The 248,479-nt window shown below is 49.3% G+C and overlaps 1 protein-coding gene and 1 long non-coding RNA gene across 4 annotated transcripts; one reads left to right on the forward strand and one right to left on the reverse strand.

The window, feature by feature from the left end:
- Positions 1 to 42,118: 42,118 nt before the first annotated feature.
- On the reverse strand, positions 42,119 to 202,232 carry ATXN10 (ataxin 10). 3 transcript variants are annotated; one of them, XM_032345929.1, is made up of 12 exons: positions 201,898 to 202,232; positions 181,205 to 181,396; positions 175,947 to 176,029; positions 164,540 to 164,636; positions 162,158 to 162,316; positions 149,046 to 149,126; positions 142,223 to 142,388; positions 132,692 to 132,800; positions 130,587 to 130,756; positions 70,794 to 70,857; positions 44,126 to 44,313; positions 42,119 to 43,459 (listed from the first exon to the last, which is right to left on the reverse strand). In XM_032345929.1, exons 1-12 carry the CDS (start codon positions 202,011 to 202,013, stop codon positions 43,457 to 43,459), a joined length of 1,428 nt encoding a protein of 475 aa, XP_032201820.1. In that variant the 5' UTR covers positions 202,014 to 202,232; the 3' UTR covers positions 42,119 to 43,456. The 3 variants fall into 3 exon arrangements, with proteins under 3 accessions (XP_032201820.1, XP_032201817.1, XP_032201818.1); XM_032345926.1 differs by lacking the exons at positions 42,119 to 43,459; positions 44,126 to 44,313 and adding an exon at positions 69,000 to 69,181 and having other exon boundaries at positions 201,898 to 202,230; XM_032345927.1 differs by lacking the exons at positions 42,119 to 43,459; positions 44,126 to 44,313 and adding an exon at positions 70,275 to 70,303 and having other exon boundaries at positions 70,737 to 70,857; positions 201,898 to 202,230.
- Positions 202,233 to 214,498: 12,266 nt separating this feature from the next.
- On the forward strand, positions 214,499 to 219,680 carry LOC116592637. Its single transcript, XR_004286554.1, has 2 exons — positions 214,499 to 214,886; positions 217,193 to 219,680. It is a non-coding gene; the product is annotated as an uncharacterized LOC116592637 (long non-coding RNA).
- The last annotated feature ends 28,799 nt before the right edge of the window (positions 219,681 to 248,479 follow it).

Consider the following 248,479-nt stretch of genomic DNA (forward strand, 5'->3'; position numbering starts at 1 on the left):
CACTTGGGCCGAGAACCAGTGGTCAAGGCTGATCCGCGCAGCCCCTGACGGGGAGCTTTGCAGCTACGGAACCGGCGTGTATCACGACTGGGCACATCCCTACCCGGTGGGTCGGTGAGCGCGGTCGTCCCTGCAGGAGGAAGAATCCTGTCTTCAGGCCGCACTTGCAGCCGAGCTCACGAGAGGGGGCATTCCCCATCACGCCCCCCAGTCCCCCCCGGCAGGAGGGAAGCTTTCTTGGACTGGCGTGGGAGGAGCGGGAACATCTCTGCTCTACGACTTGTCTGTTGGTGATGCGCTGGCTGTGTCCTGGGGGTGGGGACGGACAGCCCCCTGGCGTCCTGAGTCAGCAGGGCTGCAGCCCCAACCCCAGGGGTCTCCCCGACTGGCCCAGCTTCTGCTGCTGAGGGTCTAGGTGGGCTGTCCGCGCCCTGGGGACCGGAGACTGAGGGGGGTCCCTGCAGGTCCCTGGGCTTCAGCCACTGAGAGCCGCCCGCTGTCCTTAGCTCCGAAGAGGTGGGGTGAGCCAAGGACATGACCGAAGAGCTTGAGTGGGGAAGGGCCCAGCAGGGTCGTGACAGGCCGTGGTGCGGCACCAAAGCCACTTCTCCCACAGCCCGACAAGGCCCTGAGATGGCTCCAAACCCAGGGGTCTGTGACGCCTGAGCCCTCGTGTGCCCAGCTTTCATGCCTTGTGAGGTTCCAGGGAACACAGTTTGGGAACCATTAGAAAATACCCACATTAAACATTTCTGCAGTGCGTGCTCTTTGCGGAGCTGGCGGGGCTGGGACGAGTGGGCACAGCCCGGCCCACCGGGCAGCTGTTGGGTTTCATAGTCACGAGATGCTGCCAGTCTCCTGTCCAACCTCTGGCGGGAGCCTGCCCTCTGCCTCAGTTTCTCCGCATGTACATCGAGGCGACTGGCTGGCAGGCTGCCCTCTCCACTGCTGTGGCAGCTGATTCCGTGGAGCCTGGGACGCACCAGGAAGAAAGGGACAGACGAGGCCCCTGACAGAGTCCCGCTCAGGTCTGCGGGCCGGATGCTGCCCATGTGACCTCCAGCTCCCTGCTAGGCCTGCCCCTCCCCCAGCAGAGCCCAAGCCCAGCTCACTGCAGCCCTCAAACCACAGCTGCCAGGCCCGGCCCCGATGGGGGGCCCACAAGCAGGCAGAAGCAGGTCATGTGCTATCGGAGAGGCTCCCCCCACACTGATCAGCCCCAGGCAGCTGCGGCCCAGGGCCGGGGGGCCAGCCGGGGCTCTCTTGGACGTTCTGTGTGGCTGAGGGGATCTCTAGGCAGTCTCTAGAGATCTCCCGGATTTTCTCCGTCCAGAAACAGGAATCGCCAAGGGCTATCTGGACAGCCCCAAGGAAGGGACAGTCACAACTGGGGGGGGGGGCAATGATACAGCCCTGGGCTGTGAGGAGGCGGGGGGTCCGTGCCCACCTTACAGATGGGGAAACTGCAGTCAAGGGAGCAAGGGAGGGGCCCGGAGGCTCTCGTGTCGCAGGGTCCCCCACTGAAAGAGGCGGTTCGTCCCCGACTTCTCTCAGCTGCGTGCTGGGCGCCGGTGTCCCAGGTGCCGTGGGCCAAGCACGAGCAGACAGACCAGGGAGCAGGTGCCTCCCAGGATGGCAGCTCCAGCGCGAGACAGGAACGGAGTCCGGGAAGGGCAGGGGAGGTGGGAGAGAGGTCTGTCCCTCCCAGTTCAAGGGACCCGTTCGAGGGTTGTGAGCTTTGCCTCCTGGGGAGGCTGAGGGTGGAAAGGAGCCCCCAGGAGAGGGAGGGCCGTGGCTGCGGCCGGGGGATGGAGCGGGACGGTGCGTGCTGGATTCTAGACATCTCTTGAAGGCAGAGCCAACGGGATTTGCTGATGGATGGAGTGTGGGGTCAAAGAGGAAAAAGAGGCACGAGAGGTCGAGGGTTTCGTTCTGAGCCTTTGGAAGGAAGGAGGGCTTCCTTCTTGAGATAGGGAGGACCGAGGTCAGAGCAAGGAAGGATGGGGTGTTCAGGGACAAGGTGCTCGAAGGAGAAAGGGGAGTGGTCTGGGGCTGGCAGTCGGTCTCAGATCTGATGGGATCGTGATGGAGGGAGTGTAGGATCTAACCCTCTGGGGCCTAGTGGGCGTCTCCCTTTCTACAGCAGCCTGATTACTGCACACGTCCCAACATGTCTGCCGCGCTCCCACGCACACACGCCCGGCACTCTCATGCTGTCTCCTGGGTGCAGAGAGCCCTGTGGGCGGGGGAGGATGAGGAAGCAAGGTTCAGAGCGGTGGTAATGTGCCCCAGGCCTCAGAGCCAGCGCTGGGATTTGGACAAGGGGTGTCAGAGGCCAAAGCCGCTGTTTTTCCAGGGCTCACGGCTGCCTTAGGGCCTGTGGGAATTTTCTCTCCCGGGGCGGGGGCGCTGAGTCCAGCTGATGGAGGCGAAAGGGCCACATGCTTTTTGTGGTTGAATTATCCAAACAGTGAATCGCTCCATCCGCCCGGGTGGCTGCGAACGGGCGGGCTTTGTCCAGTCCTGAGAACAGCAGCGGCGGGCAGGGCCAGACAAAGGCGGGCGCTGACACGGACTTTTCCATGGTCCGGCAGAGAAAGAAAGGCCTGATGGACAAAGCCTGGCAGAGTCAGTGGGGCGGGGCGGGGGCTCAGGCGTTAGTCACGGTGCGGCTGGCGGGAGGGGCGGGGGTCACCGGGCCCCCCACCCCAGCTCCCCGCCAGCCGGCCAGAGCGGTCAGGGTCAGAACAGGAGAGCGGGAGCTGACTTGCTGATGGCCCTCTCTGTCCTGGGGCAGCTCTCAGGGCTGAACCCCCTCCCGCCCCCTCACCTTCCTCGTAGGTCCCAGAGGAGGCCTCCAGGGACGCCAAGAGACCACCCAGGTTCCCACCGCCGCCAGCACCCACTCTGCATGGGACCTAGGCCCGGTCCCACGTCCCGGACAGCGCCAAGTCTGGGTGTGCAAGACCTCCCCAGCCCAGCGGCCAGTGACTCTTCAGGGGAGCCCCACGACTGGCTCAAAGCAACCTCTTAAAAACTGTGTGTGTGGTGGGGCCGAGCGATGGGCAGCCTGGGGCTGGGGCTGGGAGCCCCCTTGTCCTCACCTCTCTGTTCACGGGAACCAAGAATCAACCACGGGCCAGAGGCCAAGCCTGCGGGCTCAGCACAGGGATGGAGATTTAGGGAAGGGGAGGTGGAGGGAGTGCCCAGTGCACGAGGGGACCCGCGGGGGGCCGGGCAGAGCCGTTCCCTCGGCCACCGGAGCTGGGCACAGCGGGCTTCCTCCGTGTAGCTCCTGGAAGGGAGCTCTGAAGGTCCGGAAGGTGGGCTCTGCCTCTGGCCATGGACCCTGAGTGGGGAGGAGCAGGCGTGGACAGAAGGGGGGATGAGACTGTTGGGGGTGGAGTTACACGGGCATCAGCATGGGTGGGGGTGCCCCAAAACACCGGGGTCACGGATGAGGGATGGTGGCCTTTGACAGGAAAGGAGCCCACAGGGGTGATGAGCTCCTTCCTGCCCTTTAGAGAATTGTCTTGAGGCTGCCTTGACGATGAGCCGGAGGGGACGGCCGGGCCCTCAGCAGGGTGGGCTGGAGGGGGCGGCTACGGACGGTTCAAGCCTGTGTTTAGTCCAGGTGAGGAAGGGTGGTGGCCGCGGGGGCAGCCAGCTTTCCCCGGGGGGAGCTGGAAGGAGACTGGGGTCTGAGGCCACAAGGGGGCTGTCCTGGGGGTCCGGGCGCCAGAGGGCAAGCCCGGGGAATAAGGACCGGAACCGGGGCCTGGCCCGCCTCTACACGCACAATAATTTCATCTTTTAATTCTCCAGACTGCCGGGTGCGTGTTATTCCAATTATGTCCCGGGGAAAGCAAAGCTCAAGGGACCCGGAGTGTCCCAGCCCAGCCTCGGGCAGAGTGGGCTCTACCCGCCATGTCCAGCGGCTGCCTTGACTACCCCTGGCCCATGGCTGTCCCCGGATCCCTGGGCCACCCCAAGGGAGCACGTTGCTGTCCGCACAGGTGAGGCAGCCTTCCCCAACCCAGAGCACATCTGGGGCCCTGCGGGGCACACCCGGACACCCGTGCCAGGCCTGCTGAGAAGGCACCTGGGCCTTGGCCAGAGTCGGCGTCATCCTCCCGCAGGCAGAGCTGGGCCCCCAAACCAGGAGGTGGAGCCCCCCAGGCTCACCGCGGCCCGCACCGCCCTCTGAGGCCTGCCCCAGCTCCCATCTGGGTCCCATCAGCTTCGCCCTCGGCCAAGAGCGTGTGGCGTCCGTGGGAGTACGAGAAACAGCCGCAGGGCCCGGCCTGCTGCCGACAGGCCTGGCTTTGCCCCAGCGGGGAGGGCGCATTTCTGATGAGGAAGCAACTTGGCTGATCCATGCCCCGTCAGGTGGTGCCCGGGGAGGCTGCCCAGGCCCCCGCCCGGCCCCAGCCACCAGGCTCCGGCCACGATCTTCCGCCAGGATGTGACTAAGGGCCTGGCCCAGGGCTGTGGGCCGCCTGGAGGACAGCAACAGGGGCCCGGCGGGCACTCGGAGGATGGGGAATGGAAGTGTGCGTGCACGCGCGTGTGTACGTGCTGGGTGCTTGCCTGTGCGTGTGCGTGTGCATGTGTGTGTGTCGGTGGCTCTGGGATCAGGTCCCCGTGCCCGGAGGAGAAGGGCCAACCAGCTGCATCCACAAGAGGATGGGCCCCGACGGAGCTCCAGCCCACCGGGACCCTGGCAAGCCGACCTCTGCCCTTGGGGTTCTCCCAGCCAAACCCCACCCCACACCCAAGCCTGTTTCCCCACCTGCTGTGAACAGCAGGAAATTAGGTCATTTACACACATCCACTAGCACAGCCCTGGGCCTGTAGCAGGTGCTCTGTGAATGAACTTGCCCTCGGAACAGTCCAGAACCTTCAGGGGCCTGGCCCAGCGTATCAGAGAGACCATCTGTGCAGGGGCAGGGGGAACCTCAGTGTTCATCACAGCCTCCTTCCAGGCTGTAGATATCCCGTGGGATTCGGCAAACATTAACCACGTTCCTACAACCCCCGAGGTCCTGGGTCTAGGTTTAACCCCCTGAGATGACCTGAGCATGCCCTTGGGGAGCTCAGACCAGTGTGGGGGGTGGTGGTAGATAGACATTGTCCCGGTGAGATAGCTGTGAGACCCCAGCCTCAAAGCCTGACCGGCCCTCAGCCCTGGCTTTGCTGGACTGGGATGCAGTCAGGGAGGGCTTCTTGGAAGAGGTACACATTTGAGCTAAATGTGTAGAGGGAACATGTCAGCCTGGCTGACGGAGAGGGGAAAAAGCATGGCAGGGGCAGGACTGACACAAGCAAGGGCCAGAGGAGAGACGGCACATGGTGTCCACATGGCGGACTCAGTGCGGTGTGCGAAGGTAGCAGGCACGACCGTGGAGAGGTAGGTCGGTTGGAGGGTGCCGCTGAGCGGGGCCACAGACGACCCGAGGCCCACAGAGGAGGTGGGCTCTGGAGACCTCTGTGCCTGCTTCCTCCCTCCCAATCCCGGGCGCTCCATGTGGAGGGTCCGGCCGCAAACCCCGGGCCAGATGTGGGGCTGCCCTTGACCCCTCCCTGGGTGGCATGGCCAGGTGTGTCAGTCCACACACGCTGGGGGCAGCAGGAATGGAGCCGCCCTGGACGAGGAAGTGACCGGACCTGGGTGCCTCTCAGTGACCTGGGCCCTCTCCGTCCCCTTCGAAGTAGGGGGGCAGCTACTGTCCCCCGTCTGCCGCCAGGGGGCTGGGACCCACTGCAGCAGGCACTCGCCCAAGCCTGGGAAGACACCTGGGCATGGGCATTCGCTGGTGGATAGTGAGGATGGAGGGAGCGTAAGTCCCCAGAAAGCCCTCGGAGGTGTTTGGAGAGAGCAAGCAAGCATCAGTCCCTGCTCAGTCTGGCCTCTGTTCCCTGGCCTCTGGGCGCTGGAGTCTGGGAGCATCAGGTCAGACCCGGGGCGAGGTTCACCGCGGGGCGCCCTCCAGCCCCCGGGGACGGCCTCCCTGAGCATGGCCCCCGTGTTCAAGCTGGGCATGAGCAGACAGGCAGGGAGAGCACCATGGTGGCTACAAGGCTGGTGGCGGTCCTGGGGACAGAGGGGACATTCTGGAGGACGAGCATGATAAGAAGGGATCAGGGGGCTGAGGAGTTTGGGGAGCGGGGCTGTGGACACAGGTGCCTCTCCCTCTGCCTGAGACTGTGTCCCCAGGTCCCGAAGTCCCCCTCACAGAAGGGGGCTGCAGAGGTCTTGTCCAGGGATGTGTACACTGAGCAGGATTTCCTCGCCTGCTCAGGGGAGGGGGTTGGAGGTGGTCAGGTTTCAGGAGGCTGCCTGAAGGGCTGCTGGTCTCCGAGGGGCTCACTTGTCCCCCCGAATGGGCACCCAAGGGACGCACTGAGTAGATGTTTCAGGATAAGATCCCGGGTCCAGGAAGGCAGGGGACGGGGCTTGGACCCAACCTGAATGAAGCCTAGGATCGGGACAGAAGGGAGCAACCAAGGCAGAGGGCACCAGCGACAAGCGAGTGATGGCGGGAGGGGCGGTTTCCATGTGACCACGGCCGGAGCTGGGCCAGGCCCGAAGGTCACGTCCTGACACCCAAGCAAGGCTCTTGGCACGAAAATGCCTTTCCAGAGGTTGCTGACCACCCTCTGCCCTGCTCACAGCCAGGCCACTCTCTCCAGGGTGTCGGTGACAGGGGCAGGGAGAGCCACCCCCAGGGACGGCCTCATGCCTGGGAATCAGCCCGGGCCTCCCCTCCTGGCTGGGGTGGGGGACACCTTGCCCTCGTCGTTCCCGCGGACGAGCGCCACCTCACTGCCCGTCACGATGGCTCGGCGCGGGCACCACCATCACCCCGTCGGAGAGTAAACAAAGCGGTGACACCGAGGTCCCGTGGCTTGCCCAGGATCTTCTGGGTTAAGGGTAATCTGGCCAGGAGCCGTGGCCTTGACCTCCACAGCGTGTAAGAACATGCTTGTAAGCTGCTAGGATCGATAGATGTTTTTACTTTTCCTAAAATACATTCTGCTCCCGCCAACTCCTCCCACAGCTCCCCATTGCCCACGAGAACGCAGCCGGCATGAGTGTCTATGCCCCACACTGTGCTTGTAGCGTGAGGGCCTTCCACTGTGCCCCCCACCAGGACCCCGAGCTCTCTCTGAGGCCTCTTCTAGCCCTTTGGTCTCCCCAGGGGCCCCTGGCCGGTGGCCCCAACCGCACTCGTCTGAGCCTTGAACGGTGTGGGCCGCTGGGCATCTTACTCTCCTGGGCCCTTCACCTGCGTCCAACCTCTGGCTCCGGGGACCCAGCTGTGGCCAGTGGCCCGGCAAAGCTCTCACAGCTTTGGGAGCCTCTCTGGGCCTTGCTCTAAAGAGGTGTGAGCTGGACCTGGGGCCGGACAGCCACTCTCGTCACAACTCCCTCTGACAGCTGGAGGTGCTGTCAAACCCAAGGACACAGAGGGCTCGGTTAGCGGTCGCGATGCCACGCTCCCAGTCCGCCTCGGGTGATGCCTCCAAGCTTGGAATTATGGTTCCCAAATATGCACTTACTTGGGTTTCCTTTTGAAAAGGTTAGGATTTAAGTATCACCCGATAACACACACATGCCCAGCTACATGTGAAATTACAGAGCAGCTGGCCCCGGGCTCTGGCGCGTGCCCACGGCTTGCCTGCGGCTGTCGGCCACGGTGCCCGGCGAGGGGTGGTCTGACGTGGCCCCATACCTGGGGCATCCCGGGGAGGGCAAGCAGGGTCTTCGGGGACAGCCCAAAGACAGGAGGAGGCCCTGCCGGGCTGGACTCACCGGATTGTTTGTGCCCGGGGCCCGATGCCCCACCCCGGGGGCCTGGCCTTGCAGGTGCCCCCAACTCTCCCTGGAGTCTGGCATCGGACGCTTGCAGGCACGGGGGTCCTGGGCCAGTTCCTTCCCTTCTCTGTGTCTGGGTTGATCATCTGAAAAACAGGGAAGGACCGTTCCAAGCAGATAAAACCTGTGGCGGGACTGAGCCCAGGGCGCACGCCTAGAGAGGACGCCGCGGAGCTTGGGGAGTGGCGGTGAGAAGGGCCTGGAGCAGGACCTCGGGCAGCGAGCCCAGGTGCACACGACCAAGCTCAGGGACCCACGTGGCCCCCCACCCCACCATGATCATGGCAACGGTGATTATCATCGACATTATTATTCTCCCCATGGGAAGCCCACCGGTGGGGGGCGAGGGAGGCAGGGCAGCGCGCGTGACATCAGGGGAGCTCCCTGCAGGTCCTAAAAGCAGATCCCGGCAGGAGTGAGGAGCGGGCACTGGGGAGGGGCCCAGCACAAGAGGCCCATGCTCGGGCCGCATGGAGCCCACGCGGGTGCCCGGTCAGGCCTCCTGAGGACAGGCGTGGTGAGCCCGGCTCCGGCCGGCTCTCCTGATGCTCCCCAGCTCTCCCTGACCGTCCCACCCCGGGCAGGCCCCTCTGCCCGGCTCTCCCTGGCTCCGTGAGTGTGCGAGGCACACCCGCTCTGCCTGCGCACCGGCCCCTCTGCCTCACCCTGAGGCCTCCGGGGCGTGTCTCACCCCGCGGACAGCAGCCTTCTCGCTGTGACCTGCTGGTCAGCTCTGCACCTGTGGGCCTGTGGGTTAGGAACAGAGGCGCAGCCACCTGAAGCCATGGCCCAGCCCCCCATCAGCCCTGTCAAGCTTCACCTCCCTTCCCTCCCTCTGCAGAACGGGGCCTGAATTCGGGAGCTGGAAAGCGCAAGGGCGAGGGGCCCCAGGATTGGCGCCGGCACCCCGCGGAGCAGCTGCCGCCCTCTGAACTCTGAGCCCCAGGTCCCGGGCCTCGCTGCCAGCCTCGCCCCTGGGCATCCTCTGTCCTTGATCCGTCTGCGGCCGGGAGCCTGGCGGGTGAGCGGTGGAGGCGGCTCTTCCCCGGAGAGCCCTGTGACTTCGGGCAAGTCCGTCAACGTCTCTGTCTCCAGGTTCCCCTTGATCCGTGCTGTCGCCCGCCCCCCCACCCCGACCCCAGGCAGGGGCACAATTCACAGGTGCTCAGCCTAGTGCCACCAAACACAGGTCAGTTGGGCATTGGGGACAATATCCGACCTCCAGGCCAGAGCTGGGGTCCCTGACCTCTTGTAGGTGCTCCTGGGCTGCCTTGGGCTCCCTGGGGCTCCCTGCTTAACATACACAAGGTACGTGGTGAGCGGCCTGTGGGCCACTATGTGGCGAGCTGCCCCAGCACAGAGACAGACGTGGGGGAGGCTGTCACCCCTGGACTGGACTGGTGCTTGGGTGCTCCCCTATATTCTCAGCAACCGGAGCAGGGTGGGGCCCTCCCTGGGGAGGGGCACCTGCCGCCCCCCGGTGCGCAAGTCTCCTAACATTCCTATGCCCCCACCCCGGCAGCAGCAGGACCAGGAGGCCGTGAGACAGAGCGCGGGGGAGAGCAGATCCCAGGTGCTTAGGGACTGCTGGGCCGACCCTCATTTGGCCGTGGCCACGAATCAGTGTGTGGGTACCGTCCACTCGGGATCACTCTCCCATTGAGCAATGTGGCCACAGAAAGGCTTCAGTGGGCAGATCCACCCCGCCAAAGGCGTAACAAACTCCAGGGAGGTCTGGCGGTGGGCCCCAGGGGGCAGGGGGTACGGGCCTGCTGAGCCCCAGCAGCTGGGGGGGTCCCCCACCCCAGGGGATCTGCCTGCACAGGGCTAGGCACAGGGACACAGAAGAGACAGAGTGAGGTGAGGGGCGGCCCACAGTCAGGACTGCGGGGGCGGGAATCTGTGTTCAAATCCCGGCCCAGACCCCGTGGGGCTGTGGAACTGGGAGGCCAGTGGCTCAGCCCCCCAAGCCTCTATTTCCTCGGGTGCAGGAAGAGCGAGCCGACGCCCCCACGAAGCTGAGCTGCTGGGCGGGGACGTCACTGTCACTGTTGGACCAGCACCCGCCCACCGCTGTTGTCCGGGGAAGCACACAGAAGCTCGTGGGCTAACTACGAGCCCTCGGGGGCCGGCCACGGAGAGGTGGAGAGGTCGCTCAGAGTGCCGGGAGGTCAAGTTTAAGCAGAGGCCTCCCTTGCTTCGCTGGTCCAACCCCAAACAAAAACGCAGCCCCTGCCCCCACAGGGCCTTTGTGTCTGTGGAACCACCACCCCCAGGACATCTGTGGCCGCCCCTGCAGGGGACGTGGAGAGAACAATCTGACCAGGTTTGGTGGCCTCTGCATTCAGCAGGGTCCCAGGGACAGCACCGCTTCCTTCAGGCCCCACCCCCGGGACCCGGGGCTGCCTCCGGAGCTCTGTCCCCCGGGTGGTCCCCGGCCCTCCCCATCCCCAGCACCTGCCACTGCCCCCGAAGGATGCCCAGGGCCTGTGAGTATTGTCCCAGAGCCACCTGCCCTGTTCCCGGCAGGCCCATGGGGTCAGGACAGCTCCGCTCATTCACACGAGCCTGAAAAGCAGCCCCTCCCGGCAACTGCCCGCCTCCTCCTCCTCCTCCTCTGTGTGGGGGAGGGGCCAGGCAGAGTCAAACAGTATTTTTTCTGTTCTCTCCTGCACAGATGGAATTCAATTAGGAAAGAAGAAACCCAAGCCCAGCCAAATACTGCTTAAAAAAAAAAAAAATCTTGCGGGAAAGAAACATCTTCCCACATCCTTAGCAAATCAATGAAATCGGCGGCTCCTGTCCAGTTTTGTCCCCAAACGCATCAGACACAGCCAGAACGTTCTCCCCCGCACCCAAAGCGGGCAAGGCAGGCCGGGGCGTCTGACGAACACAAGCGGAGCTCGCTCCGACCCCTGACCCCGTTCCCGCCCCACAAACTGCAATACGCAGGCAAGGCTGTCCCCGGGAGCAGGGCTGGCCAGCAGACCAGGCCAACTCCGCCGCCCCCTGTGCCAGACCCTGCGTGGGGTCAAGGCTCGTCCCTGGGCTCTGAGGGAAGAAAGCTTCTCCCCATGGTCCAGTCACCCCCTTGGCTCTCCCTCTGGGACCTGGCCGCTGCCCAGGGCTTCCAGAAGCAGCCTGGGGCCTGGACGCAGGAGGTCGCTGCAGAAGGCTGGGGCCATGCGCTGCCACCCACCGCTGTGGCCTCTGGCACTGGGTCTCCTCCAGGCTGTTCCCAGCTCCAGAAGCTCACCACAGGGTCAGGTCGTGGCTGCACCTGTCCCCTGCTTCATGGGGAGTGGCCCCCTCCCGAGGAAATGGTCCAGAGCCTTCCCGGAGCTGTGCTGCCAGCCCAGCCCCACCCCCGCCCATGTGCCGCCTTCTCTGGAGGAGGACCCGAGGCTCGTTGAAGTGTCCTGTCTGAGCTCCAGAAGCTTCACTGCCTTTGGAGACAGTCTCTGCCCACAGAGCCAAGTCTTTCCAGAGCACCGGTATGAAACCAGGGGAGAAACCCATCAGGCCTTCAACAGAAGCTCTGTGCCCTTGGGTCCCGGTGGAGGAGTGGGCCCTCCGCGGCCTGTGTCCTGGGAAGGGCACCGAGCCAGTCCCGGCGCCCTCGCTGTGCGCACGCCCACTCCCCAACCCCAGCCCCGGGCTCACTGGGGTCCAGGCGTTACCCCATCTGGGAAACATGGGCTGTGCCCAGGTCCCCGAGCATTTGAGGGGCGAGAAGGTGGTTGGGGAGACAGCTCCTTCCTGCCCCGCTGATGGCAGAGGGATGGTCCGCGCGCCCTCCGCTCGGCTCTGTGCCTCTCCGCCTGCCCGACCCCCAGCTCTGACCCCTGCTCCTCGCTGTCTGTCTTCCAGAAGTCCTGGGGTGCGTTTTGCCCCAAACCCCTGGCACCCCGACCTTCCCCAGACTGAGTTCCCGAGGCAGCCATCCTCCCTCGGGGGCTCGTGGGCCCCCAGCCCCAGCACAGAACCAGCACGGGGGAGGGGCTTCTGGTCTGCGGCAGCCTTGGCTTCTCGGCTGGGTGGCGGACCCGCGGGAAGGACCACGGACCTCGCCTGCGTGTGCCTCCGCCGTGCCACCCGTGCATGCTCGTGCCGCACACCCAGGTTGACGGGGGGCCCCTGGGGGCAACAGCGGGCAGGACAGCTGGCTGGGGGCCTGGGCCCGGGAGCAGTGCCACCGTCTGCAACATCCCAACAGCCCGCTCTGCAGGTGAGAACGGGCCAAGGTCCCGCCGAGGGAGGGGTGGCAAATGCGGGCGGATTACAGGGCAGCGCCGGCCGGGGCTCGAGTCCCTCCGCGCTCTGAACCAACAGGAGCCATTTCAATTCTGTCGAGGGCGACTTGTCTCACAGATTGCTGAGGCACTAATTAGTGCTAATTAGAATCTGATCGACTCGCCAAGGCAATCTGTCCTGCTGGGGCAGGCGGGATCCCAGAAGCACGTCTGATCTCGAAGGGAGTGGAGGCTTTTATGCGAAAAGGCCCCATGGGTAGCTCGGGGGGCTGGGTGTCTTTGTACCTCGCTGGGCTTTGAGGACGCCCCTATTAGAAGCGACTCTGTTCAAACGTGTTTGACACATTCCAAGGGGAGGGAAGACAAACGCGTGCCTTTGAGCGATGGGTGAGCGATGGGTGAGCGATGGGTGAGCGGTGGGTGAGCGGCAAGGCCGGCCAAGTGTCATCTCCAGCGTTTCGTGCAAAGGCACCAATGAGGCCTCACGGGCCAGGACGAGGCCCCGGGACCGTTGCATGGGAACGTTCTCCCGCTGGAAGGGGAACACGGGCACCCTGGGTCTTCCCCTTCTCTTTCCGCCTGGGACCCGCTCTGGAGTGGGGTGGCCACTGACACCCGCCTGGGCCCCCGCGAGGCCAGGGGTGGGAACTAGAGCTGCAGAGAGAGGCGACCGGACCCTGGTCTCTGGCAGAGGGCAAGCAGCTGGGGGAGGGCTTCGGTTTAAAATTCCTTCCGGCCCCTGTAACGGGTGCTGGACGGGCCTGATCTCAGGCGGCCTTCACGGATGGGGCCTGGAGATCCCCACGTGCGTCTCCCTTTGACGGACACGAAAACTGAGCTCCCAAGAGGTTGGTAACATGTGCTGAGAGTCATGGGCAGGCCAGGAAGAGGCAGGGCTGCAGACAAAAGAGGGACAGGGGCTCCCACACATGTCGAAGCCCTGAGCTGCATCCGACCCCGGGGGGGGGGGGGGGGGGAGCAGAGGGGAGGCCCCAAGTCACACTGAGGACGGGGTGGGAACGGCTCCTGCTCTCAGCCTCCATCGCGGAGGCTGGTTTTCCTTAGGGTCTCGGAGTCCAGGGCTGCCTCCCTTTGACAGGTGGGGGCCTGGGGTGGGGGGGACTCATCCGTGGCTAAAACCCAGATCCAGCAATGCTCGAGCCCTCAGGCTGCCCGCTTCTTCGCGGGGGTCAAGCCCAAGCGTTTAGATTCCAAAATTTTTATAGAAAACCCCCACGTGCACCCGTGTCCCGCTCTTCTCCACTGTGCGAGCACCTTGGCCACGGGCATGGAGCCCTAAGGCTGCAGGTCCGGTGTGAGGGGAACCGCTCATTTCACGGAGTGGAAGCTCCAGGGCGCCCGGGGCGCGTCTGTTCGTGGGGTCTGTTGCCACGTGGATTTGCAGACGCTTACTCCTGAGATGCTTCCGGAACATATTTTACCCCTCTGCCTGGCCACACGTGCTCTGTGTGTGTGGGATGGGGACTAGGGTCCTTTTGTGCTGCCCTCGCCAGTCACGGGCGGGCCCTCCTGAGGTCGGGAAGGATTCCACCGAGGCCCGTTCGCAGGAGGAGGAGAGTAAGAGGTCGGAGCCTCTGGGTTTCCGATGAGCCCCAGGACGGCTGTTCCGCTTCTGGGTCAGCTCTGTTGCCCAGTACGTCTGTGGTGAGGCTGTGGGCCGGAAGGGGCCTCCGTTCTGGAACATTCCTCTTGCCCTTTTCCCAAAGCAGCTTTATTGAGGTTTAATTCTCAATTAATGGCATGTGTTTAAAGGGTACCCATCTGATAAGTTCTGACCTGTATTCGCATCTGTCAAAACCAAGAACGAATCCCATGTCCCCCAAAGTGTCCCTTTGCAGTCAGTCCCTACCCGCCCCCCGCCCGCCTTTCCTTGCCCTACCTTTCCCCTTCTGCTTTCTGCAACAATTAGTTAGTTTGTATTTCCTAGAATTTTAGATAAATGGACTCGTCTAGTATGTTCTCCGCCCGGGTGCTCCCCTGCAGTAGAATGACTCTGAAATTCATCTGTGTCGTAGGGCGAATCAGTAGTGCGTGCTTTCTTCTGCTGGATGTACAGATCTCACAGCTCGGGTGGTTTTTTTTTTTGTTTTGTTTTGTTTTTTTTAAATTCTCTTGCGAATAGACATTGAGGTCGTGTCCCATTTGGAGCTACAAATAAAGCTGCTATGAATATTCATGTATAAAACTCTGTGTGGACATGTTTTCAGGGTATGTTTAACTTTTGAAGAAATTGCCAAAGTGCTTTCCCAAAGTGCTTGTGACATTTTATAGACAGTCCGTCAGCAGTGGGGGTTTTTCTACATCCTTGACAATACTTGGTGTTGTCAGCTTTTCTCATGTTAGTCATTCAGATGGATGTGGAGGTTATCTTGCTGGGGTTTTACTCTGCATTTCCCTAACATATTGAGTATCTTTCCGTCTCACCTGTTCTTCTTATATCCTCCCTGGAGAATGCTATTCAAATCTTTTGTATATTAAAAAAAAAAGTGGGTTGTTTTCTTACATTGCATTTCGAGAATTCTTTGTATATTCTGGATACAAGGCCCTTATCGGTTAAGGGCTTCACATGATTTTCTCCCAGTCTGTGGCTTTTCTTTTTATTCTCTTGACAATATCTTTCAAAGAGCAAAAAAAATTCAAAGATTTTATTTATTTATATGTCAGAGTGAGAGAGAGGGAGCACAAGCAGGGGGAGTGGCGGGCAGAGGGAGAATCCGGCTCCCCACTGAGCAAGAAGCCAGGACCCTGGGACCCCTAACGACTGAGACACCCAGGCATCCCAGCTTTCACTCTCATCAAGTCCAATTATGACTTTAAGAAAGTCCCTTTACGAATCGTGCTTTGGGTGTCGTATCTAAGAAATTGGTGTCTAACCCAAGATCGTGAAGTTCTTCTAAAGTTTTTATAGTTTTAGGCTTTCCATTTCCACAGTCTAGTTTTAAGTTAATTCTTGTATGTGGATCCAGATAGCGGTTGAAGTTTGCTCTTCAGTTGTTTTTTCATTTTTTTTGTTGTTTTTTTTTTATACAAATATTTGAATGTTCTAACATCGTCTGTTAAAAGAACGATCATACGATCATTTTTCCATTTAATCGATTTGGCTCCTTGTCAAAAATAAGTTGCCTGTCTATGCGTGGGTCTCTATCATGTTTAATTGCTTCATTTATCTTGACACCAATACTACACTCTCTTGATTATAGTAGTTTTATAATAAGTCTTAAAATAATATCATGTGCATTGTCCACTTTTGTTGTTTTTAAAGTTGTTCTGGTTTTTTCTAGGTTCTATACACTTCCACAAGAGTGCAAGGGTCATCTGTCAGCCACTACAAGAAGGATGCTGCAGCCTGAGCCGCCAGGCATTAAATGCGCATGTCCATTTTGGAGGAAAGCGCCGTTTTCACAATCTTGAGTCCCTCTAACCCGTGAACACAGTCCACCTCTCCATTTATGAAGATCTGTAATTTCTTTTGGCAATATTTTGTAATTTTCAGGGTAATAGATCTCTCATGTCTATTATCAGATTTACTCTTAAGTATTCCATACTCTTTTGACACTATTATAAAATGCATCTTTTTATAAAGATTTTATTTATTTGACAGAGAGAGCACAAGCAGGGGGAGCAGCAGAGGTAGAAGGAGATGTGGGGTTCGATCCCAGGGTCCTGGGACCTGACCTGAGCCAAAGGCAGATACTTAACTGACAAAGACATTCAGGAACCCGCATAAGATGAATTTTAAAGTCTTAATTTCTGATTACACCTTGCTGGTATATAGAAATACAGATAATTTATGGATACTGATCTCATTCCTGCAAACTTATTGAAATCTCTATTGTAGATTCATTGGATTTTCCATATAGAAGATCCTGTCCCCTCTGAGTACAGACACCTTTACTTCCTCCTTTCCAATCTAGGGATCTTTTATTTATTTTTCCTGCCCGATTTCCCTGGCAACAACTTCCAGTTCCGTGCTGAATAGAGGTGACAAGAATAGCCATCCTGTCTTGTTCCTAATCTTAGGGGAAGAAAATTCATGCTTCCATCATGATGTTAGTTGTAGGTGTTTTGTAGATGCCTTTTCTCAGATGGAGGAAGGTCCCTTCAATTTCCAGTTTACTGAGTTTTTAATCAGGAATGGATGTAGATTTTTGTCCAATGTTCAATGTGTTTTCTGTACCTATTGAGGTGACCATATTTTTTTTTTCAAGTTTGTTAATATGGTGAATTACATTGATTAATTCTCTAATATTAAACTGATCTTGCAATTCTTAGATAAAAGCTCTCCTTAGGGGCGCCTAGGTGGCTCAGTCGGTTAAGTGCCTACCTTCAGCTCAGGTCATGATTCCAAAGTCCTGGGATTGAGTCCTGCATCTGGCTCTCTGCTTAGCAGGGAGCCTGCTTCTCCCTCTCTCTCTCTGCCTGCCACTCTGCCCACTTGTGCTCTCTCTGTCAAATAAATAAATAACTAAAATCTAAAAAAAAAAAAAGGCTCCTTTTGTTATGCTGTGTTGTCCTTTTTATATATCGTTAATTGGGAAATACATCCCTTCTTTAATATTCTGGGAGTTTCTGTAGAATTCCTTAAATGTTTCATAGAATGGACTAGTGAAGACATCTAGACCTGCAGCTTTCTCTGTGCAATGTCAATTTCTTTAGCAGATACAGGGGTATTCAGGCTATCTATTTCTTTTTGAGTGAGCTTTGGAAATTCATGCCTTTCTAAGAATTTGACTGTTTGAACTAAGTGGTCAAGTTTATAGGCACAATATTATTCATAATAGTCTCCTATTATCCTCTTACTGTCTGTAGAGTCTGTAGTGATGCCACCTTTCTCATTTCTAATTTTAGTAATTAGTATCTTCTCTCTCTCTCTCTTTTATTTTTTTCCCTGATTAGTCTGCTTGGAGTTTTATCAGATTTATTGATCTTTCCAAAGAGATAGCCTTTCTTTGGTTTCATTCTTCTCTTTATTATTTTTCTCTTTTCTATTTCACTGGTTTTCACTTTGCTCTTCATTGTTTCCTTTCTTTTGCTTGATTTGGGTTAAATTTGCTCTTTTTCTATTTTCTCAAGGTGGAATTGGGGTCACTGATTTGAGATCTTACTTCTTTTCTAATATAGGCATCTCATCTTCTAATATAGGCATAGTTAATCTCTGCTTTAGCATCATCTCTCAAATTCTGATATGTTGTGTTTTCATTTTCATTCATTTTAAAATACTTTCTGATTTTACTTTTGATTTCTTCTTTGGCTCATGGGAGTATAATATAAATTTATTTAGTTTCCAAATATTTGAGGCTTGCCCAGACATCTTTATATTACAGATTTCAATTATGGTAAGAGAATATAATTTATATAACTTGAATCCTTTTAAATTTCATGAGGTGGAATGTGATGTATCTTGGTAAATGTTCCATGCACGCATCAGAAAAATGCTTATTCTGTTATTGTTGAGTGAATCATTCTATAAATTATAATTAAGTCAAGTTGGCTAATAATGTGGCTCAAATCCTCTCTATCCTTGCTGATTTTCTGTCTCTTGTTCTATCAGTAATTGAGAGAGGAATATTGAAATCTCTCTCCATAATTGTGATTTAGTTCCCCCTTCAGTTTATCAGCTTTTGCTTCATGTTTTCTGAAGCTCTCAATATTTAGGATGGTTATGTCCTCTTGGGACCTGAGAGGCTCCATCTGTTAAGCATCTAACTTTGGCTCAGGTCATGATCTCAGGGTCCTGGGATTGAGCCCAGTGTCAGGCTCCCTGCTCAGTGGGGAGTCTGCTTGTCTCTCTCCCTCTGCCCCTTCCCCCACTCATGCTTAGTCTCTCTCTCAAATAAATAAATGAAATATTTTTTAAAAATTTTATTTATTATTTATTTGAGAGAGAATGAGAGAGCATGATCGGGGGAGGGAGAGGGAGAAGCAGACTCCCCATGAGCAGGAAACCCCAACATAGGACTCCATCCGAGGCAGACGCTTAACTGACTGAGCCACCCAGGTGCCCCTAAATAAATAAGATCTTTAAAAAAATTGTTATGTCCTCTTGATTAATTGACACCTTTATAATTACGTGCTGGGTTTTTATTTTTTTTTTTAATCTCTGATAATAGTCTTTTCTCTGAAATTTACTTGGATGGTAAAGTTATTACAGCATTTTTGGATTACCATCATACTGGCAAGTCTTTTTCTATGCTTTTACTTCTAACTTATTTGTGTCTTTATATTTAAGGTGCATTTCCTGTATGCAATATTATAATTGGAACTTGATTTTTTAAAAATTTATTTATTGATTTAAGTAATCTCTGTACCTAAGGTGGGGCTTGAACTCATGACCCTGAGATCAAGAATTGCATGCTCTTCTGACTGAGCCAGGCCATGTGCCCCAGACCTTGATTATTTTATTCAATCTTAAAATCTCTGACCTTTAGTTGGGGTGTTCAGACAACTTACATGTCATGTGATTATTGACATATTAGGTCTCTTTGTTTTGTGGGTTTTTGATGTTTCTTTTTTTGTTGTTGGTCCCTTCTGTTTTTTGTTCTTTTTTTCTCTTTTACTGACTTATTTTGGGTGGAGTATTTTTTTATTATTCCATTTTCATCTCCTTAGTTATATCTCTTTGTTGTATTATTTTAGTGATTGCTTTATGGCTTATACTATAACCTTGAACTTATCGGAGTCTACCTTCAAGTGATATTATGCTATTTCACCTAGTAGAGTGTAAGAACCTTATAATAGTATTTCCATTCCTCCCCGACCTTTATACTACTGCCATACATTTCACTTATTTTATAAATGGATGTGAACAGTCACCTCTTTAAAAATTGAGGTGAAATTCACATAGCAAAATTAGTAATTTTAAAGTGAATAATCGAGCAGCAGTTAGTCTGTTCACAATATTGTAGAACAATCACCACCTACAGATGTTCCAAAACATTTCCACCCCTCCAAAATAAAACCCCACACTCATTAGGACATTATACCCCATTCCCCCTGGACCCTTGACAACCACTCATCTACATTCTGTTTCTATGGATTTACCTATTCTGAATATATTGTGTAAATGGAATCATTTACACAAAATGACCTTTGTGTCTGGTTTCTTTTACTTAGCCTAATGTTGTCGAGGTTCATCCACATGTAGCATATATCAGTGCTTTACTCCATGTTATGACTGAAGAATATTCTATTGTGTGGACAGACCACAATTTGTTTATCGACTCATCCATTGATGGACATTTGGGTTCTTTCCACCCTTTGGCTTCTGTGAATATAGTTGCTATGGGCACTGGTGTGCAAGGATTCAAGTCCTTGTTTTCAGTTCTTTGGGAGAACTGCTGGTTTCTATGGTCATTCTATGTTTAACGTTTTGAGGAGCAACCAAACTGTTTTCCACAGCAGCCAAACCATTTTGTATCTTTACTGACAATGTATGAGGATTCCAGTTTCTCCACACCCTTCCCTATGCTTATTTCTTTTGTTCCAAACAATGTTGGAAACTATGTGTCATGTGATCATGTGAAAACATGTGAAGTGGTATTTCACTGTGATGTTAGTTTGTCCTCTCTCTAGTGACTAGTGATGCTGAACATTTCCTCCTGTCCTTGGCCATTTGTATCTTCTTCGAAGAAATGGCTACGCAATTCCTTTGGTCACTTTAAAGTTGGGTTGTTCATTTTTGCTGTTGAGTTGTAAGAGAGTCTTTTATATCTTCTGGATACTATACCCTTATTAGATATTTGATTTATAAATATTTTCTCTCACTCTGTAGGTTGCCTCTTCACTGTCTTGGTAATGTCTTTTGGTGCATAGATGTTTTTAATTTTAATGAAGTTCAATTTATTTATTTGTTCATCATGGTTTTGGTGTCATATCTAAGACTCCATTGCCAAATCTAAGGCCAGGAAGATGCACTCATATATAATCTTTTAAGAGTTTTATAGTAGCTTTGATAGTTAGGTTGTTGTTGATACACTTCAATTCAAAATTTTAATTCAAATTTTAATTTGAATTAAATTCAAACATTTAATTTTTGTGTATGGTGTGAGGTAGGGGGTCCAGCTTCATTTTTTTGCTTGTGGATATGCAGTTGTCTCAGCACCTGTTAAAGAGTGTATTCTTTCCCCCATTGAATGATTTTGGCAACCTTGTTGACAATCAACTGGCCATCGACATGCAGGTTTATTTCTGGATTCTCAGATTTATTCCACTGGTTTATAGGTCTGTCCTCACACTAGTACCAGACTGTTTTGATTACCGTAGCTTTGTAATATGTTAGAAAGTTGAGAAATATGAGTCCTCTAATTTTGTTCTTCCTTTTCAAGATAGCTATTTGGGATGTCTTAGGATTTCATGTGAAAGGGAGGGTTGAGTTTTCTGTGAAAAGGGCTGTTGGAATTTGGATAGGGATTGTACTGAACCTGTAGATTAGTTTGGATAGTATTTCCATTTTAAGCACATTAAGACTTCCAATCCATTAACATGGAATATTGTTCCATTTGTTTAGTTCTTCTTTTCAATTGTCTTTTGAAGAGATTTGAATTTTGGAAAATGTTACATATTTACCCATGTAGGTACCATTTACTGTGTTCTTAATATCTTTGTGTAGATCTGTATTTCCAACTAGTATTATTATTCCTCTGCATGAAGGACTGTAACATTTCTTTTTTCTTTTTTTTTTTTTTAAAGATTTTATTTACTTATTTGTCAGAGAAAGAGCAGCAGGCAGAGGGAGAAGCAAGCTCCCCAATGAGCAAGGAGCTTGATGCAGGGAGCCCGATGTGGGACTCGCTCCCAGAACCCTGGGATCATGATCTGAGCCAAAGGCAGACGCTTAGCAGACTGAGCCACCCAAGCATCCCTAGACTGTAACATTTTTTGTAGTGTAGGTGTGCTGCTGATGAATTTTCTTCCTGCTTTCATGTTTTTGAAAATGTCATTACTCACTTTTCCTTTTCAAAGGTATTTTACTCTGCATATATTTGCTGGAATTATATTTTAAAAGATATTCCTCTTTTAAAGATAAGTAGAGGTGACAGATTATCTTCCAGGACTTTAAAAAATGCGGTTGCTTTACTTGCATTGTTTCTGACAAGAAATCTGCCATCATTCTTATTTTTTTCCTTTATGTAATGTCTTTTTCTATGGTGACTTTTCAGATGTCCTCATTTTCACTGGTTTTGAGCCATTTGACTACAATGTCCCTTCATGTAGTTTTCTTCACGCTTCTTGTGCTTGGAGTTTGTTGATCTTTTAGAGCTGTGGGTTTATAGCTTTCATCATTTTGGAAAAATCTGATCATTATTTCTTCAAATATTTTTTCTGTTCCCTCTCTTCCTCATCTTCAGGGACTCCGATTATACATATATTAGGCCAATGGAAGTTGGCCCACAGCTCACGGATGTTTTTTCTTTGCAGGGGGTGGGGGTGATTCTTTCTCCTCTGTGTGCTTCATTGTGGATACTCTCTATCACCATGTCTTCAAGTTCGCTAATCTTTTCTCTTGTAATGCTAATTTCATGTTATTGTGCCCACTATGTGTTTTATCCTGTGCAGTGTGGTTTTCAATGCGGTTTGGTTTGGTCTTTTTTATCCTCCATGTCTTTACTTTATCACTGAACTTGTGGAATACAGTCAGGGTGTCTGGTTCTGCTAATTCTTTTGGTTGTTTCCAGCAGGAGTCACATGGGCCTGTTATTCATCTTGGTCAGAAGCAGAAGGACTCCCTCTTCTTAATCCAAGTATTGGTAATGTCTTCCTTGCTGGCTGTGGGAGCCTGTGTGAAGTTGGATAAAATAAAATGCCAGCCCTCTTCTCATGGCAAGTCCTCACCAGGGCCTCCCAAGGGATAACACAGCTGCTGGTGGGAAGTGGGTGTGGTGTAGCTTCAGCAGAAACAGAGACTGAAATGTGACTTGGCCCAGGTTGTAGGGTACCTGGGCTGGTCAGGGCAGTAAGCATTACCTGGACTGAGGCAAGGCGGCCAGAACCAGCCTCCTGGTAAGCATGTTTGGGGCTTTGTTCATGCAGATAGAAGAGCCTGATGTTTACTCAGTGATGCCAACACTGGGAGGACCTAGGGCCCCTTGGTTATAGCTCAGGTTGGGGTTCAGAGGGCACTTCCTCCTCAATTGGACGAACAGATTGATGACCCAGCAAGAAATGTCTGAGGTACGACAGGCCAGGATGAAGGGCAAAAAACCAATCAACCCAGCTGGGGGAAAACAAGATAACAGCCGGCTGGGGTGCTCGTTGCTGTTCAGGCCATCTCAATGTGAGTTTCAAATCACGGTAACAAGGACCACAGTCGTCACCAACCTGGTTCTCGAGAGCCATGATGATCGGGGCGTTGCCTGTTGAGTATCTTCTCTGGCTCCCTCGGTGACTGGTGGGGCCTACATTACTCATGCCCATTTGGGGTTGGTGATTGCTGAGGCTACTGTGTGTCTGGTGGGGTGGGGGGATGGTGCTCTCCCTTACCACGTCCAAGCATGGCATGGTGGGGCGACTCTGCCCTCGGAATAGGGAGCAAAAGGTGACATAGATCACGTCTTGTCCTTGGGCAGGGTCCTGACCTGTGAAATAAGCTGTTAAACAAGACAGTATTGCCAGGAAGGCCTGGGAACTAAATTTCTGGGGTCCAGGCCAGTGCCAGGGCTCTAATCAACCATTAGCATCTAGGTGGTAGTGCTAACAAGTGTGTGCATGTGTTCAGTGTGCCTGTGTGCACACACGTGTGTGTATGTGTGTGTGTGCTAGTGAGGACTCCCAGAGGTCTGAGTCCAAGTCTGAGACAGGGGCTATGGCGTCTCCTCAGCCCACCACTGTCACAAGAATGTGGCAGCCAGGGTTAAGCTGGGACTTAATCTGGCTTTGATGCTGACCCACTGAGCACCCAGGGCACAAGGGTCACGACCACCCACTCCAGCCCCGGGGAACCACCAAATATGAATCCATCCTGCTTAACCTGGCTCAAAGCCCCTTGGGGGCTGAAAGGAGGGGGCCAGGGCTGCCCTGGAACTGGGGTAAGCTTGTCCTTGCACCTTCCTGTTGGGACTCGTGCTTCTGAGCAAGGAGCCAAGGGCTGTCCTTGTGCTGTTCACTTGGTGGAGGCTTAATAGGCACCCACCATGGCCAGTGCTGTTTGGGGTGTGGGGGACGCAACGTTGAGCAGAAAGGTCAAAATCCCTGCCCTTGAGAACCGGACAAAACATGAAACAGACACTGGCCTGGCTGGAGACAGTTAGGAAGCAGGGAAGAGAGGACGGGGCAGGGCTGCTGAGAGGGAAGGCAGGAGGCTACAGGCATGATGTCACTGAGGAAGTGATGTTTCGGCAAAGACCGAAAGGAGATGAGGGAATGAGCTGGGAGAGATCTGACAGGAAAGTGTTTAGGCAAAGGGAATGTCACGTGCAAAGGCCCTGAGGCAGGACACACTCTCACTTGCTTAAGGAGCATCTGGGAGTCTGTGGGGTGAGAGCTGCAGGGAGGGAAGCCCAAGCAGGCGACCCCATCAACTCCAGTGACACTGGGCAGCGTTGTGAGCGTGATGAGCCTGTGGAGGTTTTTGGCAGAGAAAAATAACATGAGGAGGCAATTGTAACAACCTCAAAGAACACGGTTCACAGTGGCTTAGACGAGGAGGTTGTAGGAGGTGGCCAGATTTGGGACATACGTGGAAGGTAAAACCACAGGATATGCTGATGAATGTGGGGTTCAGGAAAGAGGGGGTCCAGGAAGACTGTAAGGGTTTCGGTGTGAGCTACTGGAAGGCTGGACTTTTTCTTTTGTGGGTTTGGGAGGACGGGCAGGGGCAGAGCTGGGGTGGGTGGGTGAGGCACTGCGGTGCACGTGTTCACCTGTGAGACACCTACCGCTGTCCCTGTGGTAACACAGAGCATGAAGTGGGATTCGCTCAGGGGCATCCACGCCAGGTCTAAATGGGGGCATCTGAGTATCAGTGGAGATCTACACTGGGTAAATCTCCAAGGAGTGGGTGTAGACATAGAGAAATGCCACCGACTACAACCAGGAGCATGCTGGGACACGAGAACCAGCAAGGACATGAGGTCCTCGGTAGCCTTTGGAGCAGGGGAGGGGTGGGCTGCATCGGAGAGGCTCACGGGAGAAGAGGGACAATTGGAGATGGCGAGACAACTCTTCCGAGGGGTTTTGCTTTTGAAAAGAGCAGAGAAATGACTTTCCACTGGAGACTGGGTGGGCTCAACAGCGGGGTCCTGCTGATGGGAGAAACCCCGGTGCACAGGCTGCTAGGGGACGGGGGCGCGGGTCAGGCCAGGAAGGGATGGACAGGCGCTTCGTGGTTCCTGTTGCTTCCAGAACTGGGAGGAAGGCCCCACGCCAAGGGGCGGGCATGCAGCCCCACGGGCCACGGGGCGAAGGGCATCAGGTGCCTGGGTCACGCCTGCAGCGCCCAGCTCCGTGGCGAGTGCTCCCTCCAGGCCGACGGCAGCCACGGAAGGGGCACAAGGCCTCGCCAGACGGGAATCCCATGTGGCCGGGGGCCGGGGGTGGGGAGCACGTGAATGAAGACTGCTGAGTCAGGTACGGACAGAGGGGAGGGAGGCTGCGGAAGGTTCTAGTGCGGGCTGGAGAGCTGCGGGGAGGAGACGGGAGGTGGCGGGCGGCAGGGCATTGCCGCGCTGTGCCTGTGGGAGGGCAAGCCTGAGCGAGCGTCCGTGAGGCCGCCTCTGCCTCAGCGTCCCCGTCTGGAGGGTGGGCGCAAGGGCAGCCGTGTCGCGGTACTGCTGGGGGTTAAAGGTCTCGGTCCATGGCCAGTCAGCACGAGCATCGGGGGCTCCTTAGCTCTCGCTGGCCTCCCTGCCGAGGCTGGCCCCGGGGCTGTGGACCTGTGAGTCCCACGGGAAGAGCGCGAGTGCCCTGGGAGCCGCGGAGGCCGGAGGGCGCGGGGCAGGCTGGGGGGGCCTGGGCGCTGCCGGCCGCATCCTCTCCCTCCTGCGAGGCCGTCCCCCAGAGGGCAGTGCAGCATCACCTCTCGGCCACACGCGGCCTCCCCACAGCTGGGAAGCCGGCTCTCTCTGGAATCCCTGCAAACGGGCCAACCTGCCAGCATTGGATTTTCCTCTGAATGCTCCTCTGTTTTCCGGCTCTGAATCAAATGCAGTCAGAGGCGCCTAGGGCGCTGCTCTCAGCGTGCTAGCTCACCCGGCCTTCCAGGCGGCTCCAGGCGGTAGTTACTGGGACCTCCACTCTATACAGAAGGAAGCCAAAGACCCGAGAGGTCAAGGCACTTGGCCAAGGCCACACAGCTAGGAAGAGAGGGGCTGATCCCTCTGCTCGACTGCAGGGGCACACGGGCTGTCTGCTGCTGTGGGAAGGGTCCCCACCCTCCCTCCCCCGGCTGGTCTCCTACCTGACCCCCATCCCCAGTCTGGGACTTTGTCACTTCTTCTTTTTTTTTTTTTTTTTAAGATTTTATTTATCTATTTGACTGAGACAGAGATCACAAGTAGGCAGGCAGAGAGAGGGAGGAAGCAGGCTCCCTGATGAGCAGAGAGCCCGATGTGGGGCTGGATCCCGGGACCCTGAGATCATGACCTGAAAGGAAGGCAGAGGCTTTAACCCACTGAGCCACCCAGGCGCTCCCCTTGTCACTTCTTCGTACTGGTGTCTGGAGTGGCCTCCTGTACCTGTCCTTCCGCTCCAGCAGAGCAGGGACCTGGTCTGTCTGCCGGGGGCTGAGCACCTGCCACGCACCCGGGATTCAGACTCAGCACTGGCGGATGTCCCTGTTTCCAGCGGGATAGGTAGGAAGAGGGGCGAGAAACCCCATTCTGGGCCAGTGCAGACCTGCTGCCTCCTCTCCGTACATCCCGGCCTCTGGGCTCGCCCCTCCTGCCATGCGCCCGGGCAGCCACGGGGGCCGGCTGCCGACGGAGCTGCGTTCTCCCACCTTCTGCCGCCGGACCCTGCGTCTGCTTGATGAACGGTGTGATGGCCGTGGTAGCTGGGGACAGCATGCGTCCCGGCCGTGTCTCCGGGATCCCCCCCAGGACCGGCCCTGCCCTGAGCCGGGGGTGGGGGGCCGGGGGCCGGCAGAGGTGGGGACTTCTCTGAAGATGCAGGAGGAAAGAGAGGGAGAGACGGGGAGGAGCGGGAAGGTGGGTGGAGTGGAGGCAGCCAGAAGGACGGAGAGGGGCAGCGGAGGCCGGCCGGGAGGATGGGGGCCTCGGGAGCTCGGCTCCCCCGCGCGTGCGTGATTTACAGTGGAGAGTAAGTGCTAGAACAGACTGGGCTGGAAAGCCTCCCCGTGTCAGGTCGGTGCCGCAAAGAAAACCGTATCTATTAGGACTCTGGGAACAAAGACTCCACGTAAACATCTCCCGAGGTGTGGAATCTCCGGGTGACTCAAGGACCTCACATCCAGACAGCAGAGTTGTGAAACCGAATGCCTGAGCGGGCTAGTCGGCCGGCTCCTGCGCCGACGACAGCGGGAGGCGGCCTCGGAGCGTGAGTCACCGGCAGCAGCGCCCAGGAAAATACCCAGGTCACCCCAATTACAGCATTATCGATCGCTGCCATCGCTCGGGAACCCAACCCAATGAAACTGGAGAAAACGCCAGCTGGGCCGGGCTGGGCCGGGAGGAATCCAGGCTTTGGCGCAGTCGGCCTTCCTGGCGGCAGCCTCTGCGGTCATGCCAAGCCACAGCCCTGTGTGGTCGAAGTGTGCGGAGGCACCGACCCCTTTCCGCGGACGTGGGCACCAAGGCCCGCCGGGCCAGCGCCTCTCCCGCAGCGCGAGCCCAAGGTAGAGAACCCAGACCGAGCAAGGCTGCTGGGGCGAGGCAATGGGCCCGGGGGACCAAGGGCATGCAGGGGTGGGGGCGAGGGGCAGGAGAGCATCGAGCTGCCCCTGGAGGGGTTTCCGCTCACGGAGCATCTGTCGTGCGCGGGCACGGACGTGTCAACCACCACACTTGCTTTATCTCGACCTCGACCAAGTAGATGCCCAGAAACAAAGGCTCAAAGAATGTGTCGCTTGCCCAGGGCCCCTCAGCTAACAAGCAGCTGCACGGGGCTAAACCCAGCCCTACCTACCCCCAAGTCCACGCTCTTTCCACGGGGACCCCCTGCCTCTCCGTTCCCCTCGTGTGCAGGTGGACAGAGGCGGGGAAGAGTCCCTGCCCCGTCTCCACGGAACATGTGTGCACGCAAGTGCGGCCGTGCCCACCAGCGAGGACGTGCGTGGTCGCGTGTCCCTGTGGGGCCTCCCCACCGCCCCCCGCCTGGCCCGGCCTCGGCAGAGCGGGGAGGCCAGCTCCCGGCGGCCCACCCACGAGCCGGTAGCTCCCCATGCTCTTAATCAGTAAGATATGTTTCTGGAATAAAAACCACATCAGCATTTTTATTTTCAAGTTCAGACAAGGTTTTTTTTTTTTTTTTTTTCTTCCCAATTTTCCCTTCACATGGGTGAGGCTAATCCTCTCGCCTTGACTGACAGGTCTTTAGACTCAGCCGTGCACGGAGAGAAGCAGAGAAGCAAGGCCAACAGCACCGAGACTTTTCTTCTCCGCATTTTGCAGATTTCAGAAAGCCCACAACCCGTAATTACCGGTGCGAGATGTTGAAAAAGTGACACCAGACCGGTGGCTGGGCTGTCCTGGCAAACGCGGGGAGTGCCACGGGGAGTGCCACGGGGAGGGCCACAGGAGGGCTCTTGTCCTCGCCTTGTTTATCCCACAGATTCTGTCCTTTCCTCCTGAGGATCTGCCCTGGGGGGTGGGATGGCCCACAGGTAGACACTCTGGCCTGGGGGGTGGGGAGAGGCAAAGCCCGGAGGGAAGGGGACCAGGAAGAGAAGAGGGGGGAGGGCCCAGGTAGGAGCCAGAGCTCTTGGAAAAACCACTTAAATCCAGGAAAATGCAGACTAGGCAGGAGCCTCTCTGTTAGGAGTGGGGAGGCTTCTCCATAGCTACGGAGCAAACAGCAGAACTTTCCATGCCCCTTCTTAGTGTTTTCCAGAGTATACTCAGACCCAGCCTCTGTCCTGGAATTGAACTGACCTTGAGTTAATAAAAGGGGTGTGGCAGTGGGGGGCCAAATCCTGGGTGTGTGTTTGGGAAGTTCTCCAACACTGAAGCCAAGCCCCAAAGGCCCAGTCATCTTTGGCCCCGTGAGGAAGGGGTGGGAGATGGTAGCAGGGAGAGCTTGGAGCAAGGCTCGTTCCCAGGTGTGACTCTGTGGGGTCCTTCTGGCATTCTCAGCGGGGTCATTCTTCACTGTGGAGCCTGGTCCAGGCACTGCTGGACATCTGATACCCCAGCCCCTGCCCCCTAAATGTCCGTGATGGGGACAGAGTCTGGGAGTGTGACAACTCACACTTCCACACATTCCTAAATGCCCCCTGGTGGGGGCAAGGGGTACTGCCTCCAGAGAGGGACAGGTAGAAATCAGGTGTGCTGCCACTCCAGGATGGGGGGTTGGGGCGGAGGGGAGAAGGACCTGGTTGGAGATGAGGGGCCCCTGGGGTCCAGCTGCCTTGAATGTCATCCTGGGGAGTGTCATCCAGGAGTCAGACCTGAAGAAGTTCGGGGAGGGGAAGGGCATGGCAGACTTGTGTTGTAGAAAGGTCACAGGTTGCCAGGTGAGGCGTGCTTTCGAGGGCATTAAGACTGGAGGTAGAGGCCTGGGATTTTCTTTGTGGAAAGAGTAATCGCAAATTCAATTTCTTTAATAGATAATAGGGTTATCTGAATCTTCTAGTTCCTTTTGTGTCCATTTTGAAAGTCTGCATCTTTCACAGAAATAGTTTTGGTATAACGTCATATTCTCATTTTCCTTTAGTGTCTGTAGGATTTGTAGTGATGTCCCATCCTTCATTCCTCAAAATTCGTGGGTTTTTTCCTCCTGAGCAATCTCACTGGGGATTCAGAAATATTGTCGATCTTTGCAAAGAACCAGCTTTTGATTTTATTGATTTTCACTACTATTCGCCAGTTTTCTACGTGATTGGCTCATGCTTTTATTGGTACTGTTTGCGTCCTTCTAGTTAGTGGTTCACGGGCTCTTCTTTTTCTAGTTTGTGGTGGAAACTTAGATGGTTGATTTTTTTAAAGATTTTATTTATTTATTTGACACAGAGAGAGAGAGAGAGATCACAAGTAGGCAGAGAGAGAGGCAGAGAGAGAGGAAGGGAAGCAGGATCCCTGCCTAGCAGAGAGCCCGATGTGGGGCTCGATCCCAGGATCCTGGGATCATGCCCTAAGCTGAAGGCAGAGGCTTTAACCCACTGAGCCACCCAGGTGCCCCTAGATGATTGATTTTAAACTGCTCTTCTAATAAAGCATTTTAAAGCCCTACATATCCCTTACTTTACATGCATTTCAAGAATGTTCATACATTTGCCTTTTCCTTATCCTTCAGATGAATCTTTTAAATTTAATAATTTCCTTTTTGACCCACTGGTTACTTAGAAGTGTACTTCTTAACTTCCAAGTGTTCAGATATTTTCCAGATTTTTGTTATAGATTTTAATTTAATTCTGTCATGGTCAGTACTTAATTCAGTATACGAAAGCATGCACGTTCTGTATAATTTCAAGCATTAAAATGGGGGCACTTGGATAGAATTCTGTGTGAAAATCAAAGAGAAGGCAGAAGGAAAAGTTAGAGTAAACTTTCCAGGCATTTTTAAAACACGCATGTTGATTTTTAAGATGGATTATGATGGGGGTCACATTTTTTGATATTTCAATTCTACTCGAATTACTGAAAGGAGTGATATAATATTTTAAAGTAGCTCTACTACTTATGGCAGATTATATTATGTCTAGCTATAAAGACCAAAGATCAGAAACTTAAGTATCAGCTTGAAATGTTGGTATCATTTTTTTCCGAAGTTCTTTTAGGGAGATGTGAACAAAAAGTTTGAAGACAACTAGGCTAGATAATGAATAAAAGGAACTTGGAATGGGAAGTTTCCTTTTTCTTTAAAATGGGCGCTACTTGAGCCCACTGGAAAGGGTACAGGAGCGAGGAGGCCCCTGCGCGTGGGGACGGGGCCGTCGGGAAAGGCAGGTCAGTGTCGGCAGAGCACAGGTCTGTGAAAGGCACAGGGCTCTGCTGGCCATTTCGGGACTCCTGTGCCCTGCTGTTTCCTAACGGTGTCAGGTTCACCTCCCTCCCCCGGTGCCTATTCTGAGTCCCACTCAGGAAACACTCTAGGGCAGAGCGGCCTACCCCGGGGAGTACTGGAAGGGGCGGATTAAGGTGGACCCGAGTCCTTGAAGACTTCCCGGAGAAGGAGAGCGTTATGGTGGAGCCTGAAGGAATGGCAAGTATTTAGGAGAACAGGGAGAGGTAGGACTGGCTCCGGCCCTGTGGAAGGAAGCAGGGCGGGGCTGGAGCCAAGGCCGAGTCCAGCCCGGGCTCTGCCTTCCGCTGCCAGGGCACCATTCTCTTTGGGGTCTACTCCCCCACCCCATGGGGGCCCCAGCAGAACAGATGCCATTGCCGAGCATCAACGATGAGCCCCTTACCGAAGCCAGAGGGCTGGTCCTCACCTTAATTCTTGCTTGATGGAGAAGGGGTGGACACCGGTGCTCAGAGACGCCCAGCAGCACGCCGAGCTCACACAGCACTGGGACTGGGGCCGGAGTCGGCAGCTCTCCCCTCTGCCAGGCGGGCTCTAGCCTGGCCTGTTTTTGCCTCGTCTAACACGCCTGCAGCCTCCAGAGGGAGACTCTACTGCTGGGGGCTCCCCATCATCTCAGGCCACAGCCCGAAGTCCTTAGGCAGGCAGGTGACCCTTCAGCACAAGGTGGCCGTTGTCTCTTGCCCCAGGCTGATGTCCACACCGGCCCCCTGCCTGGAAGGCCCTCCCGGCCGTCCTGACCTGTGTGAGCTGTGGCTGGGAAGACTGAGACCCTCCAGCCCCCAGGGCTGTGGCTTCTTCGCTTACAGGTCTTCTTCCCCACAGGACACGCTGAGGGCCACGGTGAGAGCATCTGCTTGATTCAGCCTTCAGTGCTGTGAGCGCTGCGGTGCGGCATTCATTCGCTAGGGCCGCCGCACTCTGGCTCCGACAACAGCAATCCATCCTCTCGCGGTTCCCGGGGCCGGAAGCCAGAGATCAAGGTGCGGGCAGCTGGTCTCCTCTGAGGCCTCTCGCCTTGGCTTGAAGGTGAGCCCCCTCTTGCTGATTTTCGTGTGAGTCCGTCTGTGCACACACACTCCTGCTATCTCTCTGTAGCCAAATTTCTTCTTCTTAGACATCAGATTGGATTCAAGTTCACCCTAACAGCCTCGTTCTAATCACCTCTTTAAAGAGCCCTATCTCCAAATATAGTCACATTCTAAGGTCCTGGGGTTAGTGCTTCAATACGTGAGTATGGGCAGGGGAATGTGATTTGCCTCTAAAAGCACTGGATACACAGGGGACATCAGACAGACACAGCCCCTGCTCTCACTGGCCCCCTAGCACAGAAGGCCAGAGAAGCCACGGGCTGACAGTCCCCTCCCCCAACAACCCCGCTGCAGCTGCTCCTCTGGCCACCCTCCTCCCGAGTCAGTGCTCCATCCCCACATGGCCCTTGCACCGCCTCGGACTCCCAGGACCCCAAAAGGTGTGATGGTTCATTTTCTGCATCAACTTGGCCCAGACATTTGTTCAAACAGGATTCCAGGTGTGGCGGTGGGGGGTGGTGGCGACTGTGGACGAGATCTGGGTTTGCGTCAGTGGTCGGGGTGAAGCCGATGGCTCTCCCCAACTGATTGGCCCAATCCATTCAGCGGAAGGCCCGAAGACAGCAAAAAGGCTGACCTCCCCTGAGAAAGGGCGGGGGGTGGGGTTTCTCCTCCTGCCTGACTGCCTGGAGTTGGGACTTCCGCTTCCTTCCTGCTTTTGGACTCTCTCGGAAACACTGGCTCCTCCTGGGGCTTGGAGGCTTTTGGACTCAGACTGGAACGACACCGTCGGCTCCCCCGGTCTCCCCCTGCTGACGGTGGACCCCGGGACTCATCCGCTTCCAAAAATCACACGTGCCAATGCCTGAGAATAGCCCTATCTACACCTACACGTGCTGTGGCCTCTGTTCCTCGGGGAACCCAAATAAAGAGGTCCTGTGCGGACCTCACCCTTTTACAAATAGGGACACTGAGGCTCCCAGGGACCTACAAACAGGGCTTCCTCTAAGCGGAGGAGGGTCCATCACTCCTTTTCTGAGCCGCAGGGCCCTTCACCTGCTGCTTCCCTCTGGTCCCCAGGAGGGTGAGCTGCTCCATGGACCCACCAGCTCCTGCCAGCCCGACTGGTCCAGCTCACACACACACTTGAGACAAGGCCTTGCAAAGTCCCCTTTCCTGCCTGCGGGACCGCACCAGGGAGACTCTGCGATCCCAGCTGCCTAGGGTCCTGGTCTGATTGAAATACAGAGAGGCCGTCGAGGCCTCCCCTAGGAATGATGTGCTCCTGTGACCTTGCCCAGGCAGGGAGTGGGACATCCCAGGGCCTTCGAGAAGCTGCTCTGGCCTTCACACCCCCACCCCTCTCGGGCTCTGCTCCCTGGCGTCTCTTTCATTCTCTACTGGATGGGGCTCCGGACCATTGACTTCCCCTCCTGCTCCCGGCACGCTCAGCTCCGGAATCCGGTGACAGGTTGGCTGCGTCCAGTTTGACCCCTGGCACTCTCGCTGGGCAAACTTCTGCACGTGGCGTCAGGCTTTCTCAGCCCGTGGACACTCGAGCCACAAAACACCTGCCCCAACAGCCCGGGGCCGGCACGAGGCGTGGTGCTGGCGACGCGAGAGGATGAGACCGCGTCCCTGCCTTCCTGGCAGCCACACAAGGCTCCACGACCACACCTCCGTGGTGGCAGATGCTGCTGATGGTCCCCACGACCCGCTGTCCCTCCTTCCTGCGGTCAGGGACCACTTGCACTCTGAGTGGGCCAATCACCACCCAACCAGAGACTACGCAGTCCGGTTTCCCTTAGGAATCCGTGTGGCCCTGGGGCGAAATTCTCGCCCAGAGAACGCGAGCGAAAGAGACGCAGGCCAAGTTCAGACCGCCTCCTTCAAAGGACACTGCCTGCCCTTCCCCTCCGTGCTCCCTCCCAAAGGCAGGAAAATTGGCACAACAGGCCACCCAACTTCGCTGCGCACAAGGGGGACACCACAGGAGACGGCAGAACGACAGGACGGGGAGGAGCCACGTCCCTGCTGACCCTGAGAGCTCGGGGTACCCCGCCCCGCCCGCCCGTCTGCCGCTCCGACACTATTACGCCGGGAGAAGTAAGCTTCCTTCCTGCCGGGCCTCAGTATTTAAGGTCTTTGGGGAGAGCAGCTCAACCTGCTCTGGGTGGCAATCTTGGTTAGGTGTGACACAGGAAACCCAGACAGACTGAGACACAACACTGAAGCGCACAACGCCAGGCATTCTCACAAACTGAACACACCCGCGTGACCACCACTGCTGTCCTCCGCAAAGGGAACCACTACCCTTCCTCCCACAGTTTAACCTGCTGACGAACATCATGGGAACAGTCATACAGTTGTCATTTGGGCGTAGCTGCTCCCTGGCGAGTGTGGCCACCAGACCCTATGCTCTGAACGTACCGCGACCTTAGTCCTTGTGCCGCTGATGGCTCGGGACCTTCCCCGGTCCTGGCTCTCAAAGTCCAACGCCGGTCTGGACATTGACATGTCCTCTGTCTTTGGGCTCACCCACAGATACTTCTGTTAGGTATGAACCTTGCAGTGGAAATGCTGGTCACACGATATGCTAATCTTCCAAGGTTAGCAGAAAACACCAAATTGTTTCCCGAAGTGGTTATAGGGTTGTGCCAATTTCCACTTCCACCAGCCGTGTTGGAGAGTTCTGTCTGCTCCACATCCTCACCGACAAACACATGGTATTGTTAGTCTTTTTATTTTTAGCTATCCTGGTGGGTAGTGGCGGCATTTCACTGTGGCTTCAATTTGCATTTCTTTGATTACTAATGAGGTTGCGTACCTTGGTATCTTTGGCGAAAAGCTATCTCCCGTGTGCAGTGCCTGCTGTAGTTTTGGGCCCGTTTCGAACAACGTTTTGAGATGCAATTCCTAATCTATCTGGGATATGAGCCCTTTGTCAGTTATACGCTTCAGTCTCCTCTCCCATCGCCTTTCCACCAATTGTGACTTCATGCTTCAGGCAGTCCATTTTAACAGCTCGCACAACATAATTAGGAAATCGGACCCTATCTGTTGCGAGACTCGTTTCCTAGAAGTTCCAGCATTTTGCTTTTCCTGTTCACACTAGCAATCCATCTGGGAATTGATATTTACTTATGGTACAAGGGAAGGGTCAGGTTTCCTTGGCTCTCTACAGATACTCGGTGGCCCGTGCCCGATGGGTTGAGATCACCCTCTCCCCATGCTCGGCCACGCCTTGAGAAGAAAAAATACATCAAGTGTCCATAGATGATAATCTGGTTTTGGACTCTGTTCTGCTGTTAAACTTGCTTTTCACAGTTCCAAGAACCATTCTTCTTTCAAAGCATATTGGCTATTCTTGGCTTTTTCCATTTCCGCGTACACTTTAGAATTTATTGAAACGTTTTATTTTCTAAATCTTCATTCCTGGTGTGTAGAAACTCAGCGAATCTTCATATATTACCCTCGTGTTCAGTAACCTGGCTAGACTCATGAATCACGCTAATGTTTCGGGGTGCAGACCTTTTCTGCATGAGATGCACGAACCACCCCAGCACCTGCTTGAGGTCTTTCCTGATCACAACACTTCAGTCTGGTTTTTTGATCTACCTCTGGCTCTTTCACCGTTCCAGCAGAAGAGTACACATAGGTGGTGAATTTTGACTCCTCTTGCCTTATTCTTAATATCGAAGGGAAAAATTCCAGCATTTCTTCACAAAGTGCAGGACTTGCTGTAGGGGTTTTTGTAGATAGTCTTAATTGTAGTATCTCCATTTGCTATTTTTTTTATTAGTAACATGATTGATTGTTGTATTTTTACTGACTTACTTTTTCTGCAGGGATGGATCGTGATTTTAATGTTTACATTGTGATGTTTATTGACATTAAAAAAATGTTACACCAATCCTGCATTCCTAAAATACAGTTTGTTAATAACGTGATTAGGCTGTCTGGGTCCACGTTCATGGCTAAGATTGGTCTTCACTTTTCCTTTCTTCTGATAAACCTTTCAGGTGTTAGTCTCAAGGTTATGCTACCCTCAGAAAGTGCATTGTGACGTGTTCCTGCTCTTTTCTGTTAGAGTCTGTGTGTGATTGGCAGTATTTCTTCCTAAAATGCTTTAAATGTTTTAAAGATTAAATATTTAAAATATTTAAATATTTAAAATATTTTAAGACATCTCATTGTTTTGTTTTGTTTTTTTTTTTTTTTTAAAAAAAAAGGAGTTTGTTCACGTCAGCCATAAGTTCAAATTTATTAGATAAAATAGTCACAATATTATTCTATGGACTTTCAGCATTCACACGATCCATGGTGACAGTTTTATCATTAATGCATTTTTAAATTCTTTTAACGGTTTTTACTTATTTGACGGAGAGAGACACAGCGAGAGAGGGAACATAATTGGGGGGAGTAGGAGAGAGGGAGAAGCAAGTTTCCCACCGAGCAGGGAGCCCGACCCCGAGATCGTGACCTGAGCCAAAGGCAGACGCTTAACCAACTGAGCCACCCAGGTGCCCCAAATGCATTTTTTTTTTAAGAAGAAATTTTTGGCTTTATCTTTGCTGTATGTTTTTTTAACTTTTAAAATTATTGTGGTTGTTTCCTGCTTAATTATGTTCTGCTCTTATGTTTATTACTTATTTTTTCCCCCTAGTTGTGCATTTAAGTCATGTTCATTCTACTGAAGGATGTTTAGGGGATCAAGTCTCCGCCTTCTTCTCACATGTGCATTTAAGGTAGCAAATCTCCAACTAAGTAGCTTTAATTGCAGCTCACAAACCTCATATACAGTATTTTAAAAAAAATATTTGAGAGAGAGGGAGAGCAAGGGCGCACACGAGCAGCGGCGGGGCAGGGGCAGGAGAGGGAGAGAATCTCAAGCAGACTCCAGGTTGACCACTGAGTCAGATGCGGGGTTCGATCCTACAACCCTGAGATCATGACCTGAGCTGAAACCAAGAGTTGGGATACTTAACAGACTGAGACACCCAGGCACCCCCTATATGTTAGTATATTCATTAACGTTCACTTAAAAATACTTTCTGATTTTCATAGTTCTGACCCTTAGGTGTTTGAGAAATGTATTACTTAGTTTCTAGAATTGTGGAAATTTTCTAGTTATTTGATATGCAGCTTAACTGTTCCAGGATCAGAACATATTCTGTATGATTTTAATCCTTTGAAATTTGTTGGTATATGTCCTATGGTACAGCAAAATGGCAGATCTGGTAAGTGGTTTCACATGTATTTTGAAAGTGTGCGTACTCTACAGGTGTTGGGTGCCATGTTTTATGGAAACCAAATAGGGTCGACCCTACTAATTGAATTGCTCGAAACTTAATATTTTTATGGGATCTTTTTGTCTGCTTATTTTGCCATTTGCTAAGAGAGGACAGACCATGGCAAGCTGACCGTGACTCCAACCCCTTCTGCCGACTGGGGCAGGAACACTGGCAGGCGGCTGTCACTCGACACTGGCTGGGAACAGGTGACGGCCCCTGCAAAGGGAGAAGGGGGGGGGGAGGGAGGGAGGGAGACAGACGCAATCGCCACTTAGCGGACTGAAGGGAAGAACCGCCCATCTAGGCAAAGCGGTGTTCACGTTAACTTTCTTTTGCTACTGCCTCCTTGAGACTTCAAGCTTAAGGTTTAGTTTTGACTTCCAAGTGTTATTCCCAAGAAGTAAAACATCCATTCCCTTTCTTTAGACTATACATGTGGACATTAGACCTTGTCACTGTACCCTGTGTCTCGTACCCCATCTCTCTACTTTCCACCATTTTGTCCCTCAGTGGTTCATTTTGGGTATTTTCAACTGGTTGGTCTTCCATGTATAATTTCTCTCTTTTGGCTAAAACCACCTACGGACTCCTCAATTTTAGTTATATTTTCTCTGGTTCATGAATTTTTGGAAGTCCCTTTCATCCTGTGTCTGTCCCGCCTTTCGCTGACACGCTGGATGTCAATCTTCAGTCTCCTCTTGCATCTCTGTAAACACTGAACAAGACTGTTTTAATGTTTGCTTCTGTGTTCACTATTACTTATGCCTTCTCTTAGTTTTCATTATCAGTTGTCTTGTCACCTCGTATTATTTCTGATTTGAATGCCAGAGAACATATATGGAAAATTATACCAATAATTTGAGATCAAAGGTGGTATCTCTTTCCAGAGAGGACTTTTGCTGCCAGGTTCCTGGGACAGCAGAAATCCAGGCTGGCTGAAGCCACAGCACACCAGGTTACTGAAATTCAATTTCCAGGGCTGAAAGTATTTTAAACTGAGAGTCGTCCCCTGAGTTATTTCTGGCTCATGATCACTCTTCTGATACAGCCCTTCGGGGTCCTGACCTAAACAAACAGAGGTTTACCAGGTAATAGTCCCCATCACCTTGGCTCCTAAAGGCCACGAGAAACTCCAGTCTCTTTCTCTCTCTGAAACGACAAAACCTCTAGAGGAAAAAGCAGCCCAAACACCAGGCTCATCTCCTAGCCTCTGGCTATTCCTGGGTCCTGGCCCTGTAATTTCTCACTGTCCCGTTAGCTCCCAGGTACCTTCAAATAGTAAATTAAAAATATGCTCGGGACGCCTGGGTGGCTCAGTGGGTTAAGCCGCTGCCTTCGGCTCAGGTCATGATTCCAGGGTCCTGGGATCGAGTCCCGCATCGGGCTCTCTGCTCAGCAAGGGGCCTGCTTCCCTTCCTCTCTCTCTGCCTGCCTCTCTGCCTACTTGTGATTTCTCTGTCAAATAAATAAATAAAATCTTTAAAAAAAAATATGCTGGCTGGCTTTTTAGTCATCTTCAGGGAGGCTGGTCAGAACCATCATGGATTTTGGAGCGCCCTCTCTTTTCTAACATAATTCTCTAAGAAAATGCCCTCTAGCTCCCCAACCTATCTTCCTTCCTTGACCTCCCATAGTGTACACCCTACAATGCAAACGAAGCCCTAGCACCAAGATGTTCACAACAGCATTTATAATGATGAGAAACAGGCTACAAAATGCCTCATGATAAGAGGATGGTTCAGTCCACGATGCAGTATTCTGATGATGCAGTCAGTGAAACTCTTTAAGGGTTGTGAGCATACAGACATATCTGAAGCTATAATGTTAAGTGTAGGCTTATATGTAGGCTTAAAATATGGGCTACACGTTGGAGGCGGCCCTCTTCTCTACACACTCCCGCACGAGACAACCCCCTTTATCTCCATGCATTCAAGCATCATCTATGTGACTCCAAACATGGATTCCCAGCACTATCTTCTGGGCTCCCGTCTTATATACCCAATTACTTTCCAAAGTCATCTCCACTGGGAGGTCTTAAAAGCATCTCAAACTTCATTTGCCCTAAGGAGACTCTCGATTCTCTCTGTCCTTCCACATCAAACTTTTCCACTTTGGGGAACATACAATCGTCTACCCAGCTGCTCAACAAAAATTTAAGAGTTATTCTTGTTCATTTCATCGAGCCCATCCCCCAAAATCCATCAGCAAGTCCTATGAACTCCAAGATACACACCACATGTAAACCTGTCTCCCCACAGCCACCAACCCTCGTGTGTCTAAGTCACCAGCACCAGGAGCTCCATAAATGATGTCTCGGTTTCTGTTCTCTTTCCACAATTCATCTGCCACACAGCCACAGGAGTGGTCACCAAAAAACGTAAATGTAGATCTTCTCTTTCCTATGCCGAGTGCCACTTAGTGCCCTCCCAACACATTTAAGAGTCAAATGCCCCCAGGACCTCCAAGACCCTGCGTGATCAGACTCGGGCTTACCCCGTCTGACCAAGTCTCCCCGCTCACCAGGCACTGGCCCCACTGGCCCGGCCACCCTCCTGGCCACGTGAAGCTTGCCACTCAGGGCTTTTGTACTCGGTGCTGTCTCACAGTGAACGCTCTGCCCCAGCTCTCCGCACAGGTCAGACGTGACCGTCTCAGAGAGGACACCCCACTTACCATCCATATCATTGCCTTGTTTTCTTCACGGCCTTCACTGCAGTATGGGATGCCCTGGTTCTTACCTACCTGTTCGCGTGTTAATATCTTGTCCTTCTCATCAGAACCGAAGCTTCTCGAGCGCACAGGCTGTGTCTGCCTTCTCTACCGCTGGGCCCCCAGTGCCTGCCTGGGACACTGCCTGGGGAGATGGAGACCCTGGGCAGTTAAGCAACTTGCTCAGGACCACCCAGCTGGCAGTCTGTGGAGGTGAGGCTTAAACTTGGGATTTCCTAACTGCGAGCCCACGTGCTTCCCAGGGAGCTCCCCTTGCTCTACATCCTGAGCCACAGTCCAGGCACTTCTGCTAGATTTACTTTCCATGCCTCTGGGAAAGAAGCCATACTTTCCTCCTCACTCATACCCTCCTAATTAACCACAGCAGCAAATCACCACGCATTTACTGCTGTGTGGCCCTGGGCCTTAACCCCTGCAGGTCAACTTCCTCATCCATGAAATGGGGTTAATCCTAAAACACGCCGTGTCATTGCTCTGAAGGTTCAACGATTATTATTTTCCAAGTGCTGAGAAACCTGCCCAGTACACAGAAGGCATCACACAAGTATTTGTTCAAGAAATAAAGGGCATTTGTGTGTCCGGCACCGTGGGGACGGGGGCAGCGGGAGACAAGGTGAGGATTCCACATGTTTCTATCAGACACACTCATAGTGGAGGTGGGAGGGGCCCGAAGACACAGGTCCAGCAGGGAGGGTAGTGGGCAGTAAGGAATGCTTGTGCCGTAACAGGTACTGTCAGCACGTTCATCAATTTTTACTCTCAGACACACCTAGATGTTGGTGCTACTGTGAGTGCCATTTTATTGGTTGAGCAAACGGAGGCGCAGAGCTTATGGAGCCTGCCCGGAGCTGCCCGGGCGAGAAACGGGGGCCGCAACCCACATGCTCACTTCCATATATGCCTTTCGACCACCGTAGCACTCTACACTGTGCTAGAAAACCTCATGTAAGCGCCCACGGAACGGATGGACGTAACACGAGGGCACACTGGGCATAAAGAAAGAACGTATGTTATACTGTTGAAACAAAAAGAAACATTTAATGTCATGTTTCTACTTAAAGGTTTCAATTGGAGCAGCAATGAATGATGACCAAAACTTTCAAAAAGTCATTTCTGCTGACATAACCGGTTGTGATGAGGAAAGTCCAAGGAGTGGGCTAACACCATCACCGCTACAGGTACAGAAAAGACTTACCTTTAACATTTATGTAGGTTATAGATGGTAAATTAAATTTGATTTGATGTAAAAAAAAAATTCCAAGTAAGTATATATAAAAATTTGTAGGAAGGAAAAAAATAGATATTCTAGCATACAAATGCAAGGGGGGGGGAGGGAATTTTGAAAACAAGGTTTCTAACTGAGTTCTCACACACAGGCCACTGTGGCTGGAATGATCAGGACCGCGGACAGCACCCAAAGTGCCCTTCAGTGGGGGGCAGGAGGGAGCCAACCTCCAAAGGACTGGGTTTGTATGAGACTCTGAGTATTAGGGTTCCTCGTCAACTTCGCCGCATTTTACAGTTCTGTCTCAATTTTACTGACTCGCATGTAAAGACCGGCTCCTACGTGCAGAACCTGCTGACGAGGGAAGATGTATTTTCACGCCTCCCTCCTGCAGCGACTGCCATTGCTACGAAGAAGGTCTTGTTTATTGATTCGGGGAGGACGGAAATGAAAGGAGCGTGATGACATTTCAGTAACATTTAAATCCCCGATGCTGGTACAAGAACAGGATATTGATGCCTTCAGTAGATAATGGCTGTAAGACACACACACACACACACACACACACACAACATGTTTATTTTTTATTTAAAATGTACTAATTGTAGCTCAAATGACCGCAACCACTTCTCTATGTTCAATTTTCCAAAATGGGCATATCTTAGTCGTTTCCAAGCTCTGTGGCTAGATTCAAAAGTTACTGAACAAAAATGTATCTCTAGATCAGCTCCTCAAAAAACCTCAGTAACAACCCTATGAGGTGTATTCACAGGGACATACACACATATATAAAATACGGACAAATTATAATAGCATATTATTAGAATGGTGATAGTAACTATTTTTGAAATATTAACGTCCCTTGTTAATGCATTAAAAACCATTCTGCAAATACTTAGGACTCAGTATCAAGCAGAACAGGCTTCCCCCACTTTCTCTGATAACGAAACAGGCTACAAAATTGAACAGCTTTGTTAGTTTGCTCTTGGAAGCAATAATACGGCCACGGAACTTGCTGCGACCGTTCTGTCCCTTTACAAATGCTGTTAGGCTGGCCTGCCTTCCTTTCTTCTTCTTCTAAATGACTGATTGAGCTGGTGATTTAATCCTCTGCAGCAAGCATGTAAGACGAGGCTCTCAGAATGGCCAAGCCCCTGGCAGAGGACAGGGAAGCTGCTGGTCTTGCTGGAGGCTCAGCCAGCCAGGGCATCCAAGCAGCCACAGTGCAGCCGTCAGCATGTTTTCACTGTGCGAGTCCCACATTTCCCAGTTAGAAAACACACAGCCATTACCCCTTTCTGTGTTCCCACACAAGGCTCCCTTTTGTTTATTTGTGTTTGTTATCATATGGCTTATACCGACATGTTTGCTTGATTCCACTGGTGTGCACACATCACTGAGAGGGGAAGAAAAAGAAATGTCTATTGCAAACTTGTTAAAAGGAAAAAGGGACTCCCACTGTTTTTTTTTTCCCTGTGGAGGGGGGGGCCCTCTGTTTAGAGAACAGGACGTTAACTCTTTGTGTCCCGGGAAAGAATGACTTCTTCGCGCACTTTAAATTTTGCAAAAGGCTTCTTTACTGATGGAATGTCATAAATGAGAGGGAAAAAAAATGTTATTCACAGATGACCACAATTCTAGAAGCTGACGTTTTTTCGGACATAGAGAGTACATTAGCACAGGGGACCACTTATTTCATTCTGAACATACTTGAGCTGTTTTTACAAAAGCCATTTAAAGGACGACTACAAAACACGTCGGAAGCACTTTACTCTGGAACGATCAGTATTTCGGTTAACACTTCTGGCAGAATCTTTCTATTTTGGAAAATTCAACAGGAACTGTGCAAAATCTCTAGAGAGCTTACAGTAACGGGCTGTCCAGGAATGTTCATACATGACCTCCCTCCTAGAGCTTTTGTTGCTTACATCAATGACCTAAAAATTCCAGTGCTCGTTTAATCCAGCTCCAGCTCTGAGTACGTATTTGGTGGGGTGGGTAGAAAGAGATGGAAATAGAAAGATACAGGGTCAAATCTGCTCCCGCTCCCCAAAGCTACTTTAGCAATTCCACAAAGCGGAGCCGTGGCCAGACCTGGAGAGGCGTGCTTCAGGAGACCATGTCCTTGAAAGTGAATAGGACCAGGAATCTCTTTAATCCTGTGGTCCTGTCACAAAGTCCTCTTCACAGACGCAGGCATCCCCCGGGAGCACAATGGCCCAGGAGGTCTCTTCCCGGGTGATTTGGAAAGAGAAGGGTTAATGGCCCGCACACTCTCCCCACGCTCTCCCCAGGGCCAGGCTCAGTGACAAGCACAGCCCAGTCCCTAAAATGAAGAGCGAGCTCCTCTATTCTTCAGCAGCTCTCGAATTAATTAGCTGGAAATGAGTCTTGTCAATGTTTTGGAAAGGCAGAAAGGGCGAAAAGAGATTGCTAGAATTAATCACAGTGAGAAACTACTTCAACTGCCTGCCGGAGTGCGGAAAACCCAACAGGCAGAGAAGAAAAGGAACCGGGCTGATTTGCCATCTGAAGGAACAAATGGAATCCGATCAAATGCTCCAAGCTTTGCCAAATAAGGGATGCACCCTCCCTCGAGAAGAAGAATTTATTATCTGTTGCCACAGTAAGTACAATGTATTACTGAAACGCACACTGTATCCATGGGGACAAAGGCAAACCAGACAGTTTCTAAAGCAAAGAAACAACAGGATACTCAGGTACTTTCACTTTCGAGCTTACCCACATCGAACTCTATTATCTAAAGGAGTCACGTGTTCCTGAATTTACACTTAATAAATCTTCAAACACTTGCGATTTCACATACTGCAGAAGACGGAAAGTCCAGGAAACAGATTCCAAAAATTCAGGTATTTTGATGGAGAGCTCATTCACTAAGAAGGAAAAAAAAAGAACAATGACAGATATAACAGATCTATTTTTAAGAGTCATCCAAGGCGGGTGGGGAAACAGCAGATTTTGGTCAAGAGCTGAGAGAGAAACCTGGAACAACTCGCCCAGCATTCGACAGGGAGATGCCTGTTCTCTTCACAGTAGCCCTCTCTCCACCAGAAAATCCAGACACTTGGACCATGTAAAAATTCTGATTTGATTTTTCTATTTCCCCCCCTAAAATGAGTTTGAACTTTTCAGACAACGGCAGCATAAAGCCAGGACAACAACCACCAAAAAACCCCCAAATTATTGGCAACTAAATTTCAGGCTTTCTTGGCCATTTTAGAAAGTAAAGTGCTCCCAGCCATATTCTCCGGAAGAACCTGTCACGGGGGGGCGCCTGGGTGGCTCAGTGGGTTAAAGCCTCTGCCTTCAGCTCAGGTCATCATCCCAGGGTCCTGGGATCGAGCCCCGCATTGGGCTGTCTGCTCAGCGGGGAGCCTGCTTCCTCCTCTCTCTCTGCCTGCCTCTCTGCCTACTTGGGATCTCTGTCTGTGAAATGAACAAATAAAATCTTTGGGAAAAACAAACAAACAAACAAACAAACCTGTCACAGGCCAAGGGGACAGGGCATTGGGACCCAGAGGGGGCCCCGGCACACTCACCAGCGGTGGCGGGTCACTAGTAGGCTTCAGAATCAGCTTGTCGCCCCTCTTCTCCACCTCAAAGCCCATCTTTTTCAGCAGGGACGCGTCCGCCAGCCCCTGCTCCTCCATCTTGGCGATGAGGTCTTGGTTCTGACTGTTGTCCTCGGTGAGGTTGCGGATGGCGTACACCACCCACTGGGTCAGAACTGGGGGCCGAGTCAAGGAATCTGCCGACACGGTTCCCCGTGTCTGAGGTTCACGTGAGCGTGATGGGAAAGGGAGGGCAGGGACACAGCGTCAGTGAACACGTTCTCACGGAGCGTGTGCTACAGACACGCTGCCCAAGAGGGAGTAATGAAAAAGCGGGAACACGGGCACTTACATGTATGTCCCACATGTGTGCGCCCGTGTGACGGCCAACACGGGGAGGTACTTGATCGAGATTTGATGAATGAACGAGCAGGGAAGCAACATCTGAACTCTGATCGCGTGCGCGCGCACAGAGAACCGTGGTGTTGAGCCGCCGGGGAAGAAGACACGACGGTGTCAGTCATGAAGATGCCAAGTGGGAAGCAGACAGGAGACTCGTCTTGCCCAAAGCCAGCTCCATTATAAAGAACTGCTCCCTAGCAGTCAGCACAGAATTCCCCTCATTCGGCTGCATTTGAAGGAGGGAGCCAGAAAGCCTTTGAAGGATTTGCTGCGTCCTCTGGCCTGACTGCACCCAGCCCCCATTCCACACGTCTGGGCAGCATCGGCCATAGCAGACAGAAGACAGGACGGCTGTGTTAGTTACCAAGGTCTTTTCTTGAGTGACCAAGAACTGTGTAAATCTCAGGAAAGCATTAAACCTACGTTGTTCTAGAAAAGACTGCAGAGAAACCAGGTACCAACTCATGGATCCAGGGACACAAAAGCGATGCCCAGAACAGCGGGCCTGGCACTCTCTGTTGGTCCAGAGGGGAACAGCAAACACCCAGGAGAGTAAACACTTTCTCTGAGAAAGCAAGACCTCCCTGCCCACGATCGGATGGACGTTGGCAAGAAAAACACTCCCTTTCCCCGGACTGCCATATGCTTCCTGTGCCGGCATTTCTGATGTCAGAATGGGGCATCTGTGTCCCCCCCACGATGTATCAGGCTCTTTAGCCTGAAGGTCCTGGCTCCCAGCACAGCGGTGAGGCCAGGCCCCTCGCTGGACACGAGGCCACAGAGAAAGGCTTCAATAAAGCCTGTGGCTCTTTCTTGTAGACTCTGAAACAGAATGTCAATCAAACTGCTTCCCCAGCCTCGTAACCTCCGAGTAAGACAGTAAGGAACGAGCCTGTCCACTCAGGTCAGATGGCGGAGGTGCAGGAAACACGACCTTCATGTTCAGGACAGATCTCCAGGGGTTTTACGAAGTTACTCCCTCCCAGTCCGTCTGACACGCCCACGCTGGTTCACCATCCCGACAAGGCCTTCGAGCTCTCCCCTGATCACAGACGCTCCACGCCGTCCCTGCCCCTCCCGCCTGGGGGCGCGGGCAGCCCCGAGAAGAGGGTGAGCAGATGTGTGCTGGGGCAGTGACCCTCTGCTCTCTGGAGGTCTATCATTAGGGGCACTCGTGAGGATAAATGACTAACCTGTTCCAGACGGCACAGAGTCGGCATGGGTGGTGCCCAGCTGATGCCGATTCTGTAATTAGTCGCCACCCTTCGGTAGGAGAACATCCTTCTGCCATTTACCTGTCATTCTTCGCTGAGAAGGTCCAGCACCTTTATCAGGGCTGTCATTTCCTTTCTGGAGACAGAAATACTCGAATGCACAAAGCCTAAACTATAACATTCTCACCCTTTTCCACGATCACGGGACCCCCATTCTATGCCAGTTTAGAAAGAATAAAAGGGAGGATTGTGGACAAAAACTTCTACCACGTTAGTGAATTTCTGAACCATGAATCATGTGCTGCAAGCAATTTCTCATCAAGAATAACATCACTCTACGGGTTCACTTCCTCACTTTTTGTATGGAAAGGGAGAGGCAGGGTCAGGAGACCTGACTGAAGGAGCCAACCACCGACGGGTAAACTTAGGCAAGAACAGATAAAAGACTGAACAATTTTAGCTCACGTGTCAAATTCCTGAATGCCAATGATAGGAAGCAAAGCACTTCTTTCTAAAGCTTCCTGGTAATTCACTGAAATGTGACTGAAAGCAGGAAACCCGAAACCCCCCTACATGCCCCAGAGCTCCTGGAAACGGGGTGGGGGGGTGCGGCTCGGTCATGGAGGAACTGCGCCGGCCTTTCATGCTGCCAGGCGAAAGGCAGGATGTCTCTGGAGAATGAACTACCGCCCAGAGCGGCAGTGGGCAAACCGTTACTGGGCAAACGAGACCCCTGCCCAAGGGCCACCGCGTCCCTCTCCGGCCAGGCACCCTTGACACCAAGTGGGCTACGAACACTACCAGTGACCTCGGTCTGCGTCTGTGCGTCCACCCAAACACCCCGTGAAGTCTTCCTGCGCAGGTGCGAGGCCTGCACGACGTGTGACCCCGGGAGTGCCATCTCCCCACTCAGCACGTGGGCGGGGCCGTGGGGACACGGCGGGACCCGCACAAACGTGTTTTTCTCTTGCTCTCTGGGTGGTTTCCTGACTCAGGGCTCTGCAGGCTGGAGGAAGGGGAAGACGGGAAACCCATCCACACGCAGCCCGGGCGAGCAAGCTTCGTGCTCCGGGTCAGCAAGGGTCGGGGACAACAGCCCCCAGGAGAATTCCCGCCACGTGAGCAGACAGAGCAGATCTGTCATGCTCCTGGTGCCGAGGCACCCGAGGCGTTTCGTGAAAATCCTGCCCCCGTGGCTTCGTGGCTTCGTAGCACCTCACCCTCACAGCGCCAGGAAACTCCACACTGACACGCCCGCCCCGCCTACCTCCCGGGAGAGAGCAGCACAGACCTGGCAAGGGCGCTGCTGCCAGCGGGGCCAGCACTGCGCCAGGAACAAGACGCAGAAGCCGTGAACTTCTCGGGGGACAGACCCCCGGCACAGCCCCCGGATGGACAGCCTAGCAGACCAGGCAGAAAAGCCTGAAGCATAAGAGGCATTTTTGTAGTTTTCCAAAGTCGGTGCTCGGAGGGCCAGAGGACGGAGCCGAGGGAGAGGAGGGCGGGGCGGAGCAGGGCCACAGGCGGGAGCCGGCTCCTAGGCACACCTTGAACGTGAGAAATAACCAGAGGGCAAAACCGCCCCCCTCTGCACTTAAATGCGCGCTTCACATTCTTATGTAAGGAAGATGGTACTTGTTTAAAAGAGGAGGATTTCATGGAGTCGGAGCAGGGCGTCCCGCCGCACACTTTTCCTGGGCAAAGAGGAAAGGCGCGCTCTGCCCCTCCGCCCCCAGCGAGCGCCCGCACTCCGGGCCGGTGTTGTCTGGCTACAGATTAAGTGCCACACAGACGTGCTCGACTGGGCCCCGATTTCTCGGGAGAACATTCTAGGCCTGCTGTCTGGGCTCTCTGACTTAATGATAATTAAAAAACCAAATTGAGTGGTTGTGTCTTTCATAAAATTCGGTCTGAAAAGAGAAACACTGAAACACAGCCCTTACGGGCGGGCTCTCACGCACGAGCCCAGCTCATGAATATGCATGGCAGTCCTTGTTAGCGCCCTGAAAGCCCGGAGCCCTGGGCAGCCCTGAGTGTCACTAGGGAGATTAAAGCGAGTCCCAGTTAATATTCACATGGCCCTCTTGTTCCCGCTCTGAAGAGACAGACAGAAAGAAAGAGTGGGGGAGAAAATTAAACATCTTCCAAAGTCTAATCCTACCAACACGTGAAGTGCTTTATTGTGTGCTCAGCTTTAGAGAGACTGCTTCTAAAGTTTCCATAGCTACTGCAAATACAAGGCGTGAGCCTGGGAGCTACAGAGCTACCTTGAAAGGGCCCTGCCAGCAGCGACCTCGAGCAAGGACGCCACAGGGCCAGCCGGCTCCTCCGCGGAGGGCTCCCGTGTCTGGAAACAGGCACAAGCACAAAGACCGAGCGGCTCAGGACTGCTGAGCTTGGGAAGGTGAAGGCCGCTCCCGGGACCCGAGCCACGGCCCCGGGTTTAGAAAGACACAGGCCCAGCACCGAACCTTGTGGCTTGGCACAAGCAAGGTGATGAGGTGTTCACGGGCCACAAAAATGGGGGCCGGCAGATGACACGATCTAGGAAAAAGTACCGCACAGCAAGGCTATTACTAGCTAGCACATGTATGTGTCAAATTCACTTTACAGATTATTTATTTGAGAGAGAGAGAGAGCGCGAGAGAGCGCATGTACACGCAAGCCAGGGAGGGGGAAAGGGCAGAGGCAGAGGGAGAAGCAGGCTTCCCGCGGAGCAGGGAGCCCGAAGTGGGGCTTGCTCTCAGGACCCTGAGATCCCAACCTGAGCCCAAGGCAGACGCTTAATGACTAAGCCACCCAGGCGCGCCCCAAATTCACTTTAAAGTCAGGTGAGTGTAAACACTAAAGCTGGAACTGTCCGACGAGGAAGACTCCCTCTAAGAAAGGCAGGGTCTTTCAGTTACTGGACCAGAGGCACTTCCAAAGCCCTGTGCTGTATGGGAACGCAGGGCTGGGGTGGAAGACAGGGACTCCCTTCTGGTCAAGCTCTGGCTCTCTAGCTGAAGACTGCTGAGAACGGAGGTCGGCAAATTAGGGCCTGTGTTTCTGTGCAGAAGTTTTAAATGCTTGGGAAAATAATCAAGACTACTCTTAGTGTGTGACACGTGAAATTATTTGAAACTCAGACTGCAGTGTCCAGAATAAGTAAAGTTTTATTGGTACGCAGCCATGCCCATTCATTTATGTACAGACTCCAGCTGCTTTTTTGCTCCAACAGCTGAGCTGTGGGGCTGCAGCAGAGACAGGACAGTGGGCACAGCCAAAAATACCTATGAAAAGGTTGGCCAACCTCTGGCATAGAACATGGAAGGCATCAGTAGGTATCTGTTGAATTTTATAAACGAGCTTTTAAAAGTACTGGCATTAGGGGTGCCTGGGTGGCTCAGTGGGTTAAAGCCTCTGCCTTTGGCTCAGGTCATGATCCCAGGGTCCTGGGATCGAGCCCCACATAGGGAATCTCTGCTCCGCAGGGAGTCTGCTTCCCTCTCTCTCTCTGCCTGCCTCTGCCTACTTGTGATCTCTCTCTGTCAAATAAATAAATAAAATCTTTAAAAAAAAAAGTACTGGCATCGAAAAACTTACATTAAATTAAAACAATTTAATATATTAAAAGATTTTGCTGATGTGTATACATATTATATGTCCTATCTAAATACAATGCTTTATATACTGTGTGTATATAGATGTATAATGGATACATCTAGATTTAATAGAATCTCTATTAGGCATATATCCAATAGACATACTGTATTTTAGAATCTACACTTAATTTTTGCTTCCAGGATATATTCTTCAACATTACTTGTAGACAACAAGCCCACTTATGGCAAGGGATTTATGTAGTGCCTAATAAAGTATACTATTTCATAGAGCAGAGAGTATGAAAAATCTTTTCTGAGGCTGGTCTGAGAAGACGACGTTCAGTGAGGCAAGTGCACTGTAAGCAGGCTTCCCCCCAAATCAGTAAGAATCTTTGCTAAAGATGAGGATGGTGTCACACAAGCTCCATATCTAAACTAGTATCTTCACAGAATTGGTAAAATTGCAGAATTTTTCAGAGTGCAAGAAGGGAGTTTAGTTTAAAACGGTTCGGGAAATGCTTTACGTTGCTAAAAACCAAAATACTTCTCAGTATGTCCTGTCTGCCAGCCCAAGACCCAGCACGGGCCGTGGCATCGGAAGAGCGCCTTCTCTTCCTGCTGCGGTGACCTGCTTCCGCCCTCCTCCCAGCCGCTCAAGCCCGAGGAGCCGTCCCTGTGTCGGGGATGGCGTGTTTGGGGTTGGAGGGGGCGTTCCCTGAGTCCTAACCAACCTCAGCCCCGCTCTCCAAGTCTTCGCTTTCTGAGGGAAAACGTGGCACTTCCCAAACTGCTGCCCCGGGGACCCCTGGGCTCCCCTGAGCCTTCAGCGGGAGGAGGAGCTCACGCAAACCAAGGAGGACTTCCGGGTGCAGGCGGTGAAGGAGGAAGAGCCCACGTGGCTCAGGGGCGTTGGGAGGGTAAGCAGGGGCCGAGCTGCGGAGGCAGGAGAGGTGGCAGTTTAGCCGGACGCCGAGCAGGGGAGGCGGTGGGGCAGGAGAGGTCCTTGAGGAGGGACAGACCCAGAAACCACCACCAGCCTTCCTCCCCAAAGCCACCCACGCTTCTCCTGCACAGGCTGCCTCTACCTCCAAAGGCCGACATAGGTCACCTCACTGCCCCCTCCGTCTACGGTCATTACCTTCCGCTCTTCACGCTCATGTGTCACTCAGCTAACGACACACTCTTCTCCATCAGAAAATTAAAGTAGGAGTCTCTCTAGCGTGGACTGTATCCGGGGGTCTCCCTGCTGGAAACCCGTATGCCCAATAACCATCGCAAAACCAGCCATTTGGCTCCCTCTTCCCTCTCCAAATCGTTGGTCGATCTGGTTTCTAACTTCCCTCCACAGTTTTGTATTTTAATATGAGGGAACATCTGTGGTTCCCGTGTCTCAGCGTCGTGCCAATTCCTGCTGCCCGGGCCCTGCGGTGTGTCGTGTCTTAACAGCATTTACACACGGATGGACGCGTCCTCTCTTATTTGCCAATTACCGGCTAATTGTGAATCCCGGGAGTGGTAAAAACAAGAACGCTAACAGAAGAGCCGGGCGGCGGGGGGCGGCTAACTGCCAGGTCTGCAGATCAGAGGTCCCATCTGAAGAACATAAAGTAATACTTGGGGGTGGTATGTGCTCCGAGAAGGAGCAGCTCATCTTCTCGGAGGGAAGAGTCATCCCTGAAAAACCATCTCTGAAAGCAGAGGCTGTCTGCCGGCCCCTAGATCCCTCGGGAACCGGGACTTCAAAGGAAGTACGGACGACAAGGCCCAGGAAAACAAACCAACTCGGACGGTTCGGTGTCCATGCAAATGTCAACCAAAGACATCCTCTCTCTGAGCCTAACCCAAATCGGCACTCTCTTACTCCCTCAGTGACTCTGAAACAAAGGGCACGTTCTTGGTCCTCAGTGCGCACAATTTACTTTCCGTAAGTGGAGCTTTTCCAGGGCTGATCCGACAGTGACCACCTCACGGGCCTCCTCCCCTCTCCCCAGCCTGGACCATGCCTCCAACCCCACATGGCCGGCCCCATGTCCTCGGCGGCAGCTCGCTCTGGGCCCTTTACAAATCCCAGATGTAGAAAGGCCCAACATCCAAGACGAGCAAAGAAGACGTCACTGTCGCCGCGACCAGCCAGCCTGTGCATCTGGCATGGGGGTGACGGGAAGACGACACCCGCCCTCCGTCACCACACGCACTCCCTCCCCACTCCAAAAGCTTCTGTGGCCGAGTGAGGGCCGCGCAGCAGGTACCCCACATCCACGGGGTTTGGTGGTAAAGGATCCTACGGCCCTGAGACTAATTTCGTCCATTACGTATTCTGGAATCATCTTAGCAGCCACTTGAAAGCATAGTGTGGTACGAAGAGTCAGAGTCTGGCGTCCGTGTCACACAACAGGTTTTGGGATCAGAAACAACCAATACCACTTCTAACTTAAACCACATGAAGGGCTTCTGGGGCCACGAAGCCATTCCATTTGTATCCGGGGCAGCCCTCCAATGTCGCTTCTGAGATGCCAGCCCAGCCCCCACATGCCGTGTGCTCGGCCGGGCCCGAGCATGGTGGGCAGGGCCCAGAGACTCAATGGCGCCGGGAGGATTCCTCTAGAGCCCCTCATGCTGGGTGTCCCTCCCCTCCGTGACCCCCCCTCTCGGTGCCCCTTCTCAGGCTGCTGTCACCGGGAAAATATTTAGTCCTTCTAGGGAACGTGCGCACCTGTGTGCAGGGACTGCTGTCCTCGTGCCCGGAGTCCCCGGCACACAGAGAGAGACGCGGATTGGCTGGACGAAGGGCCGTGGGTGCCTGCCTTCTCTCTCCCTGGAATCTTCCACACCATGGGGACCATGTGTGAGACGTTACTGAGTAAACACATGCGGACACCCAGCGCTGCTCGGAGTTGGGCTTGGTGTTGCAGGGGGAGGTGGCCACGGCTGACATGGAGACCAAGGCAGGAGAGGTTGTGCTGGCCCCCAAGATCGTGGGGCCCTGAGGACTGACCGCGTGTGAGCAGAGGGAGCGCAGCAGAGACAGCCCAGAAGCCCCAGGCCCCGTGTGCTGGGCAAGAGGACGCTTGCCAGGTGCGCTGTGCCCTTCGGGATAAGGGACTCGCTGGGCCACTAGCTGCCTCAAATGAACTTCTCTTCAAAGACGACATTACTGCTGCCTTTGATGTGAGCATGGCTGGGCTGGAGGACCGAACCCCAGCAGAGGCTCAGACCACTTGATCCTCTACAAACGCACCACGCCACAGGGGCGCACAACCACCCCATTTTACTGATGAGAACACAAGACACAGAGGCTCGAGCTTGTCCGCGGTCACACAACCAGAAGGGGCAAGCCAGGGTCGGAGCAACGTGGCGACGTGGCTTCCAAGCACTTGCATGCGGGCGCACAGGCAGGGGGAGAGGTCTGCAGGAAGGGCGGGTCTGCCTTCCTCACTCTGACCATGAGCTTCTAGACTTTGCCGATACCACCCGTTAAAAGAAGGCTAGGTTTCCTGACACTTGAAATCAGGTCCCTGTCTCTTCGAAGAAATCCCAAACAGGACAGGCTGGGAGATACTAGAGCGACCACCTCTGTGAAATTACCTGGGAAGCAGCCAACGAAGAGTTCAAATTAAATTAGTATTTGGGGCAGGAAGAGTAAGTAGTGTCATCTACATGACGGAGACCAGTGCTGGCCTAGCGCTGACGGCGTCCCACGTCACGGAGGCACAGCTAAGGGTCAGAGATGCTGCCGAGCTACTGAGGCTTAGGAGAAGAGCGAACAGTGTGGGGTTCTGGCAGACGTGAGACGAGACACAGCGGGCACGGAGAGGCAAGGAGGCTTCTACTGTGTACACTAGGCACCGAGCATCTGTTGTCACTGTCCTTGGCCCAGATGTCACTAGTCACCTGGGGGCAGTCTGCTCCACGGGTACCCCATGGCCATCCTGCGCGCCTCTCCCCTGCTCCTTGCCACACCCCAGGAAGTCAGCAGGGGGGCCCTCCCTGCAGATGCTGGGTGGCCTGCTGCAAACCAAGCAGGGGAGGGGCCAGCGGCTCTCATTCCTGCCGTTGGCTTCTGTTTCCACCACTGACAGGCGAGCTAAGAGCGGAGCGCAGAGCCGGAAGCTCGCTCCTCCTTGTTATGGGAGGAGCTCTGCTGGATCCATTTCAAGGTGACGGTGACCTCCAGCAGACATTGATCATGTGCAAATACCTTCCACAGTTACTGGAAATAACTACCATGGACCCTCCAGATGATATAAAGGCCATAGTTGGTTGTGACGGCGACATTAAGTTCTAAAGCTCCTCCTGGACACTTGTCTGTCTTAAAGCTTCTAGAACACCGGCTACTTCACTTCGGAGGTAAAATCTCCTTCAGTTTCGGACACCTAATACCCCAACACGTTTTTCCACTTCTACACCAACATGCTTCTTGAGCACGACCCCGGAACGAGCACAGGGTGTAGACACAGACAAGCGGCTGGCCCCACACCCGGCTTCCGGAGAACTGAACCACCATCTAGTCACCCACGCAGCAGACGGGAAGACGCTGCACTCCATGCGGGGGACACCACAGCTCCCAGCATGGTCACGTGCCTGCCCCTGCAGCACCCACATTCCAGAGACCAACTCATCGGACAGGAGTGGTGGGAGGACGCGTGACGAGGCACTGCCAGGCTGAGGCCCACGGGAGACAAAGAAACCGGTCACCTAGTCACCTAGTGAGCTTGGGCAGACGGCTGGGGGCTGCGCACAAGCCCGTGGCGCCAAGAAACGTCGAGGGGGCCCCTCGTTGGCTAGAGCAAGATGTACGGGGCAGAGGTAGGCGGACACCACACCTCCTGGGCATTCAGGAGACGGTAAGCCAGCTCTGTTTTATTCCAGTACAATTAGAAGCCACAGCAGGAGCGAAGCAGAAAATTCAAGACACACTCCTGGGCAGCTGTGCGGACAGTGGTTTGGAGAGAGGCAAGTGTGGGAAGCTGGGGGGGGGGGTCCATGAGGAGTCCCCAGGGGCCAGAGGGAGGTTGTGGAACAGGACAGACCTGGGCTCAAATCCCAACGCTGCCATCTCCAAAGATGTGGGCCTTTGGGCAGTTTACACAAGCTTGTCGGTTACAAAACCTTTTTGCCTCCACTTCCTCTTCTGTAGAATGGGGTCCTGACAGGCTCTGTCTCACAGAGTGCTCATGGGGTTTAAATAAAATCCTGAGGCCCGGGATGCAAGAAGCTAGCTCTGCTAGACACACGGGCCGGCCGGGCCGGCCGCCACTGCCTCTGCTGCAGGGAGCCCCCCTGCGGTCAACAAAGCTGGGCCACAGCGAGAGCTAGACTCGCCGGTGTCAGGAAAAGCCCCGTCATTCAACGGTCAGAACCAATTAGTTCTCTGACTGCTACCCACGTGACTGCTACCCACGTGACTGCTCAGTGCATCCCCGAAATCAGTGTCCCCGCCAGCATCTGATGGCACATGCGGGTCTTGTTAAATGCAGCAGCATTCCTGGGTTTCTTCATTCTCCCTCTGTCACTTTTCAACGAGGGGACAGGGCAATGGCGATCACCATGGAGGGACGAAGGAGTGGAAACGGTGCATCTGTGCACACGCACCTGTGTGCTCCAGAAGCATCGAGTCAGGGATGGGGATGGGCTGATGCCACAGTGCTGCTGACCTTCGTGAACACTTGTGGAAAGCGGCACGGAATTCCAGCTGAGTATCACAGTCCCAATGCTACATGACAGCAGAAGCTGAAACAATGAAAGAGGGTCTTGCTCGAACTGGGATCATGGAAGACTTCTCTCCAATATACAGAATTTATTTCAAACTGGACGAACCAGTAGGGGTTGGCCAGTGCACACAGGGGAGCAGCCCAGGTCGAGCAGCAGCAGGTGCAGGCCTGGGAGAGGGAAGAGCCGGAGGTACCAGTGGAAGAGGGAGGCCAGTGCGCCAGGAGGGAAATCAGGAAGGGCTGATGGGCGGGGTGAGGCGGGAGGAGGGAGGTCAGGAAGAGGCACCCCCTTCCCACCCCTGCTCAAGCCAGCCCTCACTACAGAGCCCTCTCTTTGCCAGGAACATCTGAGCACCTGTCCTCAAGGTACCCCCCACCAGACCGCAGGCCTCACGAGAGCAGAGAGGGCGTCTCCTCCTTGGCCAGCACTGTGTCCCCAGCAGCGAGAACAGTGTCCACTGCGTACCCGAGCAGACAGCAGGAAACACAGACAGAATCCACAGACGGAAGTGATGACAGACACCAGGGACCTGAATCCAGCAACACAGGAAAAGGATCGCGTAGGAAAGGCTGTTTAACATTCGAAATTGGCTCTCCCGGCTGTCAAGACGGTCGTGTACTACAATGAAGACAGTATCAGGTAGGAACCATGGAAAGCCAATCTTCTGAACGCAGAACAGAAACAAAATCATACCTATGGGACAGTGACACGTGTCCCGCAGAGCCAGGGGTGAAAGGAAGGTTTTCTCGTGGTAGGGCGACTACAGAAGCACGGGAGGACAATGAAAACCTGCACCCCGGCTGCATGCCTGGTCAGAATGAGCTGGTAGACCTCAGATCTGTCAGCAAGGCAGGACTACAGAGCTGCCAGCAAAAATATAGAAAGAAGCTCTTCCAGCCTCAGGGTCTCAGTGAGACACAAACCCACTAACCACAGAGGGAAGAAAAAACTCGCCCAAGCACCCCAGAAGTCAGATCAGAGTCCGTTCTGGAAAGTGGTGCTGGGTAAGAAGGGGCCCAAAGCAGCCCTCCAGGGGACAGGACCGGTCTTCTGGGTGATGGCTGTGGCGTGCGTGCGTATGTGGGGACACCCACACGTTGTGCATAGTACACTGACTCTCAGTAAGAAAGACACCTAAGAAAAATAAAAAACAAGAAAATAAGACAAGCCACGGATCGGAGAGACGCTTTCAATTCACATAAACGAACAAACGATTCACACCCTGAATACAGGAACTGCTTCCATGACTCAACTGAAGAAAAGGAAAGAAAATGTAAATAGAGACAAAAAAGTATCTGGTGGCACCTTTGTGACACGGGAAGTCCCAATGGTCAGCAAGTGTCAAAACGTGCTTGTGACTGAGGACAGTGTCTCCCGCAGCATCCCGGAAGCGCGCTGTACGCATCGGAACAGCAAACATCTTAAAGTCCCTATCAAGCGCCAGGGAGCACGCAGGACGGGAGAATACACTGGTACAGCCGGCTCTGAAGAGTGTGGTGTCACGGAGGAGCACGCTGAAGGTAAACAAGCTGCAAGACGGAGATTCCAGAAATGTTCGTGGCGCCGTTCACGATCGACAGTAGCAGCCCCCAAGTTAAAATACCTAAATGCCCAGCAACAGCTCAGAGAAAAAGCTGCTGCCGGGAGAGAACGCCGTGAGCCGTCGGCGGTGATCTGGAGGGGGAGTCTGCTGGCAGGTGACAAAACGACGCAGGCCAGGACTCCTCGTAAGCTGATCCGGAGACCGCCAACCGCAGCCCCTTGCGCGGGGAGGCGAGCCCACCGGGGAAGGGCGTACGCGGCGGCGGGCTCGGCACAGCCGGGCCACGACTCTGTCCGCACCTGGGAGCTGGTTCCGCACACGCCTGCTTCACAATCTTTTACAAGCGGTGCCTATATACTCTTCCCACTTTTCGGTAAGCACCTTCTGTGTCAAGGCAGAACAGTCTCGAACACTCAGCATGACAACTGAACTGGGCCTAGAGGTGTGGGGTCCGCCAACTAGCCTGTACGAAGAAACACTGCCCCTGACACCCCAACCTTCCGAATCCCGTGGGTTCTACTGTCTCAGCGATGGAACAGCAGTGCGCGGGCATCAGTGCTCCGGCAGCCCGGTGGGAGGCGGCTGGGCACCTTCGCCTCTGTTTCCTTCTCGAAAACCTGTTAGGATTTCCTAGTGCTTCCTAATTACACACAGAAGAAATACCTGAATAAGAGGGGGCTGGCTTCTAGAAGTGCTTTAGAAGAGAAAGACAGAAGTCGTTTTGATTCTGACAAAATCTGATTTCTTTAAAAAAAAAAAAAAAACCCCAAAACCGAAGAAAATGTGTTGATTTTTTCTAGGCTTTTCCTATCCTCACCCAGAAAGTGCGGATCTTTATCCACATCTGACAAAGTCACCATTCTGTGAGCTTCTGTAAGAACGAGAAATTCGGCCGTGAACCAAACACGAAGACAAGCATCTCTTGTAAAAGTGAGGCTCGGCGCGGTCATGTGAAAAGTCTCCAGTGCAGGGCTAGGTCCCTGCTGCCCAACTGCGGGCCGTCTCCTATTTTTGCTCTGGGCTGGCTTCCGTCCAGCCATGAGGCTTTTTCACAGCACGGGGCCCGTTTTCAGTTGTACTCAGTTAACCCTGAAGAAAAGGTCTGTCCACTCCTCAAACAGCCTCTCCTGGCAGCGCACAGAAACCAATGGCCATTGTTGGGCTGGGAGCTGGCAGGTTTCTCGGGGTGGCCGGGACTCACAACCCACAACACAACGCCTGCTGCCCCGGGGCCAAGAGCACTTCGCCTCTGCCTCGGAGAGGATGTGCAGCAGACCAGAGGCCGGTTAAGATGGGGAAAGGGGATATCTGCAAGCGAGCTTCCTGTTTCCGTCTTCAGATCTGCGCCAGTGTCCAAGCGAAGGGGTGAATGCAGGTCCAGCAAACCACGGGGCTAAGAAAGCCCGAGCGAACGGAGACCTCCCTCTCCCTGTCGCCAGCACTGCCCCTGTGAGGCAGCCGACTCCGTGCAGGAAGCAGGCCCTGTATGTCCTCCAAGTGGTCTGCAGAAGACACAAAAAGCTTGGGACGCGGGGTCCCTGGTGCGGCTCCTCCGTCCCACCTGCTACTCCCGCCTGGGAAGTGCATTTCCCATGGGCCTCCGAGCGGGGCCTCCGCACACAGCTTCCTCCACGGAGTCGACAAGGACTTCCCGGCCGGCTGTTCCCTGAGCTTGTTCCTTCAGAGACTCAAAACACTCACTCAATCAGGTTTGTTTGTTTTTTGTTTTTTTTTGTTTTTTTGTTTTTTTAAAATCAGATGATTCTAGAAAAATAAGTGGCACCGAGAACACAACACTTCCCGCTAAGACTGAGGATGTCAAAAGAAAAGAGCCAGAGTTACTATTTAACGGTGCTGGGCTGGCTGCGGCACACCGATGTTTGGCCCAGACCCTCGTCTGTCACTGCTAAATCTGACCGAGGTCATTTTAGGCAAAAATACTGACATTAGTCAGGGTTACCTGGAACACATTTCTCTCTGCCAAACTCCAGCAACCCAATCTCTCAGGTGTTTTACCGAATACACAGTCCGTGTGGCAATGGTATTTAAATCCAACAACTTAAAAAAAAATCATTTGTTAACATCCTAAACACACCCAAGTGTCACTGCTCTTTTTAATAAAGAAAGGGAATACAGAAAGAAAAACTGGCAAACAATTAACTTTGTAAGAAAATACATTAAGCTAAATACTACCACTACTACTTCTACTACTACTACTACTACTTCTTAGGCACCGATCATGCATCTCAGGAACTGCCCAAGACCCTTCATGTGCTGGTATCAGCAGATTCTCAAGTCATTAGCTCTTCTGAAGGCAGACCTTCATCCTTGGGGACCACTGTGCCTAACAACTGCCCCAGGGCTCTGTCACATGCGATCTGTCGGCGATACCATCTGCGGACAGAGAGGCGGTTTATTACAGAGCACAAAGAAGAAAAGATTTCTTCGTGGGGTGCCTCACTGACTCAGGAAAGCATGAGAATCTTACTCTTGGGTCACAAGTTTGAGTGCTACATTGGGCGTGCTACATTGGGCACAGAGATGACATTCAATCAATCAATGGCTCTGCTGGTGACTGGTAAACTTCGCAGCATACGCTTTTGAAAGCAGTGCACACTGCTCCGTGCAGACGGGTTCTCTGGACTAGGAGCACAGCCCCACAAGAGGATGTGTTTGAAGGAAACTGTCGCATGTGTGAGGTTTAGGCTGATGTTTCAGACATTTCTTTATGGTCTAATCTATACGGCAGATATAAATATCCTGAAATGCAAAGCATTACTAAAGCTCTACGACATCCTGTGGAGAGAGACATCAGGGACATGTGCAGGACGACCAAGGTGCAGACAGTCAGAGAGAGCAATTCTGAGAAACAAGTCTCTGGTCCATGCAGACGATGGGATACTATTCAGCACTAAAAAAGCAACGAGCCGTCACACCTGAGAAGTCTTGAGGACGCTTGAGCAGCAAGTGAAGAAGCCGATCTGAGTGGCCATGTACTGTGTCATTCCGACGTTCCCAGGCCATTCTGGAAGAGCTCCAGATAAAAAAAAGATGGGTGCTGGTGGGGAGGGACGAACGGGCGGAGCAGACGATTGTGCGCGCAGTGAGGACACTCCGCGTATTACAACGGCGGACACATGTCACTACACATTTGTCCGGGCTCAGAACGCAGGACCCCAGGAGTGAGTCCTCACATAAACGATGGCCTGTGGGGGACAGTGATGTGTCCGCAGACAGTCTCCAACCGCAGCAAGTGTCCTACCCGGCCGGGGAGCGCTGATCGCAAAGGAGGCTGTGCACGTGTGGGGACGCGAACAGAGGCAATCTCTGTACTGTCCTCTCAGTGCTGTTGCAAACCTAAAACTGCTCTAAGAAAATGTTATCTTCAAAACAAACAAACAAACAAAACAAAAAACCCAGGAAAAAAATGACATGAAAAATTATTTCATGTTGTTTCAAAATTAAAAATACCTTTGTGGGCTAACAAACTCACAACCACCATGGGAGACTAGCACGGAGGAACTATTTACGTGAGAATGTCTAATACGCGTTTCCAGGGACATCCTTTCCCTGAAGGATGCTCACCGGACGGCACTGTTAGATCAATCAGCCACAAGGTGCAGGACCCCTCAGATTAAGAATTAAGGGCAGTAAATAGCTATATAAAGTTTGGTTCTGTTTTCAAAAGAATTTTATGTGGTGTTATTTAAAACATTAATAGTAACTACTGAGAAATAAAATTAAGAAAACACTGGGTCATCGCAAGGCCAGGTGGCCGATGTGACAGTCTGGGGAAGGGGCTTCCAAGGCACCAGCTTTCAGTGCGCTGGTGGCGGCGCTGCCCGGGTCCCTGCCCAGGGTGAGCGTGCAGGGGGCAGGAGGCTGCTGGTAGGGAACACAGTCTACACTGGGCACCTCACCACGGGGAATGACGGATTCCCACTTCCTAACTTCAGGGAGGATAAACCTCAAGCCACCTCGCTCTTAGTTCAAGTCGAGGACATACAGCAGAGCCTACACATCCTGGCCTTCGCGACGGGGAAGAACGCGCCAACCAGGCTTAGCAAGACAAAGCCCAAGGACAGGCAGGTAGAACTGCCACACCGCTCCTCAGCCCGCTGGACGCAGAATCCGCGCACTGATGACACTTGTCATCTCCAGCCTCTGATTTTCGAGATGGAAGGAAACCAGAAGCACATCACTCGAGGCTAAGTAACACGATCTGAAGGAGGGCAGCTTCAAGCGCTGGAGTCTCCTTCTAGAACCATCCATTTGCCAAAACACCTGAATGAGGAAACTGGCCCACTTTTGTGAAAGCCTCATTCATAACTGTGCCAGGACTCCTCCAGCCATCAGCTCCAGGCCCTGGGGAATCGGTTGCTAGGATACCACAGAAGCCACACAAACAGGACTTCTTCCCTCTTTCACTCTGAATGGTTCCATTTAGATGCGTGTGTGTGTGTGTGTGTGTGTGTGGTGGGGGCACTGGAGGCAGCGTGTTACCCTCTCAGACGCGCCTGGGAGTGGCACCAGCGTCTTGTCCAGTCCTCAGCCCCGGGCTTGGCTCACGCCCAGGGCCTCGGGGAGGCCTCTGCTAACCTGCGGGCCCGTGTATGTGCACTTGTTTGCTTTGCTTGGGAAGAAACACTCGGTTCGACATCTTCAAACGCACGAGGTGAGCAGGATGGACACTAATGAGAGGCTTTAAAAAACCGAATTAGATCACTGGAAACCAAACCAGAAGTCTACCTTTTGAAACTAAAGCAGCATGGGGAGTTTTTCTAGCGTTCAACTGTCAGCTCGACCACGGAACAGAGTGTCACCCACTGCCTGTCAGCTGTTTAATGCTGGGGACTCAGGAATAAAGAGAACTCGGGGCAGAAGCAAGATGACACTGAACCCACCAGGAGCAGCTTTTCTAGAGGGAAAGAGTTAACATGGTTCTTTAACCCTTTCCATGACTGATGAGTATTTGGGATGTTTCCACCTTGGGGTCCTTACGAGTCACGCCACGTGGGCCTTCTTGCCTTCTGAGACACACGCTGGGAGTGGGAAGCTGGCTCACAGGGCAGGTGTGGGGGTCTGGGGTCAGCAGACTCCGCTAGAAAGTTTTCCCGAGAGATTATTCCAGTCTCCGCCCTCATCGGCCTGCTGCACAGATCCTCACCGTCGCTCGCTACTGGCGGCCCTTCTTACCAGCCACTCTGCTGGGTTTCTCATCGTGCGTCCCATTTCCGTTTCCCTGGCAACTGGCGACGCCGGCCTCTTTCCACGTTTACTGCTCACTTGGATTTTGTCTTTCCCAAAATGCCATGAGCCTTCTGTCCACTTTTAAATCCTGAATTACCTTTTGAAGAAGCCCTTTTACATACTAAAACAGAAGTCCTCTGGGAGATATCTGCAAAGTAAATCTCTTTGCAAAGTCTTTCTCTTACAGCACGCAGTTCTGGGTTACGATTTTTGCGTCTTAAGAAATCTTTGCCTACCCCAGTCTAATAACCATGCTCTCCTACGATGCCCCGTGGGGACTCCTATTCTACCTTCACACGGGGTTCTGTGGTTCTTTTTGAGTTAACGTGTGTGAGGAGTGTGAGGTGCGTAGCTGGTTATTTTTTCCTCATTATGGAAACTGAATTAATCCAGTCCCATTTATGGAAAAGACCCTCCTTTTCTTGATGAGCTATAGGGGGGCCTCTGTTGTGTATGTGGGAATCGGTTTCTGGATTCCCTATCCTATTCAGTGATTGGAATTTTATTATCATGATGATTTGAGTCCTACCACTGATTCACAGCACAATCATAGATGAAAACTCACCTTTCTCATAGGAATTAACAGCTTTAATAGGGTGTTTGTATGACAACATCTACTTGTTGAAAAACCATGTGATGGGCACTTTACAAACATTATGACCCTAGAGGGGTCAGGCCCATTTTAGAAGAACAGAACCTGGGTGTGTCTCCCCGCCCCTGGGGCCTCTACGACTGTCATCATGCCACACTTCCTTAACACAGGGTCACTGGGGAAAACACCATCGCTTACCATTCCTGTAAACTGCTACATCTCTGTACGCAAGTAAAACTTAAAAATGAGATGTCTCCATGATGAAAATTTTAAAAAAGAATTAAAAATTAAAAAAAAAAAAAAGGAAGAGAGAAAGAGGGATAAGAGAGAGAGAAAAGAACAGGAAAAGCAAAACCCTGTTTGGAATCTCACTCGGTGCCTGCCCCCTCCCCCTCCAATCAAAACAAAACAAAACAAGAAACCCACATCAAGGACAACTGATGAAAACACAGATCAAAAAAGAATGAAAGAAAAACATTTCAAATAAAGCTCGGTGGTTTCTATTTGGAAACAACAACACAAAATCCCACTTGCCACAGTGAACTGACAAATACGAAACGGGCTCTGTGGCAGTGGAGCGGGGATTTTCCGACGGCATCTCCTACCGTGTCATTACTGTGGGTGACCCACAAGTGAGCGGGCGAGGGGACAGCTGGGCCGGGGCTGGGCCTGTGCCCCTGGAGCAGCGGCAGTGAGCGGAGGGCAGTCCTTCCCTGCTAAACACCCCTATGACGTGCTGTCTCCCTAAACCTGGAAATCCCCACTGGCCTCCAGAACCTACCTCCAAGAAATGGAGTCGCATTCTGAGGTTCCTAGCCAGCGGGGGGCGGGGGGTTTGCTCTGACAGGACAGCCAGCTTGGGCTTCCCAAACCGCAAGGGTGGCCAAGAAAGGGTAGGCCTCACAGGGTACCAACTGCAGATTTCCTCTGGGGAAGGAGCCTGGACCCCATAGGTGTCACACGCCCTCATCCCCAGCCCACGGAGGACGGTTGCGTACGTGGGCATGACCAGCGGACCCAGAGTGATCGGAGTGCGGGGGTTTTGGTTAACTGACAGCTCGCGTCAGCATGATTCCTCGTCTAAGCATACTCCAAAAGATCTATCGTTTTCTGACACAAAATACTGAAATTAAAGCTCAAGAAAAACTTGGCTGGTGTTAACCAGAAGACTGCGCGCAACCAAACACATCTGAAATAACATCACTGCCGAACGGAGCTCATTAATTCACCAAAGAATTGCAGAATCCATGGGAGAGATTTCTCTTGTGCTTCCAACCACCCTTGCTCCCGCCAACGAACCACACATACACCCTTGCCGGCTGCTGTCTGTTCGCTGTTTCACTCATTCAACTAAGTATTTATTAGAAGTTTACTATGTGCCAGACAGCAGCATGTTATACTGAGGCAAGAAACAGAAAAATGGTCCCTGCCCTCACAGAACCCGGCCCAGGGTAACGGAGATGTAATGCATGACGAGTATTTACTGATGGACTGTGATAAGCTGACAGAGCAGGTTCTAGGAGGGGTGACCTGACCTCACTGAGCTCCAGGAACACTTTGCTGAGGAAGTGACTGAAGGCAGCACAAGGAGCACGGGACCAGGGGACGGAGTTCAGGGAAGAGGTCAGTGCGGGTGACTGCCCGAGGTGACCACCAGGCACATCTGAGAAACAAAAAGGGCAGTGTGGGTCAGGGTGCTGCAAAAGGGGGGAAGAGCTCAGGATAAAAATGCGAGGCAGGCAGGGGCGGCTCCTACGGGACCTTCCAGGATGTGCTAGAGACTCTGGCTTACTCTAAGTACAATGGGCAGTGCTGGAGATTCTGTAAATCGGGCACGTTTGCGAGAATGGTGTCAGGGCAGGGAAAGTCAAGAGACAGGGAGGAAGGATCTTGTTTTGATTTAAAAAGATGACATTGAATGAATGGGGAACCTTCATCTCCTGAACATCCCAAGGAGGGGAATGGAGGTGAGAAGCCATCACTGACCCAGACCAGGGTGACGAGAGTGTGCACACCTTAGAGGCAGAGGAATAAAAAGAAATAGCATCACAAGTGGCTCCCAGATTTCTGACCTGAGCAACTGGATGGATGGAGGTATTTCCCCAATCACCGAGAAAGAGAGGGGATGGTTTTATGGGGATATTAATAGTTCAGCTTTGGACTTGCTAGTTTTGGAGTATCGGTAAGACATACAAACAAATGTTACACAGGGCGTTAGAAATTATTCAGACGCTCAGAAGACAGCTTTGTCTAGAGACTGAGTTTGGGAACCACAGGAGAAGAGATCTTTAAAGCCGTGAGATACCCAGAATACAACTCTATGTCACCACCTCCATGGTAACCAGACTGGTCCAAGTCACTGTCACCTCTTGCCTGGACGATTGCAGTAGCCTCCCCACAGGATTCCCTGTCATTCTGGGGGCCCAGAGAGTGTGTGGCACATAAAACGTATTCAGTAAACATGGAGTGAATTTAAGGAATAAATAGGTAGGGTTCCTTAGGGAGAAGACGCAGGGTGAGGCAAGCACTCCCGAGCTCTGCCAATGTCTAGGACTGCTCCAACATTTACGAGTTGTGCAAAAGATGAGGCAACAAAGGACTCAGAGAAGAAGGATCCAGAAAGACACAAAGAAAACCTATAGAAGGTACTATCATGAAAGCCAAGAAAGAAGCAGTATGTCAAGGAGGAAGTGATTAATTCTTCTGAACTGAGTGTTAACATGACAAGAACAAAGTACCATTGATTCTGGCAACAGGTGAAGACTGGTAACAGTAAGCAAATGATGAAGCCCAACACGCCCTTCTGAAGATCCACTGGAGTTTTTTTTGTTTTTTTTTTTTTAAAGATTTTATTTATTTTTCAGAGACAGAGGGAGAGAGCGCGAGCGAGCACAAGCAGACAGAGAGGCAGGCAGAGGCAGAGGGAGAAGCAGGCTCCCTGCCGAGCAAGGAGCCCGATGTGGGACTCGATCCCAGGACCCTGGGATCATGACCTGAGCCGAAGGCAGCTGCTTAACCAACTGAGCCACCCAGGCGTCCCTCCACTGGAGTTTTTAAAGACACAAACCCTAAAGCACCAAAAAAATTTCAGATGCTGAAAGGCAGACAGAAAAGAAGTAACAGACAAGGCCATGGGTTATGGCTGTGTAACTCAGCAAAACCCGAGAAAGTTGATTCTAAGCTGGTAATGAGAGAAACAAACATTCTGCGCTGCAGAATCCCCCAAAGCTCAGATGGTGGTGCTCCCACGTACCTCTTTAATGGAAGGTAAAGGTGAAAATGAAAACAGAAGGCCTGTTTACAAAGTTAAAACATAGGTGTACCTCTAGGTCTCCTTTCTCTATCTCAATAGAAGATTGGAAGATTCATTAATCAATAACAAGGATAAAACAGAGATACTCTGGCATGGAGGATACCAGATACTGCACTGGAAATAACAGAATGAAGTCAAAGTATACATGTTAAAATGGAGAGATCCTGCAGCTTTCCCAACAAAATGGCGGTATCAGGCATACATTTTCAAACAAACTCAACTACTTCCTCACCAGCGGCCCCACTTTAAAGGAAATTCTAAAGATTTCAGGCAGAAGGCGAATGATCCCACTTCGACAAACAGAGATAAAAGGAGTTAAGGGCAGGGAAAGCAGTAAATGTGTGGACAGATTTAAATGAACACAGATATTGTGGGGTTTGAAAATAGAATTAAAGTGTGTAACAACAGCAGCATGTAAGTTGGGGACGACTAAATGGTCCTGAGAAGGCGGTAAAGGTTTGAGAAACAGCAGACAAACATTTCCTTAGTTAATGATGCATATTGTAATTTTCCCGGGTATTAACAGAACAGAAAAAATAAAGAACATTTAAACTAAAAAAAGATAAAAACTAAATTATACAAAATAATCTAAAAGAAAGCAAGAAAGAAGAAGAAAAAATAGGAAAGGCTTTAATATAAACAGATTGGTGATTATATTAAATATAAATGGGCTAAATGCAACAGCTAAAAGGCAGAGATTGTCAAAATACATTAAAGAAAAAACCCAACTACATGCTGTTTACAAGAAACAACTCTGATGCAGAGAAGTTGAAAATAAAAGGGTAGAAAATGTTATACCCCATATATTCCAACCAAAAGCTAGTTAGAGGAGCTATATTAATATCAGGTAACAAGTGTTTTTAAAGATAAAGAGGTTCAATTCATAATGACAAGAACATATCTCAAAGCCTGCCATACACCTTTATCTAATAACATTGCCACAAAATATACAAAGGGAAAATTTATGCAACTAAGAGAGAAACAAATCTATAACCACAGACTGATATTTTAAAACTCTCTGTAACTGATAAACCAAAATGGACAAAAATATCAGTAAAAATACAAAAATTTCACAAACTTGACCTAATGTATGTGGATAAAATGCTGATCCCCTCTACTGGAGAAATGTGCTTTTCAAGGACACACAGAATGGTTGCCAAAAAAAGGATTGAATACTGGGTCATAAGGCAAGTCTCAATAAATTTCATAGGACAGAAAAGCATGTATTCTTTGATCATAACACATTTATGCTAGAAATCAATCTCCAAAAGAGAATTAGAAAAGTTCTATTTGTACAGATTTTAAGAAATCTATTTCTACACAATCCAGGAGTCTAAGAAGAAACCATAATGGAAATTAGAAAACACTTTAAATATATGGTAACAAAAATAACACACATCTAAATCTATGCGATGGAGCTATAAAATACACAGAAAAGGATAAAAGCTTAAAATTAAGAATCCTAATAAATGGACAGATACACCATATTCATGGACTGGAAGACAGTATTGTTTAGATGTCAATTTTCACCAAATTGATTTTAGTCAATGCAGTTTCAAAGAGTAATTCAATATGTGTGGATTTAAATCATTTTTGTTGGTTAAACTGGTTTTTGTTGGTTGATTTCATGTGTGTACGTACATGTATGTGCATGTAAACACATAAGCATGAATGTGTGGAATTTGACAAGCTGATTCTAAAACTTTTATGTGAAAAAACAAGTGATCAAACATAGCCATAACACTCCTCAAAAAGAAGAGACATGTTGGAAAGACGGACCTGACTAATACTGAGCCAGGTTAGAGAGTGACAGCACTGAAAGAATATAATATTTGTGTAAGGACAGACAAAGAGATCAACGGAAAAGAAAACAGACTCCAAATACAGACCCACACATATTTGGACACTTAGGATAAAGACGGCACTACAGCTAACAAGGCATGTTCATTTCAAAAACTGAGCTGAGACGATGGTGTGTCCATATAGAAAAATATAAAAATAGACCCCCTAATAAACACCATACTCAAAAATCAACTCAAAGTGAATTACAGACATAAATATAGAAAGTAAAACTGTCAAGTGTTCAGAGGATAATAGAGATTATCATCACGACCTCATGGCTAGAAAATATTTAACAAGATACATACCGAAAGAACTAAACCTAAAGGAAAAGTGATAAATTTGACTAAACGTTAAGAACTTCTGTTAATTAAAATAAACTATAAAGAGAATGGCAAGGTAAGTCACAGAACGGGAGAAACAAAACATTAGCAAACATGTAGTTGACTAAGAACTTCTATTTAGAACATACAAAGATCTATTACAAATAAATTACAGAGAGAAAACCCAATGAAAAAACACAGGCAAGAGGTCTGATCAAGCACAGTTTATGTACGCGCACGTGCGTGCACACACACACATGCACATGCACGCACACACATGCACACACAAAGTCCCAATGGCAGATAAACACGCTAGAAGATGCTCACCCTTGTTAGTCATGCAGCAGTAGAACACAAGATCTTTAGCCTTCCCTGTGGTGACATGAGGGAGGAGAGCACAGGTGCACATTAGAGTAAATCCTCATGTCATGTTATGATAGATTTATTGGACTCTGATACCCACGTCAAGAAACAGCAAGCAGTAAAGCATATTACTGAGACGTACAAAAGCAACTGCTAGAAAAGCGAGCTAAGAGTGAACTCAAAGTGTGGTGAGTGGAGGCAAAGACCTCATTCCCTCATTCAGTACATTTTGGCATTTAAAACACAGGTATTATTTTGATGAAAAGAAAATATAAGAACTGAAAAAAACTAAGAATGGGTGGGGGAGAGTGAATGGGAGGGAAGGAGGCCAAGTCAGGGTAGTTAGAGACTTTTCTGGCAAATCTGCTTGTGAGCGAGAGCAGAGGAACAGCACGGAGGGCGGCCTGGTGCGGTTTCATTCTGGAATCTGTTTCATGTCCCTTTCACAACGGCTACCTGGAAGGCCAGGTTCTAATTTACGGCTCACATCTAAAGACTGACTCGTGCTTCCTTATCTCTTACCGTTCCAACCATCATTTCCCTTTGCTCTGCTATTTCAGTACGCCATCTCTTATCTTATTATGCATACTTGATAGGCCTTTCTAATGTGGTAGGCTTTAATAAAACTCCAAAGAATTAACGAATATGCATGATACTAAACTATGTCCTATTTTAACTTTTCTTGACAATTTAAAGAATATTCTGGGGTCTTGAAATTCTTCATTAATTATCACTGTAAAAGCTAGCTATATACAGCTTGACCATATACATGCTGAGCGACTTCTCTACTACACGAACAGTTACTGTGGCTTCCATGGACGTGTTCTGTCCCCTCCCTGGGACTCATGAGGCAGGACAGGGGAGCAGCTAAGAACCAGGCACACACCAAGCTTACATTCTGGGTCAGATCTGTAGGACGAGCCACAGAGACTCTCTCGGTGGACATCCTCATCTACAAGATGGGGGCGACGGTGACGACAGGACCTGCTTCTCGAAGCTGGAGGATTAAATGAGGTGACGTGCAGGAACCCAGTAAGGGTTTAGGGAGTGTTTCTGGAAAGGAGGGAATTACTGGCAAGGAGGCCAAAGAGACTCTGCCAGCATGAGCCACGGGCGGCTGGTCTGTATGGCCATAACGTGCTGTGTGCAACGGCCTGTCAGAGCCAAAGACCAGTGATCAAAACCTTCATTCCCTGGAGGTCAATTCGGGGAACATGGGACTGCGGGTGAATTCCTTTTTTCACATAATTCATCCTTTCCATCAGGAAGCGCACCCACTACGAATGCGCTCGAGCTTTCTCGTACTGCTTCCTTGGGAGCCAAAGCCTTTTTTCTTTTCCCTTCCTTGTTTAGGGAGCTATGACAAATTTCAAAGCCCTGTGAGGCACAGAGCTTGTCGCGCCTGACTAACGCGATGCAGCGAGCCAACTCTGCTCCACTCGAAGAACAGTCTTCTGGGGCTGTTCGTCTTTTCCTGACTGGGCTTATAAACTGTTGTGCTCTTTAGATCCAGAGATTTTCTTCTATCGCTCATCAGACAAATGACGGTATCTTTAGCACAATAATGAGCATGTCTCCATCTACGCACTTTAAATACGTGATTTTCATCAGCTCCTTTTCTCTTCTTGACAGAAACCACAGTGGGGGGTGTTCGTTAAGTGCCCCCCTCCCCCGGCTTCCCAGTTCTAGGCTGGGCTGCTCACAGCCTCTCCGGGGCTTACGCTCTCCACGGTCTTATCACCTTCCTCCCCAAACACGTGCAACTGACGCAGGGGCACGCAGAGGCCAGGGCGAGGGACTGGACTGAGTCCCGCGGTCACCAGGGAGGTCTGGGACTTAACAGAATACCTCTCAAACCTGAACAGGCAGAGGTCCTCGTCACTGTTCTGTGATCAGTTTCCTACAGTGCCACTGAGTGACGGGGCTTGGAATAAGCAGGTTCCCTGTACGCCCTCCCAACAAGGGGGTCACCCAGGTAGCGGCAAGAACCGGAGCGCCCAGCTTCAGTACCAGAGGGTCACAGGGCAGAACCTGTCCAAAATGGGTACTTTGTGTCACTGAAATATTTCTCTCCATTCCTGGGGCCTCCAAGTACCCCTCATGTCTGTCACAAGACCATCATGAAGATGGTTTGTCCCAAAAGACTGGATACTCAGACTGCCTAGAGCACAACAAAAATAAAAACATAAAAACAAAACCCAAATTCTTCACATCTACAAATACGCACGGTTTGGAAAGGTGACACTGACACGCTGCCGCACACAGGGGTACCGTGGACGAGCGCTCCCCACCCCCCCAATTTTAAAGCACTTGTGAGGAGAAGACTGGTTTAGAATGTTCTCCTGACCTTGACCACTCCCACTCATTACCCCGCATAGACCACAGGACTTCTATTCCAGCACGCGAACTTTGAGAAAGTGGCTTAGCTCTGAGGCACAAGCAGAGAAGGCCAGCGGCCACACACCCAGCGAGCCCAGCACCCTGACTGGGGCCGATGCTCCCGCCTCCCGTGCAAGGATACAGGGGTTACTGTCGTCCATGCGGCAGCTGTCCAGGATCAAGGGGATGCCGTCCAGCTCACTGACCTGCAGAGAAAGGAAAAGGCAAATTTATACACGAACAAAACCTTGGGTCATGGTGGAGAGGACAGAGCACTGGGTCCTCCTTCGTGTTTCCTTACTCGCTGCCACGATGTCACAGCATCCTGTTACAGTTCAAGCCTGCCCCATCGGACACAGCAGGGTTCTAAACGTGACCTTGATGGTGAGGCAGGCAGACACGGGAGGTGTAGACCTTAGTGACCAGCCTGCCCTGAAGGTTTCAGATGATGATGAGAGGTCAGTTAACGGGGGGGACCCTCCTCCCCTCCCCTGCTACCCGGTCTCCTGTAACTCCCACCACCCCAACCTCTAATGACTCAGCCCAACACCCCTCGTCGCTGCCTCTTGGCCTGGCCGTGTGCTCACCGTCTTCCTGCAACCGCTAAGTTACACGCTGGTGTACAGGCACGATTTCCACTTTACAAGGGCTGCGTACTCATTGTATCATTCCTGCTTTTATGACATGTTAGTGTTATTTTAGGTTTTAGGTGTTATTTGGTAGGATTTGGTAGGTTATTTTTTGGGAATGAAAATGCTCAAAAATTTTTCCATGTAAATTAAGGGTAATTGCTTCTTTGCTTTCTGCCCCCTTGGTTTATGAGGCTTCAGAGGAACGCTCTACTTTGGCTTATCGGGGGAAACCTGTATCTGAAACACCTCCACCAACTCAGAAATATTTAAAAACAGATATACAAAAAGGGATACACTATTTTTCTTCTTACCTTCCCTCAAAAATGATGGGCCAACTGGACAGCCATATAAGGACGAAAAAGTGTATCTCTCTTCCCAATACTGTTCACCAAGATAGACTGCAAATGGATTGGAGTTTATCATAGTTCAGTAGTACTAGTAAGTGGACTATTTTTCTAAGTTAAGAATAGGAAAAGCAGAGGTGCCTGCGTGGCTCACTCATTAAGCATCTGCCTTCAGCTCAGGTCACGATCCCAGCATCCTGGGATCGAGCCCCACATCTGGCTCCCTGCTCGGCGGGAAGCCTGCTTCTCCCTCTCCCACTCCCCCTGCTTGTGTTCCCTCTCTTGCTGTGTCTCATTCTGTCAAATAAATAAATAAAATATTTTTAAAAAATTAGGAAAAGCTTTTTAAACTATGATTTACGATCCCGTAGCAACAGGGACAAGGTTTAAAAGTTGGAATACATTTTTTAAAAAGGCAAATAAAAACTGGGAAAATTACTTATTAGCTACCACAGGCAAAAGGTTAGTATGTTAATATATAAAGAACTTGTGTGGGTGCCTGGGTGGCTCAGTGGGTTAAAGTCTCTGCCTTCAGCTCAGGTCATGATCTCAGGGTCCTGGGATCGAGTCCCGCATCGGGCTCTCTGCTCAGCAGGGAGCCTGCTTCCCTCTCTCTGCCTGCCTCTCTGCCTACTTGTGATCTCTGTCTGTCAAATAAATAAATAAAATCTTTAAAAAAAAAAAAAAAAGTAAAAATCAAGAAAAGACCAGTGGTCCAGCAGAAAACAATGGATCGAATACATGAACAGAAATGGTACAGAACAAAGAAATGCAGCTGGACCACAGGCATTGGAGTAAGTTCCACTTTGCAAACTGTGAGCAGCTAAGACACTGCCTCTCACCCAAGAGTGTGCAAAGGAGCAGGAGACAGGGAGAGACGGGTGTCCTCGTACACTGCCAGAGCGCATGCTAAAATGGCACAGTGCCCATGGAGGGGCACAGAGGGGCAAGGAGGGGCTGTGCGGGGTCAAGCAGATTCACAGGGGCTACTGCTCTCTGACTCAGTCATCCCCGCCCCGGGACGACACCTCAAACAGCACAGTCCTACGAAGTTAGGTTTACACATGTGATTCACTGTGGCACACTTTCTACTTTTATAAGTTTGAGATTCGATTCACACACGGTAATGCTTACCTTTTTAAAGTGCACAAGTCAGTGGATTTTTGTTTATTCCCACGGTTGTGCGACCATCACTGCTCCCTAGTTTTAGGACACTTTTGTAATCCCCAGAAAGAAACTCCACACCTATCAGTCATTCCTCCCTTCTTCCTCCATCCGCAACCTTGGCAACCACTGATCTTTCTGTCTCTGGATTTGCCTCTTCTGGACGTTTTGTGTAAACGGGGCCATTCAGTATGGGGCCTCGTCTTTCAGTTAGTGTAATGCTTTCGGGGCCTTCCACGCCAAAGCAAGTACCAGCGCCTCATTCCTTTTTATGGCTGAAGAGTATTCCACCATCTGGAGAGGCCATGTTTTCATCCACTGACATTTGAGTTGTTTCAACTTTCTGGCTAGTGCGGCCATGCTGCCGTGATCACCGTGTACCTGTTTCTGAGTGGATGATTTATAATTAATTCTCCCCACTGTGTGTCTGGAGGGAAAACGGCTTGGTCTCGAACATTCTGAGGAACCGCCGGAGTGCTTCTCAAAGTGCTGTACCGTTCTCTGGTCCAGCCGCAACGCATGAGGGTTCCCACCGCTGCACACCCTTCTCGGTGCCTGTCAACCGTCCTGGTGGGTGTGACGGGCTGTGTCACCGTGGTTGGCTCTGTATTGCTCTGACAACTAATCGGGTTGTATACGACGCAATGTATAACAACAAAGATCCCAGAAACGGCTCAAATGTCAAATGCGCTATGACACAGATGCGAAAGGCTTGTACGCAGCTGGGAGCGCAAGTGGAGAAGACCTAACACACTACTGGGCACGGATCGCTGGGACACAAGGTAAGTGAAGAAAACAAAGTGCAGCGTGGCCTTGTCTGTGGACCTTTTGTGTCATGATCGGGAGAAATATACAAAGTTTGTTATATTTCCCAAAGCTCTAGTGGTTATCCACAGGGGATGAGGAGAGAATGAGGCACAAGAAACAGGAACGGAGACAAGGCCTCTGTTAATGTACCTGCCTATGGGATTCCGACTTTGGAAGCCTGAATATATTTTACATAATTTTATATAATTAAAATTATATTTCATATAATTAAATTTAGAATGGATATTAACTAGACTTCTTGTGATTATGTCAAAATATACACAAATACTGAGTCAATATGTTATATACCTGAATGTCGTGTTATGTGTCAATTATGCCTTAATAAAAAAGTTAAATTTACAAAATTATTTTAATCTGATGACTCGTAAAACAAAGAAAACTATTTCACAGGACTGAAACAGTCCCTGGTGAGATGTGTATCCTAAACTCAGAAAGAACCGCACAGAAACCTTCAGACGGCATTCAGCTTCACTTATTCTGAACCGTTATTTATATAGTTAGCATAAAGCAAAGGATAATTAATGTTTTTAGGAAAAAAGATTTTCAGCATAAAAAAGAACTATCAAATCCAGAAGCTAATTTGATACTTATAAATTAGAAACATTAATAAGATTTCCTGATCTATTTTTTAATTTCTAAGAAATATTTATTCCCTAGCTGCCTACTGTGATGGCCCAGAAGACAAGATAAGCATCACTGAGCATTCCCAGGGCTGGATGAACTGTGGACCTTCCTCGACTTACCATGGGGTTATGTCCCGAAGAACCCATTGTTACTACACCCAACCTACTGAGCGTCGCAGCGGAGCCCCGCCGACCTTAAGCGTGCTCGGAACGCTCACTTTATCAGCCTACGGTGGGACAAAATCATCTGCCACAAAGCCAATCTGATACTAGAGTGTGAAACAGCTCACGTGCAGAGTGAGAAACCGGAAGGCTGAAGAGCATGGCCCGGCTGTCAGCGTATCAGCTGCTGCTGACCTGTGTGATGGTGTGGCCGACAGGAAGCTGCTGGCCCACGTCACCAGAGAGAGCACCGTGCGGGATCGCTAGCCCGAGAAAAGATCCACTCTCAACATTCCAAGGGCGGTCTCTATCTCTCGCACGCCATCATCGGGGTGGAAATTCTGAAGTCGAGCCACCGTGAGCTGGGAACCATCTATAAATACGTGTCCCGGTGGAAGAAGGCAGCCCTCTCGCCGCAGGGTCACTGACACTGACCATCCTCAGTTTCATAAAGGCAGAGAGGAAGAGAAGAAATCTAATTTCTACCCTTTTTTCTAGGAACTGGAGATAGGGTGAGAAATGAACTTAACAGACATCAAGCAGGCGCGAAGGAGCGACACTTTCATCATGTTTCCCATTATTCTGATGGAGCCCGGGTATGCATTATTGGCTCTACTTTACTGAATAAGGAAGTGGGGCTCCTGAGTTAAGCACCCTCCTCCTCAGGATCACTTCACTAACGAGTGCTACTCAAAGTGGCCCAGAGACCACCGCAAGTCTGTGAAAATAGACCAGAAGAGGAAAAAGCCAGGAACCGAGCTAATGATTTAACAGGGTTGTCCTGCTATGCTGTTACATACCCTGAATCTTAAAGTAATAACATCTAGGTTTGAAGGTCTTTTTAAAATTTTTTATTTTTCTAGTAATTCATTTGTATTATATTTTATAAGAATCTTGGTCCAGGATGGTCTGGGAGAAAAGAGAGGACATTCTTCAGCACAGGTAGTATGAGAAGCACTGGCTCGGAAGGTCAGAGCCCTACAGAGGGCTGCATCTGGAAGGGGTCACATGCTTGAAAAGCACAAAAGGAAATGTTTTGGCCAAACTGGTAATGCCCCAGTGAGATTATAGTCAAAGCTTCCCAATGCAACCCTCATACCGCACGTCTCCTCCAATAACCTGCCACGCGCCTACCAGCAGGACTGGGCTACTAACAATGACATTGCCAATGCCTCTGTCCGGGGCTGAAGAGGAAGGATCCAGAAGGAGCAAGGGCCTGGTGACTGCCATAGTGATGAAGGGATACCATTGGACCCTCCAGTCCTTTGCAAATATGTGATCTTAAATCCTCCTGGAACATACTGGAATAGCTCGGTGTTTGACCATACAGCACCGGCCTCACAGAGAAGGCCTCCCCGAAGAAGTGGCATTTAGCTCGAGATAAGCGTAAACACGCATTAAGTGAACAAATCAAGGGGGCCGTGGAGTATGTCTTGCAGGGAGAAAAGCATGCACAAAATCTGGGAGATCCAGAGGACCAGGGAATGTTCCAGGAGCTGGCCAGGCAGCACAGCATGGGGATGAAAAGCAAGAGCCCGGGAGCCAGCATGCTAGAGTCCAAGCCTGGTTCTGCAGCTCCGCTGAGCTGTGTGACTTTGGGCAAGTCACTTAACCCAGGAGACTGTGTTCTCTCGCCCATAAAATGGGAGGATGGGGCTCACTTCCAAGAGCGGTTGCGAGAAGGGGACTGACTGCCACAGAGGCTCGCGCACTGCCGGTGCCCCACGATGGCATCTGCTGGTCACGCTGTTAACAGGGGTTCGGTGCTTGCGGTGAGAGCGGAGCTCCCTCAAGGATGAAGAAGCAGGAAGAGCACGTCCACAGAGCTGAGTTTACAATCCTACTTTGTACCTAACTCAAAAAACGTTCTGTCTACAAAATAGTAAATTTATTTTCAAAAATCTTTTTTTTTTTTGTGAGAAATAAAACTATTCAGGAGCTAATATTTGATACAAAAAGAATCTCATTTTTGGGGGGGCGGTGGATAAGGAGAATCCTCAGGGGTGCTAAACGGGGGAGATTTCCTTTGAAGGAAGCGAAATCGCATGTTAAATGTGAAATTTAGGCAGGCAGTAAGAGCGAATGAAAGAGCTGTTGAAGACCATGTTACACTAGGGTTGTAGCTGTATTGGGGGCATGCTTTCCCAGGTAAATATTTCTTATTCACACTGCTCCATTATGAAATGATATAAGATACATTTTTTTAAAAGATTCTATTCATTTACTTGACAGAGAGAGGGAGAGAGCACGAGCAGGAGAGGGAGAAGCAGTCTCCCCACTGAGCAGGGAGCCCGAAGCCGGGCTCAATCCCAGGGCCCTAGGCTCATGACCTGAGCCAAAAGCCGAGCTTCATCGACTGAGCCACCCAGGCGTCCTATCCAAGAGAACTTCTTAAAGAGATTCATAAACGTTTGTAACATAAATGATCTCCAGACAAGGATGACGGTGGCATTATGACAAATACACAATTATATACTCAAGAATGGACTCAGGTTCCATCACCGGGATAAGGACACGCCGATGCCAGCCCTTCAGGGGGAGTGACCGGTAACATAAAGGTGTTACGACCAAGCTCAAGTTGACTGCCGCAGCTACACGTGTGGCACTCCCGTCTGGGGCAGGGGAGAACAATTAGGAAATTAACAAGTTTTCTTCTGTTCACACTTCATAAAACAAGGAAGCTGTTTGTTTTCTTACCTAACATGTTGGGAATTGATTCTAGACCTGCAATAAATGAGTCACAAGCTGTAGTGCACATCAAGGAGCCAAGCTCAGTCAACACTTTCACGAGGTAACACATCTCAACAAGACAGCAAGTCTGGCTTAAACAAACGAACATTTAGCCCCTGGAAATAAAGTGTAAACAGAAGGACCATTAATTGATTTGCTAACCGTTCCCTCCTTCCTTGGCCAATCATCTCAGGGAAGGTACTCTGCCAAGTGTGCAGGCCAACCTCTACTGTCTAAGCTCCTTTGGGAAAGTAATTAGATGGACAGAAAACAGAACCTCAACTGTTCTGACTGCTCTCACAGCAAACATTAAATGCAAAAATCCAAGAACTCAAAGAAGGGCCAGAGCACGATACCAACGCAGGAACTGATCTCCATGAAATACATAGTGCATTGAGCATAACTGACATTTGGTAAAAATGTGTTCACAATACAGCTCCTCAAAGCAAATACATCCACAACAGAAATCAGGGTCCTCGTTCCGAAGTGAAATCGATGACCAGCAGGGGTGTGGCGATGCTCCAACAAGGTCTCCGTGGGATGGAAGCCATCCTCAGACACGCTCAAGCCACTCAGAGGGCCTGGAGCCCAAAGGCAATGCTGGATGACAAGGACCACCCGGTCAGAAATGTGGATGCACCTGCCCATGGGCCGAGACTCAAGGATCCCCCCAATCACCTGGAGGGAGGGCAGACACTCTGGATGCAGACAGCCCTATGTGAGAATTCCAGCCCATCCTTTCAGCCACGGAACCTGGAGGAGGTTTCTGAACTTCCCAAAGTCCAGACTTTGTGTGACAAGGGGTCATGCCCACTTCAGGAGGTTACAGTGAAGATCCAAGAGGAAGCGTTCAGCACGGTACCCCGCACGTCCCCGCACGTCGGGACATAAGACACAGCAGTGTCTGTGATACTGCTCTCACCTGGTTCAGAGATTCTGAAGGTTTCCTTCATGACCCACACTTGCAAAGGGCTGGACACAGGACTTCTTCACCGAATACAAGCAAAGTTCCAAAACATAAAGACTGGCACTTGCAAAAAGGAAGAAATCGGTAGCCATGGTGACTCTGAGTGAGTCAAGCTTCTCCTGAGTGTCTCATGAGCTGCGTGTGATGCTGGGCGGCTAAGCCCTACCCACAGCCCCTTGCCAGCTGTTGCCTCACACGGTCAAGTCTGACCGCAAACACGGTCTTGTTCATCTCCATGTTGCACTCACTTCTGCGCTGTTTCGTGCAGCATCAGCCCGGGAACTTCATGACTGAGCTGCTGCTGCCGCCAGAGAAACAGGTTATGGGGCTACAACTCAAGAAGTCACAGGCCGTCTGGTAGATTCTGCAGGCGATCTTGATCTAGCATGCAGAGCCCAAGGCTAGACTCCATGTCGGCACCCTTGGGAGGTTTCAAACAGGACCGATCCTGCGGTTCCAACCCCAGGACAAAGAAATCAGTCTTGGAGAGTGAAGTCAGGGGATCAGAGTCTTGGCTGGAGTCTTCCAAGGATTCTAATGTGCAGCTGAGCTGAGAATTCCTGACCTGGGCCAAGGCCAAGAGCACCCACCAAGCCAGCGCCGGGGACCCATCATAAACCCTGAAAGAAGACCCTAGGACGGAGCTCACTGCCCTCATGTTTTCCCCTCTGGCACTTTTCTTTTTGCTTCCCCCAAATTCCTAAACCCAGCTTTGTTGAGCAATGACTGACATATCGCAGACTGTAGTTGCCCCCGTGCAACTGCAGACAAACCAAGGTCAGAATGTCCGCCTCCCTGGGAAGCACCCCGCCACCCCCAAGGCTTGCCCTCAGCACCTTATGCCACGACTAAGCCTCCTTCTTTCATTCGTTTTTTTTAAGTGACTGCTCTAGGGATTAGAGGATGCATCTCTGACTTGCTGTGGTCTCCCTACAAGAAGCATTACACTGTTTCCCACACAGCATCAGTGTGGCTGCTGCCGCATCAGTCTCACAACCGGACCCCCCACTTGACCCTGGGGCAAATTCTCACGCACTTTACTTCCACACACTATAACCCCCCGGAATACACTGATTTCCTTTGCTTGATATAACTTCCCTCAACACCCCCCTGGGCACAACTCAGCTGATGGCAATCTCTCCTGTCTGTCTGGAAATGGCTTTACGTTCATTGGTGAAGGATATTTTAGCTGGATATAGAATTCCAGACCGAGTTTTTGCGTTTTAGAGCTGTCACTCCACTGACTCCTGTTTTGCGCCGCCACCCAGGAGAAGCCTGCCAGCTGGAGAGTCTTTGTTCTTCTTGACCATCCGGCAAGAGACAGAGCAGCAGTGGCAAGTAGCAGCACTGCAGAAAGGTGAGCCGAAGCCAAAGTGGGTTCTCTGCAAACACTAACGAAATGAAAAAAATTCCAGGAAGACTGACGAAGGAGGAAAAGAGAGACACTAATTAAAACAGAGCAGAACGAAAAGAGTTAAACAGCTGTAGAAAATGTAGATTCAAATGAAATATTATGAATTTCATGAAAAAAGCTAGGAATCTAGGTATAATGGAGATCTCTGAGGAAAGTAGAAGACATCAGCATTGACACAATAAATATAAATCTTGAGCAAAATAATTTAAATACTTAGATTATTTAAAGATACAAAAATAAGCAAGACTGACAAAAACATTCAAAGACCCAATGGTTCTCCAAGTGAGGGCCTCCAAATTTCTCAGGACCACATAATCTACGGTGTATTTAAGTTGTTCCCAAACAACAGGACAAGAAAGAAGTCTTCCCAGCTCATTTTAGAAGGCTACTCTGAGTTGGTCCAAAGCCAGCATCAGACAGACCAGAATAGGAAGTTACAGGCCTATTTAAGTATGAACATATACCCCATCCCGTCCCCACACGCAAAAATCCTGCAAGAAGTATTTGATGAACTAAATTAAACATACTACAAAAATGCACCAGGATCCTCTAAAGCCGACCAGAAAATCTGCAGTGTAATCATCTTCGCTAATGTACTAAGAATACCTCACTACCACAGAAGAAGCATGGTCATGGTTAGCCCCTATTTGTGATTTTTCTTAATTCTCAGAGAACGGGAAGACATTTCTAACTTGAGAAAGGCGATGTGCCAGAAACCTGTAGTATCATACGTGCTAAGAGAAAATTTAGGTAGATCCCAAGACCAGAAAAAACACACAAGGGGACGGTCTTCTTATTCTATGTAGGAAAATAAACTCAGTGAACTACTGCGACTTAAGAAGGTCTTTGTTTGGGTCTTTCTGACTCTGGAAACCAGAGATTAGTCAGAGTGCTGTGAACAGTGCTCAGTCCTACTGTCAAAACAGAAGCAGCGGAAGAAAACAAACGGAAGAAAGCAATCTGGCTGATTTGAGTGAAGGAAGAGTGATTTTTTTTTTTTTTAGGAGTAAAAGTTGATCTTAGAGGATCGATTACCCAGATATAAAGTGGAAAATAATCATCCAGAAGGCTGGGATAAAAAGATCTAAAGAGACATGAAAATGCACCCAGTCCTAACTGCTCTCCGAGATGGGGTAGAAGTTTTAGTTATTACTGACACAGAGACTGGACTGGGGCCCCACAAAACCCAGGACAGGAAGAGAACCATGGGCTTGGCTCACTGGACTTGCTCACAGGGGCAGGATCCAAGACAGGAGTGAGGAGAGAACCTGTAAGTGTCACAGGCCACCGACCATCACAGACTCACCGAAGTCCCAGAGAAGCAGAAATGGCACCTTTCTGCATCACTGCTCTCCCTTGGACACCGCAGGCTTTCTGCTGAGACTGCTAAGCACTGGTTTCTGGGGACATGGTTTTGGTTGCGGAGAACCCCAAGCAGACTGGGCACTGGCTCGTCTAACTTTGGTGTGTGGGGCCGCTGCTCTGATAAACCTGGGCCCTGTTACCTTTCCTCAATTTTAAGAAGTGAGGCATGTCTGGGACTCGGTATTGGGGTTTGTGAACCTGCAGGACACCAACCTGGCCCACAGCAGGTAAAGGAGCCCTGACCCCAGGAAGGCACGGGGAACCCCTCCAGGCAGGATTACACGGAATAAGAAATCGGACAGGACACATTTTAAATTTCAATCTCTTTGAATTGTAACTCATACGGGCAGAGAATCTGACTTCCCTGTCTCGGACCTTAATTTAAAATGGAATGTAATCTTTGGATTTCAATGTCTCCCCGGGAATCTGATAATGAGATAGAATTAATATTCAAATTTAGAGTATCTCTTGTGGGCATCTTATTATTACACTGAATTTAGTCTCTTAATATGCAACGAATTCTCTGCCTTGAGGTCAAAGTGACTTTGGAGTTAATTTAATTCATGGGTTGGTGTGACCCACTTAAGAGTCTTCTGGGGGCAAAATCATGGCTCTCCACCAGTGGTCCAGGAGAAAGAAAGGAGCACGGCTGGTGGAAAAAGCAAGTGTCCTCATGACAAAGGTCAGAGCAGAATGGTCCTGAAAACAGACCTTCCCTCTGAAGAAGGAGGGACCCACCTGTGGTCCAATACCTCAGCAGAACAACAAAACCCAGAAAACAATGCTGAGGCGGCAGACATCCGCCCTCCTTACACTGCAGAGACAGCTGCATGAATGTAACGTCTGATGGCCTCTCCAGGTCCTTCCCTCCGGGTCTCCTCGAGCTCCTTCCCAGGGCAGTGGCCATTGACAAGCGAGGCTGGTCTACGAAGTCCGTGGTCCATTCGTGTTTGTCTGTCTGACCCTTTCATTGGACTCTGGGGTCTTCACCCACATGACGCGTGCTTCCTTCATTCCTGCATCTCGTGCTTTGCCCTTAGTAACGAGTTGCTGAAAACATACATGGACGTGAAGCAGGTGAAGCAGCTCTGCTGACTGACCCCATGCACACACCCACAAGCGGACAGGCAACAGAGTCCAGGTGCTCGTGTGGCTTAGCTCGGGGGAGTGCGGGACGCATTCAAAAGGACGCACGAGCAAGCAATCGGGAAACAAATAAAAACACATTACAGACCATGACAATTCCTACACAGGGAATAAACAGGATGACCAACTAGACGGTGACAGGGAGGCTCTCTTTCAAACACAGTGGCCACATAATACTCTTCTACAAAATGGTGATCTTTGAACAAAGACCCAAGCATGAAAATGGGGCAAGCACTCCACGATAGCGGGAACCCAAGTCGCCTGAGGAAGAGCAGGCCAGAAGTACAGACCTGGCGGTGGAAAGAACTGAGCACACCTGGGGTACAGAAAGGAAATCAGCTCTGTGCAGGGAGCAGGGGTGACACGGTAGGGGTCTGAGGCAGTGAAGGAAGGAGCCGGAGCCCATGGACTAGAGGTTCTCAAAGCAGAGTCCCTGGAGTGGCAGCCAAAGCACCACCTGGGCTCGTTCTAAGGAACGCAAATCAAGCCAACCCCCAGCCCCCAGAATGGAAACGCTGGGGCTGGGCCCCGCAGGGAGCTGTGGAGGGAGCCTTCAGATGACTATGATGCTTGCTGAATCCTAAAAATCGCTGGTACCCAGCAGTGGTTCCCGATCCTTCCTGTGAATCCAAATCATTTGGGGAGCTTTTAAAAGTGATGCCTTGATCCCACCACACATCAGCTTCACCTGAATCTTGGGGGTGATGGTCCGGGAATATATACTTACGTGCATGCGTGTATTTTAAAAGCCCCCTGGGTGATTCAGCTTCCTAGAATATAGTCCTGAAGGTCAGGGAAATCACTGGGATCTTTTTTTTTCCTAAGTGTAAAAGCAGCGATCGAAGACTTTATGCAGGTGAATGAAATAATCCAATGTGGATTTTCGAAAAGAGGATCGCAGGCTGCCGTATACAGATGTGGGTGAGGAAGAGCGCTCTGGCAGGGCTGTCAGGAGGCGTTCCCCGCAGCAGGTGAGTGGAAAGCAGACAGGGGCACTGGGGGTAAAAGCAGCAGCTGATGGGAGACAGATCCGACGGATTTGCCTTCTCGAGTTGTGGGTGGTGAAGAGAAAGGACTGGTTTCATGTACTGAGAGACGGAGGAGCTCAGAGACCTCCAAGCAAACACCAGCAGTTACGTCCTCTGTATTTGCTTTATGGAGGGTGTGAGACCAGGGGACAGGTCTGGGCTCGAGAGGGACACAGGGTCATCTGTACACAGACCGATGGTCTTTAAAGCCCCAGGACTAGGGGTCTCCCAGGGGAGGTGGCTGCAGACAGTGAAGGGCTCAGGACCGAGTCCTAAAGCATTCACACACTTAGGGGTTCTCAGACCGGGGTTTCCATGCTCCTTCTACAGCTTCGGCATCATCGTCAAATACGGTTTCATCAAAAGGTTTGAACAATCCAACACCGGATACTGCAGGGAAATGTAAGCACTTTCTCATGGACTAATTTGTAAGAAATACCAACTTTTTTCCTGGAAGGTGATAATCAATAATCAAAAATCCACAGGGATAAGATTTTCTTTAAAAGCCACAGTGACCATCAGATTATCTGCCCAGCGGTCATTTTTCAGGGTGACTTTTTAGAAGGTGATTTCTAAACCGAATCATGTGGGCTGTAAATTTCTTCCTTTGTTGACATTATAGGAATATTATATATGCACATATATTTAATAAAATATATTTTATTAAATTGAATAAAAAATATTTTAATTCCAACCAACTGCAGCTGTGCCAGTCTTGTCCTTGAGAGGAACAGAGGCAAACTCGATGGGAAATTCAATGTCAAGAAAATTGGTTCGTGTTCAGTAAGTCTACCGTGTGCCCAAGGTTAAAAAAAAAAAAAAAAAAAAAAAAAAGCCAGTCCCGGAAGTGGAGGCCGGACGGTGGGGGTGAAGTAACCAGTGGGCTCCCCAGGCCCTGAGCCCCTCTGTCCCTCTCTGCTTGAGGGCAGACAAAGCACGGAGGAAACAAGCAAGAGGACAGAACGAAAAAGGTCAGTTTCAGTGCCAGTGAGAAGTCGAGTTCATCCCCGCTCGCAATCACCACCCTGAAGTCTCACCCTAACGCAGGCTGACATTTGAGGATCTGATCCCTTCCGTTAGGGGTCAGGCCTCCCCCCTGAGGTGGGGACAGAGCCCACCCATGAACGTGTTCATGTAGTTCCAGACCTTTTTGTTCAATCCGTAGGTATTACAGGCATGTATGTTTAAAAACGAAGATCATCTTTCTGTAGATGCTATTCTGTGTCTTTCCACATAATAAAAATTGTTTGAAAATGTGGTTTTTAGAATGCTGCATGCCATTCCGTTAGGACAATCTGCCATAATTTATTTCACCTTCCCTGCTGAGGACACTTGAGTAATTTCTAAGCTTTTACCAACAATATAACAAACATCCATGTATCAATATTTTTAATGACATCACTGATGATCTCCTTTGGAGAAGTTTCCCAAGGAAAAACTACCCAAGGAAAAACACCATCATCTCCAGATCTCTCTGACACACCTCGCCAAACTGCGCCCCCAGAGGAACTTGCCACTTCAGATCCCCCTCATCCTTGACGTCACTTTATCCTCACTGACACGGAGCAATTTTTTCCAAAGTTGTTTTTCCTCAACAGAAAACATTTTTACTTTCTAGCGTCACTCTTTTTATTATTGTTGTTATTGTTGTTAGAAAGGCTGAGCATTTTTCCACCTAAGTTTTGTACAGCAAAGTTTTGAGAAGCAAAGGCTGTAGGAGGTCAAGGCCTGTGCTAGTGAAGTTTTGCAGACCAGCTGAAACACGCAGAGTGGGTTCTGGAACCTGACTTGGGAAGAACCCACAGGACTTGCAACGGGTGAGCAAACGTACACCTAAGAAGGACCATGTCCACGGGACAAGGCTTAGCCCAGCGTTCCATAGGGGACTGGGCCACCGCAGAGTGTCGCGTGACACTGACAATGGGTGGACAGCACCAACGGCAGAGCCATGGCGCGGGCCCCGAGCTACCAAGAGTCCTTCAGAGACTGTACCCCACGGGCAAGCTTGACCAAGACAGTGCAGAGCAGAGCACGCTGGGAAAGAAGAGCACGAGGAAAGGAAGCCGGGCTGGGCTACGGGCCGGGCCCATTCAGAAAGCAGAGAAGTCAGAGAGAAGACGCGTCTTCCAACTCCACAGGGCGACACAGCAATGTTCAGACAGGGCTCATGGAAAAACAAAGAAGCGTTTCAGGAAGAGCAACACTGAGACTCTTAAAGTACTCCCAAGTACAAAGGACAATGTGATTAATAAAAATATTTTTTACGTTCAACTACCGAATTCCAAGAAGGTTAACAACTGACTTCTTGCTAGCCAACCTCTGCATCCGAAGCGAGTAGGAGTTTCTCAGAATTCTTCACCCAGCAGACACGATCTGTTTACAAGAGTGAAGGAAATGAGCCAGGTTTACAGCAGCTTACTGCATTCTACTAACAAGGCTGCAAAGAACAGTAGTCATTTTTAAAAAAAATTTTATTTATTTATTTGACAGACAGAGATCACAAGTAGGCAGAGAGGTGGGCAGAGAGGCAGGCAGAGAGCGAGAAGAAGGGAAGCAGGCTCCTTGCCGAGCAGAGAGCCCGAGGCGAGGCTCGATCCCAGGACCCTGGGATCAGAACAGTAGTCATTTTTAAGTACGAAGGGAACAGACTGCACATGGTAAAGTCGTCCCCTGGCCACAGGATGTATGTGCTTCCAGAAACTTCAGGGCAGGATGTCTGGGAGGTATTTTCAACTGCTTTGGAATGCAAAGCATATTCAAGTGTCTGGTGGGGGGAGAAATGGACGACGTTGGGGTCCAGAGGCTGCCAAGCAGACCCCATCTGGACACTGTTCCTGACACCAGGTTCTCCACTTCTACACAGGAAGGGGTGAGCCACAGAAACTCAGCTGAGTCACCCTGGGCTCCTCTGAAAACCAGGCAGAAAGCTCGATTCCCACAGCACGGGGTGTCACTTACCTGGGAGGGTGAGACAAGGGAACGTCTTGCACAATACCTGCCTTCCAGAAAGTGTTCAATAAAATGGCAGATAGTAATATAATCTTCTTTATTTGCCCTTCTACTTAGGGCATTTTTTGTTGCATTCTTTGCAAAGAATGTTAAACTAGCAGAATTACAAGGAAAGAAGCTTAGGCACAGGGTTCTTTTGCCACTACAGGCATTTCTTGAAGACTGTTTCAGCAATGAAACGTCAAAAGCTGACCAGCATAGCAGCTGGGCAACTAAATGAAAGACCTCTGCTTTCAAGCAGAAATAGGGGAAAGTATGAATCAAGACGTGAACTGATCTCGGACATTCTCGAGTGCACGTGACTTAGAGCTCTACTCCACTCAACGGCCTCCCTAAAGCACCACAAGGTATGACTTGAGAAAGCAGTAAGACCAGAAAGGGATTGTAAACCATGTCAGTGGCAGAGAAAACAAAGCAGCTCGGGAACAGTCATGCTGGGACGTCTACACTATCACACACAGCTATGTTTAGAACAGAAATAACCCATAGAACAAGTTTTTAAAAATATGCATTCCACCTCTGCTTCCTGGGCTGTGATTCCCACCCCACCACACCATCCATGGGGTCACCCTTCAGCGCCTGAACAAACAGAAATCGGTCCGGAACACATTCAGTCTTTAATTTTTAACCCGTGGACAGAATCTCAGCGGCTCGCTGGAACACGACGAGCTCCCTGCCACTAATAAATGCAGCCCTGGAAGCGAATTATCCACTTGCCCATGGTGTTAAAAAAATAAATAAATACAGGAAAGAAAGAAGGACCTGCTGAGAAACTTGCCACCAGCGTGGTAGGAACATCAGAGCACCAACTTTGGGTCCTTTCCCTGGACCGATTGTTTGCGGATACCTTACAACTATCCACTCATCGGACAAAACTTGAAAATAAAGCTATTCCGCGACAGACGCTATGGTGGGGGCCGATGGGTGAAAAGAGGCACGTTTACTGCTCTTACCCCAGTTGGGGCGGGGGTGGGGATGAGGGAGCGAGGAAGGCCCCAGAGACAAGAGCAACATGTCATTCACATCGGAAGGAGCACATCGCACCAAAGGGACACAGAAAAGGAGCCCGTGTGGGGCCAGAGAGGCCTTGAAGGCCTAGCTTGTACGTTTCACTTTTTATCCTGAAGGCAACGGAAGACACTTTGTGTAGAGATCTCTTTCAGAACACACACACAACACATATTTTTTTTTTAGATTTTATTTATTTGACAGAGATCACAAGTCGGCAGAGAGGCAGGCAGAGAGAGAGGAGGAAGCAGGCTCCCTGCTGAGCAGAGAGCCCGATGTGGGGCTCGATCCCAGGACCCTGAGATCATGACCTGAGACGAAGGCAGAGGCTTAACCCACGAGCCACCCAGGCACCCTGAACGCACACATAGTTTAATTTAAAAATGTAATTTCCTACAGTAATGTGTATAAAACTGAAGTGTACAGCTTGTAGATGTTTTATATATGCACATGCATGTGCAACTATTACTCAGATCAAGACAAAGAACATTCCAGCACCCAGAAGCTCCCTGAGTCCCCGAGCAGTTGATAACCCCATATAGCAACTAGGACTCTACCCTCTACCATCTTACATTACTTCTGGCTGTTCTGGAATTTGGGTCAATGGAGCCACGCAGTCTGCACTCTCGTGTGGGTTTTCTTCGCTAAACATATTGCTATGGGTCACAGGAGTTCGTCCTTTCCCAAGACTGTGTACTACTCTACAGTACGCACATACCACGCTGTGCCCCTACCCATTCTACTGGCGGTGGACACTTGCTTTCTCCAGCGTGGGACTCTTATGAGTCAGACTGCCAAGAACATTCAAGCACATGACTCCTGGTGGACATAAGACATCATTTCTAGGGTATCTACCCGGGTAATTGCTGGTTTAGGAAAACAAATTATTTAACATAAAACTGTCTTATCATGCTGTTGTTGAAAATGCTGGTTGATGTAACAACCTAGACTAAGATAAGGCAAGGAGGTCTTACTCATGAGTAATAGAAGACTGAAAGCAAGATCCTTTCTTGTTTTAATAGGACAGATGGGATGATGAGATCATGAACATTTCCAGAGAGGTGGGTCGCTTACTATCCACAAGCTAACAGAAGGTAACATGACCCAGTCTCGACCCTCCTGAATCTGTAGGCTTTTTGTCAAAACCGGGTAATGGTTCCTTTGATCCTGTTTTCAGTCCTACCCTTTCTTCTCTCCTTCTGGGACTCTGATGACAGGATCTTAGACCATATATTAGAACCCTACATGTCCCTGAGGCTCCAAGAGGTTTTTTTTTCCCCCCTCATCTATTTCTTTCTGTTGTTCAGACTGGATCATTTTCATTTTATCCTCAAGTTCCTGGATTTTCTCCTCTGTCGTCTCCATGGTGCTCCAAGCCCACCCGTTGGGTTTTTACATTTTATTTTGGGTTACTATATTTCTCATTCCGAAAATTTTCATTTGGCTTTTCTTTACATCTCCTGTTTCTTGGCGGAGAGATCCTATTTCTTCCTTTGCTTCAAGTTGCTAGCTGCTCACTGAAGCACTTTCCTGAATGCTGCTTTAAAACCCTTGCCGGATAATTCAGCATCTGTGTCCTCGAGGTGTGGCATCTCATCGCCTCTTCTCATTCAGGCGGAGATCTGCCTGGCTCTTGGCATTAACGTGTGATTTTTACTTGTACTGCAAACATTCCAGGTGTGATGTTATGAGACCATGAATCTTGAGCAGATGTGCCCGTGTTAGCGGCCTCCTCTTAACGCCATGACGGCGAGGGGGTGATGGCGAGGGGCAGCATCTGTTACTACCACGCGGGGGTCCAAGTCCGGACTCAGTGGAGGTGTGGCGGGGCGCTGGGGGCCTGCCTCCTTACTGCTCTATGCCTCTGGTTCCTGAACAGGGTGGCGTTCCGGGGGGTCCCCCGTGGCCTCTACCAACAGCACAGCTGGGCAGGGGAGGAAGGACAACTGTCACTGCTAAGCAGGGATTAAGTCTCAGCTCCCCATCCAGTCTTCTCAGACTCCGCCAGCGGGGGCACAGGCACCTCCTTCCATCCAGGCGAAGGGAGAAGTGTAGGCTCCCCACCTAGCCTTTGCTGATGAGGGCAGGGCTGCACGTTTTTCTACAGTGTCTGCCTGAACAGGGCAATTATCACTGAAAGTTTGCCTTGCAGAAGTGCCCCTCTCTTGGTCCTTTGGCAAGAAAGAGCAATTTCTCTTGGTGTTTCTGGACTGACCCCTTCTCTAACACCCAATCTGAGACACCAGAGGCAAAAGGAAAACCCAGGGAATGTACCCTTGGCCTCTCCTGGAGCCCCGAGGAGTGGAGGCAGCCTGTCTTCTTCTCCCCACCTTTCAGAAGGCTCCTGTGTTTGTTCACATCTAAGGTCCAGGGATTCTAGCTGTGCTCAGTGAGAGGAACAGAGAGAAAGGCATCTAGGCCACCGGGATCCGGAACCGGAGGTTCGATTCCCAGTACAGGTGTCTTCAAGGTGCAAGAACTTCCACTAGGAGGTAAAAGAGGAAGTCTCCTCCAGGTTTGGATTTTGAGAAGACTGGGCTGCACATGTGCACACAAAAATAAGCATGGCTGCGACTCACCAAGGCTCAGTGTTCATGTCACATGGTCCAGCCCGAGCCTCCCAAGAAGCCTCTGAGGCTTCCGTCCCATTTCCTGCAGAGGAAGGAAGCTCACACAGGTTCACTCTGAGTCCACAGCAGGGCCAGGGTTTGGACCTCCAGCTGCCCGACTCTAGAACCAGAGCTCCTAACCACCACACTACGTAAAGCCTTTGGCCATGAGCCGCCCTCCAGAATGGGCAGTAAGGGTGCATGGATTCACACTCTGCTATCTTCAGACCATACACTGCAAACACAGGCAACAATCGGCCGCTGAAGATTATACACTCTTCCCTTTTATCTTTAGAATTCCTCATTTTAAAAATGATAACAGCCCGAATTTTGATAGTGCCATACATTTAGAGCTCACAGCTATGATCCCATGAATCCTCTTAACAATCCTATGAGATGGATAACCTCTTTTTTGTTTCATTAAGTTTCTTGTTTTGATCCCAATATACTTAACATGCAGCATAAGATTAGGTTCAGGTGAATGATGTAGTGATTCGAAAATTCTATACGTTATTCGGCACTCGTTGTGGAAAGCGTATCCTTAATTCCCATCACTTATTTCCTCCATCCCCCCTTCCCACCTGCCCTCTGGTAACCATCAGTTTGTTCTCTACATTTCACGGTCTGTTTCTTAAGTTGTCTCTCTCTTTTCTCCTTCGTTCATTTGGGGTTTTTTCCTTAAATTCCACATATGAATGAAATCCTATGGCATCTGTCTTCCTCTGACTTATTTTGCTAAGCATAGTACTCTCTAGCCCCATCCTTGCTGTTGAAAATGGCAAGATTTCTTTCTTTTTTAGAGCTGAATAGTATTCTGTCGTAGATCTACACCACATCTTCTTTATCCGTTCATCTATCAGTAGTCACTTGGGCTGCTTCCATAATTTGACTAGTGTAGATAAGGCTGCAAGAAACATCAGGGTGCCTGTAGACCTCTGAATTAGTATCTTTATATTTTTATTGCTGGATCATAGGGCAGCTCTATTTTTCACTTTCTGAGGACCCTCCCCACTGTTCTCCACAATGGCTGCACCAGCGTGCATTCCCAACAACAGTGCACGAGCATTCCTTTTTCTCCATGTCCTCACCGACACCTGTCGTTTCTTGTGCTTTTGACTTGAGCCATTCTGACAAGTATGAGGTCATATCTCACTGTGATTTTTATTTCCCTGACGATGAGTGATGCGGAACATCTTTTCCACGTGCCTTTTGGCCACCTAAATGCTTTGTTTGGAGAAACGTCTGTTCGTGCCTTCTGCCCATTTTTTAATTAGGTTATTTGTTTTTTGGGTGTTGAGCTGTATCAGTTCTTTACATATTTTAGACCCTACCCCTTTACTGGATATGTCATTTGCAAATATCCTCCCCTCCCCCAACACCTCTGTTCCCTTTGCCATGCGGGAGCTTTTTATTTTTGAAGCAGTCCCAGTAGTTTGTTTCTGCCTTTGTTTCTCTTGCCTCAGGAGACACGTCTAGAAAAATGTTGCTACGGCTGACGTCAGAGACATGACTGCCTTTTCTCTATTCCAGGATTTTTATGGTTTCAGGCCCCACATTTACGTCTTTACTCCATTTTCAGTTTATTTTCATGTGTGGCGCAAGGAAGCGGTCCAGTTTCATTCTTTTCCGTGTTGTCGTCCAGTTTTCCCAACACTAATTGTTGAAGAGACTGTCTTTATCCTGTTGCATGTTCTTGCCTCCTTTGTCGAAGATTAACTGACCATATAATTGTGGGTTTATTTCTGGGTTTTCTATTCTGTCCCATTGATCAATGCGTCCATTTTTGTGCCGGTTCCATACTGTTTCCATTACTACAGCGTTGTGATAGAGCTCGAAGTCTGGAATTATGATGCTTCCTCTTTGCTTTCTTTTTCACGACTCTTGGCTATTAGGGGGTTTTGAGGTTCCGTTCAAATTTTAGGATTGCTTGTTCTCCTTCCGTGAAAAATCCTGTTGGTATTTTGATAGGGATTGCACTAAGTGTGTAGACTGCTTTGGATAGTATGGGCATTTTAACAATATTTGTTCTTCTAATCCATGAGCAGGGAATGTCTTCCCATTTTTTCCTGTCCTTTTCCATTTCTTTCATCAGGGTTTTACAGGTCTTTCACCTCTTTGGTTAGGTTTATTCCTAGGTATTTTATCAATTTTGGTGCAACTGTAAATGGGATTGTTTTCTTAATGTTTTTCTGCTGCTTCATTATCAGCATGTAGAAATGCAATGGATTTCCGTATATTGATTTTGTATCCTGTGACCTTACTGAACTCATTCAACAGTTCTAGCAGTTTTTCAGTGGTCTTCAGGGTTTCCTACATATAGTATCATGTCATCTGCAAATAGTGAAAGTTTATCTCTTCCTTACCAATCTGAATCCCTTTCATCTCTTTTTCTTATCTGATTCCTATGGTTAGGATTTCCAGGACTATGTTGAATAAAAATGGTGAGAGTGGACATCCTTCCCTTGTTCCTGACCTTAGAGGGAAAACTCTCAGTTTTTCCTCACTGAGTATGATGTTAGCTATGGGTTTTTCATATATGGCCTTTATTATGTCAAGGTATATTCCCTCCACACCTATTTTGTTGATGGTTTTTATCATGAATGGATGGATGTTGTACTTCTGTGTCTCTTGAAATGATCACATGGTTCTTATCCTTTCTCCTACTGATGTGATATATCTCACTAACTTTATAATTCTTTGGAATTCCATGAATTCGGAATATGGCAGATATTAAGTCATAGATAATATTAACCTTGTATTTTTAAGGGCAATGACTCCCGGTAAAATCACTTGAGTATATTTTTCCACCTTACTTCTTCATCGACCAGTGATTTTTTTTTTCACGATATATTACTAATTACTAAATATCCTAAAAATTAAAGTTCCAGAAGAATGACACATTTTAAAATAAGGTATAAATGGTTTTTCCTTTGTATTTTCTAAAAGCATATATGAACTTTATTTAATCTCTGCCAGATCACAGCCCATGAATTGTAGATTTAATTTTCACATCTATAATTATACAAAGCAATCCTGAATTGGTTATTTCACATCATATAAACTTGTAGGTATCCACATTTCCTCCAGTCATTTGGCAAAGGGAGAGGGGTATAGGAGAAGGATACAGCAGAACACAGAGAAATGACAGATGCCCAGTGGGGACCTAAAATCACAGCCACTCACCGCAACGGCAAGTCTAATGCATGAAGCCTCCCAGCCACCCAGCTTTTCCTCCTGTCCACCTTAAACAGACAAAACAACACAACCCAGTCCTCTTCCTTCCCATCCATCTCCAGTCTTGTGAATCGTGTTCTGGAATCTCGGAATGTCAGAACTGCAAAGTGCCTCAGGTAATTACGTGGTCCCTCACAACGACACCCCACTTACAGGTGAGGGCCAGGAGAGGAATTATCCTGGTTAAGAAGATGAGGAAAACTGATAGCATCTCAGGGAGACAAGGGCCCTGTCACTCTAATACCATGCATCCTTTACTCACAGCCACGAAGAACCAAATTCATACCATTATGTGAAGAAAAAGTGGCAGATCTAGCGGAAGAGAAAAACAATACAAATCTCTCTACTTTGGGAAATCTGGGCAAAGAGAAAAATCCACAAATTATATAATTAGAGCTTCTAAAAAGGACCCGGAAAAACATGGGCCAATCTCCTTATTAATTTTAGAAATGAAAAAATGAGCAAAATGAGGTTATTTTCTCTAAGTCAGGGGCTTCTAGGTCCTTTGACACTATGTGTTTGTTCCACTCACTAATGAACTCGACCCTACTCCCTCTGCTGTCCGAGTACCAACATGTAAAATACTCAGGTCCTGGGACCTTCTGCACAAACACCAACTTAATTAGATTATCAATATTTAATGTATATAAAGAAACTAGTATCGAGCTTGTATTTTCAAATCTTAGTCTTCTATCTTGGAGCATGATCATCACCTCAACGAGTAGTAGCCTGTCAGCTGACCCTTCCTTTCTCGGCATTCCTTCTCCCTGCTCTTAACTAGATTTGGAGAACCTCAGAAGTCCAAGGCCTCTGACGTCTAATGAGAATTTTAAAACATGGAATGAGGAGGGCGCCTGGGGGGCTCAGGTCATGATCCCGGGGTCCTGGGATGGAGCCCCACATCAGGCTCCCTGCTCAGCAGGAAGCCTGCTTCTCCCTCTCCAACGTCCCCTGCGCGTGTTCCCTCTCTCGCTGTCTTTCTCTTTGTCAAATAAATAAGATCTTTAAAAAAAAAAATAAAATATGGAGCGAGCATAAAATGCTAGACAGAGTCAGCTCCAAGTTCCGCAGACGAATACGGAAGGGGCTGGTGGCACCAGGTCCTCTACTCTTCCTGCTCTCGTGGTCTGCAACTGAACGGCCCGCTGTACCAAGAGCAATCTGACTGAGCCAGAAGGACACAGAGACAATACTTTACTTACACACGGTTTCCTATGAGCCATTCCCTCTCCTGATGAGGCTAATTGCCCCTTATTACTTCTAGTTATTCATTCTTTCAGTAACAACCTTATGGACAGTAAACATGGAATTATAAGGGTTGTAACCTTGAATTGAGTTTCCACTGTTTTCACACATTAACAACCCTATACTTAGCATAATAATGATAGCTAACATCACAGGGTACGTATTCTACTTATGATCGCCTATGCCCAGGAATGTTCTAAATGCGTTTTTACAAGTATTAATTCATTAAACCCTCCCTGTGCAGTAGGCACTATTATTATCCTCACTGAGCACATTTCACTGGAACGTCAGCCCCACAGGAGCAGCCACACTGTGTTTCCTTCCCTGCTGCACTTGCTCAGCCTACAAGAGCGCTCGACACACAGCAAGCCCCTAACACTCACTGAACGGACAGATCAACGACATTCAGAGAGGAAGAGTTAAGGTGCGACGAAGTCACAGACATGATCGAGGTCGCACATTACTGAGTGGCACAGCCGAGAACCAAACCCGTCTTTTGATCTCATTATATCAGGAAGCAGCAAACTTTTTCTGTAAAGAGCCAGCAAAAAAATAGTTCAGGCTTTGCAAACCATTCGGGAGTCTGTCACACCTACCCAACCACGTTGGAAAAGTAACATGTTAACAGCCGCAGACAGACAATACTACAGGAACAGACATGGCTGTGTCACAATAAAACTTTATTTATAAGAAGGGGCCAGGAGGCCATACTTTGCCAACCTCTGCATTAAATCCTCACAAGGATCAAGCAAAGTAGATGAATGGGAACCAGAGAGTCAGCTTTGAAAGGACTTTCTCCCAGGCCATACTGTGGACCCGAAAGTTCCCACCCTTTCCATGAAAGCTCCCGGTCTCTACCAAAGGGAGACCTGCAGACCTACCATGCACTCAACATTGCTTTTGTACTTTTATGCCACAAACCAGAGCCTCAACTCTGTTTTCCATCTTGAAACGAGAACCCTGACTTCAGCAGGTTGCTGGAGCTTAAGTGAACCGGCAGGTGCGGAGGGGCGTGGGCAAGGGCACAGATATAGTTAATCCAAAATCTGTTTTCACAAGAAAATCTGACCTTACATTAAGCACCGTGATCTGGAAACAATGCAAAGACTCCATCTGGAAGACAGGCAGGGCACAGGGTTGGCCATTTCTGTTCTCCAAAGGAAAACAGCTAACCAAAACTAAACACTAACCTGGTTAAACGTGAGGCTGAACATAGCTGAATGCATTAATCATCAGACAGGATAATAAAGGAAAATATGCAAGCCCTCTCCCAACTGTTTACCACTTGTATTTTTCTTGGAACAGAAATGCATTTTATATATTATATGAACCTGTAAAAAAACACATACCTGGTAAAGTATTTGAATACATACACTGTATGAAGAGTACTAAAACATGAAATATTCCATCATCATAAAAGAATTTTGAGTTCACAAAGGTTTAAACACTCACCCGACTCCAGCTATGGTAACAACTAGATAACGAAACTTCATGTGAACAGAACTGCATTTTATGCTAACTGGATAATCTTGATAATTATAGACTGTTCGGTATGTAGCAAAGTATGACATACTCCTTCATGCGGGCCAGTCTCAGGAACTAAGGGATCACTTAGGAGAAACAACACAGAATTTAAGTAGAGAAATCCTAATAAATTCATTTTCAAAATTAAAAATAGCTTTTTGGTTAAGGTTATTGCTCATATATTTATAAAATACTTCAAGGCCAGTGCTAACCTCTTTCCAACCAACATAAGTATTACTTGGCTCAGGAAGTTCAATTCAATACCTTCATTTACTGAGAAATTATGTGCAAACTGATACATGAAATTAAAAAGTGGAGAAAGGCACAGTACCCCCATCAAGAAATTGTATAAACTCCTGTTTACCTCAGGCTCACCGGCACAAAGATGAATTTAAGTAGAATATAAATGCTGAAAAAGTCACGGTAGCGGTTTCTACTTTGGGGTGACATCATACACCAAGAATCACTGGATGGACTTTACGTAAATGCCACCCACCCTGCGACAGAACGCCGGCATTATTTTTCTCTATGGAAAGAGCCGGGTTCAGTTGTTCTTGGCCCACATCACACGGCTAGCGAGCACCTGCCGCCTTCAAGTCCAAATGCTCCTTGCCCCCGACACTTGAACTCCCTCAAATTTGCAGGCTTCTAGCTCTGAGCTCCAAGAATGGGTCTCAGGGCGTGTCTGGCCCCTGTTAAGTATACAAAAAGTTTACGGCTCTGGTGTGCAAACTTTCCAAAAAGGGATAATTCTTAAAAGAAAAAAATGAAGGATGGTCAGATGGAGAATCTTGCGATCACACCCGGCAAGTACAAAGTCTCGCAGAGCCCTCCCTTTCACAAACCTACTGCTCCCAGCTGCCGATAAACTTTCAAACAGAGAGCGATGGACTTCTCCGCTCTGCCCGTGAGATGGAAGGGCTCCCACAGAGCCCAGCCCCACGGACGCAGCTCTTCCACCAGACGGCATGACCTGTCCGCTCGCCCTCACCGTGAGGAACACACACCGCGCCCATGCGCGTTATAAGACACCATCACAAGATATTCGGCTCGCTGGAGCCCAGTTTTGGCCTTCTAGAAAGAGGAAGATCCATTCTACAATTCTCTGGGAGTGTATCTGGAGAGGCCGTTGCCATGCACTAAAGCTCTGATGGACGGACGGACAGATGGACGGACGGCTGGGATGGCGATAGTGGGCTGACGAGGGGGACACACGGTGGCTCCCCTGCCTCTTTTGAGCTCCGTGTTTCCGTTCAACAACAAAGGGGGGTCCGTCTCCCTTCAGGCTGCTGGGAGGGACTGAATGAGGGGACAGAAGCTTCCACGGTTAGTGTCACTATGGGAGACGGCATGAAGCCCCACTTCACAACCCAAGGCCAGAGGCGAAAGGCAGCGGTGCGCACACTACACCAGCCCAAAGCCTCGCTCTAACCACATTTTCCAATATTCATGGTGTTTTAATAAAATGGAAACGCTACCGAGTCATTACTTCTGAATCTCATTCCGCAGGCAAATGAGCCAATGTCTGAACAGAACAAGATCCGCTGCATGCGGACCACACGTGAACCTGCAGCCAGAGGCGCGCCCCTTGAGGCTTGTGCTCTCCAACCTCAGTCTTCACTTCCTGGGAAGTCCTGCCGAAGCTGCCGCACAGACGAAGTGCTCAGGCTACTAGCAGTCCTCAGGCTGAGGTCCCGGATGCGAGCACAGGGACAGGCCACCGTGCCCTGTCCCCGAACCAGGGAGCTACCAGTCTTGCTGCCAACTCAAAGAGCCATCTTGATGTCTCGTGTGGGCACACATCGATCTTTCCCCTGCTCGCTCCGCGCCCTCCTTTTCTGAGGATGGCTAAGGACGGAGGGGCAGGGTTTCTCAGAGACGGCACCAGGCCGGAATCCCACCTCTGGAAACGGTGGGGTCCCGACTGGCATGGTCAGTAAGTGCCTCTGGAGATCGGACACTAGAGTTTTAGGATTACGGGGTTCAGGAGGGGTGTACGGGAGGAGAAAAAGCAGGACACTACGTTAGTATAATGTGTCCCACCCGCCTTCCCTCATTTCCACTTTGTAAAATCCATTTAAGATTTAAGCACTCTTTCCCTCTTTAAGAACCTGAGGCTGATGACTTTCTGGAACCGGACCCTCTGCTGGCCAGCCCTGGTCAGGGCCAGGGAGAGAGCAGCTGTCAGGACGGCCCCTGCAATCTCACAGGATGGGTCTGTTTCAACAAAGCCGCTGTTCTTTCCCTCCAAGGCAGCTCTGGTTTTCACAGGGAAGGGGTTGGAGACCCTAAGAGTTCTCCCACTGAGTTGCCTGCTCTCACGCTCTCCCTAGACTGTCTTAACTCTGAGACTGTGATGCGCTGGAAGAGAGACGGGGGCCGCTGTGGACAGACACAGTGACTGCTCGCTCTCTGCACTAGGCAAACAGCAGGCAGCCAAAGACTCCCCTGGGGAAATGGTTAAGAGAAGGTGGTGGTGTACGGTGTTGCAGGTGGCCAACTAACGCATGGGTCTCCCAGGGTGTCTGTGAGCACGCACATAGACATGCGCGGGCGGGCACGCGCACACACACACACGCGCGCGGGCGGACACACACACACACACACACGCGCGCACACACACACACACACTGGATCTTGGCGGGGCTGGGGAGAGCTGGAGCACATGGTATAGAACGTCCTTTTCTGTCCGAAAGCCCAGAAGCTGCTCAGTTGCCATGGTTTCGCATTTCTTTCCAGTTCAGTTCTACCGGCCATTCTGTGTGCCCAGAAAGGAGAGTAATGGGAGCTCTGCGCAGTCGATTCCGGAACAGGAAATCCTGACACACAAACAGGCCTGCGTATAAACAGAACTACTTTTCTCTTGTTCTTCCAACAGCTGGGTGTTTGTTTGTTTTTTTTTAAAAAAACATCACGCCATTTTCCTTCTTTCTTTTCACTTTGTTTTTCCTATAATTATTTTTTAGTTTTAGCTTCAGTTTTAATAATACTTCATTCAGTGAAGAGTGATTTCTGTTCTCGTTTAGCACCGCTGGAGACGGGGAAGAGGCAGACACTGTGGCGTAGTCAGAAAAGGCCCAGCAGTGAAAGACCGAGAAACGGCACTCAAAGGCACACAGACCGAAAAGGGGGAAACGGAGGATACGCTTGTCTGCACACAAAATGCCAGGGCATCTATCTTCTGAAACCCCTCGGGTAAGTGATTAGCAAGGCCAACACACTAAAGTCAACCGTATTTCATGTATAAGCAATGATCAGCCAGAAACTGTGTATTTTTTTTAAAAAATGCCATTTATAACAGCTCTCAAAAAGGGAAACATTTAGATATAAATCTAACAAAGCATATGCGGGATCTGAATGCTGGCAACGACAAACCATTGATGAGAGAAATCAGAGGAGAGCTCCACAATCAGGAAAACACTCCTTGCTCATGGGTTGGAAGACTCGGGGCAATTATACCAATTCTCCCCCAAAGCAAGCTATAGATTTAACTCAATTCCAGTCACAGTACAGCAGGGTTCTCTGTACGGTTACACACAAGGTATACTCTAGAACTTATGTGGATAAGCAAACAAGGCAGAAAAGCTAAAGGAAGTTGAGAGAACCCCACTACCCAATTTCCAGCCTTGATACAAACCTACCGTACTCAAGCCAGTGTGGCGCTGGTGAGCAGACACGAGGCCGGTGGTGGAGAATAAAGCGTCTGGAGACAGGCCCACACAAGGAAGAGCCATCTCACTTCTGACAAAGGTGCAAAAACCATTCAGCGGATAAAACAGTCTTTCTGACAAATGGTGCTGAAATAATTGGTTGTCTGTTTGCAAAAAAAAAAAAAAGGGGGCAACTTGACCTAAACTTCACATCTGACACAAAGACTAACTCAAATGGAACATAGATCTAAACATAAACCAGAAAGCCAGAAAGCTTTTAGGGAGAAAACATGTGAGAAAGTCTTTGTCATCCTGGCCGAGGCGGAGTTCTTAGAAAGGGACTAGAGGCATGACCCCAATAGAAAAAAAAAAAAAAAAACACACATGAAACTTCATCAAAATTGTAAAGCTGTTGCTCTGTCAAAAACACAGCCACAGGGGGCGCCTGGGTGGCTCAGTGGGTTAAGCCTCTGCCTTTGGCTCAGGTCACGGTCTCAGGGTCGTGGGATCGAGTCCCGTGTCCAACTCTCTGCTCAGCAGGGAGCCTGCTTCCCCCGCCCCCTCGCCTGCCTCTCTGCCTACTTGTGATCTCTGTCAAATAAATAAATAAAATCTTAAAAAAAAACCAAAACAATACCACAATCATAGAACTGAGAAGACAAACCACAGACTGAGAGAAAATACTGTGGGTCATATATCCAACACAGAAACTGTGCCCAAAATGTATGAAGAACTCTCAAAACTCAACAGTAAGGTAACTCGGTTAAAAAAATGGGCAAAGGACTGCACAGACACTTCACCAGAGAATATACACGGATGACAAGGCCCATGGAAAAATGGTCACCATCACCAGCCGTTAGGGAAACGCAAACAAACAAACCAAGATCCCACTACACACCTATCAGAATGGTTAAAACAGGGGCGCCTGGGTGGCTCAGTTGGTTAACTGTCTGCCTTTGGTTCAGGCCATGGTCTTGGGGTCCTGGGATGGAGCCCTGTGTGCCCAGTGGGGAGCCAGCTTCTCCCTCTCCTTCTATCCCTCCCTTTGCTTGTGCTCTCTCTCAAAAAAACCAAACCAAACCAAAACAAAAGAAACCCAAAACCAAACCCAAACAAAACAAACAAACAAACAAAATGGTTAAAATAAAAAAGTGACGATGCCACATGTTAACAGGGACGTGGAGCCACCGGAATTCCTCTCTTGCTGGTGGGAAGGCAAAATGGTACAGCTGCTACTCTGGAAAATGGCTTGGGAGCTTCTTACAAAACTAAACAGAGACAATCCTACGATCCAGCAGGCCCACTCCTGAGTATCTGCCCTAGAGAAATGAAAACTTAAGCCTAAATTTAAATGCTCATAGCAGCTTTACTGCCAAAAGCTGGGAAGACCCAAACATTCAACAGGTGAGCGGATGAGGGAAAAGACCAGCACGCACACAAAGCCGTATGCCGTACTACTCAGCAGTAACAAGGACTTCACTTTTGGTCACTTGGAAGACACTCCAAGACACTATGATGAGTGAGAGAAGCCAGTCCCAAGATGTCATATATATTGTACAATCCCTTTTATATGAAACCTTCAAAGAGAGAAAACTAGTGGCAGAAAAGAGATCCCTGGTTGCAAGGGTTACAGTCGGGAAAAGGATGTGACACGAGGGGGATTTCTGGGGTCATGGACCTGTTCTGTATCCTGATTGTGGCTGCGGTGTTTACAAACATCTATACACATACACAAAAAATTCAAAGAGCTGTCTATTCCCCAAAAAGCCAATTTTACTGTATGATGATAAAAACAGAAGAAAGAAGCTCAAAGATACAGAGCTCTAAGAGATGAAGGGAGGCAGCTTCTGCACTTTCCCCAGTCTGCTGGCTCCAAGCAGGTGTGCCATATACTCTGGGGCAGTCAGACTGGAGAAGTCCATCTGCAGGAGGAATCACCACCAGGTCTTCTGGAATCTTCCCTGAGTGAGTGCTCTCCCTCCAGCAGAGCCCTCTGTGCTCTCCCGCTAAGGGCCCTCATGTCAATCACACAGAGAAGGCTGACCATCCAGCATGCCTATGTGCTCTAAAAACTTAACTCTGGTGTGAAGGAAGAGAGAGAAAAAGAAAGACGCCCCAGGGAAGACTCTGAAAAGACAGAGATGTCTGTGGTCTACTTGCCTCGGATGCCCTTCTTCGGAGAGCAGCCCGAGTGGCTGGAATGGGGGTCGAGAATCCCAGCAGGAACTGGTGACATTCCTGATGGGATGCAGCCATGAGTGCCCTGAGGAGAAGCGGGTCTGAGAGACTGTGGTCCCCCCAAGGCGGTCAGACCCCACGCCAACAACTGAATAGGAAAGACACAGCCCCGGAGAGCCCAGACAGCTGACCCAGCGCTTTCCCAGGCTGGCTAGCTCTTCTCCAGGGGCAGGTCGCTGTCTTCTTTTTCCAAGTGAACAGTTTCTGAAAGGCCACACAGGGAGCCGTGAGGGAAGCCGGGGTCATTCCCAGGCCAAGTGATCAAAGCAGACGGCTCACTGGCTAATGAGTCAAGGCAAGGGCTGGCAGGTGTGAGGTTGCTGGATCCTGGCCCTAGCCCTCCCCATGTCAAGAAGCCCTCTCTGATCCCGGGCTGTGCCTGGCTGCAGTGGGCCTGAAGATGGGCCATGCTTCATCAGGTGCCTCTCTCCCACGCTCAGACACCTGCTCTGTGGGGAACCCTCTACCCCGGCCATTCAAGGGCACTTCAGAGCCCTGTCTGGCTACCCCCAGCTCATTCACACAGCCCTTGGCAATGGTATCGATGTATTTTTTGAGCTCGCCTCACACTCAGAAATACATTTTATATTCAACTTAATATACACATACGAGCTCAAACTCCTACAGAAACATACAGGCGTGGGGACATCCGGCCACTCATTTATCACCTCATACTGTCCCCTATCTTTCTCACGTCACCTGTCCCAGCCCACCTGGCCCCGGTACTTATTACAACATGTGTCATTCTTGGTAAATAAGCATGTGAAAATGAAGCATTTTCTACTCCATCTTATCCTATCTCATTAAAAAAAAAAATTCTGGCTGTGTGCAATGAAATTGGTTTAAATCCCATTAATGGGTTCCAATCTACATTTTTTTCTTTTTTAAATTCTGCTTAAAGTGGAATTCAAACAGATCCACGTTTCAATCCTACTGGGTTGGGACAAATTCCCCCTGTGACTTTGGTTCCTCACCTGAAGGACAGGGTAACCTGTCCTGCAGGTACACAGCAGCACAGGGCCCCGCACACAGCAAGCTCTCGGGAGGCTGCAGCATCATTAGACCGGAAACGCTAAAATCCGCCCGGGGGTGCTTAGCCTTACCATCTGGGACCCAGCCTGCTCGGAGAAACTGCACCCGGCACCCTTACTTAGAAATCTACAGAGCGGTAAAACACTCTGTAGATTTCTAAGTAGAAATCTACTGGTGGCAAAGTTTACTCCATATTCAACCAAGATTATCTATACCCTGTGTTCCATCGGAAAACCGCATTTTTAAAATTTCCTGATACTCCTCCAAGTTCTCACTCAGATCAGGCTCCCTCAGTGTGTCCAGGGTCATCATTCAGCAAATATTTTCCGAGTATCTAGCAGGCACTGTACCAGGTCGATCGTGGAGAAGAAATATGGGAGACGTGGCTCCTTGGCCAGCAGGGACTCCTAACCAGCTCCCTGGGCCTGTGGACTCGGGCTTTGGTCCACTTTCCGTGACCAAGTCTATTCAAGATTCTCGCTCGCTTTGGCCAAACTGGGACTCACTCCCTTCTTCCTCTGTACCTGTGCTGGTGTATTTCATTCCTGCTCAATATTCTCTTTGCTGCCACACACCTGGCTGTCCCCACCCACCCCTGAGGCCCAGTCCACGCGATCTCTGCTTTCCCCACTGGGGTGTCTGTGGACTTCTGTCCTAATCGTGCGGCAGGACTGTGACCATTTCATCCTTAATTTCCCTACCAACCTGCTAGCACAGTGCCCCGCGCTCACCAGAGAACATGGAAATATTTATCGTCTAGGACTCTAACAATTCAAACATGTATAACATGCTACTCTTTTGATGAAGTTTTTGGATTCCATGGTGCATCCCCCTACCCACCAAGAGCTTTCAATCTAAGGTCAACAAGAAGTAACTTTAACATTTCTTAACCTTTTTTTGAAAAAGAAATTTCCAAACACACCACAAATTAGAGAGAGAAGTATCATAAACACCCCTATACCCAACACCCAGCTTCCAAAATTACCACCACATTAGCAATCCTGTTTCATCTACCCTCTTCCCACGCATTCTATTTAAAGTAAGTCTCAGACATCAAACCATTTCACTGGCTAATGCTTTGGCATATCTAACAGATGCCACCTTAACAGACGCCATTACTTTGCTTTGTAAGATTAACTATGATGCCAGGGCACCTGGGATAGAGTCCTTCATTGGGCTCCTTGCTCAGCAGGAAGGCTGCTTCTCCCTCTCCCTCTGCCTCTGCCTGCTGCTCCCCCTGCTCGTGCTCTCTCTCTCACAAATAGATAAAACCTTAAAAAAAAAAAAAAAAAGATTAACTATGATTCCTCAATATTATCCAACAGCTCGTCCATGTTCAAATATCCACGGACACCTCAAGCATGTCCTTCTGCAACTGTTCAAACTGCCCTCAAGCCCAGTCTACACACCACCTTTGGTAGACGGGCTTCCTCCGGTCTTTTCAAATTCTCCTGTTTTCAGGGGGTCCCTTACCGAAGCCACCAGCTGCTTATCTCGTACATCTCCTCATCAGCATTAGATTCCATGTTTACCTTACCTCTCTACCACCTACATTTTCTCTCAGCTGGCAGTTAGATCTAGAGGTTTGATTTGATCCGAAATATTTCAGCAAGGAAAGTTCACAGGGTCCCCTGGACTTCCTATTGCATAACGTCAGGAGGTATGACCCCTGGTCCCCTCCGCCCCACCCCCATCCGTGATTTCTGTCAGTGGGTCCTGGTGCTGGGGCCCCACACAGCCATCACACAGTTCGACCCCAGTGGTTTTACCCTAATGGGCTCTCAGCAGGTGCAGAGGATGGCTACCTAAATCCGATCATTCTTTGAGGACTGCCAAAGGAAAACTAATTTTCTTCTAACAGGATTCCTTTTCCCTTGTTAGCTGGAATTCTTCTATGGAGTGTGTCTCATCGATTCTTTGCTTGGCCTGAATTACAGTTCAAACTTCCAGAATAATGAACCGGCACCTGAGTCGTCTTCAAAGGTGACAGACGAAACTCCCGCATCTCTAGCACCGCACCTTACATCCTGCATTATGAACACGCGGCTTTTGATGTATCTGCTCCGTTTCCATCCGCTACTCGATTTTCCCTTCATCCTCTGGCCAGCGTACAACCCTTCAAGTGGGTGTCTGCGTCCCTGTGACACCACCCTGGGAAGTCCGACACCCTCTAAGGGACATCTCCCCGGCTGTCTGCCCCACCCAGAGCCAGCCATTCCTCTAAGAAGCCCGGCTTCCTTTGAGAGGGGATTAAGAAAACACTAAGTGGATGCTACAGGGGCTCGATGTTTTTAGTATTTTTCAGTGAAGAAAGCCAAGAAATACACACTTTCTTGAAGGAAAATTAGCAATCATGAATGGATACTGCTTGTCCCGACTCAAACTTCAAGGGTTTTTAAACGTCTTCGCTTCTATATTTGTATGTTTCATGTTACAAATCTTGCTTCCAAACAGCACAAACACGACTGCTTATTTTCTTTATCCGAAATGCAAAGTAGGTGACATCCACATAAACCTAAGTGCGTCAACGGGTCTAAGTACGCAATTCAGAATAATGGAACCAACACTGCTCCTAACAACAGAATGTGCTCTTCAATTTCTCTGTGGCGCTTCCGTCCCCAAGATGTATCCCTCTAGGGTGACACGGTTAAAATGCTTTTTTAGAAGTCACTTCACATGACTCCTTCGGCCTGAGAGAGTCCTTCTGTCCCCACATCCCCCCGCTCCCGGTTTCTTGCTTTCCTTTGAGGAGATGCCTTTGTATTTGTTAAAATTTGTTAAACTAAGTACAATACACAGGATTTGCGGCCCTGGGTGGCTCTGTCTGTGAAGAGTCTGCCTTCGGCTCAGGTCACGATCCCAGAGTCCTGGGATCGAGCCCTGCCATCGCAGCAGGCTCCTTGCTGAGCAGAGAGCCTGCTCCTCCCTCCCCCATCCCCCGCCCCACTTATAGTCCCTCTCTCGCCGAGTCCCTGTCAAATAAAGAAAGAAAATCTTAAAAAAAAAAAAAAGAAAACACAGGATTTTGAAAGAAATACTATAAAACAGGGACATGCAGAAGATTCTAGTTTCCATCTCTCTCTATCCTACTCTGCCCTCTTAAAGTTTTAAAAATCAGTCTTTATTTTCTCATGGTTTCTCTTTGAACATACATGGGAAGAAAACTACGTGTGTGCACACCTGTGCATACAGAGACACTCTCATTTCTCCCCGTGTTACACGGAAGACAGCAGAGTCTGACAGTCTTTGCTGGCTGCTGTTTTCATACAACAACCGATCACTGCACAGAATACACTGTGGGGGATTTCATTCAGGTCACTGGTTTATAGTACGCTGCAGTTCACTGTATGGATATAAGACTCCTTCCTGGGGCGCCTGGGTGGCTTTGGGTTAAAGCCTCTGCCTTCGGCTCAGGTTATGGTCTCAGGGTCCTGGGATCAAGCCCCGCATCGGGCTCTCTGCTCAGCAGGGAGCCTGCTTCCTCCTCTCTCTCTCTGCCTGCCTCTCTGCCTACTTGTGATCTCTCTCTGTCAAATAAATACATAAAATCTTTAAAAAAAAATAAGACTCCTTCATGAGGGACAACTGTGTTCTTTCTGATTTCTTAGAATTATAAATAACATACAGTTAATGGTCTTGAGCTCGTCTCGGGACAGACTGAGGAGTCTAAGAAGAAACATGTACGAGCCTGGTCCCAGGGACCGTGGCGTGAAACCCAGCATCTCAGCCTGTGGTTTCACATGTACGGTCTCATCACGGGCAGGGTGGAGCACTGTGTCAAGGGTCCGAGGACCCTCTGCATTTATTTTCATGTCAATCGTCCATTTAGGTCTTCTATCCATTTCTCCACAGGGCCCCTGGTCTTCCCCTTCCTTGATTTCAGAAACAATGTCTTACGGATGTCAGCTCTCTGTCGGTGATTAAGTCGCAAATATTTTCCATCTTGTCATTTATCGTTTTACTCTGCCGATTTCCTTTGTGCTGTCTAGAGGGTTTTGGTTTTTTTCTGTTTTAAGTCCACTTAAATTTACCATGATTTTCTCTTACTGCTTTCAGAGTGAGCAGTGTGAGAGAGTCTCCCTAGCTCTCAGGGCACGAAGGAATCCGGTCGTGCTTTCTTCCAACACTTGCAGGTTCCGATGTTTTAACATGTAGATCTCTGTCATCTGGCACTCCGCCAAACCAGTGTGCATGGTCCATGGGATGGATCCAATTTTATCAAGAGATACTGGATGTGCAGTTTTCCTTAACGCCATTTATAAGACCATCCTTCCTGTCCTCCAGTGACCTGAAACATCATCTTTATCATACGTGCAATTCCCAAAAAAACTTGTTTCTATTTCCAGATTTTTCCATTTTGCCCCATTAGCCTGTCTCTTCGTGAGCTAAGGCTGTATCGTTTTGGTTGTGGAAGCTTTACGTTTTAAAAGCTGGTAGACTTATCCATGGTTTTTCTTTTTCAGGGATCTTCCTGGCTATTACTATTCACTTATTAATCTATATAAACCTTATAATCAACTTACTTAGCTCTAAGAAAAAAACCCAAGGTCTATTACTGAGATTATATTAAATTTAGAAGTTAACAGCGGGAGAAATGCCACCTCCATGAACGTAAGCCTTCCCGCCCCAAGCACCCGGAGTCAACAGGGCTGTTTTCAGGCAGGACACCTCCCTTCTCGTCCTGCCGTGATGACAAGAATCAATATTTTGAACAGCAGGATTAAGCAATTTGCTCAGAAATAATTTCTGTTGGGGTGATTTATGACACAAGGTTTTAAAACATCTGCGCCGAAGATATGAGTAACCCAGGAGGGGTGAACGCGGCAGTGTGGGGAGCACGTGGAGGCAGGGCACGGAACAGCAGCCTCAAACCGTGAATCCCAGAGCAGCCTCCAGGGCAACTTCTAGCAATCAGAAACTGGGTTCAGAGGAGTTAAAATGCACACCAAATCCTCACAAATCAACTCTTGCATGGCTGGATGACCTTCCCTCTCTAACTCCTGACAAAGGTGGCTTTCCTGGGGTTCCTGGGGGGCTCAGTCGGTTAAACGTCTGCCTTTGGCTCAGGTCATGATCCTGGGGTCCTGGGATCGAGTCCTGCATCAGGCTCCCTGCTCCCTCAGTCTATTGTTCCCCCTGCTTGTGCTCCTGCTCTCTCTGACAAATAAAATAAAATAAAATAAAATAAAATAAAATAGTGTGGCTTTTCGAAAGCCTGCTGCGCCCCCCCAGCTCTCTACTTCCCCCTCTGTCGGCTCTCAGACCCCGTCCCATTCCTCTCCTCTCGACGTTTCTAGATATTCCTCTGAGGCCAGCGGCAACCCGCTGCTTTTTATCATTCCTGCACTAAGGCAAATATTTCTTCTGCTGCTGCCCTGAGAAGCGGAGTTCCAGGACCGACCGGGGGCTGGGAGGTAATCTCCTCTGAGCCATACCCCCCGCCACATCTTTCTACTGCACATTGCTTCCCTACCAACATGACTCTTCAAAATTCCTGAGAGGGTTTTTATCACTTACAAAACAGAAAATTTATCATATGATCATCTACGTTGTAAAACACAGGATTACTGGAAACAATGGCTGTTGAGAATTAACCGACTGATAAACCAACAGCAGAAACTAAGGCTATCAGGCTCTTCGCAATCAAAGCCTGATAAAGTTTAGTACAGACGAGCGTTGCTACAGCTGCGGATACTCTAGTTGCTTGACTCTGAGCAGAATGTGTGAGGTGCAGAAATGTCTGAATTTCACTAACTACCCGGCTTACTACATACACGTGTGGTTCTGGAATTTTCTGGTTTGCACCATCCAGGGAGTCGCATTTTCACACAGTTTTGGATAAACTCCTCGGATGCTTAAGAGCCCATTTTGCATCTCTTCAAGAAAGCATACAAAGATTTGATACCAAAAAAGAGAAAACTCTATTTAGCCTGAATCTGGCCACAAAGGCGGAGGGGGGAAAGTCAACAGAAGCCCCCCCCCCCCCCACGGAAGACAAAGGATCGCAAACAGCCAGTCAGACAGTGAAGTCTGGACAGACAGGCACAACCAACCGGGGTAGCCAGACGCAGAGCTGAGGCCTCCTGGGGGTTCAGACCCGAAGGTGACGGACGCGCGGAGGCGGAGAGAGCAGCTGTGAGCACTGCCGGTGCGGAAACCCTTCTGCCAACTCTCAGCGCACGTCCTGACCTTGGGCTGCCGGCAGCAGAGGGGATGACGGGAAATCTAGCAGCATCGGCCCAAGGTGCTGGCGGGGCCGGTGGGGGTGCCGTGGGGGAGCCGTGGGGGAGCCGACACGGCCCAGCCCACACAGAAGGGGAAAGGGAAAGCAGCTCACTGCAGAAAACTCGCATCTAGAAACCAGCAAGCTTCTGAAGTTAGGTTCCCATACTTCAGTCCTGCACAAGGGGAGAGGGCTCTGGGTCAGCGGAGGTCTTGGAGGACAAGGTTCCAAGTGACGGGAATGAAAGATACGCGGATAGGCCGCTGGAAAGGCCCAGGGAAGCCTGGTCAGCCCCATTCTGGAGCGTTCGGAAACTCATTATGGAGGTAGTACAGAGGAAGTACAGAGCTGTCTGCACTGACACAAAGCAGCCTGAGGAAAGGGGCAAGGGGAGCCTGGGAAGCACCCTGGGTGGACAAAGCAGTGGCCTTCGCACACCCTATGGGCCTCCTTGCAAATACTTGCCATTTAATCAGTCTGCCCAGAGAGCTGCTTACAACTGGGGCTGTTCTAGACGGAGAGACACCTGGTCCCTGCCCGCCTCTCCTGCGCCCCCATCCTGGGAGCCAGGGTCCCTGCCTACCCTTCCCCACGCCCCCATCCTGGGAGCCAGGGTCCCTGCTCACCCTCCCTGCACTTAAAATCTAGGAATGGGAGTGTGGGTAGGAAGCAGACAGATACAAAACATATCCTGTAAACGCGCAGAATGACAGATGGCAGGAAACGTGCCAGAGGAAAGGCGAATGAGTGCCAAAGCAATGGGGGGAGTGTGTGGGGGGGTTACAATTTTAAGGGAGGAGGGGTAGGAAGGCCTCTGGTAAGATGAGCAAAACCCTGAAGGAAATGAGGGAGTGAGAATCCGGCAGAACAAAGTACACAGGGCTGCTGCCGGTGGGAGCCAAGGGCAGCAGGACTGCCGGTGTGTCAGAGCCAAGTGGGCAAGAGGGATAAAGTCCAAATTCCTCAGCTCCACACTCAAAGGCCTGCCATAATCTTGACCAAACCTTTATTCCTTTATTCACTGCCTTATCTCTTAGGAGCTTCCAAAAGAAAATCTCCTCTCCAGCCAGCCAGCTGCCTCTGGTTCTCCGGGGAACACATCAGGCCCATCCCCCCACCCCACTCCTCTGCTGGGACGGGTCTCCCTGCCATCTCCCTGCCCTCCTCGCCCCACCCTGCCCCTCTCCTACTCCGTTAGGGGCAAGCTTCCCCCACTGAGCCTTGTAGGCAGGGAGGGCTGGCCACAGGCAGGGCCATTTTCTATGCTTCCTTCTAGACTAGATCCTTCTAGACCAGATCGCTATGGTCACAACCTCTGCTCCAGGAAACAGTCCCTCACTGTCCTCTGTGCAGGACTGGCCACGAACTCCATAAGCACGTCTGAAATTTACTGGACATTCCAACCAGCTGGGCGTCCCGTTCAAGCACAGGTTCTGATTCAGCAGGTGTGAAGTGGAGATTCTGGATTTCAGACAAGGCCCCAGGGGATGCCTCCGTGTTTGGTCCAGGGTCCACACTCGGAGGAGTCAGGGACCAAGAGCCAGGATGGAAACTGACCCTAGAGAAGCCATGCTATGACTCTCCCTTAGGATCTGGAACCAAGACACAGAGGGACTAGAGGTGTGGGCCGCAGGCCCCAGAGCAATGAGGGAAGGGCGCACAAAGGGTCAGGCTGAATATACGGAGCTGGGTGGCCTCGATGGGACAAGGAGGGCAGCTCTGGCTTATAACGGGTCCAGAGTTCCCCGAGGTCCCGGAGGCCTTTCAGTCTCTGCTCTAGGATTCCACGTCCTCACGGTACCCTTAATATACACGCTCTGGCTCAGCCTCTCCTACGGCAGCTTGAGAACTAGAAGGAAGTCTTAACCAAACCAAGCCACGGTCGACAGCGGGTTAGGTTATCCAGGAATCCTGACAAGTTCAAGGGCACACATCTGATTACAGTTGAGCCAACCAGGGTGAGAATACTACTTTATTAAAGAACACAAAGACGTCACCGTGTGTGTATGTATGTGTATTATGTGTGTGTCTGTGTGTGTGTGTGTGAGAGAGAGAGAGAGAGAGAGAGAGCAGAAGTATTAAGCAAAGACCATATAATAGTGAAAAAGACCTTGCATCTGACTGAAATGATCTACGTTACCTGCCACCTGTCATCACAAAGAGAAATAACAGACAGCTGCCCCTTCCGGCTGGGGGGGCAGGCATCCACAAACGTGTGAGTACCGATCTATGCCAAGTCCTCGGTCGGGCAAAACCCAGAGAAGAGCCAGCCAAAGTGAGCCTTCAGAAATACAGCCAGTGAAGGGAGACACACACGGGGGAAAAGTTACAAGAGTGGTTCCAGAAATGCCATGATCGAAGCTGGCACGGACGGAAGGAATTCATTTATTTTTCACCCATTAACTCCAAGCCTCTCACTATTTCTGTAACTGTTATGAGTATATTATCACTTTGCGTGATTAATTTTTCTTGTTCAGCTCAAGTAAACCATAAAATGAAGTAAAAACATTGATTTAAATAGGAAATGCTTTAAAAATCAGAAAAACCTGGGAGTCAGAAGATCCATTCACCTGCTGAACATCAGGACCACACCTACAACATCCCACACAGATGAGGTTTTTAAAAAAAAAAACAAATTATACTTCAATCCCTTAAGTACAAACATTGCAAGCCCATCGCTCTTAACCCAGCCTCTTCTGTCTTGGCCAACATTTGAAAAACATCTCCACAACGACCTGCTTTTTTTTCAACTTTAATTAGAGACCATTTAGACAAGCAACCAACTTCTGCCATTCCCTGGGGTGTAGCTTAAAACAGATTTTTGTGTAATTACCAGTAATGACTAGGCAAAAGCAGGGAAGAAGTAGATGATACAAGAATGAAGGGCCAAGGCTTGTATCAAGTGTCCTATTCACTGGCGCTGGAAGTTTCAAAAAAGGAAAGATGGGTATTTTGTAGCACAAGCTGTGCTTTAATGCTACCAGCATTTAATTTTCTCCTTTAAGAGGAGTTTATATCTACTATGCTACACTCTATCAACTACTGTCTGGCTCCCATGTTCCCGGAAAGGAAAGAGGAAGCGCGGCATTAAACAGGAGCTTGGAGAAGCTGAGCGGGAAAAGAGCAACCGTCTCTGAGACCATTCACCTGTCCGTCCCTGGGAGGGTGCAGAACCTTCCCTCTGGGCCAGGTGCCTGCCCCGCTCAGGAGTGAAGAGCAGCAGGGGTGCGCCGCCATGTTCTGGAAGGCACCCTCACCTCGGCTCAGACCCCGAGGTGCTCCTTGAAACAGGAAGGCCGCTCCAAGCTCACCCCTCCCCGCGGCTGGCCCGCTGAGAACCACGTCCCTGCAGCCCTGCCTTTCCTGGCTGCCTCCATTCCAGTCTTCCCTTTATTTCCTGTCTTATTTCCAGGCCCCACGGTGGTCTCCCTCCACTCCAGATGCCCATGGCCGACTTCCAACTGCTTCCTCTCGCTGGGCTGGGACGGGCGGGCAGCAGAGGGGCTCCGCTGCAACCCCTTCCCTACGGACGCGCTTAGCAGCTGGGACCGGCTAGCTCATGCTGCAGTGACAAACAGGCCCGCCCCCCGCCCCCACAACCCAAGCAGCCTGAAACAACAAAGTTCATTTCTTGCTCATCTAGCTTAACAGCTGTGTGGTCTTGGGCACGTCACTTAACTTCTTTGGCCCTCTGTGTCTTCATCTGTGAAATGGGACAATAACATCAAGAAGAGAGACGGAGGGAAGTACTCAGAACTGTGCCTCGCACTTAGTAGCAGCACTCCGTACCAAGTCGTAACTGCTGTTACTCCCGGGAAGCTTCTGCTGATACCCCAAGTCTTAATGAGGCGGCTGAGCGCTGACTACCCACTTCTTCAGGGTAACTCTCGTTTAACCATCTGTGTCCCAAACTGGACCATCAGCTCCTCGAGGTTAAGAACTGCACCGGACTCTGCTTCCGGACCCCAGAGCTTAACAGGGTCTGGCACAAGGCAGACACTCCGTCGAAGCTTGCTGAGCTAAAGGGCATCACGTGGAGTCAAATCCCTGGTTCCTGAAGCAGCCCCACCCACACACACAGAACGATGTTACAGAAGACACGTTCCCAGAGGCCCCCGGCCTGCACATTTGCCTAAGGCGCGTGCTGAGGGTCAGGAACATCCTACACAGATGGGAAAAACATACGGCTTTGGGGGCCCTGAACTGGGCCCTGGGGCTGGCCAAGACCACCAGGCCGTGGGCCACCGCTCCCAGCAGAGTCTAAGCAAAGGAATGTGGCTGGATTAGCACAAGTCTGTCTCCACCAGAGGAACAGAACGCGATCCAAGATTCCGCCCAGTTCCTCATTCCTTACTTAGGGCCGTTATTCCCCTGCACAGAGAAGCCGGCCTCCACACGGCAGATCCTTCGGAGGTGACGAGAATGTTCTGCAGGGCTCGACTGCGCTGCGAGCTACAGAGGCGTACACATTTGTCGACACCCATCAGACCGCTCATGACATAGCTGTGTGTTCTGCTGCCCGGAAACCAGAGCAAGAAGCTGGCCACTACGATCTGGCTTCCTTAGCTCCCGTGAAGGAGAGGGGAGAGGGAGGGGGAACAAGTGATGAGCGGCGAGGAGAACCTGGGGCCTGCTGACAACGTCACGAAACACGACTTACCCTGGAAGTCTGGGCCGCGTCAACGCCTTTGGGAAGCCTTTTCCCTTCCTTCCAGCTTCAGAGCCCCGTGAAGAATGGGGGGTTCTCCACCTGCCCCGCTCTGTGCGCCACTACCCGGCACGGCCTTCTCACCTCTATCGTAAAAACACAACTTCTCCTTTCTAGCATCTTCCCCTCGGTGCTGAGTTACTCACGGACTAAGACCGCCTCCTGCGCGTCCTTCCCCCAGCACTCAGCAGCAGGCTTGGCACACAGAATGTTCTTCCTAAGTACTGCTTTCTCTGGGGAAGTGTTTTTAAAGTTCTCCTCACACATATGAAATATACCACCTTTAGATAAGAATGTTACTTGTAGGCAAGAATAATGTCTAAATTACATTAAATCTCGGCAACTCTGTAGGGATTTAATCCCCTCGTTTCTGGATTGCGCGCATCCTACTGTCATGATTTATAAGTCCAGAAAAGCCATATATTTACCGGGCAGAATAGACAGTAAGCCTGGAATGCATAACACGGCACTAGAATTCTTGCTCTAAAGATTACTGATGCCTCGGGCTTTTAAAAAATGAGATGTCACATGACGCTGTCCATCAGGAGCCTGCCTAAGTATAAAACATTACACACGGCTCTACCAATTCCACTTCACACGACCGCTCCTGGCACTCCGCCGTGAGCGTGTGCACATGTGCGTGCGCAGGCACACAGACCAGTTTGTGTGTCAAATTAACTTGGCAACCTAAAACCGCATCTCCAGGTCACTGTCCACACATGAAACACGGCGCTAACGAAGAATTCCCAGAGCCGTAGCCTTGCGCACAGCAGCGGCGATCCGGAGTCACTGTGATCCTCCCCCAGGAAGGTTCGTTGGTCAACACCAATCATTTGAATCTACAGTTCTGAGCCAGAAATAATGACGCCCACGACTCCAGTGGGGAGATCTCAAGCCACAAGTAGGCCATGTCAAGTGCTAGGCTTTTACATTGATCCAAGATGGCCAGGAGGTCTGCAGTGCCTCCGGGAGACACGGACAGTCCACGGCCACCACACCTGCACGTGGGGCTTCAGGGAATTCTCAAGATCACACTTCTGGGGCAGGGGGAGGGTGTGTGTCACAGACCTAACTTCGCAGGGGTGAGTGGGGGTGGACAATTCGGAGCCAAAGGTCAGGCAGGAGTGACTATGGGGGCAGCATCGGGCACCCCCAACCGCTGCATCAGGCCTTCCTGAGGCCACTGTGCCAGTGACAAAGGGCCACATCATTCCCTGCCACACAAACGTTGAAGTAGTAACTGTAGTTTGAATGTATACGTCTTCCCACAAAAACCGAACTTTGTGTTTTCTCTTTTATAAATTTAAAATCAATAAACAGTATACACAGAAGTCTAAGAGATGCCAATTTAATCATTATAGCCAAAATGACTAAAGTTGCTTGGAAAAGAGTACATCGGGCTCAATTTTCTAATAAAGGCGAGCCACACTGTTTAATATAAACAACTAGTTACTTACAAGGCCCCTTGGAAGTAACACTTACAAGAGAATAAAATACTAATTAATTTGAGAATTTTAATCACAATTTTGATTAACACCTAAAATTCCAAAACAATGGGACTTATGAGGTTAGTACACGCAAAGCTCCTTGAATTCTACATGCCTGTGGGGGAAAAAAGCCATTTTTACCGTTTCTGTATTTACCAACGCTGTACTAAGGTATCTTCTAAAACTGTTAGAAAGGATTTCTCAAGATAAGAAACAAATCTGTCTTACAGAGAAAACAGAAAGGACCAATTTCTTTCTCCCTTCGAAGTGTTGAATGAGACATCCACCCACACTCCTCGGGGAACCCCTCCACCGGGGCTGATGGCACTTCGGGTAGGGCCCCAGTCTGCACAGGGACCTTCAGGGCCACGATCCCGGGCCCCTCCAAGGGCTCCTGCGGGAGCACGGGGCCCGAACCAAGGAACCAGAGTTAGCACCTGGGCCAGGCGGGTGGAGGCCATGTTTACTAGAGCAGCCCTCTCTGCCCTGAAACACGGAGGTATTTTTTTGTTGTGTTGTGTTGTGTTTTGGGCTGGGGGAGGAGGAGGTAAGCGAAAGTTGCCAGGGCTGAAATTCCAGCAGGCAGGAGACACGCCCTCCCCTCGCGCTCCCAGAGGCCTGCCAGTCGGATTCTTCCTGTCAACACCCCCCTGCCACCCACCTCCCTGCTCAGACTTCCCCAGCCCTCCTCCTCCACAGCCCCAGCCCCCGGGCTGTCCGTTCTGGAGCTGCAGGTGCAGACCCAAAGTCGCTCCTTGCCACAGAGAGGAGGAGGGCGTGATCCCCTTCAGAAAACATCTGAAACTGCATCTGTCGTGTTAGTTCCGTCCCTCACACTGGCTCCCTCTGCCACGTTTGCACGTCCAGCCCATGCGGTTCGACAGAGAAGGTCCACTTCGCCGGCCTTCATGCCCCCAACTCTGCCATGAAAAGGGCTTCCTCTGAACACTTCCCGTTGGATTTTTCCAGTAGGGTAAACCCAACACTGTCACTAAGTCATACCCAGAAATCAGTCTCACGCTAAAGCAGTTATTCAAATGTCCAAGAGTAACATGAGCTAAGTGCAGCTTGGGGAAGGATTTGTAACACAAGATGTACAATAATACAAATAACACAAACAGTTCCACCTGGAAAGGACAATCACCTCCCACCACACACAAGGAAGCTTCAGACTGGCCCCTGGGCTTGCGAAGGGAGCAAGGTCTCTCGCACTCGGCAGGTGAGCCGCCGCGCCCAAGGGCCTCTTCACAGAAGGTCACACAAAAACTGGAAAGGTCCTTTAAAAAGTTCACCATGGAGATTTATCAATTTTCTTTTAATGCTAATACTTGATTTTTCTTTACATGATTAAGCAACATATATTGTTTGCTTATGTGTGCGTGTGTGTGTGTTATATTAGCAGATAAAATTTTCTTTAATATAGACATCTTTTTGGAAGTCTTTCAAAGCTTAAAAATCTTCTGGATAAGCAAAGAAAACCCTATTTTAAACTTAATTTACGAAAAAACTTACTCTTACACCTGAAAGATTTATACTGGGTACTCTGCAGGCCTTCGCTGAAATCAAGTCTGTGACCATACACAGAGAACTAGAAGCATCACGTCTTTGGTTCACAATGTCCCCAGCGGACAGCTATCGCAGAGCCCAGCCGACACGGCGTCTAGGCCAAACGTGGAGAGGACAGCAGGTGGCCAGGAGGCGGCGTGGCCTGGTCAGGAGTGTGGACCTGGAGCCGAGTTACACAGACTCTTATCCGGCTCCCCCCGCTGACTGGCTGTGCCTGACTTTGAACAAGGTACTCAAGCCTGATGGGCCTCCATTTACAAATCCGTAAGGTGGGACGACAATACGGCCTAGTCTAGGCAATGGCACGAGCATAAAGGCACTGCTAAGTGGAAGGGGCTGATAAGACGGCTGCCACACCATGCACCATGCTTGCTTCTAATACTCTGACTGTTACTATTAGTCACTGCAGAAGTAATTTACTTTTCCAGGGTCTTGATTGAGGCTTAAAATTCTCTTTTTCCAACTGAAGTTGAAGTGCTGAGCTAACTGATGCCATTTCTCCAAAAGAAAATGTAGGTGTCCAAGTTCTTACTAGGAGTGTCGTGGAGAGTATAAGCAAAGAACAGACCACAGTGACCGGCACAGAAGAGAAGCGTGGGCTCTCCGAACCATCTCAGTGAGTCTGCGCTCCGGAAAAGAGGGTAACACGTCCCACAAAGATGCACAAGACCAATAAACATTTCAGGTGTTTCCCCTCCAAGCTGGCACCTGGGCGACCCAGTCGGTTAAGGGTCGGATTCCTGATCGCAGCTCAGGTCTTGATCTCGGGATCTTAAGTTCAAACCCCATGGTGGGCATGGAGCCTACTTTAAAAAAAAAAAAAAAAAAGGTATTTCCCCTCCAAGTGCATTTACACTTTACCCTAAATTTGAACTAAAAGACACAAAAGGTTTAGCATGATGGAACCACACAGGAAAGACAGAGGATCACAGAGAACCGGGGGAGAACCTTCCTCACTCAGGGTAAAGGCAGCTCTGTGTGGACTTTTCCAGCACAAGGCAGGCTCGAGACTGCCGGAAGCCAACCTAGGAGGCTATCCGCTCTGAGTGTGAACCCGACAGCATGGGGCCACGTAGGGTTCTCCTTCCTAGGGCCCCGCGCCCAGCATTGCTGAGTTCGAGGATGCTGCCCAGCAAGAGACAGCCAGTCCGTGTTCGGAAGGCGGCAGACAGCTGTGCAACAATGGCAAACAATGTACGAACAGCTCACAGGCAGAAAAGGACCCCAGCCTTCTCCCTCTCTTGGTTCCCATTCGTGGGTGCTGTGTGCTCAAGAGCCTGTCTCCAAGAGGCTGAGCCCCTTCTCCGAGAACTTCGGGAAGAGCATCAACCCGGAGAGGGAGCACCGGGCTGTGAGCCAGGCCTTCCCTTCACGCTGACCCTAGAGAGGCAGAATGACCCAGGACAACGTGGGCTATGGAGTTGGGCCGGATGAAACGAACCAGAGCTGTGAAAGCCCCCTCCAGGACACACGGGAGGCTGCACAAGAGGCAGTTATCCGTGTCATCACCACTGACAATAACTCAAACCTCACGAGAGACGCAGGTAGTATCTCACTTTATCGATGAAGAAACAAACTCTGAAAAGTTAAAATGACATGTATGAGGCTGCCTTGCTAGTACGTCAAAAAACAAATTTCAATTTTCTTTTCCCCCAAATCAAAATGTTCTCGTGCTGAAGGGCAGAGTAAGCAGACAGTCAGGGGAAGGCACACACAGTAAACCCTGGAGCCGGCCTGCTCCCTGGGACCCAGAAGCCCGCTCCTTGGCCGACAGGACTCACCTTTGTGCCTAACCCCATCATGGCTCAGGGGTCCTGGGCATCACCCTGTCACTGGACAGACTTTGCATCACCCAAGATGCCAGAAACAAAAAGCCAGAGAGGCAGACAGAAGCAAAGGTGCCCAGCAGCCACCCAGGACGAAATTCCTAGAGGCTGGGTTTTCCCAACCATGGTGGGGCAGCCGGCAAGTGGCCTCCAGCCTACACAGCCGCTGACAAGGAATGAAATCCCACAGCGCAGACTAAGGCCCCACCAGAGGCTGCCACTTTGTGAAAACTCTACCCACTAGTTTAATGAGGCTTATGCTTTGTCCAGCATGGGAAGGCGACTAGGGGGGCTGGGCCACGACAACATGTAGGTGCTGCATCCGCACTCACGCTGCAGGTATGCTACTAGAACCTTTAGCGAAGAAATGACATTAATATGGAAACTGCTGAAAGGTGGGATGTGTGCGCCCTAACCGGTCCTAGGACATGGAAGCAAAGGAAGATCGCTCTGGGAGAACAAGCCCACAACCCAGGGACCAGGAAAACTGCTGGGAGCAAACCACAGGGAAGGAGGGAAGGAAGGAGGAGGGAGAGGGGAAAAGAGAGACAGAGACAGAGACAGAGCAAGGCAGGAAGGAGAGAGGGAGACAGAGATGGAGGGAAGGAGAGAAGGGAGAGAAACTGGGGTGGGGAGGTGACAAATGAGAAAATCATACCCCAAGAGCTAGAAATAATACAGCAGTCTGAAAGAGAACAGGAGGGAAAAGACAAAATGCACCGAGAGAGTGCAAGGAAGGAAACGTGGCTACAAAAGAGAACCAAGATCATCCTCAGAGAGGAGAGATATCTTAATGCAACTCCTCCAGCGGAGTTCAGAGCCCGGGGGCCGGGCACACAAAGCCCCCCACCCGCCCTTCCCCCTCCGCACGCCCTCAGGTCCAGCCAAGGCCAGCACGTAGCCAGGGGATACGCACAACCCCTCGTAAGGCCAACCGTTCCCTCCACCCGCCACCCTGCTCCTTGTCCCTCCCCGAAGGCCTCGACCCCAGAGGCTCTTCTGGAAGCGCCAAGGTGAACCACTTCCACCAAGCACGTACAACACTTCCGCCCCCACTCTGAACACACACAGCACGCCGTCGCACAACCCGTTTTCACACCTGTCTCCCCCTCTACACCGCGCATTCCCTGGGAGGAAGCCTGGGGCCAAATCCGCTTCTGCACCCCCGTGTCTACAGTCCTGGCTGATACACGGCATATGGCAGCTACACATTTGTTGGGCTGAACCAGAAGCTCTTGCTGCGACGCCAAACAGTGCGCGCCTTCGCACTTGGACTCAAAATCATTCCTGACTTGACTCTTCAGTGCGGCACAGCAGCAGATCGAAATTCAAACTAAAACCCACAGCTTGAGACTAAACACCATTCCTGGTCCATTAGAATGTGATGGGTATGAAATTAAATTCTATCAGAACAAGGTAAGCAATAGGCTTTTAAGAGGCTGGGGGAGGCAGTCCGACTGTGCCTTCAAGTCCTGATGAAAACAAGCCCATTATAGGGACATGGCTTTGATCCTTTTAATTTTCAGTTGCTGCCAGGGGGGAAAAAAAAAAAAAGGAAAGAAAGAAAGAAAGAAAAAAACCCGAAATATGCTAAAGATCAAAACTGTTTCAGATGTGTGACAGTGTGACAGACACCGCTACTTTATTCTTCAAAAAAACGTGAGAACTCTCCATTATTTGAAATCAGAACACTTTTCTCATTTAACCAAAGAAATAAAGCCTGGGGAGATAGAAAGAAATTTCACAATGTCAAGAGAGCGCTCAGACTTTCTCGGGGGGGTGGGATACGGAACAGAAAGCATAGACACTCGCCCGCTCGGCAGAGGCTCGCAGACCCGAATCGCGACACCTGACGACTTGGGGTAAATTCAGATTCTGTTCCTTTGATGACGGAAAAAATGTTCAGCACACTGGAAGAATATTTTCTTCTTTCTATTTTCTTCTCTCCCTCCCCCTCTCTCACACACCACCCACCACCTCCACCCCGGCTACTAATGATCTGTTAGCAATATTATCCAGATCTTGTGCCAACGTTTTACTTATTAAAATCTTTCAATTAAAAAATGTAACTGAAATTTTAACTGTTAAAGCCCCGGAACCTTGGCCAAGGAGGGGCCGGGATGCCGTGTCCCACCAGGCACAGGACAAAGAATGGCGTCAGGCGGTAACGAGCTAAGTAGGTTCTCTTCTTACCAGGACCTCCAGCCATGTGCCCCTTTCCTTTTTTAACAGCACTTTCTTGGCTATTATAAAGTAATTCACATTCGCTGCCAAGACTACAAAAAGTATACAGAGACAGAAACCTGTCCTTACTTTTACCACCCAGACACAGCGGCTACCGACGGAGTCTATTCACCATCGCGTGCGGATGTATGCAACGTAGACAAACGTGAAAGTAGGGCTCGTTCCGTACAGTCCCGTGTCCTGTTCCGAACTCCCGCTGACCGCATTATCCTGAGTGCCCACGGAATCGAGAGAATGGATGCGCTCTGAAAACACGGTTTTTACTGGATGCGTATCATCTTACCATAATTTATTTAAACATTTCCAACTGACGGAAAAGTAGGTTGTTCCTAATACAACGTAATAATGTTAAAGTAAGTCTCAGTATAAAAGCTTCGCTTGTGTCCCACAAGTGGATCATCTAATTCACTCCTCACACCCACCCTCTGCCAGGAGTCCTACGATGGCTCCATTTTTGGCTGCGTAAACTAAGTCATGGAGAGGATAACTAATCAGCTTGAGGCCAGCCTCCTACTACCTAGCAGAACCCAGGTACATGCTGGTTCAAGGCTGAGTTCCTCATTGAGGCACAGTCAAATCTATGATAATCTTCATTATTTCTACTCCACAAAATATCCCTGGTTATTCTGAAAAACCTATAAACTACTACTATTCCCGAGTGCCATGATTCTAGCTGTAACATTTTATTCCTTCATCAACGCAACTTTATTCAGCTTCTTTCACAATTTAACCAATTACCCCCAGCTCACGGATAAAACGAGTTTTGCCTCCTCTCTGGTTGGGGGGCTCCCCTGTCACAGGCCAACTTCTCACTTCTCGGGGGTCTGCTTCCCAAGAACATGCTCTCTTCCACTAACACATACACTCTGTACACTGCTGAGTATTTCAGCTGTAGATTTTAATACTGCTAAGAAAATTCCCCAATTAGTTTCATGATTTTTTGTCAAAATTCTGGGTTTTTTTCCCCCCTTCAGTAGGATTTTACTGGCCTAGCAATAAACAGACATATGGGTTTAAAGGCAATAGTTTTACAATATCCCACTTTTCCATCAAGCAACAAGACACTTCTCTCAGCTTATGTGGCTGGTTTTCCTTCACCTGAAGTCTCAGATATTTTCTGTTATGGATACTGTGAAATAATTGTTTTTACTGTTAAACACAAATCCGTTTGAAATCCCTGTTGTCTAGAAACTGATCAGAGGGCTCAGTAAAGAAAACGGAGTGGCGGTTGAGAAAACTGGACTCCGGGCTTTTATAAACTGCTGAGTCACCATGGACAAATCCTTGCCCAGTATCTTCCCTCTAGGTATGGAGGTTGTGGGTAAACGCTGCTTCTCAGAATGCACAGCTCGCCCCAGAGATGTAGTTCTCTACATGAACCCCCGGGGGAGTCACAGACTCCCCGGAGCACTTGAGACGACAAAGCAGCCCACAGGAACTGAGCGTGAGCACTGTTCTGAAGGGCTCTGCCGTCAGCGCCCCCTGCGCGGCCAGACTAAAGGTGCCGGCTCTAAGGATTCACACAAAGGTGGTCAAAGATCTCCAATGACAGGCCTCAAAGGATCAAGAGATGCTCCCTCTGGTGAGTGCAGAAACAGTGGAGTCCCAGTCTTAAGAGTTTGGCCCTGGACCTGGAATTCAGGCTCCGATCACTCCAAGCAAGGAACTTAACTCCTCCGGGCTTTGATCAGCCAGTTAAATGGGGCACTCATCCAGAATGCGACACACCAGGGGCTACCCCAGACTGGGTGTGAGCTCACGGCCACAGCCCAGTGAGGAAGACAGTGGAGGTGGCGGCATCGCCCGCATGGGCCTGGGGCCCAGTCTGTGTGCAACGATCAAGTAACAGACAACAGCAGACTCTTCCATTTCATTTACATATTCAGTACGTTCTTCCTTTTAAATAATTTGCCTCTTTTCTGCAAAAGAACATGCTGATCACTCTAGACAAGACACAAAAAGGGGTTTTGGGCCTTTAAAAAGGAAAAATTTACAGCTGCACCAAGCTAAGCCATGATATGTGTCCTCCAGATAGGAATGTTAATTTTACCTACTGTAACAGGAACTGTAGGTTCAGGAAACTAATGGTGACAGCTTGATTTATGAATTTTGACATATTTCTTGAACTGGGATTACATTACAAAGAAGAGGAATTCTAAGCAAGCCGGATCTTGCCTATACATTCAATCTTCGAATCAATAAACTGGGGTTCTGTGCAACTTGTTTCTGACAGAGGAAAAACACACGGGTTCACCGAGACAGGCCACAGGCCCGTCATTTGAAAGTTCTTAACATACTCCCAGAAGTGAGCTAGAACGGATTCGTGGATCCACACAGAAAACACTTGGGCTCTTTACAGGACAGTAACCAAAGACAAATTCAACACAGAGAGCGTGCGTGGTCAAACAGGGGGAAGTAAGGATTCTCAGCCCAAAGAAAGTTCTCACATTTGCTTCACTTTACTAATCCTCCAAAATGTGCTGTCTATTAAAAACAGTGATGGGGCGCCTGGGTGGCTCAGTGGGTTAAAGTCTCTGCCTTCAGCTCAGGTCATGATCTTGGGGGTCCTGGGATCGAGTCCCACATCGGGCTCTCTGCTCAGCAGACAGGGAGCCTGCTTCCCCCCTCTCTCTGCCTGCCTCTCTGCCTACTTGTGATCTTTCTCTGTCAAATGAATAAATAAAATATTTTTTTTTTTAAAAGTGATGAACACAGAATACAGAACGTGAGGATTACCTTCAACTTCATAAATACCTGTGAAATGCTGTCTATGAGCTTCTATTTCAATACACAGCCTGGGAGACACTGGCGTGAGCCAGACCCGCTCACAACAGCAGCTGAGCAGCCGCACACGCGCCGTCGGACGCTTCACATATGCGATCACGGTTCCTCCTTCCAGCCCCGTGGGCAGGCGTCGGGGTCTCTGTTCTTCACACACAGGAGCTGAGACTCGGAGAGGTGAAATCATTTGTCCAAGCTACATGGCTGAGATCGTGAAAGCATGAGGCCGATCTGGGTATCTAATGACGAGGTCCTGCCTGAGTTCTCCGAATTACTCGAAGTTTTCCATACGCACATCACCCGTATCTGTGTATCCGAACGTGACACACCACGTAAAGATAGAGGAGCCACAGATGGGTGAGCCCGCTGCCAGGATGTTTTCAGCAGCCTACCTGGAATTCCCCAAGCAGTCAGACGCTGAGGAATGCCATGGAAGATTCCGGTAAAAGGGGAAAAATATGTCCCTGGCAGAGAGTACAGATGACGCCATTATCAACCAGGAAGAGCAGGTTCATGACAAACGAATCATCAAGGAAGAAGCGAAGAACCCCTGGCTAGGGGCTGGGGGGCTGGGGGGCTGGGGGAGATGGGCCTCGATGGGGAGAGGGAGGACTAGGAGCTGGGCTGGCCAAGGTAGAGTGAGTGACGCCCAAATCCAACCTCGCATGACCTGCTGGGGTCACTTACGTGTGTGTATTACACCGGAGCCCTAAGTAACAACACACATACCGGAAACAAGCTGGAACCCACAACCAGTACTGTATTTACATTCAGAAAACAGAGGGGACACGTGCAGGATAAAGCAGGGCAGTGAGAGTGGTGGGTGCAGGCTGGAGAGGAGAGTGTGGGTGGAAAAAGCCGTTCTGCAGTCATCTGAGAAGGTTCTGCAGAGAAGGCAGCTTTTGACCTTGAGACCTAAAGGGCAAGCTAAGGTCACCACCTGGGGAAAGAACACTGGCTGGGAACACAGTGCCCCCTAGCACGGGCCGAGAGTGTAGGCGCCGGGCGTGTGTGAGGACAGAGCGCCTAGGGTCCACGGTACCCCCCAACCTGACCTGGCATTCCTTTCTCTGCACAACCATCAGTCACCTGGGGGAGCTGACGAGTCAGCCACCAGTCGGCCCGTTCGGGCGCAGTACCAGCCAGCAGGAACCCTAAGAGCAGCAACCTAAATGAAATGATGAGGAAACAGCAACTGATCACTTAAGCTTCATGGTCTTAGAGGCAGATGCGCTGCTTGAGAACACACCAAACAGAAATGGTAAAATAAGGGTTTAACAGTTTGCCCACTCTTGACCCCTGGCATCTAGGTGTGAAGACCTGAGGGTGCCCATCACCCTCCCAAAAAAAGGAGCTAAAAATTCATCAGGTCATGAATACTTAACAATTGTAAATTTAATCGAAGACTTTAAGATTAATGAAAAAAGTATAGTCAGATCTACAAAGCCTAAAATTTGGATTAAAAACATACCGTCTAACTCCTTAGAAATACTACGCTAGGTAGATGTTCTTAGAGTCTAAAATATAGATGTGGTCAAATAAGTCAAATAAAAATAAGGCAAATTACAGTAAGCTAGAGTATACTCAAATATATCGTAAACATAAAGGATCTTCAAAAATAATTATAGAACCCCAAATTTAGAGGAACATTGCCTTTCATTTGGAAAGGTATTTTCTTTTTACTACGTCTCTGTTCGCAAACATAGTAAAGAAATTTTATAGTAAAATATACACTCCTTGAAGAGAAACTATGTTCAGTACAGAGTGGACACTCAACAATCCTTTTATTTTTCATTTTTTCAAAGATTTTATTTCTTTATTTGAGAGAGAGAGAGGGAGAACACATGCAAAGAGGAACAAGAGAGGGAGAAGCAGGCTCCCTGCTGAGAAGGAAGTCCTGTGTGGGGACTCGAACCCAGGACCCTGTGATCATGACCTGAGCTAAAGGCAGAAGCTTAACAGACGAAGCCACCCAGGCACCCCTCCACAAATATTTTTAAAATAAATTCGCATGCAAGAAAAATGTACTGAATGCCAACGATGTGGGAGGCACAATTTAGATGTTAGGAATAATGGGCCAAACATTTTAATGAAAAATATATTAGAGATTTTTTCATGTATATCAATGAAACCTACCTTCATAATAGTTAATTCTGAGCTGGGACTCAGAATTGGCCAAACACAGTTTCCGGCCTTCACATCTGAACTTTTCCGTACACTACAGACTTATTTTTAAAATGCAGTCACGGATGTAATGAAAGCTCACTGTGTGCATATGTCTGAACACATGGGATCGAACGTACGTGTGAATGCTGGGTATCTTCTCTGCCGGGGAGGGGGAGAAGGAAAAGAAGAAACTGAGCAGCATTTCCACAAAACTTTTGGCAGAATGGACGGAATAATTCAAACTGTGGCCCAGCTTATAAATCAATACAGTTTCTTTGCGGGAGAAATGAAGGTAGACAAACTAGCTCATTTGTCTATCTGCTTTGGAAAAAAAAAATGCAATCAGCTTTAATGGAAAAAAACAGCAACCATGTTTGGGTTTTCTTCTCATCAAGAATTCACTCAAAGCATTTCTGACAATAGCAAAGGAAAGAAGAAGGGGAAAAAAAAGCACACCATGCATTCCTTACGCTAACAAAGAGGAAGCCAAAGAATGCTTTCTTGGTGTTTACAGCATTAATACCCATGTGCTTCTTACAATAGAAACCAAAACAGAATCTCCATTTCAGGTCCACAAAGGTTTAAAAGTAAACTAATCAGTACAGATGTAGCAAGGAAATACTGTGTTTTGCCGAGCACAAAAAGCAAGGTAAGAATAGAAGTCACCAAGGGTTTGGGAACGGCTCCCTACTATGACCTGGGAAAGGGAAGTCCGGCTACTCCTTTACAATCCAGGAAACACTACGATTCATCACGTGCGCAGAATTAAGAGTGGACGATCCATGGGAGGACGGGGAAGTAACTTCCTGAGGCAGACTTCTCAGCTGAGGCCAGGAACACCTGACTCCCTTAAATACAGCCCCAAGACACAAACGCACAAGGGGGCTTATCACCCGTCCTATCATGATGGTGCAGGCCAGCCCCCGTCCTTGCTTCGAGGGGGCTGCTGCTGGCCCAGCCTGCCCCGAGGACACCACTCACCCGCTCTTCTCTGACGGGCTGACTACAGTGACTCTGGTCTCCCCCAGGGAAGGCAGAGCAGTGGTTCCCATTCAATAAACACTAACGGAACACTAAATCATGGGTTCTCTGAGCCCCGGTTTCCTCATTTAGAAAATGATGGCAGCTTTCCAGACTTTTCCATGGAGACACCCTAAGGCTCCAAGAAACCAATGCGGATGTAACAGGGAAGCTAATCCTCTGTACCAGGGAAAGGGCCACCCAGCCGTACGGGGCGCCATCCAGTAGGTGGGTACCACTTCCGATGAAATGAATGAAGGGACAAAGACAAGCCCAGAGACCCAGCTGGGCTCAAACGGCTTCTGATAAAACCTCAGAGCAACTGGGAGTGCACGAAGATCTAGGACAATCAGTCAGTCATCTTGGGATCCTAGTTCAGAGAGGCAAGGACAGTCCCCAGGTGCTCCTCCAGTGAAAGCTTCAGAGGAAGAGATACTGGTCTGTCTTCTCCATCAAAAGACCCCCAGAGCTGGGAACACGCACATCTAACGAACGGATGAGTCAGAGACAGAGATGTGATTACCCAGCAGTGCCAGACTCGAACCCAGAGCGGGCAGAAGGGGCCTGGCTCGTCTCATAGACACAGATACACTGGCCTCTAGCATCTTTGGTGGGAAGTTGATCAGGAAGTCCGCTGACCTCCTCTTCCTCGAAACCCCCCGAGAAACTCCTGAATGCGGCACCGTGGTCCAGTGGGGAGAGCACAGGCCCAGGAGCTCAGTCGGACAAATCTTAATTCTCCTTGGAACAATTCAACTCACCTGACACTTGACAGCCTCTCCTGAACGTGGTTGGCAGAACCTGCTTCCCACAGCTGATACAAAGACCCAAGTTGATAACACATGTAAGTCGCTATCCACAACCCTGGGATGTAGTAATAAACACGAAACAGGTCTTCAGACCCTCCTCCCGGGTGAAGGATGAACCGAATCTGGTTAGAGGATACGAAATCCCCCGAACTCAAATCTTTAGTCTTAGAGCAGAGACAGAGCCAAATTCCCCTTTGGGCACAAATCTGGGTAGAAGTGGGACAGTCATCTGGACAATACAATGAGAATTAACAGCCTGGTGAGAAAGACTGCACTACACTATCATCCATTTCTCTAAAATCGTAACTAAAGTCATCTTTAGGGCACGTGACCTCTATCCTTTGAGGCAACAATGGGCAAGGTCAAGGTCTGTCACAGCCAGCCAGAATGAGGATTTTGTTGGCATAGGTAAGAGAGGAGGAGAAACAGAGGCATTCTTAAACTCAAAGAATGAACGTCTTCATACCTTCGAGAATGTTTGCTCAGAAATCAGCAGCGCTATTAGCAATGGCACACGTGAAGGAACACAGCCCGACTTCCTGTGAGCCCCGATGACCTCTCCAGAGCAGCCCTTGGCCACACTCCGTATTTACTCACGGCGCAACCCGATCCTGACTTTGGTGAGTTATTTCATAAGCCTTTTAAGGGTTACTACATATTGTTCCTATAAGAGGCCAATCCAAATTAGCAACAAAAGAATAGTTAAACACAAGAAAAACCACCTCTTTTGTGATCCTCAAGAAAGGCAGTCTTGGCCATTAAAAAGGCAAAGTGTTTTATTCTCTATCAACTTTCTCTTAGAAAAATCGGTCCAGTAATTTTCCAGGCTGGGGAGGGGATTAGTAGTCTTCCACTCATGCCTGCTTGAAAATGCGGAGGCGTCGAACCGGTACACACCTCAGAGCATGTTCTCTGGCATTTGGTTCTGGGCCGTGTCCTGCCCTCAAAGGCTGCACAACACACCCATCTCCAAATGTCAGCACCTGAAGATGACCGCTGGATTTCCAGTCTTCTCTCTGCTCTCCAACTGGGTGATTCCTACTGTCCCGTCTCCAAGCACGCCGACTCTTCACTCTGCCATCTCTACTAAGTTGTCAAACAGATCAGTAAAATTTCTAAATTTTGTTTTGGATACGGTATTCTTCAGTTCTAGGACATTCCATCTGGTTCTCATTTTGGTGTCTATCTCTCTGCTGACTTACGCTATCTTTTCGTTCATTAGACGCATACCTTCCTTTATATCCTCGAGCTTAGTTACAATTGCTTTGAAATCTTTGTCCCCTAAACCAGCCTCTGCGTCGCTGTAGTCTCTGTTGATTGTCTTTTTTCTCTTAGAGAATGGCTCATTTTCCTGCGCCTAGAGTAAGCCTGAATGGTACCTTGGACATTGTGAACGCTATGCTGGGGGAACTCTGGATTCTCTTATAGTCCTTAAAATAGGTTGATATTTTTATTTTAGCATTTTTGGGTGCAATTACATGGTCAACTCTGGTGTGGCAGCTCAAAACTCAGGAGAATTATTTCATCCTTAGCTTAGCTGCTTGGATCCTGCCCTATGTGCATGGTTCAGGCATCAGGCATGGATTCAGACAACTGATACACAGAATTTGGAGCTTGCTTTCTCCTTCCCACGGGTCCCTCCTTCACTTTCCAATGGTGGTGCTTAACTCCAAACTGCCATTACTTCTTTAGGATGAAGGGAGTGCGGATTTTCTCTATTAAGAGTTTTAAGTGCCCTGCACGGTAAACACACTATGCCCCTGCCTTCTTCTGAGGGGCGATTCAATTCCAAAATCTGCCTGTTCATGTCAAATTTGATTATCTTCATACTGCTGTCTTTTGTTCAGAGTTTAGAATTATCATTTGCAGGGAAGCTGCAGTCCAACAGCAGCTTACAGGACCATCACATGGTCCTTACAGAACCCACACAACATTTTTCCCCCGATCTGGGACTACCCCTCACAACCTTGTGGGTCACAAATTCAGAAAGGGTGCTCCCAGGCAGGCCGTCGCCGATTCATGTGGCATCAGCTGTGCAACTAGGAAAACTAAGGAACTGCACAACTATCCAAAAAACTTCCAAGTCGGTCTCCTGCTCACAGGCCCACGGCCTTGGTGTTCCCTGTCACGGCTCTCTCTCTCCTCATTCCGCCTCCCCCCCCTCCAGGGCTTCTCTCCATGCAGACTGAGCAAATCACAGCACAGAGATCTCTGGGGATCTACACATCTGACACGGTTAGCCGGCTTTGACGAGGCTAGAAATGGAATATGCCAGACCAGTCCAGGCTCTATCAGAAACGATACAAGATCACTCTCAGCACATGTGACTAGTCAAAACAGAGGTTTAGCCCTCCAGACTGAAGAAAATGGAGAAACAAATGCTAACCCTCGATGGGAGGCAGAGTCACGCTGCAGGCGCGTTCTTGCTGCCGTCTTGGAAAAACAGGATCTGCCACAGACGCATTTGATACCTGATGAAACAAAACAAATGCTGCCCGAGGAAAAACACGAGGAAAATACAGGTAGGCTAGTTAGTTTAGTGGGAAGCAGGTGGTCCAATTCTCCTGCCATCTTGTTCATCACCTTCTCACGTCTTCAGTCTAGCGAGCTCTAAGCTATTCAGCACAACAGAGGCTTCCAACGGCAGTCCACTAAGTTTCCAAAGATTCAATACTTAGTGTATCAATTTCAAAAGAGAAAGAAATGCTTATTTGCTATGATCCATTAAGGGTAGGTCATGATTAAAGTTTTGTTTGTTTTTTGATTAAGATAATGGTCCATAATAACTACTATTTATGAAACGTCTACCATGTGTTTGAAAATTTCTAGGCACTTCAACTACCTGTTTTTATTCACTGTTCTCTACATGATTTAAGAGTGTGTTTAAATGCACCAGCTTACGACACACATTGACAATTTAGGAGAAAGGAGATGGGAAAATATAATGCAAAATTACAAAAATACAAACCCTGATATAAACAAATGTGACCTAGGATGCGTATCTGTGGGAATGTGTGCACATACATATTATTTTAAGCTACCTTCTGAACACTCAAAAACGTTCATTCCAAAAAATGGATATAGTCTAAATTCTAAATACCATATTCTCAACAAAGCCATATGTCTATGTCACATGCCGAGAAATCATCTTACCTTGTCTTGGTTGTCTTTATTCTTGTAACATAGATTTCCGATCAGTCGAATGAGATGAGACTTAAACCCCTCCCCGACACTGGAGATGTCACCCTCCGCCCTTATGCAGCCACTGCTACTGAAGATGCTTGCGGAGTCATTGCCAGCTACGTGAATCAGTCGCAAGAGATCTGTAACGAAAACAGGAAGCTTTATTTTCCGTAAGAAAATTTTTAGTATTTTGTACCGATTTTCCAGATACAAATCTAACTTATATCAATGAACGGAGATAAAATAAAGGTGGAATACCTTTAATGATTAGAAAACTCTTCTTTTGCTTGAAATTTTTTCATGACTCTGGTTTTGGGGCGATAAGCCGTTAACGATGATCCCAACTTGGACTTTATTTATCCACAAAGAAAAAAGTTAGGTGAAAGTTTCCTGCCATCTTTCGTTCTTTTTTTAAAGACTTGTTTATTTATTTATTTATCTGAGAGAGGCGAGAGAGGGAGAAAGAGAGAGAGCGTGTACGCGCTTGCATGTGCATGCGCGGGGGGAGGCAGGGGGAAGCAGACCTCCCACTGAGCTACACAGCCCAACACAGGGGCTCGATCCCCCAACCAGGAGATCAGGACCTGAGCCAAAACCAAAAGCCAGATACCTAAGTGACTGAGGCACCCAGGTGCCTTCTGCAATCTTTCTTATAAACAGGTTTCCAATCCCAAATTCTTTATGAAGGAACTCAGGTGAGAACTACAGTCAACTACATCTAAAATACAATCAGTACCTATTCTGTAATGAGCTGTAGGACAGAAACCAAGAAGTAGGTTGCTTCTTTTTTCTCATTGTCCAGATAACTGAAAGGCAACATGTACTCTCCCTAAATCTATTCTAGCTATATTTGAAAGAAGTAACAATATTATGCTCTATGAAATGTCTCCAGACAGCATATGAAAATAGATCATCTTCCAGAAGCTGTGTTTAAGTGTTTCCACGTTTTCTCATTTAGCACCCTCACAAACCTATTAAATGCAAGTATTGTGATGCCGGGGGGCTCAAGTTGGTTATGTGTCTGCCTTTGGCTCAGGTCATGATCCCAAGGTCCTGGGATCAAGTCTCTCATCGGGCTCCTTGCTCAGCAGAGAGCCTGCTTCTCCTCCCTCTGCCTGCTACTCTCCCTGCTTGTGCACTCTCTCTCTCTGACAAATAAATAAATAAAATCTTAAAAAAAACCAAAAAATGCAAGTATCATTTTCCCAATTTTATAATGAAGAAATCAAGCTCAGAGAAGTCAGTAATCTGGCGGAGTTGGGAAGACAACTGTCTGCCCTGGCTCCAAGCACACATTTTTCTAAAAAGATTCTGTTTCCCAGGTTTGTGGTGTTTCATTTTAATTACCACTAAAAGCACCGCCCTCAGAATACAACACTGACACGAGAATCTCAACATCTGCTATAGCTCACTGCTGAGTCATCTACCCACCTCAATACAAATTCACCATTCTTAGCATACGCATCTCCACAACAAGTATAATCCCTTTTTAAAGGAAAAAATAGCAAACAGTGAATAACAACACCATAAGCATGGCTAACCACAAGAACAGGTTCTACTTGAATTATTTTGCAAATAGCTTTTTAGCAAAGATGGTATGCCAACCAATGGTTAAGAACCAAATACATAATCGCTATGTGTAAGGCACTCTCTTTTGTGCCCTATAAAAGTAACTGGGAAAAATAAACTTAACGAATTTGGAAAACGAATATAAAAATCACCATCATCACTGTGGAAACCATCGCCATCCCCAACCGTCCTCCACCATCATTACCCTCCTACCACGTCGCCACAACACGACTAAGGAAACGTCCACAACATACACCGTGTGTAACAGGCATCAGTATTCCCATCTACTGGTCAGGCATCCTGATGGCAGGTAAGTGGCAGAAGCCACAGCTGGGATCAAAACAGTGATTCTTCCTCCCTCCCACCAAAAAAAATTAAAAAAAAAAAAATCTCAAAAATATACCAATACACCGAAAATTAAGGATCTGTGTTTGGGCTTACATTTCAGCATGACAAGCCAAAGATTCCTTAATTACAAATAATAGCAGGTGGGATACTTCACTCACCAATCACTCTTTCCAGCAAGCCAGGAAAAACCTGCAGATAACTGAGCAGATCAGTATTCGCGGTCATTTCACACAAGACATCAAGAAGCCGGATTGTGGCCAACGCCTCCTAAAAATAGAAAGCATGACTTTTAAGTCAAGTGAAATGATCTGCAACTGTTATCGGTAACAGTGAAAGAAAGGAATATTATGAAAACTATTGAAGAGTTGGTGCCGGGAAAGAAGCATCCAACGAGAGAAAGCAAAACGACTAAGAACGAAACACAAGTATTAAATCTGTATGTGAATGATCACTTTTCCTAACAGCAACATCTGCCATCAAGAATGCGAGATTATGTGTCATTATGTGTCTTCTTGGAGTGAGGAGTCAGAAAAGTTCTTATTCAAGCAAAAATACCTTCCAACAGTGGAATAAATGTTCAAAATTACTAGTTACGTACATAACATTTATGCAAATACTTTCTTTTTAAAGCATTCCCAGCAAGCAAATTCTACTTTAAAGATTCAACTAGCCCATGAAATACATTAATTTCTTGTCCACAGGAATCCTGTAAAATGCTGTGGTTGAAAGAACTCTGGTGGCAAGAACACGCATTATTTCTGGGTAAATATAAACCTTTATGCAGTATCTTACAAGGCTGGAGAAGATAACGTTATTTGAAAATGTTGGTTCATGTGACTACTCAATAATTGATCATCAATGGACCAAATGAACCAGAAATGACCAACTACACGGCGTTAGGTAATCTGAAGAAAGTGGTAAAATCCAATTTTGTACAGATTTCGACCCTCATTTTTAAAGTGCACACTATTTGGCAAAATGTGGTAGATGCTATAAATTCAGGTCATAAAGATAACATTCTTCAAAAGAAAAATAAACTACTTCCTTTAGTTAATTCTAAACCTCTACTTACTATTCTCCAGTTATGAGATTTGAAGGTAATATTCTAAACTACCTTTCCGAAATCTCAAAAGAAAACACAAGAAACAACATATCTTAAAAATTATTTGTTTGTGGGGCACCTGGGTGGCTCAGTGGGTTAAGGCCTCTGCCTTCGGCTCAGGTCATGATTCCAGGGTCCCGGGATCGAGCCCCACGTTGGGCTCTATGCTCAGCGGGGAGCCTGCTTCCTCCTCTCTCTCTCTGCCTGCTTCTCTGCCTACTTGTGATTTCTGTCTGTCAAGTAAATGGATAAAATCTTTAAAAACAAAAACAAAAGCAAAAACAAAATTATTTGTTTGTTTGTTTATTTAGAGGGAGAGAGCGAGTCCGAGGGAGAGGGAGAGTCCCAAGCAGACTCTGCACTGAGTGTGGAACCTGACATGGGGTTCGATCCCATGACCAGGCAGTCATGACGTGAGCCAAAATCAAGAGTCAGACGCTCAGCTAACTGTGCCACCAGGGTGCCCCACAACACACATTTTTAATGCCCTGTATCTTTAATTTTACTGTAGCTTTCACTCGCTCGTGAATGAGTTAAGGGAAATGTCCAGATGAGAAGGTGGAGATCGGAGCCCCATTCAGAGGACTCCTGAGCAAACCCACAGACGTCGTGCAGCGTCAGCACCCCCTCTGTGAATGGGCTGCCCAGTCAGCTGCCCAGACTGGCACCTGTGGATGCCATGCCCCCTCCAAGAATGGCTGGTGGCTGTAGAGCTAGGTCAGAATACGTGTCATGGGATCCTGGACACCCTGTCATGCCAGAGAGCAAAGGGGCGATAGAGACGATCGGGATCACACTGGAAGGAACCAGAGGCAGACTGAGGAGGCACTGGCTGGCAATGGCGCATGAGAACACGAGGGAGAACTACAGCTGAAACGGACTGAAAATAATCAAGTGGTTTCAAGGGTGCCTGGGTGGCTAGGTCGGTAAAGCGTCCAACTCTTGGTTTTGGCTCAGGTCACCATCTCAGGGTCCTGGGATGGAGCCCCACATCTGGCTCCATGCTCAGCGGGGAGTCATTTCCGCTCTCATGCTCTTGCTCGTTCTCTAAAATAAATAAATAAATCTTAAAAAAATAAAAAAGGAAATCAGGCAGTTTTAAAACTATGACATCACAACAGCGATGAAATCCAAACAAAACCAGGGCACCTGGGTGGCTCAGTGGGTTAAAGCCTCCGCCTTCAGCTCAGGTCATGATCCCAGGGTCCTGGGATAGAGCCCCGCGTCGGGCTCTCTGCTCAGCAGGAAGTCTACTTCCTCCTCTCTCTCCCTGCCTGCCTCTCTGCCTACGTGTGATCTCTATCAAATAAATAAAATGAAATATTAAAAAAAAAAAAAAGAAATCCAAACAATAGCACCTCACAGCTGATGTCATAAAACCAACTCACTACTTATAAGACTGGGAATCAGATTATACCTTTTACAACCTAAAAGTTGATTAGGAGAAGTTTGTAAATGCTAAGAGTCAAAATACCATCATTCCACAACCCCCCAAAGAATGAACTAATCCAGGTAACATCACAAAAGATAAACCAGACGTTACCTGCCTCTTGATGAAAGCACGTATCACCAACAATACAACATTACTGGAAAAAAAGACACGAAAACCTAACCCAGATGTGAACAGGCTCTCTGGAATTATTATCATCAGTCAGAGGAATGTGTTAAACACCACCATGGAGATAAAATCAGAATTCACACTGCAGAAAACTCTCCAGGAAAAACGACCCAGGTTCTTCAATAAATGCACTAGCAGAAGAAAAAAGGAGAGAAAACCGGAAGGAGCGGGCAAGAGTGGAACATATACACATGAACGGGCATTTGGCACACGACCACCGACTGTAACGCACGGCCTCTGTTGGTATCCTGCTTCAAAGAAATGAACTTGAGCAAAACTACTAGATGATGGGGGAAAATCTGAGTGTTGTTTACTTGATGTTATAATTATACTGCTAATTTCTTAGGTGTGCTTATAGTTGACTTGGGTGTGACTCCTCATCTTCTTTAAAGATACATATAAAATAATGCACTGATGAGACATGCCCAAATTTTGCTTCAATCCAGGGCAGTTACCACAAGATCAGGCTAGGATCACGGACAGAACAAGAGTGGTAATGAACTGACATGGCGGACGGTGTTCAGGATGCTTTTCTCGCTTAGTCTGCTTGAAATCTTCCATAAGAAGGTAAGAATAAAATCAGAGAGTTGGAAGGATCACGTAGATGTTTCCTTCCAGCTCCTAAATTCTATAAATTAATCTAGCTCCACCTAACACATTCCCAATCTTAATTATTAGAATCCCTTTATTAATAATGTATTCCTAAGGAGCATCTGGAAACCAACAATGAAAAAAGAAGCCAGGAAAATGATTCTCTTGAAACCTAAGGGGAATATTTGAGATGCCCTTCTAGTATTTGTTAAGTATCACACAACTGTAGTCATTAAATTGGGCACTGGGGAAACAGACACAGGCACATCAAAGGAACAAGGCTCCACAGCGGGCAGAAAGGGGGGGAAAAGATTAGTCTCCTGTCTAGATCATCCGTCTGGGTTAACTTTCCCCTTTGGAGTCTTTAAACAATTTTACAATATTCGAAGTTGTAAAAAAGTGATAACGGTGCAAATGACTCTTGTTCACAGAAACACGGATTCCTTGGGTCTGGCTGGAATGCAATTAATTCCTGCCTTGTGCACAGACCAGCATTCGCACCTGTCAGTCACGTCACTCCGGCATTCTTTCATTGCGTATAAACACGCGGCTCTCAGAATTCTCTGATAGCTATTAGTATCTCACTGGTTCTCTTTGTAAAACATCAGAACACAGAAATGGATCCCCAAACATACAAGAATGTAATATATGACAAGGGCGGCATTAAAAAACAGTGGAAAGGATGAGATTACTCACTAAATGGTATTGACATAACAATTAACAGCTACCATTTGGGGAGCGCTAACCAGGTACCGATCAGTGTAGTAAATGCTTACGTCAAAATACTACTCATCACTATTACTGCTATTAACGTACTCATTATTCATTAGAATGTACTAATACATTCTCTGTGCAGAGAAGCTGGGCACAGAGGACAAGCAACTCTTCCAAGGTCACATACCAGTAATAGAGGAAATCGGGATTCAAACCCAAGTGGTCCTTGACCAAAGAGTATAGAATCTTGAATCATCCAAAGACAGAACCTGGATCTATACTTCCCTCCTTGCTCAAAAAGAAATTCAGTTAAAAATGTGGATCAAGTACTAAAAGGATGAGCACATACAGGGGCATATTTCCACAATCTAAGTGAAGATGGTTTTACAGAATATGTAAAAAACTTCAGAAACCATAAGGATAAAGTTGGTAAGCCTAACAAACTGAAGACCAAAATATAAACTTCTAAAAGGCTGAGGATACCATAAGTAAATTCAAACAAAAAATTAACTATGGGGGGGAAGTTTCCTGTATATATAACAAAAACATTACTAAATGTATTTTAGAAGGTAACCTAACATGAAAAACCAATTAACATGCTGGATACTGAAAACAGTTACAGAGAAATGGGAATTAAATCAGATTAGGGAGAGGCTGTAAACCCATATACTCCCATGCTCTTTTGTCTGGCATTTACAAGTATTTCTAAACATTTTAAATAAACAGACTCTTTGACTCAGTGATTCAACATCCAGGAATTTACAATTCCAGATTTACCTGCCCAAACTGCAAAGATTTCCATGCTCCAGCATTACTTGTAAAGGTCTGAGGAAAAACCCTGGCAGCAATTAAAGTGTACGGCGACAGAGAACAAACAAGAAAATTCTATCTCCTCGGCCCAGTGGAATTCTGCTCAACTGTGAGGGAGAAGGAGATGAAGGCACCATCATGTGTTCAAGTGGAAAGATGTACGGGACACTTCAGGCTAGGTAAAACAAGAAGTTGAAGAATAAAAAAAGTATTGTTAAAAAAATAAAAAGCGGGGCGCCTGGGTGGCTCAGTGGGTTAAGCCTCCGTCTTCGGCTCGGGTCATGATCTCGGGGTCCTGAGATCGAGCCCCGCATCGGGCTCTCTGCTCAGCAGGGAGCCTGCTTCCTCTCTCTCTCTCTGCCTGCCTCTCTGCCTCCTTGTGATCTTTGTCTGTCAAACAAATAAATAAAATCTTTAAAAAAAAAAAAGAAGAAGAAGAAATGAACCAAAAAAACAGGTGTGTGCTTACAAAAATCTCTGAGATAAAAAAGTATATATTGATATGTCCACAGAAAACACACAGGGGTTGGACGGGAATGAGGACTTTCGTTTCACTGACTTCAGTGTGAATTTTTTGTATTTAATAAGCAAATATTATTTGCACAATACAAATATTTAATCTCTTATCGGTCTGTGGGATGAAAGATTACCCTTTCTTATTCCACAAGTATTTATTAAATACTATGTTAACAGATACTACAGATACTACAACGTAAGTTAGGCACTGCATGGAATAAAAGAGTGAACCACCCCCCCACCTGAGGATAATTCTCGTTAACAGATGAATACGAGAAACTACAGAACGAAAAAGAATTTATTTAACTTCCAGAGGAAAGGCCATGCCCCCTGCGAGTGACAGGACTAAGACTCAAGGTAAAGCTGGACGGAGCCCTAAGTCCTACAGGAGAAGAAGCGCCTTCGCATCGACGACAACGTTCTCAGACACTGGAAACAAGTACCCCAAAATACCAAAGCCAGAAACACACACGTTCATGTGAGGACCCGAAATCTGTTTCTATTAAGGAAGACTGAGGACAAGTCTCGGGATTTTAAAGCCAAATGATTACGCAAATACGCAACAGACGACCCCGAGACATTTTCACTCCAGTTTTTTGGTCACGGCCTCATGGGACCCTGACTGGGTATACTGTCCTAGGGACATCACAACTGGGTAAGCGAGAGGTTTCCGGTCTGCCGGCTGTGGGGAGAGGGAAGAGGAGGCAGGAGCACGGAGCGAGGATCGGCGGCCGCTGCGGACCCCGCCGCAGACACGCTCCCACCACGGCGGGTCTCAGGCCACCAGGAGTTCAACAGTCAGCTCACGGATTTCTGAATATTAACTGACTCTCGGTCAGCCCGTCCGGGCCGGCTCCAGGAGACCGCTGGGTATACGGTACATTTAAATACCGAGGTGGGAAGTCACCTTAAAAGTGACTGTGGCTTTTTTTTTTTAAAAAAAGATTTTATTTATTTATTTATTTGACAGACAGAGATCACAAGTAGGCAGAGAGGCAGGCAGAGAGAGAGGAGGAAGCAGGCTCCATGCTGAGCAGAGAGCCCGACGCGGGACTCGATCCCAGGACCCTGAGATCATGACCTGAGCCGAAGGCAGCGGCTCAACCCACTGAGCCACCCAGGCGCCCCGACTGTGGCTTTTTTAAAAACATCTGACTGAAAGGAGAACACATACACACTAACATGTCCAGGTCATGACTATATAGACCAATCAATTTTTAAAATTTTTTCTATTCATTTGAGAGAAGTGAGAGTGAGAGCGTGACCAGGGGGAAGGGTCAGCAGGAGAGAGAGAAGCAGACTCTAAACCAAGCAGGGAGCCCGACGCAGGGCTCAATCCCAGGACCCCGGGACCACAACCTGAGCCTAAGGCAGACACTTAACCAACTGAGCCATCCAGGCACCCGATCAATGATTTTTTAAAAAGTGAACTCTCGGGGCGCCTGGGTGGCTCAGTGGGTTAAAGCCTCTGCCTTCGGCTCAGGTCATGATCTCAGGGTCCTGGGACTGAGCCCCGCATCGGGCTCTCTGCTCAGCAGGGAGCCTGCTTCCTCCTCTCTCTCTGCCTGCCTCTCTGCCTACTTGTGACCTCTGTCAAATAAATAAATAAAATCTTAAAAAAAAAAAAAAAAGTGAACTGTCTGGGCTTTTCAAAAGAAAACTGCCTAAAATTTTCTATTTATTAATATACAGTAATTCTTCCCATTTTAGAGAAAAAAAAACTGCTTGAAAGAAAATACAAATTTTCCTCCATATACAAAGTTCCATTAGGTAATTTCTTATTATAATACTGTAGTCATCTATACAGCAAATACCAGGGCCCTGAAAAAGTTTAAAGCTATAGTTTAACAAGTAGCAAGTTTTACTTCCTTTTCTGTCTCCTAGAGAATTAATTTTTACAACTTTTTGAAGCACAGCTCACTGCTCCTCCTGCTGGAAACGGAGGCAAATCTACCTCCAGAAAGGAAAGGCTCCCATGAGCCAAGGCGTGCGCGCTCCTATCACAGAAATGAGAAGGCAAACACCAGCTCTGTCCGCGAGACCCAACGTGGTCTGCAGGACGAGGTACAGAACAGCCAGGGCAAAGTCGCTGGGAAAAAGGCACAGTCACAGAGAAGATCTACCGCCAGAGTCGCAAGCATGGGCTGCACGCAGAGGGAGCAAACCGTTCGCGGCATCACACACACGGATCTAGAAAGCGTGAACCGATCCGGAGACGGTGGATGGCCCCACGGAAGGGCAGCCCCTCCCGTCTGCCCACCCCACTGCCCGCGTAAGCCGCTCTCCACCTGCCACTCCCATCAGCACAGAAATGTTTTTTATCGGTGTTAGCGCGACCCAGTCCACATGCAGTAACACATGGCCACCTGGCGCGCGCCGTACGGTTTGTTGAGGTACGCGGCTACGTACACTTTTCTCTTACTCAAGACACACCTCTTATCTTCACCATCAAATCCACCCCTCCCCCTCCAGCCCCAGGGGACGTCAGATCTGCTCTGTTCACATCAGTGAGCTTCGCCTGCCACAGAATTTCAGAGATGGAATCGTAAGATACGTCCTCGGGTCTGGCTAATCTCGGGCCGGAAACTCGTGATTCCTCTCTGCTGTCGCATCACAAACCCCTTCCTTTCTACTGCTGCGCCACTTTCCAGACACAGAACCGTTCTAACTTGAAGACAGAAGGGAAGGGGGATGGGACAGACAAAAATCATGAGAATTTCTCAAGTGTGAAGGATTATCAATGCTTCCATCGCCTTGGTAAAGACTGGACTAATCCAAGGTGGCCTCGAGGAAAATAAAATAGAATAATTACAGGATGGTGTATGATCAGGAACGTCCTATATTGACAGAAGAAACAAACATTCTGGAAGGCAATTTAGAAATGTATACCTTAAGCTTTAATACTGGATATACCCTGGGCCACCTGGGTGGCTCAATCAGTTAAGCATCCGACTCTTGATTTCGGCTCAGGTCATGATCTCAGGGTCCGGGGATGGAGCCCTGCATCGGGCTCTGTGCTCAGCGCGGAGTCTGCTTGAGATTCTGTTCCCTCCTCACCAGATGCTCCTCCCCCATCCCAAGTGTGTGTACTCTCTCTGTCTCGCAAAATAAATACATCTTTACCAAAAAAAAAAAAAAAAAAAAAAGACAACACAAAGCTGGATGTATCCTTAACACCCAGCACTTCCACTCCTGGGTTAAGGGTGGAAAGGTACAAAGATGGAACTGCCAAGACATACACGGTAGCACTAACTTCAGGAAACAGAAATAAGAACAACCCGATGGTCCAACTAACAGCTGGACAAATGAACTATGGCAAATTCTTCACTTTTAATGTTACACTGACTTCATTCCGCAAAGACTAAGTGCCTGCTGTATGCACAGTACTATGAAAGGAATAGTCAAAATTCCTACCCTCATAAAACTTACATGCAGGAGAAGAAAAAACAGAAACTTACAAATAGCACAGCCTGATTTTATTTTTAATACATATATATTTGTGTGTGCATGGATGAACATATATATATTTGATGTTATCTGCCTGGAAAAACATGTTCGCTGGAATTTGCTTTCAGGTTCGGTGCTGGGTGGCTCAGTGGGTTAAGCCTCTGTCTTCAGCTTGGGTCATGGTCTCAGGGTACTGGGATCGAGCCCTGCATCGGGGCTCTCTGCTCAGCAGGGAGCCTGCTTCCCCCCCTCTCTGCTTGCCTCTCTGCCCACTTGTGCTCTCTCTCTCTGTGCCAAATAAATAAATAAAATCTTAAAAAAAAAAAAAAGAAGAAGAATTTGTTTTCAGGTCATTAACTCTAGACAGCAGGAATAAGGGCGCTGTTTCCCTGCCGTATTCTCATAACTGTTCTAAAACAAGGACACTGTCCTCACCCATCCGGGCCGTGTAACAGGCTACCACAGACTGCGCGGCTTAGAAACGACACTCAAGGCGGTGGAGACCCAAGTCCCTGATCGTGACGGCTGGGTTCTGATGAATGCTCTCTTCCAGGCTGCAGACGGCTGACCTCTCAGTGTCCTCACGCAGTGATGGGGCAGAGGATGACGGCAGGGTCTCTATCAGGGCACTAATCCCATTCCTGGGGGCTCCCCCCTTAAGACCTCCTCACCTCCCACAGGCCCAGCCTCTAGCTAGGACCACCACCTTGGCCATCAAGTCTGCAATGGATTTGGAGGGGAGGGGACACAAACATTCAATCCACAGCAGTCCACACATTAGTCAAGCGATATTTTTAAAAGCTTTTATAAAAGAATTCTCAGAGAGGGCCTAGCTGGGTCAGAAAATCCCCTGCTCTCTCCCGTCCAAGACTCAGGAACCCGTTCTCTCACCTCACCGTCCGCGTGCTGCTCCGACGTCAGTTTGGGCAGCATCTCGCACCGGTCCACAAACGTGCTCGCGATCAGCTCCGCATGGCTCAGGAACACAGGGATGTCATCCTTGGTCAGCGGCTCATCCCCCACTAATTTCGCAATTATGAGGTCCAGCAATGTAACTCTGGACAACGTACAAGAGTTTCAGGTGAGTATGTCATACAACGCTAGAAATACTGAGCGCGCATTCTAAGAGAATATGCTTACTTTTAAATTTCTCACTTTGTTTCTAATGTCTAGCTAAGGGAAATATTTTGTGTGAATAAAATCAATCTTCATCAATTACGTACTTTTTAAAATTGTGGCTTCTTTGATGGGACAGGACGACAGAAACCAGCACCTTTTCAAGATGCATTCCTGTGGGCCCTTCACTCAACATTTCAGAAACGCTGTCGGATTAGGTTTTGTAACACACACACACGATGACAACAGCAGCAAGGTTCAGTGGGCTAATAACGTCGATTCCCGGCTCACTGCTGGGCTAACAAACGTTCGACACACACGGTCTCCGAGAGGCAGCTACCATCCCTGGCCTGCATTCCGCACGGTGAACAGGGCGCACTGAGGCTGACTGACCCGCCCAGATCACACGTGCCAAGCTTCCGTGTCGGGATTCAGGCACAGGCTCCCCCTCTGCCTCCTCGGCCACAGGCCTCAGCTCCTCCCTGTACTGGCCTTCTTGTAAAGGCTGGCTTTGTTTGTTTCGTTATTTTAGCTCATAAAAACGTAAATCTGGAGACTAAACCCATGACATTTTACATCAACACTTAAATGATCCCATAAGTATTTTTATTCAACAAACTCTTTCCTTTTCTGAGGAAAAAAAAAAATGTACCCTACACAGGGCAGTCTATCCAGCATACACCAAGCAGGATGTTTCCCAAAATCACACTGTGACTTGGGACTAAAGGCATAACTCTTATTTACTTCCAAACCAGAAAAGACGCAGATACTCCGTAAATGAGGAAAATACACTTAGAGCAGGCTCGGAGCGTTTCTTACGGAACAAACAAACAGAACTTGTTTACTGCTGTAAGCTTCGAAGTGGAATAAAACTGTACCAAACTCTTCCCATATTTTTGCTAAATGACAGGAAAGATACCAGTCTGGAAAAATCACACACAGACCGTACCGGTTTTCAAGACTCCTAATGGCCTCCGATTTCTTATAGCAACGACTAATTCAAAAGAAAACAAATAATGCCCTCGACTGAGCACAGAAGAACAACAAGTAGTTCAGTATTAGGATATTTTCATTTTCCCTTATTCACACAGAAACTTTACAAATGAATGGGGTCCTCTCGGGCCATAAAACCAGGCTTCCCACTTTTCCCAGGCAGGTAACTTTCCGGAAATGCCAGGGAGGAGGGCAGCTAAGGAACCCAAATATCTGCTCTAAAAACATTCCTTTTAACCTGGGACACTGGGGCAATGCTTGTAGGTATGAGACGTCATGAGCTCTGGTTTCCGGGAATTGAGCACCTTGTGGGCTGATACTCAGAACAGAAAAGAAGGAGGAAGTGACCGTGATGGAGCTGCAGGAGGTCGGAGACAGAGGGGCAGCCCCAGCGTGGTACCCGAGCGCGTCCAGCAGGACGGGGAACACCGCGGAGCCCCAGGGGACATTCTGAGAGAGCCGTGGAAGCTGGAGCGGACGGGTCAGCACAGACGCGGCCGTCCGCCCCCAGACCTCCCCTCTCCTCTGCGCTCTACTGCGCCACTGTAACACAGGACACAGGACAGCTAAGCAGAAGAGCTGAAAGTGATTTTAAGGTCAAAATAAAAAATAAATGTTCAAAATATAAAAACACAAATCAAGCTTAAATATCACCTGAGAATAAATGAGAGTTCATTAAATGATCCTACTTCTACTGTGCTCTCTGTCAACAAAAACTTTTAGTGGCTCTAATTATTAGGGAGCAGGTCCAAAACTTTAGGGGCATCCCAACTCGAGTCCCCATCAAACTCTCCAACTCCGAGTCCCCATTAAACTCTCCAACTCCCTCTACTCTGAGCCACCACCAAAAACCAACCTTGCCGTCAAATACAGGAATCACGTGTGGGGCACTCACACCTCAAGGAGGAAACTGTTTTCAAAATCACTTATTATAGTGGTGCATTATATCTGCCACCTCCTTTCCAAGCCAGAAACCACAGGGAACCGTAGGTGTCCAGAAATGTCCTGCAGAATCCAGGAAAACGGGACACAATGGGGAATGTCTTGGTTCTTCCAGCTGTGGCGGAACCACACTAAACCCTTCCTTGAAAAGGTGACGGAAAACAAGCGCTGTGCACTCGCTGATTTATTTATTCCCTCCAAAGTGAAGGATGAAAAAGCAAGAGATCTAGTTAAAAAGGTCAGGGACTAGCTGTCCACAGCCACACATCGGTGTGAGCGTCCTGTGTCCTACACCCCGGAATCCTGGTAGCCTCAGGCTACCAGACGCACCCCTCAATTCAGGCTGGAGCTTCTAGGATTTTCTCCCTCAACAGCTGGCTGTCATTCGCAATCCTTCTGATCCACTTCTGGTTAAACACTTCCACAGTCTGTCCTCAAAATGAGGCTCTGTTTCATTAAAAAAAAAAAAAAAAAAAGGCAACATATATACACATGAAGAGTTCTAGGGGAAAATTCTATAGCAAAATTTCTATTTGAAAGTTATGCTTAAACTAGTGGAGGCTACAATTTAACAGCCACACCTGCGCTGTCCTGCGGCGAGTGCGGTTCTATGAGAGGACTAGAATGCGGGGCAAAGAAGGAGGCGAGACGCGTGAGGGGAGTTTTATGAGCAGGGCGTGAACAGTACTCCCTAATCCCAGAAATACAAGGTAATTCAAGTTTCAGGACTGATGGCTCCAACAAACCATGGATTTACCTCTGGGCTCCTCCACATGTGCCATTTGTTGAATGCTGTGCCCACAAAGGCCAAACCTTTCATTAACCTGAATTAACCAAGATACAGGTACAAAAGTGTGGCTGAAATCTCTCTGGTCCTTTAATAAGTTACAGAGATAAGAAATTCTTGGGCCGTGGGGAAGAAGATCACTGATTTTGGCACCCAGCAGACTGCGTTCCAACGCTCCCCCAGCTACCTCTGTAACCTGGGACAAACGCCCGACCCTACAAGACTGCGGAGCCCGGTGTGGCAGAGGGCAGGAAGGGCACTGATTCCCCAGGGTCACAGAGGCAGAACTAGCAACTCATCTCCCGAGGGACAACCGCGCCCCAAGCGCTAAGCGCTTCCTTGCAGATCTCAATCAGTTACAGCAATTTCACGGGCAGCTACTGTTCTTATCCTCAGTCCGCAGACAGATCCGAGTTCCCCAAGAGCAGGCAACTGACCCCAAGCCACGAGCCGCGGAACTACCTCTGCAGTTCACTACTCTGCTATACAGACTACAAGCCTGAGAACCACCCAAGCATTTCCGGATATCAGCGAGTTTCACCTAGTAATACTGGCATTCATTGCGAAGGACCAGAAAATCGTATACAGGCAGACTGGTTTCCGCTGAGTCAACCACGTAAACGGGTTTTGACTCCCTATCAACTTGTCACCGAGTGGTCTGGAGTTGATGAATGGTGACATTCCAAGCACTTTCCCTCCGGAGCCACCCACACTGTCACCGTGATGCCCCAGGGAGACCCATTAGGCACTTAGTGAACTCACTACCTGTTCTACTCACTGATCAACAGGCGTGTTTCAATCTGGCAGCCCCCAGCCCAAGTGGACGTTCTGACTGAGCAGGTGGGCGCTGCAGCCTGGGCATTCCTCAGGGGATTCTGATGTGTGTTCCCAAAAGTACCACTGTGTCTCCCCAGGGGTCTCTAGGGAAGTTCCTCATCTAAACAACAGAACACAGAGAACGTGCTCAGTTCTCACAAACAAGGCACGCAGCACCATTCTGGATGCACAGGAAAGAAATTCATTACATACCCCTGCTGAGAAAAACGCTAATTTGTTCAGTGCTATTAATCTGTGAATGCACAACTGTGAACATAGAATTGCCCATTACTGCCTCAAAAGGAGTCAACAGGGAACCCATGAGCTCTACTTGACCGCAGACTGAGTGCTCCTGCCAGGCCCCCTTTTACCTCCTTGTGCCCCCCCCCCACCCCAGTGCACACACCCCAGCACACACGCCATCAGCACGGAATGTGTCAGGCCCTCCGGCCAACTGCTCGAGTCAGTCACCACAAACAGCTCACACAAGCCCGGACAAGGGCCTAAAAGCATGAGTGCACAGCTGACCCCTAGACACCACAGGGGTTGGGGCCCCGACTCCCCCACACACAGTCAAAATTCCAGGTTATCACTTTTGACTCCCGCAAAACTCAACTACTAACAGCTGGCTGTTGACCAGAAGCCTCACTGATAACACAAGTCAATTAACGTGTATTTTGTATGTTGTTATGTATTACGTTGTGTTCTTACAATAAAGTAAGTTAGAAGAAAATGTTATCAAGAAAATCAGAAGGATGGAGAGTGCCTGGGTGGCTCAGCGGGTTAAACACCCGACTCTGGGTTTCAGCTCAGGTCATGATCTCAGGCATGTGAGATGGAGCCCTGCGCTGGGCTCTGTGCTCAGTGTGGAGTCAACCTGAGGATTCTCTTGCCTTCTCCTTCTGCCTTTCCCCCTGCTCACATCCACTCTTTCTAAAATAAAACTAAATAAATAAACTATTGAAAAACAGAAAACCAGAAGGAAGAGAAAATACACTGACAGGACTGTACTTATTTTAAAAACCTGCCTTGGGGCACCTGGGTGGCTCAGTGGGTTAAAGCCTCTGCCTTCGGCTCAGGTCATGATCCCAGGGTCCTGGGATCGAGCCCCGCATCGGGCTCCCTGCTCAGTGGGGAGCCTACTTCCTCCTCTCTCTCTGCCTACCTCTCTGCCTACCTGTGATCTCTGTCTGTCAAATAAATAAAGAAAATCTTAAAAAAAAAATAAAACAAACCCTGCATATACGTGGACCCGCACGTATTCACACCCATGTTGCTCAAAACTCAGCTATACCTTCACCAGAAGGAGACGCAGTGGCCAGGACGCTCCAGGCAGAGGAAAGCCCATCTGCAAAAGCACAACATCACAGGGAAGGCCTCGAGAACGACAGAAGTTCTGTGTCGCCGTAATGTGGTAACCGGAGCAGGGTCGGGGAGGGAGTGGGGAAGGGACCAGAGACGAAGCTGCTCGTGGAGGGCCTCACGCCACTCAGGAGGCACGAGGCAGAGCCACAGCAAGGCCGCTGCCCAAGCAGCAGCCACCAGAGGGGGCCTGCAGGGCTCCGAAGGTCGCACCTCGGCCAGACGGTGGGACGCTAACTGGGATGCACCTGTTCGCGAGTGAGAAAATGCATTTGCTTCCTCACGGTTTCACCTAAACAACTTTTTCCGGCAGCCTGACATGCCAAGGACCGTCTGGGGAACACGGCCACCCTGGAAGAAGAAGGTGGAGCCCGTGCCCTCGCAGGGCAGGCAGCCCAACGCCAGGGTCACACAGCAGCACGCGGGTGCACACATGATACGATGCAGGACAAAGGGCGCGAGGAACGAAAGCACGTCCCACGAGGAAAAGCCATGAGGGCCGTGGCGCGCGGGCAGATGCGGCCTGAAGGGGAGCAGCGGCTACGACGTCTTTACAAGAAAAACAGAAAATGTTCAATCTGGCATCTCCATTTGGCTACATAATGGAGCAGCTTAAAAACTGATCCCTCGACAGGATTATGGAAAATATAAAACTGAGGATTAAAGTACCACTGACCCCTGTACCACGCTCCTGGCGTCCAGGCATCCCTTGTGGCAAAGCAACTTTCCAACTGATAGCACTGCTCTTCACGTCACTTATTTTAGGTCAAAAAAGCTACAAATGATTCTTTTTCTGCAACAGAAATATGCAGCTTATGGGGGGGGGCACTGGATTTAGAAACACGGCCTTTAAACTGACTTAAAAGCACGAACTTCCCTTTTCATTAAAGCTATTAAAGAAGAAATCTCCCTTAAAGAGACTACAAAGGAGTGTAAAAGCTGAAGTGTTGAAAGCCACGTAGATAGTAAGAATTGCAAAACCACAGCATTTATAAAAATTCTGACCACAATCAAAAGATTAACATTTTTTTCAAGTGTTTGATCATCAGGTCTGTGACTTCGAACTAAGGTTTATTTTTCCTAAGGCAACCTTTCCATAAGGCTAGGGAACCTATGAGCTACAGCGGTTACCCAGGGCACCGGGGATCACGTCAGGCCATCCTCTCATCTTCCAGGCCGAGAGACTGAATCCGGACCTGAAGAGCCTGGCTCTGGTCACAGAAGGAACAACCATCACAAGGAGGCAGGGAGCCACGGTCTCCGTGCTCCCAGGGCAGTGCTCTTGCCGCTACAACACTGGAAGATCACGCATGGGTACCCAGGCTCTGTCCGAAAGAACCACGGGAAAACTACACGTGCGTGGGGTACGTCCCAAATCATTACACAGTGGCGTGAACACGGGAGCGCATTTCCAGTCAAATGCAATGAAAGGGCACGCACAACATTCTGTTCCGGATGTTTCTGAGTTTGCCTTTACTGAATGATGGCGCCAACCTGGACCTTGCAGCCCCACGTAAATTACCGCCTGTTGTGGCTAAGCTGTAATGTCAACCAACCAATTTAAAACCATTACTGACACAGAAACATGTATTTAGAGACTTGGTGCCAACTACGAAACCACATCGTTTCTCCGTCACGTGCACAGGATCCTGTGTATGGAATGCTAAGTACTTAAAACCACACTGGTTTGGGGGTTACCTTTCTTGACTGCTCATTTTGGCATACATCGCTTTCACCAATTCCGGGCTTTTCAGAAAATGGTCTGTAATAATCAAGAACCTAAGAAGAGAAGGAGGGAAAGTGTGGTTACTAGAGACACAGAACAATGGACATGGCCTTCCCGACTTGATGGGCATTTTACACATAAAAGTTCTTTTTATTGAACTTTTCATGGCTGTAATCTTAAAATGTTTTAAGAGGGTCACGAACCATTTTTCCATTAGCGGCTAGAAGAAAATAAAAACCCTCCAAATAGGTTTCTCCAATTTTACTTTGGAAAAATTTATTGAACTGATTCAAATTCATTCAACTCTAGGTCCTATCTAAGTTTCATTTCAACTGGAAAATGAAATTTAGCTACAAGTTCAGGTATAAACAGGAACCATAATCAATTGCTTAACTCAGAAGGTGAAGTGCTAAAATTAACTGGGGAAACGGACATGTCACACATCTTATTTAAACACATGCCAACGGGGCACTGGGTGGCTCAGTTGGTTAAGCCTCTGCCTACGGCTCAGGTCGTGATCCCAGAATCCTGGGATCGAGTCCCACATCGGGCTCCCTGCTCAGCGGGTAGTCTGCTTCTCCCTCTGACCTTGCCCCTCTCATGCTCTCTCTCTCTCTCTCAAATAAATAAGTAAAAATAAAATCTTTAAACACATGCCAACAACCCAGTAATGCACACTGGCTTGGTCACCTCGTCTGTAAGAGCTCTCGAGTTACCAAGAAAACATCCTCACTGTCAAGCAACGTACTCATCTAAACTCAGAGATCAACTTATGGAAACCCCGAGGCAGAGATTATAAGCGTATTTCTTTAAAGTACCACTGTGACAACTAAAAAGACTGAATAGTATTATTAATTAATTCTGAATCATATTGGCCAGAGGGCATATTTGCAGGCTTAAGAACTAAAGAATATACTGTTTATAACCAAGGCTACAGCAGTAAGAGTGACTGTAAAGCATTAACTCTATTTAGGAACACAGTTTACTTAACCACTTAAAAAAATATAATTGAAATTATGTGTTTTAGCATGATAACCAAATGAACCACACCAACTACCACAACACAGTGTCGCTCATAGAAAAGCAAAATCCAAACGTGTTCTATTTCTTCCACAGTCCTCAAAATAACTGTCGGCACTTAGATATACGGTTTTTCTAGTAATGATGAATATATTCAAAATTCTCCATTTTTTTACCAGTTCAGGTAGGTCATCAGACTGCAGTAATAAAAATTCACACATTTTAAGCCAGGTACACAAAAGCGAACCTAAAACTCATTCATGATTCACCTTTTTGGAGCTCAAAACATTTTCCCGGAAGACCATTTCCTCAAAAATGCAATGTTCTGGGGTACCTGGGGGGGCTCAGTCCGTTGAGCACTCTACTCTTGATTTCTGCTCAGGCCACGACCTCAGGGTCCTGGGATCGAGCCCCGTGTCAGGCCCTGCACTGGGTGTGGAGCCTACTTAAGATTCTCCCTCTCTGCCTGCCCCCGTGCTCCCTTGCTCCCTCCCTCTCAAAAAAACAAATACATAAATAATAATAAAAAATAAAACGTATTTTAAAAAACACCACAAATGTTCCAGAACTGTGCTAGGAGCTAGATCACAATCCATATTCCAAAATGCTAACAGTGGAGAAAAGCCCACACGTAAACAGGGAATTAGACAAAAATGTCGTAGGGGCAACAACACACATGCTTTGTGAAACAGAGAAATAACAAAGCTGACCTAGCCAGAGGGTCAGGGCAAGACATTCAAGAGGCTGGAGGAGGTGTTCCAAGAGTCCCTCACTGCAGGGGGACACGGAAGAACAGGATGGCAGTGGGCTCAGGGAACTACAGCCAGGGAAAGACAAAGAGGGTCTAAAGAGGGACGCGGGACCGAGAGCCTCCACCTCGGAGTGCGACGGGCCCCCAGCTGCGGGTCCTCCCATCCTTCCGCCCCGGTGCTAGGACAACACCCTCCTGCTCCATGTCAGCCAGTGTCCTCTCTCTTTCTGATCAATTTGTGTTGTTCTTCCTAAGGAACCAGACTAGCCTTAGTTCATCTTTTCTATTGACTTCTGTTCCGTGTCCCTATTTTCGGCCCTGATCTCCTATCAGTTGCTTCTTTCCGCTTACTCCGGCTTTTCTGTGCTCTTGACTTCTTCACAAAGCAGGTCACTGCTTTCAGACCCTTCCTCTTTCCCGGGAGAAACATTCAAAGCTACACATTTCCCTCCAAGCCCTGCTTTAGCTTTATCCCCCAAATCTCTGTATTTTCATTATCCTTCAGTTTGAAAGACTGTCTAATTTGCCCTATGATTTCTTCTTTGACAAACTGATTCTTTAGATGAGCTAATTTCCAAAAGCCTGGAATTTTTCTTAGTACCATCTGATTATGGTTTTCTAATGTAAGGTCACCGAAGTCAGAGACTATATGTTTGTATCTATATGTTTGTAATCCTTTCTGCATATTTACTGAGCCTTTTTACAGCCCATATTACGGTCGATCTTGGCGAACATTACACAGGCAGCTGACAACAGGTGGATCTGGCAAGTGCTGAGGTAATGCTCTATAGCGCTGCTCCGTGAAGGCGGCTCTGAGATCACGCACGCCTACACTGAAGTTGGTCTGCTCCAGTCGATGGCTGAAAAGTGTTAAAATCTCCAACTACGACTTCCAATTCTAGGCATAACGGACAACAATTTACCCTCCTACCTCAAACAACTATAAAAGCAGCCAAAATATATGAAATCATAGTTTTTCAGACAACGAACAACAGACCCAAGTCTGACTACGGAAAATAAAAGTTACTTCGGCGAACTTCCTTTTAAACCAACAAAACACTCTCGTACGTGTGTGAGAACGTGACTTGAGCAGGATGTTTATAAAATCCTTAAGGCCCAACAGCAGACGGAGACACACTCGGAAGGAGGTGGAACCTAATTTAAAAAGGCTTCCAGGTGCGCGGGGCTGTGAGGGAGAAGGTGATGGGAACGGGCAGGGGAGAGATGGGTCACAGCCACTCTGCGGCTCGACCGCTGTGACCATCAGCAGCGTCTAGAGCAGAAAGGGAAGGGGACCCACACTTTGGCCCTTCTACAGAGAAAAAACATGAGCAGATCAAACACCTAAACCTCAAAGCTGAAATGATACAATAGTGGACGAAAACTTCAGTAGAACTAAGATCTTCATAGCCACTACCAAAAATCTACAGGACACAGAAACGACTGACAATTTCATCTACGAAAACATCAAAGATTTTTAGACAGAAAAAAATCCACAAAGTCAAAAGATAAAGAAGTGAAAAAAATCTGCATTTTATTTCACACAAAGGACTACTGGCCCTAACTTAGAATATATTCCTTCATACAGGTAAGGACACAACTGACATCCAAATGGAAAAACAGGTAAAGAAAACGAGAACGCACATAAGAGAAAAATGGGCTCTTCAACATATAAATAAAAACGGTGCTCAAACTCTTAAGGGAAATATAAATAAAACTCTGTAATGATACCATTTTAACCCTCGGAGGCTGGCACATCCTCTCCGACAGCACACTCTGTCAGCAACGACAAGAAACCAGGTCCTCTCCAGTGGCCAGCAGGACTGCAGACGGGTACCAAAGCTAAGAAGGGCTACTTGGCATGTTTGTTAAAATATAAAAAAGCATATTCCCTTCGACCTAATGATCGCACTTAACGGATTAAGGGACAATCATACCAGCCCACGTGCAATCTGGCGTATGTATAAACAAGGCTACTCCCTGCCGAATTCTGTATTTACAGGACACTGGGAACCTAAATGTTCACCAGTAAGGAACCGATTAAATAAACTACGGTATATTCACACAGCGGAAGATAGAGAAAGCTCTTTATATACTTACATGGAAAGATCTTGAACATGCACTACTGGATTAAAAAAGTAAGAGGCTCAGGAAGCCTGGACGGCTCAGACAGTTAAGCCTCCAGCTCTCAGATTCAGCTCAGATCATGACCTCAGGATCCTGGGATCGGGCCCCACACAGAGCTCCGTGCTTGGCATGGAGACTGCTTGAGATTCTCTCTCTCTCTCCCTCTTCCCCTCCCCCTGCTCGCACACTCCCTCTAAATAAATAAATAAAATCTTTTAAAAGAGAATATAAATATAGAAATTTTTAAGAAAAGCAAGAGGCGCAACGGTGTGCTGAGAAGCAAGCAAGCAGCTCACCTGCTCCGGGGATGGGGCTGGACGGAAGAACTAGGCGGATGGCCGGGAGGGAAACTAAGCTTTCCGAGACTTGAACCACAGGAATATATTATCTATCAAAGAACTAGATACGTGGCTGAAGCGTATCCTGGAAAATTCATCTCAAATTTATTTCTGCTTTGTAGACACCCCACTAGGCAGGAGTGAAAGCCTGGCTGTCTCTGGGCAGGACAGCTCAGTGGAGAACTCAGACACGTTTCGTTGGACCAGAAGCTATTTCTGGGCAGACATATTTAAATTCCTACTAATAAAACAGCAAATACTATCCACTGTCTCCTGTGAGCCAAGCACCATCTAAGGAGCAGCTCAGTACATGAAACATGGTGCGTATTTTTCTTCAAAGCATTCATCCGGCGCAGTATACATTTATGGAGGGGGGGTCATTATCTGTCTCTCACTAAAATGTACCGTCTGAATTTTGAATCTCCAGTGCCACGAACAGCACCTGGGCACACTTCACTCAATCAGTGTCTCCATGACTTAGTTTATGTTTAAAGTGAGCATTTCTAAGTTTTCCGAGTTTCCTACAAGCCTGAGCGAAGAAGGAGTGCCATCTACCTCACGAATTCGACATAGAAGAGCATCAGATCCTCAGGAAAAGGGCAATTTTTCCTAGGCCCTGGGTTCAGGTCAAGTGCAAAACCATATGCTTTAGAAGTCACCAGAACTGAATACTAGCTCATTCACTTTCACCAAAGATCATTAAAAACCCAAAGCCATCAAAGCCAAGGGCAAGAATGACATCTTCCCGTGATGCTAGGTAGAAGAGGGCGGGAGAAGTACGGCCATGCAAGGCTCAGAGCGACAGCAAGAGGAGACAGCGTTGCTGGCCAACACTCCTGGAGCCAAACCAACACTCTAGTGAGTTTCTGCACGCCTTTCACCACGTGGGGCGTGAAGCTCAAAAGCCTGGAAACGTCTCATCTAAATCAGTCCCTTCGTTTGAGAAATAAGGACGTATGGAAAGAGAGGCCCACAGAGGTTGAGTGTCCCGGGGAAACCCCCCCATTACCCAAAAGTCAAGACAAGCCCATCTCAGTCCGACTCTGCCTCCTGTGGCTCCTCTGAAAATGCTCCCCTTTACAGGGCTCGCCCTTTGCTCACGCAGCCCTTCTGGAGAGACGTTTCAGGAGAACTTAGGGTCCGGTTCTTTGTGCCACCTTCAGCTCAAAATGATCAAGGATAAAATTCCTCCGTTCTTTTTTTTCTTTTTAAAGATTTTACCTTTAAGTAAACCTCCACACCAGTGTGGGGCTCAAACATACGACCCCGAGGATCAAGAGCAGCACACACCACCGACAGAGCCCACCAGCCACCCCCTCCAGTCTTTCTTCCACTCCACAAAGAAGAAACGTCCACTGGTGAGGGAAGATGGGGCATTTTTCCTTTACTATCCGGAGGACAAGAATGGCTGCCCCCACATTCAATTTATACAGAAGGCAGAAGAAAACGGTCTGCATGAACGTCCATACAAACCACTAGAGCTCTTGGCTACACCCAACAGGCTGACGTTCAGCAGACAGTACCGACGGCCAACACACACACAGGGCAATGCGCACAAGATGCCGATGGGAGGGAGATTTTCTCTTACAACTGGGAAGTGGTAACTGCACGGCTGTCAGTTACGGGTAAGTCTGTGCTCGCTGCTGAGACTGTTTTTCTAAATATAATATATTCTCCATCCCAGCACGCTGCCTAAAGTTACAAGCAAAATTCTCAGCTTTCATTCAGAATTCACTGCAGTTACTTTCTCACCAAACATCTGCTCAAGGGAAAGACAAAGATGCGAGACCCAATCATGGTCAATGTTTTCTAAGTAACAGACTTTAAATTTGTGATTGAATTCTCATGCAGAACAGCTATGTCTGCAAATTCAGAAATTCTGTGGTAGTCCTGTGTGAGGGAGGCAGGGTTCCACTAATGGGAAACCTAAAATGCCACAAGGACATCTAGAGACCGTAAGACTCAAGTAACACTCCAAACATTATGAAAAATATGACAGATGGCCTTGGGGGAGCGTCACAAATATTCTCTAGCAAAGGCAGAAGCTAGAGTAGAAAAGGCATCAGAGAAACGAATTTCTTTTATGAGAAGAAAAAACTAGAAAAGTTATCTGTTTGCTAAGCCCTGAATTTCACACACACAGAGACACACAGACACACACACACACAGAAGCTGAATTCTCTCCCTCTGTGTACATGAGGGTCACAGGCTTGCTTTATCTACCACTTTCTGTTTCTGATGCCAAAACTGACTCACACAGGCAGTCAGAGGCAAAACTCTGGAGTCTAATCTTGAAATTCATCATTTAAATGTGACTGCAGAAAAGCTAACATCCACAAAGCACTGACCACAGTTTTACATCATTTTCCATACTGGCTACAACCCAAAATGCAGGAAGGTCCGTCTTTCCATCTCCTTCTTTCTCGCAGTCTTCCTCATTTATCAGGGGTGTTAAAGCGCATGAACAGTTACAGACAAGCTAATTACCATCTACAGTGCACTGTCTCTATGTCATGTAGAAGGTGCTAAAAGCCATCTCTCTAAGCCTCAAGGAGCATATGTTAAAAAAAAAAAATACAAAGATTATGATGTCAGTAAACAGAGGTATTCCTGAAGTCAAAGTTTTAGGGAAGTCTTTTTCAAATGAGCCATTTATTATTTTCATTTCCATATAAGCATACAATATCAAAGCTATACTTATGAATAAAATAGACTTCAGTGACTCTGAAAACCCAGAAAACTCTTTTACAGTTCCCTAATTAAATGAAAAATCTGATTTAAACACTGCTCCAGAAAACAGATGCCACTCTCCTATTCTGATTTCTGGGAAATCAAGCCCACAGCTGCTTCCGTCAGCAATCGAGACAAAACACCCAAAGCCGCCATAGAAACAAATGGTCTCCTGTCTGACGGGTAAATAACCTCTTCGGGGGGTCGAATGTGAGGAACGTAAGGCAGACAATTCTACTAGAAAACAAATGAGTTATAATCTCTGAAAAAGACAGCGCAGGAGCCAGGACCTCCCGGGTACCCTTCCTGGGCTGTGGGATCCAGATGAATTCAAACACCCAAACCCAACCCGTGGATTCATCCCAGGTTATCTAAGAGCACAAAAACATCCCTCACACGTACAAACAAAAAGAGCAAACATTTTTAGAAGGACATTATCCCAATAACTCCAGTGCGCCCACACTTTCCTGTGTCTCTGGTATACCTAAACAAAAAAGACCCGGTGACTGAAACCTTACATTTGTCCCTTTCCAAGAAAAGACACTAAACCCATGAATTCGAACACCATCCAGTTTTGTACTTTGTCAGCCATCCCCTAATGTTAGCAGGTAGGAGGGCAAAGAGTGGGTGCTCTCTAATTTTCAGAGATGGGTTCCTATTTTACGGTAAAAAGTAAACAGTTTTGTTGGAAGCCTCTGGATGCTGGTGTAACTCATGTGACCCGAGCCTCGCTGCACTCCACTTCGCCAAGAACGCGTTTCTTAAAAACTGAAGGTCTGTGGCAACCCTGTGTCTGCAAGTCTGCTGGCACCCGTTTTCCAGCATTTGCTCACTTCGTGTCTCTGGTCACATTCTGGTAGTTCTCACGATATTTCAAACTTTTTTATTATTATATTTGTCACGAAGATCTGTGATCAGTGATTATCATTCACTGAAAGCTAAGCTGATGATTAGCATTTTGTAGCAAGAAAGAATTTTTTAAGGTAAGGTATGTACACTGTTTTTGCAAGAGAAAATGTTCTTGCACACTTACTAAATTACGCTATACTGTGAACATAGCTTTCACGTGCACTAGGAAACCGAAAACTTAATTTGACTCTCCTTACCCCAGCTTTTCTTGCACTGCAGAGGTCTGGAACTGAACATGCAGTACCTCTGAAGCATGCCCATTCTTCAGGATCCTGTTTCTGTTAAGCAAATGCACATCTCCTCCCCCAGGCATCAAAGCGTCACTGCTGTGCGGTTAAAGACATGAGCTACTACCACTCCTTCCCGTCCTTTGTCCTGCTACCTCCACCTGCTGACCTCTGAGAACTCGAACTTGAGCTCTCCTGAAGTGGATTCCATCTTTTGCCCTTTACCCCAGTGCTGCCAGAAAACCTCCTGTGAGCTAAGATACTTAAATGAAACAGAATTCAGCTAGAAAATTTTTCTAAGTAAGCAGACGCTAAGGATTCATCCATCGTGTTTATGAAGCATCAGAATCTGGAGGGAGGTAATCTAAGTCAAGCACGATATCATACTATTTTCATGCACCAACTTGTGTTTGCGTGCACTTGGTAATTCAAATACAAATAAATATTCGGAAAAATAAATAATTTAAAAATTAGGTACAATTTCTTTTTTCTTTTTTTTTTTTTTTAAAGATTTTATTTATTTATTTGACAGACAGAGATCACAAGTAGGCAGAGAGGCAGGCAGAGAGTGAGAGAGAGGAGGAAGCAGGCTCCCCGCGGAGCAGAGAGCCCGATGCGGGACTCGATCCCAGGACCCTGGGATCATGACCTGAGCCGAAGGCAGAGGCTTTAACCCACTGAGCCACCCAGGCGCCCCTAGGTACAATTTCAATAGAACAATAAAGCTTATGCTGAAATAGACCCAAACTCAGAAAACCAGTCCCTCGCCCTTGAAATCCAAGTGGCACTAATGTCAGCTCAAGGCACACGGACACAACCTGTGCCCTTGAACATGTTGACCTGTCCGTGAAAACATGCACGAAGTAAATCCTCAGGAAAACTGGAGACCAAAACAAAGCACAACAACATCTTTGATGATTTTTATCATGATGAAAGGGTCAATGCCACAAGACGTAACAATTACAAACATAAATGTATACACCTAACCACAGAGCCTGGGAAGAAGAGATGCAAAACCCAACAGATCTGACTAAAGAAACAGAAAATGGTCCACTTCCAGTCATGAGCAGAACAGGTGGATGGAAGACCACCAAGAAACAGAAGGCCCAACAGGCGTCTACACGGCACCAAAATCTGAACCCGCAATGCTCTCCATGCAGGTGGGACAGGCTCTACGACAGGCCAGGTGCTTGGCCATAAAACATGCCTCAATATATTTAAAAATTAAAAACAAAATTTTATAAAGTGTGTTCTCTGACCACAGAGGAACGAAACTAAAACTCAAGAGCAAAAGGAAATTTGGGAAGTACAGAAATATTGGAAACTGAACAAGCTTGTAAATAACCAACAGGTCGAAGAAAAAAGTTGTAAAAGAAATTGGATATAACCTGAGATGGATTAAGATAAAAATACATGAGACATAGCTCTTACAAAAAAATTTACAGTTCTAGGGGTGCCTGGGTTGCTCAGTGGGTTAAAGCCTCTGCCTTCGGCTCAGAGCATGATCCCAGGGTCCTGGGATGGAGCCCCGCATTGGCTCTCTGCTCAGCAGGGAGCCTGCTTCCTCCTCTCTCTCTGCCTGCCTCTCTGCCTACTTGTGATCTCTGTCTGTCCAATAATTTTTTTAAAAAATCTTTAAAAAAAGAAATTTATAGATGTAAATACCTACATTAAAAAATAACTCTTTCAGCAATAACCAGAACTTTCAGTTTCTTAAGAACTAGAAAAAAGAGCAAACTAAACACAAATGGATAAGAAGGATAAATAAGGATCACAGCAGAAATAAATAGAGAATAGAAAATGAAAAGGGAAAGAAAAAAATATCAATGAATCCAAAAGCTGGTTCTCTGAGATCAAAACCCTGACAAATCTTAAGCTGAAACAACCAAAATACAAACCGAAATTACTAAAATCAGGAACAAAGAGGAAACATTCTTACCAACCTCACATAAATAAAAAGGGATCATAAGGGAGTACTATGAATAACTGTGCCAACACATCAGTCTGCCTGGGCCAAGTGGCCAAGTGTCTTTCCGGGAAAGACACAAACTACTGAAACTGACCCGAGAAGAAATAAACCATCTAAACAGTCCTATAACAACAAGCAGAAATGGGATGAGTCATCAAAAAACTTCCCACAATGAAAAAAAAGCCCAGGACCAGAGGGCTTCACTGGTGAATTCTACCAAATATTTAAAGAAAAATTAACACCAGTCCTTTGTAAACTTTTCCCCAAAATAACAAAACAAACATAAGAGAAGGGAACACCTCTCAACTCACTCTGTGAGGCAAGTGTTAACCTGATACCAAAACCAGGCAAAGGCATCACAAGAAAAAGAAAACTACAGCCCAATATGACTTATCAACATAGACACAGAAGTCCCTAACACAACATGAGCAAGCCAAGTTCACAACACACAGAGATGATATGCCATAAGCAGGTGGGATCTATCCCAGAAATGACAAGTTGGTTTAAAATAAAACAAAATTAGGGGCACCTGGGTGGCTCTGTCGGTTAAGTGTCTGACTCTTGATTTTGGCTCAGGTCATGACCTCAAGGTTGTGAGATTAAGCCCCCCGCTGGGCTCCATACTGAGCTTGGAGTCTGCTTGAGTTTCTCTCTCCCTCTCCTTCTGCCTCTCCCCCACAACATGCATGCAGTCGATCTCAGAAAAAAAGAAAAAAATTAAAATAAAACAAAATTAAGCACCATAATATACTATAGCAATAAGATAAAGAACAAAAACCTCAACAGACGCAGACAAAGCACTTGATGAAATCTAACAGCTTCCATGATAAGAACATTCAACCAGCTGGGAGTAAGTACAGGGACATTCCTCCCCCGGAAGAAGGGTAACTATGGAGAACCATACTTCACACTCGGTGGTGAGAGACTGACGCCTTCCACCTGAAATCAGGAGTAAGACACAGAGGTCTGCCCTCCACGACTACTCAGCATTGTACCAGAGCAGCTGCGTAAGAAAAAGAAAGAAAGGCAACCCGACTGGACAGAAAAAAGTAAAACTATTTGCAGATGACATGATCCTGTATAAACAAAGTCCTAAAAAAAAAAAAATCACACACACAAAAAAAAACCGCATCAGAACGGGGGACCCTGGGTGGCTCGGCTGGTTAAGCCACTGCCTTTGGTTCAGGTCGGGATCCTGGAGTCCCAGGATCAAGTCCTGCATTGGGCTCCCAGCTCCTCGGGTAGTCTGCTTCTCCCCCTGACCTTCTCCCCGCTTATGCTCCCTCGCTCTCGCTCTCTCTCTCTCAAATAAACCAATAAAATCTTAAAAAAAAAAAAATCAGAATAAACGAGTTCAGCTCAGGTCACAGGATATAAAATCAATATAAGAAAAATCAACCAGGGGCGCCTGGGTGGCTCAGTGGGTTAAAGCCTCTGCCCTCAACTTAGGTCATGATCTCAGGGTCCTAAGATCAAGCCCCGCATCGGGCTCTCTGCTCAGCAGGGAGCCTGCTTCCCTTCCTCTCTCTCTGCCTACTTGTGATCTCTGTCTGCCAAATAAATAAATAAAATATTCAAAAAAAAAAATCAACCATATTTCTATATACTTGCTGTTTACAACGCATGAATGGAATTAAACAATTCCCCTTAAATAACATCAAAAATAAAATACTTAGAATGAATGGAACTAAAGCTAGGTACGACTTGCATATGAAGATACTACAGAGCTTCACTGAAGAAATGAATAAGGCCTAAGTAAGTGGAAAGATACCCCTCCACATGGACCGGAAAACTTCATCTAGTTAAAACGACAGTATTTCTCAGAGTCATCTATAGATCCAGGTACTGTCTACCAAAATTCTAGCTGTCCCTCTGAACAAACTGAAAAGCTGATCCTAAAATTAATACGTAACACAAGAGACCCAGAACAGCCCCAAAAAATCCTGATAAAGAGGAGCAAAGTTGGAAGACCCACAGTTGACAGTCACGGAGACAGTGAGGTACCGGCAGAGAGAAGACGGATTGCAAACAACATCAGAACACGAGACATAAAACCCTGAGCAGAGCCTCGGGGACCTGTGGCGCAACAACGGAAGATGAAGGTTTGTGTCACCAGACTACAGGGACTGCTCCGAGGGCCCTGCTGCTTCCCACACATGCCCACAGGCCATGCAGACAAAAGCACAACAGCCTGTGATCCTCCCAGAACCCAAGGACGGGCAGCCTGACCTCTGAGGGGATCTCCTTCCTGCCCCGGGGGCGGCTGCTAGGGACACTCGGATGAGATGCCCTTCTGATGAGATTCAGAGATGTCTGCCCACCTCCTCAGAATGTAAAACCACTTCAAGCAATGGGGCATCTCCCTACAGTCACTGTCCCAGTCTTCTGGTCCCTTGCCAATATGTGGGACGAGGATCAAAGCTTCTCCTCCCCATCCACAGAAGTAATAAACTGTCTAAATCTAACAGTGGCTTGTTGTGTCTCTACATATTACAATCAGCCTCAGCCTTGGCCTTCTGCGGCCTGACACATAGGCCACGAAAGAGAAGCTGAAAAAGGATTCAAACAAATAGTGGCTGGTGGGGCGCCTGGATGGCTCAGTGGGTTAAAGCCTTTGTCCTCGGCTCAGGTCATGATCTCAGGGTCCTGGGATCGAGCCCTGCAACAGGCTCTCTGCTCAGCAGGGAGCCTGCTTCCTCCTCTCTCTTTGCCTGCCTCTCTGCCTACTTGTGATCTCTGTCTGTCAAATACATAAATAAAATCTTTAAAAAACATATAAAAACAAATAGTGGCTGGAAACTCCCCAAATCTGGCAACATAAACCTACAGATTCAAGAAGTCTAGAGAACGCAGAGAGGATATACCCAAAGAATTCCACACCAAGACATCATAATTAAACTTCTGAAAGGACAAAGAAAAATCTTAAATAAGCAAGTAGAGAAGCATCCAAATTTCTAACTTCTAATTTCTAACTTCTAATTTCAGACATTCAAATTTCTAACAAGAAACTTACGGCCATTCGGATTCAGGCTGCTTTTGGTGAGCTTCGATGACATCAATGGCAATGTTCAAATTTTCCTCCAGGTCTTTCATTCTCTCAGAATTCAGAGATGTGAACAAAATCATGGATGAGTAGGCGACAATTTTTTTGTCGGGATGATTTAAGCAAGACCTTCCAAATAAAGAAATGAGAGTGTGAGCCCATTCAGCAATACGGTAAGATATGATTACAACACATACATAATAATCATCCCATTAACAAATTCAGTGCCTAATGATGTTTTTAAGGATTTAATGAAGTACAACGCTTTGAAACAAATACGCTATTTACTGTAAAAACAGCAACGTAAAACGAGTCACAGCACAAAGCATCCAATATTAAAGACACAGCTGACGTACGACTCAAAAGCAAATACCATCTGATTAAAGAGAAAGATAATGATTACATTTACAAAAAATTAAAATGTTCACTCTTGTTAGAAAAAAAAAAAATCAAAGGCAAAACAGGCTACGTCATTATCGACAGGAATTCCTTCACTAGTTACGAGGGACACAATATTCAGAGGAAAGATGGTATCCCGACAAGAGAGAGAGAGAATGTGGAGGCAGGGGCGCCAGTGGGAGTCCTGCCTCACCGCCCCCACCAGCTGTGTGATCTCAGCGAGGTCACTGATTTATCAACCGTCAGTAACATTATGGGTCATGCACTATGGCCGGATTTCTTTTTTCAGTGCAACTTCATAAGACCTTTCTGGAGGAGATATCATCCTTCTATTATAGACAAAGACTGTGTTGACTTTACTTGCCCAAGGGCACAAAGCCAGTGCCTTCCAAAGCTGGAATTCAAATTTGGTTATATTTCTCTCAAAGATATATGCGGAGTATCTTTGATGCATATATACATGCATAGTATACTATGCAGAGTGAAGTCAACCTCTTTCTGTGTGTTTTCTGATATAAAAATGGAATACAATGATCTCCTTGGCCTATCTTACCGGGCTTCAGAGAGGATCAAATCTGACACTATCAGTAAAACCACCCTGTAAGCTGTCTTGACTTCTCTGAGCACCCTATTGAAGGGCCTCTCCTCTGCTTCTTCTACCTAAGCTTAATTATCACTAATTGTAAAGATTTTAGGCCTCCAACTCTTAATTATTGGCAGGAATCTGAGGGCCAGTTACAGACTCGGTGAATCATACCTGTTTCTATCTAGCTGATCTGATCTGAACATCACCCTTTCCACATAGCCCAGAACACTCCACCACCAGGGAAGGCGGCAGAGACTTTAGGCAGCTGTTGTCTGAACAGGTGCAGCCTTTGGATCCAGAGAGCAGCTCGGCCACCTACCAGCAGTGTCAGCTTCCCCACCTGTCCCAAAGGGGACAGCGCCACCTGCCGTGCAGGGCTGCTGACCAGGACAGAGAATGCCCAGTCCAGGGCACGTGGACAACAGCTCCTACGCTACAGCTTACACTGTTGCCACAACCGAAGACACCCCACTCGCTGGTAACCGAGCCTGGATGAGGAGCCAGGCCTCCCACTCTCAGTGCCCCTCCCATTACCTATTCTTCCTCTGCCACCTGCGCACCTTTTATCTCTGTGCTCGACTTCTCACGAACCAAGAGAGCTGGTCAAAACAAAACAGTAATCCCCAGGAAAAGCACCGTGAACCAATCCAGACCAAGAGACTGGTTGTCCACGTCTTACAGCTCTCCAGATCTACCAAAACATAAAGCCCCGGGCCATGTATAAAAGAAGAGCTTGGCAGGGACGCCCGGGTGGCACAGTCGGTTAAGTGTCTGACTCTTGACTTTGGCTGAGGTCAGGTCAGGGTCGTGAGTTCAAGCTCCACGCTGGGCTCCATGCTGGGCACGGAGCCTGCTTGAGATTCTCTCTCCCTCATCCCCAGCCCTCCACCCCATTTTTTCTCCCTCTCCCCTTACCTTTCCCCCAATAAAAGTAAGTGCTCACTAAATAAATAAATGACTATTCATTGCCCATACTTGGGTTTATGGCTTTTTTATTATAAATTTGTTTTTCTTACCAATTATAATAAACCTAGTACTTCTTAATCAAAATTTCTATTTTCTTAAAATACAACTGACATGCAACAAAGGGCGTCAATCTTAAGTGTACAGCCCCCAAAATTATTATATACGGATACACTTCTATAACTACCAGCCAGACCAAGACATGAAACATTCCCAGAACCCCAGGAGACTCCCCCATGACCTCTCCCAGCTCCGCCTGAACCTGCCACCAACCACCAACCACCACCACTATCCTGAATTCTATCATTAAAGGTTAGTTTTTCCTATTTTTGAACTTCATGTAAATGGAATGATATAAACACAGTCTTTTCAGAAGTCAGAAAGCCTTTTATCAATATACTCACAGAAAGAGTTCTGGGAAGGCATGCACCCAAACAATGGACTGGGAATCTTCATTCCTCGAGGCGATGTTGCCTAGAAACTGCAGGCCACAGCGAAAAGCTGAGGATTTATAAAAAGTAAAAAAAGATACAATTTAAAATTTTTTTGACATACTGAATAAACATATCTTAATAAAAAGAAAACATTCTGGATTATTAAACAGGAAGTTTTTGTTAGCTTCCTTTTACCTATATAAAGTCTCTCACCACAATGAAACTTTGGGCACAAACTTAATATTAAAATGCCTTACCAAAACAATGTACACTAGACAAAATAATTAACTTCTTAAAAAGACTGTAAATGTACACAAAATATACCTCCAATTTACATTAAATATCACTGGATTGTGTGTTCCGATCGAGAGAGCTACTCTTAGAGTGGATTTTGTAAAATCTAACAATGTTATTTCAAAATTACATCTAAAACATAAGACAATAGTAATATTTAAAGTTAAAAAATAGTAAAAAGATATATTGGGCAAAACCAGCCTAAAAAGGAAGTCATACATCACTTAAAATGGGATGTAATAAACATTAAGGCAAAAAGCATTATTGGAGATTATTATTAAAAGTCATTTCAGGGGTGCCTCGCTGGCTGTCAGTGGAACATGCAACTCTTGATCTCAAAGGCTGTGAGTTTGAGCACCACATTGGGTACAGATATTACTAAAGAAGATATACTTTAAAAAAAAAAAAAAGTCCATTTCGGAATGACTTAATTCACCAGGAAGATATAACAATTTTAAATCATAATCATCTAATAATATGGACTCATATGTATGTATGTGTGTAAAACTGACAAAAGCACAGAAGAAAGAAAAAAATCCACCATTAAATTTAGCAGTAGTTACACATCTTTCTGGGTAACTTATAAAACAAGCAGACAAAGATTAGTATATTTAGAAAACTTTAATAGCATTTAATAACAACCTAGTTAATAGATACAGAATATTTCACCAAATAAAAGTGCAGAATATTGGACAAAACCTAGGATGCTGACAGCACCTGGGATGTGGAGCAACAGGAATGCTTGTCCACGGCTGGTGGAAGGGCACAGCCACCATGGAGGACAGTGTACTGAGTGGTTTCTTACAAAACTAAACATATTCTCAATGTATAATCCAATAATCAAAATCCTTGGTATTTACCCAAAGTAACCAAAAACTTATGTCCACTCAAAACCCTGTACGTTAATGTTTACAGCGGCTTTATTCATAATTGCCAAATGAAAGCAACCAAGATGTCCTTCCATAGGTGAACAGATAAACATGCTGTGGTCCAAGGAGACAATGAAATACTATCCAGCACTGAAAACAAATAAGCATCAAACCATGAACGGACATGGAGGAAACTTACACACACATTACCAAGTGAAAGACATCAATGAAAATGCCACACACTATATGATTCCAACTATGACATTCTGAAAAAGGCAAAACTAGGGAGACATTGCAAAGATCCATGGTTGCCTGGAATGAAGGCAAGGACAGTGAAAAGGCAAAACACAGGGCAGTGAAACTACTCTGTGTGATACTATGATGGTGAAAACATGTCACGGAGAGTCACGGGAGCAGGAAGCAAAGAGAGAAGCAGGCTCCCTGATGAGCAAGGAGCCTGATGCAGGACTTAATCCAAGGACACTGGGATCACGACCTGAGCAAAGGCAGATGCTTAACCAAATGAGCCATGCAGATTCCCTCAACATATTTTTAAAAACTGACATAGAGATAATGCTCAGTTACTGCATCACAATTATGTTTATATATAATTACTTGCGGGAAATAAGCCCCCAAAATGAATAGAAAATCCCCACATATTTAAAAGTAGAAGACAGACCCTAAATAACCTATGGGGACAGAAAAGAAATCACAATGGAAATACAATATTCAATCAACAAAGATGCCAGAAGCCAAAGCTTCTAGATGCAGCTAACACAGTACCCAGAGGAATATTCATAGCTTTAAAATGCATACTTTGAAAAAAACAACTAAATAAAAATTAAAAAAATAAAAGGCATACTTTGGTTAAGAAGAATGAAGAAAATAAGCTAAGCATTTGCTTCAAGAAATTACAGAAAGAATAATAAAACAACCCAAACAGTAAAGGAAGAAAAAAAGATTAAGAGCAAGAAATTATTAAAATTGAAAGCAGTCATAAAAAGAGAACATCAAGATCCAAGATGGGACTCTTCAAAAAGCTCAATATTGACTAACCTTTGAGAAAACTAATCAAAAAGGAGAAAAGCCACGAAGAATAAAGACATTAAATTTTCAGAAGTAACAGGACACGGCCATGGATCTTGCAGACATCAAAAAAGAAAAGTCAGAAGATACTACAAATACCTTTAGGCCACACTGTTTGAAAATTTAAATTAAATAAACAAAACCCTAGAATACGGCTAAGAAAAAGCACCTCTGTAAAAAATTCAGGGAACGCCTGCAGTCTTATACCATTAAGGTCTTCAAATCAGCAACCAGAAATTTTCCCACAAAGAAAAAAAAAAAAAAATCCTAGACCCAGGCAGCTTTACTACCCATTCACATTCAAGTAGGAAATAATTCCAATTTATACAACTCTTCCAAAGGACAGAAGAGAGAGCAGACCCTCAAACCAGCTTGGTGAGGCTTGCTTAACTGTGATACCCAAGTCGGAACAAGCACAGCAGGAAAAAGGAAGGGAACAGAATGTAAAAAATACTGAAAATGTATTCCAAATTGAATCCAGTTGTATAGAGAATGACGAAGCTGTGAACTTAACAGCTGTACTGCAAGCTGCTTTATTATCACAAAGTCAAAATTTGTAACCGACCACATGAACCTACAAAGGACAGAAACATACAAAAATCTCAAAAACCGCAGGGAACACAGAGATGGTGAAATTCAACACTCATTCATTTTCAAACAACAAACAAAACAACTACCAGCCACGAAAGATTACCAGAGGGCTTCTTTAACCTAAAAATGGGCAGCCCACAAAAAATCGACAACACAATATAATTCATAGCCAACTGGAGAGAGAGAGCCTTCTGAAAGGGATGGAGACAGGAATACCTGCTATCACCATTTCTGGTCGACATTCTCCTGAAAATCCAGGCCAGTAAGACTAAGGATGGCCAAACACTAGAAAAGAAGACACTAAACTTTTTTCCCCCTCACAGCTGAAGTGTCATTTCTACTGTACGTGGAAAGTATTTTTAAGTATGTAAGTTGTTTGAATTAGTAAGAGTCACCAAAGTTGCTGCATACAAAGTCAGTATTTTAAAAAGTCAACAGGGCACCTGGTGGCTCGGTGAGTCAAGCATCTGAGTTTGACTCCGGCCATGATCTCAGGATCCTGGGATGGGGCCCTATGCTGGGTTCCCCACTCAGCAGGGAATCTGCTTCTCCCTCTCCCTCTGCCCCTCCCCCTACTTGGGCATGTGCACACACTCTCTCAGATCAATATGTAAAATCCTTTAAAAATAAATAACTGAAAATAAATTTTTAAATTAGAGTCAATATTTCCATATAGAGAGAGAACAAGCAAAAAAAAAAATAATAATAATCAAGAAAGGAGACCATGTATGAAAGCATCAAAAATACAGCTGTAAGTGATGTACAGTGCCACTAAGCAAAAAAATTCTAAAACTTGACTGAGTGAGGAATCACACCATGATCACAGAGTAGAGGAATCCACTTTTCTCTAGAGAGTAAGTGCAATCTGAGTCTGAATCCCAACAGGGTGTTTATGTGCATGTCTGCGCACATGCGTATGTGTACGTGCATATGTGTAATTTTACACAATCAGAGGCTGTGTATATGTTTGTGTGGGTATCTGTGTAACTTGACAAGATGACTCTAAAATCTGCCACTATACAAAGGGCCAAAGCTGAGAAGCTGTTGAAAATCACTAGGTAAAAGGATTTGTTTTCACAAAACAGTAAGCAAGTACGTGTAACAGTATAACAGTACGGTGCTGGGGCAGGAGGAGATAAGCAGACCAACAGAAAAGAACAAGAAAGAGACTCAAACCGAAACTGGCGAAAGATGTGACAACAGATTATTGAGTACAAAATGGTCTTTTCAAAAAATAACACTGGGACGACTGGGTACCAGTACGGAAAAATGGAAATTGGACTCCTTCCTCATATAACACAGAAAACTCAATTCCAAGTACTAACCTAAATTGAAAAAAGTAAAAATGAAAGCTTTTAGGAAACAACACTACAGAATAAAAAGACATTTTAAACAAGACACACAAAATAACACCAGAGAAAAACATTAACAAACTAAACTTTAATGTTAAAACACTTGGGTGCCTGGGTGGCTCCGTTGGTGAAGCGTCTGCCTGTAGCTCAGGTCACGATCCGGGAGTCGTGGGATCGAGTCCCACATCGGGCTCCCTGCTCAATGGGGAGTCTGCTTCTCCCTCTCCCTCTACTCCTCCCCTCACCACTTGTGTGCTCTTTCTCTCTCTCTCTCAAATAAATCTTTAAAAAACACAAAAAACAACAACAAAAAAAACCTTTTTTTTTCTCAGAAGATATCCTAAAGAGTATTTTAAAAACACTATCCACAGAATAGGAAGAGAGACAAAAATGTAACAGGAACACTTAAGTATCAAAGGACTTATCCAAAGATTCAAACAGCTTTTATGAATCAGTCAACAAGACAAATTCAGTAGAAAATCGGCAAGTTCAGCCTCCTCTGTCGGCAGGCGCCTCGCGGAAGGCGTGCAGGTACTCGGTTCCGGGCGACTCCCTGGCCGGTTTCCGTAGCACGTCCTATGGCGAGGGAACAGGGACGAGCTCCTGCAGGGTGTGACCAACCGGAGGTCTCCAGCAGCCAAAAACTTCCTCAGGATGCTTCAAAGCAACTTCCCCAGCACCCTAGGGGTGGATTTCCAGCAAGTTCCACCAACAGGGCCTCTCAGCGACTTCTCCACGTGACAAGAGAGCCATGACCAGGCTGTCTCCAAAAAGAGCTGGATCTCAGACCCAGGGAGGGGGAGTCTCTCCCTTGGACACTCATCTCAGCCCGAGGGGTACCGGCTGCCCAGAGTGTCTACAACTCCTGTATGCTCCCGCACTGTCCGTACTTCTTAGTAGTCAACCCCGTTACTTCAAGCCCTGGTTAGAGTCCGTGATTCTTTACATCAAGTTTCCCTGTTCCAGTGATGTGGTTTCCATCGCCCGGACGGGTCCTCGCCGGCAGAGTGGATGGAGCAGAGGAAGAGGAAGGTTCAAGCGGGAGCAAGAGAAAAGGGCCCCAAGCACAGGCCTCAGAACACAATGACCGCTCAATCTGTCAGGACCAAGTCAGGCGGACAACAGTACTCATTCCAACAAAGAAAAACTAATATAAAGAAAGAAACCACAAAGGCAACGCTGAGGTTAACACAGAGATTCAGGCTATAGGCAACAGCCGCCACCCTCGGAACTGAAGGCACGAAGGCAAAGTAAGGCAGGTAGGGTTGTGAGAAGCCCGAGCCGGCAGCGGCCCTCCAGGGCTGGAACCCAGGCCTTGGGAGAAAGGGGCTGCCCAGCTACCGTGTGGGCCTTGGAAGCACAGAGGGCGCCTCCGACTCGGGAAGGGCCCCGACCAGCTGACAATGGAACCCCTGGGTGAACACAGGGAGGCTGGAAAGGGGGCGCGGCTGCTGCTTTCCAAGGGGGACACGAATGGGGTCACGTCCCGACTTCCCGCCTCCCGCCAGCCAGCTTCCCACCAGCATCCTTCACTGGCTGACCCTAACAGAAAGCAAAGGACAGCTGTGTCTGTGGCCTTCCAGCCCTGGCGACCCAGTGCAAAAACAGAGACAGAGGGGTGAGCTTGAGTTGAATAACGACAGCCCAAGATCCAGAACAGTCTCTGGCATTAGGCAATCACCAGCGTGATACACACATGTCATTTCTGTGCGTTCTTATTTTTATCTTCACAATAAGGCAGACCGCATCATCTAACATTTCACAGATGAAGAAACGGAGGCACAGAGTGATTCAGTAAATCAGCCGAGGTCGACAGCAAGTGAGGGGCCCAGCCAAAACTCGGGAGCCCACAGTGTGCCTTCAACGCCAGCTCTTAACCAGGCCAGGAGCGCTGAGAGAAGCCAGGAGCATTCATACAGTTCACACGGGTGGAGAGAAGCTCATCGGGGAAATACTTAAAATACTTCTGTGCTTTGTGGTAACTGGACACGACCGTGAATCCCTGCTGGCCCACCCCTGCCCAGCCCCTTCCTTGGGACACGCCCCATACCTAAAAGGCCACTGCCTGACCGAGCCCCAGCCTCCCAGGGCCATGCCCCAACTATGCCTGGCATGCACGCCGAGGTGTCCACACCCGCACCCTCCTGTTTGCTCACTGGGTTTGAAGTGGTTCACATCAGGGCCAGGGCAGCCCATGCAGGCGGAAAGGCATGCGATGCGATCCCGAGTGGAAAGAGATCGAGACACTTCTGGGGAACCAAACCCCATGTGAGTAGAGCGCCGGGAAGCGAGCAATGAGGCAAAGAGGCAGGAGGGATCAAAGTAGTAGCACCTGCTGAGTACTTACCGGGTGCTGGGCGCTGTGCTCTGACCGGGCTATCACCTAACCCCCACCACAGCCTTCTGAGCTCATCGCCAGCCCTTCCACACACAAGCAAACTAAAGCTCTCGGATCACCTCACTTGCACGCTAAAGCAGCAAACCTGGCCGAAGCCAGAGGTGGCTCTTCTGCCCCCAGGAACCCAGGCCGATCCAGGAAGGTAAAAAGTTGCAGGAACAGGAGGTGAAATGGGAGATTCCACTCCATGAGAGGATTCCCACCGTGCAGCAACCACGAAGCAGTTTTAAGAGCAGGGCACTTCTGAAGTCTTTAAGCTTTCTAGACCTCTGCTTTGGCAGAAGGAGGATGGGCAGGAGGAGGGTCCCGCCCCAGAGCTCTGGCCCTTCATCCTCATGACTCTCCCAAGATCCGAGATCCATCCGGACTTCCCTTCCAGCCTTAGGGCCCAAACCGCCCCACCCACGCTAACCCTGGGCTGGGCACAGAACCGGCTGCCCCCAAGACCTCCCAGGCAGACGGGCTGCAAAGAATAAGAAGGAAAAGATAACGTGACGTGCCTGTGCTCAGCACTTGCTCACAGGAACTCAGCAATCGCCGGCTCAGAGAGTTCTGGAATGGTGGCCCAAAACAGAAACACTGAGATAAGAATAGGAAGAAATACTGAGAAATACAAAGACAAGAAAATGATAAACCAAGAACTTCACAACTGACTTCACATTACAATCTACAAGAAGCAAGATACAAAACTGCCAAGTACCGGTCCATTCCCGTACACACAAACACGGACAGAGGGTTAAACAGTCAAGCGCGAGTCTGCAGCAGCCTACGTACAGGTGACGGCTATTTTCCTTTCCCTTTTCTGAGTTTTTAAAAATTACTTTGTAATGAAATTATAGGAAATGTTTATAATGAAAAGCTCTACCCTCATTTTTAAACTGAAGTCACAATTTAAAATGACAATTTATATTTTTACTGAATAGGATGTTAACATTCAAATCCTTGTAGAACTGAATTTCTCTCTCTCTCTCTCTCTCTCTCTCTCACATACACACACACACACACACACACACACACGCCAACAATACAAGCTGGTCTGAAAGGCAACTGACCTAAAGATCATTCAGGCAACTAAAAATTAGCACTCTGAATCAGAACGCAATTCCAGGAAGGAAAAGGTTTAAAGATGTCCCAGCAGCAAGAAAAGAAAACCCCAGACAAGTACTAATGACAGTTTACTTTTACCAAACAGCTTATCAAGTGATCTGTGTAAATACTGCAAATGTTACAAAACCATTCCAAAATCCCAACATTATTTTTACAGATTAAAAATGAATAAAGGCCAAAAACAACACCAATAATTCAATTAAAATAACTCATGCTTGTGTTTACATAAAATTTGATGAGCGTAATATATTCATCACACCACTGCAATTATTCTCTGAAAATAATACTCTAAATATTATTTTGACAATGTAATTACAGTTTTTACCTCAAGAGTGGTAACAAAACGCTGGCACAGATATGCTGCTAAAAATCCACCAAGAATAAGGTTCTCACAGAGAAAGAGTCACAACACAGTATGGGCACTTTATTAAGAACCAGAGTGCTTTTATAAGGCTTGTATTAGGCTTGAACTAATACACTATAAAAATTTTTTAAGTTTCATTGTTGAATCCCAATTTCACATGGAATTCCAAATTCAGGCGTATCGCGGACCACCCTCTTTAAGAAGAAAGAGAGAAATACTGTGGAACTTCCATTTCCCCCCCCACCTCGCTAACATGCTTCCAGTTCTGCCTGTAAGCACACATCATCTCCATAAAGCCGACACAACTGAAAAGTAAAGACCTAAATCAGGGGAGATATGGCCCATGTTCATGGACTAGAAGACTCCGTATAGCTAAGTTGGCAAGTCTCACCAAACGGATCTATAGATTCCACCTAACTGCTAATACGCACGACATAGACATACTCTTAAAAAATCAACAACGGGAGGGGCGCCTGGGTGGCTCAGTGGGTTAAGCCTCTGCCTTCGGCTCAGGTCATGACCCCAGGGTCCTGGGATTGAGCCCCACATCGGGCTCTCTGCTTGACAGGGAGCCTGCTTCCCCCCTCTCTCTCTGCCTGCCTCTCTGCCTACTGTGATCTCTATATGTCAAATAAATTAAAAAAAATTTTTTTTAATTTAAAAAAAAATTAAAAATCAACAACAGGGGCGCCTGGATGGCTCAGTGAGTGAAGCGTCTGCCTCCGGCTCAGGTCATGATCTCCGCGTCCTGGCCTGGAGCCCAGAGTCCGGCTCAGCAGGGAGTCTGCTTCTTCCCCTTTTCCTCTGCCCCTGCTCACAAACACTCACTCTCCCGCTCTCCAAAATAAATAAATAAATAAATCTTAAAAAAAAAAAAAAACCACAAAAAGACAAACAGCCCAATTAAAAACTGGGCAAAGACCTTGACATTTCCCCCAAAGGAGATTTACAAATGGCCAAAACAAGCACATAAGAAGATGCTCAGCATCATTAATCATGAGGAAAACACAAATCAGAACCACAGTGAGATGCCGCTTCCCAAGCATCGGGATGCCTCCGACCCCCCGGAAAGGACAAGGAGCACGCACGGGCGAGGACGTGGAGAAACGGGAATACTGTACACTGTCGGTAAAATGCAAAACAGCACAGGGGCTGAGGAGAGTCTGGTTCCTTAACAACTTAAATAGGAAGTGGACCCACAATTCCACTGCTACAACTGCTGAAGGACAGAAAGACCATACACCGATTAGTATGTCCACAGGCACACCCGGAGCAGCGCTATCCTGGACGGCCCGATAGCAGCGCCACAGCCAAATGGCGGAAACCACCCAAATGGCCGCCAGTGAACAGATTCATGAAATGTGGCCCATGCACACCACCGAGTCTTATTCAGTCGTCACATAACTGAGGTACTGGTACCTGCTACAATGTGCAAACACTCGGAAACACATTCTGCTTCCTGAAAGAAGGCAGACACACAGGTCCCATGACTCTCTGATTCCACTTCCATGAGAAACCCAGAACTGGTAAATCCAGAGACAGACACAGCAGAGGGGAGAACGGAAAGCAGCTGCTCGGCGGGGAGAGGATGTCCTCTCGGAACTGTGGAAGTGCGTGCAGTTAGATGTGGTGGCTGCACGGCACTGCGAACGCTCTCAAGGCCCCACGGCTGTTCCCTTTAAAGAGGTTACTTGTCGGCTACGTGAATGTCAGGTCAGTAAAAGGCGGATTCCTTAATTAAACTAACACACCACAGCTGCCGAAACCGTAAACCGTTCCAAACACACCAACACAACACAACACAACAACGTAACACAACAAAACACAACACAACACAGGTGTATGAAGACGTGCCCTCTGGCTGGTACCAACTGGTGGTGAAAAGCCAGGCCGCCAACCACACAACCAATTTCTCTACCACTGACAAACTGGGTCCTAAAAAGTGTCAGAAATCACCTCCTTTAGATTTTCTGTTAGATTATGGACTTGTTTCAGCGAAGAGAGAATTGATCCTGCGAAACACTGTTTTATCCCATGAACATCACACAAGTCTTCTGTGGCCGATCAGGGATGGAGCAGCAGCCGTCAGCATCCAGGAAGACAGGAGGGCACATGATGTGCGATGGAAGGATGGAGCCCAGGGATGGGGCGATTTCAGGAGACGCGGTGCTCAGTGGCCACACAGGGACGGGCTTCAGAGCGCCAGGGGAGGGCCGGCCCACTCTGATGGCCCTTGAATCACCGCGTCCGTCTGGTGCTTCCTCTCAGGTGTCTCATTCAGAGATACTTCGTGGCCAGGGAAACCCACTGCTGTCCACCACAGGACCCACTATCCATCATATCAGCACTTTTCAGTCATTATAAAACGCACTACCTTCTGAACTCTCCTCCGGAATGACCGTACCACAGAGACTTCAAGAAGAGCTGCTTTTCCACGCAGCGGTGAAATCCGGACCGGACCTTGCTACTGATTTTTCATCCCCCAATTTGAGCACAGAGGCTTCTGGTGCATCATAAATTAGAGCTACAAAAAGATCTTTACATCTCTAACATCTTAAAAACACTTTCCTACGAAACCCCACACCCTACTGGTTTCTTGACAATACCTGAGAAATTACTGCTGCCCAAAATAACAGAGAGCAAACACTTTGTGTGAAGGGGCGCGGATGATGCGGAAGACAGACTCTTGTCTGCTCTGCTCAGCGTCCGGATCACAGTCGGCACCGAGGACAGGCATGCCATGTCCACACAAAACACTGTATGACTATGCGAGGGCCGGCCTAACAAAGCACCAGACTGGTTGGTGTAAACAATGGATTTATCTTCTCAGAGAAGGAGGTTCAACGTCCACGATCAAGGTGTGGGATGGGCTGGTTCCTTCTGAGCCCCCTTGCTGGGCTTGCAGATGGCGGTCCTCTCGCCATGTCCTCGTGTGGTCGTCCCTCTGTGTGTGTCTGTGTGCTGACCTCCTCTTCTTACAAGGACCCCAGCCATCACGGGTTAGGTCCGCCTGCAGGACTCCATTCTACTGGATTTAGCTCTTTCATGGCCCGGTCTCCAAACACAGTCACATCCCCAAGTGGCAGGAGTCGGGGCTCCGCCGTACAGAACTGGGGGAGAGTCCGGGAGCACAATTCACCCCACAACAGAGTGAGGACAGGAAGCTGTGACAACTTCATTTATGATCATTCACTAACATCACCAAATAAGTTTCTCTGTATCATGAAATACAAAACAATTGCTTTAACTAAGATGTGGATTTTAAATCCTTTCCAAAGGTCTGAGAAAGCCATGAATCCCACAAGTTACAAGTTACCTGTCAACAGGGACTCCTGCTCCACCCGTAGCTCACGAAAAAGAAAAATCAGATCAACAGCCACGCCAATTGTATCCAAGTTCCTGTAGGAGATTTTTTAAAAAGACAGAGTCAGACCCATTAGTTTTCTTAGGCCTGCGTTTCAAATGATCCAGGGAACAGAGCCGCAAACTTTCCACATCATAATCTCATAACCTGCCGACGTGTTACCCCCCAAGGCAAAGGGGACCTTCGGGCTGTGAGTGGATTCAGGATCTTGAGATGGAAAGATCACCCTGGACTAGCCAGGTGGGACCAATATGGTCACAAGCACCTTAAAAGAGGAATACAAGAGGGTGTCAGAGTTGGGGAAGGGGACATGAGCCCAGAAATGCCAGCGGCTTCTAGAAGCTTCTAGAAAAGGCCAGGAAATGGATTTTCCCCAAGAGCCTCCAAAGGGAACTCGGCCATGGTGACCCATTCCAGCCTTCTGAATTCCCGAACCAAAAGATAACAAATCTGTGTCGTTTGAAGCCATAAAGTGGGTTGAGTAACGCGTCACAGCAGCAGGAGGAAAGCAATCAGATTTGGGGAAGCAGAAGCGGTGGTGCACATATAAACACCCGCAAACGTGGGAGCAGCTCTGGAATCTGGCAGGGAGCAGGGGCCAGAAGAACAGTGAGCAGCCTCTGAAATGCTAGAAGCTTTTAGACTTCTGGTGGGCACGTGGATACCGAAGGCACTGCCAGTGAGGGCTCGGAAGTGAGGAACCGACCCCTGGAAACCGGGGAAAGGGGACCCTTTTCCCACAGGCGCAGAAGCTCAGCAAAATGATGAACTTGGATGTTTAGCTGAGCCACGATGACGGTGGGACCTGAGTGCTCCGCTTCCTGCTGCACCTAACAGAAAGGAGATGAAGAGAGAACCAGGTCTTGCTTCGGAGAATTCTCAGTCTAGCCAGATGGCAAAAGACACTAAAACTGGGACAGTCAGTGGCAAGAAAGCGTGCTCTGCCGAGAAAGCCAAGGGGTCAGCTGCACAGCTTTTGCTCCTGCCTGGGAAGAATCAGAAGGTCAGTGTTGAGTCCCAGGTGAGGAGGGGCTCTTTGAGCAGATTAGGGTGGGACCCACTCCCTTCTGTCACCTCAGCAGAACCCAGGAGTAGAGACGGGGTTATCTATGAAAGCTCTGTGCAGGACCCTCTTGTCTAACGATGGCAATCCCCGTGACAGACACGTGAGACCCACACGGTTGTTAAAAATGTTTTACCGGGAGAAGAAAGTCTGCCAGCTTGGACAAAAGGCACAGAGAAAGGATGAAATTTAAAAAAAAAAAAAAAAAAGGGTCAAACTCCCAAAATTCTACTGGGGGGAAGTAGGCTGATAGAATGACTCAGGTGCAAACACATGCTCCCTTGGGGAAAAAGGAAGGCTGACTCTGAGGGCAGGGCCAAGGGCCCAGCCTCAAGCCACAGATGACTCTTCCCAGGCCTGGAAACCGAACTGAGTTTTTTGCCAGATGGGATTCTGAAACTGCTTTGCTTGGGATCAGTGATTCCTCTTTTCCTTCGATTTTCTCCTCTTTCAAAGGATAATGTCCAAAACAGTTACCTTAGGCCTGCCCCAAACTGCATTTGGGGAGCAGAGAACCTGTCCAGTTTCACAGCCGCACCAATACAGTCGAATTCTACCCCAGAATGGATGTGCTCCACCCAGAATCGGACATGTGAGTAATTGAGAAAACTGGGTAATGAAATTCGGGACTTTTAGCTGATGAGACTTAGATGAGATTCTGGACTCCAGCTAATGTTGTCGGGGTCAAAAATGTGGGGCACTGGGAAGGGCTGAAGGCATTCCGCATACTGACTCTCTCGGGGCTCCAGGGTGGACCGTGGTGGGGAGAATGGCCCCCGAAGGATGTCCACACCCTCAACTCTGGAACCTGTAATTATGCTCTCTTATATGACCAAAGAGATGTGGTATATTAAGAAATATGTTTTTGGTCTTTGTCCCAGGTTCCTAGCACAGAGCACCTAAAACCCTTGGAATTTCCAGTGTGATAAGGAGTTTTTTGATATTTACAGCAAGCCCCTCTCAACCACAAGTGGGTTTATCCTGATAAGGCGGCTCTAATGGGGCCTCCACGTGGCCTCACAGCGGGGCTGACTGTCCCCCAGAGGGACCAACCAAGTGATTATGGGACTGTAACATTCAGCCCCAACCTCCAGACCTCTGTGGAGGAGAAAGGTCTAGAGATTGAGTTCCATCACCAACAGACAACAATTTTTGCAATCAAGCCTATGTGACAGAAGCTCCATAAAGACCCCCACAAAATGACAAGTTTGGAAAACTTCTCTGTGGGCTAGTGAACACATCAGAGGGAGCAAGACCGCCCTGCAGCAACCCACTTGCCCTACGTAGCTCCTCTCTTTGGATATCCCAAAGTTGTGTCCTTCACAGGAAACTGGTAACCGTATGGCAAGTGCCTCCCTGAGTCCTGGGAACCGTTGTATCAAACCCGAGAGGCGTCACGGGAACCTCGGAACTTGTCAGCTAGGCAGAAATGGCAACCGGTTCGCATCTCAAGTGGGGCTATCTTATGGGACCGAGTCCTTTACGTTATGGGATCTGATGGCACTGATTCCAGGCGGGTGGTGTCCGAACGGAAATGAGTCTAGACCCGCAGCTGCCGCTGAGAATCAAAGTTGGTCAAAAAAAATCAGAAGAGACTTTTTAGGTATGATTACTGGTTCTGAGAGGGGAAGATTATCCTAGATACTGGCGTGGGCATCATTAATCCTAAGAGTCCTTATCAGGGGGTGCAGGATGGTGGGAGCTGCAAAGGGACTGGAAGATTCTCTGGTGTTGCTTGGAGGCAGGGAGGACGGAGCCGCAAACAAGGACCCAGGCAGGCTCCAGAAGGTGGAAAAACAAGAGAACGGATTCTCTGCTAAAGAATGTCTGCTACCAGCCCCACTGGTTCTCGCTGAGTTTGGACTTCTGACTCAGAAAGAGAAGATAAGAAAGATTTGGTGTTCAAGCAAGCCACCAAGTCTGCAGCAATCTGTTCGAGCAGCAAAGGAAACCACAACGGCTCCCTGCCTTCACTTCCCCACGAGAAGCAGAATGAAGCCACGACACTCACTCCTTAAAGAACAAGAGGGTCCGAGTCCTCTCTTCCCTCCCCACGGCCGAAGGGCGGCTCAGTGCCCACCTCCCAGAGGGGTATGGTGCTTGCGTGGATGGCCCTGCCAGAAGACAGCTGCTATCTCATCTGCCACACTATGTTTCCTTGCAGTGCTTGAATTTTTATAGTTTGCGTATTACTTGTATAGTCAGGAAAAGCAAACAAGAAATGAACTGCAAAGGAAGTTGTATTATCGTACACTTCGAGTGCGCTAGCGTTCCTGAGGGCAGAACCAGGCCACGGGGGACCCGGGCAGAGCGGAGGAGGCAAGTGGCGTTAAGCAATCTCATCTGAAACACCCACAGCCCTGGGTGGGAGATACTGCTTGCCCTGACTTCCAGAGGGGAAGACCGGTGCTCATGAAGGTCAGGGTCCCGATATAGGGTCCCGTGGCTGTTCAAGGGACCGAGCAGTCACCCACGACAGGGTTAGCAGGTGTCTCTAGGCAGATACGACAACCGCTTTCAAGCTGAGCTCTGGAGTCCCAGAGAGCGTTCCCTGGCTCGTCTGCTGTTCACGGAATGAGGGACTGTCGGGCAAGTTCCTTAACCCGAGCCACAGTTTCCTCTTCTGTAAAAGTGGGAAAACAGTAGCATGCTATTTCTTGGGTTTGTTCTAAAAATAAAATAAGACACTGCAGTTAAGCCCTGGGGACAAAGCCCGGTGTGGAGGGCAGGCCCACCAAAAGCTCGCATCCTTCCCAGCGAGGCGAGCCAGGCACCACGATGAATTCGGCAGCCCGCACTCGAGAGTTTCTGCTCTAAGCTCTCCCTTTCCTCCCGGATCACATCAGAGGGGCCACCCTGCCCGGAAAGGGACAAAACAAACTAGCCTCTGCCCCTGGCTTCGGTTTCTAGCACATTAACTAGTTATATTTTAAGATGTAAACTATTATTAGCAACATTATTACCATTTCTATGCATTTACCTGCAAAACGGACAGCAGGGTCTGCTCAGTATGGAGTGAAACAACCTCGGCACTCTCCCCCCAACCCCGAGCTTAAAACTCCCACTCATCACATCAAAGCCTCAGGTTGAAGACTGTCTAGGCAGCAAAGGGGGTCCCTCAAGAGGCTTCTGGACTAGCCCAGCTCCACCCACCGCAGCGGCGAGAGAGGCCTGGAGGCTCTGTCTACTTCAAGCCCAGGAAAGAAAGGGGAACGTGCTGTGCTCTTTGTGGCTTCCGATTTCATCTCAAGTAAAAATTTGTAATAAAAAGCAGATTCCAGGGGCACCTGGGTGGCTCGGTGGGTTAAAGCCTCTGCCTTCGGCTCAGGTCATGATCTCAGGGTCCTGGGATCAAGCCCTGCATCAGGCTCCCTGCTCAGCGGGGAGCCTGCTTCCTCCTCTCTCTCTCTCTCTGCCTACCTCTCTGCCTACTTGTGATCTCTGTCTATCAAATAAATAACATCTTTAAAAAAAAAAAAAGCAGATTCCATTAAACCAAAGAGGAAAGGTGCTCAGCTCTGGGAGGGGAGACCAACAAGCAAAAGAACGGGAACAGCATCTGGCAATTCTCTTCTCAACTACTTCCAACAAGGTGCCCCTTCTAAAACAGGCGGAAAGAGAGCTCGCACCTCTGCACGGTCTAAAGGAAATCTTAGAATAGGCCATCTTAGAAATCTACAAGGCACGCTCCTTGCTCCAAGCCAACACAGGCTAACTAATTAAAACACTAAAACTAAATATTTACGGCTACGAAAAGTGAGGCCCAGAACTGCATATGCCTTTAGAAAGGCAGAATCCAGGATTGGAGAATTAAAATTAAGTTGAAATCACTGTGCTGTATGTCTATAACCTAAGAGTTCAAAACATACTAGAAATACAAAGAAGAAAGGACCTTTGTATGTAACCCCTAATGTTAAAAACACTCTGTCATAGGTCGTATCGTTTATATGCTCGCCTGCAAGTGTCCAGTGGCAAGACCGCAGGGTGCCTGTCGCCTAGAGACGGAATCTAGCCTTGTGGTTACCACTGGGTAATAACACTGTGATCCCCAAACTATTTCTTGCCCGTAAACCTGCAAGACAGCCCAGCACTCACATACGCAAGGAAAGAGGATCAGAGGATCAGTGGGCACCACAAAGAAGGCTACCTGATAGAGTTCTGGTTCACAGGACACTCGATGCAGGCGTTGCGGAGACACCGGAAGCACTCCGTTATCAGCTGCAGGCTGGACGCCAGATGCTCCGCCTGGGACGGGTCTCTGCAGGCCAGCTCAACAGCATGGGAAGATTTCTTCAAGATGTCCAGGACTCTCTGGAAGATAGTCCTGGGTGCAGTTTCTCTGAAAAAAGGATGAAACTGTTACAAACCAGAGGAAAACAAATCTAATCACTGAATGTCCTATTCAGAAAGCTGCTTGCACTTACTTCCATGGACCGGCGGGCCAACCTGTCTGTTCTCACTCTGTAACTTACAACACAAAATCAAAGAGCTACAGACCGGGAGCGCTTAGCCAGACACATTCTCAGAAACCTTTTCATGTGTTATTAAGACAAGTGAAACCGAGAGGAATTGAGTAACTTGCCCGTATCACTGGGCTAATAACGGGCAGAGCCCCATTTCTGAAAGAAGCCATCTGACGTGGTACCCGCACCGCCTGCGACAACCCAGATGCCCGTCTCCGGGGAGGGTCTGTGCTTGGGGATCCGTCCTTAATCAAAACAGAAGATCTACATTCTCTGTTCTAGAAAGAGAATCTAGCCACACCCACCACCGCCCAACACGTACCAAAATACAATTTCCAGAAACACTATTCATTAAGCTGTCTGGGAGGCCAACCCGCTCACTGTTCATTTTCTAGATACAGAGAAGCCAGCAATACGGCAGGTACATACTGGACTGCACAGGGGAGAGGGGAGAGGGGAGGGAGGGAGGGAGGAGATAAACACACAGAGACTGAGATCGGAGGAGGGGGAGGAGGGGAGAGGGGGAGAGGGGGAGGGGGAGAGGGGGAGAGGGCGAGCAAGCAGCGAGCGAGCGAGCGAGGGCATCTGTCCTTCCACCTAGAACGCATGCCCGGGGGAGAAAAATGAACATGTGGCCAGTCCCCCGGGGCATCTCAGTTCCCACATGCCTCTCCTCCCCGGAGCAAGGCCCACACCGGCAACCACTACAGGGCTACAAAGGTAAGACATTTCGGGCAACGTGGCTCAAAAACGGGAAGCCGCCTTCCTCGCCCCACGAGTCTCCTGAAGCAGCACCCCTGTCTGACAGTCAGAAGAGCGACTGCTGTGCCGGACAGCTGGGGAGCTTCTTGCCGAGGGCTCTGACCGCACGAACGCTTGCCTCTGGCCCGGTCACGCCAGCCCAGCACCCTGCAGCTCTTCCTCCCCTGTGCCAGGTCAGCAGGGAGCCCCCAGTCCACACGAACCGTGGACACCGAGCCACCCAAGTCACTGGGCCGGCTCAGGGGCTGGCAGAGCCCCTCCACGCATCTCCCCCGCGCAGGGCAGGGCCCAGAGACATGCCCCTTCTTGAGCTTCAGGACCCCAAGTCCCTGTCCTGCAACTGGCATCTTTTCAGCTCACGGACAGAGGACGTAAGTCACATGATTTGTCAGCGACTGGGTGACCAAATGAAACCGTAAAAGCCCAAGGGTACGGTACTCACCCCATCTCAGGGACTGTAAGAAACAATTACCCACATAAGCCATTTTCAGTGACGATTTGCCATAAAGAAAATTCGCGAACACTCTCCAGACATCTTTAAGGAGTACTAAATACAGTGCAGACATTGAGATGCTAAGAAAACACCAAAGAGTGTCAAACACGTCAAAGGATGCTGAGTGTGATCAGGAGTGCTCCAACAGGGAGTAAGTCTCCTCACGTGCCCCCACTGCGCAAGGTTTCGATGGCAGCCGTCATGGAATGTCACGGTCAGATAAAAGAAGCAACCGGCTGAATCGCATGCAATAACGCCTCTTTTTCCTACTGAGACGGCATCATCTGGCCCAGGATCAAGAAGCCGACATGACCTCTCCCCACCCGTCCTTCGCAAGGTAACCTCACACAGACACTACCTCGCTACTGTGAACGGTCTTCCCAGAAGCCATCACATAGAAAGCTTCGGACTCAAACTGTGGTAGACGGAAAAGCAAGATGGGGAAAAAAAAAAAAAACCACTGTTCTTGGGAAAACTGGAGGACTGATATTCCAACCACACAACAATTAGTAAGTTCGAGAACCTATCCTATGAGTGACTCCCGAGGCTGCACAATAATGTGTCAGGCCTTTCTCCTTGGTTAGACTTTTAATCAAAAGAAAAATGTTTAGCTGAGCTAAGGCCAACTGCCATCTTCCTAAAGTAACTATTAACGGCTGCCAGAGAATCATCATGGTAGCCCTCCCTCCGCACACGGCAATTCACGCTTGTGCCGTGAAGAGAAGTAAGATCACCTGGGACTGTGATCACTGTCATTTGCTCTCCCCGGGCTGCGCACCCATGGATTCCTGAAAACACCAGGCATTTGCAAACCTCTCTGCTCCAACGTATGCCCTCCCCCCGAATGCGCCTTCTACATAATGCCCACCCAAGTGTCCGCCTGCAAAATCCTGCATCTCCTTCCTGAAGCCTTTGGAAAACTCCCAGGCCGGAGAAGCTCTCCACTTCTCCAGGTGGACCAGCGCCCCCGTCAACGTCCCTCTGTCACTCCGCCCGTAACGGACTACGTAAGACTTCCCCACATCAGATGATACTCCCTTCTCCAGCACAGCTCCCCGGCTGGCCCATAAACCACCGGGAAACAGAGCCTATCCTCTGTATTTCCCTACCTCTAGGGCCCAGAACTGGCATCCACTAATTGTACTGACTCAAGCTGCCAACAGCGACGAGGCACCAGCGCGCTCGGCGGCATCTGCCTGCCTCACGGATGCGCACTGGGCGGGACCTGAGCAGGTGAGCAGCGGCGCTCGCGCTCGCACCCGTGGCTGCAGCAGCGGCAGAAAGGGACCTACCCAGGCATCCGCCCGACTCTCCCCCTCCAGTCAGGAAATCCATACGTCCTGGCTTCCACATCTCCTTTACCCTCGGAAAAGGGACATGTTTTCCAAAAGATGGTAGACGTCTTATGACTGATAGTTCACAAACATCAAATTTTTCCTTCTCCGTGGGTGACATAATGGATGACCCTAAAGGGGGAAATGTAACCTACTGATAACCGTCCCGTAAATTTCCGGAGAGCTGTTAGAGATGGCTCGCTCCCCTAGAAAGAGAAGGAAAAAACCCGTTCTCTAGAGCGATACAATAAATGGTTGTAGACTTTACTCGCCACCGTTGTGTACAATACCTGATCAACTTCCACCAGGTGGGGAAAGAGCTTTCATTTGCTACCAGCAAGAACTAGGGAAACACGCAACAGTCTTGTGTATACTCTGTGCTCCTCGACAGCCTTGAAAGAAAGTTATTTGGTATAAAAGATCCCAACAGCCCTAATGTACTCTGTCTTCAAGTTTGAAGCTCACCGTCAAGGCACTGCGGCGAAAGACCTGAAATGATCAACGACAGACAGCAGAGCAGTAAAGATCAATCGCTCCCACATTACAAATGTTACTATTAATAACAGTAATTGCTGTCACTTCTGCTTTAACCAAACGAACACAAAATATTCAGAGACTTTAAAAAGCTTAGCTACTTTATCCACAGAAGGCAGAAAGTACTTAGGAGGACAATTAAAATTCAACTGTTAGACACTCCTATTAGATAGGAATGCATACCCCGAAGACAACGTACAAATGAAATGTTACATTACAGAAACCAAAAAAAAAAAAAAAAAGGCTTTGAATTCTACAAAAGGTAGAATTTCATTTCCTTCAAGTCTGAACAGATCTGTAGGTTGAATCTTGGCAAGTCCCGTCTCAGTAAAATTAAAGAAAACTCCCCGTGACCGTATATCAGAGATTAGACAGGCCCGCGGTCCCATGGGCACACACTTTTTCCCGTCAGTCATTCGTAGGCTGGACCTCCTCCTGAAAAGGAAGCCAAAGGCTCATCGGGCCCCGCTGAGACTTCCTACTCCAGAAAAGAAGGATTCACACCTTGCAGCCAAGTTCCAAGACTAAGAATCACTGGCTGTTATTTAAAACCACAGCCCCACCCCCACCCCCACCCCCCCTGATCTGACCAGGCTGGACTGAACAAAATAAAACAGAAAATAAAAACATTGGCCCTTCCTGCCGGGAAGAGCTGAGGGCAGAATTCGGAGGCTCATCTCTGCCGGCCTGGGGGCTCTCCGCCCCTCTTCTGCTCCATCTGGGACTCTCAAGCTGTCCCTGAAGGCTCAGACCAGTCCATTTACCGAGAACAGGCCAGCGAGTAAACACCTGGGACTAGAGGGCCTGACAGGCTCAGCCACCACTCGACAACGCCGCCCTCAGAGCAAAAGCAGCTGCAGACGACATCTGAGCGCACAAACATGGCTGAGTGCTGACAAAGCTCTCCTTGGGGACACTGACATGTAAAGTTCATGCAGCTTTCTTGTGCCCCAAAGTTTACTTTTTCCAACCACTTAAAAATGTAAAAACTACTCATAGACCATTTAAGGAAGGAGAAAAAAAAAAGGGAAAAGACAGACATGGACATTCTTAAAAGGTGGCAGGGCCCCACTGTGGCCCCAGGATCAGTCTGGCACCCCTGCTTTAAGGAGTCCACACACATCAGCCCTCCCCCACCCCCCAAAATGACACGCTTCCCCCCTTCTCACTGTCCTCACGATAGTCAAAATTCACCTCTCATCCGAATCAGACTGCAAATGCACAACGCCGAGTGAAAGAAGCCAAGAAAAGGTGCAACCGGCAGGTAAACCACTGGCTGGCGTGTCCAGGAGCAGCACTGCCTTCAAAGAAACCCGACGGGTGACAGTGTGGCCACGGGCTCTGCGGGGGGTCAGAGGAAGGCACCCCAGATGCATCTAGGACGGCGTGTTAGCCACAGCTATCAAGCTTTGGAAGAAAATATATGGAGAATGTCTTTATAATCTCAGGCAGAGAAAGATTGCGTATATAAGGCCTCCTTAAGAACCTTATTTGGAAAAGTGGTCTCAGAGCAGAGAACCGGATAAGGAAGCGCCAGGCCCTTCCTGGGAGACGGGGATGGAAAGTGAAGGCGTACCTGGTGCATCACAGGGAAGGCGGAGGGCTCGCGGAAAGGCAGCCCGGCGAGGGAATGGAAAGGTAAACTGAGTCGGAGGCAAGACGGAACCACACCGTGCAGGGTAGAAGGATCCTGGCTTGTGTCCTAACGGGAAAGCCCCAGAAGGCTCTAGTGCCCTGCATTCTGGGGGACCCCTCTGGCTGCTCTGTGATGAACAAACCACAGGGGACGAAGAGAAGGCACCCGGAGACCAATTAGGGCCCTGTTCTAGGACAAGAGCGGCAGAGACGGAATAAGCCAAGATCAGACTCTGATATATTCTCAAGCAAGAGCGGATGAGATCTGCCGACAGAATCTGTCATGAGGGCCATCTGAGAAAGGGGACTCAGGGAGAACTCCAGAACTGTGGCCCACGCCACATCAGGAAAGATGTCCGTGCAGCTCGCCAAAAGGGAGAAGGCTGCCCGGAGATACCCAGGGGGTGGGGGGCTCTGCGAGCTGGGGCTGGTGAGGCTGGAGGTGCTTTCCAGAAGCGACGAACCATGCAGGAGGCAGAGCGATCCACAAGTCTGGAATTCGGAGGGAAAGCACAGCCAGGGCAGATGTCCCAGCCACCAGCAGACGGAGAGGGCCGGAGCACGAGACTGAACAAGGTCGCTCGGGACTGAAGCGGGCACAGGGCAGGGGAGAGGAGCCGTCTGAGGATGGAGCCCCCGGAGCCCCTAGAGCCCCTGAGCCCCGGGAGGGAGCCGCCAACGAGAAAGGGGATTCAGAAGAGGGTGGCGGTGTGCAAGGCAGGCGAAGAAAGTGTTTCCAGAAGGATGTGAGCCCCCAGCGACTGCGGCCGGCAGGTCGGGGGAGTGAAGAACAAGGAATACCACTGGTTAGCGACGTGTTAGCGACGTGAAACGGGCTCGAGAGAGAGAGAAACGGAGATGGGTAAATAGAAATCACTGTTTGGGGAAGTTCCATTAGGAAGGGGAGCAGGAAAACGGGACCACAGCTCAGGGAAACAGAGCTTTCTCACCAGGGGAAAAACTACAGCAGATGGATCATCGGATGAAGATAATCCAACAGAAAGGGTAAAACTGACAATTTAAGAACGGGGGGATTATGGGAGCAATGCCTGCGAAAGGGAGGGAGGTCGAGCGTGCAGGTCCGGGGGCCGGGGGGACGGGTGGCATTCGGAGCAGGACTGTTCCTCCACAGCCACAGAAGCGGAGGCAGGGGACAGTCGCGGAACAGGTAGCTGGGGGGAGGGGGCCGGGGAGTCCTGGAAATCCCCTTCTGGCTGCTCCTCTCTACTCAGTGAAACGGAAGCCAGGAGTGAGGATGAAGGAGACACAACGGAAAGTTAAGGAAAGGGAAAGGCAGGACCTGGTTGACCAGGACAGCAGGAGGCCGAACGGAAGAGGGAGACATAGAGCACTGCCAGGCCGCGCTAAGGCAGTGACCTTAATGACCAACCGAAACACAGACCCATCAGCACCGCTACGCAGGGATTGTCAACTTCCCTGGAGACCAGTGAGCAAGGCTGTAAGCTTGCCTCGAGCCTGGCTCAGCGACCTGGGTGCGGCCACAGAGGACACAGCAAGCTGGCTTTACCCCGAGCCGGAGACGTCCCAGGGAAGCCTGAGGCCAAGGGAAGCCCCGGTGGATACACCAGCAACTGCCTTACCACCAACCCATCCATCTAAAGTGGCTCAGGAAGGACAATGTGAACCTGAGGAACGGAAGGGACAGCAATTAGCAGCAGGGGGTCGGGGTGCCGGGCCTGCTCCCTCGGCAGCGCATGCGACTCTTAATCTCAGGGCTGTGAGTTCAAGCCCCACATGGGCATGGAACCTACTTGAAATTTAAACAGAAACAGAGAAAAAGTAGTAGGATCAACCAACTGTAGGTCCTGGTCGGACTGAAGACCCTTGCGGGAGGTGACCTAGAGAAGATCAAACAGGGGGCCAGAGTGGGACCCCTGAACAGACTGTGGCGGGAAGGCAGCTCTGGTTAACGATAAGGCCCCAGTGGCGCTGACGGTGAGTGGTTAGCTGGGGTGAAGGTCAAGCTCATTGACAGGGAGAACGAAAGTCAAGGAACAAAAAGGCTGGAGCAATGATCTACGTGAACACCGAAACAGCCACGATTTAAGACAGGACAAGCACTGCAGACTTCACCACGACCTCGAGTTCATTCTTCAAGGAACGAGGTGAAGTGACCCAAGGAATTCTTCTAGCGGCGAGAGTGACCACACATGTGGTACACACTGATGGCGTGAGACGGAAAGCTGGAGGGGCTCCAGGGGAGAAGGTTTGGAAGCAGCCAGGGCCAACAGGAGAATGCCTAGCACGCCTTCCACCGCAGGGCACACGGGAGAGAGCAAAGAGCCTCCCACTTGGAAGACCTTCCGGAAAGGCATCCCTCAGAGGCGAGCTGAATTTCACTTTGATCAAGAAAATCAATGTTCAGAGAAGGAAATGAAGACGCTCAAATCTGGGGGAGGACAAATGTGAGGGCTTCGAGAGCTGAGGAGTCAGAAAAGGTGCATACAAAGCCTTGAGGGAACCGGGGAGTAACAAAACCTAGCTCACCAAACAAATGAGAAAATCAGCTTGCGCATTTCCACCCATAAATACACCCGTCGAGTTTATTTTCAGGGGCACAGAAACCACAAGTCACTCTGGGGAGACGGATGTCTCTGCGCTACTGAGGTTTTCCATCATGTAATGGTATATCGCACCATTCATCATCTTGAACGCCCTTTGATAAAGCTGTAACTATTCTCAAGGACAAAGACAACCACAAAAACACTTAAAATCGTGCTTATTACGTGCCAGGCGCCTCCCTGAGCCCAACATACACCATGGCTCCAATGAGAGCGTCACTGGCTTACACGCGGTCCCCTGGCTCGGACAGGACTCGTCCACGTCTGCGGCCGGCAGGGCGGGGGACAGCGCAGGCAGGCCCGGGGTTCCTGGCCTCTGCCTGACTTTCCTTGCCCGCGGTCCAGGGACCGCTACAGAAGACTGGAAGAAAGAAGCGCTGAGAAATTCTGCTCCGAGGGCACTGGCGGTCACAGTCCCAGCCTTATTTATTTTGACTTGCTGGCTCCAACGCTTTCCTGTCTGTTCTGTCCATTTAAGAGAACTGAATGAGCGGTGGCTTACCCTGACCACATCTGTATTTTGAAGTTGAGTCAGAACACCTTACCAAATCATTCCATGGGGTCCTCCAGCTCACGGCCTAGGTAAAAATAAAGCAAACTGTCATCCTGCTCTGTGAAGTGCTTTTTATAGCATCACTGAGTTGATGTTCTCGCTCAACAAAGCTGATCTGAATCACAGTTGAGTCAAGATGCCATATGGTGACCTTAGCGAGGCTGACGACTCCTGTGGGTTTGGGGGGGGTTTTCGTTTTGTTTCATTTTTTGTTTTTGTTTTGGAGCAGCCGGAGATTGTTGCTGGCCAGAGGCTCAGTAATGTTTGGGGAAAACCTAGGTGAGTATGTGTATACACAGAAAGACAGTTTTATTTCTGAGTTCCATAGTACGTTGACTCTAACGTGCTCATTCTATTTCCTTCCTGAAAGTTCATCAATACAGTTATAAAAGTAGTTAGGAATACCAAGGCTTTTTTTCTTTACCTTCAAAATCATAGTCCTCTGTCATATTTGGCATTTTTTTCTATACTTTCCTTGCTAGAGTCCTTCGTCTACACTCTCTCTTTATGCTGAATGACTCAAGAAAATATTTAAGAAACAATAAACACCCCATCAAGTGCTCATTCCGTGCTGGCTCTTCGAGCAGGCTCTGAGGATACAGAGGTGATGAGGAGAAGCCTGCCCTCGGGCTGCTCTCACTCCAGCGGGTCGGCAGGTGGTGACAGGTGATTCTGACACTCCGGGAAGTTCTTTCCAAGAGGGAGGCGCAGAGGGCCACAGGGAAAACAGGGCAGGAGGCAGGCTTTGAGGAGGAGGTGACATGGTGATTGAGGGAAAAATGATCTGTGCGTACGCACAAAGGAACGGAGGCATCAGACGATACTTACAAACGCAGTATCCCAGCATTTGAACTCTGGCTATGTTCCGGGCCGACGACAGCTCTTCGCGCTGATCAGCTACCACGACAGTGCTAAACACTGGCACGTGTGAAGTCAGCAAAGAAAAGCTAACCCAACTAAAAGCTCTGGAGTGGCCAGAACAATCACTACAGAACGGCTCTTGGACACTCTCCTCACAGCCAGCGGCTCCCCACCGCGCTACGCAGTTTGACGCGTACGGAGCTGCGTCCGAGACCCCGGTCCCACCTGCCAGGTCTCCCCTCCATTCCAAACAATGTAATCAAGGTTCTTTTAAAAATATATAAATACACAGCCCGGCCTTAAAACAAGACACATATGTCCATGCTCAAAAACTGAACGGAAACGCTCAGCTGCCATCATGTCTAAAACCGAGGAGTGAAGCTCGCTCGCCCAGGACGGGCAGAAGCCCCCTCCGCCGTGTGGCAATCAGGGCCAACACGAGGAAGTCAGCACCAGGCCGGGCCTCCCCTGCACTCGGAGACAGAAGGGTGCAGTAGGAATTACCAAAACTCCAAGGCCATCCAAATATCCATCGGTAAGAACAAAGGGAAATTATCATCTATCCCTGTGCTGGGAGACCTTGCAACAGCCAGAGTTAATGACCTGGCCCTCCGTGCGTGAAAACCGGCAGCACTCAAAGGCACAAGGTAAATGACACGCCAACCGTACCAGTGTCCCCCTTATGAAATCAAGAGGGAAGCACGGGATCAGAGTGAACAAGGAGCCCTCCTACCACCATCCAACCCCCCGCTGGTGATCAAGCCCTGACGTGTGATCCCTCCCGTGACCATGACAGCATGCGGTAGAAAGGGCAGGTCACTTCCACGATTCTAAAGACGCTCCAGCGTCCACCTTGAGCACACTCTCCTGGCTCGCTGGCAGGAATGAGCAGCCCTAGGGAAGGGTCCACGTGGCAAGGACTGAAAGCCTAACCCAAAACCTGGCGAGAGCCTGGAATCAGGCCTCCAGCCAGTCGGATCTTCAGGCTGGCTGACCTGGTGAACAGCCTGACCGCGACCTCAGGAAAGACACTAACCCAGATCCACCCAGCCAAGCATCTCTGGACCCTCACAGGCTGCGGGATACCATAAACGTGTGTCGTTTCAAGCTGCTACTTTGCGGGGCAATTTGTTCCCATCCAGAGGGCATTAACAGTATGGGTAACATTCTGGCCTTTGAGAGAAGACAAAACTTGAACGTTTGTTGATTTTGCTAGTGAAATGCGTGGGTACTCGTTAGACCATCTCTTCTATCGCCCACCGTAAAGCACGGACATTTTTATGTATTTGTGGTCTTGATTTGTCAGAAGTTTAAAAATAAGCAACCAAACCAATGAAAACACTAGGATGAAAACTAATGAAAAGCCTCAATTTCCTTTTCCAAAGACTACACAAGCATGGGTGTTCTGAATGTCAGTTCCTAAAGCAGTCACTCCACGCAAACACATCTAAATTCCTCTGCCTAAGCACAACACTGCTCATTTCAAGTACCTGCTTTTTTTTACTGGAAGTTCTTACAGCTTCTTAAAATTATTTAGTATTGCCGAAATACCCTTCTACCAAGGGATCATAACTGTGGCATGAAATTACTGCCCACATCTTAGATCTGAAAAAACCATTTTTCTTCCACTAAGTTTCTTGTTCTTATACCTATTTTTTATTCCAAAGTTTCAGAGGCCATTCCAAAAGCTTATTAAAACAAGAACTGGGGCTCAGTGGGTTAAGCCTCTGCCTTCGGCTCAAGTCATGATCCCAGGGCCATGGGATCGCGTCCCGCATCGGGCTCCCTGCTCTGTGGGAAGCCTGCTTCTTCTCCCTCTCCCTCTACCCCACTTGTGTTCCCTCTCTTGCTGTCAGATAAATAAAATCTTTATTAAAAAAAAATAAAGTAAGGACCTGACCATGGAAATGAGATGAAATCAAAGACTTTAAAATACACAAAATTGGGCACCTGGGTGGCTCACTCATTAAGCATCTGCCCTTGGCTCAGGTCATGATCCCAGGGTTCTGGGATCAGGACCCACATTGGGCTCCTTGCTCACTGGGGAACCTGCTTCTCCCTCTCCCTCTCTCCCTGCTTGTGTTCCCCCTCTCACTGCCTCTCTGTCAAATAAATAAATAAAATCTTAAAAACTAAAATAAAATAAACAAAATTCCCAACAGTTACCACTCATTTCTTTTCACTTTGCACCCTGACTAGAGCCTGCAATGTCAGGGTTTGCTGGGCACCAGATGCTCACTAGGCCCTGTTCTGGACTAAGCATATACTGCACACTCTAATACCTGCATCGATCAACCCTACAAAGCAAGCATTGTAATACCCATTTTCTTTCCAGAGGGATGAGAAGAGCAATAACTTACAGGCAGAAAATTGAGATACAATTTTACATGCAGTGAAATACACAAATCATGTTAAGTTTAATGAGTTCTGACCAATGCATGCCCCCAGGCAACCAATACCCCCAGCTAGATAAAGCCCACTTCCTTTGCTCCAGAAAATTCCCTCCTCTTCCTTTCCAGTCACTTCCCAACCTCTTTCGACAACCACTGTTCAGAGGTGTATCGGCACTGATTAGCCTTGCCTGTTGGGAGAACTTCATAAACATAAACGCGCACACTGCGTACTTGGCGTCTGGTCTCTTTCACTTGCTGTGTCCCTGAGATCTGTCTGCACTGCATTCTGCTGCACTGGTGGTTCGTTCATGTAAGTTTCCAGATAGTTTTAGCCGTTTCCACTGGGGGAAATCTGAGGTGTTTCAAGCATTTGGCTGTATGTCTTCTGTGGATGTATGTTCTTGCCAGAGTCATAGGCAGGTGTATGTTAAACTTTACAGAAAAACTGCCAAAATGTTCCCCAGGGCAGGTGCACCATTTACGCACCAGCAATCTATGAGAGTTTCAGTTGCTCCACATCCTTGCCAAAATTTGGTGCCGTCATTTTAATCGTAGCCATTCCGATGGGTGTGCAGAGGTATCTCGCTATGGTTTTGTTTGTAAAAGCTTTATCGAGGGGCGTCTGGGTGATGCAGTTGGCTGCCCATCTGACACTTCATTCAGCTCAGGTCACGATCTCGGGGTTGTGGGACTGAGCCCCACGTCAGGCTCCACACTAGACACAGAGCCTGCTTAGGAGTCTCTCTCTGCCCCTCCCTCCTCTCAAAAATTAATTTTAAAAATTCAAAAATAAAAGTTTTATTGAGATATAATTTACATAAAACATAATTCACCCATTTCGAGCTTATAACTTGACTGATCTTTGTATAATACTAATTTTTTTTAATAAAATACAGTGGTCCCCCTGCCCTTATCCACAATCTGGCCTTCCACAGTTTTGGTCACCCACAGTCAACCACAGTCCACAAGCAGACGCCCACTCTCTGATGTCCCATCAGATCAACAGCAGCCTAACGCTACGTCACGATGCTACATCATTCAGCTCACCTCATGGCGCCATGGGGTGCTGTTATCATCTCACGTCATCACAGGAAGGGCGAATACAGCACAGGGAGATACTCTGAGAGACCACACTCCCGTAACTTCTATCACAGTATGCTATTACTGTTCTATTTCAGTACTAGTTACGGCTGTTAATCTCTTACTGTGCCTCACTTATAAATTAAATGCTATCACAGACAGTATGGATAGGAAAAAACATCTACAGTTTCAGGTATCCACTGAGGGTCCTGGAACGTGTCCCCCGAGGATAAGGGGAGAGAACTACTGTGTACCTAACATAAAATTTTGTCATTTTGACCATTTTTAAGTGTAAAATTCAGTGGCTTGAATTATGTTCACATTGTTGTATAACCACCACCATCTAATTCCAAAACTTTTTGAATACCCCAAAGAGAAACTCTAGAACCACTGGGCATTAGCTCCTCTCCACCCCTAACCACGGGTAACCTCTAACGTGCTAGGTACTTTATAAAGCAGAATCGTGTATTTGTCATTTTATGTCTCGTTTCCTCCACGGAGCATGTTTTCAAGGTTCATCCATATCGTAGCACGGATCAGCACCTCACTCCTTTTTGCTGCTCAGTAATATCTCAATGTATGGACAGACCACTTCTATGTACCCACTCATCTGCTGATGGACACCGGGGTCATTTCCATCTTGTGGCCGTTGTAACGCACACCGGGGCCTGGCACACGAGCACGTTTGGAACCTCTGCGCTCAGGTTTGTCTGCGATGCCCCCCGATGAGTGGGGCTGCTGAGTCGCACTGGCCTTCTGAGGAGCCCCCAAACCCTTTGCCACAGTAGCTACCCCACCTACCACTCCCACTGACAGTGCCCAAGCGTTCCAGGTTCTCCAGCACTTACTTTCCTTTTCCTGCTGTCGCAGCTTTCCTGAAGAGTGTCAAGCGCTATCTCAATTTAATCTTTAATTTCCTTAAAGACCAATGACATGGAGCACTTTCTGTGTTTTTTGGACACTTGTGCACTATATCTTCTTTCATGAAGCAGAGAATTTTTTCACCCAATTCTTAAATTAGTTTCATCTTTTTACTATGGTGTCGTAGGAGCACTTCGTATATTCTAAAACATGTCCTTTGTCAGACATAGGAATTGCAAGTATTTTCTCAGTTTATGGCTTGCCTTTTCATTTTCTTAATTGTGTCTTGGGATGAGCGTATGTTTTTCATTCTGATAAAGTCTAATGGTAAAGTCAATTTTTTCTTGCACGGTTTGTGTTATCTGTGGGCTAAATAATAAATGTGTATCTATACTCCAGGTCACAAAGATAATCTCCCATGTCTTCTTCCCAACACTTTACAGTTTTGGCTTTTATGCTGAGGTATTTTTTGTGGAATATGTGGGCCAAAGTTCATTTTATTCCGATCAGATATCAAGTTCTTCCACCATCATTATTAAAAGAAATAGTTTTTAGATTGATTTTGGTTTTGAGTTTGCAGATATTCGTCAAAGGGAAGGTATCTAGAAAAGGCCTCAATTTTTCATACAAACATTCGGTGTTCAATAAAAGAGACAGGATCAAATTACTGAACACAAGAAAAACTAACATTAGAAAGTTATTGGGCACATTTTTTTTTTTTTTGGTAGTTTTTAAGTAGGCTCCACACCGAGTGTAGAGCCCAATGCGAGGCTTGAACTAGCAACCCTGAGATCATGATCTGAGCTGACACCAAGAGTCAAATGCTTAACCAACTAAGCCACGCAGACACCCCGTCAGGCACATTATTTCAAATAACTATAATTAATATGTTCAAGAAGTAATGAATCTTTTTTAAAAATCAGAGAGAAATTCTGCAATAAGATAACTCAAAATACGTATCTGAAACTAAAAACACAGTGGATAACAGTAGACTAAACACAGCAAAATAGAGGATCAGAATACTAGAAAGCAGATTAGTAGCAAATTTTCAAACAGAAACTCTGAGAAGGGACAACAGAGAAAGGGGCGTGTGATACATACAAAATATAGCGAGGGGGTCCCAAGATGGCCCAGTCAGTTAAGCATTCAACTCTTGATCTCAGCTCGGGTCATGATCTCAGGGCTGTGAGATCAAGCCAAGACTGGCTCTGTGCTCAGGGGGGAGTCTACTTGAAGATTCCCTCCCTCTGTACCTCTCTCTCGCTCTGATGAATAAATAAATCTTTAAAATATGTATTTACAGTGAAAGGTTTAACGTGTAACTAGAAGGAAAGGCAAGAATGGGAAAGAAGCAACATCTGTGAAGAAACACCAGCTGATGTACTGATGAAAAAAAATCAAATTCAATGGGGGCACCTGGGTGGCTCAGTGGGTTAAAGCCTCTGCTTTCGGCTCAGGTCATGATCCCAGGGTCCTGGGATCGAGCCCCGCATCGGGCTCTCTGCTCAGCAGGGAGCCTGCTTCCTCCTCTCTCTCTGCCTGCTTCTCTGCCTACTTGTGATCTCTCTCTGTCAAATAAATAAATAAAATCTTTAAAAAAAAAAAATCAAATTCAAGACGCATTATCCAACAGAATAATTCAAAGAAAAGCCAAACATCTCTATCCTCCTGGGCTTTCTATTCTGGAAGGAGGCAGAGCATCAATAAAAAAATCATTACAAAATAATACAAAGTATGTTAAAAAATAGTAAGTGCTCTCTTAAGAAAAGGAAATAGAGTTTATATGGCAAAAGGGGTTCAGAAGGCTGGAGGGAAACAGCTGCACTATTCGGCGGGAGGTACAAAACCTGGAAGAAAGTAAACAGAGAAACAATTTCACTTTTTTTTTTTTTTTTTTAAGATTTTACTTATTTGAGAGAGAGAGCATAAGCAGGGAAGAGAGGGGGAAGCAGGATCCCCAGCGGGCAGGAGCCTGATGCAGGACTCAATCCCAGGACCCAGGAACCACCACCTGAGCCAAGGCAGACACCCAACCTACAGACACACCCAGGCATTCCCAGAAAAACAAGTTTAACACAGATTGAAGATTAAACACAGATTGAAGAAGAAAAATAAGCTATCCTGACAGAAGTTAAAAAAAATATGTATGTATACAAACCTGTATGTTTTACATGAGATTGGAATTAAAGACCAAGCATGTACCATGGGTAATAGGCTACATGTACCAGCAATTCCACAAAAATCTGTCAACGGGGCGCCTGGGTGGCTCAGCGGGTTAAGCCACTGCCTTCGGCTCGGGTCATGATCTCAGGGTCCTGGGATCAAGCCCCCGCATCGGGCTCTCTGCTCAGCGGGGAGCCTGATTCCTCCTCTCTCTCTGCCTACTTGTCATCTCCCTCTCTGTCAAATAAATAAATAAAATCTTAAAAAAAAAAAAATGTCAAGCACCTCTAATTATCAGACTCCATGCTAGATGCTAGGGATACGGTGAATGTGATACGCTCGCTTCATCCAGAAGCTTAGCAAATGGGGGTACCTGGGTGGCTCCGTGAAGCCTCTGCCTTTGGCTCAGGTCATGATCTCAGGGTCCTGGCATCGAGTCCTGTGTCAGGCTCCCTGCTCAGTGGGAAGCCTGCTTCTCCCTCCGCCTCTCTTCCCTGCTTATGCTCTCTCTCTCTCAAATAAATAAATAAAATCTTTAAAAAAAAAAAAAGTTTATCAAATGGAAGAATGAGGTATCAGTTTAAGTTGGAGAAAAAATTATAGAAAGGAATATCCAAATGTTACATTACCTCAGGAATGCTCAAGAACCAGAACATAATCTTGCCAAAAAAAAAAAAAAAAAAGAGAGAGAGAGAGAGAGAGAGAGACAGCAGCACTATCCGTAACTTTCTACAATGATGGAAACATTCCACATCTGCAGTGACCAACACAGCAGCCACTAACCACATGTGGTTACTGAGTACTTGAAATGTGGCTATTGCCAGTAAGGAACACAACCACTCATTTTACTTATTTCTAATTAATTTAAATCGCCACACACAGCTAATGACTACTCAATGGCCAGTGGAGGCACAGAGTTCGACAGTAAGCTCCATTAGGCTCCACATGTTAACCTAAGGGTCCGGCTACATCACAGACAGATGATGGAGAGGTACACCATGAAGGTAACTAAAGGGTTGGAAAACCTCCAGCAAAAACCCCAAAACAGAATTTTTAATGTATCTATATCTTATTTTGTTTCAGAAAGAATTTAATGAAGACTGACAGCACAGCAAAAAAAATCACTTGTTAAATAAATGTTAAAAACGCAGATGTGTACATTAAACAAAAGGTAGAAAACAAATGTAATCGGTAAGAAACAGTATTACCTTCCATAGAGAAGAAACAGCTGAATAGTATCTTTTTTTAAAATATTTTATTTATTTATTTGACAGACAGAGATCACAAGTAGGCAGAGAGGCAGGCAGAGAGAGAGGAGGAAGCAGGCTCCCCGCTGAGCAGAGAGCCCGATGTGGGACTCGATCCCAGGACCCTGGGATCATGACCTGAGACAAAGGCAGAGGCTTTAACCCACTGAGCCACCCAGGTGCCCCTCTTTTTTTTTTTTTTTTTTTTTTAAGATTTATTTATTTCAAAGAGAGAGAGAGAGAAAAAGAGTGGACAGGAGCCAGCGGAAGGGGCAGAGGGAGAGGGAAAATCTCAAGCAGACTCTGCACCGCACACGGAGCCCAACACAGGGCTCCACCTCACGCTCACCACGACGACATCTGGACCTGAGCCGAAACCAAGAGTCAGACACTTAACAGACCGCATACCCGGGGGGGCGCCCCGCTGAGTACTATCTTAATACTGGTATTTTATGACTCTAAGCAATTTTTTATGGATTTTTGTGATTAAGACACTATTCAAGAAGTGGGCTCTACAATCCAGGGCATGAAGAAGTTAGATTGGTGTATTCATGATCTACTGCTATGTCACAAGTGACCCCAAACACAGCAGTTTAAAACGCTACTGCTATGGTCTCGCGCAGGTCTGAGGATCAGGAATCTGGGAGTGGCTGAGCGGGGTGGTTCTGGCTTCGGGTCTCAGGAGGTTGCACAGATGGCGGAGAAGGATTAAGAACATCACTTCAAAGACAGTTCACCACATTCCTGGCCAGACGGATCTCTCTGCACAGAGGACAGCGTCCTCCTGACATGGGACATGGCAGCTGACTTAGAGATTCGAAAGGGAGCGGCTGCCGTTTCTGACCTAGTCTCAGAAGTCACACACTGTCACTCCCACCGTAATCTATTACATTAAAAGCAAGTGACTAAATTCAGCCCACAAAGGAGAGAGCAATTAACCTCCTCTTGAAGGATGGAGTATCAAAGAATCCGTGGAACATCAAAAACCGTTATAATGGATGGGGCGCCTGGGTGGCTCCGTGGTTAAGGCCTCTGCCTTCGGCTCGGGTCATGATCCCAGGGTCCTGGGATCGAGCCTCACGTCGGGCTCTCCGCTCGGCAGGGAGCCTGCCTCCTCCTCTCTCTCTCTCTCCGCCTACCTCTCTGCCTACTTGTGATCTGTCTGTCAAACAAATAAATAAATAAATAAATAAAAACCCATTATAATGGGACAGGAGTTTCCATTCACCTGGGGGTTGTAATGAGATCCTGGGATCCCTTTCCCTGGACATCTAAAAATTAGAATACATTAAAACCTTTTCAACTGCTTTCTAAAAGGCAAGAGATTAAACACGACTGGGTTCTTGGTCACTTCCAACCCAACCGTGTTTTCACAGCCAGTACTAAAGAAGTAGCAAGAAACACCGTGCTGTGCGTACAATGTTCCAGAGCCTCAAGTGATTCCACCAAGGGAGCAGTTTCATCCCCACTTTCAGACAAGAGGTCCAGGGAGATAAGCCACAAGTCCTGTCCAGGTCTACCTGGTTCCCAAGGTTCTGTGCTTCTACCTCAGGATGCTTCTCTGACTCCAGGTACCACAGAAGCTGGTGTGTGTAGCGTCACACATATGGAAAGCCCCACAAAACCTATTACTTCAGCCAAGATTGTCATTTATTGTTCGTTCAATCACTTTCTTTCCCAGTCTGGTTTGGTGTTTTCTATAGGTTGCTCCCAGGCCTCATTTTGCTTCACTTTGCGTCCCATCCAGCACAGGGTCCGCTGGCCCATCCGCCCTCTGGGTCCCCCTGCACAGGAGGAGCAACGAGTAACTTGCTCAAAGACGGAGGCAGGGACAGAACCAGCACCACAGCCTGTCCTTACAAACCCTCCTGCAGGGCTCTCTGCACCACCAAATTCCACCTCCCCATCCCCAGACCTGCACAGCAGTCCACCTCTCCCTGGTCTCCAAACTCTGCCTGAAACAAGGACACTGACCCAGAAAAGCTCAAGTCAGATGTGGAAAGCTTCCTTTGCTCACTCTTCCCCAACAATCCAGTTGGACCCTGTCCATTCGACCCTGTAAATATTTTTCAGTACTTACCCTATCCATCCTCATAAACAATGTCCTAGTTCAGGCCATTTTTCCCCCCTTGGGCTTCTGCATCAGTTTCTTAAGTCTCCTGCCTCTAGCTAGCCTCGCCCTCCCTAATTTATCCCCCACATGGCAGTCAGACACTTCTCTGTAATGCCAAGGACTTATCTTGCCACCCCCCAGAAAGAACGTTCAGGGGCTCCCCATCCACACTCCTCACGACCATCAGGAAGGGCCTTGTAAACTGGCTCAGGGTCTTGGATTGTATCCCAAAGATTACAAAAAGGGATCTGATGTGTGAACGTCTCCTCTGTACCAGACATCTTACCCATGTGATTTCATTTAATCCTCTCGGGAGCCCTGCAAAATCTGCAGAGGATTCCTTTGCATATACTGTCCTAGTTAGCCCTCTCATCTGTCTGCCATGCAGCCAAAATAATCTAAAGCCTTTCCTTCCCCACCATCTATCCAACGGGTCCCCAAGTTCCCTCTGGAGAACCTTCTTGTCCAGACCATTACAATTTGCTCACATGGCGTCGTGCAGATGCTCACTCAGTGCACGGCTGACAGCTGAGAATGAACTGCGAGGGGCGTCCACCAGAATGCAGAGCTGCTGAAGCATTAACTCGATCACTGCATCTCCTTGGAGTATCTTATCAATTACCTACCTCCCCCAGACCCCACAGAGTGCCCAGGGCTTTCACCAGGCCTTCCACCAGGCCTTCAACAGCTCGCTGCTTCCTCTGTGATCTAAGGGAGCCGCAGGGCTCAGACCAAGGTGTCCCACTTCAAGATTAGAGGGCCTCTGGGGCCTGATCATCTGGACCCGCCGGCATGCGGCGGTCCCCTTCTGTGCTCTCTGTGTGCCCACCCCCCACGATAAAATTATCTGCCAGCTCCCCCACAACAGAACCTCCCGGGAAAGGACTTCATTGTCCAACTTCACCACGCAGCACAAAGCCTGGAGCACGGGGACCGTCGATAAACGTCTTAAAGGAAAGGAACACGAGCTGGCGTTGATTTGGTCCTCTGTACCAGCGATCTGGTGGGCATGATCTCATCCAATCCCACAGCCATCCTCCCAGGGAAATGCTGCCGACACGGTTCCCCCGCAAACGGAGGAGGACGCCGAGGCCCGGAGAAGACTCAAACACAATAAAACAAGCACCGACGGAGAGTGTCACATACTTTGCATTTTCACACGCTTTATTTATTTCATTCACCCCACTGTACAGTCCCGCGATGGAGTTATAGGTTATATTCCCATTTTAGACATTAAAAAAAAAAAAAAAAAAACCCACGAAGGCTTGGAGAAGTCGCCAGTACCGCGCGGGCTGGAAGGCCAGGGCCCGGGCAGGTCCGCCGAGTCCGGCCCCTCCGACTTGGCCGGGTCGCCCCTGCGACGGCTGCCAGGGCCCGCCCCGCCGAGCAGGGCGCTCCCGCTCCCCACCCCGCGCGGCCCGAGCCCCGGGGGCGGCCCCACCGCGCAGCGAGGCGGGCCCCGCGGCCGCCCCGGCTTCTCCGCCACGCGCCCCCGCCCGCCAGGACGCCGCGACGCGACCGCGGGCCCCGCCGCTGCTCCCGGCCGGGGCCCCCCGCGCGCGCTCGGCCAGCGAGACGGGCGGCCGGGGGCACCGGGCTGGCCTGGGACGGTCCCTTCCCGCGCCCGGCTCCGCACCCGGGCCGGCGGGCGGGCGGCAGGGCCCAGCCCCCCGGAGCCCCTCGGGCCCGCCGCGGAGGCCGCCGCCGCCCGCCGCCCGGCACGAGGGGCGCCCGCTCCCCGCTCGCCCGCGCCGCCCGGCCGTTACCGGTTCCGCTGCTCTTTGAAGAGCGCCGTCAGCGCGCGGAGGGCCTCCAGGTCCTGGATGGGCGCGGGCACCATGACGCCCGACAGCCGGGCGGGCGGCGGCCTGGGCGCCGCCATCTTGCCGCTCGCCGCTCGCCGAGCCGGGCGACGACGAGGAGCCGGAGCGGGAGGGGAGCGCGGGCCGCGCAGGCGGGGGAGGAGCACGGCCGCCGCCGCCGGACGCCGCCGCCGCACCCCGCACCGGCGCGAGAGCGCGAGGACACGCTTCCAGCCTCCCCTCGGGCTGCGACGGGGACGGCGCGGCGCGGGGAGGGGGCGCGAGCGGAAGTCCCGCCCCAGGGGAGGGGGCGCGAGCGGAAGTTCGGGGGGAGGGGCACCGAGAGGGCGTTGGGTCTGAGAGGAGGAGCGCGGGACCCAGGCTCCTCGGGAGGGGGAGAGTCGGCCGGGCCCTGGGCCGGAGACGGGGCAGGACAGATGCACCCCGAGGAGGAGATGCGGGCGTGGAGGGCGCTGGCAGAAGGGGGTGCAGGGTAGGGGCATCCCGAGGAGAAGCGGGCGTGGGGGAGGGGGCAGCGGGTGGGGGACAGGGACAGATGCACCCTGGGGGAGGAGGGGTGTGGGCACAGGGACAGATGCACCCTGAAGGGGAGGTGCGGGCGTGGAAGGCAGTGCAAAAGGGGGTGCAGGGACAGGTGCATCCTGAGGAGAAGCGGGCGTGGGGGAGGGGGCAGCGGGTGGGGACAGGGACAGATGCACCCTGAGGAGGGGGAAGGGTCTGGGCACAGAAACGGGTGCACCCTGAAGAGGAGATGCGAGCGTCGGGGCGCTGCAAAAGGGGGTGCAGGGACAGGTGCAGCTTGAGGAGATGTGGGCGTGGGGAGCCTGGCAGGGAAGGGCGTGCAGAGATAGGTGCATCCTGAGGAGAAGCGGGCGTGGGGGAGGGGGCAGCGGGTGGGGACAGGGACAGATGCACCCTGAGGAGGGGGAAGGGTCTGGGCACAGAAACAGGTGCACCCTGAAGAGGAGATGCGGGCGTCGGGGCGCTGCAAAAGGGGGTGCAGGGACAGGTGCACACTGAGGAGGAGACGTGGGGGGGGAGGGTTCTGTGGGAGGGGGTGGGGGTGTCAGAGAGTCATCTGAGGCTCCTTTTAAGAAGGTTAAAGACCTCATTCTGCTGTTGAAATGGGTTGATTGGTCCCCCCATGGACCCACTGGGAAGTGGAGTAGTCTGTCCACAGAGTGCAAGTCCCAGACCCTGAGAGCTCAGTTCCCAGGATTTCATGATCATTTATTCACTGGTGATTCCAGATGGTTTACCGGGTACCAATAAGGTGCTCCAGCTCATCCAGGGCTTAAAATAGAATTAGAAGTTAAGTAGCTGCATTCTCCATCAGTAGGTTAAGAATTGGTTTTTTTTCCTAAGGGAAATGAAAATATTTTTTTCAAGAAACAAAATTCTGTAAGTGGTTGTAGGTAATTCATGTATTTTCTTTCCACTACTCTTTATCATATAATGCACTTTCAGTATTGTCAGCAAGCCCCGTGGATTCCAGCCCTGAAGGAACTCAAGGCAAATGATAACTGCTGTGGCAGAGAACCGCCCAAATTGCTTTGGGGCATTTCGATTTCAGGAGTCGGAGTGTGTTTATAATGTGGCACTTTTGATATTCTTTGCTAAGGAAAATTTAAAGACACAATAAGCACCACCAGAGTATGCAGGAGAAATGAATCATGCATGTGCAAGTTAGGGGATCACATAATTCAACCTTACCCGTTCAGTGGGTTACATACTCATTTCAGAAACATCTCTGTGTGTCAGTTATGTGCCAGGCGTTCGATCACCTAGCAGTCCAAAAGACAATTCAAAATCTTTAACAATCCTGAGACTAGCAGGACGAAATCACCCAATATTGCCTTGAAGAGCTGGGGCTGGTAAAATGCATTGTCATGCCTCAAGTTCTTCCCGCTTAGTCCTCCATCGTCAGGTGTAAAACAAAAGTAACTACTCTGATTCTTCCAGAAAACATTCACCATAATATTCCCATTTATTGCCTGGAATCTTGCAATCTCTTCATGGGTTTCTCGGCTTCTTCTCTCACCTCCCTATATTCTTGATTTTTTAAAAGTGTAAGTCAACATTTCACTTTTGTGCAAAACCCTGTAAAAGGATTTCCATTTCACTCAAAGTAAAAGCCAAAATGCTTCCGGTGAAGAAGTCCCTGAGTAGTCTGTGTCCCTCCTCCTGCCCACCCCCACCCATCACGCTATCTTCCTCCTACACTGGCCTCCTTGTGGTCCTCCACTAGGGCAAACCGCTCCTGCCTCAGGACTTTGCACGTGCCGTTCCTTTAGTGTGGAACTTGCCACACTCTCCCAGCAGACACCGGCATGGTTTGCTTCCTTCAACTATATGCTGAACGGACTTCTTAATGAGCTTCCCTGGTTGATTTTTAAAATTGTAAACATTCCCCCCGAATCCCTGATTCTGAGAAATTGTTCTCCATAGCATGTAACACTTTCTATACCACTGTTTACTTACCGATTTTGTTTCTTGCCGTAATGTCTTGCAGCACCGAGGAAAGGACCGACCACATGGTAATTTCTCAATAAATATTAGTTGAATTCATGAACAAAGAATTTTTTTAGAGATATTTTCAGAAAGGAGAAAGAAAATAACATGCCTCCAGAAGAGAAAAAAAAAGACACCAATCCAAAACATACAGGAGAGCGGGAGGATGGAAGAGAGGAAGAAAAAAATTATAAGAAGATTAGAAGAGGTGCGTTAACAGCACAGACTAGTAGTATGGGCAAGCATGAGAAACAAAAGGAGATTAAGTTGGTCAAACGGTAGATGTTATTGATTGCCCAGAATCGACTAGGGGATATCAATGTTGACTGAATTGACAGAAGTAAGTTAATATTTCACTTGTGTGAAGTGGCATTTTTTCCTTTCCCTTTTTTTTTAGCTTCAAGTATACTTTTTTCCCTTTCTCTCTTTTTTTTTCTCTTTGACTAAGTGTTTTTATTTTAACTCCAGTACAGTTAACATACAGTGCAATATTGTTTCAGGGGTACAATGTAGTAATTCAACAGTTCTGTACACCACTCCGTGCTCCTTATGATATATGTACTCTTCAGTCCCCATCACCTACTCCTCTAGCTCCATCCATGTTGTTGCAAATGGCAAGATTTCATTCTTTTTATGGATAAACAATATTCCATTCTATATGTATACCACATCTTCTTTATCTGTTCATCTACCAGTGGACACTTGGGATGTTTGCATAATTTGGCTATTGTAGATAATGCTGCAGTAAACATTGGGGTACATGTGTCCCTTTGAATTAGTGTTTTTGTATTTTGGGGGGTAAATATCCAGTAATGCAATTGCTGGGTCATAGGGTAGCTTTATTTTAATTTTGTGAGGACCCTTCATACCCTTTTCCGCAGTGGCTGCACCAGTTTGCATTCCCACCAACAGGGCATGGGCGTTCCTTTTTCTCTACATCCTCACCAACGCCTCTTACTTCCTGTGTTTTTTATTTTAGCCATGGTGACAAGTGAGAGGTGATTATCTCACTGTGGTTTTGATTTGCATGTCCCTGATGATGGGTGATGTGGAGCATCTTTTCCTATGTCTCTTGGCCATCTGTATGTTTTCTTTGGAGAATGTTCGTTCATATCTTCTGCCCATTTTTAAACTGGATTATTTGTTTTGGGGGTGTTGAGTTGTATAAGTTCTTTATATATTTTGGATACTAGCCCTTTATGGGATATGTCATCCTCAAGCATTCTCTTTCATTCAGCAGATTTTCCTTTAGTTTTGTTGGTTGTTTCATTTGCTGTGCAGAAGGTTTTTATTTTGGAGCAGTCCCAATAGTTTGTTTTTGCTTTTATTTCCCATGCCTCAGGAGACACATCTAGAAAAATGTTGCAATGGCCTATGTCAGAGACATTACCGCCTATGCTCTCTTCTGGGACTTTTTTTTTTTTTTTAATGGTTTCAGGTCTCATATTTAGGTCTTTAATCCATTTTGAGTTTATTTTTGTGTGTGGTGGGAGAAAGTGGTCTAGTTCCATTCTTTGGCATGTAGCTACCCACTTGCACGTGTTAAAGAGAATCTTTTTCCCATCACGTGTTCTTGACTCCTTTGTCAAAGATTAATTGACATAGAATTACGGGTTTGTCTCTGAGTTTTCTCTCCTGTTCCATTGATCTATGTGCTTATTTTTGTGCTAGTACTATACTGCTTTGATTACTACAGGTTTGTAATATAACTTGTAATACAGAATTGTGATACCTCCAGGTTTGTTTTGCTTTTTCAAGGTGACTGTGGCTGTGTGGGGTCTTTTGTGGTTCCATACAAATTTTAGGACTATTTGTTGTAGTTTCATGTTGGTATTTTGATATTGATTGCATTAAATCTAAATGGCATTTTTAATGTTACATCAGTGTGGTTTGCCTTAGATAATGTGTCAACTGTGTTGATGTACATGAATTAAACTTTAAATGAAGTTTGTGATATAAACATGTGCCTTGAGTCCAGTGTAGAACAGGATTAATAATCAAGAAGTAAAATAAGGGGCGCCTGGGTGGCTCAGTGGGTTAAGCCCCTGCCTTCGGCTCAGGTCATGATCTCAGGGTCGTGGGATCGAGCCCCACATCGGGCTCTCTGCTCAGTGGGGAGTCTGCTTCCCCCTCTCTCTCTGCCTACTTGTGATATCTCTCTCTCTGTCAAATAAATAAATAAAATCTTTTTTTAAAAAAAGAAGTAAAATAAATAATTTTTAAAAAGAAGGAGGTGAGGGGAGGAAAGCAAAGGAGAAAGTGGGTGAGGTTGAAGACAAGATTTGGACTCGAGTGCATATGTTTATTGCAGGGGAAAGAGAGAGGATGTAAGTGAATAGTGGCAAACGGTAGAAAAGATGAGTGACAAATGGATAGAAAAACTCTTGCCTGTGCTGGCTCCTCTGTCTGCAACCTTCTCCTTGCCATCACTGCCTATAATTTTCACTAGAAGGCTATGCCATTATCCACTACCTACGGCACCAAAATACCATGTGTCCATCAGGAAAATCTTTAGTCAGTCTATACCCCTCTTTTGGCACTGAGTAGTCAGCTTGGTACCCTGGATGTGTTCGTGTACCATCTTTGGCACCTGAGGTCCCTCAAGGCAGGGCTTTGTCTTCCCTATCCCCTCCAGGATGAAGCTCAGTGCCTTGTGCTTAGAAACAATGTTATAAATACTTGTTGAACTGAAAACTTTGGAGATGAAAGGGAAAAAAATAACAGAATAGTGTAATTGTTGAGAGCAGGGATCAGCAAACTACAGTCTGAGAGCCAAATCTTTCCCACCATTTTTGTAAATGTTATCGGAAACTGTCACATTCATTTACATATTGTCTATGGCTTCTCTGAGGGTACAGTGGCAGAGTTGAGTAGCTGTGACAGAGACTGTATGTCCTGCAAAGCCTAAAATGGTAGCCATTTTGTACTTTATGAAAAAGGTTTGCCAATCTCTGAGAAAGACCATGAACTCTAGAATCAGACAAAGCAGCCTGGTATCAATCCTGCTTTCATCAATTAACATCTGACCTTGGACAAGTAACCAACCTTTAAGCCTATTTTTTTCATCTGTAAAAATGGAATAGTAACAATACCTAGATAATTGGGCAGTTGGGAGGATTCAATGAGATATTCTAGGTCAATCCTGTGTTATTATTTATTTAGGTTAGCTCAATAAATGTTGACATTGAACTATGTGCAAGATAAGATTGAGTAAACAGAAGTGATAAAGTAAGCAAGGAGGCAGAAAGCTGCTTGGCAGTTGGGCTAGTTAGGAACACAGGAGTAGGCAGGAAATTGTAGGTAAGCTCAAGGTATAATTGAGTGATTGACAATAGGCTACTGGTGTTTCAGGCAATAATTCTGATGTGATTAGCAATAGTTGTGTTGCCCGGAGGAATGATATTTATACAGTTTGAAAAGTTAGTACCTAACTTTAGAAACAAGAAAATGGAACCCATTCTCAAGAGGAAAGAAAATTAAGTAAATCCATCCATGTGATGAACTAGATGTTGGAATGGACAAAAAGATAAAGGCAAATATTCTAACTAAACTTGGTGAATTAAAACAAAACATGACTTTAATGAATAAAAACCTCAAGAGAGAAATAATCCCAGCAGAAAAAAAATAGTAAAAAAGGACCAAGTGGAAATCGTAGACCTGAAAAAGAATGAGAGAAGAAAGAAACAATAAAATTGAATCAAGAGACAAAGAGATGAGAGAGAGAAAGTGAGAAAGAACATGTCCAAGAACAGGAAGAGAAAGAGAAAACATTGGGAAACAAAAACAAAAACAATGAACAGAATCTCAGGAACCTGTTAGAGATGTCAGATGTTCAAATACTAGTCTAATTGTAATACCAGAAGGATAAAAGAGAACACAACACACACAGAAAAGTGTGAAAGTGGAAAGTGTGAAAGTGAAAAATAATCACGAAAATTTTTGAAGTTTGATGAAGGATAGAAATATGCAGATACAAATGTTAAACTAACACCAAGCAAAATAGACACAAAGAAGCCTATACCAAGACACATCACACCATTGAAAGCCAAAGAAAAAGAGCACATGCTGAGAGCATCAAGAGAGAAAAGATGTATTATATACAGAAAAACAATTATCTGAATCGTGGCTGACTTATTGGAAACCATAGAGGTTAGGAGATGGTGAGACATCTTTAACCTGCTGGAGGAAAAATCTGTCAATAGGGAATTCTGTATCCAGAAAAAACACCACTCAAAAATGAAAGCGAAATAGAGGCATTTTAATATAAAGTAGAACTAAGGGGATTCTTCCCCAACAGAACTGCACCATGAGGAGCACTAAAGAAATTTCCATGGGCCAAGGAAAGTGATGTCAGATAGAAACTTAACTCCTCAGAAAAAAAACTGAAGAGTATTAGAAATGGTAAATATCTGGGTAAAATCAAATGACCATTTTTTTTCTATTTTTCTAATTGTTTTATGAGCCATATAGTGGTTCATAGTAAAAATTACAACATTTTCTTTTCTAATGTATTTTCATTACATTAAATATTATTTTATAAGGTAAATAGACATATTAAACATAACAACAACAGAGGAGATGGGTGAGATATGGACCCTTATATTGTATTCTCTAAAGCAATCACCAAAAAATTAAGAATTGAAAATGCAAAGTTATAGCTAAGATATCAACAGGAAAATTGAAAAAGAATCCTAAAAAACATTCTAAAAATTTTAAAAGGAACAAAGGAGCAAAAATGTAGAAGAGACCAACAAGACAAAAATAAAATGATAGACCCAACCTAACTGTGTCAATAACTAGTAATGGAAGAAACACTCTAATTAAAGGTTAGAGATAATCAGAATGGATTTTTTTAAAAGCCAACTGTATAAAGACACAGATTGAAGGTTAATGGATGGGAAATAGATAAGCCATGTGAATGATAAGCACGAGAAGGTCAGTGGGGCTATATTAACATTGGATAAAATAGATGGGTGCCTGGGTGGCTCAGTGGGTTAAGCCGCTGCCTTCGGCTCAGGTCGTGATCTCAGGGTCCTGGGATCAAGTCCCGCATCAGGCTCTCTGCTCAGTGGGGAGCCTGCTTCCTCCTCTCTCTCTCTGCTTGCCTCTCTGCCTACTTGTAATCTCTCTCTGTCAAATAAATAAATAAAATCTTTTAAAAAAAAAAAAAAAGAATACTTGGGGATAAATTTAATGAAAGATGTACAAAACCTGTACAATGAAAACTACAAAATATTACAAGGAGCAAAATGAATGAAAAGACATACCATGTTCATGGATTGGAGGACTCAATATTGTTAATATATCTGTCCTCCTCAAACAGATCTATAGATTCAATGCAATTCCAATTAAAATTTTGATTGATGTCAACATCGACAAGTTGATTTACAAACTTATATGAAAAGACAAAGGACCAAGAATAGCCAAGACAATTTTGAACCATAAGAGCAAAGTTGATGGACTTAAACTATTTGATTTTAAGATTTATTATAAAGCTACAGTGATCAAGACAGTGTGCATTTGGCACATAATCAATGGAATAGAATAGAGTTCAGAAATAAGCCCGCACTCATGTGGTCCATTAGTTTTTGGCAAAAACACCAAAGTAAATCAAAGGGGAAATCAATGAGAAACCACTGTGCAACCATTAAAAAGACTAAAGTTTTAAAAGACAGATCATAGGAGCCCCTGGCAGACAGAGTTGAAAGGTAGAGTTGAAACAAGATGCAACACCAGATCTCAGTCGTGAGTTCAAGCCCCACGTTGGGTGTAGAGATTACTTAAAAATATAATCTTTAGGGGCACCTGGGTGGCTCAGTGGGTTAAAGCCTCTGCCTTTGGCTCAGGTCATGATCTCAGGGTCCTGGGTTCGAGCCCCGTATCAGGCTCTCTGCTCAGCGGGGAGCCTGCTTCTTCCTCTCTCTCTGCCTGCCTCTCTGACTACTTGTGATCTCTGTCTCTGTCAAGTAAATGAATAAAATCTTTAAAAATATATATATATATATATAATCTTTAAAAAGAAGAAAAAAGATAATGGTGTCCTTGATGATACAGAGCAGCTAGAACTCTTACACATTGCTGATGGGAGGACAAAATGGTATGGCTCTTTGCAAAACACTAGGGTGATATCTTTAAAAGTTAAACATACACTTACACTACATCCCAGCATTTCCATGGACACAAAGACTATGTATACGTCTTCCCATACAAAGACATAGTGTAATAACATTATTCATAGTAGCTCTGAACTGTCAGCAACCCAAATATCCATCCACCGGTGAATGGATAGAGAAATTGTGGTCTATCCACCCACTAGTATACCACTCAGCAATAGAAGGAATGAAACATTAGCACAAGTAATAACATGAGCAGTCTCTAATCATGCTACATGAAAGACCTCCAACAGATGGAGGGGGGGGCACGAGGAAGTGTTCTAGGGAAGACAACTGTTTCCCTTCACGATTGTTCTAGGGAAGACAACTGTTTCCCATCACTTGTCGATGCTGACATCAATCAAAATTTTAATTGGAATTGCATTGAATCTATAGATCTGTTTGAGGAGGACAGATATATTAACAATATTGAGTCCTCCAATCCATGAACATGGTATATCTTTTCATTCATTTTGGTGATGGTCCCCAATGGAATACAAAGTTATTTAAACTATACACTAAAAAGATGAATTTGATTGAATATAATAATAGCGAGTGAAAAAAACTTCACAAGAAAATGGTGGTATCCCTAAAGGATAACTAATGGCAGACTTGCCTTCTTGCTATAATCAATAAGAAACTGGACAAAATATATGGGGGGAAACCCACATTTTTTTTTTAAAGATTTATTTCTTTGTTATAGAGAGAGCGCCTTAGCTGGAGGGGGTGGGAGGTCGAGGCAGAGGGAGAGGGAGAGAGAGAATCTCAGGCAGACTCCCTGAAGAGCTTGGAGCTTGATCCCACGGTCCTGAGATCATGACCTGAGCCAAAGTCAAGATTCAGACGCTTTAACTGACTAAGCCACGCAGGCGCCCCCAACCCCCCCCTTTTTAAGACACTGAATAAACGGCCACATAGCACTGAGATTGCCGAGAGGGCAAAAATGCTTGATCTCCTGGCCTCCCTGCCTGGACTAACTTTTCGCATCATAGCTCAGGAAGCAAGGAGCCCAGGTAGCGAGCCAGTGTCACCAAGCTAAGGAGACAGAGAGGGCAGATTGCAAACCGAAGTGGCTGGAATTTGCGGAGGTGGGAACTCTGCAGAGAACCAGCTCCAGAAACCAGATAGGAATCTGCTCGAGTCTCTGACTAACCGTGAAACCGTGTGTGCATGCACAAGGTGAGAGTCCACCAAGCCAGACAAGGAACAGCTATCTAAGAGCTGTGACCTTGACCGTCCCCAGAGCTCCCATGGAGTGAGGAGCTGTTTGACCCCAGGCCAGCCAGATGGGAGAGATACCCGCCACGGATGAAAACAACAGTATGGCAAGCAAAAGAAGCCAGACCGAAAAGAGACTACATATCTTGTGATTACATTTCTACGCGATTTCTAGAAAAGGCGAAAACAATAGAGACGATAAGTAGATCTGTATTCGTCCAAGGTTGAGGGGGAGGCAAAGGACTGAAAGTAGACACTAGGGAAATCTGGGGGGAATAATCGACATATTCTGAAATGGGGATGTTGTGATGATTACACAGCTGGGAAAGTCTACCCAACTCACCAAACTGTTAGAGGGAAAAATATGGTGGCGCACTGTCGGGCCCCGGGCGAACGGAGCTCCTGCCCATGACAGCAAGTGTGTGTGTGGCCGGGGCTGCCCATCGGGACCTGAAGTCTATCCAGCCCTCCAAGGGAGCAACAGCAGTTCCCCATAAGATGGAAATAATGCGTCTGGGCTTGAGCACTAGCAAGGCCAGAGGGCAAAGGCAGCACCAGCAAGTGGCCCGAACTCATGCCCCCTATGGCTGATGCACTGTCACCTGTCCCTAAGCTCTCCCCACCTCTGGCCATGTGGATGGGAGGCCCTTAGGATGGGAAGGAGAAGGGCCCCAACCAGCCCTGGTGGTTCCCTGGTGGGATTGTTTGGTGCAATCTTCATTTCTGGTGGGCGTGGTCACGAATCATTACCAACTTAGTGGCTTTGAAACCACACAAACTTAGTATCTTCCAGGTCTGGAGCTGGGAAGACTGAAATGGGTCTCCTAACATGGTGTTGATGGGGGCAAGCCCTCATTCCTTGTAGAGACTCGGGAGGTGGGGTGGGGGTACGGCGGGATCTGTTTCCTTGGCTTTTCCAGGTTTAGAGCCAGGTTTAAACCATGGCTCTAAATCTATGGTTTAGAGCCATACATCCCAGGGTGTATGGCTCCTTCCTCCTCCAGAGCAAGCAAGCATCGGTCTGGAGGGTTGAGGCCTTCATGCACTGACCTCCCTCTGGTTCTCGGCAACCCATGTCCCATCTCTTTTTCTGTTACTCACACGGACTCTCACTTTACAAGAGCCCTTGTGAGGCCACTAGGCCCACTCAGGTCATTCAGGATCACCCCCCATCTCGAGTCACCAACCGTGATGTCATCTGCAAACTTAGGTGCCTCTTTGCCAATTAAAATGTGCAATTCAACGTATTCACGGGTTCCAGGGATTAGGACGGGGCCATCTCTGGAGGGCTGCTCTCCTGCTTACTGCCTTTGGTATGCGGGTGCAATCCAAAAGAGGGGTGAGGCTATCAGGCAGCTCCCTCCAGGGGTGGCCCGGAAAGACAGTGGTTAGTCAATGTGTGAAGGGACAGAGCTTCGGGCGGGGGGCCTGGCAGGCATTTCAGGTGGAGAGAGAAATGGCCCCAAGTAGGACTGCACAGAGACTGAGGAGCTGGGGCACAGGGCTTGGCGGCTTGGTCCGGGGTCTGAAAGAACACTGGGGACAAGAAGATGTAAGGAAGAAGAGCTGAATGAACCTAAAACAACGAGCACCAAGAAAAAAGATGTTTGTGTCCCATCTGACGGCCCGCCAGGAAGCCTCCGACACAGGAACGGCCCCAAACAGCCAAGCAGAGAGAATGACTTCGGCCACCAGCCCTTGTCATCAGCTACCCTGGAATGGATGCCGTATTCTCGTCAGCTGATGAGCCCCGGTGGCCGGGGTGGAGACCAGGTGTGGGCCCAGCCGCACGGGGCAGGGCCACGGGGTGGGGGATGGAAGCCCGCATTGAGGCTGACCCACCTACTACCCCACCAGCGTCCGATCTTCTCCCTGCCCAGTCCTGCCTCCTGGACCCCCAACAGGCGTCGATCCCGAGAACACTTCGCAATAAGCCGCACCCAGCTCTCTGTCCCCAACTCCCAGGGGAACCCAACCGGGGACAAGATGCTTTGTAACTATTTGTTGGATGGAACTGAACTCACCTGACTCCCTTGTGTCTTTCTTCTATCCTCTGTTGGAGGACTGCAGTGGTGGCACCTGCCCAAGGCTGAGGATCCAGGTCTCCAAGGATGCGTGTCCTTCCTGGATAAATGACTGAGCCCAGAAAACCCTTGCTACCTTCCCACCACGGGGCCTTAGTAACTCAGCCCACGAAGCTTGTCATCGGCCCAGGAGACACCTGCTCCCGGCGCGGGTGACATCACCTTGTCAAAGATGGCCTCCAGAGCAGTGGGTGGCGCCACCGTTGAACAGGACGAGTGGGTAGTGAGCAGGGACAGGAGGCCGTCAGCGTACTTTCCCTTCAGGGGTCTCGGCGGACCACCGTGTCCAAGCATTCCCGGCCATGAGTTTGGCGTCTTCCTTTCCTGGCACTTAACACAGCGTGTAGTGATTTAATAGAGTCATCGGTTTACACGTGCGCGCCCTGCCCTTCTGAAGCACAAGCTTCACGAGGCTGGGACCTTGTCTACCTTGTTGGTTGTCACACGCGTAGCGCCTGGCACGGGGCACCTGGCCCTGCGGACACACCCTCCTTCGACCGCCCGCAGGCTGTGGAACCCCGGGGCCGTCGATGAGCCTCGGGTTCCTCATTCTGCAAAGTGAGCGTGCGGGGGGCTGTTGCAAGGATACCGGGGAGGCCCAGGAACAAAGCTCTGAGCGTGGTGCCCACATAGGCACACGCACACGCAGGTGGGGGCAGCCCGGAGCCCCTGCGTGAACCACGGGCAGAGCCATCTGCTGGGGGGGGGGGAGGAATGTTGGAGGTTGGAAACCGATGCTGAGTAGAGCAGGAGGCAGGGCTGTGGGGAGCGAGCAGCTGACTCCGGGCACCGCGGCTTTGTGGGCACCAGACATCCTTGGTGTGGGATTTCCTCCGCTGGAGCGCAGAAGCTGGTGCAGGGCCGAGAAGACAGGTGACTTGCAAATCCCCGCCTGGAGCGGGGCCGGATGAGCCGGGCGGAAGGACAAAGGGGCACAGCAGCTGAGGGCACTGGCAAGCCAACGCCGGTGAGGATGTCCTGTGTGGTCTGGAGGTCTGCACATGGGGAGTCAGGAGGCGCTGGTCTGCATGGGAAAGTCCAGGGAGTGGAGCTCGGGGTGAGGTCAGCAGGGGGTGCGGTGGGACGGAGGCGGAGCGGACTGGCAGCTTCGGAAGCTGTGGTCAGGGAGTGGGATCCTGGAGTGCAGTTGGAGCCGGCGGGGTGATGACAAGGCCAGGGGGTGTGGGCGGCCGGAGGGGAGCGGAGGTGAAGGTCACGGGCCAGGAGGAGGGGTGGGGAGCGTTGCGCGGAGCTGGCGGCCCCCTCCCGTCTCTTCCGCTCACTTGCTTCCCTTCCTCTCTGGGGACCCGCTGCCTGGTTTCTGGGGTTCTGTCCAACCTCCCGATGACGCACGCATGGGCCCCTCTGGCCCTCACCTCTTTGCCTCAGTTCCGGTGGTTCCGCTTTGCCCTCCACCTGACGCGGGGGCAGGCTCTCACCGCCTCCGACGGCCGAGCATTTCTCAAACGGAGCTTGTTTTCTTTCTACCAAATCCTTCCCTTGCCTAACCACCCTATCATTGTCTTCCCAATCCCCCAATTTTTATGTCACTCATTTCCTCCTCTTCTTTGCCGGTTTCACTCCTGCCGTCCTCCATGACGGAGCCTTGTGAATTATCCTGTCCCTAACTGCTGCGAGCCGAGCCCGTTCTTGCAATTTGCAGAGCTAAAATCCGACCCAGAGATTTGGCAGCACAGATCTGAGAAGTGAGGGTTGAGAAATGGGCTGAGTCCGTGGTGGGGGTGGGGTGCGAGTTAGAAGTCCTGGGATGGGGTAGAAACAGCAGCCGGGCCGATGGGGGTCCTCGGTGGGGCTCGGCCAGCTCTATGGGGGGCCGCACACGTGTCCTTTCACTCAGCCTCAGTGGAAATTGTGAATATTCGTTGACGTTAGCTCTTAGCACGCCTGACACGTCATGGGTCCCCTTCTGGGAGACCTGGTCCAGCCCTACCCCTACCCGCAGGGCACCGCATGGTGTGATAGGCTCTGGGCCAGAATCAGGTCCGGCTGCAGCCCCGACGAGCCGCGCACCCAGCTTCTGAGTCTCCGTGTCCTCCTCCATCAGATGGGGTTACTAATATCTGCTTTGTCCCCGGCACAAGGCTGTTGGGAGAATCAAATATGGTGACACGCGTGAAGGGACCTTGTAAATGAGGGTGTTTTAGTCTCCTGCAAGCTCGCAGTGCTCGTCCTGGCTTACTAACAGGTACCGGCTTCCAACGTGGGCTCCTTCAGTCTGGGTCCAAGGAGAACCCTCTCCCTTCAATGCTATTGTGTTCATATCACTCACAACCCGCTTAGCAGAGGCTGGCCCGTGTAGACGGTCGCTGAGGCAGGAGTTCTGGAGTGAAGGGGCTTGCGCCCAGACCCCTGTCTCTAGTGCCAGCGGCTGTGTCCCTGGACGTGCAACCTTGATGTGACTCAGTTTTCATGGCTGAAGGGTGGGGATGGAGGGTGGTGATAGGGCCATGTCATGGGGGAATTGTGAGCATTTAGCGGGTGGGCCTGGGGGCTCTGAGAACAGAGCCCAGCACACACAGGGAGTGCCTGGTCCTTTTAGCTGTTATTATCATCAGACCTTTCACGAGTCCACCCCACCACCTGAAGGTCGTCCACACGTTCCCCCGAATGCACGGAGATCTCTGTCACCTGCCTTCTTGGGATAGTCACACAACTCGATGTCCCGGGCTGAGTGTCCCAGGGCTGGACCCCTGTCCCCAATGACCCTTCCCCTTCCTCAGTGTTTCCCAACTTTGTTTTCTATTATTTTTATGCTACATAGAAACCCCACCAAGACAAGCAGAAACACCCAGAAAAAAACGTCAACTAACTGGTCATGGGTCACCTCGGCCTCCGGGGGAGGAGACCTTGGTGGGAGACATGGCACAGGGAGTGAGGCCTGGGTGGGGGAGAGGTTGGAGCAGCCCCCGAACCCACGGGAGGCCCCAGCTACCCCGCTGTCCCCTTAAGGCTGTTTGCTCTGTGTAGGCATCTCTCATTTCTGCCTCCAAGCAGCAGTACACGCTTTTCCCTGCACCTGGGGCGCTCGCTAGCCCAGCCCTGCCAAGGCCCCCCTTACGATGCAGGTGGACACAGGCACCCCCGCCGGAGCCCCCAAGCCAGCCCCTTGCCAGACCCGGCGTTCCTCTCTGCGGACACGCACCTCCCAGCGGCCCCCGCTTTCACGGTTGAAATTGTTCCTGGCTTTGGACCTGTTTCCTGCCTCCCGTGTCTGTGCTTAGGATGTTTCTTTCCTTTGTTTCTTTCCCTCAGTGTCATCGACCCTGAACACGCAACGTCCAGCCACACGCTTTGTTACGTGGTGCCGGGGAGAGAGCGGTGGGAGATTTTGGGGGTTTGCAGTAGAGAAGGCGAGACAGAAGGAAGAAGCTGGCGTTCCTAGACAACCGTGAGAAAGAAGATGTTTGGGAGGGAGATGCGGGGGACAAACAACCTGCCTGGGGGGAGCAGGACCGGCCACCGTCCCTCGAGGGGCACCGCAGGAGGCTGGGCAAGCGGGCCTGGCCTCGCGTTCTCTGGCACCGCAACCAGCGCAGCTGCCCTCCGGAGGGCAGGGGGAGCTCATCCTGGAAGCAGGCGCAGGGAGCAACGAGGGAAGGCCATTTAGCAGAAAAGCAAAAACCTCTGTCATGGGGAATTTTGTAATGTTCGTGCCCGAAGCAGAGAAGAGGAAAGCCGGAAGTTGGTCCTGAGCTCAGGGCAGCGAGGGGGGCCGTCATTCGAGGCCACGGAGTGCCACCTAGTGCCCATCTGAGGAAATGCGCCCTGCTTAGGGGACAGGCTCAGGCCGGTGGCTTCTTCGAGCTCAGGATGCAGAGGGCAGGGAGAACCTGGGCCAGGAGCTCACCTCCCCGAGCTCACCTTACCCCACGCTAGGAGGACTCTGGATCCCGGTCCTGGCTCAGACACCAGCGGGGAGACTCCAGCCCACAGCCTCTGCGTCTGTTGGGAAGCAGCGGAGGGTCCTGGCTTCCACTCGCATGTTCTGGGTTCCTGTCCGCAGCCAGGCCCTGCTCTGTCCGTCCTGCCCGCCCCGCCCCGTGCAGCCGGAGTGAGTGTGGAGGAAGGGCAGCCTCCCCGGGGCAGGGGGTCCACCTGCCAGCAGAATACAAGCTCCGATCACGGATGCTGGGGTATCAGCACGGCGCTTTGCTGGGGTGAAGTGCTCCAAGAAAACCCTGGGTCTTGAGTCGGACTCTAGCCTGGTCTAAACAGAAGCACCTTGGGGACGGGAGCTGACCAGTTCTTCTAGAAGTTTCTCTCTGTTCCTTTGGCCTCTCTATGATTCTACCCCATTTGTCTTTGTTTGGCCGTCTGAAGCACTTCAGAATAATTCTTTTTATTCCGTACCTGCAAAGAGTTTTTACCTTCCCTGTAAATACCGTCATTTTGGGGCTGAATGTGCCTAACTTCCTTCATTCTTTAGACCAGTGACTCTCAACCGAGGACGATTTTGCCCCTCAGGGGACATTTGTCTGGAGCCCATTTGGTTGTCACACTTGGAAGAGCAAGGCTGCTGCTGACATCTAGTGGGCAGAGACCAAGACGCAGCTCACGTCCTGCGGGGCTTGCATGGCGCCCCGCATCCCTGCCGCCCCACCGCCCCCCAAACACACAAAGACCAATCCAGCCCCAAACGCATTCGTTTGGAGCTTACAGAAACTTACCTGGGAGTTCCGAGACTTCTCAGCACCCCAGTCCCTTAGGGGAACGTTTTCCATTTGTCGTGGGTATTTCTACCATCCTATGGAGTGTCCAGGTCAGCTCTGACCAGCCTGGGCACCTTGGGGGTCTACCTGGCAGACACCTCTCAGCGGAGCCGAAAGCCTACATCAGTCTCCTTAGCAATCCTTTGCTCATGCAGTCGGTACGTTTCTGAACAAAGCACTTATCAACTCAACCACGCATACGATTAAAACCTAGACACATACTACCTAGAAAAGCTAGTATTATATTTACACACACACGCATAGATGTTGGGTAAAATGAACATTCCTATAGATGCATTCAGCTTTAAATAATTATTATTCTATAACTATTTTTTTTTTTTTTTGAACCATTCCCCTCGACAAAGAAATGGTGGAGCCCGACTGGAGCTCTGCAGGGCAGACAGAACAAAGAAAAAAAAAAAAAGATGCTTGTCAAGTAAAATATGAAAGGCGTGCTCCAAGCTCCCCTAATTACATCTTGGAAGGGAAGCTTTGTCCTAGTGACATTCAGGATCATTTTTCATAAGCTCAGGTTACCCTCTTGAAGATTTTTAGGAAGTTTCATGATATGGAGACATTGTTGAAAAATTGGCTGCTTGACTTCTGCTAAGCAATCAGATTTGGAGATCAAATCCATTCCTGCCCGCTTAGCTTCGAGCTCCGCCGGTTATCTCGGGCAAAATGAGTTGGCAACTTTAACTTGGACTTTTCAGGAGGCGGATGGTTTGACCCTGCTCTTCTGTGTGTGGTTTTCACAAAGGCTCTCCGAGAAGGCTTGGCTGAAGGTGCAGATTGATTCTGAGATAGTTGACATGGTCTGAGGCCATAAACATCACAGCATTTAGGGGACAACAGACGTGATTGTCATCTTTATACACGAGAAGCGGAGGAAACAGAATCCCTTTCGCCAGACCCTCAGGTCTTTCCTTTAGAATATAAAATTCTCAAGTAAATTGTGGGTTCCTCTTGCCCTGCCCTGAATTTTAAGTGTTGGACTGCTTAAACTATCATTAAAACTTAATGAAATTAAACTCGCTTGGCTCTGCAGAATCCTGATTTATGCACACCTGTTTTTACGCTCGTGGAGACTCTGGCGGGGGCTGTTTTAGTACGGGGTCAAGACAGTAAGTAGACCTCCTGTTTCTGCGCTAGGTCTTCATTCTTGGGAACAGGAGTGTCTAGCAAATAGGAATATATTATAAATCACATTTTTAGTGAGAATGACAAAGCTTAGTAACCCTCGCCTTAGGGAACCTGTCCAATTTGTCAGTTAAAATTTAGCCTTCTGATATAAAACGAGCCCATTCATGTTGTGTGAGGGCTGATTCCCCGCGGAAAGAATCTGTTTGGGAGCTGCCAACAAAGCAGAATGTTAGTAACGTGGGGCGCAGTACGTGGACCTCTGCAGAAAGCTTTGCAGCTGTTCCTCAGTTTACCATGTGGCCCCCCCAACTCCCATGCCCCCCGGTCCCCCAGTCTCACAGCGGCAGGCGGACGAGCCTCTGAAACCACAGGGTCCCCATCCAGGGGAATTTCTGGATTGCAAAATGAGGACACAGATTAGAATCTGTTACTTGCACGAAGGGGATAGTGCAAATATCCAACGTAAAAACAATGACCCAAGTACAAAGCATTTCACTGAAGGCGAGGGAGAAGACAGGCACACTTCCGTCCGCGTTTGGGTCGAGACTAGACAGACCCTTCTGGGACGGGAGGAGGAGCGGGGGTTGACCCTGAACCCTATCACTTGGTGCTCGGAGAGCATGTGGTGGACGGGGTCTGGAAGCTGTAGTGCAAGGGAACTTCATGCTTAATAGCAACACGACTTTGGGGAGCAAAGAGGATGTGGTCTCTAGGCCCCCAGCTCCAAGCACTTGCTCCCTCCATGCCCCAGACGTGTGGTCTCCACACCCAAACCCAGGGGAGCCCAGCCCCGTCGGCTCTGTGCGCCCGAGGCGGGCGGCTCCTGCCTACGCAGCCACCACCAGGGACGGCACCCGCCCCACGCCCAAGCCACCTGTCGCAGGCTCCGGCACCCGCAGGGTGGCTGAAACCACACTTTCATGGACCCCACCCTGGGGCCTTCGGAGTAAGGATCTCCATGTCCCGGTGACTCGGCTGCCGGCTCCATCAGGAACCACAGAGCAAACCCTGCGGGTTTTGTGCAGTCGGACCTCCAGCTTGGCCGTCCTCGCACTGTGGGGCTCCCCTGCGACCTCGGGGAACAGCCAGAACACAGGCTGGAATCCAACCCGAGAGAGCCCCGCAGGTGAGGTCCCTTCTGGGCCCTGACACATCCCCGCGGAGCCTCCCAGACCCGCCCCCCGCCCCCTCAGTCTCCTCCACCTCCGACAGCTGAGTGCCCTTCCGATGTAGGCCTGTTCCAGAAGGTCTGAGAGTCTACAGTATTGACTGCCCCCTTGAAGGCAGGGCACCCCGAGAAGAGAAAACCCACAGAACTTCCTGCCCCGGCCCCTGGGTTTAAGGAGGCTTAGGGCGGTTTTACCCTCAGAGACCTCAAGACTTGACAATGACATTGCCCCCTTGCTTGCCTACGGAGTTCTCCGAGGACCAAGAGTATTAATGGGGAGCATGGGGTAGGGAAAAGAGAGACTCCCTCTCTCTTGCCCCTCTGTGCCCCGATGTCCAAGGACAGCCACCACCCTGCACTCTCCCACCTTCACCGCCTCACTCCCTCAGCTTCTCTTCATTCTTCAAGACCTACCTCAAAGGCCACCTCCTCCAGGAAGCTTTCCCTGGTTTCGTCCTTAAAGCATGAACTACCAGAGCCTCTCTGCTCCCACCTGGGTTTCCAGGCACCTCTAGCTCACACGCGACCTTAGCTGTGGCTTTCCTGTCTCCCTTCCCACAGCGCGTCCCTGAGAGGACTGTGTTTATTTAACTTGGAGATGTTTCTGACATGCGTCTCCTGGTCGGCATTTCATGAAGTGGTTCTCACTGTGGGGGTCCAAGCTGGGCCTTCGGCACGAGACTTCTCTCTGAACCTGCTGGGTGATGGGACACAAGTGTTTTCTCCTCTAGGGCCTGCAGAGAAGGGGCGGCAGGGACGAAGCCTGAAGTACCGCCTGAGTTAAAGGTCTGCTGATGGTCTGAATGCTCCCAGCACCCAGACCAGGAGCCACAAAGTGGCATGTCGCCCACCAGGCTGACCCCTGCTTCCCTGGTTGCTCTAACACCCGCTATGCTCACCGATCCACCGGGGGGAGGGGGTGCCTCCCAACGGCCATGACAGGCAGGCTCTGTGGTGACCCTGGCCGATGGAGGAGGAACAGAGGCACAGAGAGGTTAAGCCACGTGCTCGGGTCACACAGCTCAGGTGGACGGTGCACCGTGGGCTTGTCCTGCTGTTGGCTGGTGCTCCCTGCTCCCCAGGCTTGGCCATGCGGCAGAGGGCCTGTCCCCAGCCTCACACTTGCTGGGTGGCAACAAACACAGACACTATTCAGACCTGGAACTTGCAATCCTGGAGGCAGGAGGAGGCAGTGGTCAAGAGGGTTTCTATGAAGGTGGTCTGGATCTACCAGAAGGGCCAGAGGCAAAACCCAGCTGGGGCAGTTCACCTCTCGCTAAACTTGGCGGTGACCCCCCCCCCCCCCCCCCCCCCCCCCCCCCCCCGGCCTGGTGGGCGCAGGAGGAGAAAATGCTGACTCACTCGGGAGCCTGGAATAATAGAAAAGCAGAGACACTCCCTCCCTGCGCGACCACAGCCTCCGGCCCGGCCACGTCCCTCCCAGGTTTGCACCAACGCAGAGATTTTTCCCATCTCGGCAGCTCCCCTGCCGTAGGTGACTCACGCCTCCTCCCAGCCCCGTCTGTGAGCCACGAAATCTGGACATCATCCCGGGTCAGATAGCGTGGCTTTACCTCTACTCTGATCTGTTTGTCAAACGGAAAGGTTGCTTTGTGTTTAAGTCAAACTCTCCTTAATGCATTTTCCATTCTCTACGGAAACCACAGCCTCCCATTTAAAACACACACACACACACACACACACACACACACCACGAAGCACACGTCCCTTGCCTGGCTGACCATTTTCTTTGATCCATTAAAATCCGAGAGCCAGTCCTCCTCCGTCTCTAGAGCGAGGCCGAGAGGGAGTAATTACCCATAAAGTGGCCATCCGAGTGTTTGCTCTGTGATGAAAGAAAACTTTTGAGAACTTGGAATAGAGAAGGAATATGTAAGCCACTCCAGACCCCATCAATAATAATATAATGAATTAATGATTTACTCAAGTTTTATATGTCTATTTGCTTTGCGATTCATAAGCACGCAGCGTTTCCTTAGTAACCTTGACATTGGACCAAACTTCATCTCTCTGGGAACTGAAGGGCACCTCTCAAGGAAAGGCTCACAGCTTCTCTGGCTTTTTTCAGTGTTTGCAAAAGAGAAAATGATGAATGAGTATTTTCTGAAAGAGGCATTTCTCATCTTTCCTTTCCTTCCCATTATCACGGAGATCTGACATTTGAAACACCTACCGTATCAACCTCTAATTCCACCCCTCCCTCCCACACAATGGTCTTAACCAAATAACATCGCTTTCACTGTGTGTGTCGTTAATTTCTGGATGTGTAGCTGCGGGCACACACACACACACACACACACACACACACGTACATACGCCATCGATGTCTTACCAGCAAACACAAACGATCTGTTTTCTCAGTCGACTTAAAAAATGTCAGCACCCTCCGTGCCTCGTGCGGGACTGTGCGGTAGGCTGAGTAGGTAGGTCCAGGTAGATGGAAGTTTCTGGATGTGTCACCTAGAAAGCCCATTTATCCACGACAGCTCAAGTGGCAGCGAATCCTATTTCCCTGGTGTGAACCCTTGCAGAGGAATCTGGTCAGACAGACGAGAGTCCGTGCCTCGGAACTGGATGTCTGTAGACTGAGACCCACACCCAGCTGGGTAACATTTTTTTTGATTTGCCACTAGGGCCAAGAATCTTCTTGCGGGGAGGATTTTGTTATTTTCCTTTTGGGGTACAGTTTTCCAAAGAAAGGGAAGAAGCGGGGTAAGGGAGACCTGCTTGCTGGGGAAAAATCAAAGGAGGGAGTCCGTGTTTTCTAGCGACCGGGAGACCAGGCACTGAGAACGGTTGCCCCCATCAATGAAAGCCTCTCAGTGTTAGATGTTTGTCCTCCGAGGTCGCTGCCCTGTCTCGGGTCTGAGAAGCACGGGTCGCAGTCACGTGAGGCTTTGTGGTGAGAGTGGCTCAAGGTGGGAGCCAAAGAGAGGCATCCTGGGGCGCGGTGGGGGGGCAAGACACATCCCTGGGCCTTGGAAAGTCCCTGGCCTGACCGGTTAGATCCCCGGACAGCAGTAAAACGGGGTGCTGTGAGAGATGGGGAGCACAAAGGAGCAAGGGCTTCCTTGGCCTGAGGGCTTGGAAGGGTGTTCCCTGGACCCAGTGGTTGAGGAGGGCCTCGGCAGGTGTGCGAGTCAGGACAGGAGACATTGCTTTATGGCCCATCTCAGAGTCCAAAGCTATCACGTGCTTCCCGGGCCGGCAAGATCCCCCCACAAGCCAACACCTCCGCGGGGTTACCTGCGCTGCCCTATCCCTCCCGTGGGCTCCTCTCCTGGCAGTTGTCAAAGCTGGTGAGGATCTCGCTTCTCAGATACACATCACTCAGCTAGTCCCGCGGATATGGAATAATAACTTGGGGTGAGCGGCCCCCGCGCTTGCTGCGCGGGCCGGCGAGGCTGGGCTGCACGGCAGGGAAGGAGCGCTGACGAAATGGCCCAATTCTGCTGACCCAGGTGTCCTGTTGGTCTGAAACTCGTTGGGGATCTGAAGTTTAAGGCGGGACATGTTAGAACATCCTGAATGGAATCGAGTTGGCCGGGGGGCCCAAACCATGAGAAACCACCAAAAATTCCACTTGATTTTTAAACCAAATGTGGCCCCGCTTGTCTACAGTCTGACCCACGTTTTGAGGGAGAAGCCCAGCTTGCTTGAAGGCTGTAAAGGAACTTGAGACCAACCTGTCCTACCTCCCACCCACTCAAGTTTTCCAGTAAAAGTGGGACCAACGCTCTTTACAAACTGTTCCATGACAGGGCAGCCGACCTGCACCCGGGAGCCGGGCAGGTGGACAGGGCTTCGGAGCTGGCCCGCAGCAGAGAGGGGCTGGGATAGCACTGTCCACCCTTACCACACATCATCTCCCTCTCCCCACCTGACCTTCAGCCCCTGAGCCGGGAAGTGACACCGTGGAAGGCTCTAGAAGTTTCCGGAACCACGTCTCCACACCCTTCGGAAATGAAATGCCTGGCTTCTCTTGATTGTGTTCTGAAGCACTTATAAAGAAAAGTCCAACACAGCGGTTTAAAATCTCTCCGCAAATGGAATGTTCCCTGTCTTACTGCTGTTTGTCTGGTTGGGTTCAAGTCAAGCCAAGGGGGCATCTCAAACATTTCTGTGCGTATTGGGAGGCACACATGAGGGGGTCTCTGGTCCTCTTCAGTGGGCGGAGGCCACCTGCAGCTTGTTTGCCCTATCGTCAAGAAGGCCCCTTTTGGGGCTCCCATCACGGGGCTTTCTGGGGAGCACAGTGGGGGTCTGGCTCGCAGATCGCTGCCCAGCCCCTGCCACCCAGAAGGAGGGCCAGTCGCTTACCGATTTTCCCTGGGACCCACCTCTCTCTTTTTTCTCAAGACCCCATTGGGTGTATTTCAACTGGACATTTAAAAAAAAGAAAGATCCACAGTAACAAAAGCAGGTGGTTTTAGGACACCGTGTCTTGATTAACCCCCATCTGAGAACATACAGTTTTCAAAAGATCGAGAAGCTCTAGAGTGTAAGGGTGAGGGGCTGAGAGCCTGGCCCTGCCTGGTACCCCCGGCGACAAATGCTGGTGCTGACGCTACGGCCCACTTTGGGCCTCAGTCCCCCTCCGCACCGGTGCTGTAGGGCTCTGGCCTTCTGCCCGCCTCTCCACCGATGCTGTAGGGCTCTGGCTTTCTGCCCGCCTCTCCCCGTCCCAGTGCCCATGACCTGGTGTCCACGTGTTGGGCCAGGCTGGTCTCACCGTCAGCATTTCTGAGAGTCAGAGCCGCCGCTCCCAGGATGCAGCAATGAGCTCGCTGACTCCTTCTCGGGTCTGAGACATCCGTCAGCCCAGGCCCTCATGGAGTTTCCATCTCCATGACTAATCTTTTCCAGGGTCGACCATGAACTACAGGCTGAGGTCGCTTCTCAAGACAAAACAATAGCAGCACACTCTGGCTTGGTGGCTGGAAGTTAGGTCACCATCCGGGGCTATCTGGGAACCGGGAAGACAAACACTGGTGGCCCTGCCCACCCACCCCTGCCCCCACAGGAGGGAATACAGCCTGCACACCTGCACACAATGCCTTCCTGTATCCATCGCCTGCTCTGGGGGACAAAGAATCACCTTCAACATGGAGTCAGCCAAAGGAAAATTAGCTTGTCCCCGACCCATGGGGCAAAGGGCAGGTTGGGCGCTTCTCCGGTGGGGGGCAGGATGGTGAGCAGCCAAGGAGGAGTTGGTCTGGTCTGCTGGGTGGAGGACGCTAGGCCAGGGACGCATTGGCCCCTATAGGCAGCGCCCACGAGGCCTGGCTCCGGCGTCTCCCCCTGCCTGAAGCTGAAGCTCCGTTTCCCCCAGCTTTGCTCCCCTCTCCCTTCTGCCTCCCACTCCCTAGCAGCGTGCGTTTCCTGTACTTCTCGCTCTGCTGATCTCCGCAGTCAGGATCTCTCTCTTGGTCTGGGGATGCTCCTTTTCAACGTGTTCTGTTCTTGTTTTATAAATGTACTATCTCCACCCTTCTTGCTCGGGGTCCTCACCAGCAGTTTCTGGGGTTCCCGTCATTTCACTCTGGCCTGGTCCCTTAATCCATTAGGGATTCTCCTGTTGGTTGGCTTCAGTCCTGAATCACCCGAGCTGGCCGGGCCCTACGCTTGGGAAGGCCTGAGCAGCAGTTCTCAGGTGGAAGCCACCAGCGGACCGTGGCTCCCGGGTGTCAGAATATGGAAAACTGGTCTTTAGGGAAGAATTTGGAGAGAGAGGAGGGGGGCAGGCGCCAAACCACCTGGGGTTCTCGGTGAGTGTGGGGGCTGACTATTCTGAAAACCAGCTTTGAATTTCTCTTGGGGAGCCCGTGCTCTGTCAGCTTCCACCGGGCACAGCCTGGGCATCGCTAGAGCTTCGGATGGCTCTGTGTTCTGATTTGTAAAGAGATCATTCCAGCTACTTTTTGTGACTCCTACTCCCTCTGGTCTGTGTCGCAACTACCTTACCCAAGCTCTGCCGCCACCATGCACACTGCTCATCTGACCACCGCCAAGTTCAGGGGCCTTCCGCCAGGTCTGCAGGACCAAGGGCCGGCGGCACCCAGGCTCGCGTGCCGCGTGCACACAATGCTGCGCTCTTCCTCCATCCTTTGTCTGCTGCACAAATTCTCTCCAGCGCCTCTTCAAGGACAGACCATGTGTGGTTCCTCCTAATTGCAATTTACCTCATTTGCATGTGGCTTTTTCATTATAATTCCCTGAACCCAAGCAGCTGCGTTGCCAGGGCAACTGAGACCGCACTTCCCAGCCTGCTCACGGCTGTCTGGGAGACCCTTGGCACCGTGGGGTCCGGCTCCAGCTGTGCTCCCCTCCCCCCACGCAGAAGGCATGGTCGGCAGGAGCCTCCTGCCTGCTTTGTGTGTCTCTCCACGGGGGCTCCGTGACCTTTCCGTGTGCCCAGACTCACGTGTCCCGCTCCCCAGATCGGAGGCCTCCCCCTTCCCCCCACCCAGCGAGCCGCATTTGATCCATGCCAGCTGGGCTCACCTCGGGGGGTCTCGTGATGCCCCATGAGAGGACGCGCCTGACGCACCGAGCGCGTAGACGCCTCGGGACCCGTGAGGACAGTTACCTGTGGTCACGCTTTAGCAGGTCTCCACGCCGCACCAGGAACTCGCCCCACGTGTGTTGTCTCACCGAGATCTGTGCCGTGCCTCCCTGCATAGACGCCCCCCCGCCCCGCCCCCCGCCCCCCCCCCCCCCCCCCCCCCCCCCCCCCCCCCCCGGCTCCAGCCCCTCCATGTGCCCTCCCTCCATCGCCCAGCCACCGGCATCTGTGCCCGGGGCGGGGCCAAACACTTCCTCCCCTTCCAGCAGCGGTCAAGTTGGAACTCAGGTGAATCCAATCGAACCCCCGCTTAATTACAGTCCTCGGGTCCTGCCGCGCTCGGCCATGGCAGCCGGGGAATGAATGAACATGAATGACCGAGTGAGCCTCCACCTCGTCACACCCCAACAATCCACTTCAGAGGTGTGAACTTGGGGGCCACGTCGCCGTTTGAGTGGGATACTCAGTGACAAAGGGCAAGGGCCAGATGTGGCGAAGCAGCCCGTACAGAAGCCTCGAGCCGCTCGGAGCCTCGACGTCCACACTTTCCCCCACAGCGAGTAAGTGGCCCAAATGGCCAGACTCGCCCTACGACCCCTCTGAGGAAGTGTAGCTGTGCTGTGAGGTTCACGGATGGGGGGGAGGGCCGGTGGCGGGGGGCGGTCATCTAAGAAGGCGTAATGTGAGGTCAAGTGCATAAACCCTAGCTGACTCCTACCCAGCTAGTCTAGTTAGCAGTGGCCTGTGTGACCACAGTGTGTGGCCGGCCCCAGGGTCGTCCTCACTTCTGACAGAGGAGGCGAGGGGAGGGGCGGCCGCTGGAGAGAAAAGCCGACAATAATTCTCCTCATGACAGACTGAGTTATACTCGAGTCGCATTTCTAAAAGCTGAGCTCATGAACACTTTTGTGAGGGATGGGGGGTAGGGAGAGGGTGTGTTGAGTGACAAAGGAAGAAAAAAAGGGAAATTCTGCCTTTTGATTCCAGCTCAGCCTCTGACCAGCTGTGCGACCTTGGCCAAGTCATTCACGCGCCCTGTGATGTCATGGTCTCACCCTTTCCCCGGAATCTAGCATGTTCTCAGTAGAAATTGTGGCCGAGACCGGCGTCTGTCATTGGGGTGGGGAGAGCCTATGACAAATTACGGTGGCCGTGGTTGCTTGTGAGGACGGTCAGTGCGCAGGGAGGACTCGGAGCTCGGGCTGGGTACCGCTCCCAGAGCAGCCCCGGCTCCCAGCGTGCAGGAGGGCTGCCACCAGGAGACAGGGAGCTGAGAGGACGTGTCCAGACCCAACCGCGGTCAGGTGAGTGGCTGCAAGTCTCTGGCTTTTTCCAGGGCTAGGCTGCTTGCTTGGAGCCCTTTGTAAATGCCAGACGCCGCTTCTCCCTGAAGAGATGGGATGCTTTCTGCTGGATATGCCTCTAACAGCGAGAGCAGCATCACCAAAAAAAGAGAGAGAAGAAAGGAATCTTTTAAGGGTGCAGGGTGTCCTGGAGGGGGGCCCAGGAAGGCTGTTGCTGCGGGAAATGAGAGCCGCCACAGTCATGCTATTTTTGTTGGTATTTTTTTCACCGAGTGTATTCCTCTTGCCAGAAAGTTTGACGGCTGAGCTTGAAGCAGCCACAAATCTGTCTTGCCGAAGTGCGTTAGTTTACCTCTAAGTGTCTCCCGAGTGGTTCCCAGTGATTTCCAGGTTGGCTCCAGGGAGGAGACAGACGCCAGGAACCGTCCCCATGGGGGCCGTGCACCAGTCCCTCAGATCTGGGTCCCCTGGGCTTCTGGAAGCCTTCTACAGAAGCCAACGTGCTTCACCGCAGCGTTTTCATAGATCTGTTGGGTCCTGTTTCCTTAGAGGTTTTGGGGTTTGTTTTATGGTCCCCAGAAAGGAATTCCGGGTGAGACCTTCCCCGCAGAAAAGCAAAGCGGCGGAGGCCACTCCCTTGCCACGAAGTGTGTGTGGTCTGGGCCCGTGCAGAGAAGCCAGGTGTGCCCGGGGACCTGGGGCTGGAGACACCCAGCGCAGACGGGGCTGCAACCCCGTCCTGCCTGCGAGCCCCGGGGCCTCGGCCAGAAGGCGCAGACTCTGCAAATGTGACGTTTCAGTACCGTCGGTAGCTGGCTTCAGTGCATCAGACGTGGTCCGCTGTTTTGTTCCTTCTGCCTCTGTTTACGCCTCCGCTCTCGACCCGGAGGTGTGGGCTGTGCTCAGAAGAGTCACTGCACCGTGAGGGTGACAGACAGTGGCCGCAGGTGTCCACAAGGCCCGGCTCTAAGCAGCTGGGGCTCCTCCTAGGACCGTCCTCCCTGAGGAGCGCTCAGGACAGGACAAAGGCCTGTCCCCATGGTGGGTGTTTCGTGGGGTATAATGAAAGAAAGAGGTAGCCGAATCCTTACTCCAAAGGAGCCAGTTGTGAGCCCTAATACAAAGAAAATAGGACAAAACGTGGCCAAAAGACCCTCACCTAAACGGGGTTTTCGTCTCTGCGGCTCGATAAAGAAACTGACTCGACTTGGGTAGCCCGTGAGCTGCTCCGGCCCTGGCGCCTGCAGCCCCATCCCCCAACGTCCACACCTGCCTCCCTCGACCGCCTTTCAAGAGGGGCGGGCGTGCCACACAAGAGCTGTTTCTCGCACACATGTTCCGTCCTGGAGCCTGGCAGGTTTTGCCAAAGATGACTCAGGTAAACATGTTATCGAGCCCTGCTGCCAGGAGCCCGGTGATGATCCGGCCAGTACGATCACGCCGGGCGGCCGGCTCGACGCACCTGCGCTGCTCCCAGAAATTTCCCTGGCTTGTCTGCACTAGAATCGGGAGGTGGGAGAGAAGAAGAGCCGCAGCTGGCCTACCCCCAGCCGCGCCCCGGGAGGAGGACGCGGAGAGTGTGAGCGGAGGACAGGGGGAGACGGGGAGAGCCCGGGAGCAGGGGAAGGACGCGGAGGGCCACGTCCTCGGCCGGGGGCTGGGAGGGCGGCCGGGAACAAACAGATGAGCCCACGCCTTTGAGGAGCTCGTGGTCTAAAAGAGGCAACATCTATGCATTACAAGATGACATAAATAACAAGACTCGTTTCGCCATCGCGATGCATGGCAAGTGCTAGAAAGGAAAAAAGAAGGAAATGAGAAGAAATGAAGAAAGGTTACAAAGGGGAACCGACTTGAATTGCGAGATGGGTCCAAATGGACAGTTTGGGAAGGAATGTTTGAAAGGAAGGCCTGCGAGAGCAGAGCCAGCGAGGTCATGAGGGCCGGGACAAGCGTGCTGACCGAGGGAACAGCACAAAGGACTCCGTGGTGGGAAGGAATTTGGACCATCGGAGGAACGGAAAAGAAGCCGATGCACCCGGAGCACCGAGAACAAGGGAGAAGGTGGCTGCTGCTGTGAGTCCTTAGATGTCCACAGAGGATACATTTTCCTCAGTTTAATGAACCTGCCGTGGGGTGAGCACCGCTGGGAACCGAGACAGCGTTCCACCCGGGAGCCTTGGGTGTCCTGTCCGGCCAGTGGAATTAATGGCTCCCGCTTCAGAGTGTGGGGCTACAAGTTGGTTGGGAGAAAGCATGGGACGTGCCCGGTGTGGGGTCGGGCAAATGGTGGGCCCCCACTGGACGGGAGCTATTAAAACAAACAAAAAACCAAAACAAACAAAAAGCAAAAACGAAGAGGCCCAGAGGATGTAGGGAACACTACCTGCTCCTCATGCAAAGGAGGGAATTAACAGAGAAGCTGGAAGGAACAGCTATTGTTGCTGATTCTCTTAAGGACAAGTATGAATGTAGGAAAAGCGACGTTCCATTCCTGTTTTTTGCGGGACCCGTACGAACATCGGGAGGACACGTGGAAGGTGGCAAGACCCCCAAGAGCGACGTGACAGTCTGTGAAGCATTTTTCATTTTCCTAATCCAGGAGACAATGGAATGACGTCTTTAAATTGTTGAAAGGACAAAAAAAAAAAAAAAGCCCTTCCAATCTTTTTGTAGGTTGCTTTTTTCAGAAATGAGGGCTAACGCAAAATGCCTTCAAAAGCTATGAGAATCAGTTACCAAGAAGTCAACACACAAGAAATCCCATAGGAAGACCTTCGTGCTGAAGGAACATGACCCCAGATGGAAGCACCAAATTGCAGAAAGGAAGGAAGGACAGGGTAAATTTAAGGTAATAGGAACTATCTAGAGCAATCATAAGTGACCGAATGCTAAAATGCGTGATATCTATGGCACCAGGAAAGGGATAAATGGAATTGTGGACTATGTATCAAAATAGATCCTATGCTGGGCCGTAGAGCAAGTCTCAACAGATTTCAAAGGGCTGAAATCACACATTTCATTCTCTGCATTCTCTGACCACAGTGCAATTAAACAAGGAATTAATAACAGAAAGATAATTGTTGAATCCCCAAGTGTTTGGAAATTAAGCAACACACTTCTGAATAACTCACGGGCCAGAGGAAACATCACAATGGAAGGTAGCAAATACTTTGAACTGAATGATAATGAAAATAAACGTATTGGAACTTGCGAGAAGCCGCTGAGGAAGTGCCCAAGTGAGAATTTTTTGTTTTAAATGCATGAGCTAGAAAATAAAGGGGTTGGAAGTCAGTGATCTAAGCTTCTGTCTCAGGAAAGGAGGAAAATCCAGTAAATTAAATACAAAGAAAGAGAAGAGTTGACATCAGTGAACCAGAGAGGTAAAACAGACAAAAACAAAAACAACAACAAAAAAACAACCCCAGCAAAACCAAACTAGGTGTTCAAAAAGATGAACGAAATTCATAATCCCATCAAGACTGATCATGGAAAAAACCCAGAAAACATAGCCCCAGATTTTTTTCACATCAATACTGGAAATAAAAGCAGGCCCTCAGTACAGAGCCCGATACATTTTAAATGGGATAACAGGATATCATGAATAACTTTATACCAAATAAAAAGGACAACCCCAAAGAAATAGACACATTCTCTAAAAACTACAATTAGCAAAACTAATACAAGAAGAAAAGGAAATTCCTAAGAATCTTATACTTATAGTTTAAAATAACCAAATCTGTACTGAAAAACTTCCCACAAAGGAAACTCAGACTCAGACGGATCCACTAGTCATTTTCCAGACACTTCAGGAAAAAATAATACCGATCTTACGTTGTCTTTCAGGGAGAGAAAAATGAACCCCTCCCAACTCATTTTATACGGTTGGCAAAACCCTGGTACTAAAAATCGACAAGGACATTACAATAAAAGAAATCTATAGGCTTATATCTCTCATGCATGTAGATAAAAACCCTTACATAAAACATTAGTCAATCAAATCCAGAGTCATATGAAAAGGGTAATACTTCTTGACCAAATAGAGTTTATTCCAGAAATGCAAGGTTGGTTTAACATTTGAAAACCAATCAGCGTTATTTGATTACACTGTAACCACGTCATGTCAAGTATGGTCGTGCCTGTTGATGCAGGAAAACGACTGATAAAATTCAATATGTATTCATGATATAAACTGTCCATCTATTAATAATAAAAAGAAATTTTCTTGATCTGATACAGACCATATTTTGAAACTGCAAGGTTAATTTGTAATGAAACTATTAAGCACTTTCCTTTTGCCCACTATCACCATTTCTGTTCAACATGGTGCTGGAAGTCCTAGCCAGACCAATAAGGCAAGAAAAAGAAATAGATACAAAGATTAGAAAGGAAGAAAGTAAAACTGTCTTTATTTGCAGAAGGCATAATCATGTACTAGAAAACCCAAAAGAATCTATAACTACTAGAATCAATAAACGAGTTTAGTGGCATCACTGGATAAAATGTCAATATATGAAATTTAGTTTATTTCTACATACAAGCAAATGACTAGACGATGAAATTAAAAACAACTTATAGCATAAAATTATAGACTACTTAAGAATGAATCCTTAGAAAGATGTGCAAAATTCACACTGAAAATTACAAAACATTTTTTTTTTTAATTTAAGACCTTTATTAACGGGTGCTTGCCATTTGTTGACTTTTTTAAAAAAATCAAGTTGTAAACTTTTATTACAAATTAAAAATGAGGTTCTTAAAAAGCTCAACTTGACCAGATACGAAACAATTTAAAAACCTTTAAAATTGGGGTGCCTGGGTGGCTCAGTTGGTTAAGCAACTGCCTTCGGCTCAGGTTATGATCCTGGAGTCCTGGGATCGAGTCCCACATTGGGCTTCTTGCTCCGCGGGGAGTCTGCTTCTTCTGCTGACCTCTCTATTCTCATGCTCAATCTCTCTCTCTCTCACAAATAAATAAATAAAATCTTTTAAAACAAAACTAAACAAAACAAAATCCTTTAAAGTTGTATTGAGAAAAAACAGACTTTTTTTTTGTCTTAAAAAACACGTTTGTCATTACCAAAAAGAGATGTCTTTAGATAAAAAGAATAAAAACCCCATGCTGCATAGATAATGCAGATAGTTCTACTTATCTGGTCAATGGGCAAAAAGCAAGCACTTAAGGTCTTCAGCTCCAACCTTTTGTTCATTTCTTATTGCTGGAATTTCATCTTCATTCTTCGTGTTGGATGACTAAACCAGAATGGTTGAAATGAAAGCATCCGATAATTCTAGCGCTGGTGAGGCTGTGGAATGAGTGAACCTCCCATGTGATCCTGTAAATTGTACACCCATCAGAAGTGGGTGCCTGTGTCCACTAAAGGACGCGGACAAGGAAGCCCACAGCAACTCGGTGATACACAGACTGTATTCATTCTCACAGTGGAATACTACACAGCTATCAAGAAGAATGTCCGAGACATAATATTGAACAACAACAACAACAAAGCCAGATATGGAAGAGTACATCCTACATAATTCCATTTATATGAAGTCCAAGGCTAAGCAGAATTGTGGTGGTCACTGCTGGGGGCTGGGCCATGGGAACTTTCTGGATCCTGGAAATGTTCTGTATTTAGTGGAGTGATGACGGGGGTGTATACAAATATAAACATCCTTTTTTTTCTTTTTAAAGATTTATTTATTTATTTATTTGAGAAGGGTGAGTGAGAGAAAGCGAGCGGGGGGAGGGGTGGGGGGGGAGACACAGAATCCCCAGTGAGCAGGGAGCCTGACGTGGGGCTCGATCCTAGGACCCCTGGATCATGACCTGAGCTGAAGGCAGACACTTAACCAACGGAGCCACCCAGGCACCCCCAATATAAACATTAAGTTGTGTGCTGAAGATTTATACGATTCACTCCATTTACATCAAACCACACTTCAAAACAATAAAGACCCAAGTGTAGAAATCATTTTTTTTAAGAAATGATTGTAGTTCAACCAAGACTTCTGTGAGCCCGATAAAGTATTTTATTAGCAAGCCTGCGCATATGCTCATGGGGAAAAGCTCCATTCTGGCTTCTGCCTGAATCCAACACGGGTCACGTGAGCAAAGCTTGAAACACAGCTGGTCTAAGTCTTGGTCTTGTGGTCCTCCTGGACCATAGGAGCACGGGAGTCTCGGAGGGTGGAGGGGAGCTGCCACCAGACCCTTTGTCACTCTCTTTCCTGGCCACAAAGGACGCTGTCATAAGGCCGCTGGTGAAGCAATGGGAAATCCAGTTTGTCTCCCTCCGAGTTCTGACGAGCGAAGTATGAGACTTCCTGCCTTGACCCACCCCAGGGTACAACTGCATGAAACCCCTGTGGGCAGGCCAGGGTCAGCTCCCTGCTCCAGGGCGTCCTACCACTGGGGTTGTCACCAGGCCCCTTTGTCTTCTTGTTAGGGGCCCCTGTTTACTCTCCCTTTTGCTGTCTACATAAGCAACGAACCTGGTAAATCCAATAAGGCTCACTGTTCTTTATTGCCCGTTCAGTCAGGCCTTGGCCTCGCCTTGCCTCGTGGTTGCCAATCGTTCCATATGGAAAGTGGATCGTTCCTGTTCTGGGGGCCATAAAGGGAGCTGCTATTTACTGCAAAGCCAACTGTGTGCCCAACACCAGGCGTTACGCATCTAACTGCATTTTCTCGTTACGGATTTGCCTTCGGCTCCCTTGAACGGCGATCACGCTCTCTGTTTACCTAAGGCTTCGCTGGCATCGCGATTGCTTCCGCCTGTTTTGTGGGTTTGCAAACTGTCATCCCGCAGAGACTAGGTGAGCAGAACATCCGAGTCCAGCCCTTGGGAATCAGCCCTGCTGATCTGGAAGACGCCAGCCAGAGGCGTTCTGAGAAGCGAATGGTGGTCATTGTCCCTTAGAGGCTGCCCTGCAGGGATGGAGGGCAGTTCGGAGACAGGCTGAGCGTGCCAGAGGGTGTCTGGAGTGAGCTGAGCCAGCAGGACCGTATTTTTCACCGGACGCTGATGGGGAAGAGGTTGGGGGCGGGGAGCTGAGTATCTGCCGTCTTGCTGGGAGAGTTCCCTAGTGGCATTGTGGTCCCCGTGCGAGTCTTGGAGAGGTTTAGCCACGCGCCCACACTACAGAGCTCATCGGCGGTGGGGCCAGGACTCAAACCCAGGCCGTCTGCCTCTGCGACTGGGGCTGAGACTGCTTCAGGGCGCTCCTGCCCTGGGCGACCACCGTGCTCTGCCCTGGCGCTCAGCTGAACGCCGGGCTGCTCCAGGGACAGAGCTCTGCTCGCCCACGTCACTCCTGTCGCTACAGCGGGCTTGTGTCAGCGGTGCCCCGTGGTCGTGGGTGTGGTGACGGCGAGTCACCATTTGTGTGACTTGGACACCTCCTTGGAGAGCCCCAGAACACAACTAACTTTGGTAGGAGGGCACACGTGTCCAAAGGAGGAGGCTACGACATCATCCCTCCGCAACATGAAACATCAGAGGTTGGCCTAGGGCATTTTCTAGAAGACAAACGTTTCAGTGCTCATTTTCAGGTGATTTCCCTTCCTTCCTTCCTTCCTTCCTTCCTTCCTTCCTTTCTTTCTCGTGGTAACATCTACATACTACAAAATTTACCGCTTTAACCATTTTTAAGCATGCTGTTCGGGGGCGTTAAGGACATTTGCACCGAGTACAGCCATCAGCACCATCCACGTCCAGAACGTTCTCCACTTCCCACACTGAAACGGCTCCATCAAGCCCTCCCTCGGTCCCTGGCACCGAACGCTCTAGTTCCGGCCGCTCTGTGCTCCACCGCTCCCGGGGCTTCAGGCGGGTGAGACCACACAGCCCGCGTCCTCTTGTGGCTGGCTCGTTCCGCGGAGCAGAATGTCTTCAGGCTTCATCTACGCTGTCGCCGCTGCCCGGATCGCCTTCCTTCTTAGACTGCGCGATGTTCCGTTGTGCGGCCGGACCACGGTTTGTTTATCCATTCGGCCACCGATGGACACTCCGGTTGTTTCTAACTAGGCTCTTGTGTCAGGTGATTTCTATTGTGATAGTCTCTTCATCTTTTACAAAAATCACAATTTATGTCTCAATCTAAAAAAAGATATGCGGGGCGCCTGGGTGGCTCAGTCGGTGAAGCATCAGGCTCCCGATTTCAGCTCCCGTCATGATCTCGGGGTCCTGGGATAGAGAGCCCCTCGTTGGGCTCAGTGCTGATTGGGGAGTCTTCTCGAGATTCTCACTCTTCTCCTGCCCCTCCCCCTACTCGTGATCACGTGTGCCCTCTCTCTCTCAAATAAATAACTCTTTAAAAAATAAACAAAAAAGAATATGAGATGATTTCCTCTAAAAAATGTGCTTTAGAACAGTATAGAGTAAGATAATGGAAGTCAGAAACAAGGCAGGAGGTAAAATTAAATTTTAAACGTAGACAAGGTATTATTCAATTGGGCATTAAATTTCGACTTGAGCTTCCCAGTGGCCAGAATGAAAAGGAAAATATGGATTATCGGGATTCTGAAAGCATGTGGTGCTTTTATTAGTAAAGTTAGTGGAGTTAAATTATGACCGAGTCATTGAAAGTTTCTTTTAGAATTTATTTCTCTAAATATTGGTGAAATTGCAATGAGTTCTGTCCTACCCATCCTGGTGCATAGAGGGAAAACTGACAGAATGAAAGAGATGAAAGCAAAACTTGGTCCAGTGAGTTGCAAGAGACAATTAAAGAAACTGGCTTCTTCTGGGCCTAAAAGACCCCACACCATCACCCTGCTGGCCTCTGTGCCTCATTCCCTGGGCCTCCGGGCCTGGCTCTGGACCTGTGTTATTAAAGATGTGCAATCAAGATTTTCCTAAAATTAAAAAAAAGAAATAATGGCCCATGAAGCGACATTTACGGAGAGCCCATGAGAGTGAGTCTCCGGGGAGGCAGAAGAACCAGAATCGCTATCCTCAGAGCGCCATCTTGCTTCTTCTCCCCAAAGCCCCATGAAGCAGTGGTGATTGAACCCATTATTCAGATGAGAACACTGACACAAATGAAGAAAGTTCTGAGAAAGATCTTGACATGAGCTGGAGGAAGGTGCTAGACACTGGGTGTGGCCCTACAGGGAAAAGGGAGGAAAGGCCCCTTTCTGGCCATTCAGTGCCAGACCCATGCCTTCTGGAAGGTTTCATGCATGTGCCACAGAGGAGCCTGTCCTGGGGCTGGCGTCCATGGCTGTTGGCTCGGTTATGATTGTGCTGTTGTTTTTATCCTAGGGACTGGCACACAATAAACATTCGACTGATTTTTACCCAACGGGACTGAACCTAGTTGGTAAAGAGGAAGGACCGGGCTGCACAGAGCTCACGAGAGCTTAGACAGAAGGTGGTCTCTCCTGTGTGTCTGTCTGTGGCAGAAAGAGCCTGGGAGGGCCCCAGAGGAGGGAGTGCTAGGCTGGGGGAGTCCGTGAACTTCTACGGCTCAGGGAGGTCCTCTGCCAGGTGGTATTACTGGTATCGCCCTCCCAGTGCTGCCTGGAGGTGGTGGATGGTCTTTCTCTAAAGTAACCCATCCTGGTCCGGTCGGAAGCGCCTTTCCTCTCCCACTCTCTGTTAGAATGTGTGAGTAGCAGGTGTACCCATTCCAGAGCTCCGCAAGCCTGCCTACTGCCATGGGCGCCCTGCCTCCCCCCACCACCCCCAAAGGAGCCCAGCCCTGGGGCGCAAGCCCGCCACACCAGGACTCACCTCCAGCAGCATCCGTCTTCCTGTCGCATAATAAACAGAACGCTTGGCAGGAAAGCCACAGACCAACCCATAAACTTTCTCATGTTACCCCAGGTTAGTGTTCTCCGCTGAAATTTTTGTGGGACAAAAAGAAAATAAATAAAGTCTTTTTTTTCCTCCCACGGACCAGAAGAAGTGTGGAGTGTGGACAGTGGCCCCTAGGTCCCAGTCGGGTTCGCTGTGCTGGGAATGGATCTCTTCCTGTTCACCTACAACACTGATGTTCTCATCACGGACCAGAAGGGAGGGGGTTCTCTTGTGACATCAGTGCCGTTAGCACATGGCCTGGGCCGCCAGGTGCTTTCTGGGCTGTGGTTTTGGGTTTGGGAGGCTGGCGTGCTCAGGTTTCCACGGCGATGCTGCTGGTGGGCGGGGCTGACAGTGAAGGCTCGTAGAGGGAGACAAGGCAGAAATCATTTCTTTGTAGGATCGCAAACTCTTTGCACAGGGGGAGGCAGGCTGTGCTTAGGAGCACTTAGAATTAAGCGCCTGCTGTGTGCATAGCAATGTCCTGGTCAGAGAGGAAAAGACGTTCAGCAGAATTTCTTCTGAGATCTGTCTGCCTTTACCCACAAGGAGGGCAGAGGAGCATTTCGCCTCTCAGGAATGATCTGCGATCACTGGCCTCTCGAAAGACGGATTGGAATAGTTCACCTGTAAACGTGCAGGATCTGGGGTGGCGTGGCCGGGGTGTGAGAGGGAGGTGAGAGGGAGGGGTTCATGCCATAATACAACGTCAGGGTCATAGCTGTTGGCCGATGACCCCATTACAGTTGGCCCTGGGACCTCCTTAGATTTCCCATTTAGGACCTTGGCCCTTGGCCGCTACACAGAGAGGTCTGTTAGCGCATGGTTAGATGGCCACATTGCTTTGTGCCATTTTAGTAGCTCTGGGTCCCACCTTGCAGGTGACCCCCTCTTCCTTGGACCTCTTCAATGCCCAGAGCTCCGCGTGCCTGTCTCCTGCCTCCGTCACCACCCATCCCTGCCTCTCCTTCTTAATAGCCCTGCCCCGAACCAGGGCTCCTGGGCAGACTCTAGGTTCCTGTAGGGGTGTTGGGGGAGAGAGAGGTGCTGGAGGGGGGCTTTAGGCTTCCCTACAACGTGGGCTTCTGTCACATACACTAAGGTTCTCCCGGGCTCCCAGGCAAGCGGTCAAGCTGACCATCACAGACACCACGTACTTCGTCCCAAGGGTGGGGCTGCATCCGTTCTCCAGCATCATGACTACCGCCAAGGACTCAGGGAACCAGCCCAGGCTCAGGTGTGTCAGACCCCTGAGCTACGTGGACCATGGTAGTGGGGGGGGGGTGGCAGGAAGGAAGTAGAGTCTGGCTTTCCAGAAGAATCTCAGGAAACCCAAAGGGAGAATGGCTGAAGCCCCGGGGGACGCTTTCAATTCTTTACAGCTTCCCTGCAACTACGCTGGCCGGGCCTCTGCCTAAGACTTGACCCGTCATTACAAGGGCCACCAGACTACCAGGTCCGGCCATCCTTGGGTCAATGCGTGCGCAGAAGACCCTGCTCGGGGCGGAAGGCTCCTTCCCACCGGGGACCTGGCGCAGAGGCGAGCCTGGCCGCCCTCCAGGGGAGTGGGTGTCGGGCTCCCCACCCCTAATAACCACCTCGTCTGCGTGCGCTACCTGCGCGCAATTAATTATGCAATTATCTAGGCTGGGTTGGAAGAGCAACCATCAAGCTGTCAAGATAGGCCGTGGGATAAGAGTGTTTCCACTCTGCAGAGTGGAAAACATTCCTTTCTAATTTCTAAACCCCGTGAGGCCGCAGTTAAAGCAACATCTAGGACTCTGGGGTTAGAGCCCCGCTTAGGTAGGTATGTAGCATTTTTACTAACCTAAACCGTAGTCACGGAGGTATCTAGCGCTTTTTACCATTGTGACTACCTCTCGCCCCGACGTTGGCAGTGTCAACACAAGACGGCAAATGTGGAATTCGAAGGCGAGAAGGTGGTCCTTGGTGCAGACCAGAGGCTGGGGGCCGGAGGCTGGGGGGCAGGGCAGGGGGCAGAAGCTGACTCAGCGCCTCGTCTTGGCCAACCTCAACTTGACCCGCCGACACAGGCATCACTTCGGAGAGGACCTCGACGGAGGCACAGAGGATCCCGGGGGTGGGACCATGGCCTCGGGCCTGCTTTGGGGCAGATGTGAGGTTGGGTCTTGTACCCGTGGGTGCTGAGCCATTCCAATGAACAGCCTCTTTTCTGGCGAGCCTGAAGCTATGGTCTGGGGGAAGAGAGGCGGGTGAGAAGGGGTGGGTTTCGGTTGGATCTCAGACAGAACTCCAGCCAGGAGACCCTAGACTATCTCGATGCTTGCAACACCAGGACGTCCCCTGCCCCCCGGCCCGAGACTGCCCTGTCTTTTACTCCCACCGCCCACAGCACCCGCCGGCCATGGCGCTGTCACGGGTCCTCAGATGGCTCGACGGGCCTGCGTGTCTGCTGTGTGGCGTGGTGTGGCTGCTGGAGCAAATTCCTTGCAGTTCTAGGGGCTAAAATCCAAGACCAAGGTAACAGGAAACTTGGGTCCTGGGGAGGCTCCCTTCTGCCTTGTAAACAGCCACCTGCTCCTTGTGTCCATGTGACGTCCGTATGGGGTCTCGGGGGCTTTCCTTCTTCCTATAGGGACACTGACCCTCTCAGGTCAGGGCGCCTCCCTGATCACCCTGAATCACTCCCATAAAGGCCCCATCTTCAAAGAGTCACACTGGAGAGTAGGGTTTGAACATATGAATTTGGAGGCGGCCCCAGTTCAGCCCACGGTATGGTGGTCTTACCTCTCCCATCCAATAAACATGGCCTGAGAGCTTATTCTGGGCCCGACACCGAGCCAGGGGAAACCCAGAACGGAGATGAGTCCCTGTCCTCTGGGCGCCGGCTCTCCAGTGGGGGACAGGCACACGGACGGACAAAGCAGCTCCCACAGGAAGTTTCCAAAAGCACAGAGGAGGCAAGAACAGATCACACCTGGGAAACTGAGAGAGACGCCTCAGAGTAACAGGTATTTCTCTTTGAGAGTTTAAAATAAAATGCTGGCCGCCTGGCTGACTCCGTCGGCAGCACGTGCAACTCTTGATCCCGGGGTTGTGAGCTCGAGCCCTGTGCTGGGTACAGAGATTGCTTTAAAAAAAAATCTTTAAAAAATTGTGCTAAAATACACATAGAATGGCAGTTACCATTTTTGTCCTTCATAAGTGCACGTTTCGGTGATATCAAAGACATTCACAGTGTTCTGGTCCCTTACCCTTCATGCCTCAAAGATTTCCCTCCTCCCCGACAAGAACTCTGTGCCCATTGGACACTGACTCCCTAAAACATCCCCTCGGCCCCTAGAAACCTCTGCTCTAGGTTCTGTTTTGATATAATTCTCCTCTTCTAGGAACCTACCTCTTAGAAGCACACCGTAGAAGAGTTGCTCTTTGGGGTTGGCATATTTCCTTCTTTTTTATGGATGAGTCATTTTCCACTGAATGGCTACACCATGTCTTGTCTACGCAGTCACCTGCTGATGAGCTCTTGGGTTGTCTCCGTCTTTCGGTTGTTGTCACCAGTGCTGCTCTGAACATGGATGTACCGATATCCGTTCTAGTCCCTGCTTTCAGTCCTCTTGGATATAGACCTAAAACGGCTGGCATTTTAGGATCAGTCTTGTGGGGTCAGGAGAAGTTCACCTGGCGGGGAGGGTGGAGAGTGTGTCAGTCGAGGTGCAGGGATCTGTGCGTGTGGGTCAGTTCTGGGTGTCTGGACGCCGCGGGGAGTGGGCAGGGTGGGGAGTGGTGGGGAGTAAGGGGGGCCGGTGTGAGGGGTCCTGTAGCCACACCGTGAGGTGGACACGGCAGCCCCTGAAGGATCAGGGACCAGGAGCGGCTCCAGCTGATCAGGGTTTGGTAGACAGCCTGGCAGCGGTGGGGAGACTGAGGAAGAAAGAGTCAGCTGGGGGAGGGGCGGAGTGGGGCTACTGACGGAAGGAAGGAAGGAAGGAAGGACTGGGACCAGGTGGTGCAGGGTCTTGCCAACAAAGCAGAGGGGCTGGGACCCCGGGTCCTCTGCTCTAAAGGAGCAAGTTGCCAGCGGGCAGCGGGACCCGGAGGTCACGGCATTTGGAGGGAGAGTGTCTAGGCTGGCTCCTGGACTGGCTCCAGCTGGGTAGTGACCCGCGCTTGTTTCACGGGGCCCCAAATACACCATCCGGGAGACTGCTCCCAGGACGGTGGCACCAGACCCTGAGTCCCTGCAGAAAGTCAACAGGAACGAGCCACGGTGACGTTTCTCTGCAGGAGACCAAATCCAGGTGGTTTCAATGATCCAAAGCAAGCACTTCACTCCGACTCATACGGCTGCCCCTCTCCCCTTCGGAAGCTTATACGTGGGGAAAACACCGCTGCTCGCGTGCCTCCGAAACACGCAGGAGCTGCCGCGACTATGAACAAACCAGCTGCATTTACAGTGGATCCCTCGGTGTCCCGTGCCCAAACCTCTTCATGACCCACAATGTTGAATAATTAAATTGTGGCACCTCGAATTTTCATGGCCACCAGGGACCACAGCTGAACTCCCCAAATGGAAGGCTGCGGCGGTCCATCTTCTGGGCTACTCGGTGTCACTCGGGACGCTAGTTTTCACTGAACCACTCATGTTGAGGTGGACGGCTCCCTCGGCTCTGGCCACCCCCCTCACCAGCAGCAATTCCCAGGGAAACAGGTGCCTGTGACGTAGCTGCTGTCCTCAAGACTGAGACCAAAGGGACAGGCCAGGCAGATGCATACACAGTCATCTGTGCCTCACTTTTGCAAAACACGAGGAAATAGCAGAATTAATTTCCCATTGATAATGTCGGAGGACTCTATAAACCAAAAAAAAAGATGTATTATGGAGCAGGAATTTTTAAAAAAATATACATACACGTGTGTGCGCACACACACGAGGATATCACTTCCCAGAGCTGTTGCAACAACTTACCATGAACCTAGCGGCTTCACCCAGCAGGTAAGTGTGTCCTCCCACAGCCAGAAATCGAGGTGTCCGCAGGGTTAGCTGCTTCAGGAGGCTCTGACGGAGACTTCTTCCCAGGACTCTCCAGCTTCTGGAAGTTGCTGGCAATCTCTGGCTTGTGGGGGCCTCACTGACCTCTGTGTCCCTTTCCAGGTGGCCATGCCCTCTGGGTCTGTATGTCGAGTCCCTCTCTCTTTTCTTTTGTAATCACACCTGCCGTTGGACTTAAGACCCATCCTAAATTCAGGACGGGCTCACCCAGAGAGCCCCTGCTTGATCCCATCTGCAAAGACCCTATTTCCAAGTAAGCTCCCACTCACAAGTGCTTGTGATCAGGACTCAGACCTATCTTCTGGGCGGACTCTAACGCCTACATATAGATAAAGAGTGCCTTGGAACCCTGAACTTTATTTCACTTACCAAACAGTCAGCCCCCTCGCCTCGCCTCAGTCCCCCTGCCCTACTCTAGCCAGACTCGGGAGCGGGTGCAAGGGGTCCTGTTCACTCCGTACCCCTTCCCCGGCCTCTAGTTCCCAGCTCGGATCACTTGCCGTCTCAGTGCCAGAGCCCTGCCTGGAACCAGGTGAGCACGTCTGGGACAGGTCAGACAGTCCCGGATTATTTGGGATACGTGCTTACGACATGTGTTGTATGAAGGGAAGTCCGTGCCCTGGGTCGTGGGGATCCAGGAGAAGCCTCAATTCCGAGAGACATGTTTGGGCTGAGGCTTGGAGAATGACGTGGAGAATAAAGCAAGTCCGTTTCCTGTAAGCCCTGAACACAAAGCGGAGGCTGGTTTTGTAAAAACAGTCCCAAGGTGAGAGTCCTTCCGTACACAAAATGTTCCTTTTGTTAAGGAAATGATTGCCTTCTATTCTGCTCCCCACCCCCCATCCCAGGGATCAGATCTTTTTTATCTTTGTGTCCTTGCCACCCCCGTCCCCAGCGAGGTCCTTCTACCCACCTTGCTAAGTACTTGTTGAGTTGAATTAGAAATACCATGAACCACTTATTAGAAATAATTAAGGACTCATCATTACTCTTTGGTGTAACAGGTGTGGTGGCCATGTTTTAAAAGCCCTCATCATTAGAAATGTATATGGAAAAAAAGTGTTTAAAATATTTAAACATGAAATGACTCGATGTCTGGGATTTGCTTTAAAATATCCCTGCACTCTTCCGTCACGATGGCGGAGAGTAAGTCCTCATCCTGACAAAGTCCCCGGCTCTGCAGAGTGACTTCCTCCCAAAGAGGACAGACTGGACAGCGGGACAGAGTGTCTTTAAGCGAAGAAGCCTACAGACCCACCTCGCCTAGGCGATGAAGGTCAACACCGCCAGCGTTCAGCGCTGTGGATGGCAGGGGCCGGGGTCGGAGGGGCTGGGAAGGGCCCTTCCCTTCCGTCATCCCAAACCCATAACCCAGTCTAACCGTGAGAAAACCATCAGGAAATCCCAGTTGAGCGCCATCTGACAAAATATCTGCCCAGTATGCCTCCAAACTGCCAAGGTCATCAAAAACAGGGAGAGTCTGAGACATTGTCACAGCCCAGGGTAGCTGAGGAGACATGACACCCGAATGTAACATAGGATCCTGAACCGGGTCCTGGGACAACGAGAGGATATTTGGTACAAACCAAAGGCACCAGAATAAAGAATGTGTTTTAGTTAACAACGACGCATCGATATGGGTTCATTCATTAGAACAAGTGGACCGGACTCACGCAAGACATTGACGATGGAGAAACCAGGGGCTGGGTGTACGCAAACTCTGCCTGACCCTGACAACTTTTCTGTGACTCTAAAATGGTTCTAAACATAAAGTTTATTTAAAAAAAAAATTCCTGTAAAATGAAAAGGAGCCAGGGGAGGGCAGAGATGGAAGAGGACTGGCAAAGCGTCTGTAATTGTTGGAGCTGGGGGACGGGTGCGAGAGGTTTCTAGACTCCTTGCTGTCCTTGACTGCATCTGTGGAAGTTTTGAGAAAGTCAAGTCCCAGAGCACGGGACAGGGGGTCACGCTGTGAGTTCGGCAGCGATAGGAGTGAAGGGTCATCCCAGGGGTGAGACAGGTGTCTTCTTGAGAGAAGATAGCCCTGAGCTGACCTGGCCGTGGCGCTGGGCATATAGTGTGTGCGTGTGCGTGTATGTGTATCTGGGGGGACAGTTACAGAGGGGATCCTGGCACATTAAATGTGTCTACAAAATGTAATGATTATTCGGGGTCACGGCGACAGTCCCCACACTCCCTAAAGGTTATATTTTACAAGCTTTTCCGTGCTCTACGTATCCCTTAAAGACTCTGCGAGTCACTCAAGAGTCACTTTCCGGGGACACCTGGGTGGCTCAGTGGGTTAAAGCCTCTGCTTTTGGCTCGGGTCATGATCTCAGGGTCCTGGAATCGAGCCCCGCATCGGCTCTCTGCTCAGCAGGGAGCCTGCTTCCTCCTCTCTCTCTGCCTGCCGCTCTGCCTGCTTGTGATCTCTGTCAAATAAATAAATAAAATCTTTAAAAAAAAATAGGGAAAGGACAAGAATTGATTAAAAAAAAAAAATAGAGTCACTTTCCGTCTCATTCCACTTCCAGGAGGACGGTCGGCGGCCTCTAGGAGCCCATCTCTCAGGCACGAGAGATGCTGGCAAGTGTGACGGAAGGTGCGGGATTGCTGCCGGCACCCAGACCCGGACGTCATCGGGGCGAGCAGAGTGCAGCCGGGGAAGGGGGCACAATATGCGAGCTGGCCCAGGGGACAGTCCATCGGTCCAGAAAGCAGCCCGGGGACAAGCGGACATGCCCCCTAGCAGTGGTGTCCCAGACGGAGGGGCGAGCAGTCTGCGGGGGCAGCCAGCTCTCACGAGGCCACTTGAGGTGACTTGTAAACTCCTGCTGTGTCCCCAGCTGGTCCACATGAGACTAATAATAGAATAAAGAAAATAGAATAATAAAGAACGTCCCTTCAACTCCACCTGTGATGATAGCACTATTTACAGGGACCCGAAGTGTGTTGCTCCTTGTGCTGCTCACGTAACCGACCGTTTCGTCCCCGCAGCCGCCGGCGTGAGGCACGGAGATGACTTTCATCCCGCAGCAGCAGCGCTCAGGGTCTGAGACATGAAGCCGTTCGCCAGAGGCAACATGGTCCAAGAGTGGCTGGATCTGAACTTGAGCCTGCGAAACCCAAAAGCTTTTTTTTTTTTTTTTTAAAGTTTAATGTGAAATTTAATAGCAGTGAGTCACCATTTCTTCAAAATGCAAACCGACCTTACAAAAACGATAACGGTAGAACCTCGGAGGGGGGACCCGATAACGGTAGAACCTCGGAGGGGGGACCCGATAACGGTAGAACCTCGGAGGGGGGGACCCGATAACGGTAGAACCTCGGAGGGGGGGACCCGATAACGGTAGAACCTCGGAGGGGGGGACCCGATAACGGTAGAACCTCGGAGGGGGGGACCCGATAACGGTAGAACCTCGGAGGGGGACCCGATAACGGTAGAACCTCGGAGGGGGGACCCGATAACGGTAGAACCTCGGAGGGGGGGACCCGATAACGGTAGAACCTCGGGGGGGGACCCGATAACGGTAGAACCTCGGAGGGGGACCCGATAACGGTAGAACCTCGGAGGGGGACCCGATAACGGTAGAACCTCGGAGGGGGACCCGATAACGGTAGAACCTCGGAGGGGGGACCCGACCTTCGCCATCAGCTTCCACCTCTCTCGCTGCGTGTTTGGAGATTTTCACGATAAAACATTGGGGATGAAAACATGTAGCAGGACTTCCAGGTGTTTTCCTCACCTAAACTCACTTGAGGACCTTGACGGGACTTAGGTAAGGGGGCTTACCTCCTGTCGCCCTTCACGCTGGAGGACGCCAGGAGACCCAGGCCCTCCTGCCACCATGCTGCAGTGGTCCTCGGAGCGTCAGTGAGGCTCCCTTCATTCACAACAGAGATGGCTTTCCGGTAGAATAGGACAGCCCAGACCTTCTGGAACCTTCTTTCCAACTTTCTTCGACTACCAAATCAGCAAAAATGATCTGGTCAAGTGTGTGTGTGCCTTTGGCCTCTCATCCTGCTTATGAACTTGCTTTCCCTATAGTGATTGCCCTCTATTATTTTGTCCTAAGACCACAATTAAAAAGCGATCACTGTTGTATGGGGCGCAGAGGCCTGGCTGGTTCCTGTTTGCCGGTCGGGAAGGCAGCCGAAGCTGGGCCCTGGCAGGAACTCCTTGGCAAGAATAATGGGACACGTATTGGTCCGTTGGGTGCCCAAGCCAGAGCACGATATCAAATAGGAGAAGTTGGGCTCTTGTGTAATCGACACAATTGTCTCCGCGGGCTCTCATGGGTGGTTAAGAAAAGGAAACGCAGAGCGCACTGGTGTGGCCTGGTTGACAGTGGCCATCGCTGTCACGGTCATCATCATCACTTGAACGATGAGTGAAGTAAGATCGGACAGGCACGCGGCTCCTGACAGGTGCAGAGCTGTGCTCCCGGTCTCCAGCGCCGCGGGCTGCCATGGAGGGCTGGGGGGCGGGCAGGGATCTCTGCCTCCACTTTGCAAGCGCAGAAACAGGCTGGGCGGATGGCGGTGACCCGGGCTGCTGGCCCCTGCTGAGGTGGGGTCTGACCCGGCCTCTCTGGCTCTGTGTCAGGTGGGGCAAGGGCCTGGCTTGCTCTTCTCCCCTCTGCTTTCCACCGGGCAGCTCCCTGCCCTCAGCACTTTCCCTCTGCCCCCCTCCCACGCCCCCCAGCCCCGGGCCACGCTCAGGAAGGTTGATGGGCCATATGCTGCTCTGAGAGCCAGTCCGAGACAGGAGGCGGCTCTGCCCACCAA

Source organism: Mustela erminea, chromosome 6 (assembly GCF_009829155.1).
Source record: "Mustela erminea isolate mMusErm1 chromosome 6, mMusErm1.Pri, whole genome shotgun sequence".
Classification (NCBI taxonomy): domain Eukaryota; kingdom Metazoa; phylum Chordata; class Mammalia; order Carnivora; family Mustelidae; genus Mustela; species Mustela erminea.

Excerpts from the sequence above, each read along its gene's own strand:
- ATXN10 (XM_032345929.1), bottom strand. The coding sequence starts at position 202,013 with ATGGCGGCGCCCAGGCCGCCGCCCGCCCGGCTGTCGGGCGTCATGGTG. Across the intron at positions 176,030-181,204 it reads GTGAACCAGAACTCTATCAG|GAACTTGGATACAATTGGCG; the intron begins GTAGCCTTCTTT and ends AATCTCCTACAG. Across the intron at positions 164,637-175,946 it reads GCAGGAGTCCCTGTTGACAG|CTTTTCGCTGTGGCCTGCAG; the intron begins GTAACTTGTAAC and ends ATAAATCCTCAG.